The 288,358-nt window shown below is 41.8% G+C and overlaps 4 protein-coding genes, 1 long non-coding RNA gene and 1 pseudogene across 14 annotated transcripts in view; 1 reads left to right on the top strand and 5 right to left on the bottom strand.

The window, feature by feature from the left end:
• The window catches only part of VGLL1 (vestigial like family member 1), a 569,192-nt gene extending 490,021 nt beyond the window's left edge, over positions 1-79,171 (bottom strand). The window contains exons 1-5 of one of the 7 annotated variants that reach the window (XM_082377969.1): positions 72,996-76,961; positions 61,099-61,518; positions 59,491-59,550; positions 36,735-36,835; positions 4,190-11,526 (exon numbers count right to left, since the gene is read on the bottom strand). In XM_082377969.1, coding sequence (XP_082234095.1) covers positions 11,476-11,526; positions 36,735-36,835; positions 59,491-59,550; positions 61,099-61,518; positions 72,996-73,287 — 924 coding nt within the window. In that variant the 5' untranslated portion in view covers positions 73,288-76,961 and the 3' untranslated portion in view covers positions 4,190-11,475. The other 6 variants (XM_082377971.1, XM_082377972.1, XM_082377970.1 and 3 more) reach the window with 6 other exon arrangements.
• A 27,235-nt stretch (positions 79,172-106,406) lies between these two features.
• HTATSF1 (HIV-1 Tat specific factor 1) lies at positions 106,407-122,198 on the bottom strand. Of its 3 annotated transcripts, XM_082377877.1 has the most exons (10): positions 122,005-122,198; positions 121,599-121,839; positions 119,723-119,903; positions 119,006-119,053; positions 118,382-118,536; positions 116,193-116,356; positions 114,744-114,843; positions 109,432-109,521; positions 108,366-108,503; positions 106,407-107,826 (listed from the first exon to the last, which is right to left on the bottom strand). In XM_082377877.1, exons 2-10 carry the CDS (start codon positions 121,782-121,784, stop codon positions 106,582-106,584), a joined length of 2,307 nt encoding a protein of 768 aa, XP_082234003.1. In that variant the 5' UTR covers positions 121,785-121,839; positions 122,005-122,198; the 3' UTR covers positions 106,407-106,581. The 3 variants fall into 3 exon arrangements, with proteins under 3 accessions (XP_082234003.1, XP_082234004.1, XP_082234005.1); XM_082377878.1 differs by lacking the exon at positions 119,006-119,053 and having other exon boundaries at positions 122,005-122,176; XM_082377879.1 differs by lacking the exon at positions 122,005-122,198 and having other exon boundaries at positions 119,017-119,053; positions 121,599-121,748.
• Positions 122,199-122,313: 115 nt separating this feature from the next.
• BRS3 (bombesin receptor subtype 3) lies at positions 122,314-133,098 on the bottom strand. Its single transcript, XM_082378015.1, has 3 exons — positions 130,670-133,098; positions 128,741-129,092; positions 122,314-127,263 (listed from the first exon to the last, which is right to left on the bottom strand). Exons 1-3 carry the CDS (start codon positions 131,101-131,103, stop codon positions 126,850-126,852), a joined length of 1,200 nt encoding a protein of 399 aa, XP_082234141.1. The 5' UTR covers positions 131,104-133,098; the 3' UTR covers positions 122,314-126,849.
• Positions 133,099-145,573: 12,475 nt separating this feature from the next.
• On the bottom strand, positions 145,574-165,831 carry LOC309620328. The gene is made up of 2 exons (XR_014239513.1): positions 149,691-165,831; positions 145,574-149,625 (listed from the first exon to the last, which is right to left on the bottom strand). It is a non-coding gene; the product is annotated as an uncharacterized lncRNA (long non-coding RNA).
• An 11,395-nt stretch (positions 165,832-177,226) lies between these two features.
• Positions 177,227-279,567, bottom strand: ADGRG4 (adhesion G protein-coupled receptor G4). The gene is given in 31 exon segments (XM_082376229.1): positions 177,227-187,088; positions 189,145-189,312; positions 190,244-190,339; positions 197,549-197,924; positions 200,810-201,010; positions 204,097-204,388; positions 207,063-207,073; positions 207,077-207,184; positions 209,240-209,343; positions 211,526-211,571; positions 212,940-213,059; positions 217,519-217,653; positions 220,715-220,877; positions 222,146-222,174; positions 222,178-222,241; positions 222,243-222,357; positions 229,158-229,276; positions 231,028-231,160; positions 232,355-232,493; positions 232,495-232,662; positions 236,743-236,964; positions 238,496-238,643; positions 239,314-239,363; positions 239,799-241,377; positions 241,379-241,908; positions 241,910-243,613; positions 243,915-244,508; positions 244,512-246,296; positions 246,300-246,466; positions 260,370-260,984; positions 274,378-279,567. Coding segments are annotated over 31 exon segments (10,179 nt in total). The 5' UTR covers positions 274,448-279,567; the 3' UTR covers positions 177,227-186,960.
• Positions 191,458-193,289, top strand: LOC309620964 (grpE protein homolog 1, mitochondrial pseudogene; annotated as a pseudogene). The gene is made up of 2 exons: positions 191,458-191,736; positions 192,039-193,289. The product of its transcript is annotated as a grpE protein homolog 1, mitochondrial pseudogene (transcript).
• Positions 279,568-288,358: the final 8,791 nt, after the last annotated feature.

The following is a 288,358-nucleotide window of genomic DNA, read 5'->3' as shown; positions in this document are numbered from 1 at the left end:
CATATGATATTTGTCTTTCTCTGTCTGACTTACTTCACTTCGTATGATAATCTCTAAGTCCATCCATGTTGCTGCAAATGGCATTAGTTCGTTCTTTTTTATGGCTGAGTAATATTCCATTGTATGTATGTATGTATGTATGTATATATATATATATATATATATATATATACACACCACATCTTCTTTATCAATTGGTCTTTGAGTTTGAATCAACTTTATGTTCTTGGATTAAATTCTACTTAGTCTGTTCTCCATATCTGTGAGTCTGTTTCTGTTACATAGACAGGTTTGTGTCATATTTTAGATTCCACATATAAGTGATATCATATGGTACTTGTCTTTCTCTGTCTGACTTACTTCACTCAGTATGACAGTCTCTAGGTCCATCCACGTTGCTGTAAATGGCATTATTTCATTCTTTTTTTATGACTGAGTAGTATTCCACTGTATATACGTACCACATCTTCTTTATCCATTCCTCTGTTGGTGGACATTAATGTGTACAGGGGCTGGGGTGGGGCACTAACAACAAAATCTTAACCCAAAGGTGAAATAAGCATGTAGATCCTGGAGGTCCAGTGATACAAGTGATGGTCACACTCAGCTGGCAGCATGAGCACTGCCTGGCCCTCCTGCCTCTCGCCTCAGCCACGTAGAGCTGCACATTTCATTTAATCATTGGTTGATGTTAGCAGGGACAAAACCATGCTGCTTAGAACTGCCTCTGGTGAGAACAGCTGTTCTAAAGCAGAGAAAAGCTTGGGGAGAAGGGTAAGGGAAAAGTGTCTGATGAAAACATTTTCCTAGATTTTCTTCTTTAGGTATGTATCTATGGAGATGGACACAGGCTGTAGTTGTGAACCTATTAAGGCTTCAAAACAATAACTCCAAACTCCTCAGCTAAGTCCTGGGAAATTTATAGTGACTGGAAGCAGAGGTGATTCCTCAATCTACTGACATTGATAACTTTGAACACCTGGCTTATTGTTCTGAAGTTAGCTGAAGACACATCCTTGGTGCTCTCATGGGCAGGGCAATGCAGTAGAAGTGTCGAAAATCTGGACCTGGGGAAGTCTCCTGCTTGTGGAGGCAGGACTTGACATCCTTTAAATTTTTTCTTTTAAAAAACAAAGTGCTAGGGCTTCCCTGGTGGTGCAGTGGTTAAGAATCTGCCTGCCAATGCAGGGGACACGGGTTCGAGCCCTGGTCCGGGAAGATCCCACATGCCACAGAGCAACTAAGCTCGTGTGCCATATGAGCCTGTGCTCTAGAGCCCGCGAGCCACAACTACTGAGCCCACGCACTTAGAGTCCATGCTCCACAACAAGAGAAGCCACCGCAATGAGAAGCCCGTGCACTGCAACGAAGAGCAGCCCCCGCTCGACACAACTAGACAAAGCCCACACGCAGCAACAAAGACCCAATGCAGCCAAAAATAAATAAATAAATAAATTAAACAAACAAACAAAAACACCGAAGTGCTTTTCTTTTTCATATTCCACAAGTACTACATGTCCATATGGAAAAAAATCAAAACATACACAAAAACGTAAAGAAGATTTAAAAAAATATCTGTGGTAACCCCACACACAGATATAGCCACTGGTCACATTATGCTGTATGGTAATTGCAGCCTTTTTTTCCTATATTCACACCACTCTTACTGGCATTCTGCCAGGAGCAGCCCAGCACGTCTGTGGGCTCTGATGCACAAAAGCCTGGCAGAGAGAAGAAGAAGTTGAAACAACCCTGCCACCTGCTGCCCGACCCGTTCTCCTAAGCAGCTTTTTGGCTTTTTAAAGCTCTTGTTCTTTTTAAAGCGCCAATTGTTTGTATTTTTCTAATTACAAAGATAATATGTCCTGGCTATAAAAATTCAAACAACAGAGAAGCGTATGAAGTCAGACGTGAAAGTCCCCCTTCCATAATCCCACTCCCCAGAGGTACCGCTATGATCAGTTCAGTGTGTATTCACACAGATTTTCTTCTATGCCTTTATATACATACATGACTCATTCATAAAAATGTTTCTTTAGGGCCTCCTATATGCCAGGTTAGACACTGGGCTTGGAGCTGTGAAAAAAACAAAATCTCTTCCTTTTGGAGCTTGCATTTTAGTGCAGGCAGACAGGCAGTAAACAAATTAACAATGAATTCATAATAGGCAAGGTGACGGTATGGAGAAAGTAAGACAGGATAAGAGAGCTGGGGAGTGCCCAGCAGGGTGGAGGTGGGTCGCTAGTTTACAGACAGTGGAGGAGCAAGTTTCTCAGAGAAGGTGACACTTGGGAAGGGCCCTTAATTAAGTGGGGGCAACCGATGTGGTTATCTGGGGCAAGAGTGAAGATCTGAAGCAGAAACAGACTTGAGAAACATCAAGGGGACTTGCTGGCCGGAATAGAGTGACCCAAGGGGGAGGGTAGTAGGAGACAAAGTCACAGAGACCACAGGGATGGGGTAGGGGCAGGTGACCCTAGGCCTGAAGAGGCAAAGAGAGGAAACAGCATTACAGGAGCCCCATGAGAGCTGGAACTATGGAGGAAGGACCCTGTGATAGCAGCCTCTGGAGGGTTTTGAGGAGAAAAGAGGAGGAACATGGTCTAACTTAAGCGTTTTAAAGGCTCACTCCAGCTACTGTTTTGAGAATAGACTGTATGAGATTAGAGTAGAAGCAGACAAGTGAGTAAAGGTAGAAACAGAGGTCTGAGGCTGGGGGCACTCCAATGTTTAAAGGTGAGAAGGTGAGGAGGAGCCAGCTAAGGAGACTAAGGCATGGCCAGTGAGGTAGGGAAAAAAAAGCCAAGGGGAGGGGGGCGGAATGCTGATTTGGAAGCTAAGGGAAGAAAGTCTATCAAGGAAGTGGAGTAATTCACTGTGTCAAATGGCACTGATGGGTCAAGGAAGATAAGGCTTGAAAATGATGATTGGATTTGGAAACATTGAGGTCAGTGGGGAATGTGGAGGCCATGGGGGAGCATGGAGGTCATTGATGACCTTGATAGGAATATGGAATGTGGGAGCAAAAGCCTGATCTTGGTGGGTTCAATAGAGAATCATGGCAGAAATTGGAGACTTATTTTTGCAAACACTAGAAAAAGAGAAAAAGAGTAGAATGAGAGGGAAAAATGTAACAAGAACTCCGGCTATAGAGCAGGTAGTTCTTCCCAAAATATGGAACTCAAAAGGTAGGGGATGAAAGGGGGTGGACACCGTTTTATAGGAGACAAAAGAGACAACTAAATGCAATACATGATTCTCGACTGGATATCAGAGTGAAAAGGTAAGAAAAAGTATTATGAGACAATTTAGGAAATCTTAGTTTGGACTGTTTGTTATTAATATTTCATCAATGTTAAATGTTTCAGGTGTGATTATAGCACTGTGCTTATGTAGGAGAATATCTTTGTTCTTAGAAGATTAATACTGATGTATATAAGAGTGAAGTGCTGGTAAAATGTCTGCAATTTACTTTCAAGTGTCCCACAATTTACACCCACACACACCCACACACATAAAGAGATAGAACAAATGTGTCAAAATGTCTTGGGTCATCTGCATCAGAATTCTCTGGGATATTTCTTGAAAATACAGATTTCTGGGATCCTTCAACTCTCTTTCCCTTTTTTCCACTTGCGTATTATTGCAAATATTTGTATATATTTAACTCTTCAAAAGGCCTATAAAGATTTCAAAAATAACACCTAGTAGCTGTAAGGAATAAAAACCCCTCAAACATAAAGAAATACAAAATGAGAACACCTCTATCCTCTCAGCCTCCCCAGAGGTCATACCCACTGTCAATGGCTTCTTGTGTTTTCTTACAGACTTTATTTGTTCACATATACATATCTTTGACTTTCTTTCCTTTTTTTTCTTTTTACACAAATGAGATTATAGTATGCATATTGTTCTGTGTCCCCCTTTTTTCTTCACTTAATATTATATCTCAAGGATCTCTACATGTGTTAAGATAGGCTCAAGGACGTATTGTACCACACAGGGAATATAGCCAATATTTTGTAATAACTGTAAATGGGAAGTAACCTTTAAAAATTGTATTAAAAGAGACTTCCCTGCTGGTCTAGTGGTTAAGACTCCACACTCCTAATGCAGAGCGTCTGGGTTCAATCCCTGGTCAGGGAACTAGATCCCACATGCTGCAACTAAAGATCCCGCATGCCACAACTAAAGATCCTGCATGCTGCAACTAAAGATCCTGCATGCCACAACGAAGATCCCACACGCGGCAATGAAGATCCTGCATACCACAACTAAGATCTGGCACAGCCAAATAAATAAATATATAAATATTTTAAAAAATTGTATTAGAAAAGATTTTTCCATGTGGATACATACAGGTCTACTTCCTGCTTTTTATTGGCTCTTTAGCCAAAAAAAGTCATCCTTTGAAGGATCCACCATAATTTATTTATCCAAATGTCTATTGATAAATTATCAGGAGCGTACAACAATTGTAATTATTTATGCACCTAGCATTAGAGCACCTAAATAAATATATAAGGCAATATTAACAGATCTGAAGGCAGAAACAGACAGCAATATGATAATAGTAGAGGACTTCAATACCCACTTTCAACAATGGATAGGGTATGCAGACAGAAAAACCAATAAGGAGACCTTGGACTTAAACTACACTTTAGACCAGTTGAACCTAACACACATACAGAGCATTCCATCCAAGAGCAGCAGAATACACATTCTTATCAACTGTACATGGAGCATTCTCCAAAAGAGATCATGTTAAGTCATAAAATGTCTTAATGCATTTAAGAAGACTGAAAGCATATCAAGCATCTTTTTGGACTACAATGGTATGAAGTTAGAAATCAATTATAAGAAGAAACCTGGAAGATTCACAAATATGTGGACATTAAACAACTTGCCGTTGAATAACCAATGGGTCAGAGAAGAAATCAAAAGGGAAATAAAAAATATCTTGAGACAAATGAAAATGGAAACACAACTTTCCAAAACTTATGGGATACAGCAAAAACAGTTCTAAAAGGCAATTATAGTGAAAAACACCTACATTAAGAAAAAAAGAAAGATCTCAAATAAACAATCTAACTTTACACCTTGAGGAACTAAAAAAAGAAGAAGAAACTAAGCCCAAATTTATTAGAAGGAAGGAAATAAAAAAGATTAGAGAGGAATTAAATAGAGCCTAAAAAGATAATAGAAAAGATCAATGAAATTAAGAGCTGGCTTTTTGAAAAGAAACAAAATTGACAAACCTTTAGATAGACTAACTAAGGAAAAAAAGACTCAAATAAATAAAATCAGAAATGAAAGAGGAGACAGTACAACTGATAACACAGAAGTACTAAGGATCATAGGAAACTACTATGAACAATTATATACCACAAATTAGATAACCTATAAGAAATGGTTAGACTCCTAGAAATATGCAACCTACCAAGACTAAATCATAAAAAAATAGAAAATCTAAACAGGCCAATTACTAGTGAGGACATTGAATCAGAAAAAAAAAAAAAAAAAAACCTCCCCCAAACAAAAAAGTACAGGACCAGATGGCTTCACTGGTAAATTCTATCAAACATTTAGAAAAGAATTAATACCAATCCTTCTCAAACTCTTCCAAAAAAATTGAAGAGGAGAGAACACTTCCAAATTCATTTTGCAAGGCCAGCATTACCCTGGTACCAAAGCTAGAAAAGGACACTACGAGGTAAAAGATCTGTGCACTGAAAACTTAAGACATTGATGAAAGAAAGATGCTTAATATGCTTTCAGTCTTCTTAAATGTATTAAGACATTTTATGACTTAACATGATCTACTTTTGGAGAATGCTCCATGTACAGTTGATAAGAATGTGTATTCTGCTGCTCTTGGATGGAATGCTCTGTATATATGTGTGTTAGGTTCAACTGATCTAAAGTGTAATTTAAGTCCAAGGAGACACACAAATAAATGGAAAGATATTCCATGTTCTTGGATTGGAAAAATTAATATTGTTAAAATGCCCATACTATCCAAAGCAATCCACAGATTCAATGTAATCCTTATCAAAATTCCAGTGACATTTTTCACAGGAATAGATAAAGCAATCCTAAAATTTATTTGGAACCACAAAAGACCCTGGATATCTAAAGCAATTTTGAGAAAAAAGAAGAGAAGAAAGCTGGCAGCATCATACTTCCTGATTTCAAACTATATTACAAAGCTGTAGTAATCAAAACCATATGATATTGGCATAAAAACAGACACATAGATTAATGGAACAAAATACAAAGCCCAGAAATAAACCCATGCGTGTATGGTCAATTAATTTTTGACAAAGGAGTTAAGAATATACATTGGAGATGGGTTATCTTAAAGAGTCTTTAATAAAGTCCATAAGGCTTGCTGAGGCTTTTTTAAAAACTAGATTCCCTATGAGATAATTAGAGGGTGGCACTTAAGTTTATGTCTAGGTTGACAGATTTTGCAGGGAAGATGAACTTGAGAACAGTGGAGGTCCTGAGAGTGTAAGTACATCGAAATTAGAAAAAAAATAATAAAAAGAATTAGGAAAACTTTGGACTTCAAAGGTCATAGATTACTGAGTCAGACCTGAGATTTCTAAGGAGTTATATACGCAGTTGATATTTGGATTACTTGTTGATAAAGGTAAGTGGAGAATCTAGAGTTGTTTCCAAGTGTAGGTAAGATATAATGAGAGGATGGAGGTGGAAAGTAGGGAGACCCAGAGAAAAGTGGGAAGGTCATATTGGGCCAAGATGGTGGTAATACCCAGCACAACAGATGGTAGGGCAGACTCAAAAAAAAAAAAAAAAAAAAAAGAATATACAATGGGGAAAGGATAATCTCTTCAATAAATGGTGTTGAAAAAACTGGATAGCCACAGGCAAAAGAAAGAAATTGGACCCTTATCTTAAACCACACACAAAAATCAACTCAAAATGGATTAAGGACTTGAACTGAACGTAACACCGGAAACCGTAAAACTCCTAGAAGAAAACCTAGGGGGATATGCTTCTTGGCAATGATATTTTGGATTTGACACCAAAAGCAAAAATAAATAAGGGGGACTACATCAAACTAAAAAGCTTCTCACAGAAAAGGAAACCATCAGTAAAATGAAAGTGCAACCCACAGAATGAGAGAAAATATTTGCAAACTACATATCTAGTAAGGGGTTATATATGCAAGTAACTCGTACAACTCAGTAGCAACCCCCCTCCCCCCCACCACAAATAACCCAATTTTAAAATGGGCAAAGGACCTGAATAGACATTTTCCCAAAGAAGACATACAAATGGCTAACAGGTATGTGAAAAGGTGCTCAACATCACTAATTATCAGGGAAATACAAATCAAAACCACAGTGAGATATCACTTCACATCTGTTAGGATGACTATTACCAAAGAGACAAGAGATAACAAATGTTGGTGAGGTTATGGAGAAAAGGGAACCCTTGTACACTGTTGGTGGGAACGCAAATTGGTATCGCTACTATGGAAAACAGTATGGAGGTATCTGAAGGAAACAAAACCATTATCTAGAAGAGATATCTGTATTCCCATGTTCATTGTGGTATTACGTACAATAGCCAAGGTATTGAAATGACTTAAGTGTCCATCAACAGATGAATGAATACAGAAAAGTGGTATCTATATACAACAGAATATTATTCAGCCTTAAAAAAAGAAGGAAATCTGCCATTTGCAACAACATGGATGAAACTGGAGGGCATTCTGCTAAGTGAAATAAGCCAGAAAGACAAATACTGCATGGTATCACTCATACGTGCAATCTTAAAAATAAAAAAGTTGAACTCATAGAAACAGATAGTAGAATAGTGGTTGCCAGGAGCAGGGAAGTGGGGAAATGGGGAGGGATTGGTAAAAGGGTACAAAATTTCAGTTATAAGATGAATAAGTTCTGAGGATCTAATGTATAACATGGTGACTCTAGTTGATAATACTGTATTGTATAATTGAAATTTGCTAAGAGAGTAGGACTTAAGTTTTCTTGCTCCCCCCAAAAATAAATAAGTGAAATAAAAGTTCACTATGCGAGATGATGGATGTATTAATTAACTTGATTGTCAGACTCCTTTCACAATTTATGTATATCAAATCACCACACTGTACACTTTAAATATATTACAATTTTATTTGTTAATTTAGCTTCAATAGAGCTGGAAAAAGAGAAGCAAACAAATACACACATACACACACAAATGTCTATTGATATTTGCCAGCTCATGCTTTGTAAGAAAAAGCTTAATGAAGCTACATTTTTCCCATACAGCAAATGACAGGGAAAAATAATTGCCCAAAGTGAGAAAGGTAGTAAAAACATATCTGTTTATTTAAAGATCAATGGAAAGGGATAGAATGAGCTACACCCCCTCCCCTGATCTCCATCATTATGTTCATTATGTATGACTGCACTTCAAGGACATTGCAGGCCAATCGGAGTGGAGCCTGGGACTCATTTTGGAGTTCTATTCGTTGTTTGAGGAGGACCGGCCGGGTAAGGAGTGCAGAGTGGAGAAAGGATATTCAGATTTGTGCCACAGTGGGGGAAAATTTTCTCCTCGTTCAATGAAAGAAATAATTACAAACCACCAGCAACAAACAGATCTTCTGAAGACCTTTTTGACTCTGGCTTATTTTTGCACAAATCCTGATCCAACGACTTGTCTGGTGATAAGGACGAAATAAATTTGCAATATCTGTCAGTGCAATTCTTTACCCAGGACTTACTAGGAAACTTTATTTCTTATTTGGTGCCGTGATCTATCTGGTTGGCATATTTGGGAAGAACAAACTGGACATGTTTGGTTTAAAAAAAAAATACTGAGAAGCAATAGAATTTTTCCTCTATACCAGAACCTGAGCAAATCTAAGGATTTCAACAGTTGGTTTCATGTCGTTCAGCTTTCTCCCTGGCATATGGTGAGAGGGTTTTTGTTGTCATGAAGCAAACAAAATAGATAATCCTGAGCAGAAAGAAGAAAATTCTCCAGATCATCTAAGGGACTCAAACTTTCACCATGATCTGATTTTGAATTCCCATTACCCCTACTTTACCTAAGACAAGGGCCTTTGCTGTACTTCTCACCAGGAGCAGCAGTCTCTTTTTTGAGATTTCTATTTCAAAGATGAAATCAGTGGTAAGATGTCTGTGCTCTTTTGGTAGCAGAGTTGTGCAATCTTCCTCAACTCTGCAGCTGGAAAGCTGCGCTGTGAATGAGGTCCTGCAATCTCCCCAGTAGGTCCCTTCAACTGGCCTCAGGGAATTCAGAGGAGCCACAGGATGGGGAAGCCCTGGAATTTGCTCCCTAGTCAGAGAATCCCACGTGAGCTGGTTTTGATCTGCAGGATTGGAAACAGTGGCCATGAGAGTAGATGGACATAAATTCTACTTGAATTGTGTCAATAATTGGTAAAGAGACCGTTCATGGTATTTTCTCACAAGAATCTTTGCCCAAGTTGATGAGATCAGCTATCTTTTCCGTGAAATTGTGATTATCGCCTGCTGATGTTGCTGGAAGCTAGTTGGTATGTTAATATGTGACTTGGCAGAAAGGCAAAGGGGGCGCTTCCCTGGTGGCACAGTGGTTAAGAATCTGCCTGCCAATTCAGGGGACATGGGTTTGAGCCCTGGTCCGGGAAGATCCCACACGCCGCGGAGCAACTAAGCCCGCGAGCCACAACTGCTGAGCCTGCGTGCCACAACTACTGAAGCCTGTGTGCTTAGAGCCCATGCTTCGCAACAAGAGAAGCCACCACAATGAGAAGCCCGAGCACCGCAATGAAGAGTAGCCCCTGCTCGCTGCAACTAGAGAAAGCCCGCGCGCAGCAACGAAGACCCAATGCAGCCAATAAATAAATAAATAAAATTTAAAAAAGAAAAAAGAAAGGCAAGGGGGGCAACACCAAGACATCTCAAGAATGGACTAGTTGATTCCAGGAAGAATCAGGGGCCAATCATTAAAATGATCTTCTAATAGGAAGCTATCAACAAGTTCCCCACTTAGGTATTTTCCAAGAAAAGAGAAGTTACAAATAACAACAAGAAGCATTCCATTCAGATTCTGCTATTGCATACATTCCTTCCAAAACTGGAGTTTTGTTTTTGTTTGTTTTGCCCTAGGAAGAAAAAGTTAAAGGGGAGTCTAGACATCATTCAAACACCCGCCCTAATTCTGCTGGTACTAAATCCTAATATAAGGTGTACTGGGTTAAATAGTGCCCCCCCATTCATGTCCTCTCAGAACTTGACCTTATTTCAAAATAGAGTCTTTGCAGATACAATTAGTTAAGATGAGGTCATACTGGATTAGGGTGGGCCCTAAATCTGAAGTCTGGTGTCCTTATAAGAAGGTTGTGTGAAGACACAGACACACACAGGGAAGAGGGTCGTGTGAAGCTGGAGGCAGAGACTGGAGTGATGCAGCCACAAGCCAAGGACTGCTGGCCACCACCAGGGGCTAGGAAGTGGCCAGGACTGCCAAGGGTTAGCAGCAACTACTAGAAGCTAGGAGACAGCCGTGGACCTGATTCTCCTTCAGCACCTCCAAAAAGGGGCCTACCCTGCTTACACTTTGACTTCAGACTTCTGGCCTCTGGAACTGCAAGAGAATCCATTTCCTTCGTTTCAAGCGCCCCACTTTGTGGTAATTTATTACGGCAACCCTAGGAAATTAATGCATAAGCTGAGATGTTTGGGGAGAATACTACTGCCTGATGAATAAGCCACTTCAACATTCCCCTCCCCCCTTCCTGCACTCATCTGACGACACCTTTTTTTAAAACATAAATTTATTTATTTATTTATTTTTGGCTGCGCTGGGTCTTTGTTGCTGCACGCAGGCTTTCTCTAGTTGCGGCCAGCAGGGGCTACTCTTCCTTGCGGTGCGTGGGCTTCTCATTGCAGTGGCTTCTCTTGTTGCAGAGCACGGTCTCTAGGCTCACGGGCTTCAGTAGTTGTGGCACATGGACTTCAGTAGTTGTGGCTCACAGGCTCTAGAGCACAGGCTCAGTAGTTGTGGCACACGGACTTAGTTGCTCCATGGCATGTGGGATCTTCCCGGACCAGAGCTCGAACCCATGTCGCCTGAATTGGCAGGCAGATTCTTAACCACTGCACCACCAGGGAAGTCCCTGATGATACCTTTGATGACACCTCTACAGACCACCAAGCATTCTTTCTCCATTGAGGAGCCTCCCATGTAGGCAACTTAGGCAATGATTACTCAAGAGATATGGATTCCAATTCCAGCTCCACGGACCAGCTGTGTATCTTCAGGTACAATAAATTACATACCTCCTCTGGGTCCAAGATTTCATCAATCCACCGGGGAGGCTGAACCAACCTGGAGGCTCTTTAAAATTCCTTCATGCTCTCATCCTCTGTGTTTTCACTGGAGGATGTTCATTTCCCCCAACAGAGCGTGTGTATAAACTTCTTGAGGTCAAAGATCTTTGTCTTGTTCATTGCTGTTTCCTCGGTGAATGGTCAGAGCCTGTAACATAGGGAGGGCACAATTAGTCCTTGTGACTGAATGAATAAACGAAGGCACAGTCAGGCCAGACAGGGGGTAACTGGTCCTGATAATTCAGGTACTTTTTTGCCTTTCCTCCTCCCAAGGCTGTTGAGACCAAGGTGAAGTCAAGTGTTCTAGACTGACTATCAAAAGTGTGGACTGATTGGATTCACAAGATAATTACTCACTCTCTACTTCCTTTTGCTTGAGGAGACAGCTGAAGGTACTACATGCACAGGAGTCGGGTACTCAATTTTTTTCCAGCTCAGGAAGTATTTAAAAGGAAAAGAGAGAAAGGTTGAAATGACATTGAATAACTGCATTGGAAAGGGAAAGATAGTCTGCCATATGTCTTTTGGAAAAGCTGTGGGGGGGGGGAAGAAAACACATTTCCTATAAAGATAGGAAAATAAATCTTCTACATATGGACAAAACCCCATAGTGTTATCAAGGATCTGATTTACAGTTTAAATACAGTTTTCATAGTACTGCAACTTTAGAAATGTTACGAAATATTTTGACAAGTATTCAGTGTCTACATTTCCCTGGGGTGAGAGGCTCATGGTAAAATAATGAATGCAAAATAATAAATGAGAATTCCTGCCATAGCACAGATCCCTAAACCATGGGGGGGTGTGTTTTAAGTCACTAAACTGTTACAAGATTAATCTGACAGCTGCTTTTAAAGAAAATATGACAACTGTTGATTTTTTTCAGCACCATACAAAACGTGGTAAAAAATTTTCTGACTGAGATGGACTTGAGGTCAAGTATAATTCACTTAGAAATCTAATAGAAAACAAATCTGTTCTGGATCTATTACGCTACTGCCGTGGACTATTTCCACTGTGTCTTATTACATTCTATGAGCAGCATGAGAACAGGACAACTTCCCACACCCAGATTGATTGAGATCAGATGTTCGGATGGGGGAGGGGGGAGGGGAAAGGCCAGGGAAGGACAAGGCCCTTCATATCCCCTCCCACCCCTAGGACCACCATCCATAAAATTTAGTTTAAAAGGAATATCAAGGTCAGCTTTGATGGAGGAAAGAACTTAAAAAAGCCAGTGTAGTTTGAAGGATGGGGAAGAAGCTTGAGTTGGCCGTGCATACGCTGATTGAGTGTATTTTTGTGATTAAGTGTGGTTTTATTTTGTTTTGTCTTTTAACTGCAGCTAGAGCCTGCTCTTCCATCTCACTGAGAGTTGGCCCAGAGCAACTTACTCATCTGCTGTTAAGGAAATGGAGGCCCAGGTCAGATGCTGTTGGGTACCTGCTCATCGGCCTTCCCAGCTCCACGTCTTCCTGATTGTGTTCAACTTTCAAGCCAAGAGCCCTTGATCTCAGGGAAGATGTCCCCAGCCACTGTCATTACTGGTTCAAGCCAAGCACGGTAAACCCATTTCTCTTATTATGTTATGGGCGGCCATGTGGCCTAGTTTGGGTCCATGAGACAAAGGGGAAGTCCACTGGGGGGTTTTTGGAAAAGGTTTTCCTCTCTGATCAAAGAGAGAGGCATAGAAATAGAAAGTCTCTTCCCTACACCCACTTGCTGCTTTTGGAAGTTGTCAGGTGATGGATTGTGTGATGCTTGGAGCGGCTGAGTGCACTGCTGAGTGGGAGACCGTGCTTACCCACCGAAGGTAGCAGCGTGCAAAGACAGAGAGAAGGGGGTGGGGCTTGAGCTGTGGTCTCTTCACTGGAACTATTTCCAAACTTTTTATTATGTGAGAAAATGAAAAGTATTTGTCGTTTAAACTGGTGTTAGTTACTCTACTCCTTGAAGCCCAAAACTACCTAATTGATACAAGACACAAATAAACTGAATGACATGTCCAAGAGCACTCAGGTCATTGGCGTCAGTGCAAGGGCTAGATCTGGAATGAGTATGGAGTTTGGAATTAAATAGACCCATGCTTTTTTAAAAATTCATTTTATTGAAGTATAGTTGATTTACAATGTTGTGTTGATTTCTGCTGTACAGCAAAATGATTCAGTTGTACGTATATATACATTCTTTTTCCTACTCTTTTCCAATGTGGTTTATCACAGGATATGGAATATAGTTCCCTGTGTTATCCATTGTTTATACATTCTGTATATCACAGTTTGCATCTGCTAATCCCAAACTCCCACTTCATCCCTCCCCCACCCCACCTCCCCCTTGGCCACCACACGTCTGTTCTCTATTAGACCCATGTTTGAATCACTAATTCACTGTGTGCTCTTGGACAAGTTATTTGATCTCTCTGGGCCTGTTTTTTCCCTCTGTAATATGGGACTAACATGAGCATCCACCTCATGGGGTTGTCATGAGGTTTAAATGAGATCATGTAATGTAGCCAACAGTCAACGAATGTCAGCTTGTTCTGCTTCCTCCTTGACACCACATCCAGTGCAATCTTTTTTTTTTAATTAAAAAAAAATATTTATTGTAAGAAACTTAACTTTAAGAACTTTAATGCAGTAAAAATTTTTAAATTGATCTTATTTTTATTTTTTACAAAATGTGTTTGAAATAGTGCAATCTTTCAACCTTGTCTTTTCTTTCCTTTAGAACTATATTAGCAGTTGTATTTTCATGATAAAATATTAGCTGCACACGATCTCACAGTACCTAGAGGATTAATTTTATTTCATTGTAAACATTTTAATATATTTACAATGTGTCTCCTCTTGGAAAGTTCCCCAAACAGTAGACTGCTTAGTACATTAGTATCCAGAAAAGTTACTGCTGAATGCCTATATCTCTTGCTCTGAAAAATAATAGAGACCTCTTGGAATCTGATGCATCATCCTGAAAATCTTTAAGTGCTTCTTAAAAGTAATCCTTAAATCTCTGTTTTTTAATGCTATTTTCAGACACCTATGACAAAAGCAGATGAATATAAAGAGTGGCTCAGTTGTTTCTACCTGTGAATATTGGAGAGAAAAATGATGTCTAAATAAGAGTAATTTGGGCTTCCCTGGTGGTGCAGTGTTTAAGAATCCACCTGCCAATGCAGGGGACACAGATTTGAGCCCTGGTCCAGGAAGATCCCACATGCCGCAGAGCAACTAAGCCCATGGTCCACAACTACTGGGCCTGTGCTCTAAAACTCACAAGCCACAACTACTGAGCCTGCGAGCCACAACTACTGAAACCCATGCGCCTAGAGCCCGTGCTCTGCAGCAAGAGAAGCCACTGCAATGAGAAGCCCGCGCACCACAACAAACAGTAGCCCCGGCTTGCCAAAGCTAGAGAAAGCCCGCGCGCAGCAATGAAGACCCAACACAGCCAAAAATAAAAATAAATAAAATAAATAAATTTTTAAAAATAACAGGAATTTATGAAGTGGCCATAGTGTTTCTACAGAGCAGGTCCTAACAACGTCACATGTGAGCAAATGCACTGTGATCAATTCTTTCCAGTTGTTATCTCATTAAATAGTGCCAACAACCCTATGTGGTGGAATCTTTTATCCCCATTTGAGGGATGAGAAGACTGAGGCTTGAGAAGGTCAGTGATCTGTCCAAGGTCACACAGCTAAAGTGCTACAGCTGGGATTGGACCCAAGTTCTGTCAGATTTGGGAGCCCAGGCTCTTAATTCCTATACTTTACAGGTGCCTAAAATGCCTGCTAAACTTTCCTGAGTTACCACACTTTCTTGAACAACTGTACCTAAACATATGTCAGTTATCCATCATAATACTAGTTAGCATTTATTGAGCACCTACTATATGCCAGGTAAATGATTTCATTACCAGAACAACCCTGAAAGGTATGTATTATTGCTATAATAATAATAATAATAACTTTATTATAATAAGTATTAATATCAATATCAATAGCATCAACATTAATTAATATTAACATTAATGGTAATAGTTATTCATGTTAACATTCATTATTAACAATGCTGATTAATAATATTAGCATTAATTAATAACATTAACATTGATTATGAATTGATGGTATACATTATAAGTTATTAAGAAGATTTATATTATTTATTAATTAATAGTATTATGAATAGATATATTGTTTATTATAATAACTTTACAGATGAGGAGAGTGAGGGGCGGTGGTGGGCTGTGACTTCTCCAGGTTTGCACAATTAGTAATGGGCATTCAGTTCCAACACAGGCCAATTCCAAAGCCTGTGTTCTTTCCACTGTAGTGCGTAGCTTCCTATAGTAAACAAGAGTAACTGCCATAAGGAAGCTGCTGCAAGTTTAAAATGGAAAATATATCTATAGTAATATATTTTAAGTGTCTCAGGGCCTTTACATTTCTTCTGTTACCCAAACAACTAGAAGAGTGCTAGATACCTAATGGGCACTCAATGATTGATTGCTTGGTTGATCAACTGAGAGGTTGATAATCAGCAATGATCTGTTACTTGCACACATGTCCTTCTGAAGAAATATTTAAGGGCCTGACAGTGATGTGAATCTCATCATGAATTCCAAGATATGTGCTATATTTTCACAATGGCTGCAGGACAATTTCACAACAATGACAATGTCATCAGTTCGTGAAAGTCTTAAGGATACAATTGTCAAAAGGAAAGCTGGTCACATCATTTTTTTTTAAGGCTCCATACAGCAGTGGCTTTACAAGAGGAAAAATGAAAAGACTAGAGACTTGATTCTTCATTAGCCCTTCATGCTGAAGTCAAGAAACGGATTTGAATCAAAATAGTTTGTAGAACTAAAATCTTAAGTGTCATGGCCATAACTTTCCAGCAGATATATAACTTGAAATTCTTGACATTTTACATATTCATAAACTTGAAAGGATAGAATGAATGGGGGTAGGAGTTGATGTGTATTTCATGAAGAAAATAAACTTTGGTGTTTTAAGAAAAATGCACTGCAATTTCATTTATATAATTTCAGACTGGGGGCCTGTGGAAAACTAGAGAGAAGGAAAATGGAATCTAGTTTTGGCCCAGTTGCTAACTTACTGTGTGACTTTGGGAGCATTGTCCCTTCCCCTCTCTGGAGTTCCATTTCACCTTCTGTACAATGAAGGTCTGACCTTGTGACCTGTAAAGTCCCTTTCATGTCCAAGTCAGTCCATTCTCTTTCCTTTTACTCTCCACGTCATTACTGCAGGAGGAAGAGTGGACGATCTTGAGAAAAGTCCCTTTGGTAGCAAATATCCTGTCTCATGAACCTGGAGGACATTATGCTAAGTGAACTAAGGCAGTGACAGAAGGACAAATACCACCTGATACCACGTCTATGGGGAATTGAAAATAGTCAAACTCATAGAAGGAGAGAATGGAAGGGTGGTTGCCAGGGGCTGCGAGAATGGAGAAAGGAGGAAATATTAGTCAAAAGGTACTAAGTTTCAGTTATAAGATGAATAAGTCTTAACAGGGAACTATATTCAAAATCCTGAGATAAACCATAATGGAAAGGAATATAAAAAAGAATATATATATATATATATATTATATATATATATATATTATATATATATATATATATATATAACTGAATCACTTTGCTGTACAGCAGAAATGAACACAACACTGTAAATCAACTATACTTCCAAAAAAAAAAAAGATAAGTCCTAGAGGTCTATTGTACAGCATGGTACCTGTAGTTAACAATACTCTATTCTATACTGGAATATTTGCTAAGAGAGTAAATCTTATGTTTAAGTGTTCTTATCACAAAATAATAATAGTGAAGGAGGTGGGAAGAAATTTTGGAGGTGTTGGATATGCTTATGGCAAAGGTTGTAATGATAGTTTCACAGGTGTGTACTTATCTCCAAACTCATCAAGTTGTATATGTTGATATTTAATGTACAGCTTTTTGTATGTCAATCATACCTTAATAAAGTGGTTTAAAAAAAAGAAAATACTCTGTCTTGAGTTGAAAGTACTTGGAGACTATAAGGCTCTTCATTCATTTTTGGAGCTAAAGCATGTTCCATATGTATATTAGTCATGATTCTTGTGGCTGCCAGAGACTTAAACCCAGCTGGATTTTGCTTATGCAAAAAAGGGACACTTATTGGTTAATGTAACGAAGCCATGGGAAAGTCAAGGGCAACTGGAACAAAAGCCTCTGATAACTGACAAGATTCTCTTTCTCTCTCCATTCCCCCTCCCTTTCTTTTTCTGACTCCCATCTCTGCCTTTCTGAGTGTCAGCCTCATACTCTCAGACTAATTCCTTTCACACAGCTGGATACATGGTAGCTGGTCAGATCTGTACTCACACATCCCAGAGTTGATGTCAGAGAGGAATTTCTACTGGCTCTAATGTATTAGAAGTCCCAGGAGAGATTTTGGTTGGCCTAGCTTGGATCAGGCACCTGCATCTTTACCAATCACTGTGTCCAGGCAACAGAGTTTTGCAAGAACATAGCAGTGGTCCTTCAATCGCATGGTGGGAGTGGAGAAAGGAGCACTTTCCAGAAGGGGAGTGCTGCTCTAGGTAGACAAAACACTAGACAGCCGCTGCAGTGAGACTTCATTGTCTTTGATGGAAGACTGCTGAGCACAACCCACAATAACACCAAAAGATTCTATGGCATTTTTATAATCAGGAAATTCTTTGGACTGAATGTTTGTGTCCCTATCAAAATTTGTATGTTGAAATCCTAACCCTTAATGTGATTAGGTCAAGGGGGGTGAAGCCCTCATGAATGGGATTAGTGCCCTTATAAAGAGACCCCATAGAGATCCCTCATTTCCTTCAACCATGTGAGGACACACCTAGAAGACACCATCTGTAAACCAGGAAGTGGGCTCTTACCAGTCATCAAATTTGCTGCTGCCTTGATCTTGGACTTCCCAGCCTCCAGAAGTGTAAGAAATAAATTTCTGTTGTTTATAAGCCGCCTATTCCATGGTAATTTGTTATGGCAGCCAGAACGGACTAAGGAGAGTCTTGGAAAAGCAAATACATTGCTACCTTGAATGTAAAGGACTGAGGGGTTTATTGTGTTTTATCAGTCTCCTTTCTACAATGCAGATATGACTTGTGATTTGGCAAGAAACATCCATCTTCTATAATGTCTCTCAAGGAGTAAGCAACAGAAACTTCATCCATTTTTATTATTCATAACAGTACTTGATACTTACATACTATGGCATTTTCATCAAAGGATCTCAGAACATACAATTAGCAAGTATTAGTCAGTTTTCAGATGGGAAGTCAGAGGTGCTGAGAAGGCAAAGCCAGGCACTGTAAGTCTGCCTGGGATGGTGAACTTCTGGAAAGTACCTTTTCTAACCCTGGCCTACTCAGCCAGTTCAAAGGTGATATGCCCTCCAGTCCAGAAGTGCTATTCCACTCAAAAGTAAAGGAAAGAGGAAGGTAGTGTTTTTATGGAATCAGAGACTCTCAGATATGGCAGAGGACTTGGAGATCAGATACAGCCTAACCTCCCATCTGTGCATATCCTCTTTCTAGATCATCATCCATCATGAGTGACCATGCAATGTCTAGAGGATGAACACTATTTAGCTCACTAAGCAACACATTTTATTATTGGAATGGGAAGGTTATTCTTTACATTGGAATTCATCTTCCCCAGGGCAGTGATTCTTTTTTTAAAACTTCACTCTTGAAGGTATGTTCTGTGACTGACACCTACCTAAGTGTAGGGATTCAGAGGTGAGTAAGCATTGGTCCCTGTCCTCCAGGATCTCGGAGGAAACGGTGGAGGAAACAGACATATCTGTCAGCGTTAGGTGCTTTAGCGAAGGTGTGAACATGGGAGCCCAGAAGCGGATATGCTTCCCAGAGAGGTCAGGGAAGCTCTCCTGGAGGGGCTAACCCCATAGCTGATTTTTGATAAGATGAGTAGGAATCTGCCAGATGAACAAGGGTGGATCCTGGATGAGGCAGAGGTGAGACTGGCATATGCAAAGGCTCAGAGGTGAACAAGAGAATGACCCATGGAGGGCACCACAGGTAGTTCAGTGTGACTGGAGACATGAGGTTTGAGGTTTACGAGGCCAGGCTGCAGAGCTAGGTGGGGCCATATGATGAAGGACCCCCATACCATAGCAAATGTGCCATGTTTTCCCTATTAGCTAGTGGGTCTTAGCCTTTCTACGGTCATCCATTACTGAGAATTGGACCAAAGGCTAGGGGGCCTCTCCCCAGGAAAACGCATTGACACACGCACATGTGTGTGCATGCACACATACACACACACCACATTTCTTATCATTTCACAGATGCCCTAAGGCTCGTCCATGGATGCAGGCATGCATGCATTCATTCATTCAGTATTCATTGTGGGAATTAGAGGCCAGGAACCAAGCCCTGGGTTAGGTACGGGAGCTAGAACAGTATTATGTGTTGAATTGTGTGCTTCTCCCCACCCCACCCCCGACCAAAAAAAGATACACTGAAGTCCTAACCTCCACTAACTCAGAATGTGACCTTATTTGGAAACAGGATCTTTAAAAAGGTAATAGTTAAAATTAAGTTACTAGAGTGGGTCCTAATCCAATATGACAGGTGTCCTTATAAAAGAGGAAAATCTGGACACAGGGAGAATGCCATGTGAACATGAAGGCAGAGATCAAAGTGATGGCTCTACAGTCCGAGGAACACCAAAGATTGCCCATAAACCACCAAAAGCCTGGAACAGATTCGCCCTCACAGCCCACAGAAGAAACTAACCCTGCTCATAACCTTGGAGCTTATACTTTACTGGGGAAGAGAGATCATTGAACAGATACAAAAATGTATGCAGTGCACAGTGAGAGCAAGAGCTCAGGGGGTTATGGGAATACATAGAAGGGGACATAATTTAATACTGGTGGTCAAAGAAGACAACCTAGAAAAAATGTCTTAAAAGATGAGGAGAAGTAAGGCATGCTACAGGGTGATGAGGTGGGAAATGGGTTGTGAAAGGAGAGGATATCCATGAATTCCAGGATCAGAAAGAAGGTCACAATGATTGAACCTAATATGTAAAGAGAAGAAAGTTCAGAAATGAGGACACAGACTTGGGGTCAGATCTTGGAGACTCTTGTAGGCCAACTTAAGGAGCTTGGACTATATTGTAAGGGAAATGGTGAGTCATTGCAGGGTTTTAATCAGGAGAATCAAGATTTAGAAAGATCACTTTGGCTGCAGGGTAGAGAATGGATTTGAGAGCACCCAGAGTGGCAGCCAAGAGACCAAGTTTGGAGGCTGTTACAGTAGTCCACTGAGAAATGATGATGACTTGGACCAAGGTAGTAGTGGTGGAGGTGAAAAGAACTAGATGGATTTGGGATATAATTTTGAGTTAAAGCCAATAGAACCTCCAGGTGGATCTACCCTGCAGGTAGTTGGAAATACCTTCAGAGATCACCTCTCTTTCATGAATCACTCATTTCTCCCTTCCTATTGCATCAGTTCCATAAACATACAAACACATTCTAATAATTCCTATCTTAAAACAAATTCTCTTTTGATGCTATATACTCCTCCAGCTATTCCCTGTTAAAGTAAAATTTTTTTTTCAAAGCAAAATTTTTGCAAAAAAATGTTTGCAAAGAATTGTCTATACTCTCTCCACTTTCTCATTTCCCATTCACTCTTTTTTCTAAAAAATATAGCTTTATTGAAGCTATAATTCACATATCATACAGTTCATCCATTTTAAGTGTACAATTTAATGGTTTTTAGTATAATCATAGAATTGGAACATTTTCATCCTCAAAAACAAACTCTGTACCCTTTTTCTATCACCTCCATATCCCTCATCCTACCACACCTTAAGAAACCACTGATCTACTTTTTGTCTCTGTAGAATTGCCAATTCTAGACATTTCATTTAAATGGAATCATATAATATGTGGTTTTTTGTGACTGGCTTCTTTCATTTAGTGTAATGTTTCAAGGTTCATCCATGTTGTAGCATGTATCAGTACTTCATTCCTTTTTATGGCTGAATAGTATTCCATTGTGCAGACATGCCATATTTTTTTATCCATTCATCTGTTAACCCATTCAATCTTCAATCTTCTCCAGTTGGGCTTTTATTCCCCACCACGCCACTGAAAATACATTTGTCAAAGTCACTAATAAATTCTACATTACTGAACTCCATAGTCATTTTGCTATTTTCATATTATTCAACCTCTTAAACATTCAACATGATTGAACACTTCTTTCTTTTTAATTAATTAATTAATTAATTAATTTTTCTTTTTGGCTGCGTGTGGGCTTTCTCTAGTTGCGGCGAGCAGGGGCTACTCTTCATTGCAGTGCACGGGCTTCTCATTGCGGTGGCTTCTCTTGTTGCGGAGCACGGGTTCTAGGCGCACGGGCTTCAGGAGTTGTGGCACGCGGGCTGGGTAGTTGTGGCTTGTGGGCTCTAGGGCGCAGGCTCAGTTGTTGTGGCACACGGGCTTAGTTGCTCCGTGGCATGTGGGATCTTCCCGGACCAGGGCTCGAACCCATGTCCCCTGCATTGGCAGGCAGATCCTTAACCACTGCGCCACCAGGGAAGTCCCAGAACACTTCTTCTTTTTTGATATAATTTCCTCTCCTAACTTCAGTGAACCGTATTTTTCTACCCAACTGGTTACTTTTTTCAGTTTTGTTGCTACTTTTCCCCCTTTTATCCCACCTTTAAATGTTGGAGTGTTCTAGAGTTTGAAGGTTGGGCTCTTTCATCTGTCTGCACTCTCTAAATGATTTCATTCAGTCCCATGGCTTTATATATTATCCATGCATGCTGATGACTCCCACGTTTTCATCTTCAGTCCAGACCTCTTCTCTGAGCTCCACATTCATATATTTTACCTCTTGCTTAACCACTTCCTTTATATGTCTAAAAGACATTACAAATTTAACATGGCCAGAGTGGAACACTTGATTCCCTATCATCACAAACATGCTTTTCTTACAGTTTTCCCCATCTCAGTAAATGACATCACCGTTCAACAGTTGCTCAAGCAAAAACCTAAGAGTCATTCTTAACCCTTCACATTTTCTTCATCACTTACATCCAAACCAATGGGCTATATGTTTAAGCATGGTCCAGAGAAAATAGTCATCCTTGCTTGGACCACTGTAATAGCATCCTCATTGCTCTCCCTGATTATACTCTTGGCCCCACTTCAATTTATTCTCTACATCACAGCCGGAGTGATCATTCTAAAACGAAAATCTGATCACGTCATTCAAAATCCTTTTAAAGTCCTCCAAAGCCTTATTACCTATCTAAGTGGAATCCCTTGGAATAAAATCCAATGTCCTCACTATAGCCTATAGGGCCCTACAGAAATGACTCCTGTCATTCTCTTTGATCTCTTCCACTATTACTTGCCTCCTTACTCATGCTGCTACACTTCTTTCCTTGTTGTTTCTCAAACACACTTATCATGTTCCCAGCTCAGAGCTTTTGCACTTCTGTTTCCTTTGTCTTGGAGGCTATTCCCCCAGATGTTAGTATAGCTAGATTCTCATTGTATCATCTCAGTTCAAATGTTACCTTCTTTTGAGAAGGCATTCCTTGACTACCCTATCTAAAACTGCACCCACCATTTTGTTTATGACAGGGAGGAAAGTACTTTTTAAAAATGAAAATGGTATGGGAAAGTTATACAGTACTACTTCTCTTAGTCCATCAACGAAACTATCCTATAAAATTCTTAGAGATAATAAAAAAGATTATCCTCTAAAGTTCTTAGTTGAAGTCAAAATGTATTTGTTTACAATAAATATTTCAGATGAACTAGCATCATTTCATGAAGTTGACAGAGAAAACTGTTTCAAAGCAAACTCTGTAAGAAAATCCATTAGTAGGGAAAAGGTATATGCATGCTGTTTAGGAAGGTATAATTTGCAGCATAGACCCATTTTAGGTAGAAAGGATAAAAATGTCAACATCAACCATTGTGAGGACATTCTCTTTAGTCAACACAATTTGCCAAAATAGTAGTAACTATAGTAGTAGAACAGTGGGTTTTGAGCTATGTCTCTGGTCTTGGAAAATTGTAGTTGAATAGAAACCCCTGGGACTTCATAGAAGCTTGCAACACTGCAATCAGGTTCCTTTAGGGGTTTCTAAAATCTTGAAACATGGCCTAAACCCAGAGCAGATGACCACAGGATTATGGCTTCTAAGGGCTCAGAAAACTAATTTTCATTGGAACTAAAGCCCATACATGTAGGCCAAAACCTACACACTAAACTAAGCAGGGCAACTACATGCTAAAATAGAAGGTTTAAATAAAATCAAGAGTCTCCTAACATAATAATCAAAACATACAGGGTACAATTTAAAAAATCACCTGTCATACCAAAACCCAGGAAAACTACAATCTGAATGAAAAAAACAATCAATAGACATTAATACTGAAATGAATCTCATGTTGGAATTATCTGACAAGAATTGTAAACCAGATGTCATAAAAATGCTTCAACAATCTATAACAAATTCTCTTGAAACAAATAAAAAAATTATGAGTCCCAAAAAGAGAGGAAAGAGAGAGTGGGACTGAAAAAAACATTCAAAGTAGTAATGAATGAAAATGCCCCCCAAGTGATAAAAGATATAAACCTACAGATTCAAGAAGCTGAGCCAATCTCAGTTAGGATAAAACCCAAAAAAATCCACACCAAGACACAGCATCACAAAACTTCTAAAAACTTAAGATGACGTCTTGAAAGCAACCAAAGAAGATCACGGGATTATAGGTAATCTTATAGGGGACCACCAATTTAAATCACAGTGGGCTTCTCACATGATATCATGGAGGCCAAAAGGAAATAACACAACATTTTTCAAGTGCAGAAAATACTTGTCAATCAAAAATTCTGTATCCAGAGAAATTATCCTTCAGGAACAAAGGAGAAATCAAGCCATTCCCAGATTAAGGAGAACTAAGAGAATTTGCCACTAGCAAACCTTCCCTGAAAGAGTAGCTAAATAAAGGTCTCTAAAGAGAAAGGAAATACCAAAAGAAGGCAGGAATCTTCAGGAAGGAAAGAAGAACATGGAATGGGTAAAAATAGAAGTAAACATTATAGACTATACTTCACCACATGAATTTCTTTAATTATATTTTATGACTGAAGCAAATGATATAACACTACCTGATATGGAGCTCAGTGCATGCAGAGAAAATATTTAAGACAATTATATTTGAAAAGCGAGGAGGGTAAAGAGACCTAAATGGAATTTAAATTTCTGTACTTCACTCAAAGTAGTAAAATGTCAACATTAGTAGTAAAATGTCAACAAAGTAGTAAAATATCACCTATATTAGTAGGTGATAATTTATGTATGTGTGGTAATACCTATAGCAACCACTAAAAAAACTGTACAAAATATCACCAATATTAGTAGGTGATAATTTATGTATGTGTGTGGTAATACCTATAGCAACCACTAGAAAAACTATACAAAGCAATATGCTCAAAAGCATTATAAATAAATAAAGTGGAATTCTAAAAATTGTTCAAGTAACCCACAGGAAGAAAAGAAGAAAGAAAAAGAAGAACAAGAAATAGGGAACAAACATAAAACAAATATTGAAACAACAGACTTAAGCCCTAACAATTCAATTATTACTTTAAATGTAAATAGCCTAAATTCAGCAATTAAAAGACAGAGATTAGCAGAATAGATTTTTTTAAATGACCTAGCTATATGTTTTCTATAAGCAATAATCTACAAATATAACAATATAGTCAATTTGAAAGTAAAATGATGGAAAAAGATATACCTTGCAAACATTAATCAAAAGAAAGCAGAAGTAGCAATATTAATATCAGATAAAGTAAATTTCAGAGCAAGGAAAATTACCAGAGACAAAGAAGGATATTACATAATAATAAAAGGGTCAATCCATGGAGAAAACCAGCAAAAAACACAGCTGAAAAGTATGTGAGCAAAATCTATAGATATGAAGGAGGACTAGACAAATCCATAATAATAGTTGGAGACTTCAATACCCCACTCTTAACAATTGATAGAACTGCTAGACAGATAATCAGCAAGGATATAGACAATGTTAACTCAATTAACCAACAGGATCTAATTGACATATATAGAACATTACAACTAATCACAGCAGAATACAGTTTTTTTTTTCAAGCACTCATGGGACGTTCAACAATATAACTATATCCTGGGTCATAAAAAACAAAACAAAAGAAAACAAAAAACCCTTAACAAACTTAAAAGAATTAAAATCATACAGCGTATGTTCTTTGGCCAATATCAAACTAGAAATCAATAACAAAGATAAAAGTGAAATCTCCAAACACTTGGAAACTAAGCAACATACTTAATAATCCATGAGTCAAAGAGACAGTCTCAAAGGAAATTTAAAAAAACACATAAAACTGAATGAAAATGAAAATACAATGTAGCAACATATATGGGATGGATCTAAAGCAGTGGTGAGAGGGAAATTTACATCACTAAATGCTTACATTGGAAAAGGAAAAAAGTCTCAAATCAGTAAGCTAATCTTTTTAAGAACCTAGAAAAAGAAGAGCAAGATAAATCCAAAGAAAGCAGAAGGAAGCACATAATAATAAGAGCAGAAATCAATGACATTGAAAATGGAATCAATAGGAAAAACTAATGAAACAAAAAGCTGGTTCTTTGAAAAAACTCAATAAAATTGATAAACCTCTAGCAAATTTGAAAAGGTACAAAGAGAGAAGACACAAATAGCCAGCATCAGGAGTAAAATAAAAATACCACAGCAGGTCCTGCAATCATGAAAAGGATAATAAAGGAATACTACAAACCACTTTATGGTCCTAATTTCACATGCAGGAACTTGTACACAAATGTTCATAGCACCTTTATTTCTAATAGTCCCAAACTGGAAACTACCCATATGTCCTTCAGTGGGTGAATGGTTAAACAAACTGTGGTAAATCCATACTGTGGAATACAACTCAGCAATACAAAGGAATGCACCACTGATATATGCAACAACTTGGATGAGTCTCAAGGGAATTATGCTGAGGGAGAAAAAGCCAATCTAAAAAGAATACTGTATAAGTCCATTTATATAACATTCTCAGAATGACAAAACTATAATGATAGTTATAGAGAACAGACTTGTGGTTGCCAGGGATGGAGAGAGAGGATTGGTGTGGCTATAATAGTGTAACACAAGAGAGTTTTGTGGTAATTGCATAGTTGAGCATCTCGATTGTGGTGATGGTTATACAAACCTTCACATGTGATAAAATTGCATGGAGTCTTACCCCCACACTCATACACACACACACACACACACACACACACACACACACACACACACACACACAGAAACACACAGAAACACAAGAGTGTATGTATGTAACTAGTAGAACTTGAATATGATCTCTGGATTTTACCAGTAGCAATTTCTTGACTTTGATATTGTGCTATAGCTGTGTAAGATGTTAACTTTGGGGGAAGCTAGGGGAAGGCTGCTCAGGACTTCCTTGTGTATTTCTTTGCAACCTCCTGTGAATTTATAATTATTTCAACATAAACCATTATAAAAAACATTTGTACCAAGTGAGAGACTCCATATATGAAGTCCTTCGTCAACTGAGAAGGGCTGCATACATGCCTATTATTAGTGCTATTATTACTCATCTACCTTCCTGGTCCCAGCTTTTCTCCATGTACAACAGCCCCAAAGAGTATTGCCAAAATAAGCAGTTTTGCGCATTGTAGTCACTCCATGGGAAACCAAAATCCTTTTGCTAACCTAGCTGAAGCTTACAGTCCTCTATCAGGCTGCCTCCCCCTAGTCCTTCTTTGCTTCAAGACAGAGCATTTCTGGTCAGGCCATAAAACATGTTTTTATTAACACAGTAAGAAGCACTTCAATAAGGGTGAGCCTCACGTGTAGTCAGAATAAGAGTTAACAAGAGCACCAGCATCCTCAACTTCAGAGAGTATATATGTATACAATTGTATATGTATAACAGGTGTGATGTTTGTCATTAATTTATAGGAATCCAGACATAATAAGGACACTCTGCTCCCCTGCTTTGGAAATCAGCTTATTATGACTTCAAATATTTCCCACTTTACCTGGCCTCAGTTAAGAACACAGGCACTGACATAAGGTAAATGTAGGTCTAAATCCCAGCTCTGACACTTACAGGCTGTGAGAATATGGGCCATTTGTGTTGAATTCGCTAAGCCTCATTTCCTCATCTGTAAAGTGAGGTCTTAATCACAATTACCCAGATGGTTGCTGGCATGAGCCAATGAGATTTTGAAAAATAGCTCAGCATGACACCTTCTGGCATACAGTAAAAACTTAATACACAGGAGTAGTTGTAGTAGTGATAATTATTATTATTATCATTATTATGATTCTTATTTCACCACCCACCTCTCGTGGTGGCCAAGACCTAGAACCTGTGGTTTTAGATGTCACTCCTTATTGTAATTCTGAGTGAGGCTGGTTCTTTCTTTCTGCACCCTCTCAAAAACTTTTGAGAAAATCTTCAGGTTTCAAGTAAACCTTTACTTCTTTGGGGTCTACATTGTGGTTTTCACTGAGTTTCATTCTGATATTTAGATTCAGCCAAAGGTAGAGTTCAAAGTGAAATTTAAAGAGGAAATATTCTTTTATGCAACTATAACTGAAAAAAGTTTCTGCAAAATGGAAAGTGCTGAGTTTTGGGCAAATTTGAGGTCAGTTTGCTTTCTTAGTCCAGACAACTCTGCCTGTACTGGTGGTGCCATAAGCGTGCAAGAGAGAAATGGCTGTAGGAAGAGAAGAGGCCCTTTCTCTATCCAGTAGTTATCCTGGATATAACGGAGAGATGGTTGTAGGAAAGGTAAAATGGGACCCTGTCCAGAGGCTCAGTGTCTGCTGGATGTTTCATCACCTTTAGGCAGTTGCTCTTAGTCAGAGGCAATGTTTGACTGAGGCTGCAGTGGGCAGGGGTCAATGCAAGGGCCTCCTCTCCAACTTCCCAGATGGAAAGTGTCGGGGAGAGGGAAATTTCTTCCTCTCCCTCACTTGAGTTCTTATGGCTGGACTAATAATAAAATTGACACAAGACAAATTAACAGGAGAAAGAGAAACAAATTTCAGTTCATGAGCACAGAGGTCTCATAGAAATGGAACCTGGGAAGTGGCCAAAGCAGGCAACTTTTCTACTTTTTAGACAATGAAACAATAAATTTGTAAGGAATTGACAGGACAAAGAAATGTAGATTTGGGGTGCTCAATTAGAGAAGAATCTAAACAGAGTATGAGCTTGAGGTAGTCAATGAAAGAAGTAACAAGGTTTGTTTCTACAGTCTTCTTGGCCTGAATTCCCCATCTCTGGTGATAAGCATTCACCTTTCACATGATATTTATTTCCTGCTTTCAAGGAGACAGAAAGGAGGTCAGAGTGTCCCTCTTACATTGACCATTTCTTAACTAACTTTAATTCAAAATAATCAATATGCCACTGTGACATTTTAGGGGTTGACCTGCCTTGAGTCCCAACAGAAGTAACTGTGCAAACACAATAGAACTGTCAAAAGCACATGATATCTTCTACGTAAAGTATGAAACATAGGCCAACAGTGTAACTAGTTCTACAGCACTATAAAAATAATTTTTGCAATAGACTGAATGTGTCTCCCCCAAATTCATACATTGAAATCCTAACCCCCCAGTGTGAGGGTATTTGGAGGTGGGGCGTTTGGAAAGTGACTAAGTCCATGTAGGTGGAGCCCTCACGAGTGGGATTAGTGCCCTTTAAAAGAGACCCAGAGAGCTCCATTGCCCCTTCTACCATGTGAGGACACAGCAAGAAGACGCTGTCTATGAACCAAGAATCAGGCTCTCACCAGACACTGAATCTGTTGGTGTCTTGATTTTGAACTTCCCAGCCTCCATAAATCTGAGAAATAAATTTCTGTTGTTTAAGCCACCCAGTCTATGGTAATTTGTTATAGCAGCCTGAACAGACTAAGACAGTCGTTTGTGAAGATAGAAAATTAAAACTTGAAAATTTGATAATGTCATACTTAAGTAATCAGCACTCACACAACCTGTTAGTCATACCATTCCCATGACTAAGGCAATGCATTTACCAATGAAAATTCCTTTCTGGGGTGCCTTCTGGGTATAGTGCTATAGACACACACATTTTAAATGTCAGGCTAAACAGCATTTTGTCTGGAGCAGCCAAGAAATAAACCCCTGGGTGAATGGAAGATCCAGGAACATCTGTTCAGGGAAAATAACTGAGCATTCTGGTTGAAGGATCTTGGGGATATAAAATACGTTTGGAGGATTATTCTTTGACATTGTTTCTGAGTTTTAATTTTTCAATTTCCAGGCAGATTTTGGAATGCATTGCCTGATAAGGGAATTAGGAAGAAAAACAAAAGTACCAGATAAGCCTCCCTCATCCCAGCTAAAGGCATACTCTTGAGTGGTTTTTTAAAAAAAGTATTTATTTATTTACTTACTTGGCTATGCTGGGTCTTAGTTGCTGCATGCGGGATCTAGTTCCCTGATAAGGGATGGAAGCTGGGCCCCCTGCATTGGGAGCGCAGAGTCTTAACCACTGGACCACCAGAAAAGTCCCCTCCTGAGTCTTTTCAATATCACTTCTTTCTCTGACCTTTCCTCCAGTCTCATTAGGTTGGGGCCTTATGGGATCTGTAGGAGAGAAATATTTGCCACCCCAAGATGTCTCTTTGGCATGCGGATTATTTCGAGCTGAAAACAATCAAGGTCCAAAAAAGACTCAGGAAGAAGCTTTGGCCTTCCCCCTGACTGCCTAAAGAGTGTAGATAGAGGACCAGTTCCAGGCAGGAAGCTACCATCATTGGTAACTATAGTGAGAACTAGGTGTGTAGACAGGGAGGAACCCAGCAAAGTCTGTTATAATTACTCTCTGTGTCCCATTGTCTCTGCAAGAAGCAGCAAACATTTTTTTTTTTTTTTTTACCAAATATGTTCTTTTCCATCTCCATGTGAATTGTCTTTCTCCCCTTTGAAGCCCCAAAGCACTACCGTGAGTATCCTCTTTTGTCTTTAGCTGAAGTTTGGTATTAAAGGTGTGGGTTTAGTCCATTTTGGGAGTTAGTTTTCCTGGGTCTTTCCCATGTATACATGTTCTTAAACTTTGTTTGATTTTCTCCTGTTAATCTGTCTCATGTCAATTTAATTCTTAGACCAGCCAGAAGAACCTAGAAGAATCTAAAAGGGTAGAGGAAAATTTCTTCCTCTCCAGTAAATCTCACAGTCTCTCATACCTTTCCCTCAGAGTGCACATCACACTTAGAATTAGATAACAAGTCATGTAATTGTGAGTGTAGTGCTTTTCTTCTCCTGCTAGACTATACACTCTATGAGGACAGGCCCTGTGTCCAGTTTGGTCACTGCTTCTGGGACTCCTAGCTCACAACCTGGAACATTGTGGATGCTCAGTAAATATTTCTGAGTTAATCCAATTTCCCCACCATCCTTGATCTGAACTAGCTTGAAGAACTTCTGTGCCTTGCAAACAAGAAACTTGAATAGAATGCAAAAGAATCAATGAAAACTCAAAGTCTCTGAGAAAGCTTAGCCCAGGTTTCTTTCCAAGAGTTTATTTGCAAAGGGATTCCTTCTGTTTTTAATGAAGGGCCCACATTTCACTCCCAGAGGCTTGGATAACTAGATCTGTTTCCTCTTCTCAGCCGTGGAGTAAAGTGTTACACTACTCCTTCTTTCCTCACCTCCATTCTAGTTTCATTTCTAGGTTGCTAATCTGACCTTTAGTTTTTTTGTTCTTTTTTTTTTTAAAGTCACCAAATGCAAAGAGAAAGTAGGTATTTTCCCCAGGTCTTATTACCAAAGTGAGACCACATCATTTCTTAGAGTCTTTGTAGTTAGAGACCCATTTGCTGTTCAAAGTTCCTGCTCCCCATACAAGTGCCAGAAGGGGATCCATCCTTATCCCAAAGCCAGTTTTCCTCAGAAAAGTTAGGCTGAGATGTTTATATGAATGTAGATTATTGAGAAGAGAATGGTGTGGTTTAAAATTTGCTCAGGAGGGACATCCTTGGTCGTGCAGTGGTTAAGAATCTGCTTGCCAATGCAGGGAACACGGGTTCGGGCCCTGGTCCGTGAAGATCCCACATGCTGCAGAGCAACTAAGCCCGTGTGCCACAACTACTGAGCCCGTATGCCACAACTACTGAAGCCCACGTGCGTAGAGACCATGCTCCACAACAAGAGAAGCCACCGCAATGAGAAGCCTGTGCACTGCAATGAAGAGTAGCCCCCACTCACTGAAACTAGAGGAAGCCCGCGCGCAGCGATGAAGACCCAACGCAGCCAAAAATAAATAAATTAATAAATAAATTTTAAAAAATTTGCTCAGGAAACCCAAGGACTTAGCAAATGCCAGACTTTTGAATATAGGACTTAGGAATTGCTCCCCCAAATGACAGATTTGCTCCCATTTAGTTCAGAATTTAACAAATGCACCGGGCTTCCTTGGTGGTGCAGTGGTTGAGAATCTGCCTGCCAATGCAGGGGACACGGGTTCGAGCCCTGGTCTGAGAAGATCCCACATGCCGCGGAGCAACTAGACCCGTGAGCCACAATTACTGAGCCTGCGTGTCTGGAGCCTGTGCTCCGCAACAAGAGAGGCTGCAATAATGAGAGGCCCGCGCACCGCGATGAAGAGTGGCCCCTGCTCGCCACAACTAGAGAAAGCCCTCGCACAGAAACGAAGACCCAACACAGCCATAAATAAATAAATAAATAAACACAAAAGTTAAAAAAAAAAAAACCAAAAAACAAATGCACCCAATTTCCTTCTCTACCTGCCCCAACCCCTATAGTATTTAGGCAAAACTTGGAAGCCTGCCGTCAGGCCTGTTGTAAAGCAAAGCCCTGTAATGGATGGGAGGCTGTCCTAGAAACTAAGGCCCCCTCATACCCACAAGGCAACATATCAAGAATTACATAAGCTCTAAAGAGACTGAGGCACTTCTTGAGAACTCCTTTTAAAAAGAATTATTACTCTCTACTCTTATGTGGAATATGTGGGCAACATATTTTAATATATAAGCAGACATTGCTTTTCTACCTCAGTTTCCAAGAGACATGGCCACTCCTAATGATCTTTTGATCTCAGCTTAAGATGCCACATCACCTCCTCCAGGAAGCCTTCCTTCACCCCCACCAAGAAAGTATCTTCCTCTGTGCTTCCAAAGCAGCCCCAGCAGAGCACTTGACTGCTCACCTCCTTCTGTCTGTTTCCTCTTTTGTCTCTCCCACTGGACTTAGATCCCCTGAAGGCAAGAACACATCTTTTCCGGTCAATCATTCTGCCCTCTCTTGCTTCTGGATCTTCACTCCTAATTATCCTTCAGGGCTTTTGCTTAAGCCCTGCCTCCTGTGTGAAGCCTCCTCCACACTCTTCCACCCTAGATGGAAATCCTACAGCCATGTGGCCTCCTGCATTTACTGAAACCACATATTTGCTAATCTATCTCCAGTGGTGTGCTGGTAAATGGTTAATAACTGGTTTTCTGAAAAAATATTCCTGGTTGATAGTGATTGCTGATTTCCATAGTATAAATGCCCCTACCGTGGTCGATTTCAAGCTGCCAGTGTGAGGTCACTCAATGCCTACTCGGGAAGAATGGCTGGCTATGCAGCATCGTGCAGACACAGTGGATATGGAGAGAGCCTCAAGAGCGCAGGTACTCATAAAAGGCACAAAAAATGATTAGGAACTGATGAGCTTTGACTATTTATTTATTTTTATTTTATTTATTTTTGCTGCATTGGGTCTTTGTTGCTGCGCGCAGGCTTTCTATAGTTGCGGCGAGCGGGGGCTACTCTTCATTGTGGTGCACAGGCTTCTCATTGCAGGGGCTTCTCTTGTTGTGGAGCATGGGCTCTAAAGCACAGGCTCAGTAGTTGTGGCACACGGGCTCAGTAGTTGTGGCTCGCGGGCTCTAGAGTGCAGGCTCAGTAGTTGTGGCGCACAGGCTTAGTTGCTCCGCGGCATGTGGGATCTTCCCAGACCAGGGCTCGAACCCGTGTCCCCTGCATTGGCAGGCAGATTCTTAACCACTGCGCCACCAGGGAAGCCCACTTTGAGTATTTATTAGCTTTGTTTTAACTGTATTTGCTTTAATTGTAAGTTTACATAATTTAATTTTTAATAGCAGTGTGTTTAACAATCGGTTTGCAAAATTTCTGACTGTTTATCCACACTCCCGAGCCAGCACATCATTCTCTGTCTCCCAGACTAGGCTGTCAGCTCCTTGAGGACTGAGACCAGGACCATCTTGTCCTCACCGTACCTCCTGCCCCGCAGCTCAGAGGAGACACTCACCCACGTTCACTGGAGGTAGCCAGGCGAATCCAACCTTTGGTTCCCCCATCGAAGAAGTCCAGAGAGAGCTCGGTGTGCTCTTTAACCACAAAGGTGTTGGGAAGGAAGAGATTTCCCTCTACCCTTGTAGGTTCTTCTGGCTGGCCTAAAAATTAAACTGACACGAGACAGATTAACAGGAAAAAATCACACAAAGTTTAAGAACGTGTATACATGGGAGAGCCCCAGGAAAACTGAGTAACTCCGAAAATGGACAAAACCCTCACCTTAAATACCAACTTCAGCTAAAGATAAAAGAGGATGTTGGGGGTAGGGGTTTGGGACTTCAAAAGGGCGGGAAGGCAATTGACATAGAGATGGAAAAGCAAACGTTTGGTAAATAAATGTTTGCCGGGCCAGACAGAGACAGTGGGACACAGAGTGGACTCTGATCTCTAGGTCCTCTTCCCCCAACCCCCTGCCCCCAGCCCATGTTCTCTGCAGATGTCTCCGCTGATAGCTTTATTCTGGGAACAGGCCCTCTGTGTACATTCTTTTAGGCACTTAGGGGGAAGGTGACAATTTCTTCCTGAGTCTTTCAGGCCTTGATTGTTTTCAGCTCGAAATAATCCGCATGCCAAAGAGACATCTTGGGGTGGCAAGTTTTGCTCCCCTACAAAGGTCACTTGGCAAATGCTCTAGAGGAAGCCTTCCGACCTCCGCTAAGAACAAGGTCAGATCTCTGTTATATATAACACCTCACGACCAGCTTCCTACCCGCTGAGCTAACATGAGGCTGAGGGGCGAGCACCAGCTTTCTTCCTAAGGAAGCAAGCAAGATAGTACAGGTCTGATCTTAATGCCAACTTCACACCAAATCCCGTACAGCAAAAGAGAATTCTTGCCTTTCCAAGCCTCAGACACCGATCCAATTATTTCAAGACCCATTAGAATTCACAGAATTCCAACCCAATGGGAGAATTTAGACATTTCCCTGAGGTTTCTTGGAATGGTTTTGACTACCCCAGAGCACCAGGCCGGCCATCAGCAGGATAGAACCACAGAAATAGTCACAGTATGTTTCAGGCCAAATCCAAGTCATAGTAAGTGTGAAATAAAATTCATATTTATGGTAAAATGAGAAAAATTTAAACATAAAAATTCTTCTCTGCCCTTTGGCCTCCTCTCTCCCCCTACTGTGCACTGTGTATCTGCATTATGCATTGACCAAACCTCCTGCATTTAGAGGAAGACCTGCTCAACCATAAAGATCAACATTCTCCCAGCATCAACAAGGCAACTCCTTAAAGAACATTCCTGGGCTTCCCTGGTGATGCAGTGGTTAAGAATCCGCCTGCCAATGCAGGGGACACGGGTTCGAGCCCTGGTCCCAGAAGATCCCACATGCCGCAGAGCAACTAAGCCCATGCGCCACAACTACTGAGCCTGCACTCTAGAGCCCACCAGCCGCAACTACTGAAGCCCGCGCGCCTAGAGCCCGTGCTCCGCAACAAGAGAAGCCACCACAACGAGAAGCCCGCACACCGCAACAAAGACCCAACACAGCCAAAAATAAATTAATAAATTTATTTTTTTAAAAAGATAACATTCCTTCTTGATCTTGTAAAGGGTCACATGACCCACCACAAAGGTGCTTAAATCTGGATTACGTAAACTGTCAATAATAAGTCATTTGATGTACAGCCCTCTGTCTCAAAAAACGTATATAAATTGTGGCTTGACTTCTAACGGGTGGAACAGTCCTCAGAGCTTTCTGAGATGCTCTTCCCAGGTTATAATCCTCAAATTTGGCTCGAAGAAAATTTTCCAATTCTTTCTTAGATTGACTGATTAATTTTTCGTCGACATAAGCCTACCTTTCAGGCACTGGTGGAACCTTCTGGAAAAGAACTTTTAATAATCATAGCAATATCTAACACACAATGGGTGCTTCGTACCTCTGTGCCAAGCACCATGTAAGGCCATCCTCACAGTCTAATTAATGAGGCCTCACATAAAGACCTCAACTGGTGGCGCCCTCATCTAAATTGTCTGGGGCTGCTCCCAATCCAGTGAGATCAGACTGTGGTTGGGATCAAAAGGTTCTGCTTCATTAAGTGTCAGAACGTTGTCGTGGCTCTCTAAGAAATCACAGTTGGGGGGAAATGTCTCTCAGGGGCTATTTTCCTTTTTGCCAAGATGGTGTCATTCAAACTGGCAGGAGAGGGACTTCTCTGGTGGCCCAGTGGTTGAGACTCCGCACTCCAAATGCAGGGGGCCCCGGTTCGATCCCTGGTCGGGGAACTAGATCCCGCATGCCGCAACGAAGATCCCACGTGCAGCAACTAAGACCCAGCGCAGCCAAAATAAACAAGCAAATAAATAAATAAATATTTTTAAAAAACTGGCAGGAGATGTGGCTTCCTCATTAATGTGCCCAAGTCACCTTGACTCACTCCAGTGAGAAGCACAGCAGGAAGACATCCCGCAGGCTCAGCTTTGCCCCTGTCTGACATCCGTTCAGAGAGCTGAAATCCGTTGGCTTTTCAGGGCAGTGGGTGACACTACCCACGGTCCTTACAGATCTTCAATAGATTGACATTTCACATCATTTGAATAAATCAAAGTGACAGAGGTGCATTAAGTTGCTGAGTTGGGGAGAAGATCATAGAGAAGTGAAAAAGACATTTTCATTTTCTTGCTGATGAGCGAAATAAGTAAATTTTGAAAAGGAAGTGAGAAGCTTTGTGGGAGGAACCTTCTCAGGGAGAGAGCTGCAGTGGTACCTCTGTCTTGGCCAGTAATAAACTGCTGAGGAAATGTCTCAAAACCACCTACCATGTGCACCCTAAAACCCAACGTGTAGAATCCACATTCTCCCTGGAAACAACAGAGCCCTGATTAGGTAAATCCTGACCTTGGAATACACACTCTCAGTGTCACATGGGAAATTGAATCTGGTTTCCTCTAAGTGAAACTTGAGCTTTGGTCCTCCGTGGCTGTTAATCTTTATTTTTCCTGCAAAAAGAAAAAGTAGTTTTTCTACCATTGGTGAAAACACAGGGTATAGGCGCTCTTCTATTTCTATGCAGAAACAACCTAACTCAGCTTCCAAGCTGCTTTTTTTCAAAAGGAGTTTCAATGGAAGCAACCTAAATGTCCATCAACAGAGGAGTGGATGAAGAACATGTGGCACATATATGCAATGGAATATTACTCAGCCATAAAAAAGAACAAAATAATGCCATTTGCAGCAACATGGATGGACATAGAGATTATCATACTAAGTAAGTTAGAGAAAGACAAATATCATATGATATCACTCATGTGGAATCTAAAAATATGGTACAAATGGACTTATTTACAAGATAGAAATAGAGTCACAGATGTAGAAAACAAACTTATGGTTACCAGGGGGGAAAGGGGGGAGAGATGAATTGGGAAATTGGGATTAACATAGACACACTACTATATATAAAAAAGATAACTAATAAGAACCTACTGTATAGCACAGGGAGCTCTACTCAATACTCTGTAATGGTTTATATGGGAAAAGAGTGGATATATGTATATGTATAACTGATTCACTTTGCTGTACAGCAGAAACTAATACAACATTGTAAATCAACTATACTCCAATAAAAATGAAAAACAAAATACAGCAACAACAACAACAAAAGGATTTTTAAGAATTCAGTGAGTGAAAAGAAAAAGCAAGCAAACAAAAACCCCAAGTGGCCCTGCAATTTGAGTCAGAAGTTGAAAAACACAATTGTGAGGCCTCATTCAGGAAGGAAGATCTTTTCATGCTAATCAACTACTAATTATAAAATAGGTGAGAGCAGGCGCTGTGAGGGACTAAAAAGGAGGGGGGGCGGGTGGTACTACTTCAGCATTTAGTCACCCTGGACTGGAAAGTGGGCGTTGTAAGATCTGGCACCAAACCCCAGCGAGTCACTCTGTAGCGTGGGTTTCTCGCACTTTGGACTTTCAGTTTGGACACCACTGGGTGGGGGAACTAAAGTCATTGTAAGACCAAGTTATCACATTGCCGATGTCCACTGCCCAGAACCAAGTCAAGGGGAGGGGATTTGTGGTCTAGGAAGTAAACGGAAGGAAAGTGGTCTCAGTGCTGTCTGCATATTAGAATCGCCTGGAGAGCTTTTAAAACTCTGTGTCCAGGCTGCACTCCACGTGAATTAAATCAGAATCTCTGGGAGGAAGACTCAGGAATCAGTTTTTTTAAGCTGGTTAATTAATCAATTAATTAATTAATAAGTTACTGTTGATTGATTGATTTACTTATAGGTATCGGTATTTTTTTTAAAACTCCTTAGGTGATTTCAAGGTGCAGCCAAGATTGAGAATCATGAATTAAACAGCAATAAAGCATAGCTAAAATAATAAAGTATTCTAATGTGTGCATAGTCTGTGTTTTTTCAAATGATGCTTTCTCTTATAGTTGGCATGCAAATGGGCGATTAGTGTTAGTATTGGTATCTCGTTTCAGTATTGAAATACGTGTAAAGTGAATACCTAATCAAGGGGCCAAGTCTGGGGCCTGATGTTGAGCAGACAGTAGGCTGGCAAGGCTGATGCCCTCCTCAGAGAGATGGGCTCCTTTGAGCTCATGGGCTTGGCACTTGGTGTGGCTGGCCAATCAGTTGCTACCAAGTGATCAAGGTGGGGCCAAGGTCTGAGAGGCAGGCAGGCAGGTGGATCTGGGATTCGAGCGGAGACAGTGTGGAGAGGCATTAAACATGGAAGCCCCCGAGATGGGATGGCGCACTAGAACAGACTCAGAGACGGATGTAGCTTCCTTCTGCCCCACGCTAGAGTTCTTTATTCAGGCTCAGGCGGTGGCCACCCTTCTCTTTGGCGGGGGTTTTGGAGTTTGAGGGGAAGGATCTGCTAGGGCATGTGCTTCCGGGTAGGTCTGAGTTAGTTTCATGTTCATTGTGTTCTGGTCAACAGCCACCTATCTGATTGAGGACAAAGTTTCGAGGTGCCTAAGATTCTCCTGGCTAGGAGAGCTGTGTGCTGATGTGGTGGGACTGGGTACACCGGGCCATGCCTCCAGGTTGGAGTCCTTGCTGCCTTCAGGGTCTGATTGTTAAGATGGCACCCAGTAAATATTGTATTGCAACTCATTTGAAGACATTCATTCACCTGACAACTCTTCATAGAGTGCCTGATAAATTTCAGGTGCTTGTGAGAGAGGACTGAATCAGCTAAGCGGGGCTAGGGGATGGGGGTGAGGGTGTCCCAGTCTTCTGGGGAAGACAGCTCCAACAGGGCTCAATGAGCCCACAGAACAGGAGGGACATGATATAGTAAGAGTTCCCAGAGGTACTGAATCTTAAAGAACGAGTAGGCACTCCCTAGGTGAAGAGAGTGAGGAAGGACATTCTAGGCAGAGGAGACAGAGAAGGAAAAGCATGTTTCTATTGGAGATCACATGCAGATCACTGTAGCTGGGGTGTTAAGTGCTTAGTTGTGCGAACTAAAGGAGAAGGAGGGATCAGGAATGACTCCCCAAGAGATTTGACCGTCATACATTGCTGATGGGGTTGTAAAATGGCAGGGGGGAATGGGGAGTGACTAGTAATGGATAAGAGTGTTGTTAAATGATGCAGAGAAAACAGGTGACAGAATACAGTGGTTTTTTTTTTGGCTGCACCTTCCGGCTTGCAGGATCTTAGTTCCCCGACCAGGGATCGAACCCACGCCCTCAGAGCTAAAGCATGGAATCCTAACCGCTGGACCGCCAGGGAAATCCTGGCAAAACACATTTCAGAGGGACTGGTGCCTGTGGGACCTCTGGGTACTGATGTCCAGTAGCCGGGTAGATGGTGAGTCTCAAGCTCCTGGGAGAGGTCTTGGTAGGAGATGGTGATTTTGGAGTCATCAACTTGGTCATCAATGGTCATTGATGTTATGGGAAAGGATTCCATCACTGAGGAAGAGGCTGTGGTGTGTGAGGGCTGTAGGCCAAGGAAAGATCCCTGGAAAACACTAACATTTAGGGGATGGTAGAGAAAGAAGAGCTCATGCAGGAGCCAAAAGAGGAGGCTCAGGAAGATTTGAGGAGAAGCAGCCAAGTGCGAGGACGGATTGTCATGGGATCCCAGAGCATTGAGATAGAAGGTCCAGTTTAAATACTATTATATAATTAAGTCGTTGCCCACATTCCTAGTACCAGCCCATACTGACCCTGTTTTGCCTGTATGGGTAAGATGAATTTTGTGCAATGATCAATTCTCTGTAATTAAAAAGTTCTCTTTAAGAAGAGAATGTTTTCAACAGGAACACTTTTTAATTCTTTTCTTCCCCCGCTTTTGCTACAAAATGCATTTACAGGCAGACCTCGGATATACTGTGGGTTTGACTCCAGACCATGGTAATAAAGCGAATATCGCAATAAAGTGGGTCACATGAATTTTTTCGTTTCCCAGTGCATATAAAATTTATGTTTACACTAGATCGTAGTCTATTAAGTGTGCAGTAACATTATGTCTGAAAAAACAATGTACATGCCTTAATTTAAAAATACCTTATTGCTAAAAATGCTAACCATCATCTGAGCCTTCACGAGCCATAGTACTGATACTAACATCAAAGATCACTGATCACAGATCACCATAACAAATAGAATAATAATGAAAAAGTTTGAAATATTGAGAGAATTACCAAAATGGGACGGAGACATGAAGTGAACATATGCTGTTGGAAAAATGGCGCCGATAGACTTGCTCGATGCAGGGTTGCCACAAACCTTCAATTTGCAAAAAAAACCCAGTATCTGCAAAGCACGGTAAAGTGAAGCACAATAAAACGAGGTCTGCCTGTATTTACAGCCGGATAAAATTCTCCGACTGCATATATGGTACATATTATAAGGTCCTTCTTTGATACATGTCCTGATAATAAGAGGCATTTCTAATTATTAAAATGTCTACCAATAAATAAGCCACAAGGATATATTGTACAGCACAGGAAATATAGCCAATATTTTATAATAACTTTAAATGGAGTATAATCTATAAAAATTTTGAATCATTGTGTGTACACCTGAAGCTAACATAATATTGTAAATCAACTATACCTCAATAAAAATTTTAAAAAATACATAGCAAACAAATATCTTTGTCTCTTAAAATATAATTTAATTAAACTGCTAATGTATAAGCCATACGACTGGTCACTGACCTGGGTGGCTTGCGACCCTTCACTGATGAGTCCAGAGCAATATCAACACATCACCCGACAATGAGAATGTTTTTTAACAAGAACATTATAAAAGTCTCTTTTACGAGTCCTGGTCCCTGGTCCCGTTTCCCCCCTGCCCCTGCCCCTAGAAAGACAGAGGTCATCTCTCCAGGGCAGAATTAGTCCCTCCACCCTCTGCAGCCCCGTTATTCCTGCAGGTCCTCTTGGAGACAAGAGGAAGAGGTGTAGTCCCCGGAAGACTGAAAAATGAGCTGTCAGGGTGGGCTCGTCACACGTGCCCCAAGTTGTCTGCCTCACGTGTTGACAGTGATATTGAGAGTTGACGTTTATTAAGTGCTAACTATATGGCTGGCATAAGCCTTTACTCATTTAGTCCTCAAAATAACCTTGCAAGTACAGTTATTCTTCCCACTTCAAAGATGAGGGAAACAAGGCAAAGAGAAGTAAAGTGACTTGCCTGCCGCTGTCTAGCTAGAGCATGGTAGGGCTCTAAGAGCACTTGGCCTTAACCAAGATCTACCGACCTCTCAGGAAGCAGCAGCAGGTAGCAGTGCGGTGCAGGAGTAAAGGGAGTGGATTTGAAGTCAGCCAGTCAAGTCCAAGCTCTGTAATCTAACAGCAGGCTGTGCTACATTTGGCTACTTATGCACCCTCTCTGAGCCTGGGTTTCGTAATCTATATCATGGGGATATTAATACTAGCTCTGCGAACCTCACCGGTTTGTTGTGATGATCAATTGAGATGTGTACTAAGCGAATGCTTAAAACGATAAAGCTCTGTGCAGACGCAAGTAGGTGGTACTATTATTTTCCCAGAACCTCTTTTGGCAGTGGACACAAAGTAGGAGCCTAGCACCGCTGAGGGGGGGGAACTCAGGGATCCTGATCCACGCTCTCTGGCGACACTAACTGTACTTTTTTTTGTCCGCACCATGCGGCACGTGGGATCTAATTCCCCCACCAGGGATGGAACCCGCGCCCCCTGCATTGGAAGCCCAGAGTCAACCACTGGACTGCCAGGGAAGTCCCTAACTGCACTTTATTGTAACTCTCTGTTTGGATATCTGTCTGGGACTTGTCATCTCTGTCTCCACAGCACCTGGCTCAGTACCTGGACCTGAGAGGCGCCTGGTACCGGGTACTAGTTTCTGGGGGTAACAGTGGGAGCGGCAATAGGAGGAGAGGCCCCAGCAGCAGCACTTTGAAGGAATGACTTCAAAGTCATTCCTTCAAAGGAATGACTACATTCCTACCGCACCAGCCTGTGGCCAGCAGAGGGCAGCAGAGACCCTAGGCCCAGACCGTGTCGGCGCAAGCCCGGGTACCCGGCCAGTCTCCGTGCAGCTCTGACATTGCATGGCATTTGGCCTCTCTCCCAAGGGGTAGAAATTGCGCTCCGTTTGACTAAAATGTTTTCCCAAACCTTAGCAGTTTGCAAATTTCGGCCTGAAACTAGGGCAACAGGAGTCGTTTTAGTCACCGAGGCCATTCCCAAAATTTGCTAAGCCATTGCATCCATGAGGCCTGAAACTCTCCAGGGAGGGACCGGTGGCGCTTCCCACTTCCTTCCCACAGAGCTCAATGCGTTTGACAAATGATATTATCGAATTTGGAAAGAGTTCCTGGCTTTAGAAGATTGAGAACTGGAAACTGCTGTTTCTTTCTTTCCTTTTTTTTTTTTTTTAAATAGTGTATTCAAAGGTCGCTTAGAGAGAGCTGCTGTCTACATATTATTTTGATGTTCTGTAGTTAATAGAAGGCCCCACAAGTCCGTGTTGGGAGTCATTTAAAGTGGTTGAATGGATGGTAATTATTTTAGCTAGCAATGGAAAGTAGGGCCCAACATACTGGTGAAGTGGCCTGCTTCTACTAATTGATGGGCCAACCTTATTATTTTTTCCATTTGACACCAAAAGGCTGCTGGAACTAATGGCCTTTCAAGAGAAGGCAAAAGCTTTCTATTTATTTACTTTATTCTCTGGCTTTTACAGGGTTCCATTTTAATACCCCTTAATTACTCTACAGCAGTTGAGTGAAGGGGTTAAGAGTAATGGGCTTTGGAGTCGGAGGAAACAGGGCTTGAATCCCAGCTCTCTAACAGTTCACCAGCTGCCTGGGCTGGGCCACTTATGGTACCGCTCCGAGCTTCAATTTCCTTATCTGTAAAACAGCAACACTAATTCCTGCCTCAAAGGGTAATTGTAAAGATTCAATGAGATGATGCATCTGAAGCACTTAGCCCAGAGCAGGGTACACCATGAGTGCTCAGTAAATCATAGCCCTTGATATTACTCAAATACTGTAAGAATGCTAAAACACACGGACACGCAATTATGAATTCACACTGAGGATAGTCAATGGTCATATGATAAAATGCCCAAAACAGACCCTCATAAAGTAATGAGGTTCAGAGAGATGAGGTAATTGCCCAAAGTTGGTAGGAAAGTGCTAGAGATGGACCTTAAGCCCTGTCTGTCTGAGGCTAGAACTAAGCCTCCCATGTCAACTTTGTTCTGGAAGGGCAATCGACTCTTCCCTCCAGCCTGAGATCTCTCAGAACCAGGTTGTAAAAGTCTGCCCTGCATCCCCTTGAGGGTCCATCCTCAAGCCCACTGCTCTGAGGTTGGTTCCCAGGAAGCCAAGTTATTTGCCTAAGGTCACACAGTTGGCTGAGCAAGGAGACCTGGAGAGAGAGTGGTAAATCCATTATTCCTTAGCCTTGATGTTATACTTCTGGAACATAGAGTATAATTAATAGTCCAGGCATCCAGTCATTCATAAACATGGCACTAGGGGTACAGTGATGATCAGGGCAGACCCAGCTCACAGTCTAATGGGGAAGACAGACAAGGGAATAATCAATTGGGATAAACACGGGGTGACCAGCGCTGTAATGGGATGCCTGGGAGCCGAGGGAGCGCAGAGGAGGGCAGCTAACCCAGACTTGGTTGGGAGTGAGGGTGTGGGTCCGGGAAGGATCTATAAAGTTCATCTGTTCTTTCTGTTGGCCAAGAGTAATATCAATTGGTCAGTGGCACAATGCTATTTTCATTCATTTTTTGAACAAACATTTACAGAATGAGGTCCCTGTGCTAGGCACAATAAAATACAGAGATGACTCAGCCCTGGGTATTGCCCCTCTGAAAGCTGGCTCTTTCCTTTAGGAAATGGGTGGCCGTGGTGCTTTCCAGTTTACTCAGAATTATCAACTCCATCAGTTTCAGGTAACAGGTAACGATAACTAAGTCTGAAAATTTCATTGGTTGGATTTCTGCCCGGTTAAAACATCTGTTGATTATTTGTTCTTTTTGCATCACAAAATGTGTTAGCTTGGGACTTCCCTGGTGGCACAGTGGTTAAGAATCCGCCTGCCAGTTCAGGGGAGACGCGTTGGATCCCTGGTCCAGGAAGATCCCACATGCCGTGGAGCAACTAAGCCCGTGCGCCACAACTACTGAGCCTGCGCTCTAGAGCCCGTGAGCCACAACTACTGAGCCCGTGTGCCTAGAGCCCGTGCTCCACAACAAGAGAAGCCACAGCAACGAGAAGCCTGTGCACCACAACTAAAGAAAGCCCGTGTGCAGCAACGAAGACCGAATGCAGCCCCCCCAAAAAATGTGTTAGTTTGTGAGCAGGAAAGTGCACCTGAATTTCTGGAGCTTCCTGCATGGTTATAGGTTATGATATTAACTAATGAAGTCTTGAAGACTGACCTTCACCTTTTGAGGATGAAATCAAACTCAGTGTCAGTGATATGAGCAGACATGTTAACACTGAGGTCTGTCTTTTTGGTTTTTGGCTTCCATTTTTAAATTCTAGTTTTATTCCATTTAGAAGCTTGGCATTTTGCACCATAGATAGTTCTGCCTGTTTTTTTTTTTAACCATATATAAATGGAATCCTGCTACCTTTTCTTTTGGAACTCCAAAGCATTTCTCTTTTCAGTAAAAAAGACAATATTATCTCAAGGTACCAAGCTCTTCTGACCTAGATTTGGAATTGCTTCTATCATAATTTCAATAATTCTAGAAGTTACTGAGGTTAAGCCAGTTAGAGTGGACAGATCGCCATTGCGATTAGGTTTGGGGACACAAAATCCTCGTGAAAGGGTTGAGAAATTTTGAAAATGTGTCCCAATTGTCTCCCCCAAAATCCCTTTTCTGTCATTAGCAAGCTGGACGCAAACTAACAGAAAATGAGAATGTCATGCTATCTTCGCCAGATATTATTTCAAAGTATTTCACTTTCCAACTTCACAAAGAATATATTCAGAGTATTTCCAATGAAATCCTCTGCTGTTGCCTTCACAATATGAGCAAATCATTACCAGAAAACTAGGTTTCTGTACCATCTAGTGGTGCGTCCAAATATAGCTGACACATAGATATTTTTTAAGTGAATGGTTCTTTAAGAGAATCTCTGTGGGCTCAGGTCATTGTGGATTGTTTCACAGAGAGATTCTAGGTGCAAGGAAATGGTCAGCTCCTTCATTCTGTTATTATTATTATGAGCTCTGTTGCTTGACTCCTCACCTTGTCAGGAGGACGATTGATTTGGGTCTGCAATCTAAAGAATCTAGGTCTGCGTTGATTATAAGTCGGGGTGGGGTGGGGGGGAGGGCCAGCATTAAGTGTGCGCTGTTAGAGCATAATACACTGTTAGAGTATAACCTCTCTCTTTTTTCTTTCTGGGACATCGTTTAAAAGTTCCCAGAACTCTCTAAGAAATTTTTTTTTAAACTTCAAATGTGGTAGAAAGCACATAACATGAAATTTACCATCTTAACTCTTTCCAAGTGTACAGTTCAGTAGTGTTAAGTATAATCACAATATTGTGCAGCAGATCTCCAGAACTTTCCATCTTGCAAAACTGAAACTCTGTACCCGTTAAACAACAATTCCCCGTTCCTCCTCCCCCCTCTAACAGGTTTTATCAAGGGATCACTCATAGCTAATCCTTTATGGGTCAGTGTTTTTACTAAAAGGAATAGTTGCTGCAAAAACTGCTCCCTCCCTTTCCCTGCCCACTACTTGGGAACAAAAGAATGATTCTGAAGTAGAGACATTTTATCTTTTGTTAACCCAAATCTCAGAGCTGAGTTCCTGTTTGCCACTATCGTTGCCCGCAAGGGCTGGGAGCAGAAGTTTTGAGACCTTGAAATGCAGGATTCTGTATTCTGTAAAAATAAAAAGTTAAAATTATTTCTTTTTTGAATTGAAGGATTAAGTCAAGGGAATTTAAGGCTCACCAGGGAAAAGTTGCAAAGAGATTCCAGTGGAGGAATAGAGAGCACACTTTCCTCTAAAAAAAGGAGAGAGCTGGTTTGGAATTCTGGCTCTGCGAAGTTTCAAGCTCTATGGCTGCTATGGACTGAATGTTTGTGTCCCCCAAAATTTATATTTTGACCTAACTCCCAAGGTGATGGTATTTGGAGGTGGAGCCTTTGAGAGGTAATTAAAGTCATGAGGGTAGCACCCTCATGAATGAGATTAGTGCCCTTATAAAAGAGACCCCAGAAAACACCCTCTCTCCTTCCCTCACCTGAGGACACAGCAAGAAGATGGCTGTTCATGAACCAGGAAGCAGGCTGTCACCAGACACTGAGTCTACCTGTGCCTTGATCTTGGACTTCCCAGCCTCCAGAACTATGAGAAATACATTTCTGTTGTTTAAGCCACCCAGTCTATGGTAATTTGTTATAGTAGCTCACACAACCTCAGTTTCCTCATCTGCAAGGTGGGAATAACAACACCTATGTGTTGTGAAGATAAAATTAGGTAAGTTATATACTGTAACTAGTACATAGTAGGTGCTCATTAAACATTTGTTCCCTCCCTCCTTCCCAGTTTGGCAACATGTATACCTCTCCCCGAACCTCAGTTTTCTCATCTGTCAATTGCACGGGGTCACTGTAAGGGTCAAAATGTGACAATGCATGTAAAAGTAACTTCATAACAGGCTACATGTTTTTAAAATTCATTTTTATTTCTACAGAGTTGTAACTAATTGAGACAGAAAATAATCACTGAATACAGGTAATTAATATTTCCCAAAGATTATTAACATTTTTCTGATAAGCAATGATTTGTCCTGGATCACTTAAATAGTTTATCCATCTGAAGGCAGGGGCCTGGCCTTGGTAATCTCTTGAGGCTGTGTCTGCCTCTGGGAGTGTATGATTCTCTTGCAATCTTACAAAAAAAAACAGGACTCGAAAAGAGAATTGGTCTGGGTTATCAGGGAAGCTTTGAAAGAACAGGACATATTTTGCTGCTTAACAATTATCACCCCACTCAGAGATAACCACTGTTCATTTTTCTAAAATTTTTCTGCATAAGATATGTATTAAAAATTACTTTCCCATGAAAGCAACACACGCTTGTAAAACATTAAAATAGCACAAAAAGATATAACGTGAAAAATAAAATTTCCCTGATCAACACTACCACACACAAATGCACACACACACATAATCTCCCCAGTCCCACACCCCAAAGGAAATTACCGTTAACAGATTGTCTGAGATTCTCCCAGGAATTACCTATGCATTTCCTATGCATATAAAAATGCACATATACTGTATACACATACTGTGTGTATACATATATACATACACACACACAAACATACCTGCAGTCATGCATATACATACACACACCCTGTGTTTCAGAGAGCCTTAGTCACATGGAATATCATGTGATAGGATGTGAATGGTACCCCTGGAATTGTGCAGCATTTTGCAAAGCAACAACTCCACACACACACACACACTAACATGTCCTTTTTCAAAAAGCACAAAGAGGATAATAGTAAGCTGGCTATTTCGTAACTTGCCTTTCTCAACTAATGATATATCTTAGATGTCTTTCCTTACCAGTGTATATAAATCTACCTGATTCTTTGTACCTGGTCCATAGTGTTCAATTGTACAGATGTATTATCATTTATTTAGCCAATTTTTTTTGACAGGAATTGGGATCACTCCTAGTTTTTCTGCTACTAGTAACCATACTGTAATAAACAATTAACCTATTTTAATTATCTATGTATATTTTACAATGAGCTTAAAGTATATGTGTGTGTGTGTGTGCAGTGCATGTGTATACCTCTTGTACTTAATAATATGCATTTTCATGCATGAATATAGATCTGTAGCATCATTTTTTTTTTTTTTTTTGGCCACACAGCGCAGCATGCAGGATCTTAGTTCTCTGACCAGGGATCAAACCCACACCCCCTGCAGTGGAAGCGCAGAGTCCTAACCACTGGACTGCTAGGGAAGTCTCTATAGCATCATTTTAAGGGCTGTGTATTATGTTATATTGGATGAATGGAACATAATTTGCTTAATGAATGCCCTACTGTTGGAGATTTATGCTGTTCCTGATTTTTCACTACTATAAACAACGCAATGTTAAACATCTGTGTGCTTAAATTTTTGTGCATTTGTCAAATTATTTTCATTGGACATATTCCTAGAGGTGAAGTTGCCAGGTCAAGGAGTATGCATATTTTTGAGAGTAGCCATTTCATTTAAAAGGAAAACTGCCAATTCTGTCACACAGATTTGCTAAACAGAGGTCCTCAGATATATAGCCTCAGGAAGAAACATTTATATCACGTAGGTCGGTGGTTTCCAAACCTGATGTAGTAGGCAAAATAATAGCCCCAATGATGGCCATGTCCTAGTCCCCAGAACCTGTGAATATGTTATGTTACATGGCAAAGGAAACTAAGGGTGCAGATGGAAGGTTGCTAATCAGGGGGATTATTCTGATTATCTGGGGCCCAGTGTAATCACTAGGATCTTTAAAAATGGAAGAGGAAAGCAAAAGAAGAGAGTCAGAAGAAGACGGGACTATGAAAGAAAGATCAAAGAGATGCAATATTGCTGACTTTGAAGATGAAGGCAGGAGACCATGGGCTGAGGAATGTGGGCAGCCTCTAGAAACTGCAAAGGGTAAGGAGACAGATCCTTCCCTAAAGCCTCCAGAAGGAATGCAGCCTCGCAAACACCTTGATTTCAGCCCAGTGAAGCCCATGTAGGACTTCTGATCTCCAGAACTGTAAGAGAATCAATGAGTGTTGTCTTAAGCCACTAAATTTGTAGTAATTTGCTACAGCAGCAATAGGAAATGGATACACTTGCTTACACCCAAAACTAATGATGGGGGGTGGGGCGGGGACATGATGGGTGGAAGGTAGGAGAATGGGGGTGTCTCATCCCCAGAGACTCTGATTCAGTAAGTCTAGGGCAGAACTGAGGAGTATTTTTCACCGTGCTCCCCAGGTGGTAAAACGCATCCAGTGGGGCTCTCAAGAGGCACTGATATAGACCACATGGTTCTGCAGAAGTAGCCATCTCCTGTTACTTAGACAGTCATTTGCTGGCCTGGCAGATGGTCCAGGTAGCTGATTGAAGACGGAGTTGACCTGGGGCTCCAATCTGGCGCCAACCTTAACTCCATGTCCACATGACACTGTCAATCAACCTCACTAATCTGACCCCAATCTACCTTTCCAGCTTGATTTTCAACTGCTTATCAACCCAAATGCTCCACTTCAGTCAGACTAGTCTAATAGTCATCTATTCAACGAGTCTTGAGATTTCTTTGCCTTTGCTCTTAAAATACTGCCCTATTATCAGCTGGGTCGTCCAGAAAGCCGGCTCCGAGAAAGAGTTAAAGATGTGAGAGGTATATAGGGGCTTGGTGCGAAACATCTGCAAAAGATAAAAAGGGAAGGAAGCAGGGCTTCCCTGGTGGCACAGTGGTTAAGAATCCTCTTGCCAATGGGGACACAGGTTCGAGCCCTGGTCCGAGAAGATCCCACATGCCGTGGAGCAACTAAGCCCATGTGCCACAGCTACTGAGCCTGCGCTCTAGAGCCCCAAGCCACAACTACTGAGCCTGCGTGCCACAACTACTGAAGCCCGCGCGCCTAGAGCCCGTGCTCCGCAACAAGAGAAGCCACCGCAATGAGAAGCCCGCGCACCACAACGAAGAGTAGCCCCGCTCGCCACTAGAGAAAGCCTGTGCGTAGCAATGAAGACCCAACGCAGCCTAAAATAAATTTATTTTTTTTAAAAAAGGGAAGGAAGCAGAATTGAGCAGGAAGAGACTCAGACTAGGATGCAGATCTGACAAAGTCTCAGCCAACTCAACAGGAACCCTGGAGCAAATACTGCCCAATAGAGGAGTCCCATGTTGGGCAGAAATGGCCAGGTCCTAACACCCCTGTCATGCTCAGTCATTGGCTGCCCATGAATAGCATGACTGAAGCAGATCCTAAGGTGCTGATAGGTGGAGGCACTCGGCGGACAGCACTTCTTGGAGCTGAATGGCCAACCCATGGCTGCCAATTCTTCCTTCTGTTTTCCAGTTGGCCAGACCCTGTCCTTTCTTTGAGCCCTCCTATGGCAACTGTTGATAGGTCTTGTCACAACCACTACATGTATTTCGAAACATAGGCTGTCTGAGCTGGAAATGTCCTTAGGGATCATCTCATTTTACATATAGAGAAATCGAGACCTGGGCGGGGCGGGGGTGGGGGGGTGAGTCATTCAAGATGGCACAGCTAGCTGGTGGCAGAGCCAGGATGGAACCCAAGTGTCCTAACGCTCAGTTCCGGTTTGCAGTTAGCATTAAGAAAAGGCTGATCATTTTGAAAGATGAGTGGAGGGTCAGCCTTCACCGAAAACGTAACTAACTGCTGTAAATCAAGACTCAACTTGCTTCCAAGTATGCTGAATCATTAAAATGAAGGGAAAAAATAACCAAACTTCTCTGAGAAGATCTTTGAGGCTTAGTTTAATCTCAATTAAATTGATAAGAAATAGTGATAAAACTGTAATCCTTATGAAAATTCTATAGCCCATTTCATTTCTATAATCACCACTAATCTATAAAAAGTTCAGTGACATACTATTTTAAAATCGTACTAATCTTATTAAAGGAATTCATACGGACCATTGCATTATTTTGAAAATACAGATGGTTTACAAAATTATTTTCAATTATGTCAAGCTAGAGAAACAGTTATGGAAAGGGCAGAAACTATTGTTTATACGGGAGAAAGATGTGATATAAAGATTACTTAGCTTTATCTCTGGAGAGGTGACTTTCTTTTCAGTGTTACACGTGATACTGATTTTTAGAATGGAAAACTGCTTCAACACAAGTCTCAGTTGGCTTTGCAAACAACATCCTTATTTGGAATTCTTGAAAGATAGTCTTTACTACCAGAAAAAGGAAATTGTCACCTTTTATTGTTTTAGCCCAGGTATCATTCAAGTATGTAAGTTTCCAGCACATTTGGGAACAATTTCCATTCTTTCAGACTGTAAAGTTCAGGAATGAGTGTTTGGGGTGGGGGGAAGGGGTGGCAGCTGGTGAGTCAGAGTACATCGGGCCACTTGTCAATTTCTGAAAATTGTAGAGAAAAATGTGAATGAGGTTTATGGGCTGTAGCCCTATTGGGCCTGACTTTCCAGTTTCAAACCTTGATCAAACTAGCATCTCACAAGTTTATCAACTAGGAGTGTAGATGAAGCCCCACAGATAACACATGGGGCTGGTTTGTTTGTGTGTGTGTGTGTGTGTGTGTGTGTGTGTGTGTAATTAGCAAGAGTAAAATGCCAAAGTGAGCCAAAGAAATGCTGTTCAAGTTACATTTTTGGAAGTGAGGTGGGAAAGTTACAAAGGATGGATCTAGAAAGACAGAAACCAAAGTCTAGGATTAAGTAAGAGATGATCTGGGGAGGGATTTACTTGTCTCAGAGGAGCAGGGGTCTTTCAGAGGCAGGAGACCTTTTCTTCCCTCTTTATTAATGTGGGAAAATTGATTACTGCTTTCAACTTCATTCAAGAAAGAGCTTCCAGGCTGAGGGATTTGCAGGGAAATATTATCAGATTACCCAGGCTACACAAAATGCCAGCCCTCTTGGAATCATTTTTCTTTTCCCTAAATAGCATATTGAGTTCAGTTCTGATGGGCATGTTATCTTCTAACAGACGAATCTTTCTACAGCGAGCCAAGATAAACACACACTTGTTTAAGTGCTAGAATCAGCCTCCACCCTGAATTTTCCCAACCATCACCTAAAATAGAACACGGCTTTTGAAGGCAAATAACTTTGAGAGAAAATGTACTGGTTAAGTTTTTTTTTCTCTGAGTAAATCTCAGAAACCTATGTAACACACTGGAAAAACTGCTTGAGACAAGATAATTACTGTATTACTGCCAAAGTTACCAATTCACTCATGCAAGAGCTGTGGTCTTTATTTACATAGCAGATGGGAGAACAAAATATCTAAGAGCCACCCTGATGGTAACCTTTGATAAATATTATGGTGGAGAGAAAAGAGCCCTGAGATCAGACCTGGGTTCCAGCGCTGGCTGTGTGACCTTGGGCAGGTCATTGGCCAACTCTAAGCCTCAGTATCCACATGTATTAAGTGAAGATAATCATGTCAATCCTAGGGTTGCTGAGAAGTTTGCATGAGATCATGGATGTGAAAGAATTTAGAATTAAGAACAGCATAATCCAAAAATGTCATTTGCTTATTCACCCTTTGAGCTGTTACACGGGAGCAAGTGGGGTGTGCGTGGGGAACGCTGATGGCAGGGGCCTCCAGGGTTGTCAGGGCTACGTACCGAGCTCACACTGGACCGTGAGCTGTCTATCAGATCGGAGAGATGAAGGAGAGATGAAGGAGTTCGGAGGGCTAAGTACCGAGCTCACACCGGACCGTGAGCTGTCTATCAGATTGGAGAGATGAAGGACAGATGAAGGAGTTCGGAGAAATTTGTCATTTCATCTGGAACAATCTGCAGGGAAGTCCTGCTACCAAGTCTTGGACCCACGTGGGCATCCACACTGGTGGCCCCAACGGTTCTGTGCTGAAAGGAAAGTTACTATTTTCCCGATGTCACTAACAGTGGAAGAGCTACAGGAAAGGTTCCGTGTTCGTGGCAGCCAGGTGGGCCCCTGCAGATGGCTGTCAGGTGCAGATGAGCACCTGTGGGCTGCCAGGGTCCTCCTCCTCAGAGGGAAGGCAGCCAGGAAGTCATGGAACTCATCCAAGAAATGTTCTGGATACAGAGCTTCCTCTAGGCCCCGCTTGGGATGGGGTGGCTTGCTTACTAACTACTTGCAAGTTACTTCTCAGATTGCTCAGCCATTCTATTTGGAATCACTTTTTTAGAAATGAGGGATCAAATTTTCCGAGTGACTGCCTCATTCATCAGGCCCAGCCTGAGACCTTTTCAGCTTCCTTTCAGACTCCAGCCACTCTCAGTGGGTCTTGCCCACTCCATTTCCATTTTGCTTTTTGTAGAGGCAAGAGGGAAGATGGAAATAGTCTGGTTAAGGCTAGAAAGTGTCAGGCTGTTCCTGGAACCTCTATTCAGTTGGAAGAGTGGGACAACCCCATCGGGTACCACGCCGTCAGTCTTGATGTGGAAGACCCAGCTGATGGAGGGTAAGGCGGCTGATTTCTAAGTAGGAGGGCAGTGGGTGCAGGGGGTGTGAGCCTCTATGCTCCCCACCACTGAACATCTCTTTTAACCATCTTATATGCTTAAAAAGTTAAAAAAAAACACAAAACCTAACGTGGGGCATAGGTGCCAAGGAAAAGTATAGAATTTCAGGGAGAACAGAAACTTGCTTTGGACTCAGTGCTCTTTTGTGGCAGAAAGAGATAAGGACGGCGATGTCTCTAGACCCTCTGGATTCCCAGTAGAAAACCATAAGCAGGTTTGGAAAAAGGAATTCTCTTCTTTAAACCGGAGTTCAGTAAAAGAACAGATCTTTTCTTCTCTCTGGAGACTGGCTTTCTGAAAAATAGGATAAGCATGATGAGGAAGAAGCCAGCTTGGGGTCCAAGGAGACCAGGTTTGAATCCGGACCGACCTCACCACTCCTAGCTGTGTGACCTTGGGCAAGTTACCTAGCCTATCTGAGCCCCACTTTCCTCATCTGGTAAATGGGAATACTAATGATACCTACCTCCTACATGAGTTAAACACATGTAAAGCCCTTAGAACAGTGTGTGGCACAGATATGTTCAATAAATATTAGCTCTTATTTTGTTAAAGAGGCAGTGCCTTTATAGGGAGTAGAATCATTGTGGGGTCACGCTGCAGCTTAGCTTAGTGGGTAAGACCAAGGACAGAGAAAACTGACTCTGGCACTTACCTTGACTTTGGGCAAATTACTTAACCTCCCTAAAGCTCCACGTTCCCATCTGTGAATGAGGATAAAAACAGCACCCGCGGTGTAGGGAGCTATTGATTCTTATTTTGCCTCACTTCCATGGTTCTTGTCATTCTCCTCACCTTCTAATGACCTTTAGTTCATGCCACTTCAGCCAGCCATTTGCCATGGTCCCACGCTAGACCTTGTCATGGCCTACACAGGTGGCATCCTTGCCGCCTCAAGTTCGAACATCCGCTCTCCAACCACCATGTCCCAATGTCATTGGCTTACGTAGTCTTATCACCGCATTTTATATAACCTCATCCTCCAATCCATCAACCTCCACTACCCGGCACCTTCCATCTGCCTCCATTTCCTTCTTTGAGCAGCTTACACGCCATGGTCCCTTGTTACAATCACTCGCTTGCAAATACCCTCAACTCCTTTTCCTCTTTCTCCACCCATCGCACTCACTCGTCAAAATCTCAACCCTGGATGGGCCTCACCGTTTGCCTTCTCTGCATTACACTAACCCAATAGCACTGGCAAAAATCACCCGAGCCTGTTTCCACGTAAACTCGTGATCTCAGCCTTCATAGTTGACTGAGAAGAGAGAAATCGTTTAATTAGTACATTTCAGACTCCCCACAAACAAGCCTGCAAATCTACTTGCATCTGTGTCCTTATTCTCCTTCTTTTGTCTGCTTTCAATGGCAGAAGGACCCCTCCTCTTAGCAAATGTCAGTACTTCCACATGTCCCTTTCAAAACTTCTCAGTGACTTCAACCATGAATTTATCCTCATCCTCCTCTGTCATCCAGCTCTTCATCTTTGTATGGGCTCTAATATTTGCCGTTTTAAAAAAAGACCCACTCCACTCCACTAGTCTCCGTAGCTACCACCTTATTTCTGTTCACCCCCCTCAATGCTACGCTCTCCGAGAAGCTACTGGCATTTACTGTCTCCACTTCCTCATCTCCCGTTCCCTCTTCAACCCACCTGACCTGGCTTCTGTCCACACGCTATAACGAAAACTGCTCTTAACTAGGTTATCAAAATCTTTGGTGCCACATCCGATAGAAATTTCTCTGGTCTTCTCTTATTTGATCTCTCGGAAGCCTTTGACACAGTTGATCATGCTCTCTGGAAACTTTCTCCTCTCTGCGTTTCTGTAACACCACACGCTCCTGGCTCTCCTCCCACCCAGGGACCGCTCTTTCTCAGTGTCATCTGCTGGGTCCTCATGCCCTCAACTTGTAAATATTGGCACACTCCGAGACTCTGTCCTCTGCCCTTCTCTCTTCTCTGCCTGGGTGATCATTCAATGGCTTTCAATGTCATTTTATACTGAACAATCTCAAAAGTTTATCCAGACTCCCCTCTTGAACTCCACACTTACATACACAACTGTTGAAGAGGGATATCCGCTTGCATGTCTTGTAGGCACCCAGACTGAACGTGGTCAGAGTTTTGTTCTCCTACAATCTTCCTCATTTCCATATATGTACCAGTATCCACCCAGCTGCTCAAGCAGGAAACCGAAGAGCTAAACCCCCCAAATAGATCTCAAATACATTAACTTCATTTGGCCTCCACTGCTGCCATCTGATCCAGGCTACCATCCTATGCTTCTGGCCTCCTAACTGGTCTCTTTGTTCCCATCCCTTTCTCCAGTCAATCCTCTCCACAGCAGGCTTCTGTGACCTTATTAAGTGCAAATTGGGGGCTTCCCTGGTGGCGCAGTGGTTAAGAATCCGCCTGCCAATGCAGGGGACCCGGGTTCGAGCCCTGGTCCGGGAAGATCCCACATGCCTTGGACCAACTAGCCCGCGAGCCACAACTACGGAAGCCCGCGCACCTAGAGCCTCTGCTCCGCAACAAGAGAAGCCACCGCAATGAGAAGCCCGCGCACCGCAAGGAAGAGTAGCCCCCGCTCGCCGCAACTAGAGAAAGCCCGCGCGCAGCAACGAAGACCCAACGCAGCCAAAAATAAATGAATAAAATAAATAAATTTTTAAAAATACTTAAAATAAATAAATAAATGCAAATTGGCTCACACTTCAAACCCTTCCATGGCTCACTGAGTCACTTAGAAGAGAAAATCCAACCTCCCACCATGACCCAGAAGGCCCTGTGTCACCTGGCCCCAGTCGACCTCTCCAGGCTGTGCTCTGGCCCATTCCTCACTCACTTCCAGGCCTGGGTAGGGCAGCTCCCTCCATCTCCACCCCAGCTCTTCCTAAAGCTCACTTCATTCGGGTCCCTGCTTGCACATCACTTCCACACAGAAGCCTCCCTTGACCACTTTATCCAAAGTTGGCCTCCATCTTTCTCTATTTCAACACTTGGTATGCTTCCTTCATACTTACCATAACTTGCAAATATTTTGTTTTGTCTTCTTTACTTTTTTTTTGGTGGAGTCTACCTTCCCCACTAGACTGTTAACTCTTTGGAGAGCAGGGACCAAGACAGTTTTATACACTATTAGATTTATATATGTAAATAAAAGAGCACCATGTCTGGCAAATAGCAATGTCAATATGATTATTACCTGTAAAAACTGAAGAAATGTACAATGAATCAGTGTCTATTTCTACAGATTAAAAAAAATCAAATTCACTAAAACTTTCGGCACCACAGTTTTGGGGAGTCCCCTCCAGAAAGGTCTCTCCAACTAACTATCCTTCCAGCAGATCGCTCTTCTCTCCACAAGGTCTCTGCCTCACGGGTGTGGGACACCTGCATGAGGGGACTAGGCCATATTGGAGGGGAAGGAGGGGACTCGGCCTTCCTTCCTTTGACAAATATTTATCTGGGATCTCACAGAGGAAATCTTTCAGAACTATCAAAATCCTTCCTGAAAGGTTCACCCAGCTCACTTCAAAATCAGGTTAATATATGGGAATTCCCTGGTGGTCCAGTGGTTAGGGCTCAGCGCTTTCACTACCAGGGCCTGGGTTTAATCCCTGGTCGGGGAACTAAGATCCCACAAGCCGCGCGGGCAAAAACAAAAACCAAAAAAAACCCCAAAAAACCAAGCCTCCCCCAAAATCAGGTTAATATAAAATATATGAAGAATCAAACATATAAAGAGGCGACCGAGTCCCACGCCAAAGCTACCAACCAGGAAGTGATGGCACAGAATCTGGGCATTTCACGAGCTCCCCTGTGGTTCTCAGCATCAGGCAAGACGGGGAAACTGGCAGTGTGCTCTCTTAAGAGCATGGGCTTTGAAGGGGTTTCCTGGTCCTTTTATCCACTGAGGAAGTCACCCCCTTCCCAGTCCCCACGCCCTGCTGCCTCCTCTGCCCAAAGCCACAGCTGCAGACTAGCCAATGGGGATGGGGGCTATTGGCATAGTCAGGTACCCATTTCCCACCTCCTGTCAGCTACTCTCTGCATGGAAGGCTCGTCCCCTTGGCCCTTTCTCAAGGTAATACTGCTCCTTTGCATGCTTTCCAAGCCTTCTGCACCCACTCCTCTTATTCCAGGATAGTGTCCTGGCCACAGATGGACAGTGAACCCATATACAGTGAAACAACCGTACCAGTTGCTAACCTTCACTGTTGTACACTTGATTTAAGTTGGAATTGTTTTGATGATTTATGTTTAGTGTAATTTTCGATGTTGATGATTGTAGGACACTGCAAGAGCAGAGAGATAATACCTCTGCTGCTTGCTGCTGTGTGATCTTAAGGTGAGTCCTTTCACCTGTTTGAGACTCAGTCCCCTCATCTATAAAATGGGCATATTCATTCCTTCATTCAGTCAGTCAATCCCTATTTACTGGATACCTCTTGTATAAGGCACCTAGGATGTCCTCATACACGTGTCACAGGGTCGTTGTGGGGACGGCGCGGGATGCAGTGTGTGGGATCTGGCTCACAGCCGTCACCCACAGGTGGTGTTGCTGTTAATTTGGGCCTATGAACAACTGAAATCATCAAGTTTTTAGTAATTCTAAGGCTTACAATTTTTAAATGTATAAACTCTTAACAAGTACTTAGGAGACTTGATAACCCTGATATCACTCATTAGAAGGCCAGCAGAGCTCATCCCCTCAGGCAGAGACTTCCATGAAGCCTGACAAAGCCGTGCTACCTTAAATCTACCTCCTCACTTGGGCACCGCCAATTCCTCCCTGAGGGTGATTTGCGGCTTGTTTGTTTGTTTCTGTTTTACAAAATGGCGGCAAACAAAATTAATTTGTACTCTATTAGCAGATAGATTTTTACCATTTCCTTTTTCGATGTTCTTTTATTGTTTCCAGCATCTGTGCACTCATTCACTTGACACGTATGCACTGACCTCTGCGCCAGGCACTGCCACAGGTGCTAAGGGTGGGGCGGTTCACCCCTCAAAGCTTCGGCCCTCAAGGAGCGGACATTCTAGGGAGGCCTATATATCGTGCTCACCCCCACTCCACACCAAACTGTAAAGTGCCTGAGATCTGGGGCCGTGGTGGCAGCTCTTCCCTTGATGCTTCTCAAACACACAGCCCGAGAACAGCTGAAGGCACACAGGATGCCCTCCCAAAAGGCACTTTTTGCTGCCTTATGTTGTGCCGGGCTCACTGGAGCTAATTTCCATTAGAATGTAAATTCTAAGCATTTACATATATTATTTCAATTAATCCTCACGGAAACCTGATGAGATGGGCATTATTTTAATCCTCATTTTATAAATGAAGCCACTGAGGTATGGACAGGTGAAGAAATGTGGTTAAGTTCCTAAAGCTGGTAAGTAATGAAGCTGGATTCAACACCAGGCCATGAAAATCCTCATGTCAACCCCCGAGATTGTCCTCATTTGGCAGTTCTTACTGACATCACTTTCAAATTGAGCGTGGGCCCAGAGTCCTAGCCTTTGGTATCAGGTGGCATTTTGTCTGACTGCAGAGTCCCGGGGTGGCCCTATGTTCTAGGCTGAAAACTGAACATCTGGGAAAGAGCAGGCTAACCCTCATGAATTTGTTCATTTTCCTGCGTCACCTTGCTTATCTCACTTAAATCCAGCTCAAAGAACTCAATAGAGTTGCTTTTATAGCCAAATTAGAAAATGGGCAAAACAGTTTACAAGATACCAAGTGCACAGGCTCTTTGAGACCAAAATGAAACCTATTCTAGGGATGAAAATACTAAATAGAAATGGGGGTCATTTCAGTTGCTGGAGATCCTGGTTTTTATGCTACGGATTTGTTCTCAGGATACAGAGACATGCTATCAAAGGCAGAAGCAGATACTTACTTTCAACTGCAAGGCTGGCACTGGCAGGTCCACCATCAGGGGGGAAATAGATTTTCTTAACTAGGAAAGAAGAAAACATGATTGGGAATGAAATCGGGGACTGGGTTAGAAAGTGCCCAGTAGCCCCCCCAGGGACCCCAAATCTCCTGGTCCTCAATTTATAGACACCTGACATTTTATCAGTTGTTACAAAAACAGAGAAGCTTCTGTTTTGAAGGCCCTTTGGGTTTTGTTCCCATCTTACAGGCAATGTTTCTTATCAAGGGTCACTGACTTCCTCAACAGATCCTGGACCATCAGTCACCAATTAATCCGACAGATATCTGCATTAGTAGGTGAGTCTGAAGAGTCAGTAGCAGTCGAGACTTTAGCGATCAACATTTGTTTGAGAATGTGTCTAGAACTTTCCGGAATTGGATAATGCCTGCATGGTGGCTTTGCCATGATGTGCCTGGCATATAGTAGATGCTCACTAAATCTTTGCTGAATTGGATTTGAACTGCACGGGCTTGTTATGTTTGGGAGGTGATGATTTGAGCCATCTGTGTTCTAACCATCTGTTGAGACAGGGCTCTGCTGTGTGTGTGCACAAGCATATATACACAGTTGGCCTCATCTGTCCCTCTGAATCCAGCAGGAGCAGATTTTTGAAAAAGAGTACTAGGGTGGGAATTCTCATAGGTTTCCCAAGCATGACATTTTTATGATTTACTCTTTAGGTACATTCGTAATCAAACTCTGGGAAGGATGGAGTGGTATTTTAATAGGGAATTGGTTTTCGACATTAGGATGGAACACAGCACCTGACTTAGGCAGGGCTAGGCTGAACAGGCCCTTTGTGTAATATATATACTTAGTTCGGAAGTAAAAGCAGCTTCTAGCAATTTCTTTCAGGCATGGAACACTAGAACCAGATACGTATGGACCAGGGAGCTGTAAAAGAAAATTCATCCAGGGTACCGAAAGCCAGAGGATTAAATATCTGTGGGGTGAGTGAGTAAATGAAATAGTGAATGAGCCTTAAGGATGCTTTCGTTTGTGGAGGGGTGTGGGTCTGGGAGCAGAAGCCCCAGACAGTCAGGCACCGTGACGCTCTCCAGGCAGCAAGGGGGCTGCCTCCACAGTCACTCTGAATTTTAATGTGTGGAGCAGATTGTTGGTATAGATGGCCCTTGCTCTTGCCTAGGAGTCTGGCATTATTGCAAGTTGCCAACCTGTTTGGAGGATAGAGTTTTGAGCCTGTAGGTATATCCCTGAGTTCTCTCTTACAAATGGATTATTTGGCAGTTCACAGTGAGGTGAATGCAGGACCTTAAGATTTTAGGCAGCAGCTCATTTTTCTAGGGTAAGTCCAAGTCAGCAGACCAGGGTGAATACTCTGAACCAAGTGCATCTGGCTGGCTATCTATGCAACCCTTTAGTCGTTAAACGGTGACTATCGACGCAGCCTAGTGAAGACAGATGGAACTTAAGCAAAACATTCTGTCCCTCAGAAGCCCCATAGCTGGAGTGGCAGCAATTAGTCTTCACATCTCATCTCACGCCAACTCACTCGCAACCACAACCGATCAGAGGCAATCCTCCAAGTATTTGGAGGCATTTCCTTACAGTGGGCTGAGCCGGAAGGCAGGTTGAAGAGCAATCCCATGCTTCCGGACGTCTGGGCAGAGTAGCCATCCTCCCACGAGGTAGATTCCTGAGGATGGGTTAGGCATCTCTCTGGCTGGAGGAGACTTAGGAGGGGCTCATACTTCCCATCAGGCTGGGGCTCTGGAACCAAGTGCCCAGTGGAAAAGGCATGAGGGTAGCCAGGCTCTGGGAAGCTGGAGCTGGCGGGGGAGGAGAAATGCCTCAGCTCGCCAGGCTGAATGGAAGGGCTCCCGGTCAGGGACACTGGATACTGATCCATAGCCATGGGACCAGATCCACTCAAGCTGCAGCTGGCGGCACCATTTGCAAAAGATACTTCCGGCTGTGGCTTTGTCCACTGAGAAGAGAAACGCCACTGATTTGGAGGCATGTCACTATCTGGGAAGGAAAGATTTAGAAGACAGGTTTATGTATTGTTTTCAAAATGGAATTAGCTTAATTTATTTCTGATTAATATATACTATTTTTTAATGTGAAAAAAATGTAGAAAAGGTAAAAAAAAAAAAAAAAAATCACTCTAAGCATAGTATCCAGAGACTGCCATTGTCTCCCTTTAGGTGTACTTCTTTCTAAGATTTGTTTCTATTCATGTATGCATTGTTTTCACATCACATATTGTTTTTAAGGTTACTTTTGCATCATTAAAATATCGCAAACATCCTCCCATAGCAAAGAATAGAGCCAACACCAGCTTTTTAAATGGCTGCAGGTATCTCATCATAAGGCAGTAAACATGACTAACAAACGTGGTACTTGGGCAGCTCGGTTATTCCATTTTTTCAATTATATTAACAACACTGGGATGAGCATCTTCATATGTACATCTTTGTACCCTCGTCCAACTAGCTCCTCAAGGAAACTTTTCTAGAAGTAGAATTACTTGATTAAAGGTGATTGGTGTTTGTTTGTTGCCGTTGTTTGGCTTTATTTTATAGCTGGTGTTTGGAATACACCGAATAGGGGGACTCCACAGAACTTTACAAAGGGTTTAACACTTGCTTGCATCACACAACTCTAGGGATTGAAACCCCATTTTCAAGAGAGGTCTGGGGCATGGGGATGTTAAGAGACTGGACCAAGTTAGCAAAGCAGATTAGCCAAGTAGGGATCTGAGCTGGAGAGATCAGTGATGGGTAGGGAAGTGGTTGCTCGAACCTCTTCCTGCGAAAGCAAAATGCTCAAGGTCAAGCAGTGACTCAGTTTCTTCTTGCAAAGTTCTTGTGGACAAGCTAGTGGGGATGGAGTCTCCTTTGGTCTCAGAGACCCTATTCAAATTGTGCCTCTAACAGCTGCTGAATCAGAGTTCTCGAAGAGTCTCGGGCAGCTCATGACATGGACGGTTGTTTTTCCCATTCTCAACACCCACTCAGGCGGGGGGGAGGAGGGAGAGAGCGAACTCTGGCAGATGGTGCTTAAAGCCTGGAGGTTCTTGTCTATCCAAGATAATGAAGGGGGCGCATGGGTGTGGCTGTCTGCCCCCCCCTCCCCCTGCGCCTCTCGCAGTGCTCCTGAATGTTCAGTTTGCCTGGATTTTGTCTCAGAGGTCTGCCCAGTGACACTGGAGTGTCCCATCCACCACCGCAGCAAAACAAGCCCTAATCTACACGGCACAGATGCTCTGCCCAACTTTTCCCATCGTTCACAAGAGATGGGTGACGGGTGGCTACTTTTAATGAAGCCAAGGGCAAGGAAACACATGAAGATTTGTTCCTGGGGAGGGATGTTACTTTTGCAAACTGATATCTGCGGGCTAGTAGCAATTCAGGGCGCTGTGTAGCACAAACAGAGTGATTAAGCTGACTTAGGCTAATCACTGTTTGTGCTTCATATTGAATGAGGGTACAGCATGTCCTAAGCACAAATGAGAAACAATGTGTAGCCTCTGATAGCTGGGCAGTTTCCATCTGAACTGGCTTTACAGATCTCATACATAGGACCTAGGTTTTGAACGCTTGAAAAGTGGAAGGCAAGGCCCCAGCGCGTTTTGAATATTTTTAAAAACTGCTTCCCTTCCAGAATTCTCTGAGTGAAACGTTAAGGGGAGTGGGTGGCGTGCCTCTGGCCAAGGTCACACTTGGTCACTGAGTGCACCGGAGCACAGTTTGGCTGGGAGTATGTGGCCCAATCCTGAAGTCACAGCAACCCAATGGTGGGCCTTGGGTGGCCTGGGGAAAGCACCTGGCCAGAGCAGGCTTGGGTGCGGTGTCCTGTGGAGCAGAGACCCTAGATTTTGGTGGGCCTCCTTCTCAGGCTGCTTGGGCAAACAGCTTCCAGCAACCACGGCCATCTATCCTGGGGACCGCTGGAGTGGCTCCCGGTTGCCACTGCTAGAAGTGGCCCTGGTGACACTTCCTTACCCAAGATCCCCCTCTTAGTTACTTGGGAGATGAGAGGGAGCCCCAGGGAAGACTCTGCTGCCTTCTCAAACCCCAACCTACACTAATGAATGGAGAGCAGGCAAGGAACTCTTTGGGGACACTTAGGGAAGGCTGGATTTTTCTCATTCTTTTTTTTTCCCCTTCAAGGTGATACTAGGCAGTGTTTGTGAAATGTTAACCACCTCATATCTTGTGATGTCTTAAAGTGGATGTGGCTTTAGTCTTTTTTTTTAAATTGAAGTATAGGGCTTCCCTGGTGGTGCAGTGGTTAAGAATCCGCCTGCCAATGCAGGGGACACGGGTTCAAGCCCTGGTCCGGGAAGATCCCACATGCCTCAGAGCAACTAATCCCGTGAGCCACAACTACTGAGTCCGCGTGCCACAACTACTGAAGCCTGCACGCCTACAGCCCGTGCTCCGCAACAAGAGAAGCCACCGCGATGAGAAGCCTGCGCACCACAATGAAAGAGTAGCCCCTGCTCGCCGCAACTAGAGAAAGCTCCCTGCACAGAAACAAAGACTCAAAGCAGCCAAAAATAAATAAATAAATTTATTTAAAAAAAAATTTAAAGTATAATTGGCTTACAATATTATTTTAGTTTCAGGTGTATTTTTAGAGATTATACTCCATACAAAGTTACTATAAAATATTGACTATAGTCCCTGAGCTGTACATTACATCCTTGTAACTTATTTATTTTGTACCTAGTAGCTTGTACCTCTTAATCCCTTTCTCCTATTTTGCCCGTCCCCCTCCCCCCCACGCTGGATTTTTCTTTCAGTAGGAATACAAAAGGCTTCCATCCCCTCTACTCCAACTCTGAGCATCTAGCCCCAGCCTCTTAGTCCCATCCATGCCTCTAGCGTTCCTGAGGCCTCTGGTCCTAAGACCAGGTCCTGTTCAGAGAGCGCAAGTCTCCATTTCTCACCCTGCCCTTTTAGGGTGAAAATAGCGAGCTATTCTCTGGCGTCCTAAGCAAACCCAGAGGCACCACCCATGCCACCCATAGACACTTCTGAGAATCCCAGAACCTTCTAGAAAGCACCTCCAGGCATCAGAGTTTGCTTCCACCCCAGAGGACACTCCCTCCACTCTACCCTTGCATGGTGGCCCCGTCTCCCTTTTCCAGACTAGTTTCTGGACACATCAACCTCAATGTCACCCCCTCAGAGAGGCTCTCCCTGAACTGCCAATGTCCAGGGTGTTAGCCGGCTACTCTCCGTGACTATGCCCTGCTTACCGCTCCATGGCATAAGCCTAACCTGTGATTCCCTCCTGCCTTCCTTCCCTCACTATTGGTCTTCCCCACTAGCCAGTAAGCTTTAAGAGGACTGAGATCCCTTCTCTTTTGTTCACCATCACATACTCAGGAACTTGCACAGTGCCTGGCACAGAGTGGGCCCCGACTAAACATTACTGTAATGAAGGCACACCCACATGTGTGCCCTCACACGTGCACAGGCATGCTGGCACACACACACACATACATGCACACACACAGTCCCCACTAAATCCTTCTCTGTGGAGGAGAGCAGCACGCAGAGGGTCTAAGAGCACAGACTTTGAGGTCAGGCAGGCTGGGAGTCCAATCCCAGCTCTGCCACCTCCTATATGTGTGACACCGAGCATGTCCCCTCCCGTCTCGGAGCCTCTTGGGGCTGTTGTGAGATGGAAGGGGACAATCCATGTAAAGCGTCTGGCATGGTGCCCGGGACCTAGTAGGCACTCAAGAAGTGAGAGCTGTCGCTGCGGTTACTATGAGTATTATTTTGGTTTAGAAATGCAGAGGAGGCTCACATTCACAGGTTTCTCTCCTGGTCTGCAACACTCCACAGAATCAACCAGGAAAAAGCAAAATGGTAATGCACGAGGCCTGAGGAGCCTCTTTGCCCTCAGTCACCACAGAAGGGAGGGCAGGAAAGGACAGAGCCAAGGAGCCTGGGAAGCAGTGGCAGCCGCAGCGCTTCAGCGCTGACGTGGAGGATGGAGTAGGTATTGGCTATAAGAGATTTCACAAGCCTTGGCTTGGTGTGTACATTCCCAGAAATAATCCATCAGAGGTGGGCAGGAACAACTGTAAATCTAGAAGAGCTTTTGTTTATTGAGCACTTACTATGTGCCAGGCTCTTTGTCTAGCATTCTGGATGCATCTCCCGTGAGCTTCACAGGAACCCAGATGAGAAAGTAGTGGTTAAACTAACTCGCCTAAGGCCACACATAGCTAGCAGGTATAGAGCTGGCTGATTCTCAGCCTCATACTTCATTCACCGGTTCTGTCTCCCATAACTGCAAGAATGCAGCGAGCCTGCGCTTTCACACACTCCCGTGGCTGGACAGGGGGCAGATGGGCATAACATTTCTGGGAGCAATTTGTCAGTAGCTATCGAAACCCTAAAATTTGAGTGGACTCTGATGCAGTCATTCTACTTACAGCAATTTATTTTAAGAATATAAGCAATGATGCCTGCAAAAATTGAGCTACAAGGATATTCAATGTGATATTTACATATAGTGAAAGACTGGCAACAATCTAAATGTCTGAAAATTTTAACAGATTTGGTACATCTATAAAAAGGATACTCTTGAGCCATAAAATGATGTTGTAGTAGAACATGTAATGGCAATAAAGATACATATGGCTTATTGTCGGTTAAAAAACCAAGTTACAAGCCATGATGTGCAAAATGATGTTAGGTTGTAAAACTTAGTATGTGCGCATAGATGCACATGTGGTTTTGTGTCCTGAATGCTTCTCTGTGTTTTCTAAAGTTTCAAAACTTGACACATTATTTTTGTGATTAGAAAAATTTAGTTAAGTAAAAACTTATGAACCCACTTGACTCAGTGAACCTGTCACAGCTGTGAAATAATTGCCTGATTACCTTCCACCTATCTTTTCTTCCTTTCTTCTTTCTCCCCTGTCTCCGCCTTTAATATAAATGCTGCTTTATGATGAAGTTGAAGCCGAGATCCCTCTGAACACACACACATATCCTGCCCCACGAAGGTCCCAACTTTGACCTGCCCGATGTGCACACACTGACTCTCCCCTCTCTGCCATCTTGGCTGGTGGCACTTGTCTCTGATTCATTCATCCCAGAAACAAAGAGGATATTCTTTGTATTAGCCGATGGTTGAAATAACACCAGAGGCAGAGACAGCGTATGGAGGACAGTCCTGTTCCAGGGCACCCAGTTTGGGGAGGTGGGTCCTATTCAGTCCCATCCCCTCCTTCACGGCCTCCTGCCTGGGTTACCTAGTCTTTTGCTGATTATCCAGGTTCCCTTTCCCAACTGAAAATAGGAGATTAAACATAGAAAGTGTACTAGTATTTTGAAAGTAGCTAAGAGCTCAGTATCTAGAATCAAATGATCTGGTTGTGAACAGCTGCCCCTTACTAGCTGTGGAATCTTGGACAAGTCATTTGCCTCTCTGAGCCTCAGTTTCCTTACCAGGAAAATGGGCATGGTGAGAATTAACCAATAGGTTGGTCTGAAGAGTCAGTAATATAATTCACGTGATAGCCCCTAGCAAAGGGTCTGGCACACAGGAAGTGCTGAATAAATATTAGTCATTATAAACATTATTAGTGAGAGTCCTAATAGGCATTAACTCTCTGGCTGGGGTGTTGTCAGGGTCTACAAAGGCAACATAGTGGAATAGTCAAGAGACTGATTCTGAAAACAAACAAACAAAAAAAAAGAGACTGATTCTGGAGTCTGACTGACCTGGGCTTCATTCTTTATCACTCACTGGGCTGTGTGACCCATCCCATCACTTACCCTCTCTGGGCTGCAGTTTCCTCCTCTGTAAAGTGAGGCTATTAATACCCATTGTAAAGTGGTTTTGTGAAGTACAGCACGCATGTAGGAAAACGCACAAGTATAAGTGTGCAGCTGGGGGGAAAATTTTTTCACAAACTGGGTGATAAGCACCCAGATCAAGGAAAAGAATATGACGGTCACTCCGGAAGCCCCCCTCAGCCCCCTTTCCCATCACTAAACCCCTCCAAATGTAACCCCTCTCCTGTCTCCTAACACCATATATTCTGTTTGCCCAGCTTTGACCCTTATCAATTGTAGTGGATTTTAAGGACTGAAGTGAACGCAGTTACAGCACAGCACCCGGCACCCAGTGTGGCTTCCTGTTAAGTTAGTGCAGAGTCCTCTCCCTCATTGGAAAGGAAGACACGAAGTCATCAGGGTTCACAGGGGCCATAAACAACTAGCATGACTATACCTCACATAGATATTCACACTAAAACAGAAACCCAAGACATGGAAGCAACCTAAATGTCCATCGACAGAGGAATGGATAAAGAAGATGAGATACACACACACACACACACACACACACACACACACACACACACACACAAATGGAATATTACTCGGCCATAAAAAAGAACGAAATAATGCCATTTGCAGCAACATGGATGGACCTAGAGATTATCATACTAAGTGAAGTCAGACAGAGAAAAACAAATATCATATGATATCACTTATATGTAGAATCTAAAAAATGATACAAATGAACTTATTTACAAAATAGAAACAGACTTACAGACTTAGAAAACAAACTTATGGTTACCAAAGGGGAAAGGGGAGGGAGGGACAAATTAGGAGTTTGGGATTAACAGATACACACTTCCATATATAAAACAGATAAACAACAAGGTCCCACTGTATAGCACAGGGAACTCTATGAACTATATTATCTTGTAAGAATCTATAAAGGAAAAGAATCTGAAAAACAATAGATCCATATATATGTATAACTGAATCACTTTGCTGTATACCTCAAACTAATACAACATTGTAAATCAACTATACTTCAATTTAAAAATTTTTTTTTAAATAAAAAAAGAAAGGAAGGAAGGAAGGAAGGAAGGAAGAAACCCAGTGTTTCTTCCCCACCCCGACTGGATTCTGGAGGGGACAAGAGAAGGAGACTGGCTATAAAAGACCTCTGAGGGCTCAGGTTGTACGTATACCTTCTTCTCAGCAGCCCTTGAGCATGTTGCCAGGCCTAGGGCTGGGCTTGAGGCTGGGACAGGAAGAATACAGGGTGGTAGTGTACCAGAACCGTGACCCCAGAAATAGTAACTTCTGAAGCTTCTCGAGTTACCTACTCTGAAATCCCCAACGTCCTTCTTTTGAAAGGGAGATAATTCAAAGATACTTTCAGCTTGTGTTTTCTTTTCTACAAGTAGGGCCAGTATAAATTATACCTAAGTAAATAAAAACATAAGTTTGATTTGAGAAAAGCAGCCAGGAAATTCAATGGCATTTCCTAGCCATACGGGCCTCAGTGTTTGGGCTTTGCGTATTTGGCCTGACAGAGCACCCTTAGAATGTGGGTGAGCCTGCCATGGGAGCCCATGAATGGAAGCCTGTTCTCGGTGTGGCTTAGCTGGGGCCTCACTAGGGCCAGGCAGCCTGGGGCTGGCCTGCAGAGGCTGAGAGGATGCTAAGGGTCAGTAATGAAGGACCACTTTATGGATTTCCCACTATTTTCGAAGCTACGTGCATCTCATATAACACTTCCAGTGAGAACAACTGGGGACCCGCCTTCTTTCAGGGGACCCTCCCCGGAGGCAGCAGAGCTTATGAGAAACTTGACTCCTAACTGTGATAAGAGAGGCCTTGAGGAAGACAGGCTTTCTCCTTCATTTGTTCAAGCAGCCGGACGGATGAACATCGGCCTAGCCCCTACCACGCGCTGCGAGGGAGACACATCTTCACAGTCCCGGGATCTGTGAGACTCTCACACGGAAAATGCAACAACCCAGAAGGTAGGTGGAGAAGAAAGCCGCCTCTCTGTTTGGCCTGGGAAGGCTGGCTTGGGCAAGATACAAGGCCATGTCCAAGTTCCCTTGGCGGGCAGGGGCTTCACAGAATGCAGAGCGAAGTCAGAAGGCATAAGAAACAGGGCAGCAGCCAGCCAGCAGAAGGCCCTGGACAACGTGGGGGCTGACGGGACGGGCCTGCTGCTTTGATCCTGATGTTCTGAAGGTGGGCCCTCGTACCCTCTGCAGCCATTCAAAAACATGCGTCAAGCCTTCACACCACCACCGCAAAAGTAACTACCACCTACATGGCATTTACTATGTGCCCCTTGACATGCGTTATCTCATTGATTCCTTCTCTAGTTCAATAATACTCAGTTTTACAGATGAGAGAACGGAGGCCCAGAAGGATGAAGTGCTGTGCCCTGAGATCACATGGCTAATCAATGGCGAAGCAGGTCCCGTCTCAGGCTGCCTGGTTCTAAAGCCATACACCAAATGAATCCCTCTCTACAGTGACTCCATCATTGACAGAATCAACACCTTGTGATCCAAGTCACAATTTCAGGGGACTTCCCTGGTGGGCGCAGTGGTTAAGAATCCACCTGCCAATGCAGGGGACACGGGTTCCCTGGTCCGGGAAGATCTCACATGCTGCGGAGCAACTAAGCCCGTGCACCACAACTACCGAGCCTGCGCTATATAGAGTCTGCGAGCCACAACTACTGAAGCCCACGCACCTACAGCCCGTGCTCCGCAACAAGAGAAGCCACCACCATGAGAAGCCCGCGCACCACAACGAAGACCTGATGCAGCCATAAATAAATAAATTTATTTTTAAAAAAAAGAGCTCTACAAATCACAATTTCATTCATTCACGAAATATTTATTGAGCACCTTCCATGTGTCAGACATTAGGCTGGGTACTTGGAAAACATCAGTTAACAGATTGAGTTCCTGCTGCCACAGAATTCAGAGTCTAGGGGGTAGGAAGAGCTAAGAAACACATAAATATATAATATGCCACATGGTGACAAATGCTAAGAGAAATAAAACAGGGTAAGACAGAGAGTGACAGGGTGGGGACTTCTATTTTTGAAATAGATTGTCCAGGGAAGGCCTGTCTGAAAAGATGACATTCCCATGGAGACTTGAATGAAGAAAGGGGAAGTCATGCAGTTATCTGGGGAAAGAGCATTTCAGGAAGAGGGGAGAGGACGTGCAAAGGGCCTGAGGCAGGACTGTACTTGTCACGTTCTACAAAGAGAAAGGAGGCTACACTGGAATGAGGGAAGTGGGAAGTGGTAAGATATGAGATCAGAAAGATGACAGGGGCCCAGGCCAGGGAGGTCCCCATTAAAGACCTTGGATTGGATTCCAAGTGAGATGAGAAGCTACTGGAGGCTTTCAAACAGAAAAGTCATATGGTACGACTTTCAGTTTAATGGTATAGACTGAAGCGGGGCAAGGGCAGAAGCAGGGAGACCGATGAGAAGGCTACTGCAAAATTCCAGGACGGGGGTGTGGAGATGGTTTCTCAGACCAAGGGGAGAGCAGTGGAGGTGAGGAGACGTGGTCAGAGTTCGGATATATTTTGAAGGTAGAACTTACAGAATTGTTCGAAGGATTGGATGTGGGATATGAGATAAAGAGAGCAGTTAAATATGACTCCAATTAATTGGAAGGATGCAGCTGCCACTTACGGACGGAGCAGGGTGACGGGGAGACTAAGAGTTCAGCTTGGGACCTGTTTGGTTTGAGATTCCTATTAGCTATGTGAAGTGAAGGTATCAAGTAGACAGCTGTGTAGATAGGTCTGAAATCCAGTCTGGGCTAGAGACACGCATTTGGGATTGATCAGCACATAGACGGTATTTATATAGATGGTATTTAACACCAAGAGACTGGAAGAGATCCCCTAGGGAGTGAGTGTAGAGAGAGAAATTGTCTGAGATCGGAGTTCTGGGGCCCTCAAATGTTTAGGAGTTGAAGCGTTGAAGAGGAGAGGACATCCAGCAAAGGAGACGGAGAAGGAGGGTAACCAGGAAGCCAGGAGGAAAAGCATGAGAGTGTGACATTATGGGATCCAAGTGAAGGAGGTATTTGCAAGAGGAGAGAGCAATCGACTGCAGCAAACGTTGCTGATGGCTCAGCTAAGATGAGGACAGAGAAGGACCGTTTGGCTTTGGAAAGTGGAGGTCCCCGGCTAGCCCGGATAAGAGTGGTTTCAAGGAGTGATGAGGATGAAAAACAGAGTGGAGTGGATTCCAGAGAGCAGGAGAGGAGAGGAAGAGGACGGAGAGGCCATGGACACCAGTTATGAGTCTTGCTGCAAAATGAAGCGAAGAAATGTGACGATAAGCCAAGAGTTGGTTTTATCTCAGGTTGGGTTTACAAGGCAAGCAGGATAGAAGAAGTGAGGGACTATGAATTGCTGGTGCTGACAAAGAAGGGATTGTAATATATCCAAGCCAAAGTGTTCAGAACTAACCCAGAGTCAGATAGCCAAAGTGGGCAGACTTGTCTAGGCATGAAGAGTCTGGGGTCTTGACCCTTCCCAGGAGCCAGTTAGATCCTCTGAATCCCACTTACCACATGTCAATTCCCCAAACGACTCAAGAGCAGCCATTCCTGCTGGTGCTCTGAAGTACTCAGCACAGCGTTAGACAGCACACCTCCCCACTCTCCACGCAGCCCCTGGTGCCCAGTGTTTCCTTTAGTACCTGCTGCTGCTACACCCCCTTCCACATGTTTCCTGAAGTCCCAAGAGTCTCTGAGAAAATCACATCACCTGACCGGAAAAGTTATTTCTAGGAGAGAAGCAAATTCTGAAAAGCTATATCGGCTAATACACCCACTCCCTGTCCAGACCGAAAGAGTCTGGCCAGCCAGAGTGTTGGCGTCTGAAAGCAGAGGTCCCACTTGGAGGCAGGTCCATCCTCCAATGGGAGCAAGGCGTTCAGCGCGTGAGCGCGGCACCTTTTGACATAGCTGTCTTGAAATGTGTTTTGAGAAGAAAGAATGCTTATTATTAAAAAAAAATTACCCAATAGCTTGTGCAATAGACACCCCTGATGCTGTTAAGGGTGGGGAGAGGGACGCCGCCAGACAGTTCATTTGCCTCCCTCTGGCCCTGCCCCTGCTCCCCAGAGCACCCACTATTAATTGAGAGGAGGCTGGGTGTACATGCAGGGGACACGCATGCTCTTATCACAAGTCCTTTGGTGTTCCTGACCTGTCATACAAAAGTAGTAGTAATAATAATAGTACAGATAATGGTGCTAATAATGAACAGTTGTGGCGCTCTTATTGTATACTGAGTAGTGAGCTCAGCATTTAACACAATTGAGGACATAAGGAAATAGGTATATCAATTTGATTAAAGTGTCCTTGTTTTTTTTTTGGCCGTGCCACACGGCTTGCGGGGATCTTAGTTCCCCGACCAGGGATGGAACCCGTGCCCCCTGCAGTGGAAGCACAGAGTCCTAACCACTGGACCGCCAGGGAAATCCCTAAACAGTGTCCATTTTCATGTGAAACTTCTGAGAAAAAGGTGTGACTTCTCACTAGACAGTGTGACGTGCCTTCAGCAAATATACACACGTCTAAGAGCATCGAGGGCATCAGAACTGGTCTTTCCGTGATAGCCCGATAGGTAATTCCAGCCCCACCCTCCCGACATGCTCACCATTCCTCAGGATCACATCTCCGCTCTGGCTGGAAGGGCTGAGTCCCTGGGGGCTCTTGACATTGCCCAGAGCTCTGGAGAAGTGTTCGTCCACTACGCTGCTAATGTCCCCTTGGAAATAGGTGAAAAGGACACAGCGGGAATTCCATTCAGTCTTGATAGGGCTCTGCATCTGGACAGCGGTCTTCCTCACTTCTTCCATCGTGACACAGGGGAGAGCTGCGGAGCAAACGCAACATGTCACTGGCACTCTTTTTCCAAGCGGCTTGGCTGTAGTTTGGAGAAGCAGCATCCTTGAGGGCGAGCAGTTTGCTCCTAAGGTTCAGGCTCTCTCACTGGGGCCCTGCGGAGCTGCACAGCTGCTGAGTAGTGTTCAGGAAACAAGACAGAGCTCTACCAAGTCCTGAAGGGATCCTCTCTTACAAATGAAAAAGATTGTCTGGGAGCATGGTTAGAAGAGCATCAGGAAGTGAAAAAGAAAGAGAGAGAGAGAGGGAGGGAGGAAGGAAGGAAGGAAGAGAAAGAAAGAAAGAAAGGAAGAAAGAAAGAAAAGAAAGAGAAAGAAAAAGAAAGAAAGAAAGAAAAAGAAAGAAAGAAAAAAAGAAGGAAAGAAAGAAAGAAGGAAAGAAAGAGGGAGGGAGGGAGGAGGGGGAGGGAGGGGACACTGAGGCCAAAGAGTGGAGTAACTTGCCTTCTGGGGAAGTACCTGCCTCCCCCGAAAACCACATGCAGATCCCCCTGAACAAGGGCACGAGTACCCCAGTAGAGCTTGGCTAAGCAATCCAGGGGGTACTGACAATTTCAGGTTCCCTAATAAGCACTGCTTTCCACCTTGGCGACCTCCATGCAGGAGCATCAAACACATCAAATTCTCCCTCCCCCCTGAAGCCATAATCTGTGCTCGATGGGGTCCTGCACCCACCCCCACCCCATCTTAGAAACTAGCAATTACAAACAACACCAGTTCTGAGGCCTCCAGACGATATACTCGGCCCAGAGTCATTTAGAAAATGTCAGAGCTTTAAATCCAGGTCCAATTGACTTTGAATCCCATATTCTTTTTTTTTTTTTTTTTTGGTTGCGCCGCATGGCTGGCAGGATCTCAGTTCCCCAATCAAGGATTGAACCCGGGCCACGGCAGTGAAAGCCCGGAATCCTAGCCACTAGGCCACCAGGGAGCTCCCAGACAGATATACTCTGAAGCAAATGCAGAGAACACTTTCCACACTAATATTTTGTGGCGACATTGGGGAAAAGCACTCTGTTCACCACGCTTCCTCTGTGCCTAGAACGGTGCCTGCTGTCTAGCTTAATATTGAGCAAATGCTCAACAGCCGTTGGCTAAATTGCCTTAAACTTGGCCTCCATCATTGGATTCTACCTGTGAGCTCCTTGAGGGCAGAGGCTGTCCTTTTGCACCCAGGCGGGGACAGGCACACAGTGGGCACTGGAGACAGGCCGTGGCCTTCCTTTACCAGGGAAGTAACCAGTCTGGGTGCTTCGTCACCTCTGGCCATCCAATCTGACTTGCCCTGTGCTCTGGCTAAAGACACCTTGAATCTATTCATTCTGATGCATATAATGCAAATGACTAGAGTTTAATAGCTCTTCTCCCTCTCTAGTCTCTGAGATCCTCGAGGATGGGGGCCGTTTCTTATTCATTTCTTTATCTCTAGCACCTAACACTAAGTAAACAATGGGCTGAGTGATGAAATGCCATTTCGTGCAGTGAAAGCGCAGTACAAGGAAATCACACCAGTTAGAGGTCAGAGGACCTGGGCTTGCCCTTGGCTGGGTGTGTGCCTTTGGGGGAAATCACAGGGCCTCTCTGGGCTTCAGATTCCTCTAGGGTAAAATGAAGAGGTTGGGGTGTATGAATTCTGCAACCTGTTCTTTTATGGTCCTGCCAGAAGTGCCAACAGATTATGATGAAACATTAGGAGGGAATCTGGCAGTGAGCAGAGGACCCTTACTTAAAAGTTCTCCTTTCGGAATCCTAGCCTCAGTCACAGCTGGATTCTGTTCTCCAGAAGCCTCTGATTGAGCACGTCAATCTGTTTCCCCCGGGTGGCAACCATGCTAAGTAAGCATCACAGGTACTACCTGAAAAATGAATCCACTGTATCCTTATTTCAAAATACGTGGGAACAACCACTTTGAAAAACTGGCGGTTTCTTCTAAAATTAAACGCACACTTACCATATGACCCAGCAATCCCACTTCTAGGCACATATAACCAAGAGAAATGAAAACAGATATCTGCACAAAGACTTTTACACGTTCTCAGCGGCTTTATTTATAACAGCCAAAAAGTGGAAACAACACAAATGTCCATCACCAGGAGAATAAATAAACTAGCTGTGACACTTTCATACAATGGAATGTTCGTCAGCCATAAAAAGGCACAGACTACCGATCCACCCAACAGCATGGATGAATCACCAAAACATTAAGCTGAGTGAAAAAAGCCAGACACAAAAGACCACATATTGTATGATTCCACTTACATGAAACAGGCACAAATAATCTATGGTGATAAAAGTCAGAACAACGGTCGCCTGTGGGGTGGGGCTTCGAAAGGGGTGAGAGGGAACTCGTTGGAGTGTTGGAAATGTCTTACATCCTGAAGAGGGTGAAGGTTACACGTGGATGTAGACATTTGTCAAAACTCATCAAACTGTACACTTAAGATCTGTGCATTTCACTGAAGGCAAATTATTCCTCAGTGAAAAAGCACATATTATCGTCAGATACTTGGACTTGTAGAAATAAAGCAAAGGCGTAATCCTTGGGCACGTTACGCGGTAAGTCAAAGACAAGTACTGTATGATCTCACTTATATGTGGAATTTTCAAGAGGCAAACTTGTAAAAATAGAGAATAAAATGGTCGTTCCCGGGGATGGGGGGCAGGACCGATGTTGTTTAAGGAAACAAACATGCCATGAGTAGTGAATAAGCCCTAGAGCTCTACTGCACAGTGCAGTGAAAGTAAACAACAATATTGTATTATAGTCATCAAACTTTCTAAGAGACTAGAACTTAATTATTTCAACCACTGGAAAGAAAGGATAATTATGCATCATGATAGAGGTGCTAATTATAGCTACGATGGCAATCATATGACAATATATAAATTTATCACATTAGCATGTTGTACACCTTAAATCTACAGAATGTTATACGTCAAATATATTTCCAAAAAATAGCAAATCAAATAAATAAATAAAGCGACAGTGTTATGAATGACGAAGTAATGATAAATGTGGATGCAGCCCTTCTTCTAAAGCGGCAGTTTACAGAAGACCTACTCTGTGTCGGAAGCTACAGATATACTTTCTCCAATCTTTACAACCTTCAAAGTAGGTATTCTTGTCCCCATTTTACAGATGAGCAAATTCAGGCTTAGAGAAGGGAGATCGAGGGCCCAGGCCACGCAGCTTGGTGGTGGCAAAGCTGGGGTTTGAACTCAGGTCTCCCCGACTTCAGTGTCTGGCCTTTTCTCACCATCCCTTTCTAACTACCTGGTGGGGCTAACCGTCCGTTCCCCTGCACGGGACTCGCGCCAGGACCCTAACCTAGCTCTCTGGCTCCCTGTCGGGCATGCAGGCAGGCGGCCCGTGCGCTCTCGCACACATCTTCTGGAAGCCTGTACCGCAAGGGCCGCTTGGTGCCTTTGTGGGTTTTGCCCTCTTACCCTCTCATCAGTGGCGACTTCTCTAGCTCAGGCTTGACCCAGCCTGCCACCTCTCTTTGCTAAGTCTCCCTGAAGCCACGAAAAGAGCCGGCCGGACCCTTGGGACATCAGGCGGTGAAGCATGCTCCCAGCCCCCGTGGCCAGAGACCACAGGCTAGCTCCGTAGCGATAGAGCAGGTCAGAGCACCATCTCAGCCCCCTCACCCGGGGGGCTCAGACCTTACACAACTGCTGATCCTGAATAAACCCCAAGACCTAGCCATGCCCCTCTCTTTTACTCACCAAACACATGACACATACTCAAAAGGAAAGCCCTGGGTTACGTCTCTGGATCCAGCTGACAAGCAGTTCTCCGGACTGTACTCAGACCTCAGGGGAGAGGATCTGTATTTGCGGGCTATTCAAATTCTGAGAACTGTTATCTGGTTTACTTCTTTCATCCCCACACGAAGCCTCCTTGAGGGCTCTCTTCTTTATTCGGGAGTGAATTGGTGGGGTGGGTCTGACTTAGGAGAAGGGGAGCCGCAAAGCTGGAACTAAGGGGAGGTCAACGAGGCAGAAGAAAGGGTGGGACTTTCCTAGCCAAGATGTTTCTGTATCAACGCCTGGCTTTGTAGCGAAAGTCTCTTGCTGACAAAACCCTCGGCCTTGGCCAAGCTTTGCCAGCTGTGCCATTCTAACAGCAGAACTACAAAAGTCCACTGTAACTTGCAGTTTCCCCAACGCACAAAATATCAAGACACCAAGTAGGCATCAAAATACTTGCCCGGTCTTCTGCACAAATATTTTAACATGGAATCCAAGAGGAACGGTTTGACCTGACTTCTTCCAGGCTGCCTACCTTGACGTGCTTACCACCCTTCTGCGAAATGGTACCCAGCACCACGGCGGTGGGATGGGGAGTCAAAGAGGTGATCACTTGGAACAAAAACCCCAAAGGGACCGGACTGTATCTCACTGAACAAAGCATGTGATGCCCTCCACCACCACCCCGCCCGCAGCCCCGATTCCTTCCCAGTTGAATTCCCATCCCTCCTGCCTCCCCCAAAGTCCCCACCTTCTCTTACCTTAATTCTCGACCATCGGCGGAGACACAGGAAGATGCTATGGCCGGGCAAACGTACCTTTTGATGGCCGGAGCCGCCTGGCCCGTTTTAGAGCAGCTCAGTGCTGGCCCGAGCAGGGCCTGGCGATCTTGTGCCCTCCCCTTGCTACTTTCTACCCCTCTAGCAGAGCCTAAACGAGGCATTTCCTGCTAGCTATCTATTAAGAATGCAGAAAATGTACTCCAACAAGTCAATCGGGTTGGGCACCTGCAGGAATGAGGAAAATAGGTAGTTCTTTTTTTTTATTTCTTTCTTTTTGCATTAAAAAAAAAGCACTTAGCGATATTGTCTCTTAAAGTGGGCGGCCAATTGTTTGCCCGGAAACCACACACAGAGTAGTAATGTCTGAAGCCTCAGTGGTGGGGCTGGGATCCAAGTGATGTGACTTTCACTCTCTGGAACCGAGAGAAAGTTTGGCTGATCTCTAGTTTCTTCCTCTCTCCCCTTGGGAAGAGAAGCGGAGCCCAGCCCCCTAGGATTCTGGACTTTCTCAGGCTTCCATGGGCCCAGAGAGATTGAGGACTTCTCCAAACTGGCAAGAGATGAAGCAGTTCAGGACTCCAGCTGCAGGTTTGGAGCAAAGGAGTCCCAGTCCTCGTTCTGAAAAATCTTCAATAGTACCTCAGTAAGTGGCACCATCATTCAGACCCCAAAGCCTGGAGCCGTTCTTTTTTCTCCCATTCTCTGTTTCAATCATATTAACTTAACAGATATTTATTAAACACCTACTATATGCCAGGCACTATTCTGGGAGTTCTGTTCCATAGTGAACAAAACAGACCAAATCCCTGCCTTCCTGGAATAAATACACACACGTTTTATGTTTGTACGTTATATGGACTTGTCAGATGGCAGTAAGTACTACAAGGAGAAATTAATCAGGAAAATGAAGCAGAGACAGGGAATAGGAAGTGTCTCATTTATCCAAGGTGGTCATGAAAGAATTTTCTGATAAGGTGACGTTTGATCAGAACCCCGGGGGGGAAAACCATGTTGATACCTGCTTTCCTGATATCTGAGGGAACATCTAATACAAAAGGCGGGTTCACACCTGGCTTGTTCACAGAAGGACGAGGTGGCCAGCACGGCTGGAGAGGCGGAGGGAGGAGAGATGGGGCCACAGCACAGACAGCCTCTCCGCCCACGCTTAGGCTGTGGGCTTTTCCTCTAAGTGAGAAGGAAACCTGTTGATGGTTTCCATCCTTTCTTGCCACCTCCACCTTGCTCACCTTCGTCCAAACCCCCATCATTTCTCCCCGGGACCACAGCCTTCTAACTGACTCAGTACTCCCACCCTTCGCCCTTTCTAATCCTTCACCCCAAGACAGCCAGAGTGATCGTTTGAGGACATGCATCAAATCCTGTCACTCCTTGTTGAAAATCTTCCAGTGGTGTTTGTTCCTGGCCCGTGACCCGCCCCCACACCCCTCCCACCTTGCTGTCTGTCCTCATCTCTTACCACCGACCCCTTCGCTCCACTCCAGCCCCACTCACTCCTGACTGGTCCTTGAACAGGTTAAACACCCTGCTGTCTTCACACTGACTGTTTTCTCTCCCCGGGATGCCCACCCCCCTGACACCCTCCTGACTTGCCCTCCCCTTCATTTAAACCTGGGCTCAGTCACTTCTTCCGAGAAGCCTTCCTTCATCATCCTATCCACGTCAGCAGCGTCTCCCACTCTCTGTCCTCTTACCCCACGTCCTATTTCTTCACAGCACTTTTCACCTCTGGACGTCATATTGCATATTTATTTGTTTACAGTTGGTTGCCCCTTCTAAAATCATGCCTGGTATATAGTAGGGGCTCAGTAAATATTTGTTGAGTGAATGAATGAGTAGTAGAGGGAGAGAAATTATTCAGGTATTGACACAAATAGACAACCACAATGGTAATGAATCAATATCTGGTGCAGGAGAGCCTGTGATAAGGAACCCTGACTTCATCAGCAAAGGTAGGGTTGTCTTCCTTGTGCAAATAATGCTCCAGCTGAGATCCAAGAGGTTGAGAAGGAGTTAACCATGCAAAGAGGGGAGGGATGACTGGTCCAAGCAGAGGAAACAGCATGTGCAGCAGCCCTATGGCGGGAAGGGCCTGGGAAATATGAGTCATAGGGAAAAGGAATGGAGACAGTGGAAGAGAGAGCGTGGTGCAAGGTGAGCTGGAAAGGTAAGCAGGGGCCAGAGCAAGAAGGGCTTTGCAGGCCCTATTGAAGAATTTTGTCTCTTTCCTAAGCAGCAGAAGAAGAGGAAGCTATTTAAAGGTTTTATGGAGATGTGTGTTGAGGAGAGTGGGGAAGGGGAGGGAGTGGGAAGTGACATAATCAGGTATGCATTTGTTTTCTTTTTTCATTTATATTTTATATATCCCACAGCTTGCACAATCTTAGCTCCTCAACCAGGGGTTGAACCTGCACCCTCGGCAGTATGAGCACAGAATCCTAACGACTAGACTGCCAGGGAAATCCCCAGATGTGCATTTTGAAAACCTCTGTCTGGCCGCAGTATAGAGAAAGGATGGAGGAGCACATGGCCGTGAATAGACCAGTTGGAGGGCTGCTCACGTGGTCTAGGGGAGAGATGATGGTCGCTGCATCTGGGGGTTGAGGTGGAAGCAGAGAGAAGTGGATGGATTCAAGATGTAGTATTTAGAAAATAAAATTGACAGATTTGATACCGAATTGGATATAGGGAATGAGGGGTCTCAAGGATAACTCCTAGGTTTGCGGGTTGCATAACTTGATTGATTAGAGTGCCTTTCACTGAGCTATGAAACATCGCAGGTGTGTCTTCTTTACGAGAGGAAATAAAGATTTCTGTCTGAACATGTTGATTTTGAGGAATCTTTGAGCTATCTAAGAAGGGATGGTAGTAGTCAGTAGGGAGAGAGGTCTGAGTTGGAGCTATGAACTTGGAAGCCGATGTTATGTAGACGGTCATTGAAGCCTTGGGCTCTGACTCACCCAGGGAGAGCGGAGAGTGAGACATAAAAAAGAACTAAACCACTCTAAAAAATACGGGGGAACAAAAAGAAGAACAAAGGCCTGCTCGTGTAACTGCAATATTTACCGGCCAGGTGGAAGCAATGAGCCAGCAGACATTACTGAGAAAGAATGGCAAAGGAGGGAGGATAAACATCAGGAGAGCGTCAGGACCCTACAGCCCAAAGAAGAACATGTTCCAAGATGGTGGAACCCATCACCTGGGTCAAATGCTGCTGAGAAGTGGGAGAATCTGATGCCTGAAAAATTTCTGTTGGATTTAGTAGCATGCAAGTCATAATTGACTTTAGTGAGAGACGTTTGCTGAAGGGATGAGGCCAGAGGCAGACTCCAGCAGGATGGGAGAAAGGGAAAGTACGGACAATGTGAGAAGGACTTTGCAAGAGTTTGGAGGTGAAAGAGAGTGGAAAGATTGAGCAGAATCTGGGAGTGAGAGTATGAGCGGTTGACTGACTTCGTTGTTCCTTTTTCTTGAAGGGATAGATTTCAACATGATTAAAGGCCAATGGAAAGGATCCAGTTCAGAGCAAGAGACTGAATATACTACAAAAAGAAGATATTGTTAATAATATAAAATATTGGAGAAAGCAAGAGGAGAGGATGGGATCAAAGTCCAAGTAGAAAGATGGGCTTTAAATACAAGGAGAGACTGTTTTCTTGTAAGAGGAGGAAAGGGGCATAGGATGGTCCCAGACAGACAAAGTTTATAACCTTGGTACCTATGGTAGATATTTATCTACTTATTTTCAGTGGGAGGAGAATTGGACTAGGAGGCAAGAGATCCTGACTTTTGTATAGGATCTTCCCCTAAATAGATTCACAACCTTGGGGAAGTTCTCATTTCTTTGCCCATTTTTAAAGGAAGAGTGCTCTATTAGATGATCTCTAGGATTTCTTACAGCTGTGCTTATTCTAAGTAAATCAAGAGAATGTGAAATTCAAAATGGTAGAAAATTAACAACCTGAAATGTTTATTTTTTATTGTTTTCAAATGCAGTGCTCACTTCCAGTTCAAGGTGATGGACCTAGGCAATGTATTTAATCTCTTCTTCCCTCCCAAATCCCACTAAAATGCCCGAAGAAATATACAAATAAGAAGAAAAAAAATCCAGAGCAGTGCTAGAAAACCCGAAAAGGTATCACCTTCAGACCAGATAAATATAATGGCTAATAGTTATTCAGCACTTCCGGTGGGCCAGCTACTGCACTAAACAATTTACATGTATTAAACCACTTAAATAATTCTACAAGGTAGGTACTATCATTATCCAATTTAAAAAACGAGTCAACAGAGCCACAGAGAGGTTAAGAGCTTGTCCAACCCAGGCAGTCCGACTCTAGAGTCTGTACGCTAAACCACCGTTGTGTGACCTTTCAGAAACAATAGGATATTTCTAGAAATTATACTGTGGAACCCACATCCTGCTAACACAGGAATAGGAGAAGGATACTGGAGAAATGATTATGAATCCTCCAAATAGAGCCCCAGAAAAACTCAGAATTCGCAGGGGCTAGGAGCTACAGTGAGTCATGGAACAGAAAGTAGAGAAGTTAAAGGTCTGCCAAAGCAGCTGGGCCATTCTCCAACTCTGCGCACAGTGTCTTGCTGTAGTGTTCAGCCCTGGCCATAGCCAGTGAGAGCAGCTTTCTAAATAAAGCCCTTCTTGTGCGCAGAAAGGGAGCCCAGCATCGACTCTGTGGTTGGAGAGAGAAGTGGGGTGTGTCCAGGTAATTTGGGGACCACCATAAGGATATGGAGACAAAGGACATGCTGGCACAGCGGTTAAATCCTCTAAACCACGATACACCCAATAAGACACTTTCCCCACCTCTGACTGCCACCTGTTCCCCATCCATGCTTCATAAATGGGAACCCTCCTGTTGGCACATCCTAACCATTCACCCACACAGCTCTGCCACTTTCCGGAAGAAAACCTGTCAGGTGAATAGTGATTCACAACTGCTGAGGACTCCAGCCAGGTTACCAAAATGTAGCCAAGTCCTTCATATGAATGGCTTGTCACCAGACATTTCGGGAAAATCAACAGCACAATGGAGAAACACTAGGATGAACAAGAAAACAACTGACTTCTGAGGGAAAAGTTAGTGTGGAAAATGTTTTTAAAATTCTACCTTGTATCTTGAGAGATGTCTAAGAGAATATTGCATCCCTAGAACAAAATTAGTCTGCTAAGAAGAAGTAGTCAGAGAATAAGACAGAGTTACACATGGGAAACAATTGCTGAAATAAAACAGGTCAGTCGCAATGGGCATAACTTGAAAATGGTCTTAGTAGCTTGGAAGCCAAGTCATGGAAGATCAGTAGGACAGACTATGGACAACAAATGAGTATTTCATATTTTTATAGGTTTCAAATCAGTAGGAAACAGGTGGATGAATCATTTGATGGTATCAAGATAATTGGCTATTCATTTGGAAATGAATTAACTTAGAGGCATATCTTAAAGTTCAGTTATCCCCTTTCTCTCCTGCTTCAACTTCTCAATCTCTACTGGATCATTTCCATCATTATCCCAACCACCTCCATTTCCATTCCTTTCTTCCCCTTCACAGCAACACTTCTTGAACTTGTGGTCCATGGTTGGTCAGCATCTCTACATCTCACCTTTCCTTTCCCACTTAAACCCAGTCCAGGAGGGCGTCCATTCTCACCACTCCAACGTATCTGCTCTCGTCAAGGTCACCAATCACCTCAACGTTACTAAATCCAATGACATCTCTCTGTCCTTGTCTTACTCGACCTCTTAGAGGTATTTAGCAGGGTTGATCACTTTCTTCTGTTCTTCAGACATCCTCCTCTGGGCTTCTATGGCACTGCTCTCTCCTGTTTTTCTCTGACTTTGCTGCCTCTTTCTTCCCAATCTCCTTTGCTCAACTTCTCAACCTTGGGTTACCTCAGGGATTGATTAGTTCTGGCCTCTCTCCTCTGATGCTATAATCTCTCATTTGATGATCCCAGCCTCAGAGTCATAAATATCTTCCATGTAACGATGATTCACAAAGTTACATCTCCAGCCTAGCCCTCTCCCCTAATAGGCACCACAAACATCATATGTTGAAAACTGAGCTCTGAATTCCCCTCACTCCAATTGTTTCTCATGTTTTATGCAAAAGTAAATACCATAAGAGTTAAAGATAGAAACATAAAAATTAAACTATTAAACTACAAAAAAGAATATATAGAAACATATATATGGGAAATATATTACAATAAGTATCATACTGAGATGGGGAAGGTCTTTCTAAGCATGCCACAAAGCTCAGGAGACATAAAGGGAAAGATTTCCCAATTGACACACAAAAAAATTCTGCATGACGAAAATCAACATAAAGTTCGAAGACCAAGGGCAGACTGATATAAACTACTTGCAGTACTTATCACAAATGACTACTATCTATAATAGAAAAAGAACTACAAATCTTTAAGAAAAGCCAAGCAAGTCAATAAAAAACTTGACAAAGGATATGAAGAAACAAATCCAAGAGGAAGAAATGTAAAGTGATGAACAGAAGCTTCTCTTCCTTAGTTATTAGGGAAGTACAAATTAAAATGAAGTACCAGAGAGGAGAAGATGGCAGAAGAGTGAGACACGGAGATCACCTTCCTCCCCACAGATACATCAGAAATACATCTACACGTGGAACTGCTCCTACAGAACACCCACTGAACACTGGCGGAAGACCTCAGACCTCCCAAAAGGCAAGAAACTCTCCACGTACCTGGGTAGGGCAAAAGAAAAAAGAAAAAACAGAGACAAAAGAATAGGGACGGGACCTGCACCAGTGGGAGGGAACCGTGAAGGAGGAAAGGTTTCCACACCCTAGAAGCCCCTTCGCGGGCAGAGACTGCGGGTGGCAGAGGGGGGAAGCTTCGGAGCCACGGAGGAGAGCGCAGCCACAGGGGTGCGGAGGGCAAAGCGGAGAGATTCCCGCACGGAGGATCGGTGCTGAGTAGCACTCACCAGCCAGAGAGGCTTGTCTGCTCACCCGCCGGGACGGTCGGGGCTGGGAGCTGAGGCTCGGGCTGTGGTCGGATCGCAGGGAGAGGACTGGGGGTGGCGGCGTGAACACAGCCTGAAGGGGCTAGTGTGCCACGGCTAGCCGGGAGGGAGTCCGGGAAAAGGTCTGGAGCTGCCAAAGAGACAAGAGACTTTTTCTTGCCTCTTTGTTTCCTGGTGTGCGAGGAGAGGGGATTCAGAGCGCCACCTAAATGAGCTCCAGAGACGGGCGCGAGCCGCGGCTATTAGCGCGGACCCCAGAGACGGGCGTGAGACGCTAAGGCTGCTGCTGCGCAACCAAGAAGCCTGTGTGCGAGCAGAGGTCACTCTCCAAACCGCCCCTCCCGGGAGCCGGTGCAGCCCGCCACTGCCAGGGTCCCGTGATCCGGGGACAACTTCCCCGGGAGAATGCACGGCGCACCTCGGGCAAGTGCAACGTCATGCAAGCCTCTGCTGCGCGCGCAGGCTCGCCCCGCATCCGTACCCCTCCCTCCCCCCGGCCTGAGTGAGCCAGAGCCCCCGAAGCAGCTGCTCCTTTAACCCCGTCCTGTGTGAGCGAAGAACAGACACCATCAGGTGACCTACACGCAGAGGCAGGGCCACATCCAAAGCTGAACCCCGGGAGCTGTGCGAACAAAGAAGAGAAAGGGAAATCTCTCCCAGCAGCCTCAGAAGCAGCGGATTAAATCTCCACAATCAACTTGATGTGCCTGCATCTGCTGAATACCTGAATAGACAATGAATCATCCCAAATTGAGGAGGTGGACTTTGGGAGCAAGATATATTATTTTTTCCCCTTTTTCTCTTTTTGTGAGTGTGTATGTGTATGCTTCTGTGTGAGATTTTGTCTGTATAGCTTTGCCTTCACCATTTGTCCTAGAGTTCTGTCCATCTGATTTCTTTTTTGTTGTTTTTTTACTTAAAAATTTTTTTTCTTAATAATTATTTTTTATTTTAATAACTTTATTTTATTCTATCTTACTTTTCTTTTATTTTATCTTCTTTCTTTCTTTCTTTCTTTCTTTCTTTCTTTCTTTCTTTCTTTCTTTCTTTCTATTTTCCTCCCTTTTATTCTGAGCCGTGTGGATGAAAGGCTCTTGGTGCTCCAGCCAGGAGTCAGGGCTGTGCCTCTGAGGTGGGAGAGCCAACTTCAGGACACTGGTCCACAAGAGACCTCCCAGCTCCACATAATACCAAACAGTGAAAATCTCCCAGAGGTCTCCATCTCAACACCAAGACCCAGCTTCACTCAACGATCAGCAAGCTACAGTGCTGGACACCCTATGCCAAACAACTAGCAAGACAGGAACACAGCCCCATCCATTAGCAGAGAGGCTGCCTAAAATCACAGTAAGGAAACAGACACCCCAAAACACACCACCAGACGTGGACCTGCCCACCAGAAAGACAAGATCCAGCCTCATCCACCAGAACACAGGCACTAGTCCCCTCCACCAGGAAGCCTACACAACCCACTGAACCAACCTTAGCCACTGGGGACAGACACCAAAAACAACGGGAACTACGAACCTGCAGCCTGCGAAAAGGAGACCCCAAACACAGTAAGATAAGCAAAATGAGAAGACAGAAAAACACACAGCAGATGAAGGAGCAAGGTAAAAACACACCAGACCTAACAAATGAAGAGGAAATAGGCAGTCTACCTGAAAAAGAGTTCAGAATACTGATAGTAAAGATGATCCAAAATCTTGGAAAGAGAATAGACAAAATGCAAGAAACATTTAACAAGGACCTAGAAGAACTAAAGAGGAAACAAGCAACGATGAAAAACACAATAAATGAAATTAAAAATACTCTAGAAGGGATCAATAGCAGAATAACTGAGGCAGAAGAACGGATAAGTGACCTGGAAGATAAAATAGTGGAAATAACTACTACAGAGCAGAATAAAGAAAAAAGAATGAAAAGAACTGAGGACAATCTCAGAGACCTCTGGGACAACATTAAACGCACCAACATTCGAATTATAGGGGTCCCAGAAGAAGAAGAGAAAAAGAAAGGGACTGAGAAAATATTCGAAGAGATTATAGTTGAAAACTTCCCTAATATGGGAAAGGAAATAGTTAATCAAGTCCTGGAAGCACAGAGAGTCTCCTACAGGATAAATCCAAGGAGAAACACGCCAAGACACATATTAATCAAACTATCAAAAATTAAATATAAAGAAAACATATTAAAAGCAGCAAGGGAAAAACAACAAATAAGACACAAGGGAATCCCCATAAGGTTAACAGCTGATCTTTCAGCAGAAACTCTGCAAGCCAGAAGGGAGTGGCAGGACATATTTAAAGTGATGAAGGAGAAAAACCTACAACCAAGATTACTCTACCCAACACGGATCTCATTCAGATTTGATGGAGAAATTAAAACTTTCACAGACAAGCAAAAGCTGAGAGAGTTCAGCACCACCAATCCAGCTTTACAGCAAATGCTAAAGGAACTTCTCTAGGCAAGAAACACAAGAGAAGGAAAACACCTACAATAACAAACCCAAAACTTTTAAGAAAATGGGAATGGGAACATACATATTGATAATTACCTTAAATGTAAATGGATTAAATGCTCCCACCAAAAGACACAGACTGGCTGAATGGATACAAAAACAAGACCCATATATATGCTGTCTACAAGAGACCCACTTCAGACCTAGGGACACATACAGACTGAAAGTGAGGGGATGGAAAAAGATATTCCATGCAAATGGAAATCAAAAGAAAGCTGGAGTAGCAATTCTCATATCAGACAAAATCGACTTTAAAATAAAGACTATTACAAGAGACAAAGAGGAACACTACATAATGATCAAGGGATCGATCGAAGAAGAAGATATAACAATTGTAAATATTTATGCACCCAACATAGGAGCACCTCAATACATAAGGCAAATACTAACAGCCATAAAAGGGGAAATCGACAGTAACACAATCATAGTAGGGGACTTTAATACCCCACTTTCACCAATGGACAGATCATCCAAAATGAAAATAAATAAGGAAACACAAGCTTTAAATGATACATTAAACAAGATGGACTTAATTGATACTTATAGGACATTCCACCCCAAAACAACAGAATACACATTTTTCTAAAGTGCTCATGGAACATTCTCCAGGATAGATCATATCTTGGGTCACAAATCAAGCCTTGCTAAATTTAAGAAAATTGAAATTGTATCAAGTATCTATTCCGACCACAATGCTATGAGACTAGATATCAATTACAGGAAAAGATCTGTAAAAAATACAAACACATGGAGGGTACACAATACACTACTTAATAACGAAGTAATCACCGAAGAAATCAAAGGGGAAATCAAAAAATACCTAGAAACAAATGACAATGGAAACACGACAAACCAAAACCTATGGGATGCAGCAAAAGCAGTTCTACGGGGGAAGTTTATAGCAATACAATCCTACCTTAAGAAACAGGAAACATCTCAAATAAACAACCTAACCTTGCACAAAAAGCAATTAGAGAAAGAAGAGCAAAAAAACCCCAAAGTTAGCAGAAGGAAAGAAATCATAAAGATCAGATCAGAAATAAATGAAAAAGAAATGAAGGAAACGATAGCAAAGATCAATAAAACTAAAAGCTGGTTCTTTGAGAAGATAAACAAAATTGATAAACCATTAGCCAGACTCATCAAGAAAAAAAAGGGAGAAGACTCAAATCAATAGAATTACAAATGAAAAAGGAGAAGTAACCACTGACGCTGCAGAAATACAAACGATCATGAGACATTACTACAAGCAACTCTACGCCAATAAAATGGACAACCTGGAAGAAATGGACAAATTCTTAGAAATGCACAACCTGCTGAGACTGAACCAGGAAGAAATAGAAAATATGAACAGACCAATCACAAGCACTGAAATTGAAAGTGTGATTAAAAATCTTCCAACAAACAAAAGCCCAGGACCAGATGGCTTCACAGGCGAATTCTATCAAACATTTAGAGAAGAGCTAACACCTATCCTTCTCAAACTCTTCCAAAATATTGCAGAGGAAGGAACAGTCCCCAACTTATTGTACGAGGCCACCATCACCCTGATACCAAAAACAGACAAAGATGTCACAAAGAAAGAAAACTACAGGCCAATATCACTGATGAACATAGATGCAAAAATCCTCAACAAAATACTAGCAAACAGAATCCAACAGCGCATTAAAAGGATCATGCACGATGATCAAGTGGGGTTTATTCCAGGAATGCAAGGATTCTCCAATATACACAAATCAATCAACGTGATACACCATATTAAAAAATTGAAGGAGAAGAACGATATGATCATCTCAACAGATGCAGAAAAAGCTTTCAACAAAATTCAACACCCATTTATGATAAAAGCCCTGCAGAAAGTAAGCATAGAAGGAACTTTCCTCAACATAATAAAGGCCATATATGACAAACCCACAGCCAACATCGTCCTCAATGGTGAAAAACTGAAACCATTTCCACTAAGATCAGGAACAAGACAAGGTTGCCCACTCTCAGCACTATTATTCAACATAGTTTTGGAAGTTTTAGCCACAGCAATCAGAGAAGAAAAAGAAATAAAAGGAATCCAAATCGGAAAAGAAGAAGTAAAGCTGTCACTGTTTGCAGATGACATGATACAATACATAGAGAATCCTAAAGATGCTCCCAGAAAATTACTAGAGCTAATCAATGAATTTGGTAAAGTAGCAGGATACAAAATTAATGCACAGAAATCTCTTGCATTCCTATACGCTAATGATGAAAAATCTGAAAGTGAAATTAAGAAAACACTCCCATTTACCACTGCAACAAAAAGAATAAAATACCTAGGAATAAACCTACCTAAGGAGACAAAAGACCTGTATGCAGAAAACTATAAGACACTGATGAAAGAAATTAAAGATGATACAAACAGGTGGAGAGATATACCATGTTCTTGGTTTGGAAGAATCAACATTGTGAAAATGACTCTACTACCCAAAGCAATCTACAGATTCAATGCAATCCCTATCAAACTACCACAGGCTTTTTTCACAGAACTAGAACAAAAAATTTCACAATTTGTGTGGAAACACAAAAGACCCCGAATAGCCAAAGCAATCTTGAGAACGAAAAATGGAGCTGGAGGAATCAGGCTCCCTGACTTCAGACTATACTACAAAGCTACAGTAATCAAGACAGTATGGTACTGGCACAAAAACAGAAATATAGATCAATGGAACAGGATAGAAAGCCCAGAGATAAACCCATGCACATCTGGTCACCTTATCTTTGATAAAGGAGGCAAGCATATACAGTGGAGAAAAGACAGCCTCTTCAATAAGTGGTGCTGGGAAAACTGGACAGGTACATGGAAAAGAATGAAACTAGAACACTTCCTAACACCATACACAAAAATAAACTCAAAATGGATTAAAGACCTAAATGTAAGGCCAGACAATATAAAACTCTTAGAGGAAAACATATGCAGAACACTCTATGACATAAATCACAGCAAGATCCTTTTTGACCCATCTCCTAGAGAAATGGAAATAAAAACACAAATAAACAAATGGGACCTAATGAAACTTAAAAGTTTTTGCACAGCAAAGGAAACCGTAAACAAGACAAAAAGACAGCCCTCAGAATGGGAGAAAATACTTGCAAGTGAAGCAACTGACAAAGGATTAATCTCCAAAATTTACAAGCAGCCCATGCAGCTCAATATCAGAAAAACAAAAAACCCAATCCAAAAATGGGCAGAAGACCTAAATAGACATTTCTCCAAAGAAGATATACAGATTGCCAACAAACACATGAAAGAATGCTCAACGTCATTAATCATTAGAGAAATGCAAATCAAAACTACAATGAGATATCATCTCACACCAGTCAGAAAGGCCATCATCAAAAAATCTAGAAACAATAAATGCTGGAGAGGGTGTGGAGAAAAGGGAACACTCTTGCACTGTTGGTGGGAATGTAAATTGATACAGCCACTATGGAGAACAGTATGGAGGTTCCTTAAAAAACTAAGAATAGAACTACCATACGACCCAGCAATCCCACTACTGGGCATATACCCTGAGAAAACCATAATTCAAAAAGAGTCATGTACCAAAATGTTCATGGCAGCTCTATTTACAATAGCCAGGACATGGAAGCAACCTAAGTGTCCATCATCAGATGAATGGATAAAGAAGATGTGGCACATATATATATACAATGGAATATTACTCAGCCATAAAAAGAAATGAAATGGAGGTATTTGTAATGAGTTGGATGGAGTTAGAATCTGTCATACAGAGTGAAGTAAGTCAGAAAGAGAAAAACAAATACAGTATGCTAACACATATATATGGAATCTAAGGGGAAAAAAAGTCCTGAAGAACCTAGTGGCAAGACAGGAAAAAAGACACAGACCTACTAGAGAATGGACTTGAGGATATGGGGAGGGGGAAGGGTAAGCTGTGACAAAGTGAGAGAGTGGCATTGACATATATACACTACCAAATGTAAAATAGATAGCTAGTGGGAAGCAACCGCATAGCACAGGGAGATAAGCTAGGTGTTTTGTGACCACCTAGAGGTGTGGGATAGGGAGGGTGGGAGGGAGGGAGATGCAAGAGGGAAGAGATATGGGGACATATGTATATGTATAGCTGATTCACTTTGTTATAAAGCAGAAACTAACACACCATTGTAAAGCAGTTATACTCCAATAAAGATGTTAAAAAAAAATGATGTACCATTTTCAACTATCAGATTGGCAAACACTTTAAAGGTCAATAACACTTAGTATTAACAAAAATATGAGGAGGACTTCCCTGGTGGCACAGTGGTTGAGAGTTCGCCTGCCAATGCAGGGGACACAGTTTCGAGCCCTGGTCTGGGAAGATCCCACATGCCGCGGAGCAACTGGGCCCGTGAGCCACAACTACTGAGCCTGCGCATCTGGAGCCTGTGCTTCGCAACAAGAGAGGCCGCGATAGTGAGAGGCCCGCACACCGGGATGAAGAGTGGCCCCCGCTTGCCGCAACTAGAGGAAGCCCTCGCACAGAAACGAAGACCCAATACAGCCAATAAATAAATAAATAAATTAATTAATTAATTAAAAAAAATATGAGGAAACTGCACAGTTTCACACACCGTTGTAGTGAGTGGTGTTTTTGAGTTCAACATTTCTATGGGGCAATTTGGCAGAATCAATCAAAGTTTAAAATATATACATGATTTATAATGCAGCACCACTACTTTATGAAATCTATTTTAAAGAAATACTAGAAGACCTTTAAAAATCAACTTGGGGACTTCCCTGGTGGTCCAGTGGGTAAGATTCCATGCTCCCAATGCAGGGGGGCCTGGGTTTGATCCCTGGTTGGGGAACTAGATCCCGCATGCATGCCACAACTAAGAGTCTGCATGTGGCAACTAAAAGATCCCACGTGCCGCAACGAAGATCCTGAGTGCTGCAACTAAGACCCGTCACAGCCTAAATAAATAAATAAATATTTAAAAAATAAATAAATTTAAAAATAAAAGCGTGAATTTTATTTAAAAAAATCAACTTGCATTTAACAAAAACAATGTTCTGATTTATAATGAGATAACTACAAGTCAACTGTGAAGTTTCAACATAAACACTATTCATCTGTGCAAACCTCCAGAGAGACTGATAACACTGTTGGCCTTTGCTTAATTTAAAAACAGAACAAAACTAAACCAAACTAAAGAATGTCAATCTATAGAGAGGTACAGTAAAAAATTCTCTTTTTATTGGATGGGTAGAGCCTGCAGCTATTAAATAAGCAAAGGTATCCTCAGGGGGAGGGGGGCCAGGGGATATTTATCTGAAGTATTTATTAAAATTTTATTATAGTTTATGGTAGGAAATGAAACACACTTGTGTCCCTCCTCTTTGCTCCTTTATTAATGAATTAGGATTCCCATAATCTAAATTCACAGTCCAATAATAGCCAAGTGTTATCCAAATCTTTTCCTATCATATTGATTTAGTAAAACTAACACATCCATTAACACTGCATTATCTAAAATCAGTGTTTCCTTTGCAATGCTCCGCAGCAAAGCGGATGTGTTCATTACAGTTGTGTTAACAATCAACGTCAATCGCCACGTGATCAATTTAGTTTCAGCTGACACCACCATGAGAAGCGCACTCCCTCTCCTGTTATTGGCATGCCCGACACTTATGTATCTTTGCAGCTCACATACTCTTCCTATGAAGATTTTCCTGACTACCCCCTGCCGCATGGAGACAGGATCAGTGCTTCTTTATGGCCCCACTGCTTCCAGGCCAGCCTTCTATCAAGACCGGCAGCACCAGCAGAACCTGGGAAGCTTGTTAGAAATGCAGAATCTCAGCCCCTACCCCAGACCTACTGAATCACAATCTCTGGGGGTGAGGCCTAGCGTTTTAACTAGTTTTTCAGGTTTCTCATGCTAAAGTTTAAGAAGCACTAACCTAAGTGTACTTGACCAGAGCCTCGTCAGTCTCTGGGTACAAATGAAGTCACATTTACATCACTGCCCAAATGACACTAGCTCCCTTGATCACCCACATTTGCAGGACTCCCAAATCCTTTCCAGGTCTGCTCCCTTCTCCCCAAAGTATTTCTGGGAGTGTGTTCACACATGCTCCAGAGTTGATCAGGGCAGCTGCTCACCTCTGTTATGCCTGGTCTCCACTGCTGTTCAGTAGGCAACTTTTAAGCTGATAGTTCTGCATAAGCCACTTAAAAGCTAGTCCAGTCCCTCAAGTGAGCAAACTGTTTTGGCCTGGTGGAGTGAGATGTGGGTAACTGCTGGTCACAATGGAAGGCTAAACATGTTATTATCTGCCCTACAATTTGCATTGATCAATTGAATTGCCCAGCCAAAGGCAACTTGTTTGCATCTCTCCAATTGAAATAGCTTACTCAAGGGTTTCGACCTGTAATTATCCTCTCCTCTCTTACACATCCATTTCTCTGCAGCATCCCATCAGCATACAAGTGATATATATATATACGTGTGTGTGTGTGTGTATATATATATATATATATATATATATATATATATACCCACTTTTTAAAAAAGACTTCTAGTTCTGGTCTGGCATGTAAGAAGCTTGGAAGTCACCACTGCATCCTAACAATAAGTAAAAAGCTAAACAAACTAAAAAATCAACAACTCTTCTTAGATTCATAAGAAAAGTGAGGTCACAGGGCAAACCGCTGCTCCCAAATTGAAGAGACTGACTGAATTACAATTTACTAGAGCAGAAACCACTGAGGGAAGTGGTGCTGGGGCAGGAAAACCTGAACTGTAATCGACAAATTGCTGGAGGCTCAGTATAGACAAGTCTGAGAGATAAAATACCCCAGGGGGACCTAGTCATCAGTGAGTGCCCACATTTTATGTTTTACCTCCAGGAGCTCGACCAGGTTCTCACAATAAATATCCGAGAAAAATCCCCTCGTGCTTCCAACAGGTGGAGGGGAAAAGGAACCATTTTGAAATACACCAGAGCACCCTGTTTTTCTTAACAAGGTCTACCCTCAAGAGAGACTAGTTAACCAGAGCCTAACCTACTGGGGGTTTTAGTGGAGCCTAACTGACCTGAGGGAAGGGAAATACTCAACTCCAGCCCCCTCTAGCCATCCTGTCCCACCTAAGGGGGAAGAAAAAGCTGAGAAACACTTGTCCAGAGGCGTAGGCTCACTAAAAGACTGAGACCTAATCATAGGACTGTAGAATGCCTCCCCTCCCCCAACACCTTACCAGCATACCACTAAAGTCCTATTTATCAGAGTTCCTTTCACCTCATACATCATGTCCAAATTTCAAGAAAAAATTTCAAGGCATACTAAAAGACAAAACACACAATTTCTGGGTTTTTTTAAAAATGATCCTCTCAATAGAGAAAAAAATATTTAATAAACTTCAACACACATTCATAATAAAAACTTCAGGAAACTCAGAATGGAAAAGAACTACCTTAATTTGATAAAGGGCATCTGTAAAATACTGACATAATAATAAATAATACATCAAAACTCACAATTTGAAGAAACAGAGCAACCATTGGAACCAGATACAGCAGGGGTGTTGGATTTATCAGACCAGGAATTTAAAACAACTATGACTAAGTTGCTAAGGGCTCTAAATGGGTAAAGTAGACAGTGTGTGGATAGATGGAAATTCTAAGAAAGAACCACAAAGAAATGCTAGAGATCAAAAGCACTGTAACAGAAATGAAGAATGCCTTTGGTGGGCTTATTAATAGACTGCACACAGCTGAGGAAAGAACCTCTGAGCTTGAGCACATCTCAGTAGAAACCTCTAAAGCTGAAAAGTAAACAGAAAAAAAAAGACAGGGGAAAAACCCAACAATATCCAAGGACTGTGGGACAACTACAAAAGGTGTAATACACACGTAATGGGAATATCAGAAGAAGAAAGAAAGGAATTATTTGAAGCAATGATGACTGAGAATGTCCCCAAATTAATGTCAGACACCAACCCACAGATCCAGAAAGCTCAGACAACACCAAGCAGAATAAATGCTAACAAAACTACACCTAGGTATATCAGTTGTAAACGACAAAAAATCTAAGATAAAGAAAAAATTCTGAGAGAAGCCAGAGGGAAAAAACACCTTACGTACGAGTAGGAGCAAAGATAAGAATGATATCTGATTTCTCAGAAACCATGCAAACAAGAAGAGAGTGTAGTGAAATATTTCGTGCTGAGAATAAAAGTCTACCAATCTAGAATTCTGTAGCCTGTGAAATAATCCTTCAAAAGTGAAACACAAATAAAGACCTTAGACAAACAAAAATATGAAGGAATTGCTACCAGTAGACCTGCCTTATAAGAAATGTTAAAAGAAGTTCTTTATTTTATTTTTTGTAAACTATTTAAATTTATTTATTTATTTTTGGCTGCATTGGGTCTTCGTTACTGTGTGCAGGCTTTCTCTACTTGTGGCGAGCAGGGGCTACTCTTCCTTGCAGTGCAAGGGCTTCTCATTGCAGTGGCTTCTCTTGTTGTGGAGCACGGGCTCTAGGCGTGCAGGCTTCAGTAGCTGTGGCTCGCGGGCTCAGTAGTTGTGGCTCACGGGCTCTAGCGCGCAGGCTCAGAAGTTGTGGCGCATGGGCTTATTTGCTCCGCGGCACGTGGGATCTTCCCGGACCAGGGCTTGAACCTGTGTCCCCTGCATTGGCAGGCAGATTCTTAACCAGTGTGCCACCAGGGAAGCCTTTAAAAGTTCTTTAGAGAAAAGGAAGATGGTATAGGTCAGAAACTCAGATGTTGGGACTTCCCTGGTGGTCCAGTGGTTGAGAATCCCTGCTTCCACTACAGGAGGCACAGGTTTGATCCCTGGTCGGGGAACTAAGATTCCCGTGTGCCGCATGACGAAGCTAAAAAATAAAAATTAAAAAAATTAAAAAAGAAACTCAGATGTACGTAAAGAAAAGAGGAGAGGGAATAAGTGAAGGTTAAAACAAAATGAAACAAAACAAAAAACCCTTCCTTTAACCTCACATTCTCCTCCAGAATCTGCCCCATTCTCTGCTCTCCTTCACAGCAAAAGTCTTCAAAATAGTTGCCTATGGTTGCTGCCTCCACATTCTCGCTTCCCATTCTCTTCTTAAGCCCCTCCACTTGAATTTACTCTCCAGCACTCTGCTGAAATGGCTCTACACAAAGATCACCAGCCACCTCCAACTTGCCAAATGCAATGATCAATTCTCTGCCCTCCTTTTCACCTCCTCACAGCTGATCACTCGTTCCTTCCTGAAATACCTTCTTCTCCTGGCATCCAGAAACCCACACCCTCCTCCCTTTTCCTCCTGTATCACTGAGCACTCATTCTCAATCTCTTTTTCTGATCCCTCCTCCCCTGTCTCAGCTGCAAATGCTCATGTGTCTCAGGGCTGGGACTGGTCCTCTCCTCTCATCTGTTCACTGTCTCTCCTGAAGGCTCCTCATCCAGTCCCCTAGCTTGAAATATTATCCCTATGCTGATGTCACTAAGTTGAAATCTCCAGCTCCGATGTCATTCCTCAGGTTTAGAATTATACATCAGGTGGCCTATTTGCCCTCTCCCCATGGATGTCATACGGACATCTCCAACTTAACATAGCCTCCTCCCCTCCTCAAACCTGTTCCTTCTCCCATCTTTCTTTCTACAGTTAATAGCACTACCAATCACTCAGTTGCTCGGGACAAAATTCTAGAAAGTCATTCTTTTTTTTTTTTAATTTATTAATTTATTTATTTATTTATGGCTGTGTTGGGTCTTCGTTTCTGTGCGAGGGCTTTCTCTAGTTGTGGCGAGCGGGGGCCACTCCTCATCGCGGTGTGCGGGCCTCTCACTATCGCGGCCTCTCTTGCTGCGGAGCACAGGCTCCAGACGCGCAGGTTCAGTAATTGTGGCTCACGGGCCTAGTTGCTCCGCGGCATGTGGGATCTTCCCAGACCAGGGCTCGAACCCGTGTCCCCTGCATTGGCAGGCAGATTCTCAACCACTGCGCCACCAGGGAAGCCTTTTTTTTTTTTTAATGGTCTTAATCATTTATTTACAAAGACATGAACTTGTTTCTATTTGGAAAAATAGACTGAGTGACACAACTGGAGAAAAAATAGACTAAGTGACACAACTGGAGAATACACTTATTAATAACAAAGCAGATTAAGAAGGAATAGGCACATAGTAAAATAACTTCAATATAGTTAATGTGAACTAGAGAAATTTCCCATTTTAAGTAGCATTGAATCTACCAGCCTCACCACCACTATCATTACTACTAAAAAACGAAAACGCATTTGACTAGAAGGAGAATTGGTTTTTAAATACGCTTACAGAATAAATTTTGTCAGTATTCTGCCAGGTATTCAGAATCTAAATCATTCGCCAAAGAAGCTATTCTAAAACCTTAAACTTTCTAGTCAAATGAGAAAAGAAAAGTGAAAACAGGAGCAAACCTCACTTTTTTGTTGTTCATCCCTTGAACTATTAATAATTGCATGAAAAGTTATTGCAAATTATTAGGCATATAAGTCCATAATATTTCCCACTCTGTTAATTTATTTGAAGCCCGTTACAAGACATGTAGATTCTCAGAGGAAACTTTGTTTACTTACCATGATTATCAGTCTTCAGGTGAATCACCTAAAATCAGAATGTTCTGCCGTGCCCCTTCCGAATCACTTAATCCCTACCAAATTCCGATTAAAGAAAATGATGGCTCTTGGAGACCATTAGAAATAATTATCCCTTCTACAATCTATAATTTGATCATGGATAATTATGTGATGTAACAATAGAATAAGTAGACTTCTTTCTCTCTCTGCATTTGTGTGTGGCATAGTCATGCCACATTTGCTAAATATATTTTTAAATGACCTATTAAAATTAGTCAGCTCTATAAATGTCATGGCTAGGAAAGGTTTAGATAATTGCGATGCATGTGGTGCTCAAGATTGTATTTTAGTTTCCTTCCTTAATACTGGAAAAATTAATTCAATAAAAACTTTTATACCAAATTAGTTCAATGGGCTAGACACTGCTGGGAGATAAGTTAGCAAATCTGACATGGAAATCATTATGGATCACACAGTCCTGGAGAAGAGAAAGACATTCCTCAAAAACCACACAAATAAATACATATTTACAAACTAGGATAAAAGTGATGAAAGAAAAAGCATAGTCTTCTGTGAGTGAGTATAATAGGATTTCAGAAGTTTTCCCTGAAACAGCCATCTGTGAGCTGAGATTCTTTTATTGTTATAAAATATACATAACTTCACATTTATCATTTTAACCACAATTCAGTGGCATTAAATACATTCACCATGCTGTGTAACCATCAGCACTATCTATATCGAAAATTTTTCATCTTCCCCAACAAAACTCTGTACCTATTAAGCAATACTTCTTCCTCCCTCCCTCCCAGCCCCTGGCAGCCTCTATTCTATTTTCTGTCTCTATGGATTTGTCTCTTCTAGATACCGCATAAAACTGGAATTGTACAATATTTGTCCTTCTATATCTGGCTTATTTCACTAGAAAGTCATTCTTGATTCTTCTCTTGCCCTCAATCCCCACATCCACTCAACCAGCAAATGCTATCACCTCTCCCAGCAAATTACATCCAGAATGAATGCAGTCGTTTCTCACCATCTCTACTGCTATTCGCCTAATCGGAACCACCATTACCTCTCACCTGGCCCAGTGCAACAGTCTCTCAGGGCTGCCCTTTTCCTCCATTGTTTGTCCTCCTCTCAGCAGTCAGTGTGATCTTTCTGAAGCAGAAATCACATCACGTCACTCCTTTGCTTAACAGCTCCAAAGGCTTTCTTTTGTACAGTCTGTTTCCGACAGTGTGTTTTTCTGTGTTGGAAATTACTTAATAAGTAATAGGGGACTGATGTTGGGATAACACAGAAGTTGTGCCGGTTAACATGCCATTTTTCTAGCATGCTAACATTTTGAAGCGACCTGTGGCCAACTTCCTCACCATTAAAAAGGCCTGAGCAATATACGAAGACCCTAAGCAAAAAGCAGGAAATCTGCAGAGACTTTCCTTTAGTACTAGTGTGGCTGCTTTAGTGCTTTCAATAGTGGCTGTGGTCCTTTCTGTGGTAAGCTATCTGTCCAGGCTGTGAGTACAGATGAAGAGGAAGATGCTGCAGAGGCATTTCTCCCATGGTAAAATGATGAAAAATAAAAAGGCTATGTCCTGAATCATTTATTTAATTTCACTGAGGATGGTCTTTATTAGAAGTGAATGCCCTCAAGGACTCACATCTTGGAGGAGGAAGCTGACCCAGGGTTTAATACTGTGAAGGATTAACTGGTGGGGATACAGGACACAAATGCCATAGAGACATAACTCCACTATTACTACCATTGGAATTGCTGTTGCTTTCTTAATGCTCCGGTTACCATGTTCCTTGGGTTTTGAGTGGTTTTCCCTAACCCTACATTTTCCCATAAGCCCTATTATTTTTAGCACATATTTTTGCAGAATGTGAAGTTTTTCAGAGGCATCGTTATAATAGAAACATCTGTACTTATAAAATCCAAACTTCTTACCACCCTCAGTCCCCATGTTATATCTACCTGCAAAATATGTCCTGAATCCAATCACTTCTCACCTCTTCCACAGCTACTACCCTAGTCCAGACCACCATCTTTGCTTGCCCAGACTACTGAAATAGGCTCCTTTCTTCTCTCTTCCTTCTAGTTCGTTCTCTACACAGCAGTAGAGCTCCCTAAAAAGATCCCTTCAAAATATAAATCAAATTGCACCAACACTCTGTTTAAAAATCAACTCTCTTGGGGGGGAGGGATAAATTGGGAGTATGGCATAAACAGATTCACACCACCGTATATAAAAATAGATAAACAACAAGGATTTACTGTATAGCACAGGGAACTATATTCAATATCTTGTAATAAACTATAATGGAAAAGAACCAAAAAATGAATATAGATATATACATATATATGTATAACAGAATCACTTTGCTCTATACCTGAAACTAATACAATATTGTAAGTCAACTATACCTCAATTAAAACCAAGTCCAAAAAAAGTTAAAAAAAAAATCAACTCTCTAACTGCTTCCTATTATATTCCAAATAAAACCCATTCCCTTTCCATGGCTCTCAAACCATGCCTCAGAGTCTTTTTGTTTGCTGCTCCCTCTTTCTGGAACTATCTTTCCCCAGCTCTTCACCTGGCAGGTTCTTTCTCATCATTCAGGTACTGGCTTAAATGTTATCTCCTCAGTGACCTTCCCTCCTTACCACCCTAAAGAATTTTCTCCCCCCACTAAATCGGCTCTAGCACATCATCTTGATTTGATTTGTTCCCAGCATCTACCATCTAAATTTATCTTTCAAAAATATATGCATTGTCTATCTCCTTTCCAATTTCCCCTTGTTCATTCCTGTATTCCCAGACCTAAAACAATGTTTGGGTCATAGTTTGTATTCACTGAATGAACAGATTAACCAGTACTTCTGAAAGTTTTATAAGCGAATTCCTGATTGTGTGGGACTCGGACATAAAAAGTTCTAAGATTTGCAGGCCTGTTCTTGTATTCCATGGATATTCTTGAACTCTCCCATTCATTCATTTGAAGAGGTTCATTGACTTCACCATTGTCCCTGTCATCATTCTGGGAGATTTCAATATCCAAGTGGAACTGGAAATGAAGCTCAGTATCTTGGTATTAAGACAGTGAGTTTGTAACAGAGTTATTGGTATATGTAGATATGAAATAGAGAGTCTTCTCACCAACTGGCCCAAATCCCTACTCTCTTGCAGTGATACTGGCCTTTGCATTTGAATCTGGCTCTTGTTTTTTTCATTTTCATCAAAGATGGAGCTACTTCTACTGGTTAGTGATGATGTGTGTAGTCAGATTGGAAGAGACCTAAACTAGTTTGTAAAGACACAACATTTTGGTAACATTTCCGGTTGTCTGCAGAGCAGGTAGGGAGAATAAAATGACAGGGAAGAAGAGCATCAGGAGGTCAGAGAATGAAATCATCGTAGGAATCAAATAAATGGATTTTCCAATGCAAATATTCCACTATTCATTCAGGAAAGACGTTTTCTATCCAGGAAGATTTCCAGAAATGAGGATTCCATAAGCTTCCCACTGAGAGGTCCTGTCAGAAAGTTTAACCTATCTTAGCAAGGCCTTTTGCTATGATTCAAATCCAGTTCTGCATGAAGATGAAGAAAAAGAATGTAATAAACTGTAAAATGATATTTTTTATGTTCCTCAATAGAGATTAACTCTACCTTTGAGCCTTGTGTTTTCAAACTCTTATCTCATTGGTTTTATATTACAGATAACTGTTGTTACTCCCCTTCTCTTGTCCTACTTGTTCTTCACATTTTTCTAAAAATGTGGAGATTCTCACAGAATACAACATTCATGAAGATGATTCCCACCCCTGAAAAAATATCTGATTGTCTACTTTGTGCCAGTCATTGTTCTAGGCACTGGAGAGACAGCAGAGCCCGGGAGAAAGCCATGGCTATTACAGAGCTTGCAAGGCAGCCGAGGGGAGAAGGGGGGGGGGTGGGGAAGGCAAGTAAACAAATAAGATAATCTGTTGCTGTGAAAAGGATTCAACAGTAAGAGCATCAAGGGGGAGAAGAGGGTGGTTTACTGACGGTCAGGATTTCTAAGCAGGTGATACTTAAGCAGTCTAAAGGATGAGAGAGATCCAGATTGGCCGGGGAGAGAGCATCCCAGGCTGAGGCATGTGCAAAGGTCCTGGGATAGGAATGAGAACCCAAGGTGATGGCAGTGTGATTGTGATGAGTCTGGAGAGGCAGCAGGGCAAGATCACTCAGAGCTTTGTGCTCAGGCCACAGTAAGGAGTTTGAACTTTATTCTAAGTGTGACTGGAGCATTTAAATAGAGAGCCATCAGGGCACTGTGGGCAGTAAATGTGGTAGGAGTGGACATGGGGAGAAGCGTTCATATGTTGGGTGTATTTGGAGTTAGAGCCAACATGGCTTGGATGTGGGAGGTGGAGAGAGAAACCAAAGATGATTCCCAGATGTGGGGTTTGGACAGTTGGGCTGCTGAGGTGGGAGGACTGGGGGAAGAACAGGGTCTTTCATTCCAATATTGAAATCAACAAGAATGATGACAAGGTGGTGGTAAAGCCAATGAACCTCTTTAAATGAATGAATGGGAGTGTGCAAGTGTATCCATAGAATACATTCATTCATTCAACAAATATTTATTTGAGCCCCTATTAAGTACCAGGCACAGTGCTAGGCTCTAGAAATGGTACTGCTGGATCACTGCCACATTTTTTTTTTTTGGCTGTCTTATCTCAACATAGATGACAGCTGCCATTTGAGGAGGGTTCATGCCTAATGCTGCCTTTATTCTCACTGCCCCTTCTGCCCCACTTCATCTAGTATATTAATAGATACACACTGGCCCAATCTATACTTGCTAATGGACTGAATCAAATTACATAGATGCTATAGTGAGTGTAAATACACCAAACCAATAGTCTAACACTACTTGTATCTTAATATGGTAAGCAATATATTCGTAGTAAAAAGCATTGAAATGATACACAAATTTTTATTACCCTAATCTTTAATTTCCTAAGAATCGCCTGAAAACCAAAGCTTATCTTGTTCATTTAAAAGATAGTTTCGGGAATTCCCTGGTGGTCCAGAGGTTGGGACTCCGCGCTTTCACTGCCAAGGGCCTGGGTTCAATCCCTGGTCGGGGAGCTAAGATCCCACATGCCGCGTGGCGCGCCACGGCCAAAAAAAAAAAAAATTTTTTTTTAAAAGTAAAAGATAGTTTTAAAATAAAGAAAAACAAGAGCTCAAGGTATCACATTTTCAAACTTTAGACAGAGTTGAGTCTAGAAATTTTTACATTAAGATGTTGCAGGTTTATCATTATTATTATTAAAGTCTCAATTTCTATGAAAAAGCTGGAAATGGCAAATCGAAAAACGCTTTATTCTTAAGAGCTTTGCTCTTCTAACATTATCATTGCTATTTCAGCAGAAGCATTACAAAGGGGTGCAAAAAGTAGAATAGTGGCAGCAGAAAAGCCACCTTTGTGCTGCTGCTGTCTGAGCTTTTAAATTTTTATTTTATTATTTATTTTTCATTTTTTAATTTAAAAAAATTCATAAAAGATTTTATTGTCCGAGCTTTCTTTATTTAGCCTGGGACCACTGGTGCATCTTCATCACACAGCCCGGAAATGCTACAGATAACTAAACTATAAACACAAGACAATCTAAAGATGCTATCTGAGCGTACTGTATCTAACAACAGTATCCTCTTGGTTCCAAATGAAAATTGAAACAAGTCTGTAGGACAGATCTGAACACCTAAAAATAAACTTTAAACTGTTAAGTATTTTTCTCAAGCAATCGATCCCTGCGATAATTGGTGTCCAAGAATTTAGGCTATTTGCAATAGCAATTAGTGATTTTAGAAAGGGATAATTTTAACATTTTTTCTCACATCAGGTTGTATTTCACTTAGAGAGATATGAACAAAGCCAGTCAGGTAAATGAAGTGTGGTAAGAAGCAAAAATAATTTGGGCAAACAGATTTTTTTACACTAATTTTATTTATTTATTAGGACATATCACAAAAGATTATTTATAGTGCTTCATAACTTGTGCTTTTAAAAAATAGAGGGATTTGAAATTAATCTCTGGATTACTGCGTAAGTGGTTTTAAGAAAGAACAACTTGAAGAGCAGCTTCTTGTTTTTATAAGTTGTTCATTTTTCTGAAGCATTTATGAATATAGACTTTAAATGAATAGAAGTGACTGTCTAAAAACAGGCATGCAGTTTGTAAATCTGAGACTCAATAAGGAAAAAATAATGTGTAAGAATATTGACAAATATTCACAAAGGGCACATTTATAAGCCTTCTGCTGTTGTCCAAGCCATGGCATTGTTCAAACTAATTAAGAGCACTTTTTTTTTTTTTTTTTGGCCTCACCTTGCGGCTTGCAGGACCTCAATTCCCGGACCAGGGATTGAACCTGGGCCTCAGCAGTGAAAGCACCAAATACTAACCACTAGACCACCAGGGAACTCCCAAGAGCACTTCTTGGCATTATTTGAGAAAGGTATATTCAGAAAACTAGCTAACTCCCACCTTTTCTCCAAGCCTCAGAATCACCAAATAATTTACATCAGGAGAAGATTCCACTCTAAAAAGGAAGAGGTAGTGGCTTCCAGATTGGCCAGATTTGACAACGCAGGGCTTGAGAAAGAGCCCAGAGAGAGTTACTTGAGAAGGAAGAGATCCTTGGAACAAATTACTCCAATTTTGCTGTCGGGTTTCTTTTGTAGAAAGTAGTAATGATTTCAAAGATTTCATTAATATTGGCAAGACCAGTAATAGTCTTACCTTCTAACATTAAGTTTCAAGTATGTTCCTATACAAGGTACTTGTAGACTCAGAGGGCAGGGCATTCAAACCTTTCAAAGGCATCTCTGAAGCAACTTGTGGTTCATGCACTCAGGGTTGAATACATTATTTGAAATCTATATATATAGTCTTAAGGAGCATTACTCCTTAGAAACTGTACGGTAATTGTTGAGCATTGCTGTGCTTACAATCCACCCGTACATTTTAATTTTCTTTTGATAACAAGATGTATTGTTGCTCCACAGTAAATTCCATTTTCAGGACCAATAAAACCTGATTGCTTAGAAAACAGGTGAGTGCTTCATGACTCTTAACGTCTGCTCATCAATATCACCTTGTAAATTATTTACCATTTTACAGCTGTTTGTGACTTTTGCTCCAGGGTGTTTATATGAAAAGAGCATGAGTACTTGATATCAACCAAACTAATGAGCAGGGGAAAAGAAGTCAGAATGAAAACGGCCTCCTTCTGACAGGCTTAGAGCCAATTTATGTTGTAGTTATGTGTTCCAACCACTGTGTACGGAAGATAAAGCATTCTTACCCTTTCGTTTAGAAAACCAATTTTCCAACAAATTACAATAAATTGTAGTAAAACACAATAAATATAGTGTTTAAGTGCTTCTGGCTTATCTTCAAAGGGAACACTATTTTGGTTTGCAGTTTTTCTATGTTTAACTTTCTTCACCTCTTTTACTGATTTATCCCCGGTGAAAAGCCTAAAGATTTTTAATAGATCCCAGACATCAACTAAAACATTCTCAGAAAGCTGTCCTGAAGTATAAGAACTCTTTTCTGTCTATAGAGGGTAATGATTACACTGACAGACGGTATAATGAGAAAGCACCAATGCAGTTTATTTTAATTCTTCTAATTTATGAGAATAACTTAATGCTACATCAGAAGTCAACTCATCAATACTGAATTTGGAAAGCACAATCAAGAAAGACCCAAATTTTTATTGGGACTACACAACTTAGCATATACTAGATACCATGATTCTAGAACAAAATCAAAAGCAAAAATCTGAAATATGCATGACAAAAGTTCTTAAACTCCAGGGGATCCATGAACCACCCCAAACTGTATAGAAAAGGTTGTGTAGTGCATGCATAGATTTTTCTGGGTAAAGGTCCTGTAACTTTAATCAGCTTCTAGAGGGGCCCAAACAGTACACAGTAGAATTCTGATTTCCTCTGTATTTTCAACAATGGAAGCTGTGGACCTTGGGAAGTTTGCTTTTGCATGTTTAAGCCTCAATTTTCATGGCAAGAGGGTAGAAAAGAAAAAAGTAACTTGCGAGGACTGGGCAGGGAAAAACTCCGAAGTGTTCTTTACTTCATAAGTTTTAGTAACATGTTCTGGTTTAGAAAGGGGAAATGGGGACATCAGTGGTAACATCATAAGCTGAAGCAAGGAGGCTCCTACAGGGATTTTTCAGGTCCTTAGAAAAACCAAACTTTAGTATGAATAAAGCAATAGCAAGAATGAAAAATGCAATTTAACTTAGGTCTAGTTTTCTGTTTCTGCATATTAACAACTTTTTTATTTTTGAATATCACAAACTTCAATCAGAATACTTTAAAAAATATTATTCTGCATGCACTTAACAAATCTGACAAAAGACAAGAATCCAGTTGACTTGTTCACATATATTTAAAATCGGTCAGTACAGATAACCAGACACATTTCACTGCATTGATCTGAGGGCATCCTACCTCTATGCACACGTTGTAACACTACTGGTTAATTACCCTGGAGCAGAGGCAAAATGGAGATGGAGGAATCACCCTCCAAAGCAAGTTTAAGGGATTAAACGTCATCATCATCGTCTTCATCGTCGTCATCACTACTGAGGACAAAGCTGCTGCCTGTGGACAGGGGCCCTTCCTCCTTAACATTCCCTAAATCACCCACAGTCCCTCTCTCATCGGAATCTTCAAACAACTTGTCACTGGCATCGTCATCAAACAACTTCTCGTTGGAATCGTCATCTTCGAACATCTTTTCATCTATGGCTTCAATTTCCTTTCCATCTACATCTTCCTCATCTTCTTTTCCATCTGAATCTTCAAACACCTTTTCATCTGCATCGTCTTCTTCGTCCTTTTCATCCGCGTCTTCCAGACCCTTTTCTTCTGCATCTTCTTCGTCCTCTTTTTCATCCGACTCATCGTCAAATACTTTTTCATACACATCTTCCTCTTCTTCCTTCTCATCTGACTCTTCGTCAAACTCCTTCTCAGAGCCTTCTTCATCAAACACTTTCCCAGAGCTGTCATCTTCGAATTCTGATTTTTCAGAGTCATTTTCCCCTATCTCTTTTTCAAGAACGTTTTCATTAAATTCCTTCTCAGAGCCCTCGTCCTCAAAACCTTTCTCAAGGCCGTTTTCTTCTAACTCTTTTTCAGAGTCGTCTTCAAACTGCTTTTCCGAGCACTCTTCAGACCCTTGTTCTGAGCTGCCATCTTCAGCTGCCTTCTGGGGGCTGGCCTCCTCCTCAGGCTCCTGCTCAAGGCCGTTCTCATCAGGATCTGTTTTGAGTCTCTTCTTTTTGGACTCTCTTTCTGCGCCATTCTCTTTCGACTCTTCTTTAGGACTACCCTCTTCATGCTCTTTCTTGGGGCTGCGTTCTCCGGACTCTCTGTCGGGGAGGTCTTCTTCACGCTCTCTTTTGGGACAGCCTTCCTCAAACTCTCTTTCGAGGCAGCTCTCTTCAGATTCTTTCTGGGGACAGCCTTCTTCAGCCTCTTTTTCAGGGCCACTTTCTTTAGCATCTTTTTCAGAAGCAGCTTCTTCAACTTCTCCCCCATCTTCTGTTTTTTCAAACTTCTTTTCATCTATAGGTTCTTCAAATGCCATTTCAGTTGCGGCTTCTTGAACATTCGTTTGAGATGTGCAAGGGTGCTCTGAAAAATGCCTAACTCTAGAAGGCCCCGCCCTTTCTGGAGCCCAGACGGAATCTGAACGCTGAAGGCCTCTGTTGGCTTCGGGAGTGTTGAGGAAAACCTCCCATCCTCTCAGCCTTTCCTCCCTTTCTCTCGTGGTCTCCTCCACCTGTGTACCCATGGAAACTACCGTTAAAATATGTTGTAGGCCAAAAGAAGTAACAGCGTCTCTGAACATTTCTAATATCGCCAAAAGTACTCTGATTTTATAAGGTATCACTTTTAGGAAATTAAAGCAATTCCCTATCTTCAGTTTCCAACACTTTACATCTTGATTTACTAGAGTTGACCTTATTAAGATCATTTAAATAAACGCCTAATACCACAGCACTGCAGAAATGTCTCATCAATTAAAAAGTTAATAATTGAACTGTCTGCACTTTACAAGACAGAAAGGAAGAGAAGCGCTTTAATTTGTTCTTCTCTTATTGCTATCCTGAGCAAGCCTCAAGACTTATAAACTGATTTCAGACTTATAAACTGAAAGATTGAAACATTTTTCTTTCCGTACTCTGAATATAAAGGATTATTTAAAAGAAGTACTGTTAAACAGATTAAACAGAACTTAAAACTTATGTGAAAAACTGCTAGATCAGTATTTGTTGGTAATGAAACAATTCACGTGCCCTTGACAGTTGCAGAACTCACCTGATAATCTGTAGTCCCATCCCACGCTTGGGCAGTGATTTGACGGCCACCAAACCACCTTCCATTGAGGGTCTGAATACAATAATCAGCTTCCTCCGGATCCCTAAAGGACACAGAGGCCACACCATCAGGGTGTCTCTAGAAAGACAAGGAAGAAAAAGAAGGAATGAATGAGAACATTTAAAGTAAAACATATACATTTGACAAAGTAGGGAAGTAGTGTTCCTTCTGACAATTTGAGCTAAAGATTTTATATGAAGTCTTTCTTCCTTTTTACTGCAGCCAGTAACACGCAGCTAGGTGCTTCTTCAGCTTAACATTGTCTAGCAAAAACCAAGCATGATATCCTTGGAAATGTTCCTGCTGATAACACCGTCTAACGAGACGCAGAACAGTATGGCTGTTAAGAACGTGGACTCTGAAGTTGAACAGCCCTGGGATTAAATCCTGGCTCTGCTACTTACCAGCTCAATGACCTTGGGCAAGGTGCTCAATCTCTAAACTTCCTCATCTGTAAAATGGGTAACTAACCAAAATGGGTAAAATAGCACCTACCTACCTCAGAGGATTTGGAGGATTTAATGAGGTAACATGTAAAGTAGCTGTAGTATGCAATCAATAAATGGTGACTTTTTCAATTATTATGTGTTGATTCTGGATGTAAAAAAAAGGTGAAAAGGGGAACATACAGGAGAGTATTTTTCTTGATTGTTCTTCTCGAAATATGGAAGAAGAAATAATTCAGAAAGAGGGGGAGATGTGGCCAAATAGGGAACCATAAGGTCTCATACATGTCTCTTATACTTTTTTTCACCTGATCATAAACTCTAGAGTGATGATAAAGGAAAATAACCAAGGGATATCACGTCTATCAAAGCCTTCGCTTATAATCCACGTTCATCTAATAATGCTATCTAATACTGCTTACAGATGACTACCACTAGACAGCAGACCTACTACATAAAAACATTTATGTAAAATTTGGAGGCATACTGACATTTGGTAATAACTTATTAAAATGGAAGAAAATTGCTTAAGAAATCATTTGTCCAAGCCATGAACTTACATCAAAGAGAAGGAGCTTCCTAACTTGTCCAAACTTTGAACATTCCACCCGCAGGTCTTCTCTGATCTCGTTCAGCACCAGTGGATCATCCTGCAAAAACACACTTGATTAAAATGGGCTTGCCCCCTTCTTTAAGTATAATTCCTGAGAATCAAATTTCTTACTTTGACAAACCAACGAATAAAAAAAGGTTTTGCTTAAGGTTAGTTGTTTGTCTGCAGTCTACAAAATTAAAAAATTCAAAGTCAAATGAAGTTAGACTACCACAGCTGCTGCTACTACTACAGGTCTGCCCTGCTTTAAGATGGGGAATAGGCAAGTATGGTAGGCAGCACTAGGGGTGTGCAGTGGCAAAGGAGAGGGAAGGGAAGTGTCAGTGGAAATCACAAATAACAGCAGCTGAAGCAGGTGAAGTCCTGTGGCTCATATTAAGTCAGAGACTGCTAATTCCTATGTTCTGCACCAGGATCACGACGACTGTACTGATGAGGAAATTTTATTTTGTGTTTTGCATAGATTCCTATTTACAGAAATGTTGTAATGGGGAGACATATATCCCTTTCATTGACTAAGTGTTCTAAGATTATTCTTTGTGCTTCCACGATTCTATTTTAACTCACAGGGTAAACCTCCCCCATAAGGGTTCCTGTTCATCTTGCCTCCAAGTCCCAATACATGAAAAAGGCTCATAAAAAAGTTATGTTATCAACTTGAATTTCAACTACATACAAATATAAACGAGGATATCCTACCTACAAATTTCTAATGAAGCAGACTTACACTTTTTAGGAAACATATGAATTTGTCTATCTCACGGGTTTATATGTTCCTCACCAACTAAAGAGAACAGCAAAACATGACAAGTGGCTTCTCCTTCCTAAAGTTTTGTCAAAAGGCAAAAATAAACAACTGGTAGGCAGTTACTGAAATCAAATTTAAAATCAAAACTATCAAATCCTATAAATCTGAAGCTTCTAAGAGTACAGCTGGCAGGACTCTGGATTTCTCCCACTTATAAAATCTAACTGTGGAGAATAGGCCAATTTGTTTTATAGAAAATTCTCAGGCCTGAGAGGAATGAGGAATGGAGCATAAACTCCATGTACTCATGTGGTGGCTTTTACGGGGGTGTATGTGTGGCGGGGTAGCTCCTATCAGATTGTGAGCTTTCCGCAGGCAGGAATCTCCTTTGACTGAATTTCGAATACCTCACAGAACACAGCACAGTCTTTCATGCAATGAACAGTCAATAAAAGCTTTTTCAGAGTTTGATAAACTGTTCCTAATAACTCCATTTTATTTACCAAGGGAAATCAGGGTTATATTAAAAACAAACAAAAACTGTTTCAAAATATTTAACACATTTAAGCATGATTCCACTGTAGGGGGAGGGGTGAATTACCATTTTTATTTCTTTATCAAAGTCTCACGACTTTGCTACAAGAATATCAAATTTCAGCCAAAGACTTCCCAGACCTCTGTTTTCATGTTTACCAGCTTGAAAAACAAATATATCTTCACTGTTATATAGTATCATGAGGCTTAAAGATAATAACCCTCTCCCCCGGGAAATATCTTTAACCTAGCTAAGCATGAAAATTTTCTAAAGACAACACTTTGCAAGCAACAGACCTGAGACTAAACTCAGACTGAAACGCTGAAACCTTCAGCAGTCAACACTTAAAATGTTTTTCCAGGGTGATATTTTGTTTTCCCAGAAATAAACCGTATTTCTCATTCTTTTCCAAGCTAAACCTACACTGTCCAAGATAGTAGCCACTAACCACACGTGGCTACCGAGCATTTGAAATGTGGCTAGTCCAAATTGAGGTGTGCTGCAGGTGTGAAATAAACACCAGATTTTGAAAATTTAGTACCAAAGGGGAAAAAAACTTCAATGTAACATAGCTTATTAACATTTTTATGTTACATGTTGAAATTATAATACTTTGGATATACTGGGTTAGATAAAATTCATTATTAAAATTAATTTACCCCGTTTCATGTTGTTTTTGTATTGTGGCTGCTAGAAAAATTTAAATTACACATGTGGCTCACATTATACTTCTATTGGACAGCGCTAGTATACACAATGAGAAACCTACCTTTGCATCTGAGTTTTGGTTCTTCACCTCCTGGTATTCAAATTTGCCAGGCATGAATTTTTTAAATAAGGCTTTGAATTAAATACTGAAAACCCCTTAAAGTTACATTTAAAATATTAGCCTTCACTGTTCACCCTGATACCAAAGAGTATTTCTAGGTATTTTGGTTCTAACACTAGTCAACTGTCTGGAATAAACATATACAGGTATACCTCGGAGATATTGCATGTTCGGTTCCAGACCAGAGCAATAAAGCAAATATTACAATAAAGCAAGTCACACGAACTTTTTTGGTTTTCCTGCTATGTTTACACTATACTGTAGTCTATTAAGTGTGCGATAGCATTATATTTTAAAAAGACATGCCTTAATTAAAAAATACTTTATTGCTAAAAAATGCTAACCATCATCTGAGCCTTCAGCGAGTTGTCATAGTAACAAAGATCACTGATCACAAATCACCATAACAAATATAATAATAATGAAAATGTTTAAACTACTGGGACAATTACCAAAAAAGTGACACAGAGAAATGAAGTGAGCAAATGCTACTGGAAAAATGGCACTGACAGACTTGCTCCATGCAGGGTTACTACAAAAACTTCAATTTGTAAAAATAAAAAAAAAAGAAGCAGTATCTGCAAAGCGCAATTAAGCGAAGCACAATGAAACAAGATGTGCCTGTATTCCACCCCACAAAAGCTGATTTCTTTCTGACACCCCAGTTACCTGACAATTCAGTTTTTGTCTTCTACTACAAACCTCAATGCTGATCTGTTCTTTAGATTCATATGGAATCTCTGGACAAATCAAACACTCCCCAAAAACATCCAATGAAAGCAGTTTTCCAGTTGAACACCTCTATCCAGAGTTATATAATGTCTACACCAGCGTTGCCCAACAGAACTTTCTGTGTTAAAAGAAGTGACTACTCCATTATCCAATATGGTAGCTACTAGCCACAAGTGGCTAATACACCTGAGGAATTAAATTTTCATTTTATTTCACTTCAATTAATTTAAATTTAACCACATGTGGCTGGAGTCTAGCATACTGGACAGTCTACTACAGTGATGCACTTTTACGTTCAGGCCCATGAGACACTGAGCAAAAAAACAAGACTTCTGACAGGCTCTCATCAAACTCGTCAGACCACACAAGACCAGTCAGACGGGCAAACAAGGACAGCATCAAGGGTTTCTCTGCCCGTGAGCTCTGAAGCCCATCACTGCGCTCCCAGCCCCTGTGGTGCAGCCGTCTGAAAACTTTCCTTCAGTTGCAAAGATGCTAAAGAGAAAACGTTTTCTTCCTTGAGTGGATGAAAACACTCTGCCTTGTGAGTAAAAAGGGTTTCATTCAATCATTCTCTCACTTTTTCTTCCTATAAATACTGAGGGCCTACTATGTGCCAATCATGATTCTAAGCACTGGGCATATAACAGCAAACCAGGCAGACAAGAGCCCCAGCTTTCATGGAGCTCACATTCTAACAGAGAAGATCCAGTTACTTCAGATAATAATAAATGCTATGAATAAAATAAAACAGGGTTAATATAAAGGTTCTATAACTCCAAAGTTTATATTAAACCAGTAAAGGTTTTTTTTCTTTAAGCTATCAAGAATTTACAAGCATGGAACTTTTATCTTTAAAAATATCCACTGGAGGAAATTTGTGGGAAGTCAAGGAAGAATAAATATGGCTTTTTGGAGGAAAGAATATTTGTTAAGCTAGGAAAAATTAAGTGTGCCCAGGGTGATAGCTAGACTTAAATTAGGGTCTCAACGAACAACGGCAGGAGGCGGAAACACATAAAGGCAATTGCACAATACACTTCAACTTGCACAGGGCCCAGATACTTCATGAATTAAGTTTGCATTTATATTCATGTCCAAGTGTTAGGAGTATGGAATGTTGTGAATCACGGATCTCAAGTCACAGAAAGTAATAGGTCACCTAATTAAAAAACCAATTATCTACCAGGGAAATAAAATGTAGGTGAATCACAGGAAACTCTGGAGTTGTACCCCGTAGACTAGACACCATGAGCCATCTATGCGTGCCTTTCAAAGTCCCACCTGGCAGGGATAGCACTTCAAAAAGCATCTAGTGTGCATGTGTATATGTGTATTTTTTAAACATGCTTCATTATCACTGCAAGTCTAATGCAGCTCTGCCGTATTTCAAGATGCTTCAGGATTCTAGTCAGAAGAGACACCAAGCAGTATAAATAGACCACAGGTATCTTCCCAATGACCTCAAAAGACACAGACTCCACAGGTGCACGATAAACCCTATCACATCACCATCTGCAGAGATGGAGTTCAACAGACAATTCTGGTGCCCTCTCTAAGGGGGATAAAATGACACTGTCACTCTAAATCTGCTTAACCGCACAAAAGGAACAAGAGTGGGCCTTGGGTGCAACTAGATCATTGGTAAGCCATCTGAAATTTTACATTATGAACATTTTTTTCTTATGTGTAATTTGTTATCATTAATTTCAGAAGTCAGGCAGAGAATAAAGAATTCTTCCATGAATGATCCCATCGGTCTAGGCCAAAACACAGAGATAAGGACAAGAGGCAGAACATAACACAAGGTACCCTGATGGCAATTAATATTCCTTAAACCTCTCTAGTAGCTCTTCCTCCTTTATTCACTTTTATTTGCTGTTCCTAGAATCTTACATGGACACCAATTATTACAAAGTCCTCTTAATAGCCACTAAAGAGTTTTGTAAAGATTAGGTCCTAAAAAAACAACCTTCGCTACTCAAATGTCAGGGGCTGTATTTCATTAACCTAAGGTTTTTTAAGGATCAAACTTTTAGCACTAAAGTGAAGTTTTCATTTCCAAGTGTGAAACTGGTCCTCCCCACCAAAATCAGCCTGCATTGTTGAACTGCACTCAAAATCCACAAGCGACTCCCATAAATCTTTTAAAGATTGTACTTTTAATCATTTCCCATACCAAGTAGCTGCTGTTTGGGGCCACGGTACAGGTTTACCTGCGATACGATTAAAGGAACGCTGGGTTAAACCTGGGAAAATCTGAAACCTTCAGGTGATTCTTGGTATCACTTTCCGACCCTGAAGACTAGATGAACGTGCAGGATGTGACATGAGAAGGATGGGGTGAGGCAAGCTTTGGGCTCCCTTGAAAGAAAGCATATCTATGTTTCTATCAGTAAGAATACTGCTTCCTACCTCAAAATCCATAGGATGAAACATATTTCTGATGATGACAACTCGCTCGTGGCGCATTCGGGACGGGCCAGCTCTTCTCTCAGGTCTCCAATCCAACTGCCTAACGCGACAAAGCAGGAACAAGAAGCTGTGAATTTTGTTTCAGACTTGTCAGAGCGAAAAACAAAAAATGAGCAGTTAAATATAATCCTTTATTGAGCACTTAAATAGTGATAATTATTTGATTCCAAAACAACAATGTGTATTTTAGTCACAGCTCCATTACAACTTTCTGAATAAAAATAATGGTCAGGTGAAAGATGGACGCAGTATCTGAAATCCCCAGAATATATATATATTTTTCAGAACTGCTGGCTGGTTACAAACATTCCAATGAGACTCCTGAAAAATTGCTAATTATTTAGTATCTATGACTATCTAGGAAGAGACACTGAGGCCAAGAAAATGTTCAAATTGTATTGGTTTTTAGGTATTTTACGATTATAAAGAACAAACTGCATTGAAATATGTAAAACTACTCACTCTTTGTTACTACCTTAAATTTTACTGATTTGTTTATAAAATCTTTAGGTATCTATTTTAACGATTCCTGTAAAAACTATAGACATCACAACTAAATGCTTCTTTGATCATTTTATCATTAGTTTAAGCATAGTGTTAGAAGTGTTATTAGAATTCACTCTGATAAAAGTACTTATTTTGGCTCATTTCTTAAAACCAGCATATTTCAAAAAACATATTAAATAAAGGGAATAGAAACTTGATGACTTGTATATACTATACACAACCACACAGTACATGATAAAATGATAAAACCTATCATTTCTAATTTCTAACTCCTACTAACAAACCTGTATGTAAAAATTTAGCTCCTGGTGTAGCTGATCCCATCCACATGAAAAATGAACTAATGGCTCTGGTATATAAACCTAAACCATCTTACTTAATCTGATGTTCAACATTTTCTGTAGAGATGGCTTTCTTATTTCATTTAAGCCCATGTTATACTAAAAATGAATACCCCAGAAAACGAAAACCACCACCACTGCCAAATCATCCTATTACACAGATTACTGAGGGTTTCTGATGATCTAATGAAATTTTTTAATTTTTATTTTATATTGGAGGATAGTTGATTTACTGTGTTGTGTTAGTTTCAGATGTATAGCAAATAAAATTCTTTAAAAATAATCTGTAGGCATACTTGATGGAACAAAACTAGGTGGTTATAGGGAGGGTGGGAGAGAGACGCAAGAGGGAGGGGATATGGGGATATATGTATACGTATAGCTGATTCACTTTGTTATACTGCAGAAACTAACACACCATTGTAAAGCAATTATACTCCAATAAAGACGTTAAAAAAAAAAACCAGGTGGTTATTACCAAAAGTATACTCTAGGATATTTATACGAAATCTTTCAAAATGGAAAAAAAAAAACCACAAACTTTTGTTGCATAGACAGCTTTTTCTTGTAGTCTTTGCACTTCTTCCTCTTCTTTGAGGCGTCGTACTCCCCCTTCAGTTGAAACTTTGCCACCTCCACATGTAATTTGTAGCCTCTAATTTCATCGTCATCCAAAAGTTTTAATGCAAGATCCACAGATTCTCTCTTTGTAAAGGGAAAGCAAGTTACAGTCAGTAAGTTACACACTGAAATGAAGCTTCAGCAGGAGTGTTTTAGATGAATGATGACTATACATAAAATAAAGATTTAAATGTAACTACCTACACGGGAATAAAGAACTACAGAGCACGTATCAGAAAATGTGTACTTAAGACATAGCTGTCCTCAACCAGTTATGTGAACCTAGGCAAGTTATTCAAGCTCCCTGAGCCCCAATTTCTTCATCTGTAAAATGGGAATGGAAATGCCTTCTTTGCAGGGTTCTTGACAAATTTAAACGAAATAAGGCATATAAAGGATAGTGACTGGCATACAGTAGGTACTCAATAAGTTATACCATTACTGGAATAGTAGTTTTGCCTCCTGGAATCTCAATTTCTCCTCTATACAATGAGGTAAATGGACTTGCGTGATTTCTAAGGTGCATTCCAGTTTTAAAATTCTAAAAGTTTCCTACTTAAAAGACTAGATGACTCAAGAAACTGGGAATAGCATAGTCAGCCTTTAATCTTTTGTGTTCACCAATTAAAATGTAGGTCTGTGATATACTGGGAACAAGATGATTATCTGATAGCTTGAACATTACACACACTTGAGGATTCTGGGTCCTATACAAAGGGGGCAATTGTCAGCTCTACACAGATTCAAAGATCTGAGGACCTGAGGAGAACTCAAAAGGACAACTGAACTCTGCCATGCAATTAAATATGGATCCTGGAACAATTAACTATATTCTTCTGGAACTCAATTTACTGGTTTGGCAATCTTGCACTTTTATGGGTCATAAATTTGACATATCAAATTTGTCAAAACCCCATTTTTCTCTTCAAAATTTTAAAACCCAATCAAACCCCCTAAGAATCTGTTCACAGATTTTTAGTAATCCTTGAAGAACTTATAAAGCATTCAATCTCCTTACATTTGAAAATTACATAAATATCTTCCTATAATGGTCGTACTCATGTGTGAGCCCATCATGTTCAAGAGCCAGATCAAAAACCTATCTCCCCCAAAGCTTGTCAGCTTAATCTTACCCGCCCTCTGATTTCACTGAAATGTTGTATACTTGCAACACACTTGTGATGTTGGTACTGTTGTTTCATCACTTTGATTTTGCTTTGTAATTATTTTCAGGTTCCATGACACATGTACACGCCATCATTGTACCCATTTCTTTTGTACCATGCAGTAATGCGTAACACATGCTCCTAAGGGGACAGGTGTTCCAAAAATGATGGCCGCCTTTGGCACTGAGCTTCCCCCCATGCCATTTATGGTATCAGGAATACATAAAGTTCTGCAAATGTCTGTTAATACCACTCTCTCTTCTCTCTCATTCAAAATATATTTCAAAGCAGTAAGCATAAGTTAGCACCTTTATGGTCTAATTCAGGGGTCAGAAAACTTTTGTAAAGGGCTAGTGAGTAAATATTTTAGGCTGTGTGGGCCCTGTGGTCTGTGTTGCAACCACTCAACTCTGCTGTTGAAATGTGAAAGGAGGTACAGACAAATGCGTAAATGAATCAATGTGGCCCGGTTACAATAAAACTTCATTTACAAAGACAGGCAGTGGGCTGAAGTTTGCCAAACCCTGGTCTAATTCATTCCAATGGGCAAATAAAATGTTACTGGCTTTCTTTTTTCTGCGAAATTTTAGAATGTGTTCTGCATTGATTATATGCATACACTCCTAAAGAGATCTTTGCAGCAAGAATTTTTTTAAGACAAGAGAAGTACCTCGGTCATATGACTTACATAATACCTTGACCTGGTAACATATTTTCTTACAAGAGCGCGTGAATAACCTTACCAATGTGATACACACAGGCACAATCTGAAACAACAGTTTTCTTCACATCCTGTTTTGAACAGCTCTCACTCTTGGTTATCATCTATACAAAATTATAGCCCTGGTTCCTGAGTTAAAAATGGAGATAGGAAAATGGAAAAAAAAAAAAAAAAAAAAAAAGAAACGGAGATAGGAGAAACTTACTTGACCACATAACTAACCTTCAAATAACAGCAAAGTCCATCTCCTTTAAGATTTCCTTGATTATCTTTGTAAAGCTTGACCTTAAATTCTTCTGTGTGAGGATCTCTCATAATAATGCCAAACTTGGACATGAGCTGTATAAATTCATCCACTGTAATATCTGGAGGCAAACCTATGACGTTAGGGGGAAAAAAATTATAAAGGCATCTAAAACAAAGGTGAGGATTACTTAGGGATTCTACCAATTCGAAATCCATAACTTGGATGAGTGCAATTTTGATTTTCTAAAAGTATGTAAAAATCTCACATCTATAGACGTGAAGAAATGTCATGTTTTAATGTATTCAAATATACATTAAAATCATGCTTTGCTTAGGCCTTGTATCAATGAATCTGAAGGGGCAAACAGCTGTGAGTTACCTAAAGCAGACAGAAAGGATGGCACGCAAAGTTACATACACTTAATTTTTCTCAGTTTCATAAAAAAACAACATATCCCTCACTCACATAAATGGCTGAACAAATAATGACACAACGATACAAAATAGAATTCAGAGAAACTGAAAACTAAAAATCACTTTGTGAAAAATCTCAAAATCAAATATTTTCTACTCTAAATGTGGTTAAAAAGGTATACATACCAGACACATACACATTTGTGTTTCTGTCCTCTTCAACATGAAACCATCCTAAAAATCAAAATCGAGTAAATAAATAAAACACATGCCAGAAAAGGTAAGAGTCCCATTATGAAATCCTGACAGTGCGGCAGTTTCTCAAAACTTCCAGAAGCTTTTTCTTACCCTTAGAACAAGACAGATTAAATCAAATCACTGTCCAGCTTTCAAAGTATTTGGATCTTTGGACAAGTAATTCGTTTCAGAGCCCAGTCTGAAAAAAGATGGCTAGTTTATCTTGGTTCTTTATGAATCTGATATTACCTTAAAAAAACCTCACCCTTGCACTGACTTTAGGCCTTGGCATAAGTGGCTTCTGACTCCAATCTACTGTGTTAGACCTGGCCAAGCTGAAGCAAAATTGACTTCTTGAGTTTAATTTAATTAAACTCAAAAAGGACAAAAAAAAAATCACCTTACAAACAGAACTTTAGATAATCTCCTAATGACGGCTCTATTTTGCAAAGGAAGAAACTGAGAACTGAACTGAATTGAAAGAGCCCACCGGATGCCCACAGGTTAGTGAGAGAGCCAACATATGAACCCAAATAATAATATTTAAAAAACCCATCTTATGATTCTGTCAAAGCTATTTTATAATTCTCCCAAAAGTAACTATATATACACACACACTCATATTTTTAATTTTTACACTCATGTTTGCAAGCTAAATCCACTTGCCTGATTCACCCTTTCTCTTTTCTCCCCTCTTTTTGGTATCACTGGGTTCGGGGGATTTTCTTTGCGGAGGTTCTTCTGCAGTCCTAGCACTGACATCTTGGACATTCGCAGTAGAACTAGACGCACCATCGTTAGGAAAGCCATAATTGGCCTGATATGTAGCAATAAAATCTTCAGTGATCTAAACAAGAAATTTAGCACACACACATAAATTCAAAAATGATTTCCTCACGCAAAAAGTTTACAGTGTTAAATAACAGCATATTCAGTAATACAACTTAACATACAAGTGTTTCTGTGTCAATGCAAGAACAGTCACCTTATATAGAAAACTGCACACAAAATAATAAAAAATTAAGACATGGGTACTTGGACTATCAGCACAAAAGTCTGAGATACTATTAAAGGCATTTTAAGTTGGCACCTTTTCTAGTTGTTTTATTTGTAAATTACTATCTCTGCAGTCTACTTGACTAAGGCTACAAATAAATATAACAAAGGAAGTATCAGATAACTATAAACAGAATAAAAACCAACAGTCAACTAATAATCTAACAACAGGATCAAATTTTCTTTTACTATATGGATGAACAAAAGTATATCTACTCTAAATATTTAAATACCTGTAGGCAGAGAACACAAAGAGTAGAGCTCTGATTTGGTGTGTAAAGAATGGGGCTAACAATTATAAAATTAAATGCTATTTTAACACCGTCACTAATTAAATCACATTATCATTTAATGTCAGAACAAATCAAGAACAAATCCAACTCACAATCATCCTCCTGGCTCTTAGGGAAAAAACACAATTGCACAACAAAAGAAATATAGTTATATCTTCACACCAATCAATGTTAGGCACACACAGGAATGAGGAAAATTTAAAACTTGAAGTTTGAAGAGGTATGGGCTTCCATAACATAAAAAGATAGAGCCACAAATTAATCCATTATCAGACGATTGTTAAAGTACTCTGAAGGCTGAAGAAACCAAATATGCACTCTAGCTGGCACCACCAGCAGCCAAGTGAAATAGTAAGTTTAACAATTCGGAGGGATTGGAACATACACACAAATACAAAGTGGGAAAGAAAAAAGGTGAAATAAATAATTAAAAAATCACACTCAAATTACACAATGGAGACACAGTTTGTATTACTGGCTTGCAAGTCTATTACTGTGCGATAAGTATCCTTTTTTTCCACCCATACCGTGAGACTTTGATTAACAGGGTACTTTGACCAAAAAGTTTAGAGACCCAAGATTAACATCAGTCCTTTCACCTTCAAGCTAAAATAGAATACTTAACAATTTCCAAGTACTCTAAATAAATATGCTCAGATCTTTTCCATCCATATTCTGTGCACCTCTTGTCATATTCCCGTGGTAATATGGTTCAAACATACGTGTCTAGGGACAAAATTTAGTAGGAAAGTAAAAAGAGGTGCAAAGTTCAATCAGTAAAGAATTATCAATTTATCAATTTTTCAAATCAAGAAGCTGAATTGTGCACATAGCACATCAGCTAAACATCTGAATTCCTAGGATAAGTAAGATTGAGACTACGTGAGATTAACATCGACTGAATTTGCTCTTGGTGTTTTTCCTCTTTGCAATAAAAAGCAGTCACCAACTGTAACCTTCATAGATAAAATTTATAAGGCATGGAAAAGGCTTAATAATTAAATTACATTGAAGCCATCTCCCTAAAGATTTCCGTTCCTTTACACGTCGGTTCTGCTACAGACACAACAAAAAGAAACGTCACTATCCAGAGGGGCTCTAACCCAGGACCTCAGCAAAGAAAACGTGAAAGGAGCGCCCCGCGAGGCTGGCCAGGCGGGCCCGCTGCGCATCGGCGCCCGTGCGACTTTTACCTTGGGGAACCAAGCCTTCTTGTCCAGGTCCCACTCGTATGGGGTGTCAGTCGACTGCTGCCGGAAAGAATCGTTTTCTCCACCGGGATCTTTCTCGGTGTCGCCGTCCTCAGTGCCTCCGTACAATTCTTGCATTCGCAACTGCTCATCAAACTCGTCGTTCTCATCCAAGTTGTTGCAGCTCATGTTGCCGACTTAGCCCAGTGGCAGGGTCCGGGAGAGCGAAGAGGCCGAACTGACGCTGGAGGGGAACAGAGAAAGGGAGGCTGGCCGTGCTCAGCCCGCGCCCCCCCGCCCGCCTCCCCGCGGCGCCCCAGCAGCCCCCGGGAAGTCAGGGCCGCTCGCCAGCCGCACCGCCCCCCGCCCGCCGCGCGCACGCGCCGCTGCTCCCGGCCCCGCCGCCCACCTGGCTCGCCCCGCTGGGTCTTGACACCGCCGCTCGATCCACAACGCGGCGGGAGCGAGCACAAGGTGCTCTGTGCTCCCCGCCGGCCGGGTCTAAGACGACTGCGGCTCCCGCCGCAACGTCTGGAAACCGCTTGACAACGGAGGCCCGCTCATGCTAACGCAGTCGCCATTGTGGACGCGTCGCGACGTCGCGGATCGCGCAGACACTCCCCCAGTGGCGTCAACAGGCGCCGACGCGGGCAGGCGGCGTGGACCTCGGGGGGCGGGGCTCGGGGGGCGGGGCTCGGGGTCTGCGCTGCTGCCGGGCGGTGATGCCCAGCTGGGACTTCCTGGCGCGGCGCCTCGGGGCCGTCTGAGTCCGCGGGGTCCGCGGCGGGCCGGGAGGGGCCGGGGCGAGGCGGTAGCCCGAAGGCGTGGGAAGGTTCCCCCTCGGCCGGCGCCGGAGCAGGCGTCGAGGCGGCCGCCATCTTGAGGGAGTGGACCGGGCGGGCGGGACAGGTCTCGGTGCGAGAGAAAGGCGCGCCTCCTTCGCCCGGAGGCTCCTCCTCCGCGTGGGAAACGAGTCTTTTCGCTTGTTTCGTTACGATTTCACTAGGAGAGGCGCCGGCTCTGGTTAGCCCGAGTTCCTAGTACAGGGTCTGGTGTCTAGTGCGTGTGTGGTGAGTGAATGAATGAATGAACGAACGATGGGTGGAAGGACCAACCTTCTTTCCAAGCCTCTGCTCCCTCCTTTATCTCTCCGGTACCTTCCTCAGGCTGGAGATGTCTCTGGAAAGGAAGGGCAGCAGTTGCCTGCCCCTTGTACTCCATGATTCAGACGTGCTCAAGCTCCAAACCTAAAACTTTTAACATCCAGTGTGCACACCACCTTTACTGCCCCACTAACGTCGTTTTTTGATCTCTTAGAAAAAAACATGCATGCAATAGAACTTGCGTGCATTTTTATAATACAGATAACATGAGTTTTATTAGGCTCATTTAAGCATTGCTAAATATTTCTTCCAGGATTCAAAAATAGTGTACAGCTGTTTTCAGCAATGTGTTTATTGGGCTCCCATTTCATTCCTGAGTGAGTTCACAGCATAGGTGATAATATGCTACGCAGCCCTGCTGCACGTGACACTGAGCGCCTGCTCTATCCACAGACCCCTCTTCGCAGGTGGCCAAAAAGGTTACTTCCCATGTGACCCAGTCACGGGCTACCCAGAGGCCTGTGAGGTGACCTGGTAGGGTAGCCCCGCATTCTAGACTGAATTTGACTCACTGAGCCAACAAGCCTCTCCCAGAAAGAGGGTTGAGTATGGAACAGACAGGGACATGGTCAGAGTAGCCCAGAAGCAGGGAGGCCCACACAGGGAAGGTAGTAAGCAGAACAGAGGCCTTCTGTGGAGAAGTTCTCCAGGGGTGAGAGGAGAAGCTGAGGCAGTGACAGAGGGTCATTGAGTCACCGTAATAGTGGAGTAGTGAGTTGGGACCTAAGTATGCTTGTACCTACAATGGCATTCTACTTGGCCACTGGCCCTGACAGTTTTGTTTTTTTAATTTTTAATTTATTTTTTATTTTAATTTAGTTTTTTTGGCCGTGCCCCACGGCATGCAGGCTCTTACTTCCCCGACCAGGAATCGAACCCGTGCCCCCTGCAGTGGAAGTGTGGAGTCCTTAACTACTGGACCGCTAGGGAATTCCCAGTTTTTTTCTTTTTTTTTAAGCAACACTTTTGTCTCTATGAGGCCTGGTTCCAGTTCTTATTTCCTTGTGGATTCCTAGAATTAAATCCCTAGTAACTGAGGTAATCTGGAAGTATCTCTTTATAACCTGTTCTTTTTTTATATAAATTTATTTTATTTATTTATCTTTGGCTGTGTTGGGTCTTCGTTGCTGTGAGCGGGCTTTCTCTAGTTGCGTCAAGCGGGGGCTACTCTTCGTTGCGCTGCGCGGGCTTCTCATTGCGGTGGCTTCTCTTGTTGCAGAGCATGGGCTCTAGGGGCACCAGCTTCAGTAGTTGTGGCGCACAGGCTTAGTTGCTCCGCGGCATGTGGGATCTTCCGGGATCAGGGCTCGAACCCGTGTCCCCTGCATTGCCAGGTGGATTCTTAACCACTGCGCCACCAGGGAAGTCCCTATAACCTGTTTTTATTTCCAAGATTTTTTGCAAGAAACATTCAAGTTAACAAGCAAAAAGGGGGGTCCTTTGTTATTATAAGGATGGGGGTAGCTCCCGAAACTCCAGGAATGGAATACAGATGGGCTGCACAAGGGGCTGCTGGACCCAGGAAGACAAAACCCAGACAGCCGGCTTCTCCCTGAACATCACGTTCGTTCTTCTCTGTGAGGGGTGATCTGTGCTCTACTCCTGGCCTAATAGGCCACCGACTTCTTGGTGGATAAAAATTCATTAACCTACAAAAGCAGAGACTGCCTGGACAGAGAAGTCATCTACCTGGCCTAGGAAGTCTTTCTGGAAAATTACTGAACTATACCAAAGTAGATTTTTTTTAATGGCCCATTCAGGCTCACTCTGTTCGGGAATTTTCCTGTCCCCACTTCCTGTAATCTCAAGACTTAGTGGAAATAAAAGTAACTCCTTCTGACAAAAAAAAATTGATGGATCCCTGACTTAAGATGGTAATAACTGCAGAAATTCTTTAAACCCAAATTTGCTATTGTCAGTAGGTATACCAGTATTAAATGTTTTGTAGTACTATCAACTTCAATGACAAAGACTTACCTAAGTTTGTGACTTTGTTTTCCTGCTTTGTAGCATATTATATTATTATGGTCCATTATTCTAAGTCTTGGGTCAGGGCAGGCCCTGAGCAAAATTGAGAAGTATACAAAATTTGTTTTTCATGTGTTCCCCCGTGCCCCCATTTAGGACCCTCTCCAAAGAAGCGAAATGTAGTAACATTGCTGCACACAATAGTCCGTGTGAAAAAAATTGTGGATATTGGGGCCTACTTGTAAGTTTAGCTCTGACAAGGATAATCTGTTAAAAATAAGACCACCCTCTCCAAAAAAAATCAAAGCAAAGCCATGAATTTTAATCCCAATTCCCCAATTCTGGACGGGAGGCTGATGCCCTATAAAGCCATTCAGGGATTTATTTTATATCAGACCCCTAAGTCACCTAGGGATTACTGAGAATGAAGAAAATCAAAGTTCTTGGAGCTCTAGTTTTATCAACTGCTAAAAAGCTCGCTTAGCTTTTGTAATCTGGTACTTTGATCAAGTTATTTCTAAAATATTATGCTTAGGAGAATAAAGATGTAATTTTTACCCAGAGTAAGGAAAATAGTAAAATATTTTGGAGTTTGGCACTTGAAAATACATTTTGGAGTTAAAATGGGTTCTCAGTGATATTCTGTCAGAAGTATTGTTTTTAGAATATAAAGTTACACAGTCATTTAAAACTTTATTTCATATTTATTTTTCTCCCCTTGTTACAACATCCAACCCAAAGCAATACTAATACAATTCTAACACCCCCCCCCCACTTTAAGTAAACCAATTTTACTTAAATGTAAAGTCTAGTGTTAATATATATCCCCTTTTCGAGCCACATCTTTAAGCAAAAGTTCACAATTACACAAGCCATTTAAAGAAAGCTCAAAGCTACCAAAAGCACACCCCAAAATCAAGTTTTTGAAAATTCAAATTTAACTATCGATTGTGCCAAACATATGCTTTAATTTGCCCCCAAGAAAACATTTTCTGAAAGCACAAATCTAAATCTGACACGTCTATTGACAACTGTTGTTTGAAATAATATTTATTAACAAGCTTATAGTGTTAGCAAGTAGGAGCAGAGGATAGAAAATCCTCTGATTTCCAAGGGCAGAGATTAATTAGGTCATACTCTTACAGGATTTAGGCACACATCAGGTTTAAGGTAGTCAAGCAGGAAGATGATCTGATAGTAACTGCACACCCAGGTGTTAGGGATCTCATGTGGTACTTCTGCATTTTTTAGAAAGAGGGCACTGCTTACCAGAAAGAAATGAATTTCCTTCAAGGAAGAATTTCAGACACTGGCAGGCTCACAGGTTTTTTGACAGGGGTCCTTCTTTGGAGCCCTCAAATGACACCATAAACATGGCCACTTATTCTGCCTATGAAGAAGGCAAGTTCTTCACAATATTTGTGAAAGATAACTTTGCCCAATTATCAATCAATGGGAGTTGTAACTCCAGAACTACCTTAAGTCAGTAAGTGCTGACCTAGTAAGGCAAACACCCTGCCCCAGATCCTTACTCGCTACTTTATACTCACTGAGCCCAAAACGTTGTCATTGCCATTGCACAGCTTTAGTTCTAATGGAATAGAGATTAATGGAAGAGGGTAGTCAAAAACAAACCCTGTGAAGGTTTATCTTTTAGGACTTTGTTTTTTAAGAAAACTGCAGAAGGGATGTTTTACCTCTCTTTGAGCCCCTTTTCATATGCAAAGTATAATCTGTAGATTTACACCACATAATAAACACAGTTTTATGCAAATCACAGGAGTATATGCGAAATTATAAGCATCAGAGATGTGATGGAAACATATTAGATTTTTAAGCGTCATCTTGTTTATTTCACTTCACCTCCTATTCAACCTCTTATAGGACCCACTGACATACGCAGATATGTCTTTCTACGCCTAGTGGGGCTCTGTTTTATTTAGAAAGCCCAATAATGTTCGCTAATGCTTGTAGATTGAAGAAAATCATGGTTTGTCTGATCCTTCCCTCCTAAGATTTCAGCACAATTCTCAAGCAACAAAAATTCTGACACCATACACCTACACACAGCTCAGAGTCGAATACACACGCTGGGAGGAAAAATACTATTTTTAATTGAAAAGCTAGACTCTGTCATCTTCCTTCTTCACACTACAGCCAGCGAACACGGACACACTAATTCCAGACACCTGAGTGCTTGCAGCACCCGGGACCCTTCCCATCACGGCCAGGTTGTCAAGAGGGGTATCGGCAGCAGGAGGGTCAGGCAGCTCTGCCTTGCAACAGAATAACTGAGCTTTAAAATGCTGCTGGAAGGTTTTGCTCAGCCAGTAAAGAGCAAAGGGGTTTACACAAGAATTGCTGAAAGCCAGAACCCGAGAGAAAATGGTGACAATGAAGTGAATGGCAGAGGGGTCCACGTAGGTTTGAGAAGTGAATGAGCGGTAGAGGTACAGGAGGTGATTCGGCAACCAGCAGAGAGCAAACAGAGCCACCAGCACCAACACCGTTTTGGCAATTCGCTTTCGGGATTCAATCTATAGGGGGAAGAAAAATGGCAAAAACAACAACCAAGAAAACAAAACAAAACAAAAACCCAAACAAAACAAACAAACAAAACAAAACAACAACAAAAAACAAAAACAAAAAACAACCGAAAACCCAAACAAAAACATTTAGCTGGCAGAGATTTTAAAAAGCCATTCTCTAGATTTACATAGAAATCTACAGTTAACAGGCTGGTGTCCCTTTGATCGTGCAGGTGAAGGAAGTCAGCCCGTGGCTAGAGGATACAGCAAGTTAATTGACATGGTAACCTGTGATCTTGGTCTCTGATTAGCTCTAATTCAGAGACTCCCATCCCTGGTTTTGAGATACTCTAGGGTGTCTGTAATTATCTCAAGCAGTGTTGTGGAATTATCGAAAATTTAATTTAATTAAGAAATAGATGCTATACAAACCTGCTTTCACTGCATCAGCAGAGGCTGACTAGGTTAGAATAGTCTTCTGGGGTTTATGAAAGTTGCTAAATTGGTACCAAAAATTGTTGTTAATGTATAGGAATTCTAACTATATAGTCAAAGGAATAAAAATCAATGTGCCACCCTTCATGTATGAAAATAATCCTACCTGCACCTCTTAATAAGAGAAATGAACCACATTAAGTGAAGACATTGCCTGTAGTCACAGATAGAGCAAAGATAACTGTTCACATGGGCATTAAAATGCAACTTTAGCCTCCTGACCACCACTGTTGAAGCAACTGAATGTACTAGCTCAAAAAAACAAAAAAAAGCGCTGAGCTCTGCACATACTCGTTAAGAGGTAAATGGAATCATCTCCTCCCACCCAAGAAAGATAGAAATCCTGTTGGGTTTTTTTAATCAAATGGAACGATGTTTTGCCAATATTCTTTTTATTCTGTTCATATTTATGAGAGGAGAGCACACCTGGGTCTTGCAATGGTCTTAATCAAGCTTCTGTGAATCACTGTGTTCTCTTGCCATTGGCACTGCATCCCTCGAGATAACCCCTCCGCCCAGTCTGCTCATCTGTGTGTAAGTGGTTTGCATTGAATAATGTTATGGCTTCTTGCCAGTTCTACCATCCTGTGTTTTTCTAAACAAAAGATGCTTCACTTTATAGTCTCACCTTGTGTGATGTTTCTCACTATTCTGTGGGGTGATTTTTGACTGATCCCAAACTTCAGCTTTCTAATAATAGTAGTCCTACCGCTTATTGAATGTTTACTCTGCAGCAGTAACTATGCTAAGCATTTCATATATATCATCCAGACCTCATTTTCATTTTATACATGAGGAAAGTGAGGCTCAGAGATGTTAAGTAACTTGCTCAAGATTGCTCAGCTGGTATGGAATTAAATCTTGGGTCTGACAGACTCCACAGCCCATGACCATAACAAAAATACGATACTGCTAAAGTATTTATTGCTCAGGAGTGCAAAAGGAGGCATTTCCCTTCTAAATTCATGCGTGGGTCCTGATTAATACATACCTGCTTGCGGGCATGGCTTTGTTCCTCAGTAGGTATGTTCAAGGTGCTTTTGTAAAGAGTCCTAGCAATCAAAGAGTAATAGACAGAGATAATCGAAAGTGGAATAATGTAGAACACTAAGAAGCACAGCAGAGAATGTATCTCTTGCAGGAGCCTCTCAGAAACAGGATAAGAGGCACACAATTCAAAGGTCATATTTTTGTCGGGATCTCGAAGAGTATATACATTTGAAAATATAGCCTCTGGTAGAGCAATGATCATAGACACGATCCAGATGCAGCCAGCTTTGGCACAGGTCTTCAGGATGGCATTGGGGGGCTGACGCTCCAAGGGCTTCACAACTGCCTTGTATCTAGAAACACATAATCATAGCAAAGGGCAAAATCAATATCAAAATTACAGAATCTTAAAGTTAGAAGTGATCTCCGTGGTCATCCAGTTCTACCTTCTTATCCCATATGTATATAACCAAGTCAACATTAACCAACTGGAATTGGTTACGATTTCAAATACACATAATACATCCCAGTATTTTATATTGATGCTAATCACTTTTTCCTTTATTCACTGTTATGAGATATTCCAGATTTGCAATTTTTATAATTTTCTTGTAGACCCTCTATTTAGGGCAAATAAATATTTTTCGGCATGATTTTGTGCGTGATGGAGAGTAATTCACTACCTGTGCATTACCTTGTGTTCTAAAAGACTTCCTTTTTATGTAAGTGACTGATGTTAAACCTAATTCTCCTTTCCTTGTGAGAGAGCAGTCATCAACCTTCCTAGAAAAGAATTCCATGAGTTTATGCAGGAAAGAGGAGAGGGTTAATTTCTTCCCTGTTCATAAGTGCTAATTTCTTGCCCAAGCCGATCCAATCTGTAGGTAGATTTAGGGCAAGGCAAGGGTGAAATCGGAAACCCTGTACCCATGAAAAGATGCCTCCTTATTCTGACAAATCCACCTTAAAATCTACAGCCTTTAAGTAAATCTGCCCTCAAACAGAATATAAAACCAGTCAAAGCAAAATTCCATAAAAGACACAGGGAAAGCTTTTCCTCCTCTCAGATTCCAGAATCTGAAGAAGCTTTTCCTTCTGTTACTGCCAGGCATTGATTACTTACAGGCTTCTTGCAGGCTTGTTAAAGCATCACTTTTAACATTTGGAGCCTCAATTTTTCTTCATGCTTTCACAGTTATCATTCTACAATAGGCACAGAAAGACCCAGTACGTAGACTGAAAATATCCTAACAGAGCCCAAACACCCTGGCTGCCAGGGGTTCTCACACGCTCCATCCACAGAGCTCTAAAAGTCAGCCGGGATTAATTTATGTCTGGAAATGAGAATGTCATTGAACGCCTATAGAAAAAACAAATACAATTAAGTGATGACATTACACTGAGTTACCAGGAAGCTGAAAGCCTCACCGTTTTTCTGCCATTAATTAATTTGATGCATTTCAAATAAATTAGATGCATGTATCTTTTTACCATTCTTCCAGTAGACAGTAATGTGTATGTGGTCAATTTCACACCTATGTTGATGTTTTAATGTTGACAATATTGCACCACTAGGCTGCACTAATGTATAAAGAAAGAATTGTTTTTCTTTTACACCTGGAATAATTTGCCTTAATAAACCGGGGGGAAAAACACCGTTCAGTATTCTTTCAAACAAACAATTACACTTCAAAGAAAATAAATGATCCCTGAAGCACACAATTTCAATCTCTCGTCCGATGCTAACACAGGAATTTTAATATTCTTACACCAACTTTTATTTAAAATGCCCCCCAATTTTTCAATCTTACATCCAGGTTACAGAGTGTGAGAAAAGCAGAATAGTAGCCAGTGAACGTTCCGTACAAGCTTTCCTTTCTTTTCGCCTAATTTCACATCCTGGCAAATATAACTGAGAAAAGAAACCCACCTGTCAGCACTGAGAATTGTTAACGTGAACACTGATACACCAACAGAAGTGAGCCGGATGAAAGAGAGCACCTTACATCCAATTCTTCCGAACAGCCATCCCTCTGCAAGGTAGTGGGTTGCATCGACTGGCACACAAGTTAGCAGAAGTAAAAGATCTCCAAAAGCCAGGCTGGTGATGAAAATATTGGGAACTGTTTGCATGGATTTGGTCTTGAAAAAGACTTTGATGAGAATAGCATTTCCAAGTATGCCCACTGAAATGATCACAGCATAAGTGATATAGATGGCACACAATGCTTCTATTCCTGGAGAGTTGTCTCCGGTCCTTCCTTTATTTGTGGTATCATTAGGAACGACAGGGCTTGATGATTCTGTGTCATTTGTGGTTGAAATTAAAGTCTGATTAGGTGACTGAGGCTGCCTTTGAGACATTTCTTCTGAAGCCTATGCCTTTAATATTTCTTCTGCTCAGTTCAAATGTAGTTGATTGTCACGTCTAATGCCTACGTCTAGTAACGAGATGGTAGAGCAACAGAGCAGAATGGCAAGCAAATCCAAGACACCCGGATACTCCTTTCCTTCAGTTGTTCTTTGTCTCCCAGCATGCTTGGCTAGATGCTTACCGATCTGGCACTGGAGTGTGGGAGGTGGAGGAGTTTTATCGGCGTTTCCATGACAGAAAGAGGGGGGTTTGGGAAATGCTCTGCAGTTGCTTGTTCTTCCCTGTTGGGGAATCTTATGGACTACCTAGATGTTATTAAACAATACTTATTGTTTATTAGAATCACTCTGTTTCCATATCTAACCACGAAGATCTGTATAGGTTTTGTCAATTTTCATCCATTTCTCTGCAATCAGAAGGTGGTCTAGTGCACTCTCTTTTACAGGGTAAATAAGTATGTGTGTCCCCTGAAGCACAAACTTGAATCCACTCCTCTAGATTTAATATCAGAGAGGTGCTGAAGCAACAAATCATTCACATTTTGATAGGGCTGATGTCACTTCCAAGGAGGAATAATTCAGGTGACCTGGGCTTATCACCCAGCTCTGACACATGGTAATTCCCAAACCTGCGTATTACCAGGGCTCTGCTGCACAGTATCAAAGCAACCTTTAAGAGATGCAAAATCCAGGCAAACCACCAGTTGCTTTGTCTCTAAATGTCCTACTAAAACACCCTTTTACTGTTTGACCATCTGTTTTAATGCCATATATTTTTGTAAATGCCATTTAGGGTTTCTCCCTTTAGAAATGGTTAAAAGGAACCTGCCTTGTTCCAAAACAAAATAATGCAGAACCCAGCTCGAGGTCCTGACGCAAAAGGACTTGTAAGAATGAAAATCATTCTTTTCAAGTGAGGGAATGCCACAGGCTACTCCAGAGGTGATGGGCATGGAGATAATGTTTACATGAACCGAAGGAAGCAGAAAATTAAGGCAATTCCCTTAGTACTAGCAATAGTACCAGCAAGAAATGCCCCTTGATACAGAGAATGTAAGTATGTGATTTCTGTGTGTATATGCAGGGTGGGAGGCCAGCAGTCTAAAGGCATTGGATAATATTATCTGCTAAGGAATATTCTCTGAAATGATCAAATTCAAAGGATAATCTCTCAGCTAGGAGAAACTTTTTGTAGTAAGGTGCTTATAAATATATCCAGATCAGAATTAGTCTGGGAAGTGGCATGAAAGACAGCAAAGTATTTGGCTGCCCAATGAACAGAAGGAGCAAAGATAGCTTTTTATACTGACAATAATAGGCGCAATAAATTCTACAGGGAGAGTGAACTGGATGAATTGAATCAATTATCTGGTTAATTTGAACAACCTAAACCACACCTATCCTCCACTCCTTATGAAATTATCTCCAGGTCTTGAATTACCCAGTGAAATAACTGCTTTTCATGGGAAAGAGGAAGGGGAATGCTTGGATAAACCCAAACCCCTTCGCTTTGAACTATATACCCTTATGTTAATTTCACGCACTGGGCTGCCTCTTTAAGATCGGCTCTACAGAAAACGGCTCTCTATACCGTTCACATCTTGTTCTCACAAAGCTAATGATCAAATCTCTTTGGGATTCCCGTGTAGCATTTAGCAAAGAGCAAGCCGTATGCCCCAATTCACACCTCGGCTGATGGCCACACAGCACTGTTTAGTAAGAAATAAACCCTGGCGCGTGATTTTTAAAATGATCTGAACTCGGAAGATCTCAGGCATGCTTGCCTCAGGCTGCAGCCACATGCGTGCCTTCCCTCCTTCCTCTGCCCTCTGGTCAGGAGAGGTCAGGAGAGAGTAGTGATGTCCTGGGTGCTGCTGGTGTTTGGGGATCTCTAGAATTCCAGACTCCCAGCAGATCAAAGATGGAAGTGAGCTTAAAGATGATGAAATCAAATCCTCAATTTTTTCAGAGGCAAAAATGAGGTTCAGAGGGAAAAATGAGGTTCAGAGGGGGACAGTTATCTCATATGAGGTCACACAAAGCATTCCGTAGCAGAGCTGAGATGGAAACAGGTTCCCTCTGGATTCTGAAAGCGGCAAGAGCTAAAAAAACACTCAGTTCCTGACAATGAGCCATATTTGCTCATTTGGCATCGTGGACTTAGGTTTTCTGTGTGTTTTATTAACTAAAGAACAAGAGATTTCCAGGCTAACAAGTAAATCATGATAGATAATTTAAATTCATCTGCTTTAATATCTACTTCGTTTACCCTATAATTCACACACAAAGCATAACTGTGTCTAGTTAATCGTTTGTAGTTCAAGTTGCAGGGCACTTAGCCTATACAAGATGATGAAATCCCTTTTTGTTTGTTTTTAGTAGTACATAATTGGTCAATATTATCATCCAAGGTTTTCAAAACCAACTACTTGGTTGTAGATTAAGCAATTGTAATACAACCTTAATGTAACCTTTTAACTCAAAAGGAAGTATTAGACATTGAACAAATAAATTACCAATTTTCTAAAGTTGGTTTTCCTGGTTTCAGTCCAATTCAGTTAATGTTCTCAAACTTTGGCTTGCATCAGAATCACCAGGAAGGCTTAACAAAACACAGATTGTTGGGTCTCATGTCCAGAGTTTCTAACTTGATAGATCTGGGGTGGAACCTGAGCATTTGCATTTCTAACAGGTTCCCAGGTGATTCTGGTGCTCTGCTCAGGGACCACACTCTGAGAACCACTTACATAGGATAAAAATGAAAACAATCCAGTTGTTCAGGAGAAGCATGGTTTTTCCTGATATTGAGGTCGAAGAGAGATTTCTGTGGGTCTTCATTAAAGAAAAAGGAATTCTGTGATGTGATGGATACTTCAAAAATCCTCCCTATGAATCTCAGTCCCAGGTAAGCCACGTCTACTGAACCATCGGGTACCTGCACTCAAATGACTCAGGGTGCTTGAGGTGATCTTTCCAATGGGAGAAAAACGAAGTGGTTATGCTTTTGGCCTATGACTCAAGGTCAAATTCTGTCTGCATATTTGAGAGCTGAAAAATGAATAACCAGAATTCTCAATCTATAAGACTCCAACAATAGAGGTTCCTTTTTTTTTTTTTTTTCTTAATGCTCTTGTGCTGGGAAACAGGATGGATTTCTTTGTTATTAATTAACTGGGTTAGATCAATTTTAAGAGGACAAGTTTGACTTGTGGGTGTATTTAGATCTATGTAATAGTGATTCCTGTCATCACAGAGTTCTCTGTTCTCCCTCATAATTTCTTGCTCCAAAACTTTATTGGTATAGTTCCATATTTCAAGAGGAGACTACTATTCAGAATGGCCTCTGCAGAGACCAGGTTAAAAAAAAATACAAATTATGTAATGGTAGGCTCTACAAGGAGTAGAAATTCCACTCGAATCTTGAAGTGGAATTTTTTGTTAAAGCAAATTCTTGTCATAATTACTGATGGCTCCGAAAAAGTGAACAACCATGTAGGCTGTTCAGATTTCGGTGCCTTTCTATGCCCGGATCACTGTATTGGCCACCCACACATGCCTAATATTGTATGCTGTGGTCAGTGAGTCTCCAATTATAATAGATGGAGGCAGTTTTGCGTCAGATAAAATGTTTAGGCTTCCTAAATATTGAGGTACAAATTATGAAGTAGATAAATTTATCTCTTAGTGCGTTTCTACCTCTCAGTAACCTCCCTTTTCCTAAAATTCTCTCACATACCCTTAATCACGTGTTCCGTTTCCACGGGGCTTACTTTCAGCTTCCTGCAATGTAATCCCTATTAAGGGACTCTAAGTCAATAAAGGCCACACAATTCCACTCCTACGTATCTACCCAAGTAAATGAAAACATATGTCCACACAAAGACTTGAATGCAAATGTGCATGGAAGCATCATTCATAAAAACAAACTGGAAACATCCTAAATGTCCATCAGTTAGCAATTGGGTAAACATAATGTGACTTATCCATACCGTGGACTACTAGTCAGCAATTAAAAAAAGAACAATATTATTTTTAAAATCCAGTTTATTGGTTATCAATTTTACTTTTTTATAAGACGTAAGTATTACCATTCTGTGGCTATTTAGTTAGCAACATGAAACCCTTTCATGATCTATTATCTGTAGTGGGAATCGTCCCAGATAAAAATGGTGACTCTTGCAAATTGGAAATTGCATATTAAATGCATTTTGATCATTCCACTCTCACCTTGACTGTAGGATTGGAATAACTTGGGAGAGTTGGTTTTCCTACATAATTAGCACTAAACTGTCATGAGTTCAGACTGGCCACTGATCCCAAATAAGAACAAACTATTGACACGTGTTACAACAGGGATGAAAAACATATGCAATGAAAGACACCGGCTACTCTGTATAATTCCTTAATATGAAATTTCGAGAAAATGCGAAACTATGGTGATGGAAGGCACATCAATGGTTGGCTAGGTCTGGAGGTTGGAGCACGGATGACTGCTAAGGAGCCCAAGGAAAAATTTGGGGATAATGGAAGTGTTCTGTAATGATGTGGCATGATGATGTCTGCGTGATGGTATAAATTTATTAAACCTCAAACTGTACACTGAAAATAAGTGAACTCATGATATGTAAATTATACTTCAAGAGAGCTGAAAAATGAGAAAAAAAATAGTAAGTCCCGGGCTAGGTGCTGTTGGGGGATGTCAAGGTGGAAGAGTCTCACCTGTGCCTGGATCAAGGCTGCTCTCGCCGGCACCGCAGCTGCCCCACCGGGCACCACACTCTGCCTTGCAGCCCTCTGCCAGGACTAGGGCTCCTGCGTTGGGGAGATACAGAGATAAGTAAAACATAGCACTTGTCCTCAAAGAACTTAATGAGAGAGAGGAGGTAAGGACACAACCGGGAAACCTCAGTTTCTCGGGCACCTACACACACGGACTCACGCAGGATCTTTAGCTTCTTGCAAAGTCCTCCACCTCAAGTATTTCTGGCAGCCCCTAAGGATGGGGGTCTAAGCTGTAGTTTGGGACTCAGGCTGTGCTACAGTTGGTGGCAATCGTTTAACCCTTCAAGTTCCTTCCTAGTGTCTTCCCTGTGCTCATGAACAAGTATATTCCCACGGGCGCTGTTGCTGCCCCACTGGGTGCCCTACCACCTCCGTGTCACTCTGCCAGGCCTCGTGGTCTTCTCCACTGCCCCACCGAGCATGGCAGTCCCTCTCCAGGGAGCCCCACTGGTCTGCGAGGCGCTGCCAGTATGGTAGGGTAGGATAAGCCTGCACATTAAAAATAAGTTCTCCTGAAGTCTTATTATTATTATTTTTTAATTTATTTGGTTGCACCGGGTCTTAGTTGTGGCAGGCGGGCTCCTTAGTTACAGCTCACGGGCTCCTTAGTTGCGGCTCCAGGGCTTCTTTGTTGCAGCTTGCTGGCTCCTTAGTTGCGGCACATGGGCTCCTTAGTTGTGGCATGCAAACTTTTAGTTGCAGCATGCCTGTGGGATCTAGTTCCCTGAGCAGGGCTCGAACCCAGGCCCCCTGCATTGGGAGCGTGGAGTTTTATCCACTGTGCCACCATGGAAGTCCCAGTCTCCACAAATCTTAAAACTGCTCGTCACAAGAAAAAACAAATTAAACTATACATAGTGATGGATGTTAACTCAATTTATTGTGGTGATCATTTCACAATATATCCAAATATTGAATCATTATGTTGTACACCTGAAACTAATATAATGTTGTAGGTCAAAAATACCTCAAAAAAAGTCTCATCTTCCAATATCCAGATTACAATGGCATTGAGACCCCGCCCCCATACACACCCATTTTTTTTCCAGAAAGAATTCTAATGGTTTCCCTCCTTAAGTTGACCCAAGAATCTCTAGGGTTGCTTCCACACATGTATGAATCAGTCCTCTACTTTATTTGTTTGGTCTAGTCCGCTGGGTTATTGGCAACCTAATCTTGCCTCTTGAAATGGACTTCACAACTGTTAATAACAAGGTGGTCCCATTTGCTGCTCTCAGTTGACTGATTCAGTTCTCCCCATTTACCTATGAGAAAGCTGTTGAACCCAGGTAGCTGGTTCCAGAGTCCTGGCTACTAACCACTACCCCCGTTAATCAGAGGTGGCCCCGACCAGACCACCAGCTTGAACTGGTTCCAGCATAGAGTGCTGACTTGATCCATCCTCATCAAGATGGTTTCTCAAGGTGCCATTTCTACTCTGTCAGACTCAGCTCAGAAGGGTCCTAAAGAAAGACTGCCTGGGCCCTGGAGGATTTTAACTCTTTAGCGGCTTGGATGCAGCTCTTTCCTTTCGAGGAGCATCCACAGGATATCCAGAATGGCTGCATGTCCTGAACCAGATGCCCTCCAATGATCTGGACTCTGAGAGCCTGTCCACATTCTCCTTTTACGGAAAGCCTCCTCTCAGAGCACCCTCCTTGTTCCTTCTCAGCAATCTGACCTCATTTGGGACCACTCCAGGCCATTAGACATCGTTTATGCCAGGGGTCCCCAACCTCCAGGCCGCAGACAGGTACCGGTCTGCAGCCTGTTAGGAACCGGGCCGCACAGCAAGAGGTGAGCGGCGGGAGAGTGAGCGAAGCTTCATCTGCTCCTCCCCATCGCTCACATTACCTCCTGGGCCATCCTCCCCATCCCCCCGCCCCCGCTCCCCTGTCCATGGAAAGATTGTCTTCCACAAAACCGGTCCCTGGTGCCAAAAAGTTTGGGGACCGCTGGTTTATTCCTTTGAACCTCAGTGGGCTGTGTTAGGAAGAGGGGGTCAGGATCTCATTCCCTTTGCTGTCATGACAAGCCTTCCTGGATGCAAATAGGTCCCTGGATAGGACAGAAGTAGGTATCCAGGGAGGCTGGGCTGGGCAGATTCAGTTAAGGGCCTTCGCATTGTACTCCAATTCACGGCTTCCTACTACCGACTTGGCCTTTGTGCCTGAGTCAGCTCTGTCATGCTTGGTTATTTCCTCCCCTCAGGAGGATTTATCTCCTCAGAGGCCCTTAGCCCCACCACCGTTCCCTCAATTTACCAGACTGCGCAGTATGTCTCAACCCCAGCACCTAGGCTCTAGCTAGAATCCATGCCACAAGCAAGAGAGAAAGTAAATTCTGTCCCGTTGGAGGAGAGCTGAGGGATCAGGAAAGGATTCATGGGAGAGTCCATTTTTTCAGAGGGAGTCTGGAGGATTTCAGTAGGTAGTGATGGGGGATGGGGAAATAAACAGTCATAAATAAAAATAAACAGGGGAAAGGGGAAAGGGGGAGGGATAAATTAGGAGTTTGGGATTAACATGTATACACTATGTAAAACAGACAACCAACAAGGACCTACTGTATAGCACAGGGAACTATATTCAATATCTTGTAATAACCTATAAGGGAAAAGAATCTGAAATATATATATATATGTATGTATGTATAACTGAATCACTTTGCTGTACACCTGAAACTAACACAACATTGTAGATCAACTATACTCCAATTAAAAAAAAAACCCCAAAACTCTGCAATAAAAAAAATAAGATAAACAGCAAAGACACAGGGGTGGGAGTGTACAGGGTCATGTTCAGGGAATAAACAGTCCAGTTTGGCTGAAGGGTGGGTGGAAAGGAAGCAAGGTGAAATAAGCCTGGCAAGGTAGGTTGAGGTTAACTTGTGGAAAACATTTGAATGCTGTGGGCTGAGACTGAACTTAATTTGAAAGGCAATAAGAAGTCGTTTCAATAAGAAGTTATGTCAATGTTTTAGCTGAAGAGCCATGGTGTCAGACCCCCTCTCCACAATCTCAGACCAGATGCTCCGGGAGCCTTCTTCTGTATTTTGGTTGACAGTTTAGGGGTACAGCCACCACACTACACCTGTGGTTGAGAGAATTAAAGTGGGTGTCTGGATTAGCTTGCCTCCTTTAAAAACACCCGAGACACACCTTGTCCCTTAAGAGGTGCACTGAACCATACCTAAGGGCTGTACTAGGGCAGATTGGCTGTGGCCCTGGAATCATTTCTGAACATCACCTTGACCTGCCCATACCTCACCTTATCTTTGACCACATTGTCTCCAAGTCTTATTTGGTCTGAAGATCTGGTTTTGTTTTGCTTTTCCAGTTCCCATTTTCTGGGCCCACCCAGTACAAGCAGGGCTGGTTGGAGTGCTGCGGGGGGCTGGAAATGAGGAAGGAGGGGCTTCAAAACAGGGTTCCTAGGGCCATGCCAATTTGAAAAAGCCTGTTTGCTGGAGCCGATGCTGGGGGATAGAAGCCACGTGGTTGAGGAGGGAAGTGCTCTAGCTGGAGAGTCGCGAGGTTCAGATACGAAGAGCAGAATATGCACATTTGGCCACGACCAGACTTCCATGAGGCTTGATTGGAGGTGGAATAACAGCCACCATGGACTTGAGCACCTACAGTGCGCTGGGTGCTGTAATGTGTTCTCCATGCATGTTATCCCGTTTAGTCCCGAGGCAGTTCTGAGAGGTAGGTGATAGGCTTTTGCATTTTAGTGGTGAAGAAATTGTCCCAGAAGGTAAAGAAATGTGCTTAGGGTCACACATGTTTGTAAGTGGAAGAGCCAGAATTCAAATCCAGAACCTTCTAGTACCAAGGTCTATTTTCTTTTTTTTTCATCCTTAAGGCCAGACAGAAAAGGACAAAGCGTAAGGACGAACTGGAAGAAAGAACAAGATCAGATGCAAAGAATGCAGGCTGTTGCCAGTTGAGTCCATGCCAGAGCGCCCCTCTTCTGGGCAGATCCCTGGTGCATGGTGTAGGGGCAGCTGAGGCTGTTTAGATCTACTCTCTAAGGACCTGGCCTTTCTGATTAGTGACCCGGCTGCTCTTCAGTGGAGATTCCTTTGGCACTGCCTTGGGAACGCCAGGCCCTTGCGGGCAGCTCTGACTTGTGGGATCTAGCCTGGTTTCTATGAGTTGGGTTCATCTGGGAGAAGGAATGGACAAAAAAGCGAAGCAGCTAGAGCTTCCTGAGTGACCGTAGGAGGAAGGGGAGGTGTGTAAATTAGAGAAGATGGGTCCGTGGAAGCGGGAGGAGAAGGATTGGTGACCCGAGCTGTTTCAGGGATGCTTCCCGAACCCCACAGTAACTTCAAACCTGTGAGTCACCCACCTCTACCCGCCACCAAGAAACAAGAGAACTCCCCATGGAGGAAGGAAAATGAAGGGTACTTTGTAAAGTATCAAGAGAAGGACTTAGGCCCAAGTTTATATAAGGTAGGAAAAAGGTAACGTGGAAGGCCATCTGAACTAAAGGCAAAGGCAGAGCCACACAAAGTGAAAAAGGCAGCTTGAAGCCAAGTCCAAAATGCTGGCTGGAGCTCCTTACACACTCCTTTGCCTCAAAGCCAGTCCTCAGTCATATGAACTGGGAGCTGGAACTGAATACATAGGTGAGCATCCTACAGTCCCAGGAGTGGAGACGGGAGGATGTCACAGTCTGAGGACGTGACAGGATCTGCACTGCCCCTCTCACAGGCCAGAGGAAGTGCTTTAGCGTCTGGTACAACAGTATAGTGACTTTCCTGGGCAGGGCTAACCCCGAGAACATCCATCTCTCAGGCGATAGACTTCAGGGCCTAGGGAGCAGGCCCCTGGCGTCTTTACTGCTGAGCGTTATTTGGCTGTAGTAGAAATGCAGAGAACCTGAGTAATAAAACATCCCGTACCATGAAACAAACCAAATGTCAATGCCAGGAATATAAACATGTAGATGAGCTAATAGTTGTGAGTAATAATGATAGTTTGAAGCTCTGGAGATGCACGTAAATAATAACAAGAAGTAGACCCTGAACTCCTGACAAGCGAAACAGACTGCCATGGCCTTGTGAAGACGTGGTGGTGCTTCAATTCCTATTTTCTTTCTTTTGTTACTTCTGAGATGCTCTTCCTCCGTTTCACACTATCCACTTTCTTTCCAGCAGGGTGCTGTGCAAAATAGCTCCCTGCTTCACCTGGCATGTATAAGAGCAAGGGGGCCAGCCCCTTCCATGGGGCGGGGGTGGTGGTGATGGCAGAGCATATGGTCCCGGCACCAGCAGGGGGCAGTTAGGACGCAGCTGGGAGCTCCCCGCACAACTGACCTTTCCGCTCGCTCAAAAGCCGACCTCACCCAGATGGCTTTCCCGTGCAGTTTGTCAGATAGACCAAAGTTCTCATTCTTCCTCCTTGTTTGGGATTCAAGTACGCCCGACACACCCTCAGAGGCACTGGGCAGGCCTGCTCCTTCACGTGGTGTGAGGCTGGGGAGAAGGTTCTGTGTCCCAGGCTGCTTATCAGGGTGGTCGCGTGGACTTAGGAACCGAGTCTCTGAGTCTCACAGCCCTTGGCTAAGTAGGGGTCCATTATGGACATGAGGTTGGGGAATGAACATCCTCAGATTAACCTGAGGTTGGTTAACAAAGGCAGGATGAGAGAAAGGCTGCCAAAGCAAGACTCTCCTTGACCACCTCGAAGTTTCCTGTCTTTAAGAGTATATAACAAGCCTGCCTTAGTCATTTTTATGGCGGGGTAATGATATGAACTGTTTTATACATCTCTCTCACCCACACCACATGTTTGAGTGCACGTCAATACGCAGTTACTTACATAATCTCAAAGATGATCTCTTGGAAGACTTTGAAAAGATTATGTGGTGACAACAATCCTGAGTACGGAAGGGGGAGAAGTTGGAGAGCCGGAAACAATGATTTGCCAACACAGCTGCTCCAGAGTCCTTGAGAGTCAAGACTCCACTTCTCACAGGCCTGGCATGTGGAGCTGTCTGCCTCAACCCATTCTTTAGCTCCCTTGTAAATAAAACAACTGTGTTAGGGCCTTTACAGGGCTGGGGTAAGGGATTTAGGTAATGCTTTACTCTTTCAGCTGAATTTACTATGGGCAAGGGGACACTATCTCTCTTGGTTTCTAAAACTAATAAACCAAGACCAATCCTTGAATTTTTGGCAGTGACTCAACAGAGTAGAAAGGTGGATTTGTGATCATGGCTTTCAGGAGGTTAAAAGTAAAAGCCAGAAAACAAGGATTCAAACTTTTCTGAAACTGATTGACCCTCTTTACCCAAGGATCAATACACTCTCCACACGCTCTGCTCCACTCTCCTTTCTGCCCTGTTGAGTCTAGACTGCCGGCTCTGCTGCCGTCTCCTCTGCCTTGGATAGACTGAGATGGGGCGGCTGCATTTGTGCCTTTACAGGGGCTGGGGCCATGAAGCACCATCGGCTTTTCTATTTTCCCAGAGCCTGATCTATTTCCGGTAGAAGCAGTTGGGTATTGACTATTAAGGGGATAGGTCAAGAGTCATCTTCCCCTTGATTGATGGGTAGAACACAGACCAAAGGGAGAATGAAAGGGAGCTCTGGTCCAGAGAAATAACTAACAGTGGAGGAAATGTTGGTGCCCCATGAGGTCTAGAGCCTCGTTCACAAGCCTCTGCTGCCGTGTGCCTGTGGTCTCTGCAGACCCCTCCCCTCTGAGATTGAACAGTTGCCTTATGCACTCTGCAGAGGCCAGGAACTGGAAATAGCATCAGCTTTTCTGTTTTTCCAGAGTCTGATCTATTTCCAGTAGAAGCAATCATGCACCGGTTAAGGGGCATGGACCAGGAGACATCCTCCCCTTACTAGGTGGCTGGGAGGAAGCCCAGGGGGAGACTTGGTTGGATGGCCCAGACAAGGAGATCTGGTGTTAGTCAAAAAATTGGTGGCAACGGCAGGGACAAATTTGCTGCCTTGTCCACGCTAGCTGCCCCTTCCTAGGTGTTACCCCTATGAGAAGGAGGCTTAGTGTGAAGACCCAGACCGGGAACTCTGATATTGGTCCTCTAGAGTGTGGTAGAAACAGTGAGAACACATTTTGGCCTTGGACCAGCAGGTGTGGGAGATCCCTTTTCTGGGCCACAGCAGCTGTGTGCCTGCCTTTACAGAGGCAGGTGCCTGGAATTACTCATAGCATTTCTATCATGTTTGAGCTTTAACTATGTGGAAGGGAGCAGTGTGGGTGGTGATTTGCGGTAGAAAAATCTGCATCAGTAGTGATCCTTTCCTTGTGAGGTGGGCTGGAAGACAGCTCAGGCTGCTTTGCCAGAGCCTGGCCCTGTTTAGGGACCTCTGGAAGTATTTTGTGGAATGATAGGAACAGAAAGGGAAACATCGTTGCCCTGGTCCCACCTGCACAACCTTTCTGGGCCTTTTCTAATATGCCAACAGACTCACTCACTCTACACCAGCCTGCCTTTCTCCTTTTACCGATACTTCTGGCTTTTCGCCTTATGCAAGTGGGGGCCTGCAGTCCCTAATGCCTGTTCTGTGTTCCTGCTTCACCTTTTCTGGAGGGAAAACTGTGTGCTGGTTCATAAGGGAAACGGATCAGTTAGTAGATGACGTCCTCTAGGGCTTTGAAAAGGGCCCAAGGGAGGAAGGAGCCCGGGGGTAATTGAATATTGACCTCGGGACTGAATTGGCAGTGGTGGAACTAAAGTATGGACAGGTGGAGAATGGGTGATGGCTTTGTGACACGCAGGAGTCTTTTCAGAGTGCACCTCCAACCAGACAGCGCAGCCGTTTCTGATGCCAGCCGTGCTTTAAGGGAGCTGTGCCCCTCCTCGGCCATCCTACCTCCTTCTCTCTCATCTCTGTCCCATTTTATCAGACTCTCTAAAACTAAAACCGGTCAGAAGTCGATGAGACGGGACTTCCCTGGCGGTGCAGTGGTTAAGAATCCGCTTGCCAATGCAGGGGACACGGGTTCGAGCCCTGGTCCGGGAAGATCCCACACGCCGCGGAGCAACTAAGCCCGTGAGCCACAACTACTGAGCCTGCACTCTAGAGCCCGTGAGCCACAACTACTGAGCCTGCGCTCTAGAGCCCGTGCTCCACCACAAGAGAAGCCACCGCAATGAGAAGCCCGCGCACCGCAATGAGGAATAGCCCCCGCTCGCCGCAACGAGAGAAAGCCCGCGCGCAGCAACGAAGACCCAACGCAGCCAAAAAAAAAAAAAAAACAAAAAGTGGAAAAGTGGATGAACCACCGCTCAGAAGGACCATCTCCTCTGGTTGCTGGGGAAAGCCTGCATCGCCCCCACCCCCTCCCATCCCCTCACAACCCCTTCTGCCTGGAGCCTCCCACTATTTGGCTACTCCTACTTGGAAGGAGGTGTGCCCTGGGGGCCAAGGGCAAGGCCTCGCTCCCCTAACCCTACCCCACCCCTACTCCTCCCTTCTCCCATGCTGAGGCTCGGGGGGCAGGAAGGGGGCATTAACCCGGGGCGCTATGGGGTCAGGCTTAGGGACTAGCCTGCAGGGGCGCTCCTGCCCCCAGGTTTGCTTCATGGCCGCACTGTCTGCGAGAGAGACTCAGCCTCTTCTCCTCAGGGGGCAGCACCTCAGCCCCTGTTGGCTATACCTGATGGAAGGGTTGGCACCTCACACCCCGTGGCCTGACCTCCTCCTCCCCCACCCTCCAACAGCTCTCTCCTTCCTCCCTGCCACTCTCCTTCCCTCTCTTGCCTTCCTGCTCTTCTCTTCAGGTCTGTGAGGTTGAGTCTCCTAGGAGAACAGGCTGTAGCTCAGGCTCTGACCAGGGGACCAGCGGAAGGCCCCCAAGGGAGCGGCTCACTTTCCCTGGTAGGGGTGGCATGTGTGGTCTGCTTTAGCTCGTGTTGGCGATGGCTGGTGGTCTGGTCACATGATCCCAGAGCTGGACCTCCTGCAGGTGGGTGGGGCCTTTATGCTTTAAAGGGGGCCTTCTCCATCTGGTTTCTTGCAGAACATTCTGTGTTCTCAGACTTGGTGCAAACGTGGGTAGGGAGTCTTGGTGGGCCTGGTATGTGCTAACTTTCTGGGTGTGCTCTAGCTGCCCTAGGCTGTGAGGGCCTGAGGGGGCACCATGAGGGAGACACAGTGGGATCAGGTAGGGCCGGATGCAGTCAGGAGCAGGTGACACTTAGAAGGGTTTGGTGCCAACCCCTGGGCTTTTCTTTACTTCAGGCCTGGCATAAAGGCCAGAGTAGCAGGCAAAGAATGACCATAACACGTAATTGGTGCAGGAAGCGGGGTCAATATCTGTGCCCCTCTCCCCCCAAAACGGGAGGCTCTGGCAGATGGGGGAGGGAAGCACCACAGCAACAGAGTCTGATGACATACAAGAGGCTTCCATTGGAAGGAATAGGCAAGGCAAGGTAAGCAAGCTTAGGATTGGCTAGTTGGAATAATTTCCCTGGGCTCTAGGAGCTGTCCCTGGTTGTCTGGTACCTGGCCCTGGGGTGGTTAGGGCAGGTGAATAGTGGCTGGAGTGGAGAGTTGCGGGAGGGGGACTCTGGAGTGGCTGATTCACATCGAAATGACCTCACCCACAAGTTGTTTGTTATCTCTAGGAATTGGCTGCCCTGAGGGGCAGTCCCTCCAGGGTCAGCAAGGCCCCAGATCCCAGATGTCAGAGCAACAGAATACGAAAAATAAAAGACCTGGTTATTACAGAGGGGACAACAGCTCAGCAACTTAGTGTCAACTGAAGAAAACAAAAGTCTTTGCATTGTACTAGCAACTTTTCTCTAAGTTTATTTTGAAATTAAAAAAAAGAAAAAGAGAGAAAAGAAAAAAAAGGGCCCATCCAGAATATCATAGCCCCTGAAGGAGGACCTTATCTTTCCCTCTCCTACATTTTGTTTCCATGGCCAGACAGACAGCCCAGCCCACCCCACTGCAGTGGGACTCAGGCCTTAGTAACTAGAACTCACTAGAAGAAGGCAGACAATTGTTGAGTAGATTTGGTATGGTCCCATAAGTCTACCGTTTTGGTGAACCCCTGGAAGGCAGAAATTGGGGCCAAAATTGCAAGCCCCCCAGCAGACCTGCTGGTACTGGAAACGTAGAGATTCAGCCTTCTGCAACCACTAAATCTCAGGAAAAACAATCTTGGGACAACAGGACATCTTAGAATTGGCCACACGAATAGCCAGACAGACGCAGCATCTAACTAAAACACTTAACAATACAACTAAGCTTTTCCATGAGGCGCTGGGAACTCCTACAGACCTTTCTCCTGGGCATCCCCTGCAGACCGGGGTGACTGGCTTTGCGCCTTGTTCCGGGGTCCCTCCCGATGGCAGGTGGCCTTTCCATACTGAGCTGGGTGTGGCAAACCAGCAGCACCTACATGCCAGTATACTTACAAGAGTCCTGGCACAGTGACCTAATGTCAGGGGGGAATTGTGGGAAAATAAAGTTGAGCGCAGTAAGTCACTGCTAGCAAAATGACTTTTGACCAAACCATTCACATTGGCCAGGTCAGGAACTGCCCCAGCTCTAATCACTATGTCTGATAAGTTCCTTACAAGAAATCTGTCCTGCTTCTTTTGATCTCCCCCCAAACCCTGCAATGTGATGACTGCCCCAGTATTATTAAAAATTCCTGCAGGTAGGCTCCTATCACGTACGTGTGTGTGTGTGTGTGCGTGTGTGTGTGTGTATCCCCACCCAGGACCAGGTGTGCTCTCTCTCCCTCCACTTGAACATCAGAAAGCCCTCTAACCAGTGGGTCCTCCCACCCAGGGATGGGCAAAGTGAGAGGAGTCCCTGGGAGAGAGAGAGAGAGTGCGCGGGTGGGCAGGCACCTGGTCTGGGGACATATGTATAAAAATAAACCTCTGAATCACTTGAAAACATTGGCTCTGGTGTGGTGTGTTTTGACATCCCATACCTTTAAGCAGGAGAGAACAGCAGACCCAGCACTGAGCTGAGTCAGATCATAACGATGAGAGTCCTAGGTAGAACACTGGGCTTGGGGAAGAAGCATAGATCCAGTAACTAGAGCAAGGGACAAGGCAGCCTGGACCTTGGGACAAGGCAGGTGCAAAGTGGTAAAGGGCATGACTTTGCTGCCTTTCCGTTCATTTAGAGCGTCCATCATGCACCGGGTGCAGGTGCTGGGCTACGTGCTGGCTCTACAGCGACAACTAAGACAGGATTGTCCCAGCCCTGGTGAAGTGGGTGAACAGAAACGGCTTCCGCTCTCCTGCTAGCTATGTGATCTTGGGCAAACCACTTCAGCGCCCTGTGATTTGGTTTTCTCAACTGTAAAATAAGGATGATAATACCTACCTCACGTGGTTGTTTTGAAGCAGTGGCAGCTCCTGGATTTCCATACAGGAGTGACTCAGGCACAGTTTAGTTGGAGGGGACAGCCTAAGGGAGCTTATCTTGAATATTCTAGCACTGTCTTTTCATTCTGTATATAATTATTTGGAGTTGTTTTTCACAGATATGATGGAGATGGGAGGAAAGCTAAAACTTTCCTTCCCCCTGACATCCTTCAAGCCACCTCCTGACTCAAATACTTCATGAGAACAAAGCAAAAGAATGTGTGTAAAGTGCTTACTACAGTACCTGGAACATAGTAAGTGGAACCTTAACAAAATCCAATTATACAATTTGGTCCACAAAGACTGGACTTACGCAACCATAATCAGCAGGTTGGGCTAGATTTACAGTAATTCTTAGTTCTCGCTACGCCTCAGCATCATCTCCGGAGGTGTTAAGGGATATCTGTGCCTAAGCCCCAGCCCCAGAGGCTCTGAATCAATTGCTCTGGTCTGGATCCCTAAAATCTGTTTGTTTTTTTTTTTTTTTTGCCACACAGCATGTGGGATCTTAGTTCCCCGACCAGGGATAGAACCTGCGCCCCCTGCATTGGAAGCACGGAGTCTTAACCACTGGACTGCCAGGGAAGTCCCTAAGATCTGTATTTTTAAAATCTCACAAGGTGATTCCTAATGTATGGCAAGGATTGAGACCAATATTAGGGCCTGGAGACGCTGCTAAGTCTGGAACTGGGGGTCAAATTATCATCTCCTAGCAAGAAGAGAGATCTGAAGACCCTGGGAATGAGTCAGGGCCTTTAAAAGTAGGGTTGGGGGGATGGTGACCACATTGATCAAATTACAAGGTGGGTGGCTGTTCCTTTTCCTTTTCTTTTTGCTTTTATTATTATTATTATTTTATTTTATTTTATTTTTTTGCTTTCAAAGATATAGCATTATGTCAATAGAACTATAACCACAGTGTTCTTTCTCATGCTTTTCCCAATGGAAATGTCCCATCATAAAACACTTTGGGAACTCACTGGCTAATTGAATGAATAATTCAATCTTCAGGAAATCAGAAGCAGCATAAACATCCTTTTATAAAATTTTGACTTTGAGCTCAAGATATTGCTTGGCAAATACATTTGAGGATATGTGCATCTTGTTTATTTCTGGGTTCACAGCATCTATTCCAGTGACTTTATACAGAGTAGGCTCTCAGTAATTGTTTGTTGAATGAATGAATGAAGGAAGGACATTAACATGGCTTCCCAGACTGATCAATGGAACTGAGCTTAGCTGCTAAGACATATTCTAGTTTAGGAATGCATACATGTGAGACAAGTCTCTTGTCTTTATATTAGGAAGTTAATGTTAATTTTAAAATAAATAATTGTAACTAAGGATTCTCATATGTGCTGCCACCCTCAGAAGACTTGAGTGAAGAGGAGTTAGAGTTATGACTCTGAGCTGGTATATCAATAGTTCTGATACTTCCTCCTTGAATATGTACCACTAGATCAGTGCAAACTTGCATCTTGATTATTAAAAACATAGCTAGGTCACAGTGCGTAAAAAATACCAAGGAATCAGCAAAAAAAAAAAAGCTTGTAAAATTAATGAGCTAGCAAGGTTGCAGGACACAAGATCAACACACAAGATTCCATTGCATTCCTATACAGTAGCAACAAATGTGTGGAAGGAAATTAACAATACAACCATTTTAAATCACTCCTAAGGAAATGTAATACTTAGGTATAAATCTAACAAAATATGTATAGGATCTCTATGCTGAAAATTATAAAATGCTGATGCAAGAAATCAAAGATTTAAATAAATGGAGAGACATACCTTGTTCATGGATTGGAAAACTCAACATAGTAAAGATGTCAATTCTCCCCAAATTGATCTATAGGTTTAATGCACTTCCTATCAAAATCCCAGCAAGATGTTTTGTACCTATAGACAAGATTGTTCCAAAATATATATGGAAAGGCAAAGGAACTAGAATAGCTAAATCGATTCTGAAAAAGAATAAAGTGGAAAGGATCACTCTACCTAATGTTAAGACTTACTCTATACCATAAAACCATAGGGAAGTGAGAGGTACAGTGTCCTTACAGATACACTTTCTCCAGCTTACTCCCTCTAGGCATCTTCTCTGACCTCTCTCTCTCTCTCTCTAGGTTCGATCACATGGTCTTGTTTTTCTAAAGAGTGGATAGTATAATATCGCTTATATGTAGAATCTAGAAAAATGGTACAGATGAACTTATTTGCAAAGCAGAAATAGAGACACAGATGTAGAGAACAAACTTATGGATACTGGGGGGGAAGGGGGTGTGGGATGAATTGGGAGATTGGGATTGACATATATACACTACTATGTATAAAACAGATAACTAATGAGAACCTACTTATAGCACTGGGATTGACATATATACACTACTATGTATAAAATAGATAACTAATGAGAACCTACTTATAGCACAGGGAACTCTACTCAGTGCTCTGTGGTGACCTAAATGGGAAGGAAAACTAAAAAAGAGGGGATATATGTATATGTATAACTGATTCACTTTGCTGTACAGCAGAAACTAACACAACATTATAAAGCAACTATACTCCAATAAAAATTAAGATAAATAAATAAATAAAAAATTTAAAAAAACGTATTATATACCTACAGTAACCAAGACAGTGTGGTATTGGTATATCAATAGTTCTGATATTTCCTCCTTAAATATGTGCCACTAGATCTGTGCAACCTTAGATCTTGACTATTAAAAAAAATAGTTGGGTCACAGTGTGTAAAAAAATAGACACGTAGATCAATGGAACAGAATAAGGATCCTAGACTAGATGAATGCAAATATGTTCAATTGATTTTTTATGAAGATGCAAAAGAATTCCGATGGAGAAGGAATAGTATTTCCAACAAAGAATGCTAGAACAATTGGACATCCATACACAAAATCAAAATGACCTTCAACCTAAACCTCATACCGTACACAAAAATTAATTCCAAATGATAATAGATTTAAATATAAACAAAATTATTTTTAAATATTTAGAAGAGATCATAGGAGAAAATCTTTGATATCCAGGGCTAGACAAAGAGTTCTTAGGACATGATGCTAAAAGCATGATCCATAAAAGAAAAAAATTAATAAATTGGACATCATATTTTCCCTGTAAAGATCCATTAAGAGAGTGAAAAGACAAGGTAGAGACTGGGAGAAAATATTTATAAACTGGATTCGTTTCCTAGGACTTCCATAACAAATTACCACAAATTTGGTGGTTTAAAACAATAGAAATTTATTCCCTCACGGTTCTGCAGGGCAGAAGTCAAATATCAAGGTGTCAGTATCTTTCTCTGAAGGCTCTAAGCAAAGGATTCTTCCTTGCCTCTTCCTAGTTTCTCATGGTTGCTGGCAATCCTTAGCATTCCTTGGCTGTAGATGCATTACTCTAATCCCAGCTTCCTTTGTCACATGGTGTTCTCCCTAAGTGTCTGTGCCCAAATTTTCTTCTTTTTATTAGGACATCAGTCATTAGATTAGGGCCCATCCTTATCCAGTATGACTTCATCTTACCTTGATTATATCTGCAAAGATCCTATTTCCAAATAAGATCACAGTCATAGGTACTGGGGTTTTGGAGGAACACGATTAAGCCCACCACTTAAACCATATATTCAACAAAGGCCTTATACCCATAATATATAAAGAACTCTCAAAACTCAACAATAAAAACACAATCCATCCAGTTATAAAATGGGCACAAGACATCAGCAGATATTTCACCAAAGAGGAGACATGTATGGCAAATACGCACAGGAACAAATGTTCAACATCATTAGCCACCAGGGAAATGCAAATTAGAACCACCAGGAGTTATCATTACACACCTATTAGAACAGTTAAAATAAAAAATAGTGATAATACTAAATGCTGGTGAGGACGTGGAAAAATTGGATCACTCATTCACTGCTAGTGGGAATGTAAAATGGTACAGATACTCTGGAAAACAGTTTGGCAATTTCTTATAATTTTAAATATACACTTACCACATGACCCAGCAATCCCACTCCTGGGCATAAAGAAATGGAAACTTATGTCCACACAAAAAAGTGTACACTATTGCTCATAGCAGTTTTACTTGTAATAGCCAAACATTGGAAATAATTCAAATATTCTTCAATGAGTGCTGGTTGCACAAACTCTCGTATACGGTGGAACACAGTAAAAAAATAAATGAACTATTGACACATGCAACAATTTGGATGGATCTCAATGACATCATACGTAGTGAAAAAAATCTCAGAAGGTTATATACCGTATTATTCCATTTACATAGCATTTTGAAATGACAAAACTTCAGAGATGGAGAACAGATTAGTGGTTGCCATGGGACAGGGATGGGGGTTAGGTGCAAATCCATAGAGGGAGCATCAGGAAGTTATTTTGTGGTAATGGAAACAGTTCTGTGTCTTGATCGTGGTAGTGGTTACACAAATCTATACTTGGGATGAAAATGCATAGAGCTATACACACATAAGTGAATGTAGGTTTAAAAACTGTGGAAAATGAATAAAGTCATTTTTTAATGATATTATACTAATGTCAATTTTCTGATTTTGATATTGTACTACAGTTATATAAGATGTCACCATTGGGGGAAGCTGGGAGCAGGGTGTGTGGATCTTTCTACTATTTTTGCAACTTCCTGTGAGTCTATAATGATTTCAAAGCTTCTTTAATGGTCTGAATGCCAGATGTGTGTGTGGATTCCATTAAATTATCTTCATCATCTTTGCAGGATCATCAGAGTTATTATAAGCTCTGTGTAGTAATAATAAAGATTTATCAAGTACTTAGTATGTGTGAGCTACTGTGCTAAGCATTTTACATTCATTATCCCATCTGATTCATACTCTAGCCAGAAGAAATAGGTAGCATTATGTCACCTGCCTTTTATAGATCAAGAAACTGAAAATCGGAGAAGTTCTGTAACTTGCCCCAGGTCACAGGGCTATAAGTGGCAGAACAAAGGCTTGAACATGGATCTATCTGACTCCAAAGCATGTGATTGAAAACACAATGCCATAATGACTCCATACTCGGGCAGTTGTGAGGCCAAAATGAGCCATCATATGTCAGTTGCCTAGCTCAATGTCCGGAACATGACCAACATCCAGTGACCAGCATGCTTTTACTATCATCATCTTCATTACAGATGATCCCCGACTTACAATGGTTCAACTTTAGGATGTTGCAAAAGCGATGTGCATTCAGTAGAAACCCTACTTCGATTTTGAACTTGACCTTTTCCCGGGCTAGTGATACGCGGTCAGATACTCCCTCGTGATGCTGGGCAGCGGCAGCCATGGCAGCTCCCCGTCAGCCACGCGATCACGAAGGTAAACACCCGATACCCTTACAGTCATTCTGTACCCAGACAACCATTCTGTTTTCACTTTCAGGACAGTATTCAATAAATTACATGAGATATTCCACACTTTATTATAAAATACTTTGTGTTAGATGATTTTGCCCAACTATAAGCTAATGTAAGTGTTCTGAGCATATTTAAGGTAGACTAGGCTGTGATGTTCTGTAAGTTAGGTGTATTAAATGCATTTTCAACTTAATGATTTTTTCAACTTATGATGGGTTTATTGGGACATAACCCCATTGTAAATGGAGGAAGATACGTATTATTTACTAATTGTGGTCTTAGCCTTAGCATTGAGGAACGTCTGGTCCTTATGCGTAGGGCAATGTGAATAATGCCATAAGAGTCAGATTCTCATTTGTAAAATCATAAAAATGACGACCACACAGGGTGATTGTGAGTTTTGAGTAAAATTAAAGGTGATAATATACGTGAAGAGTGCTCTGTAAACAGCAAAGCTCCCCGCATGCTAGCTGCAGTGCATTTTATTCTATTACTTTACCTGGAGATTGGCAGCTAAAAAGCTTTTTGCCTCTCAGCCATGCCACAATCCACAAGCTCATCACCCTGCTCGCTCGCTATGTGTTTCTATGGCATCAATCACCATAGTTTCTAGATTCTTTGACAGAAATATTAGGTGAAAGGCAGTTTAATGGAAGGAATCCGTGAATTTGATTCAAAGAACTCCATCCTCTCCAGCTTGAAGCAGCGTTAAGCTGAGCAGCAGGTCACATATTCACTGATTTTCCATTCATTGCTTCCAGGTTCCTTTTGCAAAACTTAACGTGATGAACTTAAAGTTTTTTAAATTATTATTATTATTATTGAAGTATAGTTACTGTACAATATTGTATAAGTTAGAGGTGTACAATATAGTGATTGAAAATTTTAAAGGTTATACTCCATTTATAGTTACTATAAAATATTGGCTATATTCCCCGTGTTGTAAATCTATCCTTGTAGCTTATATTATACCTAATAATTTGTATCAAACTTAGAGTTACTTTTGAGGGTTTCAGTAATTGATAGCTTTCCCCCAAATCGTCTTTCCTCCTGGTGTAGAATTTCACGGTCGTTCCTCTACATCAGGGGTTGGCCAACTATGACCCGTGGGCCAAATATGGCCTCCCATCTGTTTTTGTATGGCCCTTGAACTAAGTGGTTTTGTCTTTATATTTTTTATTGCTTGAAAAAAAGTAAAACATAAGAGAATAATATTTCACAACACATGAAAATTACATGAAATTCATACTTCAGTGTCCATAAATAAACTTTTGTTGGAACATAGATACTCTCATTGTTCAGGCAGAATTGAATAGTTGTAAAGCTGAAAATTTTCTTAGCTAGCCCTTTACATATAAAGCTTGCCAACCCCTGCTCTGCATGATAAGAACATCAATCATCCCAAATGAACTTATCTACGAAAAAGAAACAGACTCACAGACATAGAGAACAGACTTGTGGTTGCCAAGCGGGGGTGGGGGAGGGATGGATTGGGGGTTTGGGGTTAGCAGATGCAAACTATTATATGTATTGGGTTGGCCAAAAAAGTTCATTCGGTTTTTTCCATATGATGGCTCTAGTAGCACTTAGTTGTCTTTAACTTCATTCCAAGACAATTTTGTTAGATTGTATGTGACAGCTGTCATATCAGCGTGCATTTAAAAAAAGACATCAAAATTGGTGAATTTTTGTGTAGCCATTTTAATATTGAAGATGGAAGAAAAAAAGCAACATTTTAGGCATATTATGCTTTATTTATTTCAAGAAAGGTGAAAACGCAACTGAAATGCAAAAAAGATTTGTGCAGTGTAGGGAGAAGGTGCTGTGACTGATCGAACATGTCAAAAGTGGTTTGTGAAGTTTCGTGCCGAAGATTTCTCACTGGACAATGCTCCACAGTTAGGTAGACCAGTTGAAGTTGATGGCAATCAAATTGAGACATTTATTGAGAACAATTAATGTTATACCACGCGGGAGATAGCCAATATACTCAAAATATCCAAATCAAGCGTTGAAAATCATTTGCACCAGCTTGGCTACGTTCATCGCTTTGATGTTTGGGTTCCACATAAGTTAAGGGAAAAAAACCTTCTTGACCATATTTCTACATGCGATTCTCTACTTAAATGTAATGAAAACGTTCCGTTTTTAAAACAAATTGTGACAGGCGATGAAAAGTGGATACTGTACAACAATGTGGAACGGAAGAGATCGTGGGGCAAGTGAAATGAACCACCAACAACCACACCAAAGGCCGGTCTCCATCCAAAGAAGGTGATGGTGTGTATATGGTGGGATTGGAAGGGAGTCCTCTATTATCAGCTCCTTCTGGAAAACCAAACGATTAATTCCAACAAGTACCGCTCCCAATTAGACCAACTGAAAACAGCATTCGCTGAAAAGGGTCCAGAATTAGTCAAAAGAAAACACATAATCTTCCATCAGGATAACGCAAGACTGCATGTTTCTTCGATGACCAGGCAAAAACTGTTACAGCTTGGCTGGGAAGTTCTGATTCATCCGCCGTATTCACCAGACATTGCACCTTAGGATTTCCATTTATTTCGGTTGTTACAAAATTCTCTTAATGGAAAAATTTTCAATTCCCTGGAAGACTGTAAAAGGCACCTGGAACAGTTCTTTGCTCAAAAAGATAAAAAGTTTTGGGAAGACGGAATTATGAAGTTGCCTGGAAAATGGCAGAAGGTAGTGGAACAAAAGGGTGAATACATTGTTCAATAAAGTCCTTGGTAAAAATGAAAAATGTGTCTTTTATTTTTACTTAAAAACCAAAGGCACTTTTTGGCCAACCCAATATAATGGATAAACAACAAAGTCCTACTGTATAGCACAGGGAACTATATTCAATATCCTGTGATAAACCATAATGGAAAAAAATATGAAAAAGAATGTATAACTGAATCACTTTGCTGTACAGCAGAAATGAACACAACATTGTAAATCAACTGTACTTTAATAAAATAAATTTTTAAGAAAAGAACATTGGTGATCCAATATGGAGGCCAATAAAAGCTAGCTAGTTCGACACTCAACCTACATTGAGCCCTACCCCTCATCCCTACACACCATTCTCCTCTTCACTCCCCCCCCCAACCCCCATATTTCTAACCAAATCTATCTCCCACACTATATTGCAAGCTCTTTGGAGGGAAGGATCCATTTTTTTCTCCTTGTATCCTACAAGGTGCCTGGCACAGTGTTTTACTCATAATAGACAAGTGATGAGTGTATTTTAAACAACAGAGCTGGATCAAATTTCCATAGCAACTGGGTTTCTGAAGTGTCACCATGCAGAATTCTTTATATCCAATCAATTCCATTCAGTGCCTGAGGTCAGATGTAGAGATGTTACAGGTAAAATAGTATTTACACTCGATTGCAGGACGATTCAGAAATCACAGTTCTGTTTCAATGTTTGTTGTTTTTACTCTTGGAGTAAAGAAGACCTTCTCAATATGTCAGAAAACCCCCAAACCATAAAAAGATTGATACATTAGACTACACAGTAATAAAGAATTTATGAATGGCAAAACCACCTAAACAAAATAAAGAGACAAATGAACTGGGGAGAAGAGGGATTAATATCAGATAAAGAGCAAATTTCCCTAAATGAACAGCTTTTACAAGTCAATAGGAAAAAGACCAACAAGCCTTAGAAAAATAGGTGAAGAAGATGAACAAACAGTTCACAGAGGAGCAAATACAAATGGCTATTGACATAAGAAACGATGCTCAGGGAGGTCCTAAGTGCAACCCTCGGTCCCAGCTAGTTCTTGCCCGTGGGAGGCAGTGGAACCCCGGAGAAGTCCAGCACGAATCCCTCCTCCCTCATCTTCATTGCTTAGGGAGTGGTCATTTCATTCAGCAGTCACTTACCACGCCCCTGCTACAAACCAGATGCTGTGCGAGGTACTTATGTGCTTATCTTTTTTCTAAATTGCGGTAGCGTTCATACCCACCACCTATCAAAATACAGAACATTTTCATCTCCCCAGAAAAATTTCTTATGCTTCTTCCCAGTCTATCTCTGCCCCAGACCTTTATTTTGATTTCTATTATCAGGGATTAGTTTTGCCTCTTGGAGAACTTCATATAAAGGGAATCATACAGAAAAAAAGAAGATGCTCAGCTTCGGTAATAAGAGAAATGCAAATCTAAATTCCACCACGATACCATTTTTCACCTATAACGTTGACAAAGGTTAATGACATATTTCACTCATGAAAGTGTAGGGAAACAAGCACTCTCATGCACTGCCGGTAGAAGCATACATTTTCTCTGTATAAAAATACTCACGCCTTAAAAAAAAACAGAAAAGAAAACAAAATATGCATGCCTTTTGACAAAACAGTTCCACTTCTAGGAATTTATTCTGCAGATATACTCATATATGTGTTAAATAATTTACACACAAGGTTAATCATTGCAGCATTTTAAAAAATAACAGCAAAATATTAGAAACAAGCAAAATATAAATCAGTAGGTGACTGGTTAAATAAATGATGTTAAATCTATAAATAGAATACTCTGCAGCCATAAAAAGAATAAGGAAGGGTTTTACATGAATGAAAATGATAGAATTTTCAACGTATGTATACCTTCTTGTAAATTTTGAATTTATAGCATGTAATGCATTACTTATACAAAAGTAAATTTAATTTTTTAAAATGTGTTTATTTCTTGTTTCTTGATGGCGGACATTCAGGGTTTGTTTCATTGCCATTCCTTAGACGTATGCTAGACAATTCTATCTGTTCAGTAGTTAATAAAACCTATTAAATAAATGTTTGTTTGGAAGGGTAAGGATTTGCCGATTTAGGGAAGACTTTAGGCTACTGGTCATGAATGTTAGCACACAAAATTTGAGTCTGGGGCTTTGCAATGAAAATCAAGGTTTATGGAAATATAAACACATTTTAACTTAGTCACAGGCACTGATGGTGATGAATATAGGCAAAACCTCTCACTTATAGTGAATCATTAATTTTGACAATTGAAGTGTAAATAGGACCATAAATAGAATTTCCAATTATTCTCCTATGCCAAATACATCAGATAGGGTTTAGTCATGACATATTTATAATGAGTGATATGTCTTCCTTATTTTCTGCACCCTGTTCTGTGCAGTCTAGTATTGATCATGAGAGAATGAAGGACTCTGCCTCTTCCCAGGTCTGTTTTGGTTTGTTATCCTTCCGGACAAATGTCAAACAAATTGGGATCTTTAATGGCTCCTTCATAAGCTAACCAAAGGAGAAAAATTCTTTCTTCTCTGAGTGTATTGTTTCTAGGGATGAGATTTGATTGAAAGCACATCCATACACATATAAAATTAACTGTTATAATAGCAATTAATTTTGCTTATACTAACAACTGGGTGTGAACATCCTCAAAGTGCAATGTAAGTCTTCAGTATCCAAATAATATACTATATGATTTTAAAACTCTAGGAGTAGTCAATGCTTTCCAACGACACTAACAATATCACACTCTAGTGCAAGGGTTATTGCCTGTTTGCTGATCTGTCTCCCCCACTGGCTTGGGAGCTCTGTAAAGGCAGGGATCATGCATATTTTCATCTTTTTAGCTTCCTTATCTAGGTTCTCATAATCTTTGTCATAGAATAGATGCTCAGTTGATTGTCAAATGAATAAGTCCCCTCTCCATGTTGTTATCTGCCACATTTAAAAAAGCAAGAGTAGAGACTTTATTGTGTACGTTTTGGGGTCAAAGTAATAGGCAGAGGGCAAGCAGGACTCCCCAGTCATGCTTTACTGTCCCTATGAGCCCCTGACCAACCATGCCCTAAGTCATATGGTCTACAACTACTGGCACTCAAAAAGAATCAAGTGTAAGAACCCAAAGAGTAAAAAAGCACTAACTTGGAAGCACTGCACTCTTGGCCCCCATACTAATTTGTACCTTGTTAATTTTAATTTAATAGTCTTTGCTGCTTGATTCATTTACCAACATGGATAACACAGGTCCAGACAACATCCAACAGAAAAGCTTAGAATTCAAATGAATTTGTTTATGGTTTAAACCTCTGTTTATTCGTTTAATGAAAATTAAATGCTTAAAATTCATTCGAGTACATGTTCCTAACGAGATTTATCACTTTTATCCATTTCTGTCTCTAAACCTCTTGCTACTCTATAAACCAGGAGTTGGCAGCAAACTCTGACCCATGCATAGATCAGTCACTTATTTTTGCAAATAAAATTTTATGAGAACACAGACACACCCATTTGTTTATGTCTGGGGCTGCTTTCACAACAGAGTTGAGTAGCTATGGCAGAGACTGAGCGGCTCCCAAGCCTAAAATATTTACTTTTTGGCCCTTTACAGAAAAAACTTCACTGACTCCTGCTATTTCTGCACGATCATATGACAAAAGATCTAAAGGAGGGTACATTGCCTCAACAAATAACTAATATTTAACTAAACTTGAACGTGTGCCAGACCCTAGGAATTAAAAGACGATGAAGACCCTGAATAGTGTTTGTACAAGATACACTATCAGCACCAAGAAAAGTACATATTCCCATTCCAGGTGACAAGGTAAACAATGGTGCATTTGCGATCTAAATGTTACGGTGAAAAGCCACCAGACACAAGATGAGGATCTGAGGCAGGCTAATCTGCTCTGCCTTTCACAGAAGCAATTATATACTTTCTAGAAACCTGGAGAAATTCATTCCAGTGGAGAAATACCTACCTCAACCAAGCAATGTGCTAGGAAACAACTTGGACTGAAAGTAGGAAGACTCTTAGCTCTATAACTAATAAATAATAATAGTTAATACATAAAGCATTTATTATATGCCAGACATATATTAACTTGTCTAATGCTCATAAAAACTCCATGAGTAAGGAGTTTTATTCATTATCCTCACTTCACACATGAGAAAATTGAGGTACAGAGAGGTAAAGTAACTTGCCCAAATCACACAGCTAGTAAGTGGGAGTAGGGATTTGAATCTATGTGGTTTGGCTTTGGAGTCTGAGCTCTTTTTTTTTTTAATTTATTTATTTTTATTTATTTTTGGCTGCGTTGGGTCTTTGTTGCCGCGTGCGGGCTTTCTCTAGTTGCAGCGAGGGGGGCTACTCTTCGTTGCGGTGCACAGGCTTCTCATTGCAGTGGCTTCTCTTGTGGAGCACGGGCTCTAAGCACGTGGGCTTCAGTAATTGTGGCTCATGAGCTCTAGAGCGCAGGCTCAGTAGTTGTGGCGTACGAGGCTTAGTTGCTCCGCAGCATGTGGGATCTTCCCAGACCGGGGTTCGAACCCATGTCCCCTGCATTGGCAGGCGGATTCTTATCCAGTGCGCCGCCAGGGAAGTCCCTGGACTCTGAGCTCTTAACCATCCATACTGCCTTTAACTGATTTGTGACTTTGGACACCTCACTCAATCTCCCTGAACCTCGGTCTCCTCGTCTGTAACATAAAAATGTTGGTCATAATCCCTCAAGTTTTTATAGCTATGCTATTTCAAGATTTGTGGGATTAATAGACATTTACAAGTACCTAACCCTGTGGGAATTACAAAAGACAATATAAGACACGTACTATTCATTCATTCAACAAATAGTTACTGAGTGTCTACTGTGTACCAAACTGTGTTCCAGGCACTAGAGATATAGCAGTGAATGAAAGAGAAAAAAATCTCTGCTCTCATAGTACTTGCATTCTATGCCATAATAATACGGAAAAACATTTGTAGAGCAATTGCAATGCACCTGACATTGTGCTATGTAATTTACGTGGGTCGTCGTCTCCTTTAGTCTTCGCAGTGGTCATGAGCCCTATGGTACAGATGAGAAAACTGAGACTTGGAGAGGTGAGGTACTTACCAAAGGTCACAGCAGAGCCCGGTTCTGTCTACTTGCAGAGTTCATGTGTTAACTCATGTTGCACTATTTTCCTTATAAGGACTTTATAACCAATGAACTGGCTAACATACAGTTATAGTGAACTCGCTTAAAAAGAATCTCTTGGTATTTTGATAGTTTTTTAAAAGTGAAGCAAGAGTAATTGTAGGAATCTAATCTGCAAAGTCACATGAGAAACTCTGAGCTGACAAGCCAGAACATAAGGATTCCTTATCTGTATGGTGACCGCTGGGCCTCTTGAGAAGAATCACAAAAGGGATTTAGAGATTGAGTCTCCCATACTAGGATTAAAATTCTGGGACAAAGTAGGAAGACAAAGAGTGCCCTAACCTCTGGCTGGGGAATGGGGGAAGGCCCCAGGATGACGGAAAATTCACTCTAAGGAAAAGATAGAAAAAGAAGGGAAGGGGGACTTCCCTGGTGGCACAGTGGTTAAGAATCCGCCTGCCAATGCAGGGGACACGGGATCGAGCCCTGGTCCAGGAAGATCCCACATGCCGTGGAGCAACTAAGCCCGTGAGCCACAACTACTGAAGCCTGCGCGTCTAGAGCCCGAGCTCCGCAACACGAGAAGCCACCGCAAAGGGAAGCACGCGTACCGCAATGAAGAGTGGCCCCCGCTCACCGCAACCAGAGAAAAGCCCGCGTGCAGCAACGAAGACCCAATGCAGCCAATAAATAAATAAATAAATAAATAAATTTTTTAAAAAGGAAGGAAGAAGGGAAGGAAGGATGGAAGGGAGGGAGAGGGAGAGAGAGAGAATATACTTGTGTCTTTGGTCTTGACTTTGAAGTCATCAAAGAATGCATTTGGGACCAGAGTGGCCTCAATCAAATGCTCTCTAGCCCAGATCCTAGAAGACCTTGTGCCTCCACAAAGTGTACTGCCAAGCAGGGAATTGACTCTCACAGTTTCAGTAGCAAAACTGTGCAAGGACTCAGAGCCAAATTTTGTGAATGTCCTAAAGTTTGGTGTGACCTTAGGGAACAACGTTTGCAAAACCTGAATGGATTCAACCATTCTAAAGTCCACCCTCAGGAGATTTTATAAGGTCTTTGGGTTTTTAGTACTTGTGTTTATATAGCTAAAGTCAAAGGCTGTATAACTATCCAGTGAATTTAGAATATTCCACTGCCTCAACCATTGTACAAATGTCTTAACAATTGATTGCTACACGGTGGATCCAATTGGCTGGGTAGGTGCTAGGATTTGGCTCTGTCAATGGTGTGGGGAGTGGGGAGACTCATTCAGGTTTGAAGCTAAGCTAGGATTCAGACATGTCTAAATTCTCCAACTTCATTGAGCCCTCCAATCCATCACTCCATCACTTTCTCTCAAGTTCTTCACCTTCTCCCATCCTTCCTTCCTTGTCCAGCTTAGGTTCCATGAGCCATTATTATAATCACCTCTTTGCAACCCCCTGGTTTCTCCCTCGCTCCTCTCTCTCTCCTCCCCTATAGTATTCACCTGGCAAAAGTCCCACATTGATTGAACTCAGCATCGGAGCCACTAAATATTTCTGGAGATAATCACAGAACTGGGATGCCTGCCTTCACTTTCAATTCATGATCACAAGTATCAAATGGCACTTAATACCACCAGGCAATCCTGGCACATTTCCCTGGTAAATTCATTTTATCACTCTCCAAAATAATTGTGTCACATCTCTCCTCTCTCCTCAAACCTGCTATACTCCTCATTCTCAGCAGATGACCTCACTTTATAGTTCATTGAGATAATAGAAGCCCCCTTACAGGAATCCCCTCCTTACTTCAGTTATCAATCATACCCTTCCCCCCAGCTATTCCTAGTCTTTCACTGAAGACTTCAGTACCTGAATTACCATCTTCTCAGCCCAAACTCTTGATATTCTTGGTGACTTCAACATCTAAGTATAGGATCCATCCGACACTCTAGCTGCTCAGATCCATGACTCCCTTTCTCTCTTTGTGATCTTTTCCTCCAACCCACTTCAGCCACTTATTCCCATAGTCATTGTCCAAAAATGCACCATCTGCAAAATTTTGACTTCAGGCATCTCTGTGATTGCCACCTCCAACCCTTCCAGCTCACTTCTTCTAGTTCCCCTATGCCAACCATTCTTTGACTCTTATCTAGACCTCCAATCCATTAACCCTACCACTTTTCCACCAACCAGTTGAACTCTCATGTCTTCATTTTCTTCCTTACCCAGCTTAGACTCCAATACTATGACCACCCCCTTGCATATATTCTCAAAGGACTGATCCCTTTCTTCCACCATCATTCTTGCCTGACAAAACCTCAGTGGTGGTTAAACCCAGCTTTCCACCTACTCTGGGCTAGCTCCTGAGCAGATAAGCCTGTCTGAAGAAAAGCACGCAACCATACTGACTCGTCTTACTTAATATTTTTGCCAAGACCTCAAGTGGGCTCTCAGTACTGGCTGGCTGGCCTACTGTATACATTTCTCTAGTCAAGCTACTCTCCTACTCTTCCAGACCATTATTTCACAGCTTCTCCTCTTAAATCTCCAAGACTCTCTTTACTTTTTCTCTCAGAAGATGACTTTTCTTCTTACTTTATTGAGAAAATAGATATGATACAAAGAAAATTTCATATGTCCCTATTACAAAATCTACCAACTTACCTACCTCTCTAGCCATGTAATTCAGTTGCACACAAACCAGAGGTCAACCCCTCTACCTGTACACTGGAACCCATCCTCTCTTGCCTACTGGAGAATACAGCTCCAACATATATGCCCCCATCCCCTGCATCATCAAGATTCCTCTTGTACTGGATTAATACTCTCGGCATACAAACACGTGTTCTATCATTCATCAGAGAAAAGCCAAATATCCTTCAAGGTACCACTTCTTTTCTCTTCCCCTCTTTACAGCAGAACTCCTCAAGAGTTATAGAATTTCACTGTCTTCAGTTACTTTCCTCGCATTCTCTCTTGAATTCACTCGAATCAGGATTTCATCTCCACTAGTCCACCAAAATTTCTCTTAATAATCTCTCCAATGACCTCCATGTGTCAAATCAATAGCTCACTTCTCAGCCCTCATCTTACTCAACTTCACAGAAGCATTTGACACAGTGGTTCCCTCCTTCCCTCCCTCTTGATACACTTGACTTTCTGGAAACCACACTCTTCTGGTTTTCGTCCTACCTTGGTAACCACTTCATCTCAGCCTTTCTTTTTTTTTTTTTTTTAAATTGTTTATTTATTTATTTTGACTGTGCCGGGTCTTAGCTGCAGCATGCGGACTTCTTAGTTGCGGCATGCAGGCTCTTAGTTGCGGCATGCATGCGGGATCTAGTTCCCCAACCAGGGATCGAACCTGGGGCCCCTGTATTGGGAGTGCAGAGTTTTACCCACTGGACCACCAGGGAAGTCCCCATCTCAGCATTTCTTGCTAGTTCCTCCACATCCTTTCAACTTCTAAACGTTGGAGTGCTCCAGAGCTCATTCCTCAGTCTACTTTTCTTCTCTATCTGATGTCATTGTATCAATGTCCATAGCTTCAAGTGCCAGCAATCAGTTGATGACTTCCAAACTTATGTCTCCAGTTGTGACTTCTCCCTTGGGCTCCAGCCTCATCTCTCCAACTGCTGACTCTCCATCTCCACTTGTTGTCTAACATAGAGCTTGCATTTAACATCTTCAAAAAAAAAACTCTAGATTTTTCCACTAAAATCTATTCTTCTCCTAGTCATTCCCATCTCAGTTAATAGTACCACCATTTACCTATTTGCTCAGCCCCAAAGCTTAGGAGTCATCCTGGGTTACTCTCTTGCTTTCACACCAATCCCTCAGCAAGCCCATTCAACTCTACTATCAAAATCATGACCAATCAACCTACTTCTCACCTTCCACAGCACCATCCCAGTCCAAGGTACAGTCATGTCTCACCTGGCTTACTGTAATAGCCTCCTACCTAGTTCCCCTGCTTCTTCTCTTGCTCTTCTGCAGTCCATTACCTGCAAAGTAGCCAGAGTGATCATTTATAAAAGTAAAGGCTTCTCATTGCTGTTAGAATGTAATCCAAAGTCTTTACCAAGGCCTGTAAGGACGATCATAAACTTCCCATGCCCACATTTCCAGCTCTGACTCTATTCTTCTTTGCTAGGTTCTAGTAATACTTGCCTTCTTTCATCAGTGCTTCTAGCATGTTTCTCCCCCAGGGATTTTTTGCTCATTGTCTTATTTCTCTGAAACATTCTCCCCTCACATTCTTTTAGGTCTCTGCTCCTCAGAGAGGACATTTTTTGATTACCTTTGAAAAAATAACCACTTCAACTCCTCCATACACACAACCACCCAGTGACCCTTTATCCTATTTTATGCTTCCTCCTAACACTTGTATTTCTCTGAAATTCTATTATATATTGTATGTTTTTAATTCTTCATTATATGTCTTCTCCCTTAGAATGAAAACTCCATGACATGAGAGGGGGGAATTGTCTATTTCACATTATCCTCAGATAGAGCCCAGAACAGTGTCTGGTATGCGTTCATTGAATGAATGAATCTTCTCATCACCAAATCCACAATTCTACCTTCATCTGTACATGCCCGCTCCTTCCTCTTGATACAGTGAAGACTATCTCCTTCTTTCAAACTCACTTCTTGCAAGCTGTTGCCCAACTCTTCTCACCCACTCAAGGCTTTGACTCCTTTATTTATTCCCCTCTTTCCTACAGCTTCAATCACTCCATCTCTACTAGAACATTCCATCAGCATTTGAACATAATCTATTATAATCTCCCTTCTTGAAAGATTCCATAACTCCACATCCCTTCTCAGATTTTCCTGCTCCCCTTCACAGCAAAACTGTTTTATAGCTGTCTTCACATGTTGTGCTGTCTCCACTTTCTTACCTACCACTCATTCCTCAGTTCTCTCAGATCTGGCTTCTTTACTTATCGCTCTATTGAGACAGCTATGAATATTTTAAAAAGGGATGTTTTCGAGTATGGGAGGGTTCTATAATTTTATCAAATGACCAATTAATTACCTGGGCCAGACAAATTGTCCTCCCCGGGACAGAGCAGCAATCGTGTATGACACAAATCAGTTCCAGTGCTCTTAGATGAAAGTACAATAGTTAGGGGACCAATCCTTTGTGCAGGAATCCTAGGATATAGAGACAACTCCCTTGAGACTATGCAGGCCTTAAAAGATTGTTTAAGTAACTCTGGCCAATGAAACAGGTGTTTCCTGTTTAAGTCTAGAATATACATTTTTTCCTGAGCTTTTTATGTATACAGGGGGTGGGGAAAAGTTTGGGGACACATTATTGATATCTTTGGGCATCCATTGCTCCTGGATTATCTGTTGGGGATAATCTCTAAGAAATTAATGGGAGCTTGATGGTCAATGGCTGTTCTCTAACTGATGTCAGTTACAGTGCTGAACTTCTAAGTAGAGATGACCAGTGACCCTTTTACTTACTTTAATCTGTAAAATCTCAACCATTCTGCCCCCTTAATATTGATCGCCTTGGAGATAACATTTTAAGAACAGAATTGGGAATGAAGATATCAGAAGAGGCATGATGAAAGGATAATGATGACAATAACAACAGCAAAAATAAATACTTACTGAATACTTACTATGTGTCAGGCACTGTTGCTGAATGCCTTATATGTATTACCTTATTTAATCTTCACAACATCCCTATAAAGTAAGTACTACTTGCTATCTCCATATTACAGGAGAAGAAGTTAAGACTCCAAGAGATTAAATGCCTTGCTTGAGGTCACACCTCTAATATGTGGCATAGCCTGAATTCAAATACAGATCTGCCTTACCCAAACCCACACTACAGGCTCTTCACTCTGCTAACCTGGAAAAAAAGGAAAAGAAAATGAAGAAAAATGACAATGGATAAATATAAACTATTTCATTGAAATGCCTGAAGATATCAATAATGTGTCTCCAAACTTTCTCCCACCCCCAATATCACTGAAAAGCTCAGGAAAAATAACTATATTTAAGGTGAAAATTAGGCCACCTTTACTTCCCCTTCAATCATCCACATTTGCCTTTTTTCTTTTCCAAGAAGCCATTGTGGTGCCACAATGTTGTGATATTTGCCTTATGTTTAGAATCTTGAGTTTTCAAAACTCAATTTCCTAAAATATCAAATTAATTGTAGTCTTATTCTGCCTCTTGGGGGTATTCTTTGGTGCAAGAACACCCCCTCCCCAGCCTCTAGCTAGTTAAGCTGCACAGGAAACTAGTAATCAGCCCACAGCCCTATGCTGCTAGCTGAGTTCCTGTCTGATCATATTGCTCTCTGACCCTCCTTGCAAGTGTAGGGAAGTTGGGCCTGGGGGCAGAGAATTAACCAGGATACAGGCCAAAGGCGGTTGGATTTGGATCCCAAGGACTGGAGGCTAAGATGGAGAATTACCCAAAGCAACCAGCAGTAGAAAGAGGCAGAAGTACCAGCGCAAGTCCTTAATGAGTATTGAGAATCATGCTAGGGAAACCAGTACAGTCACTACACCCCCACCAGCAGAAGTGGGGTGGAAAATGGGAGACAATGGGAGACAGTGACAGGATCAGGATGAAAACAAGGTTGGAAGCATGTTGAGAAGGCCCCCGAGTGCTGAGTGGTCCTTATCTTAGCTTGGTATTCCAAGTGCTCCCACTTCCTTCCCGGCCTCCTCTCTCACCATCTTCTCCCCACCTAACGACATGAACACAGAAAGTTCTTCCATACCTCTGAGGTTTCCCATAGGCTGTTCCCTCAGCCTGGAATACCTTTCTTCTATGCCTTGGCCCAGAGAAGCCAATTCATCTTTCAAGGTTCTACTTAAAAGCCACCTCCTCTGTGAAGCATTCCTCATCCTCCCCAACTTAAAATTAGTCACTGCATCCTCTGCATTATCATCAACTTTACTTGTATCCTTCATAGCACATAAATTCTATGTTATATTGTAGTTATTTGTGAACATGTCTGCATCTCTCACTAATGTGTAAGCTCTATGAGGGCAGTTTTGTTTCTTCCTTATACCTAGTTCCTCGAGGACAGGGATTTTTAATTTTTGTGTATCTTTGTGTCCCCAGGGCCTAGCAAAGGAGCTGGCACAAAGTGAGGCTCTTCCTAAGTGATTATTGAATGAATGAATGAATGAATGATGAATGAGGAGTTAATGAATGAATGCTGGAGACACACCATAGCATGTAAAACACTAAAACAGCAGGCAAGGCAAAAAAAACAAAACAAATCCCAAAAAACCATTTTATCTGCACACCATCTTTTTCCCAAAAGGACTTGACATGGCTTGAAAGTCATGTATATTTAGATTAGGACAAATATAAAATAAGGACATTGCTGAAGAGGACAGCCAGCGAGTGATTTTTATTGTAGCAACAAGTCTCTAGGTTTAAAGCAGTAAGAAATAAAACTCCATCTTCAAAAATCCCATTTTCTGCTTTTTCACTCTTGACAGGTGCACACAACTTTTAGCAAAACAGTAATATTCTTGGAAGAGCTTGAATACACGGGATAGTAACACACATGTCCTTTCTCATTAATTTTTTGTTATTCGTTTCTCAGCACTAACTGGTAAAGTACATAGGTGAGAAAACAAATGTCAAGGAGAGATGAAGAAGAGAAGTGTCAAAAAAATAAAAAAATAAAGATTCTAGGTAAAAGATGAAGTAAGCTTTGCCCACTGGGATATGCTGTTGAGTCAGCTGTCCTTAAATCTAACAGCCAACGACTTCTAAAGAAGATTTGAAGAGGCTTACTGTAAGAGAGAGAGAGACAAAGACAGAGAGAGACAGAGACAGAGATAGAGAGACTGGGAGAGAACATATTCCCAGGTAAGCTAAAGGAAAGATAAGGAGGAAAAATCAGCAACTCCATCAGGAAAGGAGGGACAGGAATAGACTAGGAACTGAAGATAGAAAGTTACTGCACCTGAATGTTGAAATTGTTCTGGCCTCTCTGGCAATCAAGGAAATAATTCATGAGGCCCCAGGAGTAAGTCATCAACTCTGAGCTGTCTCTCCAGGAGCGAGGATGGCTCTGTTTGAAACCCTCCCCACTCTCTTGGCCAGTGCCCTTGGTGAGTTGTGACCCACACTGGCAGGCTTGGCTGTAACCTTGAGAAGGGGGGAAGCTGAGGGGCCCACAAGGTTCTGAACACGTGGAATTGTTAGCTCTGGGCTCCTACCCACTGAACTGCCCAGCCATGGACTTTGACAAGTGATAGGTAAGAAATCTTCCTCCAAAGAACCATATTTTTAAAGTAAAGATTAACACTTAAAATATGAACATTTAGATTTACTTACCTTGACTTCCTTTCTAAGAGAAAGCCGTTGAAGATTACAGTGATGGTTTATTTAACTCCTCAATTTGGAAAAGCTTTTCAGAACATAGGAAAATAATAACTAAAATTTTCTATCTGTTAATTAACTTTTCCCATTGCCAACAGCTTAAACCCAGTCCCCTCCTCCCCAGAAGACAAGTTACAGCTAAGGCTTAAACATTCATCTCTCCCTCCTAATTGCTGTGTAGGAGTAATTCTGTGATTCTGGAAGGAAACTTCAGTGAATAAATGAACGACTCTCTCATTGCTATTTGGAAGTTATAAAAATTACAAGACATCATTCCATTATATTCTCTCATTTCCTTGTCATTGGAAAAGGTTCCAACCTTTCATCATATTAAAAAGCAATTATCAAAATGTTTTATTCCATAATAAGTTTGACTACTAGGAGGGAAAGTATTCAGAAATCAAAATAAGGGGGTTCTTTTTAGCATATAAACAGGTGAGTCAACCTTCCAAATCTGAAAAAAAATGAAAGATTACCTTTAAAAGCAACTTTTTGGAATTTGGTGTCTTTGGTGTTTCTGTACAGACTAATTCCTGTGAAACCACTGTGATTGCATGAAAGATGTTATCTTCCTGCTGACTCTGCAAGCTGATGGACTTGAGTTTGGCACACACACAGTGGATTCGCCAAAGTCGCTGGGCTTTTCAGAGAGAATTTGTAGAGCACACTCCTGTGGAGTCAGCTGGTCGACTAGTAGTACGCTCTGAAGTCGCCACATGCAGGTCACTCTGCTTCCGAGCTGGGGAGAATTACAAAGAGATTTAAAGGTATGCCACCTAACCCGTTCATAATAATCCTTAACATTTGTACAGAACCTTACAATTTACAAAGGGCTTTCCCCCCGGCTATCACTTTTGATCCTCACAATAACCAAGAGAAGCCGGTACAGCAGGTCTCAACAATCCTCATTTGATACATGATGAAACCAAGGCTCATAGGCTTTATGTGCCTTGCCTGACGTCATGAGGGGAGTAAAAAAGGAGCTGGGTCTGGAGCCCAAGTCCTGTGATGAAGAGTACGGTGCTCGGGCTTCCCTGGTGGCGCAGTGGTTGAGAGTCTGCCTGCCAATGCAGGGGACACGGGTTCGAGCCCTGGTCTGGGAAGATCCCACATGCCGCGGAGCAACTAGGCCCGTGAGCCACAACTACTGAGCCTGCGCGTCTGGAGCCTGTGCTCCGCAACAAGAGAGGCCGCGATAGTGAGAGGCCCGCGCACCGCGATGAAGAGTGGCCCCCGCTTGCCGCAACTAGAGAAAGCCCTCGCACAGAAACGAAGACCCAACACAGCCATAAATAATTAATTAATTAATTAATTAAAAAAAAAAAAAGAGTACGGTGCTCTTCTACATCCTGTTGTTTCTCACATCTCAACAAATGCAGGGGCACACATGAAAGTGACAGAACAAAATCAAATTGTATACAGAATCAGCAACCTGAGTGATAAGTCAGAAAGGAGCAAAAGATACAGGAGCGGGGTGGGCTGGGCTGTCACTCATGGCCGAGGCTGCTAGACCATAGGGCAGCTATGTGTGAATTAGAAAAAAGGTGCTCCCTTCTGATGGACGCAGTCCTGGAGGTGCACGGGGCTTACAGAGCCTTTGTGGTAAGTAGAAAAAAGGTGGGGGGAAGGTGCCCCTTCCTGCCAGCAGGTGTGGCCAGTGCCAGGGTGCAGAGCCTGGTAAGCATGGTTTAGCTTTCAACCCTCATTATCCTCCTCCGCTGGGTGCCTTGATGCTGGGCATTTCTACAAAGCCGTAGGGGGTGGTCCTAACTTAAGTAACTAGCAGGCCTAAGAATAGGGAAAGCTGGCTAGAGTCTTCGTTACTCAAAGTCTGGTCCTTGGACCAGCAGCATTGGTTTCACCTGGGAGCTTATTAGACATGTAGAATCTCGGGCACCACTTCCAGATCTCCTGACTGAGCATCTGCATTGTAATAAGATGTCTAACTGATTTGGGTACACATTTAAGTTGAGAAGCACCGGGCTACAAACAGGTGGGCCAGGAACGGGATTTCTGGGTGTTGGAGACAGGCGAATCATTGCTTATTCATAGACTGGCAAGCAGGTTGTCTGGCTGCAGAAGAGGTCTCGCAGAGTAAAGAAGAGCCCCCGCCCTTCAACAGATGGAGTTCTGCTTGGAACTCAGTGTGGCAGGAAGTTGAACTCTTCTTGTGTTACTTCATTCGGCGATGTTTGAGCCATCTCTGATGCATTAAGCTGTACACGTCTAAAGCTCATAATCCCTGTTCTCAGGGAGGTCACTGTCTTGAGATAAGAGAGAATATTCAATCCACTGCAACAGGCACCCCAGTGAAGAGGTAAACAAAGCGCTGGGGGAGCACCAAGGAGCAGCAAACCCCTCTGCCTGTGATATTTGAGTGCTGAGTTGAAGCACGAAGAATTGCTCGCACAGAGAGGAGAATGGAGTCTCTCCAGGCAGAGATGTCTATCTCCCGCACTGAACTGTGGACCTTTTGTGGGGGTCTGATTTACTTTTTTTTTTTAAATAAATTTATTTATTTTTTTTGGCTGTGTTGGGTCTTCATTGCTGCACGCGGGCTTTCTCTAGTTGCGGCGAGCAGGGGCTACTCTTTGTTGCGGTGCGCGGGCTTCTCATTGCAGTGGCTTCTCTTGCTGCAGAGCACAGGCTCTAGGCACGCAGGCTTCAGTAGTTGTGGCACGTGGGCTAAGTAGTTGTGGCTCGTGGGCTCTACAGCTCAGGCTCAGCAGTTATGGTGCACGGGCTTAGTTGCTCCGCAGCATGTGGGATCTTCCCGGACCTGGTCTTGAACCCCTGCGCTGGCAGGTGGATTCTTAACCACTGCGCCACCAGGGAAGTCCCCTGATTTACTTTATATCTTCCTCCCCTTCCCTTACTTCAGGGCCTAGCACAGTGGCCAGTGCACAACTGTTAATGAATGCTTGTTAAGTGATGAACCAATAGACAGACTGGATAAATAAGCGAATGGCTTTGGAAAGAGGAATCATGTAGACTAACATGGGAGGTGGAGAGACCTTATAATTGCTCAGGAATGACGTGGTTAAGATCTGCATTTAGGCTATGGCTGGAGAAATGAAGGAAAGATCTAAGAAATACTGTACTATGCTAGGATTTCTTGTCTGAAAGAAAAATGTAGCAATAAGACAGAGATATTCTTAAAATACACCTCTGTTAAATGTGAATACTCCTTTACAATGAGCTGAGCGAACTGCAATGAGATCCGTTCTCTCCAAATGGGTTGAGTGGAGGGCACTGGGGAAAGGCCACTACCAGGAATTAGGCCTACATTTTCCAGCTTACTGTGGGGTTCCATTTTGCTTTGGATGAGTGAATGGGCATTTTCCTTTTACAGATCTTCACTGCACAGAATAAGGTAGGAGTCCCCTGAATGATATCTGGTCACTAGTTGATCTTTTCTAATCTGCATAATACTTCCAGAGCGGGGCAAAGGGAGGGGGTCACAGACCAGCCAGGGACCCAAAGGGCCCTGTTAATACAACAAAGCACATTGCAGCCCATCAGCCCCAGAGCTTTCTTACACTGAATACTCAGTAATGCAGCATAATTGGCTTGGAGCCTGCATATACTGTAGGTTGAACACAGATGGCATTTTCTACAATATAAGAAATACATTTGAGAAATATAAGTAAGTTAGGCTCTGCTCCTTAGTGGAAGACATTATTGGACTTTCAGGGAAGGCTATGCAGTTCCAGGTGGTTGAAGCCAGTAGAGTTGGTGGGGGAGGAAAGACTTCATATAAAAGATGCAGAGACACTGAATCAAGTTCGTGGTACCTGGAGAAGAAGAGGGAAGTAAGGACTCCAGAGGCATTTCAGAACTGGGGAACAAATTGAACGTGGGTGGCCAGACATTGGAGAGACTTGAGAATGACGCCCAGATTTCTCATTTGGGCAGATGGGATTAAGTTAATGAGTTGGGGCATGAACATGTTGACTTTGAGGTTTCTAGGAGTCATTTAGGTGCAGATGTCCAATAAGAGTTGGAAATATAGGGCTGGAGTTCAGTAGAGAGGGTTAGGCTAGAGATACAGACATGAAATTTACAAGCATATTATTGCTAACAAAAGCCAGAAGAGTGAATTCTCTCTCCCAGGGAGAATACACAAAGCAAGAAGAGGAGAGGACTGAGGAGAGAACCTGGGGAAAAGCCAACAGGAGCCAGGACAGAATGGTGTCAAGGAAGCTGAGGCAGGACAAAGTTTCAGCATGGAGGGGTGTCAATAGTTTGGAATGCTACCAGAGGTTGAAAAGGATAAGGGCTGAGAGGAAATCATCAGATAAGTTAATTAGTAGGTCCTTGGTGATCTTTGCCCAAGCAGTTTCAGTAGTGCAGGGGAGGAAGAAGGTAGGTTGCTGGAGAGGAAGAAGGACTGAAAAATGAGAAACTGGGGATTGTGAGGGGGTTGGTGCTGGAAGAAAGCAGGATAGGGTGCTTGCTTGTGGGGGAGACAGATTCTGGGGAAGGAATTTTAGTATGCCAGAGGTTTGGGCATTGTGAGCAGAGGACAGATTTGGGTCATGGAGGAGAGGGAATTGATGGAGGTAGATCCCTGAGGAGGTGATGGAAGTGTGTTTCTAAGAAAGAAAGAACTTTTCTTGGAAACAGAAAGGAATTAACAAGTAAACAAACATGATAGAATGTGATGTTTTGGAGAACATCTTCACCATTAATAGAAATATTAGTGCCTGGAAAATTAACAAAGAGGAAAGATGCAATCAGCCTTGGCTGTGTAACAGAATAACTAATTCGAATCACTCATGCTAATAGCTCACCACTTATGCCTAATTAACATACGGCACGCTAACTATTGTGTATACCACTATATATTCAATACTTGTCAGCTTAACTTCGTTTTAAGTTTTATTTTATTTCACAGATAAACTCTCTTCAGGTCTGCTCAGGCTTCACAACTTGTAGCTTATGTAATATCGTTTGTTCACCATCTTAAAAAGATTTTAGAAGGTGTATTGGCTTGGACAGGAGAAAATTCTCAGATGTCAATTTACTTCTGTGACATTTAACTTGGCAATTAGGGGCTGAGAGAGGAAAAAAAGAATGTATATACAGGAAAAAAGGAAGCCAACTTTACGGCCTTGTCACACTTAAGAGATATGCTCACTAATGGAGATGCTTGTCCCATTTTGAGAGAAGATTGTGGTTTTGAAAGAAGCTTTTTTTCCTAGGCCTCTGGTAGTTACATATAATTACTACATTCTAGGGAACACAGATGTGATGAAAACTCAGCTGATGTGTTCTTTGGAGGTCATCTTGTGAGATGTGGTTTGATGTGCACTACAGCAAAACTTATTCTGAGATTTTTTTGTTCCCTCATACAATGACTCATCTGTTGGCCTAGGACACTAAAATCTGTATTATTTAAAAAGGAGTATGCTTTTAATTCTATTTTAATGTTATAATGTTTAATGGATAATCACTATTAAAATAAAAACTACCTTTTATTGAGTGCCAATTATGTGATAGACATATTACATGTACTATCTCAGTACTCAAAAAATTTGCATTGAATCTTCTTTAATTTTGTCATTAATGTTGAGAGATAGACAAAGCTATCAATCTCTTTTTACAGAGGAGGGGGCTAAGGCATCATCTGCCATCTACCACCCATTTATTTGTTCCCACTCACAGCAAACACCATTAAAGAGTTGTCTCCGCTCCCTGTCTCCAATTTTTCCTTAGAGCTACTCCAATCAGGATCTCGCCTCCACCATTTATAACACCTGCTCCAGTGAAGTCGCCAATAACCTTCACATTCCCAATCCATGGGTCAGTTCTCAGTCACGGTCATCCTTGACCCATCAGCAGCACTGAAGACAGTGGATCACTCCCTCCTCCATGCACTTCCTTCCTTAGCTTTCAGGACACCTCGCTGTCTTGCTTTTCCTCCAACTTCACAGATCACTCCTTAGTCTCCCTTGCTGGTTGTGTCCTATCTCTGACTTCTTGATGCTGTGGGGCCTCAGGACTCAGTCCTTGGAGCTCTTCTCTAGTTGCACTCCTTCCTCAGGTGGTCTCATCTAGTCTCATGGCCATCTCTATACCCACGACTCCCAAATTTGTACCTCTAGCCCAGACTTATCCCTTGAACTTCAGGCTTGCGTTCCTACTCAACATCATCTCCACTAGGATTTCTTTTTTTTTTTTAATTAATTAATTTATTTTTGGCTGCATTGGGTCTTCATTGCTGCGCGCGGGCTTTACTCTAGTTGCGGCGAGCGGGGGCTACTCTTTGTTGCGGTGCGCGGGCTTCTCATTGTGGTGACTTCTCTTGTTGCGGAGCACAGGCTCTAGGCGCACGGGCTCAGTAGTTGTGGCGCACGGGCTTAGTTGCTCCACGGCATGTGGCATCTTCCCGGACCAGGGCTCGAACCCGTGTCCCCTGCATTGGCAGGCGGATTCTTAACCACTGTGCCACCAGGGAAATCCTCCACTACCATTTCTAATAGACATCTCAACGTGTCCAAAACACTGTTTCTGATCTTTCTCCACAATAAACAAGTAAGAAAGAAGGAAAACCTGTTCCAAACTCTGCCTTTCATCAGATGTGGGCAGTAACTATACCTTTCATCAGTTGGAGGCAGGATTTCCATCCTTCTGGTTGTTCAGGCCAAAAACCTTGGAGTCATTCTTGATATCTTATTTTTCTCAATCACCATACCCAATCTGTCATGAAATCATGATGGATCCACCTTCAAAATATATCCAGAATTCAAGCATTCCTCACCCCCTCCACTGCCACCTCCCTGTTCCTTGGTCTTGCCAGAAATACCTCTGCCCACCACTGGTAGCCATATGGCTAATTTCCTTTCCTCTTTGCCCATCTGTCACCTCTCAATAAGACCTACCCCGACCACCCTATTTAATACTGCAACCTGCACCCTCTCCCCACCAACCCAATACCCAAGTACACTTCTCAACTTTTTATTTAGTCCATGACATTTTCTACCTTCTAACTTATTTATTATGTTACTTGTTTGTTGTCTATCATCTCCCCCTTATTAAAATGTCAGCTCATGAGGGCAGGGATTTTCATCTGTTTTATTTGCTACTGTACCCCCAAGCACCTAGAACAGAACCTTGCCTATAATAGGCCCATGAATTTTTGTTGGATTGTATTAAACAGCTTAAGTATCTTGCCAAGGGTTGGTGCCACTGTGACAGGTCTAGCATTTAAACCCTGGCCTCTCTGATACTAATAATGACTCCATTCTGCTGCCTTCCATTACAGCCTGTGGCAGTGGGGCTCAGCAGGTGTGCCCTGAACCCCTCTGGTGAGTCAAGAGAGTGATGTACTTTTACTATGACCAAACATGCAAAATGTTATGATGATGACTGTCATAAAGAATACTGTGTTGAGTAGACCATGCAATATAGAATAGACTGGAGTTCAACCTGCAAGGGGGGAAGAGGCATAGGGCAACATCAAACAACATCAAATGGATGTCACAGAACAATATCACTCCAGATGTCCAGAAAGACTGCATGTTCACATGCCTCATGGGTATATAAGTGAGGGTGGTCAGTGTAGGGAACTGTTCTAGTCAAACCGTGACACAGGGTTGAAGTGTGCTGATAAACACATAGATTAATGTCGCCATGCTATCCCAGGCCCTGTGAGACATTGTAGCAGTGAAGTAGGGACTACATTATTATTATTAGCGCCTTGTTTAGTAAACTTTCAAAAGCCCTTCAAGCTACCTATCATATCTCAATAAAAGTTTTTAAAAAGTGTGTCATAAATATTACTCAGCCATAAAAAGAAATGAAATGGAGGTATTTGTAATGAGGTGGATGGAGTTAGAGTCTGTCATACAGAGTGAAGTAAGTCAGAAAGAGAAAAACAAATACAGTATGCTAACACATATATATGGAATCTAAGGGAAAAAAAAAAGGCCATGAAGAACCTAGTGGCAAGACGGGAATAAAGACACAGACCTACTAGAGAATGGACTTGACGATATGGGGAGGGGGAGGGGTGAGATGTGACAGGGTGAGAGAGTGTCATGGACATATATACACTACCAAATGTAAAATAGATAGCTAGTGGGAAGCAGCCGCATAGCACAGGGAGATCAGCTCGGTGCTTTGTGACCACCTAGAGGGGTGGGATGGGGAGGGTGGGAGGGAGGGAGATGCAAGAGGGAAGAGATATGGGAACATATGTATATGTATAACTGATTCACTTTGTTATAAAGCAGAAACTAACACACCATTGTAAAGCAATTATACTTCAATAAAGATGTTTAAAAAAAAAGTGTGTCATAGACTTTTTTAAAAATTGTTGAGAACCCTTGCAATTGGGATAAGTTTCACTGGTTTTAACCACTCTTCCCCTGTGTAAGCAAAGCAGGGCAGTACACCTTTTTCCTGCTTTTATTTTTAGATTAAAAAAAATAAACAGAAACCATAGGATGAAGTTGAATTCATTTAAGAGGCCAACAACAACAAAACAAGTGAGAATTCTCTCGAGTGGATATGCAGGGTTCAGGGGAAGGAGTACAGGGCTTGGGAGATCTGAGTCTAGTCTAAGTTTTGCAACTGAGAGTGTGACTTTGGCCAAGTCATTTCCCTTCTCAGAGCCTCAGTTTCTTCCTCGATAAAAATAAGTGGTGAGGTGAGGGGCAGCCCTAGATGACCTGCACGCTCTCCCCAGCTCTGATCCTGTGTGAGTCCATTATTCTGGGTTGGAGATAAAGGTGTTGCTTGAAACAAAGTCTTCAAGAGATTAGGAAGTGTTTGGATTTATTTGTTTATCTCTGTATTTAGTTAGTGCCTTAGGTGCAGAAGGTTGAGTTAATCAAACACAGAATTTATTTATTCCCGGCCATCCCAGCATGTCATTCACACTCTCCTCCCTCATTGGCCACCATTCTCTTCTGGTTAATTACTATATTTTTGTTTGTATGTATTCTTATAAAATGCATATTATCATTTTCAATGAATGTCTTTAATTTCTGTAAATGGTATTACAGTAAATATTATTCTGTTTCTTGCTATTTTTCTTTACCCAGCATTGTTTTCAAAATCTATACATGTTGTTCTATCTACATCTAATCCCTTGCTTCTAATTGCTGGAAACGACTCCCAAACGTGTGTCCACCACATTTTGCCGCTCCAACTTCCTGTCACCATAAGTAATGCTGCAATAAGAAACATTCCAATTTAGAAAAGTATTGCTGGTGAGGGTGCGAATAGTAAAGGCAGCTGCTTCTGGGCTGTGACTAGAGAGATAAGGCGCTACTGTCAGGTGTCCTTTTCTCCAACATGCTATAGAGCCTCGGGTGATGGAATCCAATCCACATGCTTCCACTGGGGATGTAATCACGATCTGGGCTCTTCTAGTGCCAAGTAATTATGTTAGTAGGTTTCCTTCACTGAATCGACTAGTTGTTTGAATCAAGAAACCCAGTTGATCAGAGATCTTGACATTGTGTAGACCCTCCACCTCTACCCTCACCCCCAGGAGATGAACTCACACCATCCCCCCTGATTATGACCTCAAGTGGAGCTTGAAGGAGGCCTACAAATTCTTCTGTTTCCTCACTCAACGCTTCCTCCTGTTCTCCATAGCAGCTATTTTAAACCTTCTCCATCTTATCACTTCTCCCCTCACTCTCAGCAGGTAACATCACCTCCTACTTCAGAGAGAAAATAGAAGCTATCAGATGAGAACTACCTTAAATTCCTATTACCAAATCTATAAATTTGCCTGCATCCACTCCCACCGTTTCCTCCTTCCTTCCTATTGCAATGGAGTGCCTCACCTTCTGTCTAGGAGGTATCTTTCCATCTGGGCTATGGATCCCATCCCCTCCTTCCTTGCTCGGTTGGCTAAATTGTACCCTCTCCCCCTCAGTATTTCAATCTCTATACTTCAACTAGCTATTGATACTTCCCATCACCATGTAAATGTGTTCAAGTCTTTCTGATTTTAATACTATATTTAAAAAAAATCTGTCTCAACCTCAGTCCTTTCCAGTGACCCCCATCTCCACCACCACCTCCTGCAACGTAGCAACTAAGTTTATTGAGAGAACTATATTTTTGAACAATCAATGTAGGTTTAGAACCCGCCCACTGGCCTCATCCTTCCTAACTATGGATGGGTCTTTCACCAAAATGGCTGCCAGCAACTTACCACACTGATCGCAGACTCAAGTAACTGAAAAAGCACCTCAGAGCAGCTTCCCATGAGACCATTCTCTAAGAATTAGTGAAATGTTTACAAGAAACAATAATAACAGCTAGTGAGGAGGGGGGGGGGTAGTGGCAATTGTTTCAATAGTTTGACTCCCATGAAAAAATTCTATATTAAAAAAAAAGTTTCCTTAAGCGTGAAAGAGCTACATTTGCCCCCCTACACACTCAACCTCCTGATCTCACTAGAGTTTCCTTGTCACTAAATCCTGAAGAGATATTTCTCCCCTTTTCATATTTCCATTCTCCCCAGCATATTGTCACTACTTTGTCTGTTGTGAACCTCTCCCTTCTTGGCTTGCATGACACCTCATACTTTCGGTTTCCTTCCTACCTCTCTAGCCATTCCTTCAAGATGGCTTTTGCAGCTGATCCACTTCTGTCGGCCCCTTGGTGCTCCTCATGTCTGGGCCTCCTTGCTTCCATTATTCCTCTGTATACTATCCCTCAATAATCACACTGATTCCTACAGTGGCTTAGACTGCCATCCATACCCCCCAAATCTCTATCTCCATCCCTAACTGCTCCCCTCTGATCCAGACCTACCTATCCAACTCCTTTCTAAACATCTACACCTGAATGTCCTGCAGGCATCTCAAAACCAGATGTCCAAGACTGAATTTGTCATCTTTCTCAACAAGCTCCCTTTGATTACTTCTACTGTTACTATCTCAGTGAGTAAATGATATCAGCCAAGACAGGGAAACTCAAAGCACTACACATATTTGATCATTACTAAAATTTTATTTTTTTATTACTAACATTTTAAATTACAAAAAGCATATCGGCTTTAATTTTATAAAAATTAAAACAATCCATAAGTATATAAAATAAAAAGTGAAAGTCCCCACCCATCACTCTCCCCAGAGGTAAACCACTGTTAACAAGAGGGTGTGTATCCTTACAAACTTTCTGTGGGCTACATATATACGGATATGCATACACACAAAGTTTTATTTTTACACATATTTTATCATACTATATGTACTATTTTGCAATTTGCTTTTTAGCATAAATTATATTGTGGATATCTTTACGTTATTAATCATATTGATGTAACTTATTCTTTTTATTAGCTGCATATTATCTCATATTATATATAGCCCACATTTATTTAACCATTATGATATTGTTGGGCTTTAGTTTATTTCCATTTTTCACTGTTCCAGGGTTGCTGTAAAGAATTTTGCCCATTCATCTTTGTATATCTATGCTAGGATAAAATGCTAGAAATTGGATTTCTGGGGATAATTACATGTACATTTAAGTTTGGGTGGATACTGCTAAAGTACCCTCCAAAAAGTTTTTCCCTTCTACTTTTCAGTTGAGAGACAGCATACATAAAGTGGATAAAATGCTTTATTTTAAGTGTGCAGCTGGATGAACTTTTATATGTGTATATTCCTTTGTAACCAACATCTAGATCAAGATATATACCATTTCCAGCACCCCAGAAATTTCCCTCTTGCACCTTCCCAGTATATACCCTTCCCTCAGAGATAACCACTATCCTGAGTTCTATAATCATCAATTATTTTTGCCTGTTCATGTAAATGAAATCATACTGTATATAATCTTTTATGTCTGGTTTATTTGACTCAATATATATTTTACATTTACCCATGTTGTTCTGTGTATCCATAGTTCATTCTTTTTTCAGTGTCATGTAGTATTACTCTGTGTGAGCCTCCCACAATTTGTTTGCTCCCACTGCTGATGAGTATTTGGGTTGTTTCCATGTTTTTGGCTGTTATGAATACCAAGCGGCTATGAACATTTGTGTACAAGTCTTTTTGTGGACATATGTTTGCATTTTTCTAAGGCGTATACCTAGGAGTGGAATTGCTGGGTCATAGAGTTGTTTAATTTTTTATTAGAAACTACGAAACAGTTCTCCAAAGAGGCTGTATCTATTTGTCCTCCCACCAGTTGTATAAATTGAAACCTCCAGTAATAGTGTATGACAGGGGCTTCCCCGGTGGCGCAGTGGTTGAGAGTCTGCCTGCTAATGCAGGGGACACGGGTTCGAGCCCTGGTCTGGGAAGATCCCACATGCCACGGAGCAACTAGGTCTGTGAGCCACAACTACTGAGCCTGTGCATCTGGAGCCTGTGCTCCTCAACAAGAGAGGCCGCGGTAGTGAGAGGCCCGCGCACCACGATGAAGAGTGGCCCCTGCTTGCCACAAGTAGAGAAAGCCCTTGCACAGAAACGAAGACCCAACACAGCCATAAATAAATAAATTTAAAAAAAAATATGCAAACCTTTAAAAAAAAAGTGTATGACATATGACAGTATCACACACAGTATTGTTATTGGACATTTGGTTTCCTGTCTCCCCAGTCAACTGTACGAATTGTATCTGTCTTATTCAGCACTTCAACATAGTGGATTCTCAATAAGTATTTGAGGAATTAGATGTATAATTAAGTGACTTCTGTATATTATGCCTGAGGGTCTCTACCACACAGTTTGAAGGGTGAACATATGTTACTGCGGACAATTTGTTCCTGGTGTGGATGTTTTATTACCCCAAGGACAGTCCCAGTTTGTTATGGGTAGCACGGTGGCTTGTATATCACTGCATCCTCTATGGTGTTTGGCATAGGGCTGGGCCCAGAGGAAGCACCTGTAATGACCAGCATGCTGTACTTGGTCAGATAAACAGCTTAAAAGAATGTCAGACCTCCCTGAAACCTTTACTTGCTCACATTTCTGGACTCAGTCAAAAGGAAGCAGTCACTAGCTGTATGGCCACTGGCCCCAATGCTAGGAAATGGTCTCCCAACCTCAAGTCCACAAACCTATTTCTTTTTGGGGGGACATGTACAAGACTATTTATTGCAGCATTCTTTTGAAATAGCAAACATTTGGAAACCATCATTAGGAAACCTGTTTAAAAAGTTATGGTATAGCCATACAATGGAATACCATGCAGTCTTAAAAGAAAAAACCCTTTATGTTCTGACATATTGCTAAATGTAAAACAACAACAACAGTATCAAAAAAGTCAAGGTGCAGAGGAGTAGGTCTATTACACAACCATTTTGAGGTTAATAAAGGATGGGAAGAAGGACTGGGAGAATATGTTTTGGGTGGAAAACAGCTAGAGGACAATCCAGCTCACTGTCAGCCTTCACAACCTGATTTTTTAGGTCCACCAACTGGGGAAGTCTGATCCACTATAAAGTATACCCCTCTGTCTCTACCCCTGAAAGGGCCAGTGTCTGAAGATTTGATGGAGGTTGTTACACTAGGTCTTTATTCTTCCCCTATAATTGCTCTAAAGTTTTCCATTCCTCTGGGAATTGGTGGGCTGAGGATTTATTTTTTAATCTTTTTTGCATGAACTAGGCCTTCATCAAAATTCAATGCAACCCAGATTCATTTCCATTTCTAGTCCCATTGCTGCCCAAAACCAGCTAAGCATGATGGAGGAGCTGGCTAACATTTTGAAGGTGAAAACTATCTACCTATCTATCTGTCTATCTATCTATCTAACTATCTAACCATCTATCTAGTACATCCCCTGATTTGAGCGCCTTCCCCCTATTAATGTAGCACATGCTTCAGGCTTGCCTCCTCTCCCATCTAAGTGATAGGAGGTGTGAGCAAAAACCTTCCACCTGTTTCTATGATGAATACTAGGTTCACATAAGTAAATCTTGAAAACTTGGGAATTTGCCAGTCCCAACTTTTTGTTTAATTTACATAATCATTTGCATAAGACTGCATATGTTAAGGAAACATCTGTAGCTTTCTTATGCATTTAGATGAGATGAATTATTTTTTCAAGATTTGAAGTTACCACTTACTATTGATTTCTTTTGGGTCTTTTCTTAATACTCACACCAGAGTCCTCCAATGCAGGGCCCTGAATGCCATATGCCTCCCCCTTTTCTATGAATCTCACTTTGTGAGTATCATGCCAAGAGTATGGTAAGATGGGGAATGTAAGCAGATTTCCTTCTCCCACAGCTGAGCCCTCCCTATTCAGAGCTGAAGGGTCCTAGAAGTTGGGATCAAAATATATTTTCAGATATTTGGGGGAGCTCTTAGAAAGCTGTATGATGAAGCACCTTAACAAAAGAATGTAATCAGTTGTGAACTCCTCTGGTGAGAGATGACAACAGCATAGACAAATAACTACACTCATTTTCATATACTGATTTTCTTTAGAGTGAGGTCAACTTATGTATCCAAGATCTCTAAAGCTCACCTTTTCTAACAGCACTCTTCTCTATAATTCTGGGATGCTTATCTTGAACTCTTCAACTCTCTCAACATCCTGATATACCTTAGCCTTTAAAAAATAAGTGAATACATGATGAGGCATGAGACGTGAGGGAGAGACCTTCTCTTCTAAGCACTATTGTACACTTATTAAATAAGTATATTACCAAATTAGCCATTGATTCAACCAAAACACATTCAGTCCTATATTGTATGTAGTGGGCAAATGTGGATTTTTCTCCAACCTACTCATCCATTCCTAACAGCAGCCTAATTTCTTTTTGCAGAATGATTTCTCCCCCATTCTGGGTATTCTTGGTGGGATGGTAAACCCAAGCTCTTGTCCTGCTACTGTGAAAACCAAAGTGCTCCCTGAAGGACTCCCTTCTGCCACATCCCTCCTCTCACTACCCAGTACAGCACAAAAGTTAAGCTCAGCCTATCAGGAGCAGTCTCATGAGACTCTGAATCTTAAAGTAGTAACATAAGACTAGAAGAAATTAGTTTATTCTTCCCAGCAGTGGTGCTCTACCAAGAAGATTCCCTGCTAGGAGACTATCCGCTATGGTTCCTGATTTGTAGACCTCTGTCCTTTTTCAAGCCCTGTTCTTTAACCTCCCCATAAATTATTTAAGTTCCCCAAACCCTTTCAACAAAGTCCCTTCTCCTTGGGTAACCAGAACTGACAGTCAAGACTGTCAGTCAGAGACATTTGGCTTCTGTTGCTGGCAACCAAAGAACCTTGACTGAAATATTGTGTTAGGCACCAAGAGTACAGCAGTCAACAAGACAGACAAGGTTCCTACCTTCATGAAGCTTACATATTAGTGGAGAACATAGGTTTACTCAGCACTGAGATAAGAGACCCCAGATTAGGAAAAAGCAGCTGTTGCTTTCATACACTCATGTATTTTAGACCATTCATTCATGCATGCATGCAACAAATATTTATGGAGTGCCTAGGAGTCACCACACATTATAAGTATGAATCTAATTCATTTCATTTGTTTTGTGTAATCAACAGATGTATAACTAGATCCTTCCTCCATTGCTCCAAATCCTTTGTGTTCCCTAAATGCTTGAAGTTCAGGATGAGAAACACACCAATTAACCATAGGCCTGAATGTTGAGGATACAAACTTTACCTTCTCTTACTTACCCTTCCACCCCCCAAACTTCCCATATCCCTGGGGGTGGGGGGGGTGTAAGGGTCATCCCAGATGACTTGCCCTGGAGAGAGTTTAGTGCTCTTCAGTGTTTGCCAGTTTGCCCACAGGGTACCCAGAGCACAGCAGAGAATGAAAAGCCAGAGCCTGTGCCCTGAAGCTCCAAGGAGCTTTGTAATTATTTTTTCTCTTTTTAAAAAATTTCTATTGAAGTATAGTTGATGTAGGACTTTGTTAGTTTCAGGTGTACAACAGAGCGATCCAACAAATACATTATGAAATGATCACTGTGACACGTCAAGTAACTATCTGTCCCCATACAAAATTATTACAGTATTATTGACTATATTCCTTATACTGTATATTACATTGCTGTGACTTATTTATTCTATAACTGTAAGTTTGTGCCTCTTAATTCCCTTCACCTATTTCACCCCTCCACCCCCACCCCCTGCCAGGTCTGGTGACCATCAGTTTGTTCTCTGTATCTATGTCTGTTTCTATTTTGTTTCCTTTGTTTGTTTGTTTAGATTCCACATATAAGTGATATCATACAGCACTTGTCCTTCTCCGTCTGACTTATTTCACTAAGCATAATACCCTCTAGGTCCATCCACATTGCTGCAAATAGCAAAATTTCATTCTTTTTTATGCCTGAGTAGTAGTCCATTGTATATATATACCACATTTTCTTTATCCATTCATCTGTTGATGGACACTTAGGTTGCTTCCATAGTGGGTGGGAGTTAGAAAGGAAAAGGGGTTAAGTCGTACTATGCTTCACTGTGCTGGAAAATGTATAGTCCTCATCTCATTTAAGCCTCACTTCAACTCTATGATGAATGTACTGTTATTATTACTTCCCCAAGCCTCACATTTAGGAATCTCTGTCACACCTCTGCTAAGAGCTGGGATTTGAACTCAGCTCTGCTCTCTCCACAGCCCACTGCATCGTACACATTCATGAGAGTAATGGGGAACTAAATCTGTGGTATTGAAACCCAAGAATTTATCTTTCTTTCTCATTGGAAGGCTCCAATTGTCTTTATTTGTTTTCATTTATTTCTCTTTTTAAATGACAGCTGTCCTTTTTTAAAAAATTAATTATTAATTAATTATTTTTGGCTGCATTGGGTCTTCGTTGCTGTGCACTGGCTTTCTCTAGTTGCGACGAGCAGTGGCTTCTCTTATTGTGGAGCATGGGCTCTAGGCGTGCAGGCTTCAGTAGTTGTGGCTCGTGGGCTTAGTTGCTCCGCAGCATGTGCGATCTTCCTGGACCAGGGATCGAACCCGTGTCCCCTGCATTGGCAGGCGGATTCCCAACCACTGCACCACCAGGGAAGTTCTTGTTTTCATTTATGTCTTGAAGAGATAGTACACTCTCTCAGTACAAGATTCAAAAGTAAGCCTCCCTTCCTCCCTTGTTCCCAGATACCCAATTCCCCTTCCTGAAGACCACCACTGATACTCGTGGCTTGTGTATCCTTCCAGAATGTTCATCTCTTTACTTGTTTCTACTTAAGGACAAATGTGAGCAGCCTGCCTTGGCTGGGAAGCCTTGGTGACAGCATGTGGGACGGGATTAAGAAGGCCACCCCTCATGCTTAGCCACAGAGTGTAAGGCAGGCAAAGTTCATCCTCAGGGTCACTCCGTTGCCTTGGGATGAGTCTTCTCTCTTCCATCCCCTACTGTTCTGCTCACCTTGACCTTTGCTCCCTAGGAAGAACCACCAGCTTCAGACAGCTCCTGTTCTGTTCCCTTCCTCAGAACCCTGCCTCCTGTGCCCTCAGGGGCTGTCTTGGTTGAGAAGTTCATCCCCACTAAGAAACTGATGGGTGTCTGTGGATTGATGAGCCACTGTTTTCACAAAACATGTTGACATTTTAACAAGAGGCTTCAATCAAAAGAGTAACTTTAGTAAAGGGGATTTCAGGTGCTTTGTCATGACAAGCCAACAGGATAGCATCTTTTTTCCCCAAAAGGTATGACCTTGTGACTTTTCTTATCTACTGCCTGCGTGGGTGTCAGGCCAACTGGGTACCTGGAAACTTCTGCCACCTGAAATTGTTTGACTCTCAGCACTGTAAAGACCCTGATCACGATCTTTTTTTCTTTCAGGATGTAGACACAAGAGTTTCCGAAACAAAATCTCCAACGCTGTAGACAGCTCTCCCCTAACATAACTATAGGCTCATACCTTCGCTACAAAAAAAGTAAGAAACAACTATTACAATGAATAGGAGAATTATTCTGTCTTTAATATTCACTAAATGCTATCTCATTCTGCCCCTTCCAAAATAATATTTAGAATACAAAGTTGGAGCAGATGCTTTCACAAAATCAACATTTTCCCCAATCTGGGGGTAGGGGAAGGTGGGTATCTCTGCTGGGATTTATTGAAGAAATCTTTGTTTGTGAATGGAATTCATTTTGATTTCCACAGGTAATATTCTTCTCACACAATTAGGCACAGCTTCACAACTCAAAGGAGAGAAACAGTTGGGATCTTCGTCAAAGTTGTCTGCATTAAAGAAAAAAAGAGCATTTTCAGCTGTGGCATTAGGGACTTTGCACATAGTAGAATCATAAGACATGTTTATCAAATGAAGGAATAAATAGAAGAATTAGAAAGGAAGTAAAAGTTGTGGTGCTTTCCTGGGATAGTTTAATCTAAATTGGGGGTGAATTAATTCATCCTGACAGCACTGTTAAGCAATTACAAGTGCATCTGTTCTTCCTGCCTTGTGAATAGCAGGCTATATTATTCACAGTAACCTTAACCTAGGGGAGGTTAGTCATGGACAAACCTTGGAGGCCTTCAGGAAGAGACAACATAAAATGATAACACACCTATCTGTATCCCCTATGAATTTGATATTCTTGCTCTTAAGGTTCAGTTGTTTCTCAAGTTTGAGAGTCCCTAGTGGTACAGAGGGCGCAAGTTTTCACTCGGTGCTAATGGAATCAAGTTTCTGGCTGCCATATGTCTGATGGCAGCATCCAGATTGCAGTCGTAGAACCTGTGGCCCAAGAGGCTGAACTACCTGCCCCACTGGCTGAGTTACTGTCATAACTGATGAGCATCTCAGTGCTGGCTGCAGGCCCCTGGGCTCTCCAGGTCTATAGCTTGGTCCAACGACATTAAAATCCTGGACGTGTTATTTACTACTGCTCCTTCAAAGAAAAGTATATCCATTTGGGCTCTATATTTGCTGATGAAACAATATCCCTCAAGGACAGCAGGGGAGCCAAGCCTAACTCACCCTCTTGCAAATATTCCCCACTCAGACCCAACTATTATCCACTAAAAACCTTCCACAGTTTGTGCCTCTATATGCCATGGCTCCACATGGGCACCAACATATCTGCAAGTTAGCTGGCCAGAATTTGATGGACCCTTGTGGCCGCGGAAAGATTTTCTTCATACGCACTGACTTTCCCATGTAGAAATGGAGGCGGAGACTCTAACACTAGTCAATGAGCCTAAATTGGAAAATGGTGTGGCCTCACACAGTCCTGAAGCTGGTAGGCCCTTTGGAGATGATCCATCCTGCCCCCCACACCCCACCATGTTGAAGGTAGAGGGAATGCAGTTCCGAGTAGGGAAGTGATGTGCCCAAGGTCATGGAGTTAGTGACTTGAGCCAAAGTCTTCTGACTCTAAGTTTGGTGCCTTTTTTTTTAACCCACCATACTGCTTCCAGATTGCCTACAGCCCTTGGAAATAGAACTGCTGATGGAGCCAATAGAATGAAAACTACAGGGGGATGAGGCCATTCTACCACCAGCAGTGAGACAGTGAGAGAATGACTACAGCTAGGCCACCAGAGGTGTTCTGTGTGTGAACTGGAGTCTACTTTGGTCTTTAAGAAAGGCAACCAAAGGCCACTGCACTATGGTCCATCTGGAAGCACAGAACACGGAGTCATCATAACATCACCTTGAAGTTCTTAACTTTTTGCTCTAGTTTGCCTTTCTGCTTACTTTAGGCCTTTACACCAATCCTTCCCCTACACTTTCCCTCCTAACACCCATCTCCACCTCACATCTGTCTCTGTACCTAGAAGCTTGGCCTCCTGTGGAAGAAGGTGGGCATCTAAGAGCAATGTGCAGCTCAGCCGGTATTCTCAGTGGGGTGTGATGAGCACTAGCTTGGGAACCAGGAGACCTGAGTTCTGGCCCCAATTCTGCTGCTGACAGAGACTGTCCATAAGGCGTTCTCCTTTTCCTGCTTAAGGTTCCTCATCTGTAAAATGAGGGGATTGCACTAGACAATGTATGAGGTGCCTTCGGATTTTAACAGTTTGTGACGATCGTTTGCAATTACCCATGAATTCTTTTTTCTTTACCTCCAGTCTCTTCTCTCCTCCATGAATGTAATAACCCACTGATTTGTACATACTAAGTTCACTAGGTGCTTCTATGCACACTTTCTCAGTCCAGAGTGAGCCCAGGTGTACACATGCACATGTGCATTTCGTTTTGAGGAGGAATCATTTCCCAAGACCACGTCTGTGGCCTCACACTAATTCAATACCTCTGGAACATAAGTACAGACAGTGTAGCCTTTTCTCTCACCATTTGGGGAGCTTGTTTCTGAAGGAGTGCCTTGGGTGGAGCCTAAAGATTTGAAAATGGAACTAGTTGCAGTTGACTTGACGGATAGTGTCAACAAGTTGTGCGCAAAGGTTTTCTTCAGTCTTTCCTGTTTCTGCCCAACATTGAGCCCACACCGGCTGCTGCCATCTGAAATGACACCCCAAACAGTTAAAAACAGAAAACTCATCAAATTCTACACTTCAAATGGGTAAATTATACCTTAAGAATCCTGTTAAAAATATAAAGCCCAATGTACAGACTGTTCGTTCTGGGTACCTCAAGGAGGCAGCTTTTCTATGAAGTTGTGAGAAGTAAGTTTGAACTATAATGTGTGGTACAGGTAGAGCCAGTTCACTTACCAAGGAACACCGCTTTCCCTAGAGCCCAGCACAAGGACCAGCAGGTTACTGACATGTCCAGCAAAAAGGAACTGGATCTCTGTGCTACTTATAGCATCTTCTAGTTCAAGCATCGTCTTCCCTAAAGGCAATAAACTGAGCTTTGCATTGAGACTGAGCGAAGCTACCTGAATTGGATGGAAGAGCCTTTTGATGCATAGAAAACCAGTTTGCCTGAACTGGAGATATTCTCAGAGGCAACACCAGAGTCCACTACACATCCCACCATGCAGGAAGGGCCACTGGTCCATCTGGGCTGCCCGCCAGCCTGGCATCTTAGGGGTGCTGACAAGCTCTCTCCTCCACCATCACTTCTTGCTTCCATATCTGCTCAGTCAACTGTTGGCTACAGGCCAGAAAGCCCCTGTGACCCAGTGCCCGGAACACCGTAGGCACTCAATCAATGTTCTTTTAATTGAATTGAGACTTAAGTGACAGCAAGGACAAGCAGTCCAAGGAATCTGGGCCAAAAGCGAAGCTTCACTAAGTTAAAATATGGCTGAAGTCACATTCTTCACCTGACTTCATTCATCTCCGCACAAAAGTACAAATCTTTTTCCTGACATGGAAACAGCCTCCATTTGATGCTGCTGGTGTATGAACTCAAGTCAGGAGACAAGTAAATCTCATCAGTTTGGAAGACTTGTAAATTCAATACCTTGCCCCAAATGGCGTCTTACCAGTATCCAGTCGCAACCACCCGCAACAGAAAAGCAGCTGCCACTGCTCCGGCGCATGCCCCTTCATCACCCCGTGGAACACAAAAATGAGGAACCCTAGCCAGGAGAAGAAGGTCAGTCTGTTTCAGCTTCTTTCACTCGCTGTCACCAATGCCTAGACTCAAGCCTACTCTTGTCACCATCAATACTCCTTCTAAGGAACCCCAAGGCCATTACCAGCTTTCTGAGGTCACCTTTCTAGCCTCCCTCTGAATGGCAGTGCTAGCAAGAAGGTCTGTATCAAGGTTTCATGTCAACCGCAGTTTTCCTCCGGGGCTGCTGTCTGTCCTAGAGCTTGAGAGATAAGGTCTGCAATGGGAACCAGCCTCTGCGATGGCTCTCAATGATGCCCACATCCCGCCATTCACATCCTTATGTAGTCTCCTCCCATGTTGTACCAATAGAATATGGCAGAGAGGTAAGGGGCGCCGGCTGCCCGGGCTGAGGAAGGGCGCGGTGCGCGTGCCACCCCTGTCCGCTCCGACCCGAGCCCTGCCCGGCTCCGGCCCGGGCGCTGTGGGCGGCGGTTCCCCCACGCGGGGCGCGGACACCGCGGGGCTGCCCTGCGCAGCAGGCCCGGGGAGGGTGGGACGGCGCCCCGCGCCCCGCGCCCCGCGCCCCGCGCCCCGCGCCCCGCGCCCCGCGCCCCGCGCCCCGCGCCCCGCGCCCCGCGCCCCGCGCCCCGCGCCCCGCGCCCCGCGCCCCGCGCGAGCCCAGGCCGGCGCGAGGCGGCCGCGTGTGCGGGTCCCCGGGGCGCGGGGCGGCGGCGCGCTGGCTCCTTCCGCTCGGCCCGAGTCCTCGTCCACCTCCGCGTGCCCCGGAGCCTGAGGTCAGGAGGGCAGCGGCGCCTGCCCCGCCGTGGGGACAGCGGCTTATTTCGACAAGAGCGGTGACTCCGCGGCGGGGGTCACGAGGCAGTGCCCTCACCTTGGCTTTTCTTCTTTCGTGTTTTTTTTTAAACCTGCGGTTTCTCCTTTTCAAAGTCTAGCTTCGTAAGTTAGTTTAGCGAGTGCTCAGCACCTTCGGCGTTGGGGGAGTTTCCCAGAACCAGGTTATCTGGTAGAAGACAGGTTGGGTAGAAGGTGCGCAGAGCAGGAGCTGGACTTTCCCCGCAGGAGCTGCTTGAGTGATGGGGAGACCGCGCCGGGCAGCGCGGACTACGGTAGTGCGCAGGGATGCAGCTGCGATTCCAGCCTGATACATGGTGTAGAATTGTGTGGGAACAAGCCCACCTGGAAAGCCCGCGTGAAAAGGCCTCTTTGCTCAAGTCCTCTCCTCGGCTGCTGTGCACAGCTACAAAACAGAAGAACAATGGCCAGAACTTGGAAGAGGACGTGGGTCAGAAGGAACAGAAGACAGATCTGCCCTCTGCAGAGAAGACACTGATGGAAGAGAAGGTCAAGCTGGAAGAGCAGCTAAAGGAGACCATGATGAGGAAACTGAGGTCCAGGACGGTTTGGTAAACTTCCCAGGGTCACCTGGCCACTGAGTGGCAGGGCGAGGGCCTGAGCCTGGGAGGCCTTGCTCTTAACCACGGCACTGGAATCGCCTGAAGGCTGAACACAGTAACCTGGTGCACACGAAAAATAGAAATTCCAGGAGATGGATGCGATTACAGGAAAAGTTGGTGCAAAATGAGGAAGATACCAGAATTCAGATGATTAGTACACAATAAATGTTTCAGCTGAATCACATCTGGGCAATGTTAACAATACCAAAGGTTCATTGATGGGGTTTTTCCTCTTCTGTGGCGTAGAGGCCAAAGCTGTCCACTCAGGAAAAATATAAGCGAGCTTTAGCAGATACTGAGAACTTGCGGCAGAGGAGCCAAAAATTGGTGGAGGAGGCGAAACTATATGGCATTCAGGGCTTCTGCAAGGACTTGCTGGAGGTGGCAGACATTCTGGAGAAGGCAACACAGTGTGTCCCAAAGGAGGAGATTAGAGACGATAACCCACACCTGAAGAACCTCTACGAGAGGCTTGTGATGACTGAGGTCCAGATCCAGAAGGTGTTCAGGAAGCATGGCTTACTCCAGCTGAACCCCGCGGGGGCCAAGTTCAACCCCTACGAGCACGAGGCCTTGTTCCACATGCCGGTTGAGGGCAAGGAGCCGGGCATGGTGGTGCTCGTTAACAAAGTGGGGTACAAGCTGCACGGGTGCACCCTGAGACCCGCCCTGGTTGGGGCGGTGAAGGAGGCTTAGTGCCCCTCACGGGCTCCGGGGCTTTGTTAGGATCACTCGTTGACTCAGGCCGCTTCATCTTTTCTCATCTGCGGGTGCGCTTGACCTTTTCCTAAACCTTGTTGCCAGGCTTTAGTGACCAGTGGCTGGACAGGAAGTAAGCCAGTTGCACAGTTGTGTTAATGAACATTCGGGAGTTACTAGTTCCACGTGCTTACAGGACAGGCCGGTGGGACGCTACCGGACCCTAGGGTATCGGGAAAAACGCCGTTTCTGCTCAGACTCTGGTGACGTCAGAGTATTTCAAATGAATAAAAGGTCTTCAGGAATCCTGCTGTTTGCTAGCTGGCTGCGCCAGCTGCACTGCGTCTCACTGTAGCACGCGAGTTCCTGGACTGCTTAGCCCGTCACTCAGTGAAGGCAAGGCAAGAGTTTAAACATTTTTCTTGCTAAGAAAAATTGTACGATGCCCTTGGTGAAGAACGTATTTGAGTTCGTTTATGATCAGTTACTATCTCGCTGCTGAGAGCGATCGTCTTCTGGCTTTGGGAGATGTGAGACCCGCGGGCACACCCTAACGTCCTCACCTCCTTATTTTGCCAGTAACTGAATTTGACACACTCAGTTACTTTTGTCCTGTTTTGTTCATCTCTTTATAGAAAGGTTTAAATCTATACCCAACTTGTTACTAATGACCAGAAGGTACTTTCCCTAGTAAGATGGACTTTCTTAGAAATCTGAGGACTGCGTGCTTGGTATGTTTTAAATGTTAAATTTAAAATTTTATTTCAGAGGATTAAAGCCCTGTTGTTTATTTTCCTACGTTCTGCTAGCTGTGTGCTTTGGTGGAGGAGAGGAAGGAGACCCTTACTAAGCAAAGTGTGACTTAGCTTCCCACGTCTTTGCTCAAATCCTGCAGCTGTGTGCCTGACACACGCAAACGTGTTGGCTTCTGTCCCAGAAGGGGACCGTGGACACTCAGGAGCAGCAACAAGGACACACGACCGGCAGGCACTGACCCTGTGACTCGCCATAGGACCCTCCGTTCCTCACATTAGGGGAAAAGTTGAATGATTGAGGTACTCCTATAAACGAGGGAAAAAAATAACCTTCCACTAGCTTTGCTTCTAAGAGGTACTTCTGGGATTAAAGGTCAATACTATTACTTCGATTTACTGCACAAAAAAGGTGGGCAGTCGATTTGAAAGGTGTAGGTAATATTCCCATAATTAAAATTCCAATTTATACCATTTCAAGAAATTTCCCCCCCTTTCCTTTTTATAAATTTATTTATTTTTGGCAAAAAAAAAAAAAAAAAGAATATGGCAGAAGTGATGGCATGTCCCTTCCAAGATTAGGTTATAAAAGACGTTATTCTCTCTCTCTCTCTCTCCAACCCACCCCCCGGGAAAGGATGACCCAGATAAGATTCAGAGCTGATTAGAAGCTACAACGGCAATTGTATTACAATATACAATGTGTCAAATCAACACGTTGTACACCTTAAATTTACACAATGTTATATGTCAAATATATTTCAAATTTAAAAAAAAGAGACATTAAAACTAGTGGTTACCAGTGGGGAGAGGGATGGGTAGGGGACGAAGAGGTACAAAGCACTATGTGTAAAATAAATAAGCTCTAAGTATATATTGTGCAACACAGGGAATAGAGCCAATATTTTATAATAACTCTAAATGGAGTGTAACCTTTAAGAACTGTGAATCACTATACTGTACACCTGTAACATACAATATTGTAGAGCAACTATAGTTCAATTTAAAAAAAGAAAGAAGAGAAAAGGGACGTTAAATGCTCTGCTTTATGTAGTAGGGAGCTCTCTGTCTCTGGGACGTTTCGAGTGGTGGCTTGTGACTTCCTGTCACTTGATGGGAAGTTGGATTGGGAAGACCTGGCCCCAGCACTGAGACTCTCTGATTCCAGGTGGGAGGCAGCAATCTGGAGGCTAAACGGTGACAAGTGACAAGTCTCACTACCTCCCCTGAGGGCTTTATCTCCATTTGTAACCAAACAACAGTGGCGAGGAAGCCAGCAGCCTTCACTCTTTTCCTGAGTAGCAGCTACCTGGAAGGTGGTCCGGCAGCCTGATGAGAGCAAATCCCAGTCTCCGAGCAGGTAAAACTCCTTCAGCTTCAGCAGGGACAAGGGGCCGCAGTGACAACCAGCCCATCTTACTGCTCTGATTTCCTGCATGGAGTTTAGCTAGTTCTCAGACTTAAAGGTTATTCTGTGAATTCCAATGAGCTGCCTGCCAGCTCGCCCTTTCTTCCTGACAGCCTTCCTTTTTCTTTCCAATAACAGATTGATCTGCTTACTCACTGGCACATAGGCAGGAGGGAAGATGTCAGGTTTTTGTCACCTGTATTTTTATTTGTGCATCCCTTCTTCAGAAATGGCTCATCAAGAGCATCATTTTTTCACACTTGACCACAGGGCAACCCCCTTCAGCCAGAATTACAAACTTGCCATCTGTCTTTTAAATGGCTAATTTGTTCACTTGTTTCATTGCATTCTTGTTTTGAATATTTGGGACCTGTGTGTGTGTGTGTGTGTCTATGGAACTCGAGTTTGAAACTCAGAGCTCTGAAAACACCCCCTTCTGCAAGATGGCACATTCTACCTTGTAGGCAGGACTAGGAACTAGCAAGGCTTGGTGCTTGATTGACATAAAGCGCCTCTGACAGACGGAGACAGCTTGGCTCTGTTGATGTTGGATCTGGGCTTTGGTTTTCATCCTCAGGAGATCTCCCATTGGATTCTGCATCTACCCATCCAGGCTTCCCGCTTAGACACGACTCTCTCCTTCCACCACAGGAATGAAGCACATGCTGTTTTTGCAAAAAACACTCCTCGCCTGCTTTAAGCTCTAAACTTCTTTGCTTTCTGGTTCTTTTGTCAGCTACTCCTTTAACCCCTCTTTCCATAAGGTTGAGTGTGTTTCTCCTCAGAACTCGTGAGACCAAGAGTAGCCTGGAGCTACTGCTTAGGAAGAAATCCACACAGGCACCTAGTTCACGAATCTACCTCTGTCCACATTCTAGAGCAAGGCAGCTTCATTCTCAAAGCATCATGCTACTGAGACCAAGCTATCTCAGCGGAGGCCAGGTAAAGTCAAGAGGTAAAGTGTAGAACCATCACCGGGGCCTCGGTTGACGATCTAAGATACAACCAAGTGCTGGTAGCCTCAAAGGAAACCACATGAGAGTAGTGTGGAGAGCTCCTAAAAATTCTGTCCCTAGTGTCAGAAAGAATAAAGATGGCACGTGGACGAAGAACAACATATTTTGTGTCTCTTTATATTCCAATCAGAATTGACTATGTAAGGTTGGTGGAATCCAGTGGGACAAAAGTTCCAATTGATACACTGCATTGCTCTAAAATGAGATGGTTTCTTGGATCACAGAACTTGCCGTCAAAGAGTATACTTTATTTTGGATTTTTCCCCCATGCCCTGCAGCACCTTGCCAATGCCTGGACTATAATAACTGCAGAGCAACTCATATTTCCCAAGGTTCCTCAGGGGTTAACAACCACAATAACAAAGGATTCTGAGGTTTTTAAAATGTTAAATTTAAAACAAATTTTTAAAGATTTTTTTCCCCCAGCAGAATTTCTCAGAGCTTGTACCATGCTAATGAACATTGTGTCACTTCAAGAATGGGGAGGGGGGGCTTCCCTGGTGGCGCAGTGGTTGAGAATCTGCCTGCCAATGCAGGGGACACGGGTTCGAGCCCTGGTCTGGGAAGATCCCACATGCCGCGGAGCAACTGGGCCCGTGAGCCACAACTACTGAGCCTGAGCGTCTGGAGCCTCTGCTCCGCAACAAGAGAGGCCACGATAGTGAGAGGCCCGCGCACCGCGATGAAGAGTGGCCCCCGCTTGCCACAACTAGAGAAAGCCCTCGCACAGAAACGAAGACCCGACACAGCCATAAATAAATAAATAAACAAATACTTTAAAAAAAAAAAAAAAGAATGGGGAGGGGTAGTTTTCTGCATTTCCCAAATTTCTTTGACCATAGAACTCTTTCTTACTGAAGCACCCTATGGGACCACCGGTTCCCTGTACTCTGGTAAAAGGGCTTATTGAATGAATAAGTAGTTAAGAGCAATAAGGGAGACCTTAACTCAATGGACTGCCCAAGTCGACTCACAGCCTGCCCCAGTACCCCAAATGAGCTGGGCCAAACTTGAGGATAAGAGCATGGGGTGGACTTTGAGACCCCCAGGAAATCATTCTGCATGCTTCTTCCTGCCAAGATGTTTAAATAGGCAACATCAGATTATAATGAACAGCAGCAATTACTCAGAGGTGTATTAACCAGAGCCCTACCTTTTACTTCTCATGCCATCTTTGGCCTACCATTTAATAACTTCATTAATCATTTGTTCCTTTCACCAGAAAACAGACAGGAGACTAAAGAGCTATAGAGTCATTAGTTCAGGATCATCTAATTCAACCAGCTGTGGTGACTTTTTCAAGACTGATTTGTAGCAAAACCAAGACCAGAACCTTGGCTTCTTGCCGTGGCCCACTGCTCTTTGAGCTCCACGTTCAGTCCTCTACGGCTCTACAATTTCCTAACCTGGCTCCTTCCCACAATATGAGGATATCTGATGCAGCCAGAGTCTATGGGGTCAACAGTTTAATGTTTCTACTGTCCAGTAATTGCTATGTTCCATGGGATTATGTACTTCAAAATGTCAACACAAGTGTGAATCTGTACACTTACGAGCACAATGTGTTGATGTAATGAATACTGTAGGGTGTACTGCCAATCAGTGTTCGATAGAGACATGGCCAACTAGCTGGAGTTGAGTTCGCTATCTGGATTTCTCTCTACATCCCTGAGTAAGAGAGAGTGGGCTCATTTAATGAAGCCCTAACATCTAGCCGGTGTTTCTAGTGGCTGCCTGTCAGTCATTGACAGCAGAGGCCTCTTGGATTATTTTTTCCTCCTTTGAAAAAATACTGAATACTAAAGGTAAGATTTTCCAAAGCAGCAAAAACTTTGATGGAGGTTTAGCTAGCCTGAGAAAGTACAGAGAAGCAACAGTTACCTTGCAAAGTGTTAAAAATGGCAAAAAGATACAAGAAAAGGATCCTCACAGCTCCCCAGGCAAAAAAGGCAAACCCCCAGGTGAGGCCAAGTAAGAATGTCAGGCTGGTTGTGCCTTTGAGGTGATGCAGGATCATCTTCCGTCGAGTCTTCTGGCTTTGGGATTTCACGGAATTCAGTTGAACAAGAACAGTGCAGAACGTGGAGAGATTCATGAGAAATATGAGGCAAAAATAAGCCACCACTGAGATGTAAAAGATAGGATCATCTTTAATCCAACAGCTGGACGAGACCAAGGAGAGAAGGCCATTGTGAGGTAGAGAAACATAAACTCCTATTTTTAATAAGACTCTGAGGATCACTGAGTCAGTTTCATTTCACACGAGAACACCTAGGCCTAGAGTGTAAACCAACTCGATAGAGTTCACTCATGCTCACTGCGGGCAGAGCTGAGACCAGAACCCCAGTCTCCTGAGCCCCAGTCCAGGGTTCTTCCCAGCGTCAAGTTAAAAATCCTAGAGGATATTTCTGCCCTACACGTGCAGAAACCGCTCAGTCCAATTCCCTGGGCGGCTATTCTCTTCTTCAATAGCAGAAAAACAAATTATGTAATTCCCCCCGAAGTGGCTTACACCTGAGCTTTTATTTGCAGGATAAATTCTGCTTTGCATGATAAATTTCACAGTGAAAGGACATGGGTAATGACTGGCTTTTTGGACTGCTATATCACAGAGCGATGAGATCATCAGAGTTAATGAAAATTCAACAAAAAGAAGACAGCTCTAACTGTATTGCTTTCAAATATGATGTTTACTTTCAACCCCGCACCACAGCTAGAGGTTTGAACTCCAAAAGGCAACACTGGCCACTGGATTGATTAATGGCTTTACATTATCTATTAAAGAAGAATTATGCAGTGATTTATATGAACAGATACTTCATCTCATAACATTTCCAATTACTACATGCATTACCTCTGAGTTTTGAACATAGACAAGCTTCACTAATTTAACTGTGTGTCAACTTAGCTGAGACCTCTTTTCCAGAGCTAGGACTATCCCCTGTGGTCATATTGTTCATGTTGGTGTGGATACTTTCATGTGTACGTGAGTTTGTGTATGTTTGTGTGGGTCACAAGGGAGTAGGGGGAAAGCATTTAATTGCTCTAATAGAATCTAATACTTAGGGTTCCCCATATTTATAGTTGCCAGGGGGGATGGGGGATGGGGGAGGGATGGATTGGGAGTTTGGGATTAGCGAATGCAAACTATTATATATATGTATAACTGAATCACTTTGCCATACACCAGAAATTAACACAACACTGTAAATCAACTTTACTTCAATAAAATAAATTTTCAGGACTTCCCTGGTGGTCCAGTGGGTAAGACTCCACACTCCCAATGCAGGGGGCCCCAGTTTGAGCCCTGGTCGGGGAACTAGATCCCACATGCGTGCTGCAACTAAGAAGTCTGCATGCTGGAACTAAAGATCCCGCGTGCCGCAACTAAGACCCAGCACAGCCAAAATAAATAAATAAATAAATAAATATTTTTAAAAAATAAATTTTCAAAAAGATTTTAGATTTAATAAATATTGCTGCTGCATTCCTGCACGTGCTTATTAGCCAATCTGAAGTGCAATGAATTGGGCATTCATTGCAAAATGTCTGTGGCTTATAACAATAAAGACATTCAACTTCGTGGTCAAAAAAACTTAAGTTTCCCTGAATATCATCTTCAGCCTTAAAAGAGGCTATAGAAAACTCTTTTAAAAAGGTGGTGCTATATATTTGGTTAGAGAATCATCTCCAAGACATATTGTTAAGTACGAAACAGTGTATATCTACTATTTGGGTGACAAAGTGTACAAGAGACACAAATTCAATTGTTGGTAATAAGAGTTGCATCAAGGGACGGAAACTGGGAAGCTTGGTGTTGGGAGTGGACTTTACTTTTCATCCTCTACCCTTTTGTACATTTGAATTTTCTACCGTGTGCATGTATTACTTCTTCAAAATATAATTATTTTTTTAAAGCTCTTAGAGCAGTCTGCCTCTTACTAACCAATTCACATATGAAAGGGCTTTATTCAGGGGGAGTGGAGTTGGTTTTGTTCTGGTTTTGCTTTTGCTTTTGATCTTTGAAGAAGAATCACCATTAGATAGACACTGGGGACCCTTTAAGTCACAAAACAAGCAAGGAGGGAGGATGGAGGAGGAGCTGAAAAGGAAGGGAAGAGAAAAGGGAGAGAGAAAAAGGATAAGGAGCAATTATAATTACAAGGCATCTGCTGGCAGGGGCAATATAATTTTGACCCTCTGGAAACTGTCATCTCAATATGAAAGACGGAGAAGTTTGGAGGGCAAGACCTTGTGCATTTGATTCCAGTCCAGTGGGAGAGGAACTCTATAGTGAAAAAGAACTTGAGAGGCTACGATACAGAGAATGGATACGGTTAAGTAAAAAACAATCCAAAGTGTAAAGTGAGGTTGTGCAGTCTGAAGGACTGCATGGTAACTACCTACAGGCCTGTAAAAGAAGGTTCTGGAGAGGTAGAGTGACTTGAATAGCTACTCTCTGGCACCTATGGTTGAGAGAACCAAAGAGATGGGCTTATATATCAAAAAGAGCAGAGAAAAAGAAAGAAAGAAAAGGACAACAAAGCTGAGCCAATTTACAAAGGAAAGTGGTGGAGTCTTCTTCAGCAGAGACCTTTGTCGTTGAAATACAGAGATGTTTTCCAACCCGTTTCAGTATTTCGTTATAGTGGCCGCTCCAACTCCTAAGTTCTGCAAGCTTTCTAATCATGATAGCTGCCAGATGTCTATAATGCCGATTTCTTTTATTATGTTTTCTTGCATTGTATTTACATCATTATTATAGTCCCATTTAATAAATTTGAGAGTTCTTTACCAGTCCAAAAATTAAATAAATAAATAGATAAATAAACTATTCATTAATTAATAATCGCTGCCAGATATGTAGCACCAATGGAACAGGCCACATGCTGAGCACTTTATATACATGGTGTCATTTTAATCTGCACCCAACACTGAGAGCAAACGTTATTATCCCCGTTTCCCAGAGGAGGAAATGGAAGGAAGAGGTAAAGTAAGTTGACCAAGGTCATCCTGAGCGCAGACACCTAACCATTATATCAGTGTGCCCATGACTTTGTTAGGGTAAAAAGGCTGAGGCCAATTTCCTCCCTGAAGCCAGTGTCAAGACCAAGCCCCAGGCCAGGGAGCACCTCACCGTACCCTGATGGTCAAGAACATCACCACTGGAGAAGCAGAGACGCTGGTACTTACAATGGAGTCGTTGAGCTCGGAGTCCCATACAGATCTTTCTTCCCACTGAGGATGATCACCACCGCAGCCGCTGGGATTCCGAGAGTGAGAAAGCAAGCCAAAGGCATCCCATGAGGAAGTGGGAGAGCTCCTGATCAATGACTGCTGGCGCTGATACATTAAGACACTTTAAATGAGCCACAGATGTGCGGGCATCAAAATACCATTGTTTGCAAAATGTTTGTGAATTCTTCCAGGTTAAACATTTCTAGGAGTTCTCCAATCTGCTAAAGTAGACAGCATGCCAATGGCTTCAGTACAACACCCACTGGTTATTAAAAATAGCACAAGTGCCAAAAATCAACTTGGCACATCTAGTTCATGGGAATGCAAGTTTGCATAAAGCATTTCTTCTCAGAGGATCGGCTGCCAATTTGTCTCTCTTTCAATACTGCCCCTTAGTTCCCGGTCTCTTTTTGTCTAGGCCACCTTGGAGGAAGGGCACAGGCAATCGGCTGCAGCTTTCAGTGCTTTTCTGACAGGGGAGCTGTTTCCACGCTCGTTACTAGTTTGACATTTTGACTAGATCGACCAGTTAACGATCAGTCAATTCAGCCCGAGTATAATAAAGCAATCAGTTCAGTCAAAGTGGTCAAAAGTGACATGAGTATAGACACAGGGTTTAAAAATCCAATTACGTGTACATTTGCAAAACTTAAAAGACTTCTTTCTTTTTCACAATGTATTTCTCCTAAACTAGAAGCATAACACCTGCACACGTTTTAGGGGTTTTGTAAGATACTTTCCAAAGCTGTTTCAAACCCCAGAGTGCCAAGCATCTTAAGAAATCCTCCATTGTCCTATCCTGTGATTAACAGGACAATCGCTTCTGCTCTGTGTGTGGCACACCTAGCACAGGGCCCAGCACAATGCAGATGAAAGAAACACCTGTTGGGGGCCGGAAGGGAGGGATGGAGGGAGGTCTCGCATTTAGGAAGAAAGCTGTGAGACAGTCCCCAAGCTGTGTTAACACTTTGCTAATTAAAACAAAAAAGATGCCTACTGGTTATTAAAAAATGTGGACAAATAAATCTACTGCCTTCGACCAGGGATTTAAATAAAGGAATGAAACCTTTTCAACAGGTTGCTTTGGCATTAGGAAGACAGAACTTCAAACACAAACAGAAGCTAATATTTATTTTCCTAACAGTTGATTGCATTTGTCTAATATTTAAATGCTCTGAGATTCCCTGTAGCGGGCCAGCTCTGCAGTAGCTCCCTGGCCAACCTCGCAGGGATCCGGAGACCGAGCAGGCAAAGGCTTGGACCACGACTGATCTGAATTTTGGTGGAATGCCTTGTGATCCTCCACGAATTCGAGAAGACGAGGCAGGCCTGTGAGGAGGGGCTCTGAGGCCATCTCCTACTCTTCTCCCCACGTCCTCCAGAAGGCTGTCATGATGCAGCTTCTCATCGCCTCCCGGGCTCTGAGGCAGGGTGGGGCTTTGCACCCTGCACCCTCAGAACAGAGCTGCACAATAGAAACCACATAGCTTCACCTGGGAGCTGGCTAGTCACCAGCAGGGAATCCTGCAACTCGTGCGGCAGCCATCTGCTGTCTTTTGTTTGGGTGTCGTTCTTTATAGTGTGGGGAGAAAGGACCTGGGAGCTGGCAGCTTTAGCTACCTGTCTTTTCACCGTCTATATAAGTCATCAACTGAGTCTGAAAGCGGCTCGTTGTATCTTTACTGGTTGAGCCGGTCAGGCCTTCACCTTGGCTTGGCCTTGGCTTGGGTGTGTACTTGACACTCCTCAAGTTTTTCCTGCCTCCAATTACCAAACCTTAGCCTTGCCTGCCTCCCCCTGCACCCCAGAAAGTGTGTGTGGAATGTGCAGATCAAAGAGATGAGAAGCCAGCCCTGGGCAATATCAACATGAAAGAGCGGGTGAAGGAAGAAGGGTCGGACGAGGAAGCCAAGGATGAGTGATGCCGGGGGATTGAGTGCTATTTCCAGCCCCTGCACAGCCAGCCAGATGTGGGCTATCCGCCTTCCGGATTATTCATGAAGCCTCTTCCACAACATTTTTCAGTCTTCCAGTTGACTCGAGGTGAGGGTTGCCAGGCACAAAAGGGAGTGTACTGACTGCTTTGGGCTTTGTATTTCTGATGGGTTCCAAACTATACTCAAACCATTTTTTAGATCATGCTTTGTTTAGCATTTGCCTGTCTCTGCTCCCCACATTACCATGGGTAATAGCACTAACCGTGTATCCAAAGAAAGCATTTATTACGTTAATGAACTCATTAAAAGGATGAGTAGCTAATTGCAAAGCTATTGTCTTCACCAAGGCAGTGGAAGATAAAATCTATCTTCCCAGCTATCCTATGCATCTCACTTAATACACATCTCTTACGGATCCAACACATTTTCTGAACCTCAAAGCCGGGTTGAATAGGCAAGGGGTGGGGAAGAGCTGAGTGGTCCATGTCAGTTAGAAATGCAGGAAAGCCAACCAATGAAATGACATTTAAATTAGGAACTATTCATGCTGAGTTCCTACCTGGCTTCTGTAGGGCAGCAGAATGGTGACAGTCATGAGGCGTGGTGTGAATGGGGGCATGTCTGAGCCAGCACCCTCTCACATCTTGCAAGTCTTTTCCCTGGCCCTTAAACAATATGACTGGATCCTAGAGGTCAAAGTCCAAACTATGGAGACAGACTCCCTGGTTCAAATCCCAGTTCGGCCACTTACTAGCTGTGTAAACTCTGGCAAATTACCTAATCTCTTTGTGCCTCAGCATCCTCATCTCTTAAATGGGAATAATGATGAAACCTTTCCCAGAGAGGTATTGTGAAGATTAAATGAGTATGAGACACTTAGATTAAACGAGACACTTCAAACCGCGTCAGGCATATGGAGCGCTACCTCAGTGTTGGCTGTTCTATCCGTGTGCATTTGCTGGGATTGTAACTTGAGTAAAGGGAAGGATAAAAGCTGACAGGTTCACTACTGTAGATCCAGTATTTAGCACAGCACACAAGCAGGTGCTCAGTAAATATGTGTGGACCGATTCCTCACCATAGAGGTTAAAAGTTGAATTTATAGAGCAATACAGACAGAAAAAGAAATGCCCACCCAAACACCAGTGAAACAATCCTTAACTCCTTACCTATGATAATAACAGCATTTGGTCCCAAATAATTTGTCTAATGGAGCTAGAATTAGACAGACACAGGCTTGAAACAAAGACATCAAGGACCATGGCAGATATACTTACCCCAAGCAAACAGACAAAATTTAAGGATATAATTGGGAATGTATATGTTGAAGACTTTGACTAGAGCCAAATCCATGTGGACTGCCTCCAGACCCATCCAAGTCAAAGAAACGAGCAGGAAGTAATGAAGTGCCACAGCAGCTGTGATACAAAGGCCCGATTTCTGAAATGATGATGACCAGGAATTGACCAGAAATACCAGGTTTAGCATCAGTAGTGCTGTGCACAGGTAGATCAGGATTTTGGAAGGATGATCTTTTCGAAGTTTGCTAAAGGAAAAGGCACAATGTTAGGTAGGGTCTCTGTTTTTGATCAAGCATTGCCATGTTTTATCTGCATAATAAGTGAAAGAATAAAAGAACTGCCTATTAAAATTAAATTATTCATATTACCTCATATGTACTGAATTTTCGAGTCCCCCACCCTCTTTCCAGGTAGAGTCAAAGTATTCTAAACATGGACCTTCACTGACAGGAATAATAATAGCCTCTCTCAGCTAAGCAGTCCCCTTTTTTCTGTTTCTTTTTCTCTTTTGAAGAGAAGGAAGGAAAGAGTTTCCTGGATACTACAATTCTCCCACCACTCCTTCAGCAGACTCAAGGCTGGATCTACATATGACCAAATAGCAGGATGACTTATGGAAACCACTTCAAGTAGCTACTTGGGTATTTCCAAAGATCCAGGTATTTGGCATCATGGAAATATGACCTTAAGTTTCACTAAGTGATCACAATTGTACTTGTGAAAACTGATCCTGTAATTTCCAAATTAAAAAAAACCATCTTTCCCTTTGATTCTTTTTCATTTCTATTATATGTCTATTGATTTAAATTTTGCAATTTTCATTTTGTGTGTATGTGGGTTTTTCAAATTGAGGTAAGTAGTAAAGTACACAAGACCTAAGAATGCAACTCAATGAATCTTTACAAATGAATACACCCGCGGAACCTCCACACAGATCAAGAGGTAGAGTATTTTCAGCGTCTCAGAAGGCTCCTTCATTCCTTCTCCCATTCAATACCCTCCACTAGAGGTAACCAACAGTTTAACTTCTACCCGCATAGATTTAGTTTTGCCTGTACTTGGAACTTCAAATAAATGGAACCATACAGCATGTTCTCTTCTTTTTCTTACTTCCTTTGCTCAACTCTGTCTATGAGATTTAGATATTACATTATATCATGTAGAAGTATAGTTGAGCCTTGGGAGTTAGGGGCACTGACCTTCCGAGCAGCGAAAATCCGCTTATAACTTATAGTTGTCCCTCCTCCTTATCCACAGTTCTGTATCCTTGGATTCAACCAGCCCAGAATCATGCAGTCCCCGTAGTATTTACTATTGAAAAAATCTGCATATAAGCGAATCCTCACAGTTTATTTGAACAACAAACCCGTGTTGTTCAAGGGCCAACTGTAGTTTATTCATTTTTACTGCTGTGAAGCATTCTATTTTATGAATATACTACAAGTTATTCAACTAGTCAACTGTTAATGTACATTGGGGTTGTTTCCAATTTTGGGTCACTATAAGTGAAGCTGCCGTGAATTTTTTTTTTTTTAAGTTTTTTTTTTTTTTTTTTTTTTTTTTTTTTTTGGCTGCGTTGGGTCTTTGTTGCTGCACGCAGGCTTTCCTCTGGTTGTGGCTAGCGGGGGCTACTCTTCATTGCGGTGCATGGGCTTCTCATGCGGTGGCTTCTCTTGTTGCGGAGCATGGGCTCTAGGCACCCGGGCTTCAGTAGTTGTGGCGCATGGGCTCAGTAGTTGTGGCTCGCGGGCTCTAGAGCACAGGCTCAGTAGTTGTGGCACACGGGCTTCATTGCTCTGCGGCATGTGGGATCTTCCTGGCCCAGGGCTCGAACCCGTGTCCCCTGCCTTGGCAGGCGGATTCTTAACCACTGCACCACCAGGGAAGCCCAGAATATTCTTGTATATATCTTTCCGTGGACATATACAATCATCTCTCCCTAACAGTGAAATTTCTGGGTCAACAGCTGATGGATATTTATCTTTAGTTAAGTATTGCCAAAGAATTTTCCAAAGTGTCTGTGCCATTTGTAGTTTTCCATATCCTTGTTGACCCTTGCTATTTTCAGTATTTTTAATTTTAGCCATTCTGATGGGTGCATAAAAGTATAATTGTGGTTTTGATTAGCATTTTTCTGATGAGTATGATTTTAAGAACCTTGTCGTATGCTTGTTAGCCATTTGGGTAGAGGTTAGGACTAGGCATGGATATCTTCTTTTGTGAGGTGCTTGTTCAAGTCTTTTGCCCATTATTAAGTGTATTGTCTTTCTTTTGCCTTTTGCTCTGTAGTTTTTATATATTCTGCATACAAATCCTTCATCAGATATATGCATTGTGAATATCTTCTCCCCCAATCTGTGGTTTGCCTTTTCACTATTTTCATGGTATCTTTTGATGAAAAGAAGTTCTTAATTTTAATGAAGTCTGATTTGTCAACTTCTTCTTTTATGGTTAGTGTTTTTGTATCCTGTTAGAGAAATCTTCTCCTATCTCAACCCTCTTGCTTTTTTATTTATTTATTTATTTGAGTAATTCTGATTCATTAGATTTTTTTAAACATCTTTATTGGAGTGTAATTGCTTTACAGTGGTGTGTTAGTTTCTGCTGTATAACAGAGTGAATCAGCTATACATATACATATATCCCCATATCTCCTCCCTCTTGCATCTCCCTCCCACCCTCCCTATCCCAGCTCTTGCTTTTTTAAAATTTAATTACAATCTTTTTTCTTTTTCAGAGGAGCCTTGGTTGTTTTGTTTTGTTTTTAACCTGCCCACTTAATAATCTAATGGATCTGACCTCTCCCTTTTGTGATGAATAAGAACCTTGTTGTGAAATTAACATGAAATGAACACGGTTACAATGCCAGTAGCATCCATCAAACCAAATTAAATTTAGAGTAAGACTCTACCAACTTACTGAAAAGCTACCTATGTCGCTATCGCAACTCCCAGGAAAATGGAGGAGATTCCACATCCGATGTATGTTATAAGCACTAATATCCGTTCATTCACCGCATCCACTGTAGACCTGGATAAATCCTAGGGAGTGCAATGTGTTGTATTTTATACATTTGCCAGGGCAAGTTTATGGTAAAATACTTCCAGTGCTCACTAACAGGAGGTTCCCAGGATGTACAGCATCTCTGTTAAAGCTCTTATAAGACCAGAGTATGTACATGGATATATGATAACACTGTATATTGTTGGTTGAGTATGCCTAGTGCAACTTGCTGTGTATAGGGCATGGAGAGCCATCAACAGTACGAGAAGAACATTTAGTCCTTGGTTTTATTGTCATTAACATGTTCCACACTTCAAACATAACCAAACTAATAGATGTGAATTTGGGATACAAAGTGAATTATTATCTGTACTGAGCGTCCCAAAACACTGCACAGAACATCAAAAAATGTTCCTTTCCCTTAGACCTCAAATAATTTTCATAAAATTAAGAGACAAAATGGACCTTAGAGATCACATAAACCAGTAATTTCTTAACCTGAGGACCATAAAAGACCTGAAATGGTATGCAAAATTATTTGAATGGTATGCATCGTTCTGGGAAGACAGTCCATAGCTTTCATCAGATGGTAATGGAGCTTCGTGACTCATAAAAGGTTAAGAAGCGCTGGTCTACTCTGGTAGTTCTCAACTGGACACAATTTTGCCCCTGCCCAGGGACATGTGGCAACATCTGGAGACATTTTTGGTTGTCACAACTGGAGAGGGTGCTACTGGCATCTAGTGGGTAGAGGCCAGGAATGCTGCTAAACATCCTAGAATGCACAAAACGGCACCCACAACAAAGAATTATTTGGCCCAGAAGAGCAATAGTGCTGAGGTTAAGAAACCCTGGTCTATTCCAATCTTTCACATTTCAGAAGACAAATGTAAGGTCCAAACAAGTGAAATAACCTGACCAAGATCACACAGATAGTTAGTGACAGAGCTGGACTGGGGGCCCTGGTCTTTTGACTCATGCCGCAATGTTCTAACCAATTTGCAGGGGAGTAAACAAAATTCTTAAAGTTCAATAAGTATCAATGGAGCACCTCTTATTTGTTGAATAGATATGGTAAGAAAAGAAAAAGAAAAATATAAAACAGACTCTCAGCCCTCAAGGAGTTTACCATTAGTAGAAGAAACAACTCATACACAACACATTCAGATACTAGTATATAATATATACAATAAAGTCACTTAAGAGAACTAAGAGAGTACTCAAGGGCGGGTAGAGAAGAAGGAAACACATTTGAGAAGCATTTTGAAGGAAAACGCATCAAGTCCTGATGTTAGGGAGGACCATAGGAAACGAAGGAGACAGAAAGGTTTACAATGACTCCGAGGCTCTAAGCCTGGGTGTGCGAATTGATCAGATAACTCTTGTTTGGTTAAGTACCACGAGCATTAAAAAAATATGCACTTCCCTACAGTGCAATTAGACAATATCTATTAAAATTTAATATTTTAATTGGAAGCAATTCTACTTCCATCGATTTATTCTACAGAAATGCTTACACCAATGTTAGAAGACAAATAAAAATGTGTATTACAGCATTGTTCATAACGGAGAAAAACCGTAACAACTCAAATGCCTACCTATAGGGGATTGGTTAAATTCATTGTGTTAAATCCACACGATGGAATACTATAAATGCATTTTAAAAAAATTAAGTAGATGGATATGTATTTGCCTGAAATCTGTCCAATATATATTGTTAGGTGAAAAGCAAGTGGTAAAAACAGTATGAATAATTCGACCCCATTTTTATAAGATAAAAACATATATTAATATACACACAGGAAAAGAACCTGAAAGAATATACATAAAGGTGTTAAAGGTGGTGATCTCTTGGGAGGGGGATTATAGGGACCTTTTCTGTAATGTTTGAATTTTGACAAGCAGGCATTAATTTTATAAGGAGAAAAATACATACTTGTTTCAATTTGCTCCACTTTGAATGAACAAGGTAGGGGGCTGTTTTTCCACTTGCATGGAACTTTTCCACAACTTAGTTCACACATATATTTCTGGTCTGTAATCTAATAAAAGTTGTCAAAATTCTATCAAGGAGTGATTAAGAGACAACTCACCACTAAGACTCCAAAATGGGTGAGGTGGTCACACTGACAGATTGTGTAATTTAGATTTGTTTCCTTTACTTTACAGCCTGACGAATTCCATCCACCTTGCCCATCTGCAAGCTACAGAAGGGAATTTCAAAGCAATTTTGCTTTTCTCAGAAATGTTTAACTTTTCATTATATGTACCTTTCCAAAGTGTGCTATAATTAGTATCGTTTGTTAAGACAGCAGGATAGCCGTATAATTGAACACTGAAATTAAATTAAGTCTAATAGGCAAAATTGACTTGTGGGGAACTTCGTAAATGGCATAACTTCTTTGGTTCTCACTTTTCCCATTCTTCTACAGATTAGGACAGACTCTAATGATGAACAACAGTTCTACCACCATGCTGGAATGACATAGTAAGGACTGTTTTTTCAAGGAGCACAAAGGGGAAACAGGTAGATCTAGAACTTTTTGAAGGACATGAGCTATGGAATATAGGCTGACACGTGGGCCTCCTTGGCGGGACTGGAATAAACATCTGAAACAACCAGCTCAACCCAGAATTCAAATGGTCTCAAGTGCTTTGCATTTAAGCCAGATGATGGTCTGGAACTCCTTAGGGCCAATTAAAGCCTCTGGTCTATTTGCCACCTGCCTAGTTTCTCACTCCTAAGCATATTCAGGGTTCTAGAACTAACTCACATACCTCGAGAACCTGTAGAGCTTGCGTACTAGACCAGGTTTAGAGTAAAACCTCCAGAGTAGTACTAGACCAGAGGGGTTATCCTAGGACAGGCAGCTAAGTGTGGTCAAAATTTGTCCATCCAGGATAATGACAATAAATTCCAGAAGTTCTGGATCCATGGACAGAGGGGTAGGGGCCAAAGATGACCTGGGAGGAGCCCAGCAAGAGGCATTATGAACACACAGATCAACTTACTGAGGTTGTGGGGAACAAAGCCTATCATTTTATGGGAATCTTATCCTGGGCGACTTGGAGGGGACCAGAAAAGGACAGCGCTATCTCTGTTGTAGGAAATCAGTAGTATTCCACATGCCAGGGAGTCGAATGGGAAGAGAATTTCCCCCTTTTTTCCCCAGAACTCCGAGGATACTAAAACAAGGAAAAGTCCCAGGCAGAGCTTCCACAGGTGGAAGGACTGGTCCCAGAGCCACTCCTGGCATTCCAGGGACAATTGCTTCCGTGTGAGAATTCTCTGAGATTTGGCTATATCCCTGGAGATTCCAATGGCAATGACAAGCTTAAGAGGAACCCATTCAGCAATCCCCTTCCACGACCCCTTCTCTTTTTTTTTTAAATTTTTATTGGAGTGTAGTTGATTTACAACATTGTGTTAGTTTCTGCTGTACAGCAAAGTGAATCAGTTATACATATACATATAACCACTTTTTTTTTAGATTCTTTTCCCATATAGGTTATTACAGAATATTGAGTAGAGTTCCCTTTGCTATACAGTAGGTCCTTGTTAGTTATCTATTTTATATATAGTGGTGTGTATATGTCAATCCCAGTCTCCCAATTTATCCCTCCTCCCTTTCCCCCTAGGTAACCATGTAAAAAAACCAATTTTTCACATCCGTGACTCTATTTCTGTTTTGTAAATAAGTTCATTTGTACCATTTTTTTTTAGAGTCCATATATAAGCGATATCATATGGTATTTGTCTTTCTCTGTCTGACTTACTTCACTCAGTGTGACAATCTCTAGGTCCATCCATGTTGCTGCAAATGGCATTATTTCCACGACCCCTTCTCTTATGGTCCCCAAAGACTCATACCCAGCCAAGCAGGAAGGGCCCTTCGAGACCAACTAGAAAGTCTTATCCCCTTCATGAAAAGATAAAAAGATTGAAGCCCCTAGAGAGTAAATGGACCACCCAAGGTCACACAGTCAATGTAGAAGAGAAGAAGGAAAAATGTGGCAAGTCTAATGGGAAAGACAGATAAAGAGCTAGATCTTCATCCCTCAACTTTCTTCAAACCGCTCAAGACTGTTCTGCACTGGGTCTTGCAACTTTCTTTCTTCCAGCTTGCTGAGTTATGTGATTTTTTTTCCTGATCTCCAAAATAAGTCTCTTCTCAAAAAGAAAGTTTTACAAAAACTCCCATGCCCTAATTAGATATGAAACTCATATTTGTATCTTGGTCATTCAGAGTTCCCTGTAGGGTCTGATAAGACAGTAACTTCAGTATAACTCACTCCCATGTAACTGTCAGATAGCAACATGGTCAGGGGCAAAGTCTCACTGAGGACCAAAGCCAAAGCTTGCTAAGAAAAATACTTACTGTTATTCCCAAAGTCCCAAAAGGCATAGTGAACTTGATCATAATTCTAGAAAAAAGAAAAATCAGAGGTAAATACCTTTTCTTGTGATCGTTACCATACAATGACAACTACACACAAGTGTTTTCTTCTCAATGTTTTCTCAAACACTAGACACACACACACACACACACACACACACACACACACACGGACCATTTGTGAGTTGGTTTTAAAACGAACCCCAAGAATCTTGGGGTTTACAAGTGAGAAAATAGTATGTTACTGCTGCATGGTGATCTGGTTTGTGTCCTTTAAAGCATTTGGTAACATAAGAATTTGCCACGTCCTCCTGGTGCAAAGTCCAGGAGGAGACTGTAGATGGTCAATGCAGGTCTGATGTGCGGTGGGTGTTTCTTGTGGAACTATGGAATTTGGGGCTCACAGCTGAGGTCAAGCCTTACGGATACAAGATTGAGCCGCCTATCATTAGGCCTAGTGAACATTCCTGAAACACTCTTGCAATCTCCAAGGAATTGGAGGGCAATGAGAAATTGGTTATGGGGGGTGCTTGGAGACCTGTGGCCCCAGCCAGAATAAAGAGATCTTACCCATTAAACATGCTTCATTTGGTATCTATTTCTTTTTAAGTTCCCTCTCCCACTCTTCCTTCTTCCCTTCTAGAATTAAGATCTATGAAAAATATGCTGTACCATATGGTCTTTTAGATTGGCAATGAAGGAAGCTATTAAGACTCCACACTGGACATACATTAACATCAAAGAATGGAATAGTAGTTCATTCTTATACCATGGCTAAATTTGATCGCTTAGTAATATATTCTTTATGTTATGCCATATGACTATGGTTTTAATCCTTTGGTGATAATTAATACATATTTTAATACTCTTCATGGAAAATCAAAGGATAAAAATGTTCCATTATTTTGAATTGTTTGCCTCCCTCAAAAATAAACGGAATTAAATATCATTCAGAGTGATGGGACAACCAAAAGATCCACCTGCCCCCCAGTCACTCCCCTGCCAATCTGCCATTGTGCTAGAAACCCACTATTACTTATCCCTTTAGACTAAGGCATTATTTCTAGAAGGCCCCAATTACAATACACCTCTGCTACCTGGAATGGGACAATTTTCATTAAGTCTTGGAATCACATCTGTTAAGTAGCCAGTTTTTTTAAAAAATATTTATTTGTCTGCGCAGGGTCTTATTTGTGGCACACGGGCTCTTAGTTGCGGCACGCATGTGGGATCTAGTTCCCTGACCAGGGATCGAACCCGGGCCCCCTGCATTGGGAGCGTGGAGTCTTAACCACTTGACCACCAGGGAAGTCCCAAGTAGCCAATTATTTTTAACTGGAGAATCAGGGAGGGGTTCTGAGGCTTTTTTATTCTGAGATGAAAATGGATGTGTTACCCGGTTCCCTTCAACATGCTGCAGAGTAATAACCACTGGGTCGGCCAAGTTTTGAATGGATGTATCTGAAATGCTGGCACTCACAACATATGTGGTTAAGGCTTTAGCGACGTTTTTGGTCTGCAGATGAAACATATAAGGAAGAGGAGTTCAGGTCCTACCTTTCTAATTTCTGGCATGTTAATCACCAGTCTAAAATTTTGAAGTACTACACAGCATTAGGTACACAAATGTGGAAAATAAAGTCACAAGCTAAGAAGGAAGTTTTAGAGGTAATTTAGCTCATCTCCTGTCTTCACATCAGGTCTAAATTATACCCAGCAGACCATTTCATTAATCCAGCCATATATCCAAATAGCTATCCAACGAGCTTTGGTTTTGCACCTGCTACTCAGTACTGCACTAGCAACAAAGTGAAACTATTGCCTACTAGATAACTCTCCGGACCCTGACATTGCACAGCTTATCCCAGTTCTAATCCTCACCCGTCCTTACTTACTTTGAGGGAGTCCCTCATTACAAGGAACATAAACCCATCATGGGTTAGTTACAAACCTCTTCCTGTTCCATCCTCACTGGCAATGGAAACCGGTTGATTACCATCCAGCTTGGAACAAGCCTCCTCCCTAGGACACCACGAACTCTGAGCATAGGCATTGTGTCCTGGTGTCGCCCGCACGGCCTAGCACACAGCAGGGATTTTATCTTGTACCCACGGTGAGCCAGTTACTTTGTTGAGTGTTTTCCACATGCACTATCTTCAGTCTTCACTGGAACAACATAGGCATTTTTCAGATTAACTGGGGCTTGGGGAGGCTCAAAAACTTGAATAACGTCACATAGCTGGTGAATGATAGGGCAGGGATGCTTCATAAACATTGGTATAAAGGAAACAAAATAGAATGTAGCCATTGAGATGCAGAGCTTGTTAATTAACAGGGCCAAAGTGGCACAGGCCAAGGCAGCTGGGAGGATGCTATTTCTGGGGCACACCTGAAGAGACGAGCGATGGGGCAGGTGCAGGACAGAAGGGAGAGGGAGCATAACCTCTGAGCACTTGCCAAGAAAGCCTAGAGGAGTGGAGACCAGATGTCCCTTGAGGAGCCCGCTGGGCCACTTTTAGAAGATGCCAAGCCCTCAAATTTCTGAGTCCTGCAGCCACTGAGAAATGAGGAGCTATGAACACAGCCTTGGGCTCCCCTAGGAAGCTACTCACTTCCTGTTCCTGACCAGCTCTGTTCATCCAAAGCCAGCCTGATGGTTCAGTGCTCCCTTCCCAGAGGAATTCCTCTGGGCTGGTCTGATGTAGACGAGGGTCTGCAGCAAGATACGGTGGAAAGTGCCCTGGCCGACAGTCAAAAGACCAAGTCCTAGCCCAGGCCCTCTTGTTTCTCAATAGTCCCTTCCCTTTTCTGGGACATTGGTGACATGAAGGAAGGTGGACCAAACGATATCTAACAACCCTCCCAACTTAGTCTAAGAGATGTAGTTTTCTGTAGTGAAAAGGCCAAAGTTGGAGAAACACACTGTGACCCAGGACTGAATTAACCTGCTCTCTGGCTTTATTTCCTTAACTTACAAAATGGCGGCTGTGCAGGGAAAGGAAGTAAACCATTGCTCACTCTTCCACCGTCCGGCTGTAGGCTCCAGTTGTACCTATTTCACTCCTGAACCTTTACAGAAGCAGTGTCCTCTGCCTGAAACACTCCTCCCTCCTTGTCCTCACCCTTTTTCATCTTCTAGCTGGTACTCAACCTCGGGTCTCAGCTGATGCCTCTCCTACAGTTGGCCTTTCCTGAGCTCCCACACGGGGGTAGGTGCCATCCCCGTGCTTCCAGAGCCCCTGTGCCATATTGTACTTGCCTCGTGCTTTGTCCCTCTCCCCAAGGACTGCCCGCTAGTGGAGGGGTGGAAGAAGAGGTACATGTTTTCCAGGAATGGTGTCTTATCAACGATCTTTAAGGTAGTATGTTGTAATGACAGTTAAGATTTTGATTAAAAGATGTTAGAAGAAGCAGTGTGAAAGCAGGGCTGTGAGACTCAGAACTTGGGGGTGGGGATGGGATGTAGTTAAACGGTGGCATCTCTTGTAAGTGCTTACTCCCCCAAAACAGTGGCCCAGGTCCCAGCCTCAGGTCACCCCCTTCCATGTGAGAACCGCCCCCCTATCCAGCACCACACAAGACACATAGTAGGAATTTAATAAATATTTCCTAACTGAATAAATAACTGGGTGAATAAATGAATAAATTGTGTCACCTCCAGCAGATCCCTTCCCCTCTCTGGGTCTCAATATCCTCATTGGTAAAATGAGGAGATGGGACACGATGAATTATAAGGACCCTTCCGGTTCTGAAATTGATGGTAGGCTACTTCTAATCCTCCTTCATCTAGCACTATGACGTCTGAAGGCTAATTTTGGCAAAGATCTTTAATCTCTTTCAGTGGAAGGTGTTAGTGAATAAAAATGACTTATTAGGTGTGAAATCTATGCAAAACAGGTTTATCTTTTATTCTATAAAACAAGCACAGCTCTCTGAAGAAAGGAGAGAAACTAAGACTAAAATAATGGCATCTGAGATGATACACAGAAATTACAAGCTTACCAAAAGGGCCTGAGTGCTATGAACCACATTCTTAATTTTTATTAAAATTATTTGTTCATTAACTGGCCTGTCATGGGTCCAACCTATTATTTCCATTAAAAAAACAAGGTCTAATAAATATATAGCTACTGAAAACCTGTTGGGTACCTAGCCTTGTGCTAGGTGCCATGAAAATAAAACATGCCTGAGCCATGACGTATGCCACAACCTCCTTGGGAATACGAATCTAGAAGCTAGGCAGAGGTGTAAGACAAGAATACAAGCAGTGGGGTGAGGAGGAGAGCAGGGACTCATGAACTCCAGGCAAACTTCCTGGGTGGAATTTGAGCTAAGCCCACAGGAACAAATAGAATTTAGATAGAGGGGGAGCAGTTACAGAATTCCAAGAGAACTGAGCATCATACAGACATAGCTAGAGATAATGTGTTATATTTGAGTTGGTATGTGGTATGTTTAAGCTGGCTCAGTACAACCTCCCCCAAAATAAATCTGTGAAAATTTGACCATTAGAAATTCATTTCTTTGGATAGCATCCTTAGAAAATGCAAACACACCCAGGTATTAATGTATGAACCTCTTAAATACTTGAACTTTGGAGTCAGACATCCTGGATTTGATTCCTAGCTATGCCACTTCCTAGCTGTGTGACCTTGGACAAAACTACTTAACTTCTTTGTCTTAGTCCGTTAGGGTTGCTATAACAAAGTCCAGATTAAGTGGCTTATAAACAACAGAAATTTATTTCTCACAGTTCTGGAGGCTGAAAGTCCAAGATCAAGATGCCTACATGGTTGGGTTCTAGTGAAGGCTTGCTTTCTGGTTGATAGATGGCACCTTCTTGCTGTGTCCTCACATAGTGGAAAGGGTGAGGGTGCTCTCTGGGACCTCTTTTATAAGGGCATAATTCCCATTCATGAGGGCCCCAGCCTCGTGACCTAATCACCATCCAAACGAGCCACTTGCTAATACCATCACCTTGGGGGTTAGGATTTCAACACAAGAATTTTGAGGGGACACAAACATTCAGATCACAGCACTCTTTGAGTCTTGGTTTCTTGTGAGAAGTAGATGAGATATTAAGTGTAAATAACAACAATTAATAGCGATCATCAACAACGTCATGCAAACTCTGCTGTCTTCTCAACAGCAAGATGGGACAGAGCAGGCTGAAGAAATGGGCTTTTTGTTAGGCAGAGACCCAAGATAGGCAAATAATAAAATCAATGCAAACACTTATATGGTGTTAATTATGTGCCAGGCAATATTCTAAGCGTTTTATATGCATTAACTCCTTTAATCCTTCAACAGCCCAGTGAGGTACTACTGTTCCCCTGTTTTACATAGGAGGAAACAAAGGCACTGGGGGTCGAGAAACGCCCACAAGTTCACACGGGTAGACAATGGCATAGCCAGCTTTAAATTCTGCTTCAGGTCCCAGGGTCCATGCCGTTAACCTCCACATCGTACTGCCTCTCTGTTTTAATACGGGTGGGGACTGTAGCCCTTAGAGAAGGTTCTGTGGAGGTGGTAGGAAAGAGCAACAATGTCTGTAGTCAAGTGTCCTGCTGGATACAACTCAGCTTCAAATAAATTGGCCCAAGAGATGGGCATGTTGGCTTTGAGGAGCCAGGGGAGATTTGGGAGGGAAGCACTGACAAGCCGAAATGGCATTTCAGCAGGAGAACTTGCTGTTCTTTTCTGGTTTTGAAACATCTTGAGGCCTCCGTTTGGTTACCAGATAATCCTTAAGGTCCCTTCCAAAGCTGAGAAGCTGTGAAAATGAAAAACTGGGGAACATCATTAAAGTAGACATTGATTCATGTTGAGAGCCAGGGGTTGTGCTGGGAGTCTTGTGGAATAAATCAGAGAGCATATTCGAAAATAAACAGAACATCATGAAAATAGCAAGAGTTCATAATTACAGTGAGTCACCATATGTCAGTTCATGACAGTTACCAGAGGCAAGAACTTACCTTAAAGAGTGAAGTTTGGCCAAAAAAATTGAACAAGATGGTGTGTAAGTTGCTAAGAGGAATTCTCTCCCTCAGTGATTTAGGTAAGTATATGGAGGTCAAAACCCTCCCCAGAGGGACTTCGTCTAGGGAAATCTGCCAAGAAAAGCCAGGAAATGAAAACTGGAGTCATCACCCATCAGCTTGAAATCTTGCCCACCTCCCACCCTACCCCCAGCCTCAGCCCCGGAGGATCACACGGAGGGGATATGAGGATATATGTATAAGTAGAGCTGATTCACTTTGTTATAAAGCAGAAACTAACACAGCATTGTAAAGCAATTAGACTCCAATAAAGATGTTTAAAAAAAAAAGAACCTAGGGGCAGGACGGGAATAAAGACACAGGCCTACTAGAGAAAGGACTTGAGGATATGGGGAGGGGGAAGGGTAAGCTGTGACAAAGTGAGAGAGTGGCATGGACATATATACACTACCAAATATGAAATAGATAGCTAGTGGGAAGCAGCCGCATAGCACAGGGAGATCGGTGCTTTGTGACCACCTAGAGAGTGGGATAGGGAGGGTGGGAGGGAGAAGCAAGAGGGAGGAGATATGGGGATATATGTATATGTGTAGCTGATTCACTTTGTTATAAAGCAGAAACTAACACACCATTGTAAAGCAATTATACTCTAATAAAGATGTTAAAAATAAATAAATTAATTAATTAATTAAATGGAAAAGAAAAGGCCGTAACTGGAAATAAGAAAATTATGAAGGAAAAAATCTCACAGGTAAAAAGCAAACATATATTGAATGTACTGGACCAACCATATATAAGGCTCATAGGACGGTTACAAGACAAAAGTAGTAAAATCATCTATATATAAAATAATAAGTTAAGTATTGCACAAAATAAAAAGGTGTAAAATATGACATCAAAAACATAAAACATAGGGGTGGAATAAAAATGTAGTGCTTTTAGAATGGGCTCAAACTTAAGCAACCATCAACTTAAAATAGACTGCTATCTACATAGGTTGTTATATATAAACCTCATGGTAACAATAAACCAAAAACCTATAACAGATACAGAAAAAATAAAGAGAAAGGAATACAAACATAACACTAAAGAAAGTCATCAAATCAAAAGGAAAGAGGACAAGAGAAGAAGAACAGAGAACTACAAAAACAACCAGAACAATGAACAAAATGGCAAAAAGTATATACCTATCAGTAATTACTTTAAATGGACTGAATGCTCCAATTAAAAGGCATAGGATGACTGAATGGATAAAAATACAAGACCCATATATATGAGACAAGAATCTCACTTCAGATCTAACTACACATACAGATTGAAAGTGAAAGGAAGTAAAAAGGCATTCCATGCAAATGGAAACAAAAAGAGAGCTGGGGTGGCAATACTTATATCAGATAATATAGACTTTAAAACAAAGACAGTAGCAAGAAACAAAGAAGGGCATTACATAATGATAAAAGGATCAATCCAACAAGAGGAAATAACACTTGTAAATATCTATGCACCCAACATAGGAACACCTAAATACATAAAGCAAATATTAACAAACAAAGAGGGAGATATTAACAGTAATACAATAATAGTAGGGGAACTTAACACCCACTTACATCAATGGATAGATTATGCAGACAGAAAATCAATAAGTAAACATTGGCTTTAAACACACTAGACCAAATAGACTTAAAAGATATATGTAGAACATTCCACCCCAAAATAGCAGAATACACATTCTTTTCAACTGCACATGGAACATTCTCCAGAATAGAACACATGTTGTATCACGTAACAAGTCCCAATAAATTTAGGAAGGTTAAAGTGATATCAAGCATCTTTTCTGACCACAACGGTATGAAACTAGAAATCAGTTACAAAAAAGAAAACTGGAAAAAACAGAAACATGTGGAGGCTAAACAAAATGCTACTAAACAACCAATGGGTCACTGAAGAAATCAAGGGGAAGATAAAAAAAAAATACATTGAGCCAAATAAAAGTGGAAAAACAGCATTCCAAAATCCATGGGATGTGGCAGAAGCAGTTCTAAGAGGAAAGTTTATAGTGATACAGGCCTACTTCAGGAAACAAGAAAAGTATCAAATAACCTAACCTTACACCTAAAGAAACAAGAAAGAAAGAACAAACAAAGCCCAAGATTAGTAGAAGGAAGGAAATAACAAAGATCAGAGTGGAGATAAATAAAATAGAAACTAAAACAAAATCAATAGACAAGATCAATAAAACTAAGAGCTGATTCTTTGAAAAGATAAGCAAAATTGATAAGCCCTTAGCCAGACTTATCAAGAAAAGAAGAGAGAGGGCCCAAATAAATAAAAGACTTATTGTGGCAAAAAAAAAAAAGGCCAATACAAAAATGAAAAATCACTCCACATCATTAACGACTTTAGAAAATGGTATGGTAGGTTCTTACAAATTTAAACATACATCTTATGAGCCAGCAATTCCATTTCTAGGTATTTACTCAAGATATATGAAAACATATGTCCACACAAAGACTTTTACATGAATCTTCAATGCAGCCCTAAACATAGTAGCCCCAAACTAGTAACAATCCAAACAATCTGTGGTATATCCATACAATGCAATATTATTCAGCAATAAAAAGAATAAACTATGGAAACAAAAGAATGAATCTCAAAAAAAAATCCCATTATAGTACGTGGAAGAAGCCTTATACAAGACAGTACATATTATATGATTCATTTATATAAAGTTCTAGAACAGGCAAAACTATGGTTAAAAAAATATCAGAACAGTGGTTGGCAATGGAAGTAGCAGTTGCAGGGATTGACTGGGAATGGGCACAAGGGGACTTTCAGGGATGATAGTAATGTTCTATATCTTGATAGGGGTTTGAGTTACACAGATGTACATATATGTCAAAAATCAGAGAATGTATACTTCAAATTCATGCATTTCCCCATATGTAAATTTTATAATTTTTTAACTATAAATTTAAAAATGCTGCTCTCCCAAATTGTTCTGAACATGGGTTGGTGGCCAGAGTCTGAAGTAGTGTGGAGTAGGGGAAAGGGCCTATTTATAAGATTCCCTGAAGGTTAAAAAACGTACCCCGTCTCCTTCCAAGGAGTAAATGAACGAAGACTTGGAGCAGTGCTTGGCTGATTGGCTCTCAATACCCTGAGCTGCACTCACCTCAGGGTCTGTGCTTTCTTTGTAGGAGTGAATGCTGAAGGTCATGCCTTCAAATGTGTGGTCCACCCGCAGGACAGCCAAAGCCAGCTTGGCCACCGTCAGATTTGCTGTCCTCCCATGAAATTCCATCTTATGACCAGCACGCTCAATTATCATCAGAATTCTGCAAGGACAGACAGATAGAGAAGAGCATTCCTAACTCTTTAATGTAAAACCCATCCTCCTTCTAAGATTTCCTCAATGTAAGACTTTTCTTTGAGTTTTAATCACTATCTTTGTATTGCTTAGAAATTAGTAGATAGTTTCTACTGTACAGCGAAGTGGGGTTCCCTGTGATTCTCATTAGTTATCTATCTATTAGTTATCTATTTTATACATATTAGTGTACATATGTCAATCCCAATCTACCAATTCATCCCACCCCCTTCTTTCCCTCCTTGGTGTCCATACATTTGTCCTCTACGTCTGTGTCTCATAAAACAACTATGCCCCAATAAAAAAATAAAATAAAGGGGTTTGTTAAAGGCAAAAAAAAAAGAAATTAGTAGATAAGAGCACACACTTTGGAGTCAGAGCAGCTGAAGTCTAAAGCTTAGCTCCTCTAATTTCTAACTGTGTGGGCAAATCAAATGACCTCATCGAGCTTCAGTCTCCTCACCTGCAAAGTCAATAATATGAGCTCCCATCTCAAAAGACTGTTTTAAAGTTTAAATGAAATTGATATATGTAAAGCCAGATCCTATAGGGCTTCATAGGCCAAGAAATTTGGATTTTAGTCTATATGTAGCAGAAAGTCACTGAGTGGTTTTAAAAGCAAGAGAATGACATGATCTGATATATACAATAAAATATCATTCTGGCGACTGTGTAGAAGATAGACCATAGACAGGCAAGAGCAGAGGCTGGGAGACCAGTTAAGAGGTTATTGTAGAAGGTCAACTGAGAGAAATGGAGCTAGGAATAGGGTGGTTGTGGTGGCAATGGAGAGAAGTAGATGGATTCCAGGAATATTTAAGGGATTAAAAAAAATCATGTACCGTGCCTCGTACAAGACTTGGTTATTGATTGGCTGTGAGGTACAGGGAGGTAACTAGTGTCCTTCTCAAGTTTTTTGCTTGAGCATTGGGTGGATGCATTTTATAGAAATGGGGAACATTGGGAGAGCACCAGGACTGGGGAAATAGATTGGATGTTTGGTTTGGGGTAACTATTTATTTGGAAAGTTGCTATCATTAAGGTTCAGTTAGAATTTGAATGCATTCTTTCACAATTGGGATTCCAGGAGGATGACCCCATTGTATTGTACCAACTGAGCTTTCAATGCATAGCTACCTAAGCTTTAAAATTGGTGATGACTGTATGCAAAGGAATGAATACTATATATTTTAAATATTTTGAAATAACTTATTTTACCGAAGTATTAGTACGTACTCATTGCTTACTTCATGCAGATCAGATGCTCAATTGTTTTGCTTTCCCAAAGCAGAATTAATTATTTGTAATATAGTCTGGGTTAGCGTCATACTTATCACATTGTGAAATATCGGACACTTTCAAAACAATAATCTTTGTTTCTTCTTCATCCAGAAGAGTTGATTCATTGATTAAATTTAAAATGTGCTCTGCAACATTATTCGCATTCTCTGGGGAAAGAAAATTGAAACGTAAGACCTGCATTACCTAGTTTTGGGCCATGCTGTTCTGCTTCTTTCCCTTTAAAAAGTAAAGGCAGTGAAATGGAAATATATACCAAGTTAACAAAATTTACAAAAGGAAACGCTGGACCTTAATTTCTACAATCAATGGAGTCCCAGAAAGTAGCACATAAGTCAAATTTTTATTCATTAAATCCTTTTTTAAATAATCCCCCAGGGAAACCTTTCTTGTCACTAAAGATTATCTTGCAATTAGAGTCTAATTAAGTTAAGACTTTTGAGTATTGGATTGACTTAAGTAGATCCCACCTGTACTCAAATATCACACTCAGTCTGTGTTTTCATAATCAAGGATGGTGATTATGTTTTTCTGTCAAAAACCAGCAACACACAGAACAAAAGCAAATATGGACCACATAACAATAAAAAGCAACTTAGATTTTTCTAGAGAGTGAGAACAATAGATATTAACTCATCCACTTTTTTCTTCACTTTTATTATGGAAATTTTGAAATATGCACAAAAGTAGAAAGAATAGTATAAAGAATCCCCATGTACCTCATGAATCACCTAGCTTCATTGACAAGGGTCAAAGAAGAGCTAATCTTATTTTATCTACAATCCCACCTACCTTCCCTCAACCCCAGATTATTTTAAAGCACCACCCAGACATCATATCATTTCATCCATGAATACTTCAGTATGCATCTCTAAACCAAAGGACCCTTGTTTGTCAAAACCACAATACCAGTATCATTTCTTTTAAAAGTTAACAGTAATATTCAACATCATCAAATATTCAGTGTTCAAATGCCTTTATATCTCATAAATGCCTTTTTAAAATAGTTTTTTGTTTGGATCATCACCCACTGTTAAAGAGCTTCATTAAAGAAATACAAAACTAAGCAAAATTAGATTTTAGTTTGATATAACCTATATAAAGCTGGGCTCCCTTGTGGTGTCCTCCTAGCTTAAAACACTCACATTCAAGTCCAGTAATCAAAATATAATGGAAGGGCTTCCCTGGTGGCACAGTGGTTAAGAATCTGCCTGCCAATGCAGGGGACATGGGTTCGAGCCCTGGTCCGGGAAGATCCCACATGCTGTGGAGCAACTAAGCCCGTGCGCCACAACTACTGAGCCCGTGTGCCACAACTACTGAAGTCCACGTGCCTAGAGCCCGTGCTCTACAACAAGAGAAGCCACCGCAATGAGAAGCCCGCGCACCGCAATGAAGAGTAGCCCCTGCTCACCACAACTAGAGAAAGCCCACATACAGCAACAAAGACCCAATGCAGCCAAAAATAAATAAAATAAAATAAATTAATTTAAAAAAATTTTTAATATATAATGGAAACTAATTGAAAAATACATTCTATTGGGAAAAATTTCAGAGAGATTACACTCATAACACACTTAACCCAAGTTACATTACAAATAACCAACTCTTTCTCTCTCTGTTTCTCCCTCTCTTTCAATGTCCTCCACAGTTGGCAGCATCTCCCCAAATCTCTCTCTCCTACCCCAAGCCTTCCACAACGTTATCCCCAACATAGCCCACACAGGCTATTTTTTTTCTTTCTCCCCTTTTCCTCTCATTTCTTGCTTTATTCCCCCCCCCCCATCCTTACAAATAACTCTCTGTCCTTGTCAATGTAAATTAAGCAATCTTAACTGAGATCCTCTCAATTTTCCCACCTTAATCATAACCCCAATCTGCCCAACAGTGGCTTACATAGGAACTGAGGCAGCAGAGTTCTCTCTGAGATGGAAGGAAGGGAGAAGATTGAATAAGTTGAAATTACTTCAGAATTAATAATTTGTCCCGAAAGTAATTACAGACTTTTCATCAGGAGTTGTATGATTTTTAAGTAAAATCCAGGACAAATTACACTCATCGTGTAAAAATTCTAAGTCCCCAAGCAAAAGCAACAAAAGGAATCTTCCCTTATTAGCTGTAGAATAAATAATCTCCATTGCTTGAAACACTTAAAATTAATCTGCCAGTAATTACAACAATCAAAACAATAACATCTGGGACTTTCCTGGCACTCCAGTGGTTAAGACTCCGCACTTCCACTGCAGGAGGCGCGGGTTTGATCTCTGGTCCAGGAACTAAGATCCCACATGCTTGTGAAGCCAAAAAAAACCAATGACATCTGTTATTTATTGAGCAATTTCCATAAGCCAGTCTTCTAGTTATCTACCGCTGCATACCAAAAAGACCCAAAACTTAATGACTTAAGACAACAATTTATTGTTATCTCTCATGGTTCTTTGTGTCGCTAACCTCAGCTGAGCACTTCTCATTTGGAGTCTCTCATGCAGGTGCAGTCAGATGGCAGCTGCGACTGGAGTCATCTGAAGGCTAGACTGGGCTGGAAGTCCAGGATGGCTCCCTCACATGGCTCACAGTTGATGCTACCATGGACTGGTCTGTTGGGGTTGTTGTCATTTGGGGGTCCCTTGAGTCAGTTGAGGCTCCTCCCTACACATGGCCTCTCTCACTGGCTTAGGCCCAGTGGTACACTGGATCCAGCTTATGGTGCACCGGAGCCAGCTTGTATCAACACTTGAGAAACAACTCTTACACTGTCAGGAATTTTGTGAGCCATTATTAAAAGTTAAATTATATAAACTTACAATTAAATAAATTATATTAAAAATAATGGTGGTACTCAGAACTCATCACTTCCTAATTATTTTACTACATTTTAATAATCTATGCTCTTGTGACTGTTTATATCTACTGTATCCGTGCATCCCTTACCAACTTTATGTTCAGTGCTACATGTTGTAGTTTGTATTCAGCCTTGGGAGGAGTATTACACCAAGGAAATCAGCATATACTACAAATTATTACCTTTTTCCATAGAGCTGGCTGTTAAACATTTTCCAGCACACAACTGTTTGGACTACTTATAGCATGGTGTCTGGTTTCTGAGAGGAAGAATCCCAAATGAGAGCGTATGAAGAGAAAGGAAGTGGAAGCTTCCAGTCTTCTTAAAAGTTAGTCCCATAACTGGCATAGTATCACTACCGCCCAATTCTAATGGGCTAAGCAGTCACAGGCTAGCCTTGATTCAACTCCCAGTTGACAAGGAGGGAATGAATTGATGGCGGCTGCTTTGGAGACGAGATACCATGGCAGGGCATTACATGTACATTTTTTTAATCTACTCATCACAATAACCCTGTGTGGTGGGTACTAATATTATCCCCTTTATACAGATTAAGAAATTAAGACACAGAGGTTCTAACCCAGAGTTTAATTCAGGCCTGCTTGATTCCAAAGCTAGTGTTCTTCAATATCACTACCTACTACAGTGTCTGTGCCTTTGTCTCTTTTCTCCATGGTGTTGGGGGTTGGAACAGCTATACTTTGTAGTGTTCATTGCAGCTCTATTTACAATAGCCAGGTCATGGAAGCAACCTAAGTGTCCATCATCGGATGAATGGATAAAGAAGATGTGGCACATATATACAATGGAATATTACTCAGCCATAAAAAGAAACGAAATTGAGTTATTTGTAGTGAGGTGGATGGACCTAGAGTCTGTCATACAGAGTGAAGTAACTCAGAAAGAGAAAAACAAATACCGTATGCTAACACATATATATGGAATCTAAAAAAGGTCATGAAGAACCTAGTGGCAAGATGGGAATAAAAACACAGATCTACTAGAGAATGGACTTGAGGATACGGGGATGGGGAAGGGTAAGCTGGGACAAAGTGAGAGAGTGGCATGGACATATAAACACTACCAAACGTAAAACAGATAGCTAGTGGAAGCAGCCGCAAAGCACAGGAAGATCAGGTCGGTGCTTTGTGACCACCTAGAGGGGTAGGATAGGGAGGGTAGGAGGGAGGGAGACGCAAGAGGGAAGAGATATGGGGATATATGTATATGTATAACTGATTCACTTTGTTATGAAGCAGAAACTAATACACCATTGTAAAGCAATTATACTCCAATAAAGATGTTAAAAAAGAAAAAAAGGCTAAGAACTTGAACAGACATTTCTCAGACGAAGACTTACAAAAGGCCAATAGTATATGAAAAGGTGCTCAACATCACTAATCATCAAGGAAATGCAAATCAAAACCACAAAGAGATATCATTTCATAACTGTCAGGATGACAATTATCAGAAATCAGTAGATAACAGGCATTGGCAAGGGTGTGGAGAAAATGGTGCCCTTGTACACTGTTGATGTGAATGTAAATTGGTGCAGCCACTGTGGAAAATAATCAAAAATTAAAAATAGAACTACCATACAATCCAGCAATCCCACTTGTGGGTATATATCCAAAGGAAATGAAATCATTTTCTGAAAGACATATCTGTACTCCCATGTTCATTGCAGCATTATTCACAATAGCCAACATATAGAAATAACCTAAGAGTCTGTAGAGAGATAATTGAATAAATAAAATTTTATTATACATGTATATGTATACATACATACATAATGGAATTTTATTCAGCCTTAAAAAAGAGGGAAATCCTGCCATTTGCAACAACATGGATGAAACTGGAGGGCATTATGCTAGGTGACATAAGCCAGACTCAGAAAGATAAATACTTCATGATCTCACTTATACGTGGAATCCAGAATAGTTGAACTCACAGAAGCACAGAGTAAAATGGTAGTTACCAGGGGTTAGAGGAGAGGGAAATGGGAAGTTACTAATCAACAGGCATAAAGTTTCAGTTAAGCAAGGTGAACAAGTTCTAGAGATCTGCTGTACAACATTGTACCTACAGTCAATAGAAAAGTATTGTACACTTAAAAAATTGTCAAGAAGGTAGATCTCACATAAAGTGTAGTTACTACAATAAAATAAAATTAAAAGAAGGAAGAAAGTGGATTAGAGGTTTCCAGGGGTTGGGGGGAGGAGAGAATGGAGAGTGACTGCTAACATGTATGGGGTTTCTTTTAGGAGTGATTAAAATGTTCTAGAATTAGTGGTGATGGTTGCAAAATCTAGCAAATAGACTAAAAAACACTGAATTGTACACATTGCATGGCTGAATTTTATGATGTCAGTACCTCCATAAAAAATTTTAACTACATTGAGATTAACTTATACTTATCAAATCAAGATCCTAAAATCTGATAGCATGCTGTGTTGATTTGAAGATGTTCTGAAACAGGCACTTTCACACTTTGCAAGTGGGAGTATAAGTTGGTGCAATTATTACAGAGAGCATTTTGACACCATCAAAAGTATGATTTATTTGAAAAGACACATGCACCTCAATGTTCATAGCAGCACTATTTATAGTAAGCAAGACATGGAAGCAACCTAAAAGTCCATTGACAGATGAATGGATAAAGAAGATATGGTATATATATATATATATATATATATATACACACAATGGAATATTACTCAGCCATAAAAAAGAATGAAATATGCCATTTGCAGAAACATGGATGGACCTAGAGATTGTCATACTAAGTGAAGTAACTCAGACAGAGAAAGACAAATACCGTATGATATCACTAATATGTGGACTCTAAAATATGACACAAAAGAACTTACAAAACAGAAACAGACTCAGACATAGAAAACAAACTTATGGTTACCAAAGGGGAAAGGATAAGTTAGGAGTCTGGGATTAACAGATACAAACTACTGTATATAAAATATATAAAGAACAAGGTCCCTCTGTATAGCACAGGGAACTCTACTCAATATCTTGTAATAACATATAATGGAAAAGAATCTGAGAAAGAATATATATATTTACACATGTATAACTGAATCACTTTGCTGTACATTTGAAACTAACACATTGTAAATTAACTATACTTCAATTTTAAAAATATTAAAAGAAAAAAAAGAAAAACCATTTAAAAAATTTTTAAATAAAATAAAAATAAAAAATACTAAAAGAAATAAGACAAATAAGAAAAAAAAAGAAATGCTAATGTAAAGTCTAGCTTTATCAATTCAAAAAATTTTGGCATAGCAAATAAAAGATAATTTATCTTAAAAAAAAAGTATGACTGACCCAGCAATTCTACTTTTAGGAATTTATGCTTCAAGCATACCATACTTGCACAAAATGACACATGCATGATATCCATTACAGCAGTATTTTAAAAGTAAAGTGTAATTATCAAGTTAAATTACCATCCACAGGCAACAGGTTAAAGAAATCAATTGTAGCATATTCATGCAGTTAATACAACTCAGTGCAAAAAAGAATGTATATTATATTATCGTATACTAGTATGATAATTTCTGCAATATAATGTTGAGGAAAAAGCAAGGTGCAGAACAGCATGTATAGCACGCTCCACTTTGCATACAAAACGGGAAGAAGAATACACACACACACACACACACACACACACACACACACACACACACTCATTTCCTTATAGATGCATAGATATCTCCGTGGGTACTAACTGAATGGCCGGGGTTAGCAGTGGGAGGGAGAGGTTTCACTGCATACACTTTTTTATTTTTTCAATATTGAACTATATGAAGTATTATCTATTAAAACTTTTAAAAAATTAAAACAAAACAAAAATAATAACTAGCCAAAAATTATAAAATAAAAAACATTATAAAACAAAAAACACTGACAGTTCTGACTTCTCATGCTCCACTCCCACCTCCACCAAAGTAACTACCTCGTTTCTGAAATTGGATTGTTGTCAGGTAGATTTTCCTAAGGGAGGTTTGCCTGTACTCTCTCTGGTCTCAGGTCAAGTAGACAAACTAACTGAGTTCCATTATTTCTCTAATGTGTACAGAACAGTCTTACCATCACTTACTGTAACATTAGCAAGATCCACAATCTTATTAGGAAGCGCTTGAAGCAATTTGCATTGTTTAAACTTTGGTTTTTCCCAGTGAGATTTGCCAGTGTTGATACTGATTGAGCTGAAAAAGAGAGGAGAGATGAACAAAAGGCTTCATGGTTGGAAGATGAGGCCAGAATACTTTGAAAGCGAATGGTGAAGGAACACGGTGTGTCCTTGGCATGCCTCCCCTTTGCCCACTCCCAGCCTCCTGGCTGAGATAGCAAAGGTGGTAGCCCAGTGTTTGTACAGTGAAGAAAACTTTGCTCTTGGGGAGCAAGTGAACCTAGGGTCCCCATGCAGGAGGTATGAACAGGCAAGAGAGGCTGAGATGGAGCACGGCCACATCCATCGGACCGAGAGTCAAGGCAGAGATTTTTATCCCTCTGGACATGACTCCTACCCTCACTTTTGCCTCTTACCCTTATTTTAAGAGGGAATTCCTGTTAGAATTGTGGTCTCTATTTCAGCATATTAACTTACTCAAGGCAGTTAGTATAGCACCCTCTGTGACTCGTCGGCCCTCATCATCCACCCTCCACTATGCCCCATCCAATTCAAGCCAGTTCATTTCAAATCAGCTAACACATTTATTGGGAACCTTCTGTGTTCTAGGACTGGTAGTAGGTACTACAGACAAATAGGGCAAGGTCTCGTCCCTTGAGGAGCTTGTAACTTGGTGCTTTGAGACTGTAAATGTAACTACATTTATTAGGCAAGATATGAGATGGAAAAAGTGTATAAACAAAACAGAATCTGTTGAACCATCAATCAAGGAGAACTTATTTGCAACTTTTGAGCTGAGCTGGGCGCTAAAAGGACAGAGATGGAGAAAGTGTCCCCCACTCCTCCAACCAAGCAGAGCAAATAGCACAAGCAGAGAAAGAGAGGCAAGTCCAGAATGGCAATGGCCCTTGTTGGCTGGAGTGCATGCTAGGGAAAGGAGCCTGCAGGTCTTGAGTACTTTAGGGGTTTGGACTTAATTCTTGAGGCAATATGGAACTGGAGTGGGAGATTGGAACGATGACAGCCATACTTTAGGAAAATCACGCTGGTGGAGTGTAGCTGGGGGGTAGTGGGCAGTTAGAAGGCAAGGAGACTACTCTAATCGTAGGCACCCAGGGAGTGGCAGTGGGGTAGGGGAAGAAAGGGTAGATGTGAGCTCTGATTATGACCACAAAAGCTGCATGACTTGCTAAGTGATTAGATGCAGGCAGGAAGAGGTAGGACCCAGTCCAAGATGTCACCCTCCAAAAGAGAATTTTTAAGCTTTTGTCAAAACCTGCTGCCCCTCTGGCCTGCCCACTTAAGTTAATGGCATAAACCAGTAGCAGAGAGTAAGAAAAGAGGGGCTGATGATTTTAAAAAGGAAAATGTTAAAGTCAACAATAGAAGAGTGATTTAGTAAATTATTATGGCCCATCAACGAGGTAGCTTCCGAGGCAGGTTTTTGAAAAAGTCATTAAGAAGATGAATGTAAAGCATGGAAAACGTTTGATAAACCATTGAGTGAAAGGGTAAATGACATTAGTGCTATAAGGACGGTGAATACCACTACATAAAATTTAAAGGGCATACGGTGAAAGGCTAAATGGAAAAATACGACAACCTAAAAACAGCTGTGTTCAGGTCGTGGGATTATGGGTGCTTTTTTTTTCTCTTGTTTTGAATTTTTTTCTGGAATGTTATTATATGGCATGTGTATGCTTAAGTAGGTCCACAAGGTAAAAGAAAGAAAGGGAGGGAGACTGCCCAAATGACATGGAAACATGCTTCCAGTTAAGCAGATCTTTATGTATCTGAACTCTCAATTAGAACTTGGCTGGTACATACCAGATTCTAGTAGCGTTTCCATCCTCATTTTTTATGCATCTAGTTTGGGCTGTCTCGGTAGGGTGGGTTAAGAGCCACTTATATGTCCCTTTGTATTTAGAGGCTGTTTCTTCGGCTTTGCACTTTCCGGGCTCTACAGAGAAAATGTATGCACATTTGAAAGGGCAAAAGGCACTTAAAAGTTTCATGAACATCCATTACCACCCAACATTATTACCCTGCACATAAACATCAGCAAATAAAAGGGGAAAGTTTTCTACCAGGCAATTTAAACCAGGCTGAAAATAACATTAAATGGAATCTCTTTTTTTTTTTTTTAAATAAGGCTCCCAGTAAGATCTCACGTTTGGTGCTTTGCATTAAAACTACCACTTGATGGGCCAGTTTTTCTGCTTTGGCTTTATTAAAATGGTACATAGGCATTGAAAAAAATCAAGCCACGCAAAGGGATGTAGAGTAAAAAATCAAATCAGTCCCCACCTGTCGATTGCCTTCCTTTTGACTGGCAGCTGTTAATAGTTTGAGGTGCAGTGACAGGAGGCTAAAGGCTGGCTTCTTTTTCTGGTGGCGCCTCCCTTCTTAATGGACTCTGGGGTGGATTTGGTTTTAGTAAACTCAGTGTATTCGTCATCAGTAGTACAGACCAGGGTGCTCTGTTCTCTTGTTGATGCTGAGGGCAAGGTTTTGCTGCCAAGTGTTGTCACATTAAGGGAGACATGTCCTGAGCTAAGTTTATGTGGTAAGGTCCCAGGGGTTTTTTTTGCTGGGGGAGGTGTTTGTTTTGTTTTGTTTTGGCCACGCCACGCGGCTTGCAGGATCTTCCAACCAGAGATGGAACCTGGGCCCACGGCAGTGAGAGCATGGAGTCCTAACCACTGGACCACCAGGGAATTCCCAAGGTCCCAGTTTTTACTGACCACCCACTAGGTGTATGACCCTGATTCCAGAAATCGGGGTGGCCGGAGAAGCGGGCCAGCCAGCCTTGCCCAACCATCCCAGTCTTCTCTCTGAGTGAGGATGTAAGACGCCTTCCTCTCCCTCTCTGGTGTATTTAAGCAAGAGAAACAGTCCTCCCCACTCCATTGATGAACTGGCCGCTGCTAATATCCAGAGCGGATCGATGGTCTCTGGTAACCCCTCTGGCACTCGTTTTTTATAAGCTCTTCCAGGTAGAAAGGTGGTCAGGGCAAGATGAGCACTGAGGATGTGGAAAGGAAATTGAAGACAGTTTCTCTCCCCCTCTGAAGGCAGAATCTCTTACTATGTATGCATTTGGAGCTTTATAACAAAGAGTGAATTTATATGGAAATACTCACCCCCAAGTTACCTAGTTTTTCCACTGCAACGTGTTCAGACTTTACTAATAACATCAACTGATCTTGTGTGAAGTTTCCATGAGTGAGGTTGCCATGTATTTTACTTTTGATCCTGCTAATCAATTTGGTGGGCACTAAAGAAGAGTTAGTTGGCCTTTATGATGACCTGACAAGCACAGCTAAAAAGCAGAGCAAAAAGAAAGATGTTGCAGTTATGGCCACAGAGTGCAACTTGGCCTGCGGTGGTGAAATTCTGTGCGGATGACTTAATTAGTAGTCCATAAATATCAAGCATTTTACTGCTATTAAGTAGCAAATCTTAAGAAATGATGGAAGACAGCATATTGAAGTCATCTGATAAATTTTCTCATATCCAAAACAAACAACTCAAAACCCATTTTCAAAAGAACAGTCAGCAACATTTGCATTATGTTGAAATTGACTAGCCGTGCAATTTCTAGGAGTTTGTGATAATTAATAGGGAAGATGGAGTACTCAGGATTTATTACTTTAGAGAAAACCTTTTACCCTTCTGGTCTCTAATTTACCCATCATTACCGTAATAATAAGGCAAATAGGCACATGCTCAATTAGTCTATAAAGCTGTGTTCTGCAGAAGGACTATTTCTATAATAGAATAATAATGATGATAAAGATAATAACAGTAGCCAACATTTGTAGAGCTCTTGTTCTGCACGTTTTAATTCATGTTATCTTCACAAGAACTTTATGAGGTAGTGCTATTATTATCCCCATTCTACAGATGAAGGAACTGAGCCTTAGCCAAGGTTGCAAAGACCTAATATTTCATTTCAGAATGTTCTGTCTACTAAAAGATATGTTATGAAAGAATAGGGCTGTCCTTAACCTCAACCTCTGTAGAGAGGTCCTCAAACATTCTAAATTCCTCTACTCCTCCATTACTGAGCACATTTCAGATTCACAAACTTACCTATGCCTTTTCTCCATTTCCATCTGTAGATACATCTTTTGGAAGAACACATTTCCTATATTTCCTATCAGCTCTTGAAAGTCAGATGCGCCTGTGTTTACCTAAAATTTCTATGTCCGGTCGAAGCCATGACCCCCCCCCCCGACTGATCCATATTTGGTGAAGTCCCTGTTCATCCTACCCATTCCACTGGTAGACTATCTCTTCTCAGCTTTCATCTTCTCAGTCTGAAGAGGACTCTTCTTTTTTAAACCTCTCCTCTTGCTGCAAGAGTAGAGCAGACCCTCTACCCTTAGCACCCTGAACATTTTAATGACCTTTCCATGAGCCTCCTATGGCTCTATGTCCTTCTTGGGCTGCATCGAGCAGACCAGCAATAGCCAGTGTTCCGGGAGGAGCCGGATCACGAGTCTGAACAGGACCGAGGCTGCTTTCCATGTTGTTTTTCAATTTCCCTGCTCAGTATTTCGTGGACTTTTTTGATAACAATAAATGCTTTATTGCCCTATCCCCAAATTATGGCCACTTTGGACCCCATTTTCTCTTCACTACAAAGAGGCACCAGGCAGGCTGTTAGGCTGTGCCGTGACCAACCAAAACAACTTATTTCGTGAAGGCAAGAGCCCAATTACAGCATCTGTAAAATAACCACCAGGTACTTTGATCTCCTTCTGACAACTCTGACCAACAGGTTATACATACAGAATTAAATGGAAGGAAAATCAGAACTAAATGTACCAGCTATGAATAAACTCAGCTCCTATCTGTATGGTACACGGGAAATTGTAGCCATTCCTTGCCCTTCTCTCTGTTTCAAATAACGCAAAAGAAAAGTACGTAGTCACTGAAATCTTTAAACAAACGTCACAACTGACTAGGGGGCTTATTGTTAACAACCACGATCATAATTAGACTTTACATTTATGTAACCCATTGCCATCTAAAAATCACCCGCAAAAACATCAATGCATTTAGTCCTGACACCAACACTGTAGGGTAGGTAATGCAGGGATGGTCACCCCATTTTCTAGTCTCACAGAACTTAAATGATCTGCCCAGTATCCCACAGCTGATGACTCAGAACTGGGAGCAACATCATAGCCTTCAGGATTTGGATCCAAACGTGGCGATGATAATATTAAACACTACCAAGATCTCACTGTACTCTATGTCCTGTGCTAAGCACTGTATGTAAGTTCTCCCGTTCCATCTTTCCAACAGCCCTGTGAGGAATGGTAATATTATTATCCTCATTTTACAGATGAGGAAACTGAGGCATAGGGAGTTTAATTAAATTGCCCAAGGTCTCACAGTTAGGAAGTGGAAAAGCAGGGATTCTAACCCAGGCAGCCTGACTCTGGGCACCATATTATCACCAAAAGGTTTTTACATCTATTATTTGACAGGAATTTGAGTTATGTGATGTCATCTATACTGTGTTCAATCTTTAAATTCTGACTCAGGTATTTACAGAAAGTATTTTAAATGATGGCAGATAATTTGGAATGCACTGTAGGCTTGACTGTATTTTGTATAGTCAAAATATTTGTCTCAGATTTAAATACCTTAAACCCTGGGCGCATACTAATTCTTTCAGAATCTAACATTGTAAAGCTTTGAGGCACTGGAACAGATGATGGAAGATAGTTTTGTCACACTCTGGATTTATTACGTGAATGCCTGTCTTGCAAACAATTGTGTCACTCTTGGAAAAACCAGGCTTTTTTGCCAGATGTCTACAACCAAGAAATTCCATTTATCATTTACAATCCCCAAATCATTCCATACTACTGTAGCCCCCAAAATATGCCTCAAAAAACTACCACATAGACAGTTCAGAAAAGCAGAGGATGGTTTTCTTAGTGGCTTCCTGTGCAGATCCCAAAGAAAGTAATGTAATTTGACCCTCAGTTACCACAACTGAACCTTGCCTGATAAAATACACTTGAATGGAAGAGCTATTTAGCTATATCTAATCAGGTATAGGATGGGTTACAAGTAGATTTGTTTTGAAAAATTACTTACAAACGTTTGGTCCATGGTTATTTCTTCCTCAGTAGTGTCTCTGTACCAAAATCATCAAAAATTATAGAAAAATGAAATATAGTACCAAATACATGAGGGAACAAGTTCAGGAGGAAGACAACTCAGGCAAAACAGCAACGTCCCCCAGCTTGGAATTCTCATAATACTAGGGCTCCAAGGAGACACTTTAAAAGAGCTGGGTCATTATTTGCACACCAAAATGGTGGTAAGACTTTGCTTCAGCAATCCCACTTCTAGAAATCTATACCAGCCGGGGTGTATCAAATATATATACTAAAGTGAAGTAACTGAAATGTCCATCACTAAGGTAATTGGGTAAATACACCAAGGCATACCCGTACAAAAGAATTCTATGCAGTCATCAAAATGAGTAAGCTAGATCTGTATGTATTGGCCTGAAAGGATGTACATGAGGTATTCTAAAGCAAGAAAAGAAAGTTGTAAAACAGTATGTAGAGTGGGAGCCCATTCTCTTAGGAAACACATGGCAACAAATCTAGAGAAATATATAAAATAAGCTGTTAACCAGAGGAGGTGGGGAAAGGCAGGTTTCTGAAGATTTTTGCTATCCATGCGATATATTTCTGTAAAGCTCTAAGATTTTACAATGACCACATATTACCTTGGTAATAAAGAAAAATCATAGACACGGTTCTTTAAAAGAATGTTGTATACTCCAGACATTTCCAATTTTCTTTTAATAACCTAGCGTGGATTTACTTCCATTACATTCTATGAACCTTCTTGAACCCATTTATGTTTGAACATGCAAAAGGAACCAAAATCCCAGGGTATGGAAGACAGGCAGTCACATTCAATGTTTTAAAAAATCAGCTTACCATGGTATACCAGCACCATGCTTATTTTTCAAAGGGATTCTTCTGGATGTTCCTTTGACAGAGAACTAGTATACGTGCAGGGCAGGAGCAGAGAAAATATTTCTCAGATGACCAGTTGCCTTTGTCATGGTCTTGTGGATACTACTCAGTGCCTATCAGTTTCACTGCAATCACCTCTCCAAATCTGTGCCCCAGGCATTTCTTGAACTAATCAGCATTCCTCACTTTAAACATTTCAAGTTCCCTTGGAATTTCTAATTCCTGAAAGTGCATTATCCAAAAGTAAAAGGCCTTATAAATCCTCATGCAATGGCCATCCCTAGCCTTTCATCCCTTTAAGACATGATTTTTTTTCCCCTAAGTCACACAATCATAGCATATTAAAGCTAAAAGTGGTATTAGGGGCAACTGAGTCCAATTCTACTGTTTCCCCTATTTACTTTCTTCTGTTTTGTTCTCCCATTGGCTTTATACCCTACAGTAATAATACAAACTTTTTTCTCATTCCAAAGAGAACTTACACTCAGAAGGGAAGATGAAACTCAAAATGCAGCAGTCTCTAAATCTCAGACAAAAACAAAGGAAATCCCCTCAGGATAGAAACAGACCCACAGTAGATGACACTCACATACCTGCTTTTAATTTGAACAGCCAGATTAGCAAGAACAAATTCACTGTCCTGAAATATAGAAGTCAACTGTAAAAGATAAAACATATCAGTTTGAGTATTCCTGCTCCTCTTTCTTAACCCAGCAAAGTTACCTGAGATGATGTGATCATTAAGCTGCATTCATTATTTCAGTTGGTTCAACATCTCCATCTCTCCACTCAGCTTTTCAATTTACATTTTACCTATTGTTATGGGATGAACTGTGTCCCCCCAAAATTCATGTTGAAGCTCTAACCCCCTAATGTGACTGTATTTGGAAATAGGGCCTTTAAGGAGGTAATTAAGGCTAAATGAGGTCATAAGGGTGGAGCCCTAATCTGATAGGATTGGTGTCCTTATAAGAAGAGGAAGAGACACCAGAGATCTCTCTTTCTCTGCGTGCACACACACAGAAAATGCCATGTGGGAGGACACAGTGAGAAGGTGGCCATCTACAAGCCAAGGAGACACGCCTCACCAGAAACCAACCCTGCCGGCACCATGATCTTGGGCTTCCAACCTCCAGAACTGTAAGAAAATAAATGTCTGTAAAATAATATATACGTAACTGAACCACTTTGCTATACACCCGAAGCTGACCCAGTGTCGTAAGTCAACTATATCTCAATTAAAAAGGAAAAGAAAAAAAAGTCTGTCATTTAAACCACCTGGTGCATCATATTTTGTTACGGCAGCCCTGGTGGATGAATACACCCACCCATTTTCAAGCACTTATAATCATGTCATATATACTTGAAAATAAATGCTGATGGGGAGAGAGGGGAAACAGACATCATCGTTTACTGTTGGTGGGAGGTCACTTAGTGATAGCTATTAAAATGTGAAATATTCATGTCCTTTGATCCAGCAATTCCAGTTCTAGGAATTTAACCTATAGAAATACTCAACCTAAATGTCCACCAAAAGATGCCTGGATTAAAAAGAAATCCTACAATACAACCATCCAGTGAAATCCTGTTAAAGTATATGAGGTGGATCTATATTTACCAGCATGAATGTGCTCAAAGATACAGGGTTAAGTGAAAAGAAAGCAAGTTGCGGAATAGCGTAATTACTGATTCTAATTACTTTTGTAAAAGAACATACATGTATCACTGTTATTATATGTATAGAAAAAATCTGAAAGAATATACTTTAAACTGGTAAGAGGAGTTAATACAAGAAGTGGTATTAGGGAGGATATTAACTTTCTGGGTTTCAGATTTTAGTCTCTGAATTTTTTACGTATTGCTCTTGTTATCAGAAAAATGTAAGGATAACTGAAACATCTCTTATGTAAAAGAGAGAAGAAATGAAAATGCAGAAAACAAAAATATTTCAGTATAATGGCATACGCTATGTTATCACGGCTCTCCTAGGTTCCCCAAATAGGGAAATTTGGCAAAGACCCAGAATTCATGTCAGTGGAGGGAAATGTACAGTTCTAAACCAATTAAAATAATAACATCCCATAAAAGCTTTCAGCATTTGCACTATGAAAAAGAGACCTCATACATCCTCATGGTGTTGATTACAGAGTGGATAAATTTGCAGCAAAAAAAAATCAAAACCAATTTGCTGTGAAATGTATTATGGGTAGAAAAAAGTGTAGGCTAGTTTTAATCTACTCAGTCATATATTTTTTTTCACATATTTTTTATGTAGCATAAATATTCAAAAGATTATTTACCCAATTTTTTACAAATTCTTTTACAACCCTGGTAATAGGGATCCTTAGCTCTTCATCAAAGACAGAGAAGCTCATTTCAATATTGTAGAAGGAAACTATAACTAAAAATAAGGAGATTAATTTCCTTCATTTAGTTCAAGATATTTAACTTCTGTAAATCTGGTCAAAACTGCTCTTCACTTTAAAGAAACCAAACAATGAAGTCTCATTCTTAAACTCTGCTTAATTTAACTACAAGGTCAAGAACCAGTACTTCCGGCTCCATATACAAAAGCAAACCAGGATGTACCATTGCATTTTTGCTTTAATTATTTGGGCTGTTCCTTGATTTCTACACAATTGATGGACAATCTTACAAATCCCACAAATCGTAGTTTTCATTGGCCAACAGATTTCCAGTCTTTTTAATGGCCAGGCTGAACATTATCGCACAAGTTCATTTGTACTGAGAAAATATTTATTTCTTCCTGTGCCTTGCTTTATGCTTCAGGCTTTTCTCTTTATTTCTTTGTTTCTCTTGTCTGTACTATCAAATTTCAATTTTAGAATATTAAAAGTTGAGAAAGTGGATTTCCCTGGTGGTCCAGTGGTTAAGACTCCACACATCCACTGCAGGGGGCACGGGTTCGATCCCTGGTTGGGGAAGTTCTACATGCTGCATGGTGCAGCCCAAAAATTATCTATCTATCTATCTATCTATCTATCTATCTATCTATCTATCATCTATCTATCTATCAAAGTTGAAGGAGCATCCAATATTTGAATGATTTGAAAGCCAAATACTCCCTGGTTACAGATAAGCATTGGAGGCCAACTGGAGGTGGGGACTTGAGACGACTGAAACCTGCATAAAAGGAATTCAAAAAGAGCAAGCTAGGGGTCTTCCCTGGTAGTCCAGTGGCTAAGACTCAGCACTCCCAATGCAGGGGGCCCAGGTTCGATCCCTGGTCAGGGAACTAGATCCCACATGCCACAACTAAATGATCCCTCATGCTGCAACTAAAAAAAGAGATCCTGAATGCTGCAACTAAGACCCAGTGCAGCCAAATAAATAAATATTTTTTAAAAAACAAAAAGGGCAAGCTAGAGTATTTTCTGGTGTTTTCTGGCATGTGGTCAACATGTTGGACCTAAGGCCGTATAATCCTCTCATAGGGAAGGGGGTGAGGTTCCTGATCCATGTTCACACTGGTAGAGTCAAAGTCAGAGCATCAGGAACAAAATGGATGGAAAGGAGGCTTAGAAATGTCATACTGAGAGGAAATATACATTTGCATTATATTTCAAAAAAACAAATGTAGGCAAGATGGCTAGAGAATTCTGTGATTGGGTAAGGTACCCACTGTAGCCACTGTCTGTAGGAGATAAGAAATACCTGTACCCTTCTTTTTACCTTTCTGCCTTCAGAGAACTGGCTCCTTTGGAGAACACACATCCCATTGTGCATGCATTCTGTTATGCCACATATATTGCGGAACATACCTTTGGACTTAACGGCAATAGGTGAAGTCAAAGTTTCCATAGATAAAAAGGAAGGTGTGGATTCCGGCCAGTTTGTCTCAAAAGAGGAAGACAGTAGTGAAGACACAGTTGCTGTAGAAGGATGTGTTACTCCAGTGGGTATGAGTGGAAATGGGGCTCCAGTAGCAGCGGATGTAGTGGTGGCTATATTTAGAACGGAGTCCTGTGTGGGCTTAGGAAGAACTAATGTCGGGGATGCTGATGCAGCTGGGATTCTGCTCCATGCAGATGTTGTTGTAGGGCTAGGTAGAAGCATGGCACCAATAGACCGGGTGTGGTCAATTGTAGGAGGTGACTTACTCATTCTGCTAAAGGATGGAGCTTGAGACACAGTCCTGGACTTGGCAGTCAAGGTGATTCTGGAAAATGCTTCAGGGGATTTGGAAATGTAGGTACTGTCATCTGTGATTTTTACAGACATAGGGAAAGAACTTGGGAAGCCAGTAGTGATACTACCCACTGTAGGTGAAGGGGTGGTTTTGGTGAGTAAGGCACTTATACCAGCAAAGGGTTGTGTCCTAAAGTTAGTGAGTGGGTGTGTTGGTGTTATGTCAGAAGTCAGAAATGTGGATTTTGACACCTCTACTGGAGAGGAAGATATAACGTGAGGAGTATTGGATATAGTTGCCAGAGGGGAACCCGAAGGGAGACTAGATAAGATCCAAGTCAGCATGGGTGAAGTAGTAGCCTTTGAAATTATAGATCCTGAAGCAGCACCAGAAGGATTTGATGGGAGTGTGGTCCCAGGAGTTACAGATGTGGTTGTCTTCTCAAATGTGTGCTTAATGTCAGCCAAAGTAGTAGGGACAGATCTTGAAGATATTGATAATGAAGGGCTCTCAGACATCCCCAAGGTAGGAAGAATTCCTCTTGTGGAAATTGATGACATTGCCATTACACCTCCAGATACAAGACCAGTCTGAGAGGCTGTGAATTTTGACAAAGACTCTGGAACAAGGGAAGGACTCTCTGTTTCCATCTTGTTGGGTGTAGAAACATGAGCAGTGGTAGAAGTTGGAAACTGAGAATCTTCAGCTGTGGGTGTGCTCCAGGAAGTCATTAGCAGAGACTGGGTGTTACTAGATGTGGTTCTTGTTCGCAGAACTGGAAATTCAACCATTTGGGATGTAGGAGGAAAAGAAGTCTTTGGAGTGGAGAACTCGGCTTCAGTACTTTGAGGTGAAAAAAGAAATGATGTCAAAGAGGGTGGAGCTGTACTGGATGGAATCCAGGGAGGGTATGAAACAGGTGCATTCACAGACGTGGCACCTTTTGTCACAGCTGTTGAAGTATTTTCTGACAAGGAAGTCGTCTTTTCTGTATTTGAAGAATGGTTAAGTGCTGGCTTTTACACTTTTTGTGGGTCCAGGAGTGCTCTTAAAGCCAGTCAAAGAGGGGGAAACCTGAATATTCAAGGAAGTGTGGGGATTTTCTGAGGGAGTAGATGAAAGCACACTTTCAGGGGCGGCAATTCTGGAACAAGTATTTGTGAGAACTGTTACTTTACCACTGCTTACAGTAGATAGAGAGCTATTAGTAATCCCAGAGAATATGCCCAGAGTGGTGGCCTCATATCCTTGTGATGGTTGTTGGGTTGTTGATAGAAATGGTGAAAATGTGGTCTTTGGAATGGAAGAAATAGCTTCAGTGTTCTTAGAACTGAGTAGAGGAGAGGCAGGGGTGCTTACAAATGTAGTCACTATCCCAGCCATTATAGTGGTTGGAATAGTTTTCACAGAAGGAAAAGTTGGCTCTGTTGGGGAGGAAGAGGATGTAGGTGTGATCCTGGAGGACACCTCGGTTATTTCTGAAGTAGTGAAAGCACAGGAAGCCACGGTGCTTTTTGAAGTAGACCCAGCATATATATGTCACAGGGGTGACATCCAGTGTTGATATTTGCATGGTCATAGAAGGCCTGGGGGTCACTGAAGACAATAAAGTATAGAATGACCCACCTGTTGTGGAAGCATCAGAAGAAACAACAGAAGGTAGAAGAGCAGAGTCATTAACTGGCATTGAGGACATCTCAGACACAGGCCCAGAAGTGGCTACAGAAGGACTTTTCAAACAATCTGTGAGTGCTGTTTTAGAAGATTCAGTCATTAGTACCGTGGGAGTGTCAGAAACACTTTTGGAGGTGAAGGCAGTGACACTAACTGGCCGTGGGGACCTCTGGTAGATGGGAATGGACGTTGCCATAGAGGTTTTCCCAAGAAGTGCTGTAGGTACATTTGGAGCAGAAAGGGCTGTAGTGATCCTGTCAGGAGACATAGTTGTAAAATTGGCATTAGATAGTCGAGCTGTGGAAAGAGACGGAGTCTCAGGGGAGGTCTGTGTGCTTTCAGAAATAGGAGAGGCAACTGAAGACACCTCAGGTTGAGTCCTAGATGAAAGCAAGTGTGAAAGAGTTGTGTTATTGTTTACAGGATTTGATATCCTGGTTGTCCCAGAAGTTATGGTATCTGCAAATGAAGTATCCTGGCGGTGTGAGAACGGGTGGGTCACAGAGGTGGTGCTTACTATCTTTTTCTCAGTCCTGGGAGTATATACTGAGAGGGCACTCATGCTCTCTTTTTCAGGAGACAAAAGCATGGTAATTGTCAGAGCTTGTGAAGGGAGAGCTGTTTTCCCAAGACTGGTAGGCATTTCGGAAATGTGGATATCTGCTGTTGAGGTAGGTGGAGGGTGTGTGCTCCCAGAAGTGGGAGATGAAGTTGGATTCTCATTAGGTGGAGTCACAAACGGAGTGTCTGAAAGTGAATGTGTTTGGTGACTGGAAATTTTTGTGGCCTCAGCAAATCCTGTGTCTGTCATTTCCGAGGATGAAGTACTGTGGGAGTCTGAAATAAGAGGATTCTTTGATGAGGACATTTCTGTCACCTTCAGAGTTCTGGGGGTCTTTCCCAGGGAGGTGGTCATCTGCTCCTTGCCAGAAGATAAGGTAGAAATGTCAGTCACTAATAAGGTGGGGACCAGTGTGTTTACAAGATGTGTGGAAGACTGAGAAATGTGACCATATAGTGAAGTAATAAGCTTGTTGGCAGAGGTGTGTGAGGGCATGGTGTCATCAACAACGGAAGTGTCTGTGGTGCCCGGAGCCAAGCTAACAACATCTCCACTACCACTGAAAGTGTATGGAAAGCTGAGAGCAGGGGTAGAAGTCTCCTCCACTTGAGCTATGGGTTGGGTTGCTAATGGCGTAGACATAGTTGAGGTTACGTGAGTGGAGCACACAACAGGAGTGTTGTCAGGGAGAGGTTTAGAGCAGCCAAGAGTGGGTGTGGAAGGGGTTACTGTGTCAGTCGAGGTGGACAGAAGGGCGGTCTCAGCCTTAGTTGCCACAGGAGTGGGAGGCCTCAGCGAGGGGACTAGAGTTTCTGTCAGAGAGGGAACTGCCGTGGGTGTCATCCTGACAGAGATCCCTGTGGCCTCTGAAGTGGTGTGGATGGAGTCTCTGCGGGAAGGCACGGTACCGCTGGTTGTGGAAGTGCTCTGATCCAATGGCGGCATCGATGCTGTGTGTGGGAAGCATGCAGTCTTAGCCGGAGGTAACTCCTGGAGGAGACAGTATGTCTCTCACAAAAAGCAAAGCCCTTACCTTGGCATGCACTCTTTTTCCCAGGCCTGAGGAATGTAAGAGAGATTAGCAAAGCTATCTCAAGCCAGGAGACCTCAGGGAACTGAGAGTTCTGGTTGTTCCTTATGGCTGGGGGCTGTGCGTGAGCCTGGTTAAGGGAAGATAATGTTCAAGGATAGTTGTTGTAAACTTGTTGACGTCCGTGGTAGTGACTGAACCGAGACGATAAGCAATTCTATGGGTTCATTGTCTAATAATGAGTTCCTCTTCTGTCTATGTAAGATTCAGTAGATTCTAAATAAAGTGCCTTGCAACCATCCGTTGTCTTGGTCCTTCTGACCCCATACTCACGGTGCTATTCAGTCCCTTACCCCTCTCCGTCGGGACCTGGAAGACCCCCTGCGGTGGCTGGACCGTCGCAGCTGTGGTCACTGCAGCTGATGACAGAGCTGAGATATCTGAGGGCAGAGATGTGGAGGAAGCCCTGGCCAGTGTAGAAGGCCCAGGCATGGTAACCTTAGTCTCCTCAGACAACACCATAGAGGTGACAGCAGAGACATTAACCGGCAGTGAGAACACGAGGGTAACAGGCACAAGGGTTGCTGAGGAATGCGTGGCTATAGGCTGTGGAAACAAGGCACCAGCGGTCAAGGACATAGCTGTCCTGTCTGTAGGGATAGTGGCAAAACTCGTCCTCAATATCCTTGTGGTAGAAGCACCCAGGGGTTCAGAAAATGTCTGTGTGCTCCCAGAAGTGGGAGATGGAGCTGGATTCCCCTCAGGTAGAGTCTCTGAAGTCCAATGTGCTGTGTAGATGTGGGTGGAATTAAAGATTTCTGTAGTTCCACTAGGTGAATTCTTAGGTGTGGTTTTCACCGATTTTGCAGAAAGCTAACTTTCTCTCGCTTCAGTAGTTGCAGTTGTATTATCCAATCGGGTAGTCAGCTTTTCTATATCAGGAAGGGGGGAAACAGATTCATCTGTTGCTTCCAGTATCGTTGCAAATGGAGGAACCTCGGTTGTCGCTGCTACAGTCGATTTTCCCTTAAGAAAATGGGAAGTGGTTCCTTTCCTTGTCACAGCAGTTCTGAATCTTTGTGCTGTTGCAGACTCTGCGACAGGGGCTGTTGTCTCTCCAGATGCAATTGTACCATTTGTCTCTGTTTGCGTGTTCTCAGATGCACTCTCCTCAGTAGAAAAATTTGGTTCAACATAAGCAAGGGTAGATATTCTATCTACTGGTGGAACAACTGTCTCCCTTGGTGTTGAAAGAAGTTCATTTCCAGTTACTGTGGACATAGAGGTGGGTTTTAGTAGTAAACTGGTAAGTTTACACTCAGGCAGTTTGGTTACAGATGTGGCTCCAGAAACTGTGGAGAAATTAGCAAGCCACGGAGATGTCAATTTGGATAGAACTGCTGTATATCTGTCGGTAGTAACATCAGCGGTGGTAGTGGCCTCACTCTCTGTGGATGCTTCTGGTTGGACGATAATATTAGCAGTTGTGGATGAATGTTCTGTATTAGAAGTACTCCCATGGAATGCTGATGTCAACAGGGTCTGTTCTGGCCTGGAAGTCCAAATGATCTCATTGGTGGAGGATAGATGGTTACCTTCATCAGTTACTGATGTGGGACCAGACTCAGACACCTTGGATGTGGAAGCTGATCTAGTGGAAATCAGAGGAAGCATGTTTTCACCACCTGAGGGTGTATTCTGGGTATATACTGGCCCAGTGATTGTGGGGTAAAGCATAGTTTCAGCCACTGTAGGTGCAAGTGTGATCCCAGTAATCAAGGCTTCATGTGTAGTCTCAGCATCAATAACTGTCTGTACGCTCTGAGCTCTGGTGAATGGAGAGAATGTCCTAAAAGAAAGGGCCACGGAAGAGGCCTCTTTTGGCATGGAGGTAGATATTGTGCCCTCCACTCTGGGTGAAGAGACATCCTGGAAATTTGTAAATGCCGGCTCTGTTTCAACTGTTCTTAGCGCAGGTGTCATTTCAATAGACCTAGTTGAATAAACTGTAAAGGGTATTTCCATATCAGTTGTTGCCAATGTGGATGCCGCCTGATTTCTAGGAAATACAGAATCCACTGGAACAGCTGTGGAGAGGAGCACAGACTCAGGCGGCAGTGCTGATGCAGTCCCAATATGAGTAGTTGTAGCTGAAGTCTGGTCCACCGTGGACTGAGGTACACTTCCAGCAGCTGTAGATGCAAGAAACTCCTGGCTAGCTGTGGAGATAGGGAGTGCCCCCATACCTGTGGATTTGTGTTTGGGCCAAGATGTTGTAGACATCGATGTCGACTCAATAGATGAGAATAAATATGTTGTCCTCATAACAGCCGACTGAGATCCAGTCACTGAAGTTTTGGATGCAATTGAACTCTTGGTAAATCCAGATGTGTACAGAAAATTAGTGGCTACCATTGGATGAAAGGTCTCAGTAGCAATGGATTCAGCCGTTTTTGTTGTCCTTGTGCTCTCTGAAGATGGGGATTTACTTATTTTCATGGAATTGGTAGTAGGGCCTATGGAGGTACTCTTGGTAGAGAGAGCAATGGCTGCTGAAGTAGACAAGATGTCTGCTGCGAATGTAGCTGTCTCCGCTATGGATGTCTTTTTAAAAATTGGTGCAGTCATTGTTTCCAGAGTTGGAGATGTTGTATTGGAATACTATCTGGTTGTAGAATCAGTTGCAAATACAGGCATGCTTTTAGACACCACGGTAGAAGAATATACCGTCCTTTGCGGTTTTAGTCCAGTAACTTGGAATGGTGTTGTCAAATCTATTTGTTGTGAAAGAGTTGTAGTTGTTTCCTGAATTGCTATATTTTCAGAAACAACTGAAAAATTACAAAGCATGTGTTACTTTGGATTCAACTTTAGAAGTCAGAGACAATTCTTTAAGAAACAGTTCTATAATGGTTTTTCATATTTTTAAGAGGAGATAAGTATCAGATATAAATCAAATCATGTGATTACAGCTGACCCTTGAATTATAGGGTTTTAACTGTGTGGGTCCACCTATACGCAATTTTTTTTTCAATAGTAAATACTACAGTACTACACAATCTACGGTTGGCTGAATCCTCGGATGTGGAAGAACGGATATGGAGAAACCACAGATACAGAGGGCCAACTATAAGTTGTAATGGGGGGACTTCGCTGGTGGTCCAGTGGTTAAGACTCTGCGCTTCCACTGCAGGGGGTGTGGGGTTCAAATTAAGATCCCACATGCCACGTGGCACAGTCAAAAAAAAAAATTGTAACGTGATTTTCCCTGCTCTGGAGGGTTGACATTCCTAATCTCCACATTGTTCAAGGGCCAACTGTACTTGATTTTTCTTTCTTCCTTTCTTTCTTTCTTTCTTTCTTCCTTCCTTCCTTCCTTTCTTTCTTTCTTTCTTTCTTTTTTTACTTCTTTCTTTCTTTTTTCTTTCTTTCCTTCCTTCCTTCCTTCTTTCTTTTTTTTTACTTGGTTTTTCTTAAGATGATTTTCTACTTTCCAAAATCTATATATGGTTCTCATAATGCCCTGGTTAAGTAACAGGTAGAAGGATATCCATTCCATTGTGTCGCCATAAAAAAATATAGGCACTCCTAAAAGAGGGGTGTATGCTAGAGTAGCACACTGAGTAAGAGGATTAACTTTGGGAAATGAACCAATTTCTTGAAAGGCAAGTGGTCAAACTCACTTAAGAAGAAATAGATGACTTGAATGGTCCTATATCTATTACAGAAATTGGATTGTGTGGTTAAAGTCTTCCAAAAAAGGGAGGACCAGCTTTGGATTCAAATAGATGTATTTTTAAATCCTGGCTCCCTCATTTATTCATTATGTAATCTTGGACTAGTTAGTTAACCTCTCTGTGCTTCAATTTCCTCCTCTGTAATGTGAGATAATAACACCGATCTTAAAAAATTGTTTTGAGAATTGAGTTAATGCATGTAAAATACTTAGCACAGCACCTGGCATATAGGAAGTGCTCAAAAAATGATTAACTGTTGTCAAATGCCTATTATTCATCTCAGTACTATAAACTGAAAATATTTTGATCTGGGACCCCAAGATTAAAATTTCTTTAACATATGCCATTTATGTATATATATTTACCAATAATGTATACATATGTATAATAAATTTACATTATGTACATTATAAACATACTCAAAATATGCCAAAAGAATATGATAAAAATAAATATAAACAGAAGTTTCACAATATTTTCTTCCCGCATTCTAATGTAATGATGGGCACAGTCACACAGGAGGATGAATTAGTATTTCTATAAATTCATGACCACCAACCTCAAATAAGCTTTTCACACTGCCCATCCAGCCTACCACTTTTCTCTGGTCAATTTATGCTCCTACTCTCTGCAATAACTACTGAAAACCTTCCCCATTCTCAAACTTTACCCTCACATGTTTATCAACTAACCTTTTCCTCTTATTTCATAGGAAAAAACAATGGAAGTCATGAGGTAGAAACTTAGCCGTGCTACCGTCTCGGAAAGCTGACACCAACAGTCATCCCTCCTTTCCCTAAGGAGCCTTCCCCTCCTGATTTAAAACAAGTTCCAGTCTGTTGCAATAAAACATAAAAAACCCCGGGCTTCCCTGGTGGCGCAGTGGTTAAGAATCCGCCTGCCAATGCAGGGGACACGGGTTCGAGCCCTGGCCCGGGAAGATCCCACATGCCGTGGAGCAACTAAGCCCGTGTGCCACAACTACTGAAGACCACGTGCCTAGAGCCCGTGCTCTGCAACAAGAGAAGCCACCGCAGTGAGAAGCCCGTGCGCCGCAACGAAGAGTAGCTCCCGCTCGCCGCAAATAGAGAAAGCCACGCACAGCAACAAAGAACCAAAGCAGCCAAAAATAAATAAATAAATTTATTTTTAAAAATAAATAAATAAATAAATTTATTTTTAAAAATAAATAAATAAGATAAAATAAAATAAAAACCCCATATCCTTCTGCAGGTACTGCCCTGTCACTCTCCTCCCCATCACACCCAAACTTCTTTAAAGAAAATTGATCTCTACTGGCTGTCTTCATGCTCCCCTGACCCATTCTTTAGCCCACAGGAATCTGGCTTCTGCCATCATCATTCAACTAAACAGCACTCACTAAGGCCACCAATGGCCTCCATGTAGACAAATACAATGGATACTTTTTCAGTCCTCATCTCACTTGACCTTTCAACAGCTTTTGATAATGTTGACCACTCCCTCCTTCTTAAGATATTCTTTGAGTTGACTTCTATGACATAATGCACTCTTGGTTTTTCTCCTACTTCTCTGGCCACTCCTTCTGGCTATCACCTTTGCAGACACATCCTATTTCACCTGGCCATTAAATATCAGGGTTCCCCAAGGCTTGGTCCCAGCACATCTTTTCTTCTCACTCTATAGTTTCTTTTTCTTAATTAATTAATTAATTAATTATTTTGGCTGCACCAGGTCTTAGTTGACACTTGCAGGCTCCTTACTTGTGGCATGCTAACTCTTAGTTGCAGCATGCATGTGGGATCTAGTTCCCCAACCAGGGATCGAACCTGGGCCCCCTGCATTGGGAGCGCAGAGTCTTACCCACTGCGCCACCAGCGAAGTCCCTCTATAGTTTCTTCACATCTAGGATTCCAACTTACACATATACACAGATGAATCTCAAAGTTATATCTCTAGATCAGATCTCTATTCTGAGCTTCACATTTACATAATTAATTGCTCACTTGACATCATCTCTTGGATATCTCATTAACACCTCAACTCAATATGCCCCAACTTGAACTCTCTCCAAACTGGGTTCTGTTTCAGTATTCCCGCAGTGAAGCATACATTTAATTGTGTAAGCCAAAACCCTCTCCCTCTGTCTCCTTCATTTCCTCTCACCTGCTATAGCCAGTCCATAATCTTGTCCTATGGATCTTACCTGCTAAATAGCTCTTTACTTCACCTGTTTATCCCCACCTTTATCACTTACCACTCTGACCAAGCCACCATCAATCTCTCACCTGGACTACTACAGTAGCTTCCCAACTAGATTCTGCCTCTACTCTTGGGGCCCCTCCAATCTGTTCCATAATGCAATCAGAATGATCTTTTGGACATGCAAATTTGATTACGTGTCTCACACACATACACACACACCTTCACATACTCAGCTCCCATTAGTGGCCTTGTATTGCTCATAGGATTAAAAAAATTTTTCTTAATAGAGCCTAAAACAACTATGCATGGTTTGGTCTCTACCTGCCTCTTCAGCCTCAGTTTGACCTACTCCCTTGTTTTCTGGGCTTCAGCCCGGCAGCCTCATTTTAGTCCTGCAATACTTGGCATTATTTTCCCACCACAAGACTACTGCATGTCCTGTTGCCTCTACTTAGAATGATCTTCCCACCCTTCTTCATCTGATTAACTTCTATTCTTCCTCCAGATCTCACTCATGCATCACTTTTTCAGGGATTGCCTTCCTTTGCCTCCATAACTAGGTCAAACCAATCTATTCTAGGCTCTTATGACATACCTCTTATGACAACTCTCATACCTCTTCTTCACAGTACTTGTCACAGATGCAGTTTTTCATGTATGTGTGCTTATTAATATCTGTCTTCCTCACTACACTTTATGGGTAAGGCCTTCATCTTTCTTTGCTCACTCACCATTATATCCCCAGTGCCTAGTACAGGGCCTGGCATGTGGTAGATGTCCAATAAATATTTGCAGGCTAACTGAACAAGTAGAAATGATGAAGGCTTGGAATGAGATGAGAGTAGTGTGGGAAACCCTAATCCTACAGCTATTGGAAAGGAAGAATTGACATGACAGTTTATGTTAGCAAAGAGGTTTAAGAGATGAAGACAGAGAAATGTCAGAGAACTTGACTTTTGCTTTTGGGCTACTTGGAGAACAGTGGTGATATTCATAGAAATAGGAAAATTGGGAGGGCAGCCTCACTCGGAAGAAAAACACCCACTTCAGGCTCGGATAAGTGGAATTTGGAATGATGGTGGAACATCCAAGTGAAAATAGTGCATAGTAAAATTCAACACTGAGTCATAATTTTTCACCAGTTCAAATCACCCGAAATGAAATCATGCATATTTACCACTGGGAAATTAGCATTTTGAATTTATCTACCTGGGAAGCATAATACCTATGATGTAGGAATAATTATGGTGGTAGAAAATCTACTAACTTATTTCACTGTCTCGAGCATTGAAATAACTTTTAATTTGCATATATAGAAATTCTGAGATGTGTGTGGGATATTCTTTGGGATTTTGTGGTCATTAGCAAGTAGAATGAGTGACAATCAGAAACCTGCAACTAACTGTATAGATGAGTAGACAAAAGTACACACATTTATAAAAAGAAAACTCAAAGTGATATAAGAAGTACTTTTTAACTTAATTTTACAGCATTGTTTCAATTATCAGAGATTCACATCCTATTAAGCAGTATCAAGAAACTGGTACATTTCAGCAGCACAACATTTATTTCAAGCTTCTGCCTTCAAATTTTTCCATAACTGCAAGTAAAAGGAGAATTGTCAGGATCTTGGCTCCCATTTTTGCAGATGGCTTTACCACAGCCAACTGGCTTAGCAAACCTGTTACAGTGTCACTTATATCACATTTGAGGAGTGTGGCATCCCAGGGCCTGAATCACTCCCTATGAATGCACTAATTGTTGAGAGAAGATTTCACAATTCCCATTCCTTTACAAATGATTAATGATTGAGCTGTGTTAACTTTTTAGGAAGACAATAAAACACTACATACCACAAAAGCCTAAGTTATTTTCTTTGATGCAGCATTCAAATAGCACTGTTAGAGAAATCCATAACAAGTAAACTCTTTTAGAACACAGAGGTTGGGAGTTAGGCATGATATTTTTATCTGGAGAGGGCTGAGCTATAGATGTTAATTGTTATTGACACTTCCTGTAAGCATCTCAAAAAGAAGCATAAGACTGAGAAAAAGAAAAACAAATGAGTTGAACAAAATTGCCAAACAGGTGGCATTTTAAGTACTAGATATCTCCTAGGAATTAATGCAACTTTCATTTTAACTTAAAACCTGGATTTGTATATTTCAGCAAACCTCCCATTGAATATTTCAGATGAAAGTGTTTTTTTTCCAGAGACATTACTGTTTCAAGCTTTTTCCTCCAAAGTCTTTATAACTCAAATCTTCCATAATTAAATCACAGAATTTTAGCACTGTGTTGGAGATTGTATTCAATCCCCTCATTTAGAGATTAGGCCCAGAGATGTTCAGTGTTGAGAAGATGAGATTTCCACCGGTGAAATATGTAGAGAAGAAATAAGACAGTGTGTGCTAGTGCTTCAATTATCTAGTACCCATAAGTGCATGCCCTCAGTTTACACAGAATCATCACAAACCCCGGAGAAAAAAAAGACTCTACCTAAAAGAATCAAGAATTAGCAAATTTAGATAATAAAAGCCAAGTTCTGCAAATGCTGAACTGCTCAAGAGAAAGCAATCACCCAAAATAGTCAGACATAAACTTTAGAAGAGAGAATCACAGTGCTAAACCAAAACATGAAGGCACACTTGCAAGCCTAGGCATTGAAACCCAATGGGGATCCCAATTACAGCCATGCCCTGAAACAATATTCCTTAAATAATCACTTATATCCCAAATAGAAGTAATCCAATCAAGCGTCAGTAGCTTTTTAACCAGGATCCATAGGGATTAAAGATCCTTTCAAACCCTAAGTCTAGCAATTAATTACAATGGGTTAGCAAACGTGTTTAATTGATACAGAAAAATCATTTGACAAAATCCCACATCCATTCACGAAAAAAATTTCTTGGCAAGTTAGGAATGGAGGGTATTTATATTAACTTGATAAAGAACATCACCAAGAAAGCTACAGCTAACATCAACCATAATGGTGAAAGGCTGAATGTCTTCCCACTAAGACTGGGAACTAGGCAAGGATGTCAGCTCTCGTCACTCTTATTCAACATAGTACGGGAAGTTAGAGGCACACCAATAAGAAAAGAAAAAGAAATAAAAGGCCTTGCAGATTATGTGATTGTCCATGTAGAAAATCTCAAGGAACCTAAAAATAAACAAAAAACAAAAAACCTCCTGGGACTTAAAAGTGAGTTCAGTAAGGTTGGAGGATACAAATTAACACCAAGCAAAGAGTTCTTAGACTTGACACCAAAAGCATGATCCACAAAAAGAAAAATCAATAAATTGTACTTCACCAAAACTAAAAGCTTTTGCTTGGTGAAAGCCCATGTGAAAAGGATAAAAGAGTAATCTACAGATGAGGAGAAAATATTTGCAAAGCATATATCCAACAAAGGACTAGAATATATAAAGAACTCTCAAGACTCCACATTAAAAATAAAAAATCCAATGAAAAAATGTGCAATGAATTAGGAGTTTGGGATTAACATACACACACTACTATATATAAAACAGGTAAACAACAAAGACCTACTGTATAGCACAGGGAACTATACTCAATATCTTGTAATAACCTATAATAGAAAAGAATCTGAAAAAGAATATATACATGCATAACTGAATCACTTTGCTGTACACTTGAAACTCACACAACATAGTAAATTAACTATACTTCAATAAAAAAGAGAGAAAAATCGGTAAAAGACATGAATAGTTCACTGAAGAGGTTATACAGATGGCAAATAATCACAGGAAAAGATATTCAACATCATTAGGCATCAGGGAAATGCAAATTAAAACCACAATGAAACATCACTACACACTTTCCAGGACGGGTGAAATTGAAAAATAGTGACAACACCCAATGCTGGCAAGTATGCAGAGAAACTGGACCACTCATACTTTGCTGGTGGAACAGAATATGACGCAGCCACTTTGGAAAACAATCTGACAGTTTTATATAAAACTAAATGTGCAACTACCATAATGCCCAGCCATTACACTTTTGGGCATTTATCCCAGAGAAATAAAAACGTATTCTCACACAGAAACCTGTACACAAATGTTCATAGCAGGCTTTTTTTTTTTTTTTGTAATAGTCAAAAATTGGAATCAGCCCAGATGCCTTTTAAGAGGTGAATGGCTAGACAAACAGTGATATATCCGTGCCATAGAATCCTATTCTGCAGTGGAAAGAAACAAACTATGGATACACACAGCAACCTGGATGAGTCTCCGGAGAATGATGCTAAGTGGGAAAAAAAGCCAATCCTTAAAGGTTACACATTTCATGACTCCATTTATTAACGTTTTTGAAATGACGAAATTTTACAAACAGAGGACAGATTAGTTGTAGTTGTCAAGGTTTAGGGTTGTGGGAAGCAGAAGTGGGCGGAAAGGGAAGGAGGGAGGTGGGCGTGTTTATAAAAGGGCAACACGATGGATGGTTGCAGTGTTGAAACCATTCAGTATCTTGACTGTGGTGGTGGACACGTAAACCTACACAGGTGATAAAACTGTATAGAACTCAATACACACACACACACACACACACACACGCAAATGAGTACAAGTAAAACTAGAGAAATCTGAATAAGATCAGTGGATTGTATCCAAGTCAATATTCTGGTTGCTATACCATAGCTTTGCAAAATGTTACAATTGGGGAAAACTGGGCAAAGTGTACAAAAGATCTTCAACTGCATGTGAATTTACAGTTATCTCAATAAAAATTCAACTTAAAAGAAGCAAATGCAAAAGCCCACACCATGCAGGTAGTTGAACGATAACTGAATGTCCATTTGTACTGCAGGGACCACAGAAGCCATGGAGTCTGGCCGCCATCTTTGAAGGGCTTACAAACATGTTTTGCCGCATTCATCCTGTTCCCATTTGTGAACAAGTGATCACTTGCACAGATGATCTGCACGAGCTTTGCTGTCTCTGTATTTTAAAGTGGTGATAATCCATGCTAATTCACAGGGGCCTGTGGGCTTAATTGCCATTTGCTCCTTCACTTTAGACCAAATTGTATTATTGTAATCATTGGGAGCTGGAGAACAGAGGTATAGAGTAGCTGCATATTTATGAGGCATTTTGTTGCGGATGTACCTGCCAACAGAATATTAAGTAGAACATTTGCTAAGGTACCAAATTCTGCTTGTGATTTGGGTATATCACCTCATATTAAATCTTTGCGTTTTTCTAGCCCACATTTTGCATCTGATTTTTCTTTCAATCACGACCTCTGGAAATATAATTCAGAGCATGTTTATTAGATTTGTGAGAGATAATGGTGACCAGAAACTGTCACAGACACATCTGCCTGTGGGGTAGAAAAAATATGAAATGAGCATCTTTAAGATGATGAGAAAAAAAAATTGTTTTCAAAATGGTGTCTGTATTCAGTTTCCAGGCAAGGACATGAAAAATGAATCCTGCAATAGAGAGAGAGACAGGCTAGAAGCTTCCATCTCTGAATCCATAGGTGAATGTCACCCTGTGCAGGAGACTACAAATAAGGAGGTTTGAATGAACTACAAACAGCTCTTGCTTATCTTTCGTGATGAAAAATGAGGATAGCACAGAGAATTGATGTACAGGGGCAAAACCAAATTGCCTTTTAGCTAGAAGAGCCCATCACAATGAAACCTTTCCTATCAGAGCTGATAACTGGATAGAAGGCTTAATAGTGGGCCAGACAAAGGCCTTAGAAAGTACATAAACTATATAGTCAATCTCTGCATATTTTAAGAATGGTTAGCTCATAAAGTAATTCAAAGCAGCTGGAGCATTAGATTAATTAATAAATCTTAGCAAATCAATAGCTACACACACACAGGGATCGTATGTTTTGATACAGGGTAGATTTCGCAGAATGGACTCAATTCATGTTACTTCATTCTTTTCCAAGAAGGGATTTCTCAAATGCATTAACTAAGAGTGATTTAATCTACATACCTTTAGGAAGGCTCTTCGTCTTCACACATGCACAAGTCAGAACAAATCCTTTGTTGGATCATGTGTCTGAGCTGAGATTAGGAAATTACTCTCAACTTACCTAGAGAGGAATTTTAGCTTCTCATCAGTCCCTAATGATCACTTCAAGAAATTCCAGGGCTTCCCTGGTGGCGCAGTGGTTGAGAATCTGCCTGCCAATGCAGGGGACACGGGTTCGATCCCTGGTCCGGGAAGATCCCACATGCCGCGGAGCAACTAAACTCGTGTGCCACAACTACTGAGCCTGTGCTCTAGAGCCCGTGAGCCACAACTACTGAGCCCGCGTGCCACAACTACTGAAGCCCACGCGCCTAGAGCCCGTGCTCCACAATGAGAGAAGCCACTGCAATGAGAAGCCCGCGCACCACAACGAAGAGTAGCCCCTGCTCGTCGCAACTAGAGAAAGCCTGCGTGCAGCAACGAAGACCCAACACAGCCAAAAATTAATAAATAAATAAAATAAATTTAAAAAAAAAAAGAAATTCCAGTCACCATCCATTCCTTTTAAAAATACATTAGATTTTTGTCACAGCTAAAACCTGGATACAACTTAAAAGTCCTTCAAAGGAAGATCACTGAATAAATTATAGCATAGCTCTATCATACCCCCTACACCAAAAATAGTCAGGTAAGTCTATACTTTCTGATATGGAAATATCTGCAAAATATACTATTGAATGTAAAAAAAAGATACAGAGGACTATGCTTATGATGATGATCCCAACTGTGAAAAAGAAAAACAAAGAATATTTACACGCAAACCCAAGTTTTAAATTGTTTCTGCAAGGATATATAAAAAAAATTTTAATCATTACTTTTAGAGAGAAGCACTTGGGGTAAGGGATTGAAGAGAAAGGAGACTTTTAATTTATATCTTTATGCAGTGTTTGAATTTTAACCATGCATGTCTATTACTTTTACTTTAAAAACTAAATCAATTTTAATGAATAGTTAACTTAATAAAATAACTAGCAAAAAAGGTAAATCAACTTAAATTGTAAAAGCTTATATCCTTTTCTCTTAAAATTGTACTTTTAATGATGCGTCCTATGAAATTACAAGCCCATGTGTACTGAGATGTGTGTACAAGAAAATTCATTGTAGCATTACTTGTAACTGCAAAAATTTGGAAGCAATTTAAATGCTCATCCGTGGTGAGTTAGTTCAATAAATTATAGTACATCTATAAATGGATATATGAAGCCCCAAAATGGATGAGGTGGATATAAACCTACTGATGTGTCCATGATAATATTAAGTTAAAATAAATCAAAATGTAAACCTATATGTACATATGCATATATTATTTTTATTTTTTTAACTATACACATCCATACACACCCATGCATACACACACACATTATAAATCCATAGGAAAAAAAATTCTAAAAAAAAAATAGACACCTCTGTGGAGAGGACGCAGGGTAGGTTTTACTTTATGCTTCATGTATTTTTGCATTGTTTGAGTTTGTTTTACTCACAATCATATTTATTGCATTTGTAATTTTTTTTTTAATAAAGAAAAGATGCTTAAAAACTACTCCAAAACTAAATTACTAATGACTAGCACCTTTGCCGTGATTATTATTTATCACTGCACTGTTTAAATATTCCTGAGACATCTCCAACTACAGTGAATACTTGTTTATTAAACCCAGGTAACATTCATGGTTTTCAGCAAATGTTCCCCCAAAGCCTTGTTCTCATGAATATATAAATATACACATATATAATTTATGTGTAAATAGATTTATTGAGAATTGTAACCTAGCAATGTGTTCATTAAAATTTATTTTGGAAAGGTCATAATCCTTCTATGGACCATAAATAGCAATTTATTAGGCAAAAGCTGAAGCTAGGCATGTAGTAACCACTCCTATTTATTCAGATAACTGCCCTCTTTTTCCCAGATGTCAGATGGCAAGATGGAGGTAGAAGAAATTCTATGGTGTTACAGCTCCTTCAGTGGTGACCAGGCAGTGACCATAGCTGGTAGCTGAATTTCCCCAGGTGGATTATCAGCACCAGCAATTCTCTTCGAAGGAAGCTTCTAAGAGAGTGGCTCATAACCGTTTTGGGGCCACAGACTCCCTCGAGGCAGTCCTGCAAGGTGTGTGGGGTGAAAGGAATGGGCTTTGCAACAGGACAGATCTTTGTGCAAATCCCAGCTCCACTACTGATTTGATGGGTGACCTTAAGCAATTTATTTAAACTCTCAGGGCCTCTCTTTCTTCATCCATAACATGCCTGACACATGGCAAGGGCTTAGTAAAAGGCAGCGATTATATTATTTTAGAATATGATGAAGACTATAGACTGTCCTCAGGAGGAAAAAAATTCATCTTGCATTTTTAGAATGGTGCGTACCATCTCAAGGGCTTTGCTCACCCGTCAAGGCCATTCTGGACCTCAGGTTAGGAAACCCTGGTCTAAGGTTTGGAAAGAACATTTGAAGGAACCTGAATAGTAGAAATAACATTTTCTACTCCTTTCACTGATTGTCATTTTAGGTTATGTTTTCTTTGGCTTGTTTGTTGTATTGGATTATTTGTACATTATGCCCACCAAGACTTAATCAGACCAAGAGGATAGATTGTACATTAAAAAGTGTACAAAAGAGCAAAATAAATGAGGGTCATCTAACACTTTATCACTTCAGTTAGATTTAGTCATTTACCAGCAAAGTGGTATGAAAGGCCATGGTAATTCACTGGCCAGACTAGGTTTTCAAAGACCAGTGCTAAGCATATGGATTTAATAGAGCCATACTTCTGGTTCCTTCCGTCAAAGATAAAGTTACTTTAAACTGCTTTGAGTAAGCTGTTCAGGCTTAACCTACTCGCTCGCTTTTGTAATCAGAGACAGCTAGGACTTTTCTCTTTCATTTTCAAGGCTTCAGAAAGGAGAAAAACCAAATGCCTTCAGGTAGTAGCTCAAAGGAATGGCTTTCCTGTTCCTTTGCATTAGTCTGAGCTCAAAGAAACACAGAAACCCTCTGCCATTAACTCAAACAGCATCCAGACCGTTGGTGAAAACCTATCTCCATAGTCTGCAGAAGCCCTATTAGGCATGGATCTAGCCCCATTCCCTCGCTATCCCCTCTCAAATCCATAAGAACAGTAAATACTATTCCTCTAAGAATAAGTGAACATTTCAGGAAATGAGAAAAAATTCTATCTGGATGCTGTTATCAATGACTTTACCCACGCTTCAGGACTGCAGCTGTTGATGATGGAGAAGATTGGATTTGACGGGAGAGTGGGGTTGTACAGAGAAAAACAATCTTATATTTCCTCCTAAAAGCTGGAAAGAAGGGAGGAAATACACGTGTAATTCCAAAAACCCAGTTTTCTTACAAGAATTCCATCTAACAGTTCTCCCACAACATCATTGCTCTCAAAAGAAAAATGAATTGGTTTGTCAATACCATTCCCCAGTAAAAGGGACTGGGGCTCTTTGGTAAAATGGCTGATTCTTGGGCTGAGTGGGAAAACTACAAGATAAGCCTGTAACATCTTGTTGTGCTAGAAAGTACGGAAGTGCTCGAAAAATAATGGGAATGTGTCAAAAGGACACAAGAGCCAGACTGAAGGACTCCCACTGGCCAAATCTGGGCCAATTTGAGCAATAAAATAAATGACAGCAACAGATTGTAACCCATTGAATAAACTAAGAGTCCATGAGTTCATGCTGATATAAACATATAAACAACTGAAGGAATAAATAAGTAAATGTAGAAGAAGAGAACACTCTCCCTCACAATAGAATACTAACTACTAAATGTACAAAAATGATGGAGTTCTAAAAATCATCATTTGGCAATCATCATAGTAATAAGTGATTGAGGCAAGAATCATCGATAGATATAAAACTACTGGGTGAAAGTTTGATAAGAACAGGATATTGATATAGCCTCCTAATATCTCTCAGGAAATTACTCACTTATAAAGGAAAAAGAGTAACTTTGCAGTGGAGAAATCTAACAATCAGCAGCAGCATCAAGTGATCAAAGTTACCATCACCAGTATTGAGACAAATTGGCATCATGAAAGACAGGGAAAAACTAAGGGTCTGTTCCAGATTAGAATCTAAAGAGACACCATAACCAAATGCAATGCATGATCCTGAATTGGATCCTGGACCAAGTAAAATATAACTATATTTTATTGGACCAAGTAAAATATAAGGGAAATTATTAGTACAATTGGCTAAATTTGAATATGGACTATGAGTTAGATATTAGTATCATATCAATGTTAAATTTCCTGATTTTGACAACTGTACTGTGGTTATGTAAGAGAATGTCCTTATTCTCAGGAAATTACACACTGAGATACTTAGGGGAAATGAGGCCCTATGTCTGCAACTTAATCTCAAATTATTAAGAAACAATGTGTGAGTGTGTGTGTGTGTGTGTGTGTGTGTGTGTGTGTGTGTGTGTGTGTGTGTGAGAGAGAGAGAGAGTGTATGGAGGGGGGGAAGAAAAGGGGACAGAGAGAGAGGGAGAATGGTAAAACATATGGGGAAAATGTAACAGTGAAGCTGGGCAGAGAATATATAGACATTTTTTGTCCTATTCTTGCAATTTTTCTGTAAGTTTGAAATCATATCAAAATACAAGACAAAAAGTACTATTTGCTCTACGTTAAAAAGTAGATGACAAAACTGTGGCAACCTTGGGCCCCTCTGAGGAAGACAGAGCCTGGGCCTAGGAGTGGGTTATTTATAGTAGCGAGCAGAAGAGTTCTGCACCACCACTACCCTTGCTAAGGAAGACAATTCATCAGTTACTCAACGCAGCGCAGTCTCATGTCAACGGTTGGAATGATCTTGTTGACGAGCCAAGCATCTTCTTCCCAACTAACCACGTTTCCGCTCGAACACTTCATAAATTCTTCATTTCCCAGGATGTGGTCCCAGAGTTGAAAGTAGTACAAGCTGCTGGTGAACCTAGGAACCATGCCTTTAACATGGTCATCCCCTTTCTTGCGAAAATGTCCTAGAACCAGAGTCCCATTAGACGCCAGGTTTTGTGGCTGATTGATCATTACCAGTATCCTTTCTTTACTCAGGAAGAGCTCTAATCTGCCTTTCACACCATCCCATATCAAGCATACTGTGTGCCACTGAAATGGAGTCAGGTGGTAACGGATGGAAAAGGTCTTGCCCAAGTTGTACACGATTAGCTGCTGATGGTCTCCTGCAAGTCCAAGGTCTATGTCTTCTCTACCCAGGAAAGTAGTTTTAGTAATATAGGAGAAGGCCACCCAGTCACTTGATCTGGCACCCACAAATCGCAGGTCAATGCATACTGTGAATCGACTGAGTTCAGGAATGGTGTTGGTCAGGCTTACATATGTGTCAGCTCTGCCATAGAAATCCAGCCTTTTTCCTTTTAGTGAAAGTGCATCTGTCCACATTTGGGGAAGGGAGAAGAGAAAACAAATGAAATTTTTGTAACGAAAAAATCAATTTTATCATCTTTTTTAGCCATAGAGTCAAATCCAGATTATACAATACTATTATGAGTCAATACTGGTGCAAGTAAGCCGAAATAGTTGATATACAAAAATCATCTCTATTTGACATTAGCATGTGACTTTACTTCGGCAGAAGAGCTTCTTCCTAATTATATTTTGCCTGGGCTAATATGAAAAGTTAGATTAGTGTTCCCAGAGCACACACCAACTGAACACTTTGAGGGGGCAGTTAGAAGTGGGGTTGGGGGGAGACCAAGGAAAAGGCAGCTTGGACTTAAAATTTGCTGCACATAATCCTCACTCATATAATCAAAAGATGACTATTTCCATCTCCCTAACTGCCTTATTATATTCACGGTGCAACAGCAATTTATTTCTCCAATGCCTTTTCCTGAGCCAAGTTACCTGATTTATTCTGTCTCTGGAGACGGCTTCTCACTGAGGCACTGACAGGGGCCTGAAGGATGGACAACACTGAAGCTGCAGGGCTTCCGTTTGCGTTCAGGAAAGGGAGAAAGGGCGCTGCCCGGAGTGTATCCTGATTCCTCCCTCCCATTTCCTCACTAAGGGGGCTGCAGCTTTAAGAGGCTCAAGGTGGCCACGTACCTGGTTACCACTGGCTCTGCAGTCAGGCAACCTGGGCTGGAATCCCAGCTCTGACACTCATCAGGTGGGTCGCTTTGAGCAAGTAACTTAACCTCCAGATGCCTCAACGTTTGCTTCAGTAAAATGGGAATTCAGGGCCACAGTGTTGCATGAATGCACAACCCAGGGCCACCACTATAGTCTACGCCAAATAACACCCTTACCTGCCGGCCTTACAAGATTGTTTGAAGATTAAGTGACATGATGTGTGCTCGCAAACATTGCTGAAGGACACGTGCATTGGTACAGTCTTTTGGCGGGCAATCTGGCAATATCTATGAAAGTATAAACTGAGTATGCCCTTTGTTTCATAGGTAGCTATTAATGAATCATGATACTATCACCATCGCATACCTCACAACCCAGGGCACTAGGCAAATATCTGAGGCTTGCCGAACATCAACCTAATTCCACACCCAGCACAGCCCAAGACAAACCAAAAAGAGCTTTATGGCAGAATGGAACGTTAACCTTTCTCTGAATTAAGGGTGTAATGTTGGGACCGCCACTCTAGAACTGAGAGCCGTAACAGCACACTACGCAGGCTGGCAGGAAGTGGCAACTTCCCTGCTTTGGGAAGATGTCCCCATATGAAGGCTTCTAGATACTCCTTGGCCTTACAGAATTCTCTCCCTCCATTCCTCCACTGAATATCTTCCAAAAGCAAATAAATACATGTCTGCCCACACACACTCGCCTGCACACACACACACACACACACACACAGAACCATACGCCGGAACTCATAGCATCTACCTGCCAGGGAGCTATTTCTGAACCATTCATGGTGGATGAGCAAGTGCTCTTTTCTGTCCTTGGCTTATGTGATTATAGTATCATCATCTTTCATGTGGCTAATAAATCAAGAGTTAATCCCACATGGCAATAATTGCTATGAAACCCAAGTCTCAATTTTGGTTGGTTAACATTGCTTTTCTGCCCAGCCCTCCAAAATGACGTCAAATACAACTTAAGAATGGTTATTACGGTGAGCATAAATCTCCAGGGCTTACTTGTCCCTTAAAAAAGAATGTATCATAATTTCACATGGTCTACAAGGGCCTCTGCTCTCTGCAGTATGATAGTATAAAACCAGTTGCCAAAGGACATGAACAAGCAAGTAACTAAATCAGAAATATAAAAAGATGGGCTCTCACTATTTTTAAAACACAAGTTAGAACAACAATAAGATACCATTTTGTGCCTTTTAGAATGATAACACTTTAGACTGAGAATATCTAGTACTGACTAGCCTGTGGGGAAACAAGTCACTTTAAAACACTGCTGGTGGTGGGAGTACAATTAGTACAGTCTGTCTTTTTTTTTTTTTGAAGGGCAATTTGCCAATATCTATGAAAATTTTAATTGTACATAATTGTGCATATGCTTTTGACCCAGCAATTCCATTTCTATCAATTTATTCTAGACAAACATACATGTGTACAAAGCTGCAAGTACAAGGATATTTATTGCAGCATTGTTTGTAATTGAGAAAAAAATAGGAAAATGTCTATGTCTCAAGAAGTTAATTGTCACCTCTATACACTGGAAAAGTAAAACAAAGTAGATGTATAGAGTCATGGAGAGATTTCCAAGGTTTACTATTATGTGAAATGGGAGTCACATAAGTATAGATATAGTATTATCCTATTTCAAAAATAAGAGAAAAATGTGTGTGCTGGCATACACTAGAAAAAAATCTGAAAGAATACACTCCAGATAAGAATGAGTATCTTCAGGTTTGAGATTTAGGGGGATTTTTACTTTCTTTGTTATTTCAGTAATATTTGCATTTTTTTAATAAATAATGTGTTACATTTATAATCAGAAAAATAAGGATGGATGGATGGATAGATGATAGGTAGACAAATAGTTAGATAGATAGATAGGACAGATAGATAGAAGCCACTTGTGGCCATACTTGAGGTTCTGCAGACAGAGGTAAGTTTTGCTTAGATCTGAGCAGAAGTGTGGTGTAGTGGAATCCAAAAAAGCCAGATTCAAGTCCCAGTTCTGCCCCTTCCTAGCTGCGTGAACATGGGAAATGAAAGCAGGTAAAAGCATTTAAATTTTTTTTAAAAAATTTTTAATGAAGTATAGCTAATTTACAATGTTGTGTTAGTTTCAGGTGCACAGCAAAGTGATTTGGATATACATATATATGTATTATGTATACATATATAATATATATACATATATAATATGTATATTCTTTTACAGATTCTTTTCCGTTATAGGTTCTTACATGATATTGAATATAGTTTCCTGTGCTATGCAGTAGGTCCTTGTTGGTTATCTATTTTACATATAGTAATGTGTATATAGTAGTGTGTACATGTTAATCCCAAACTCTTAATTTATCCCTCCCCCATGTGAAAGCTTTTAAGACAGCGTCTGGCATACAGTGAGCACTATATGAATGTTAAACAAATAAACTCACATCACTTCTCTGAGCCTCATTCCTCCATGGTAAGATGGGAGTAATAATTACCTACCTCGTAGGGACGTTATGAAAGCTGATGCAATAACTAACAAACTGATGCAATAACTAACGTTTAGGTCACGTTTGTGAGAAAGTTGATAAACTGCGAAGCCCCGTGTAAATGTCGGCTGCCATGTTTGCCATTGTCATTATTAGAGGCCTCTTCTTCCACAACCTCTTCTGCGCCCTCACACATGCAAGCACGTCTGCGCTGAGCCCTTGCTGCAGCCTCTAGGCCCTGAGCAGGGCTTGGAGGAGGCTGGGCTGTGATGAGTTGGGACAGAAGCTTTGCCCTTCTGTTTGGCCAGGCAACCAGCGTTCTCTGCCGGGCCTCTCCAGGGCCTGCTTCAAAAGCCACTTGTGTCTTTGCATATGATTTAACTATCCACTGCAGATGTCTGCTTGAACGCTGCCATCTGTTCCCTGGCAATTTTCAAGTTCAAATTGCATGATTGCTCCCCTGAAGCGTGTTCTCTCTTGATTTGGCTCCTCTGTGTCTCTTCGCCTCTATCCTCTGTTTCCTTTTATTTTAAATTACATGTATTGTCTCCCCCACTTTAAAAAAAAAAAAAGAGGTGTTTTTTCCATTATAAAAGCGATACTGTACATGCTTTTTTAAAAGAAAAAAATGGAAAGTATTAGAAAGTAAAAAAATGAGAACAAACTCAGCCAGAGTCCCACCACCCAGAGACAACCACCATTAACATTTTACAATATTTCTTTTGCTGTTTTGGTTCTGTGCGTGGGTTTTGCTTGTTTCTATGTGGCTGAGATCATGTTGTATGAAACATGTGGTACCCTGCTTTCCTCACTTAACATTATGACATAAGTGTTTTCCACGTTGGGAAAACCTTATCATAAACCCCATTTAAATGACAATGTTACAGCCCTCAGGAGTGCCAGGCATCATTGTATTTGTATTGAGAAGATACACATAACATAAAGTTCACCATTTTAATCATTTTAAAGTGTACAATTCAGTGGCATTTAGTACATTTACGACGGTGTACAATCATCACCATTATCTAGTCCCAGAACTTTTCATCACCCCCAAAGGAAACCCTGTACCAATTAAGCAGTCACTCCCCATCTGCCCCTCCCTTCAGCCCCTGGAAACCACTAATCTGCTTTTTGTCTCTGTGGATTTGCCTATTCTAGACATTTCATATAAATGAAATCATACAATGTGGCTTTTTGTGTCTGGCTTATTTCACTTAGTGTAGTGTCTTAAACGTTCATCCATGTTGTAGCATGTGCCAGTACTTCATTCCTTTATATGGCTGAATAATATTCCATTGTATGGGTGTACCACATTTTAAAAATTAATTCATCTATTAATGGATATTTGGGTTGTGTCTACCTTTTGGCTATTATGAACAGTGCTGCTATGAACATTTATGCTATTCATTTTGTTTGAACACACGTTTTCATTTCTTTTGTGTATATACCTAGGAGTGGGTCATATAGTAATTCTATGTTTAACTTATTGAGTAACTGCTGACCTGTTTTCCACAGTGGCTGCTCCATTTTACATTCCCACTAGCAACATATGAGGGTTCCAACTTCTCTACCTCCTTGCCAACTCTTGTTGTTTTCTGTTTTTTTTTAATTAGTATTATAACCATCCTCGAAGGTGTGAGTGACATCTCATTGTGGGTTTGATTTGCATTTCCCTAACGACTAATGACATTGAGCATCTTTTCATGTGCTTGTTGACCATTTGCATATCTTCTATTCAAGTCCTTTGCCCATTTTTAACTGGGTTGTCTTTTTATTGTTGAGTTGTAAGCACTCTTTATGTATTCTGGATACTAGGACCTTATGAGATATATGACCTGCATATAGCTCCCTTTCTGTAGGCTGTCTTTTAACTTTCTTGATAGTGTCTTTTGATGCACAAAAGTTTTTAATTTTGATGAAGTCCAATTTATCTGTTTTTTCCTTTGTTGCTTGTTCTTTTGGTGTCATTTCTAAGAATCTATCTATTGTCAAATCCAAGGTCATGAAGATTTACCTCTATGCTTCCTTCTAAAAGTTTTATAGTTGTAGTTCTTACATTTAGATTGTTCATACATGTTGAGTTAATTTTTATATATGGTGTGAAGTAGGGGTCCAACTTCATTCTTGTACATGTGTTTACATGTATTTGTATGTATACATGCATATATGTTTACATACCCAGTTTTCCCATCACCATTTGTTAAGTAGATTATTTTTCCCCATTGAATGGTCTTGGCACCCTTGTGGAAAATTAATTGACCATACATGTATGGGTTTCTTTCTGAACTCTCAATTCTGTTCCATTAATCTATGTCTATCCTTATGCCAATAACACACTGTTTTGATTATTGTAGCTTTGTAGTAGGTTTTGAAATCAGGATGTGTGAGTCCTCCAACTTTGTTCTTTTTCAAGGTTGTGTTGGCTATTCAGTGTTCCTTGCAATTCCATGTGAATTGTGGGATTGGCTTTTCCATGTTTGTAAAAAAGACCATTGGAATTTTTTTAGTTTATTGAAATGTTTTATTTTTCTGGCCATGCTGCACGGCTTGTGGGATCTTAGTTCCCCCACCAGGGATTGAACCCAGGCGCACGGCAGTGAAAGCACTGAGTCCTAACCACTGGACCATCAGGGAACTCCCTGAAAAAGACCATTGGGATTTTGATAGAGTTTGCCTTGAATCTGTGGATCTCTTTGAGGTATATTGCCATCTTAATATTAAATCTGTAAACATGGGGTCTTTTCCATTTACTTAGGTCTTCTTTAATTTCTTTCAGCAATGTTTGTGGTTTGAGTGTAGAAGTCTTTCACCTACTTGGTTAAATTTATTCCTTGGTATTTTATTCTTTTAGAAAGTATTGTAAATGAAATTGTTTTCTTAACTTCATTTCAGATTGTTCATTGTTAGTGCATAGAAGTACTACTAATTTTTATGTGTTGATCTTGTATCCTGCAATTTGTTGAATTTGTTTGTTAGCTTAAACATCTGTTTTTCAGATTCTTTAGGATGTTCTTTATGTAAGATCGTATTATCTGCAAAAAGAGATAGTTTTACTTTTTCTTTACAGTTTGGATGTCTTATTTCTTTTTCTTGTCTAATTGCTCTGGCTAGGACTTCCAGCACAATACTGAATAGAAGTGGCAGAAGTGGGCATTCTGGTCTTGTTCCGGATCTTAGGGGAAGAGTTTAGCTTTTCACAATTAAGTATGATGTTCACTATTAGGTTTTCATAGATGCCCTTTACAGCTTGAGGAAGTTTCCTTCTATTTCTAGAGTGTTGAGTGCTTTTATCATGAAAGGGTGTTGGATTTTGTCAAATGTTTTTTCTGCATCAATTAAGATGATCATATGTTTTTTTTCCCTTCAGTCTATTAATGTAGTGCATTACATTGGTAGATGAATTTTTATATGTTGAAACACCTTTGCATTCCTGATATAAATTCCACTTGGTCAGGGTAGATAATCCTCAATATGCTGCTGGATTTAGTCTGCCAGTATATTGTTAAGAATTTTTGCATCTAGATTCATATGGGATATTGGTGTGTAGTTTTCTTTTCTCATGATATCTTTACCTGCCAGCTACCATTTTTTAACTCTCTAGCAGATTGATACAGCAAGAGAATGTGCCCCAGGTCTTCCTCTGGCGGAGCCGGAGGGAAAATAATACTCTTGCCATATTGCCACAATACTCACTCAAGATGTCATTCTATTTTGCTTTTTGCTAAATTCCAAAGCTGCTTTGCCTCAGGATGCCAAGTTTAAGCAATTTTAAAGCAGAATTGAATTCATTGAGCATAAAACAATGCCAGTTTTTCCCAGAATGCTCCTATTTTTGTATCTTCTGATTTTCTGGGCAGTCGTATAACTGGAGTCTTGGCCCCTATTGCCAGTTTCCAGTGCTCAGCATAATGGTTGGCACATAGTAGGTACTTTATTACTATTTACTGAATATAATCATTGTGCCCTGTATTAGGGCACTGAGTTAGAAGCTGAGAGGTGAGCATATGGAGGGCTGTCCCTTGTGCAAAAGTATTAGTGCTGTGGGTGAAGCATCTGGCATAGGATGACAAATTCTGAACTACAGACTGAACTTGTGCCCTGCCCTCTGTTTTAGAGAGCCTTTGGCAAAAGATCAGGAGATAGTTCCCTCTCCCTATCAGACCCCAAAAGTAACAAATACATCCATTTTAAAAGTCAGTGAGGGCTTCCCTGGTGGCGCAGTGGTTGAGAATCTGCCTGCCAATGCAAGGGACACGGGTTCGAGCCCTGGTCTGGGAAGATCCCACATGCCGCGGAGCGATTAGGCCCATGACCCACAATTGCTGAGCCTGCGCGTCTGGAGCCTGTGCTTTGCAACAAGAGAGGCCGCAATAGTGAGAGGCCCGTGCACCGCGATGAAGAGTGGCCCCCGCTTGCCACAACTAGAGAAAGCCCTCGCACAGAAACGAAGACCCAACACAGCCATAAATAAATAAATAAATAAATAAATAAATAAATAAAAAGTGAGGCAAATCTGCAAAATTATTAGTGATTAGTAGTCCAAGGTCTGGCCAAAAGAAGACTTGTAAATAGTGTCAAGTGATGTCTCCTCAGTGAACAGTGGAACGTACAGATAGAGAAGCTCTTTGAAGTTGCCAGATCAGCTCGGCTCATAAGCCTGAGTTTAAAAAGGCATCGTTCTCCCCTCACACTTTAATACTGTACAGTCCAAACCCCTAGGACTCATGGACAGTGCTTTGAGCCACTTTTTGACAAAAATGGCTCCATTTTTCCACTCTGCAGTTTTCTTAAAATAGCTCAGTGTTTTCTAGTCTCCGTAAAGTAGTGTTGATTTCTAAGCTATCACATTTGACTTTATTCTTCTACTCTGAAAAACCTTGACTTGTTTGAGTGTATATAATATATATAAAGGGAGCCTTAATGGATTTGTTTTCATAATTTAATATTTTTTGTATTTGCCCTTGTACAATTGTTTTTAAAGGAAAGTATTACAGAATTGAGGGTGGAATTCTTAGAACCAAAGTTGTTCTTAATAAAAATCACCACATGCTTGGACCATGAAAAAAAAAATAAAGGTCAGTGAGGGAATTCCCTGGGGGTCCAGTGGTTAGGACGCTTTCACTGCCATGGCCCGGGTTCAATCCCTGGTCAGGGAACTAATATCCTGCAAGCTGCGAGGCATGGCCGATAAATAAATAAATAAATAAATAAATAAATAAATAAATAAAATTAAAGGCAGTGAATAAAAAGTTTAGAACTCTAAGAGATAGATAATTTGCATGATTTTTTTTCAGTAAAGTCCCTTTATTTTCTGAAGACAGCATTAGTAATCATCAGATATATTCTATACTTGTTTTCCTGTCCTCTCCTCACAAAGATTCTCCTTGAAATGTGAAAGTATTTCAAAGGTTAGGGGACTGAGATTCTAGGTGCACTGCCCTGCACCATCTTAGGAGGAGTGGACAAATGAGGTTTACCCCTGGGCAGGCACTGTGGGCATGATCTGGTCACTGTTTCTCCCCCATGAGGTGACCTGCTTTCCTCTACTTTACCCAAGAGTTCTGATCCAGAGAACCTGACTAAGCATCAGAGTCTGAGTGTAATAGTTGCTAAGGTGCTGTAACAAAGTACCACAAACAACAGAAATGTATTGTCTCACAGCTCTGGAGGCTAGAAGTCTGAGGTCAAAGTGTCAGCAGGGTTGTTTCCTTCTGAGGACTCTGAGGGAAAAATCTGCTCCAGGCCTCTCTCCTAGTTTCTGGTGGTTTACTGGCAATATGGGGTGCTCCGTGGCTTCTGCTGCATCACCCCAATCTCTGCCTTTATCCTCAGACGGCCTTCTCCTTGTGTGCCTGTCTGTGTCCAAATGTCCCCTTTGTATAAGGACCACCATCATATTGGATTAGGGGTCCGCACTACTACAATGTGACTTCATCTTTCCTTGACTAATTACATTTGTAATGACCCTATTTCCAAACACGATCACATTCTCAGGTGCTGAGGGTTAGGACTTCAACATATGAATTGTGGGAGGGAAACAATTCAACTCATAATACTGCATAAGGCTCAAGGTCCAGCTAACCACCTGGCAATACCTTCTATTCAAGGAGGGAGAGGGGGCAGAGCAGACTTGGGGGACGGGTCCCACCGGAGTCATTGGCTGTATCAATCCTGTAGAGAATCTGCCCACTGTGAAGGTAAGCATTCTGCCAAGGGCGCACCATGCCTGCCTCAACTAGGAAATGTCATTACTCACTCATAAAAGGGCTCTTCTGGCTCTTAGTATCACAAATCCTTGCAAATGAATAGCCAGGAGCATTGAAAAACTTGGTAGACCAGGTGCTGGCAGACCCATGGCTGTCTGAGTAGATACAGTAGATTCATGCTTGATACTGGGGAGCTTCATTACCCACATCACCATGGCCATCCTGTGGACAACCACAGAGGCCCAGAGCTACTGCCATCCATTGCCTATACTTCCCACTGGTCTTGTGAGTAACCAACTAATCTTTAGATAAACCCTTGTACATTGTTGGTGGGAATGTAAATTGGTGCAGTCACTATGGAAAACAGTATGGAGGTTCCTCAAAAAACTAAAAATAGAGTTACCATATGACCCAGAAATTCCATTCCCGAGTATATATCTGGAAAAAATGAGAACTCTAATTTAAAAAGATATATGCACCCAACGATCAAAGCAGCACTATTTACAATAGCCAAGATGTGGAAGCAAACTGTGTCCATCAACAGATGAATGGATAAAGAAGATGTGATATCTATATCTACATCTATATAATGGAATATTACGCAGCCATAAAAAAGAATGAAATTCTGCCATTTGCAGCAACGTGGATGGACCTAGAGAATATTATGCTTAGTGATATAAGTCAGATATCATTTATATGTGGACTCTAAAATGTAACACGAATGTATATGCAAAACAGAAACAGACTCACAGATATAGAAAATAAACTAGTGGTTACCAATGGGGGAAAGAAGGGGGAGGGACAATAAGGGAGTAGGGGATTAAAAAGTATACACTATTATGTATGAAATAAGCTACAAAGATATATTGTATAGCACAGGGAATTCTAGCCATTATCTTGTAATAACTTTTAATGGAGTATAATCTGTAAAAATACTGAATCACTGTGTTGTACACCTGAAACTAATAATATTGTAAATCAATATACTTCAATAAAAATTAATTCATTAGTTAATAAAAACAGATGATATATTAAGCCTGGAACATTGTATATGGAAAAAATTTCCTACCATCAATGAATAACTTTGCCCTCTACAAATGCAAAAAAAAACAAAACCAAAAAACCAGATCTGCCATATATAGAAGCATCCAACTTTGAGCCTTATTTCTCTCACCAGTCACCAGTTACAGAGTTATCCAACATGTCCTCTCCTCCAGTACCCAGGTTGCTGACCATGCATGTGGCCTGCCAAGAGTTCTTGTTGGAATGGGAGGCAAAGGAATTACCCTCACAAAGGTAATGAGATTGTTCCTTCAAAACTTGGGTCCAAGGCCCATGTCTCACCCAACAAAATGGATGCCCTTACTCATAAAGCCAGAAGTACCCTGGACCATTCATTTACTTGACACTGATGATCACTGAGGCCCAACTATGTGGCAGTGTTGGAGTGCAGTGATAGAGCGAACACATGTCCACACCAGGTCCCTGGCCTTCGTCAGTTTAACATTCCAGAGAGAGAGAGGCAGTCACTCAACAAGGAAAGAGAATTACAAATTGTGAACAGTACTCGGAAGGAAATTAACAGGCTGATGAGCTAGATAATGGGAGGGGCAGGGATGAGGGGAACGGGAATGTCTACATTCAATCAGATAGTTAAGGAAGGCCTCTCTGAAGAAGAGTCATTTGGGACTTCCCTGGCGGTCCAGTGGTTAGAGCTCCACGCTTCCACTGCAGGGGGCACAGGTTTGATCCCTGGTTGGGGAACTAAGATCCTGCAAGTCGAGTGGCCAAAAAATAAATAAATAAATACAAATTTTTAAAAATGTATGAAGAAGAGTCATTTTAGTTTAGTCCTAGGAGATGAAAAAGAGCCAGGGTTACAAAGATGTGAAGTAAGAGTGACCCAGACATGGGTAATAGTGTGCGCAAAGGCCTTGAGGTGGGACTGTGCTTGCCATGCTCGAGGACTAGGAAGGAAGCTGGTGTGTCTGGAGTGAGAGAGAGGGAGAGGAAGCATAGTAGGAAATGAGGCCCAAGAGGCACTGAGACCAGATAGCGCAGTGCTTTTTAGGGCTAATTGAAGAGTTGGGATTGTATTCTAATTGTGATGGAGACATATTAGCAAGTTTTGAGTAAAAGAGTGACGTGATCTGACTTAATATGTCAAAGGATTGCTCTGACTGCTGTGTTGAGAATAGGCTATCGCAGAGCAAGAATAAAAGCAGGGAGCCCAGAGGCTATTTCTGTTTTATTCCTTACCTCCACCCTCTCTTCCTCCCTCCCCCGCTCCACTGCAACTATTCAGTTCCTGACCTCAGTCTTCCTCCCTTCTTTCTGGCACTGCTCTCGCCTTTAGACCTTACAACAGATTTGGTTTCTTCTTCTTGACCCTTGGTATTTCCTCCATGGACATGGTTTTGCTCCACACTCTGGCCTCATCCAGCGACAGCATCTGAATCACCCTCTGCCCGATCTAGGCTTGGCCCTCGCCCTGTCTCCCACGATGACCCTCACAGTTGGGAGGCTGGTGACTCTTCTGGAGCCTGAAGGGGACTGAACCTGTCATACCATTCTTTTCAAGAACCAATTTTTGTTCCAGGAAGAAAATGATGACTTTCTCACCAACTGAAGGACAATGAGAACTGTTTAATAACCTAAAAGAAACACTGCCTTGCCTCATGGATTTGAAGGTTTAAAATCTGCACATCTATCATAATTTTCATTGACCGATGACATTCCTCACAAAACCCATTCTAAACTTCCAGTATCACACACTCTTCCACTTTTTCTTCCATGACTACACTAAAGACTTCTAGATCGCGCTATTCCTAGATCCCTCTTATCCATGCCCCATGCCCTGCCCACACACACACAAATCCACTTAGAGTTTGTGTCACATACACCACCACCATACAGGTGTTCAAGGTTTTATCATTTCAAACTGCATTAATTTATTAAATCAGCAAATATGTACTGACAAGCTGTGTGTCAAGACCTGTGCTGGGTGTTTTGGATAAAGAAATGGAGCAAACACAGTTTCTTGCCTTTGAGGAAATAGGGAAAAGAGAAATCAACATCCTAGCAGGTAGTCAAGGCCAGGCGACAGAGTTGCCACTGTGCCCCCTAGATCCTATTTCAAGCTTTATGATAAGAAACATGGTTTCCCATCAGGCTCTGCACACAGTCAGTGCTTGTTGTTGATGGCGATGATGATTTGGTATTCTTGCAGAAGATCAGCTCTTAAATCTGAGGGCCACTCAAATTAAACCCCACTTCTGTTTCATCAAGGAATTGTCCCTCATTGGCATGTATGGCCTTTTAGCTAAAGACTGATGTGCTAAATGAGCAATGTTACCAACCGAATTCACTTAACATGGACGAGATTGCAGTCTTCCAAGACAACCTCGTTCTTACGTCTCCAAATTACCAGCTACTTCAGTTCAACTGTCTCCATCATCTATTTGCTGCAGAATAGAAACAAAGACAGAATCTATCTCCGTTCTGATCACAGAGTCTAGGCAAGGGCTGGGCCTCCCAGAACAGATGCCTGTTCATCACACTTCAGCTTCCCTGTCTATACTCTATGATTGTTGCCATATATATATATATATCTCATGGAGACAGAAAGATGATATCATAATGCTCCAGGGAGCTTTAAATAAAGCATTATGCGTAAGAGAAAACAGCCTAAAAGAAAACACAAAGCTTATGTTAGGTGTGTATTAGTCACCAAATGGCATGTCAGAGTTTCATTAAGAAATGTCAAGGACAGCAGTAGTCCAAGCTACTGTCTACTTGAGGCCAGTTCTCCATCAGTCACAGGGAATCCTGAGTGAGTGGGTTCACTTGCTGAAGCTCCAGCTTGTCCTATAGCCATATGGACCGACAGGAAGCCATTGAGAGGCAGCCCAGCAATTTTTCAAATGGTTTATTTCGGTAACCTACTGTCCATGAGATATTGAAAGAGATAATAAGAATACATTTTCTTACCTGAGAGAAAGATAAAACTCAACATGAGAATGGTTCCATAAAGCCTCTGATATATGACGTGTTCTTTCATTGTCTAAACCTGCGTTCAAAAAGTCAGAACTATGCCCAGTTCAGATTCAGAACAAACGATCTCCAAGCGCGTGTGACTATACTTTTCCTTCGCATCCCACACAAGACTTTTCCCTCATGCTCAAAGCCATGTCAGCAGCCACAACACAGACCCTTGCCTGAGTTATGCAGTCTGGCTGCAACCCACCGACTGATTTTTCTGCATATCCGTTTAGCACATTTTATTGTGTGCCTACTATGTGTCAGACACCGTGTTATACGCTGGGAAGACAGCGCTGGGAAGACAAGACAGAGATTCCTGCCCTCACGAGGCACTTAGCCCAGAGGGGAAGGCAGCCATTAAATGCATAATTACAAAATGTGATGTATTCAACATTAATGCACGCAACTTCAACCCAACAACTTGCTGTTTTAATGATCCTAAACTTTTTGGAGGAAGCATTATGCAAGATCTTATTGACAAAAGTAACTCATCAAAGCATTGTTATTTTTTTATCTTTTTATGTTGTTGGGCTTTTTTTGGGTTTTTTTTTTTTGGCCACGCTGCCTGTCATGTGGGACCAACCAGGGATCAAATCCATGCCCTCTGCAGTGGAAGCACAGCGTCCCAACCACTGGATCACCAGGGAATTCCCAAATCATTGCTATTTTTAAAAAGCAGATCTGTTTAGAGAAACCTGACCACCTCATTACATTTATCCACCTTCTCTCCTTAAATAATCGTAACTAAAGCTACTTATTTGGGAAACACACTGGAAGTCCCCCTTTCTCCAACCAAAACGGTACTAAAACTACAAATCCTATGGAAACATATTACAGAAGCTTGGCAGTAAGATGCTGATGGGCATTTTCTGATTTTAAATAAAATACACTTCTGAATGATTTACTACTGATTTAAACATTTTTTTTATAGGATAATGCAACATATTGTATTTCTTTCCACTTCTAAGCAGGGTTTGGAGTGAATAGACTCACTTTACATTTAAAGTAACAGAAGCCAATTAGGAAACCAAATGAGTCTTGGGCTTGCTATGAGCGCCAGCCATTAATAAAGCTCTTCATATTTACCAAGTGTTCTACTGCCATTCTCATTAGAATAATAAGGGAATTTGTATGACTTGGATGGATTTTCTAAACTACGAGCTTAGAAGTAAGGGGATGTCTAAATCTTTTATAACTTGCAAGATGAAAGGCAGCTTAAACTTCCAGCGCTGGAAGAGGACCAGATTGAGAATCCGTAACTAGCTTTGAGACCGTATTGCTGTTCCTTCATTTTCCTGGGCCTCAGTTTCCTTATCTGTAAAAATAGAGATAATAATCTGCCTATTTCCCAGAACTGCTATAAAAGAGGATCAAATGAGGTGATATTTCAAAGGCAATTTTCAAAGTATAAAGTGCTATAGAAATGGATATGATTGCTATCTATGAAATGGAATTTTCAGCAGCAAACAATCCAATTTATACCTTCCTTGAATTCCCTCTAAACTTTTATAACAATTTCACGGTATGTTTCAGAAACTTACCTCGCACCCCATAAATAAATCATGGGACAGTCTCACTACAGAATACTATGCAGTCATTAAAAGGAATAAGGTAAGTCTCTGTGTCTATCAGGCATGAAAAGGTGGCTTGGGAAAGGGGGCAAGGACTGAGGACTTTTCCTTTATATACCATACAATTCTGTACTGCTTGATTCTTTTATAATTATCATACGTTACCTATGTAATTTTAAAAATTGAAGGAAAGGAGAAGGAAAGGGAGGGAGAGAGGAAGGGAGGGAAAACAGGAAGGCAGGGGACGAGAGAGATAGGAAGGAAGAATGGGAATGAAATCAGTTTCCTGTATGTCTCATACCATTCTGTACTGCTTGATTACTTTACAGTGAACCTGTATTACTCCCATAATTTTTTTAAAAATGAAGGAAAGAAGGAAAGAAAGAAAAGGGAAAGAGAGAAAGGGAGGGTAGAGATGAAGGACTTTTATGCCTCATACAATTACATGCAATTTGGTTTATGTATGATGAATATCTGTTACTTTTATAATTTAAAGAAAATTAAAGGAAGGAAAAAAAGAAAGAAAGAAGGAAGGAAGGAAGAGAGGAAGACACTTACCTGAGAACTAGACTCCCTTAGCCTCCCACCCCCGTGTCACCGTGGGGTCCAGAAGAAGAGTTTGCTTTTCCAATGACCAGATCTGGTCTCTGAATCCCTATGTTTGATGTGAAATGAAACGAGCAAAAAAAAAGCAGGAGGCTCATTATCTGCTGGCCATGCCTCAGTCACCTTCCTCTGTGGATCAGACCAGCCTCTCTGCTCTTAGCTTTATGGGGCTTGTTGGTCGGGCACATCCTCTTTTCGTGGCTGGTAGCACGTCATGGGGCTGCTCTCCCGAGCATGAAATCAGCATGAGCAAAGTTCTCAGGTTATTACACACCTGCAATAACCCATTAATTTGAGGGCTCTTTCCCAGTTTTCACTAACGATTATCTTCAGTCGCTAGTTGATTTTGGCTTTAATTAAATTAGATCTATTAAACAGGTACTTGCTCACTTCACTCAAGCTCATTTTACTTCATTGAGAAAGTGGGGAGGGGGTGTGGTGGTGTTCAGAACTAGGAGCAGAAAGCAGAGGCCAAGAAACTATTAACTTGTTCACATCTCACGCTGTCAGTATGGGGGAGCCAGCAGTTTACCGTCACTGCAGACCCATCCTTCAAATTGCCTTGAAAAGAAGTAGAATTACTGAGGGACTTCCCTGGTGGTTCAGTGGTTAGGACTCGGCGCTTTTACTGCCCAGGCCCGGGTTCAATCTCTGGTCGAGGAACTAAGATCCTGCAAGCCGCTAGGTGTGGCCAAAAGAATAAAAAAGAAGTAGACTTACTGAACCGGTTTGTTGGTATCATTCTCAAGATGGGGGATGTAGTTTTTGTCCCAGAATGTGTCATTACAGCCCTTTTGGGATGATGGAAATATCAAATCCCATCAACCATCCAGAGATGATTCCTGCCACCCTCTGCATTTCCAAGATCAGGACCCTGAGGTCCACAGGGTAGAATGATTTGCTCAAGGTCATGGACCTTATGAGAGGCAGAGCAGGAACTAGAACCGAGGCTCCTGACTCCCAGACCAATGTATATTCCTTTCCACCTCACACCTTAAATGGAAAAAGTCAGTCTAAAAAGAGACTGAGTCCAAAAAATAAAATAAAATAAAATAAGAGGTTGAGTCAACCTATTATCTGTAGGTACTCCATGGGGGGAGGGGGGGAGAAGGGGTGTATCAGAATCACCCATTACTCACCCCCAAGCCTAGAAACTGTGATCAACATGGTGGATGAGAGCCCAGGCTTTGCAGAAGATAGACTTGAGTTTGAATCTCCATTGTGTGATTTAGGGCCAGTTCCCTAACATCTCTGGAGCCCCCAGTGTCCTCGCTTGTAAAACGTGAATAATGGCACTCACCTCATATCACTGTGAAGATTACGTGAGACGGTGTGTGTAAAGGCTTAGGCCAGGGCCTGGCACGGGTGTCAGTGCCCCCTGCTCCTGCGTAGAACTCCACCGCTTCCCCTTTTCACTAGGAACAAGGCTTAGCTTTTGAGGTCTGCTCCCCACATGGGGCCATGCAGCTTACAAGAGGATGTGGGGCAATTGCTAAGCATCTTGGCGCCCCCTGGCGGTAGTTTATATTTCACACCATGCTTGCTCATTGGTCTGTCTCTCCCCGTCCCCCAGGAGCTCTGGAAGGGCTGGGGCTCCATGTTATTCAGTGGTTCACACATTGCCTGGCACACAGAGAGCACTCAATCAAGATTTGATGAATGAATGACTACATCTTTCTCCCCTCCTAAGGACAGGAAAACACATCTCTCTTCTCATGCCCCGAGAGTTAGCACAGTGCCTGGCACATAGTAGGTGCTTAACGAATATTTGCTGAATTGAAAAAGAATTTAGAGGAGAATATATTCATACATACTTGGATATGTTTTAAAAATTCTCTGAAAGGAGACCCTGGTGAGAATAACTGATTCTAGGAAAGGAGACTGAGAGGTCTTGGATGGGAAGGAAACTCACTATTCTCTGCATATACCTTTGTACCATTAGAATTGTAATCATCTGTATGTGTTGCTTTTTCAAAGAAAAACACTGGGTTTTTGTTAATCCAATGTAGTGCAAATGAAATAATTGATGGGAAAACGAAATGTGCAAAAAAATGAAGAGGTCGGAACACTTTGGTCAAGAAAAAAATACCACCTGAGGAGGAAGGACTTCAATGGCTATCTTCCATTCTCAGGAAGGTTATAAGGAGAATGTTGACCATCTGTTCTCTGTATCTATAGAGTAATAGGAAATGGATTGAAATTGCAGTGGGAGATATGAGTTAAACATAAATAAGTCATTATTGACGATAGGGGTTGAAAAACACCAGGAAAGGCTATCATGGGATGTTACGAGCCATCCATCCCTGGAAACTCGAAGGTCTAGATAGCCATATGGCTCTGCTGATTGAAGTATCCTCCCACACAGAGTGCTGAGCTTGGTGAGACTTTGTCCCCGTTTCTGACAATACAACAGACCCTTAATCTGGTGAAGGTCCAGGCTGTCATTTTTCCCTCTTCCCTTCCCTGCTATGAGCATTCCACAAGACCAATTAGGAGTCTGATGATTTCCATACAACATGGCCCCCCAACCACAAGCACGCTATTGAATTCAGGGCTCAACCACAGTGGAAGGTTTGGTGACTACCTAAGAGATTTTCAAGGACAATCTTGATTATATTTGATTGCTACCTCAAACACTACCATCCAACAAATTCCCTGCTGGTAGTGGTTTCTGTGCATACCTTCATACTTTTGCTACATAGGTAGGCATTCCTTGACAACATGTAATATTATTTTTAGGAAAATGCCAGCTTAGGTATTTGGGATAAAGTGTTCTTACATAAGCACAGTACAATTATCAAAATTAGGAAACTTACCTTGATGTACTATTACCTCCTATACAGTTCATATTCACATTTAGCCAACTGTCTCACTAATGTCCTTTATTGGTTTTCCCCTTTGATCCAGGGACCAATCTAGGATGACACACTGCTTTTAGCTGTTGTTATTTTTTAGTCTTCTTTTTTTTTTTTAAAGATTTATTTTACTGATTAATTGATTGATTGGTTGATTGATTGCTATGTTGGGTCTTCGTTTCTGTGCGAGGGCTTTCTCTAGTTGCGGCAAGCAGGGGCCACTCTTCATCGCGGTGCACTGGCCTCTCACTATCGCGGCCTCTCTTGCTGCGGAGCACAGGCTCCAGACGCGCAGGCTCAGTAGTTGTGGCTCACGGGCCCAGTTGCTCCGCGGCATGTGGGATCCTCCCAGACCAGGGCTCGAACCCGTGTCCCCCGCATTAGCAGGCAGATTCTCAACCACTGCGCCACCAGGGAAGCCCTAGTCTTCTTTAATGTGGAAATATTCCTCAACCTGTCTTTGACTTTCATGACATTGACATTTTTGAAGTGTACCAGCAGCTATTGTATAGAATGTCCCTCAATTTGGGTTTGTCTAATCTTTCCTCATAGTTCAGGTTATATATTTTGTCAGGAATAGCACAGAAATGATGTGTCCTTTGCAGTGCATGACACAGGACACACATGATGTCATTTTGTCCCATTATTGAGGATGTTAACTGTGATAACTTGGTTAAGGTGATGTCTGACAGATTTCTCCATGGTAAAGTTATAATTTTTCCATTTGTAATTTGTAAGTGATCCGTGGGAAAATACTTAGAGTCTGTGTAAATATCCTATTCGTCCTTGTCTTAGTTCATTCAGGATGCTAGAACAAATTACCATAGACTGGGTGACTTATAAACAAGAGACATTTATCTCTCACAGTTCTGGAGGCTGGCAAGTCCAAGACCAAGGCACCAGCAGATTTGGTGTCTGGTGATGGCCCACCTCCAGGTTCACAGACAGATTTCTTCTTGCTGTGTTCTCACAGGGCAGAAGGAATGAGGGAGCTCTCTGGGGCTTCTTCTATAAGGACACTAATCCCATTCATGAGGGCTCCACCCTCATGACCCAATCATCTCCCAAAAGCCTCACTGCCTAATACCATCACATTGGAGACTAGGTTTCAGCATATGAATTTGGGACATAAACATTCAGTGTATAGCACTCCTCAAACCTTCAACCAATAGTTTTAGCAGTCATTGTTAATTTTTGCCTGATGGTTGCCAAATGGCAATTTTCTATTTCCATGCTTTGTCCTGCATTTATTAGCCAGCTTTCTACAGAAAGGGTTTTCCCTTCTCCCATATTCATTCATTCATTTTTATCAGTACGAACTCATGGATTCTTATTTTATTCAGTGGTTTGCAATCTATTATTATTTTGATGTTCAAATTGTCCTAGATGGGACAAGTTTCCCAACAGGAGCCCTTTCAAGCTGGCTTCTGTGTCCTTTTTGACACATCCCTATGATTCTTTGAGCATTTTCTTACCTTCTTGCACAAGATACTCCAGGTTTATCTTGCATTTTCCATGCCTCAGACCTAGAATCCACCATTTCTCTTAGGACCCCTGGTTCCATTTAGTGCATAATAGTGTCTAGAAACCAAGATCTGGGTCATGACAGAGTTTTGAGTAGAAGAATAACATGATCTGACATGTTTTAAAAGGATCACTCAGAGTGCTGTGCTAAAAATTGACTCTAAGGAGACGAGGGAGAAAGCAGGAAGATGCATCGGTGTTGACAGAGTAGACTGCTTTCTCTACAATGTAAATCTGAGCATGTGACTCAGGCCATGGCCTGATCCCTGTGGATTTCTCCTTCTTCATCCCCAATAGCTCCCATTCCTCAAATTCTAAACTTTTCCTATAGTGAAGCATTTAGAATTCCCAAAAGGCACCATTCTGTTTCATTCTTCTGTGCTTTTGCAAACTCTGTTCCCTTTGCCTAGAATATTCTTTCCACAGCCTGTCCTGCTACCCCTTGACCATCTGATGATTTTTCTGCTCATCCTTCAAGACTCAACACAGCTATTTTCTCCCTCTGTGAAGCCTTCCCTGAGCTATTCCCTCTACTTGCATCCCGTCCCAGGTATAAACGATCATTCAGACCATCATGGGAACATAATGCCTCTCCTTCAGTCACATTTCTAGACTCCCAGGAGAGATAAAAATCACCTTTTCAGGTTTTTTGTCCTAATGTATCAAGGATAATGATTGACGCTCTTGGTATGAGGCCTTAGGAAGCTCAGGTTCACTAGGGCCTGGCCCCATAATACAAGTGAAGCCCCAAGGCTGGGATGCTGGAATCCTTGAGATTAACTAGGGATAATAGGACTTCCAGGAGAGCACAGGCCTGCGCAGACAACCCTGGGAATATGGGTAGGCCAGAATTTAAAGAAGCCTGGGGCGCAGGGAAGAGGGAGGTAATTGACTAATTAGAAGAAATAACTCAGTTGAGTTTTGAGCCTTCTTCCCTCAGTGCCCTCCAAATCTTATTGAAGCCCAGCAATAACTTTCTTCCTCTTGTTATCTGACAATGAGCAAAGGTCACCCAAGTAGGTCACAGCCTTTAAGCCAGCTGGAAAACCATAAGATGCCTCAAGTTAGTCCTTCTGCAAGGGTCTAGCTTTCTGAAACATTTCCTTCAGGGTCTTGGAGATGAGTCTCACCAGCAGCTCTTGGGTCCCCATCAAAGTGCTCTAATGTCAATGCCCTCCAGCCAAAGGCCACCAGGAACACAGCCGCAGTTGAGCAAGTTGAGTTTATTAGTTGTTGCAGCAAAGGACAACACACACCATGAGGAGCCATAAGGTGTCTCAGAGAGAGTTAGAAAAGACCTTTTACAGGATTTGGTCTTTGGCTCGGTAATTTGGGGAGAGTTTAAGAAAGCAAGGGTTTGCTTTAGGTGAGCTGCTGTCAGAAAGCGGGGACAAGTATAACATTGGGTATCTCAGTAAATCTGACTAGAGCAAGGCGAAAGCTACAATTGGTAGAGAAGCAGCAGTCACCGAGATTAGCCAGGAGAGGGCGATGTTTGGCATTTTGTGGGTTGCGCAGTGACCTTGTTTTTGTCTGCGCTTAGACAAAATTATGAAGTGGCCTTGTTTTGTCTGACTTGATCGTGGTCTTGGAGTAACCTTGTCTGACACTGGTGTTCTATAAGGTTGTTTATGTCTCACGGGAGAAGAACATGGTCTAGCTGTGAGCACCAGACCAGCTTGTACCAACACCGAGGCCCAGCTGTGAGCATCAGACCACTGCCTGGTTGTCAGGTGCTGCTTCTTTCCTTTCTCTTTTGGCCCAGGGCAGGTGAAGTCAGGCTACAGGACATGACTCCATTATACCCAGATTTCCCCACTGCTGATGGGGTGGTTGTTTAGAACACGTAGTCTGTTCTTGGACTAGGGTTTGACTCTCCTGCTTGCTGCAGGATGAATTGCTGCATTCTCTGAGATGAAAATGGCTGCACAGTAAGAAGTCAATATAAAAAAACACTGGGCATTTTGCATCAGCCAACTGCAAAACAAGCAATTATCAGAATCATTGATCAGTAATAGGTCCTGAAGTCAGGAGCCTAGAATATAAAACCCAGGTAATGAAAACATGTTCCAGAAACCAATCAGGTTTGTTTTAGACAAGCAGGTGGCTTTTTCTTTTAACCTAGTCACAAACTCTTCTGCTTGCCATGTAGTATTCACCTAAGTGTGACAGGTAATGTTTGCTACAGCACAAACTTCCTCTTGGCTGGCTAAGAGGAAATCAAAGGCTATGTGGTTGTCCAGGACAACTCTGGTTAATAAATTTAGATGAGTTTGTTGAGCTTCCAGAGCAGAAGTGTATCATTTATAACTTCCATTAGTGGCAGAGACAAGTTTCAGACCCCCTTTCTGGTTGAATTATCCCCATTATGGGAATTGCAGCCCACAGTGTAGGTGTAAAGAGGAAATCAATTATCCCTCTTGGAAGTTCTCCTGAATAACTTGTGTTTGCCTCATTTTAGAGGCTTCTGGGTGTCCTCCTCAAGGTATAAGGCTGATGTCCACGTAAGAAGTCGTACTCTAGTGAAGCACAGATTGTATTAGGAATGCAACTATCATTTACTACAACAGAAGTGAGCCAATTTGTGTCTCTCAAGATGGACATATCTCTTTAGTGGAATTAAATAGTTCGTGCAAAGCAGGTTGAAGAGAACAGATCGCTGCAGTCACAATATCCCCCATATTAGCGTCTACTCCTGATTGACTCGGCCTTGCTGATAGGGTGATAATGACTTCAGCAGAAACACTTTGTTGATGTGAGGTCAAGGTCCAGTTTTTTCAAGACTAAAGGTTGAAGTTAACGCTGTGAGGAAAACAAGTACCAGAAGGCACCTGTAAAAGGGAATCTACCTCCTGAAGTGTTTCAAGGAACAGCTATTAAATTGTTGTCAGCAGAGTCAGCAGTCAGTTAAATTAAGAGCATTGGTTACGGGAAAAACACGTAAGAGAGTTTTGTTTTTTCTTAAGTAGTAGAAGGAGGCATAGGGTAACGAAAATAATCAGATGGAGATAAGGGATATCCCATTAGTGTTCCAGGGGGCATCGAAGTAGAATAATAGGCAAGTTTAGTGGAAGAGTAAAGGAATAGAAAAGATTGTCAGAGAATCAGAAAATTCATCTTGTTCTGTCATTTGGGGCAGAAGCTGTTCACTTTTGAGGTCAGCAATTTGTCCTGTCATCTTGGGTAGAAGCTGTCCACCTCTGAAGTCAACAGACTTTGTAGGATTCCTAAGAATCCAAAGTTTCAGTTCTCCAAGTAGAACGGATGTCTGGTAATCAGGATGAACTGACATATATCTTTTGAGTTGGGAACCATGAATCCAAGGATCAATACCTTGGAGCCATACAGCTGTGACAGTTGTCAACAGTACCTGATAAGGTCTTTTTTTTTTTTTTTTTTTTTTTGGCTGTGTTGGTTCTTCGTTTCTGTGCGAGGGCTTTCTCCAGTTGCGGCGAGCGGGGACCACTCTTCATCGCGGTGCGCGGGCCTCTCACTATCACGGCCTCTCTTGTTGCAGAGCGCAGGCTCCAGATGCGCAGGCTCAGTAGTTGTGGCTCACGGGCGTAGTTGCTCCGTGGCATGTGGGATCTTCCCAGACCAGGGCTCGAACCCGTGTCCCCTGCATTGACAGGCAGACTCTCAACCACTGCGCCACCAGGGAAGCCCCAGGTCTTTTTAATTGAGGCTCAAGAGCAGTTTTTCTCCAGTGTCTTTTCCAGAAGACAAAATCGCCAGAGCGCGTTGAGGCTGCTCAGGTAGATATTTTGGAAATGTGACTGGTACATGTTGGTGATAAAGTCAGAGGTATTGTATGTGTCCCTTGCATTAACTAATCATATCTGCTTGTAATAGGGTAGAATCGAAGGCTGAGGGTGAGATTCCCGAACACATAGGGTTTATTACTTCATTAACCCTTATTAATTCATAAGCTAACTTGCGGGTCCCTGAGGGGGTTGATCTTATGGACATTAAAGCTAACGGTAATACTTTAGGCCATAGAAGTTTTAGGGTTTCTGACAGCATTGCTAGCTTTACTTAAAAGTAAAATACTAAAGTATTGCATTAATTCTCTCTACTTTTTACGAGGACTCTGGGTGATAAGGACAGTGGAAGTTTCTGGGTAAAAGGGAGAAGTTTAGAGCTCTTTAATAACGGTTCTGGTAAAATGAGTTCCCCTGTGACTACAGACATAATTTGGAATGCCCCGGGTTGGCAAAAAATGAGATCAAGTTTTTATTTTTCCAGAACTTCCCTGGTGGTCCAGTGGTTAAGACTCCACGTTTCCACTGCAGGGGGTGTTGGTTTGATCCCTGGTTAGGGAACTAAGATCCCACATGCCACGTGGCATAACCAAAAAAAAAAAAAGCAACAAAAAGATTTTATTTTTCCACAGTTAGAGCCTATTATGTGTTGAATTGTGTACCCCCCAAATTCATATGTTGAAGTCCTAATACCCAGTACTTCAGAATGTGATCTTGTTTGGAAATAGCCTTTGCAGATGTAATTAGTTAAGTTGAAATGAGGTCATCAGCGTGGGCCCTAATCCAGTATGACTAGTGTCCTTATAAAAAGGAGAAATTTGGACGCAGAAACAGGCACACAAACAGGGAAATTGATGTGAAGAAACACAGAGAAAACAGCCAACCATGAGCCAAGGAGAGAGGCCTGGAACAGATCCTTCCCTCGCAGCCTCAGAAGAAATCAACTCTGCCCACACGTTTATCTCAGACTTCCAGCCTCCAGAACTGTGAGACCATCAATTCCTGTAGTTCAAGCCACCCAGTTTGGGGTACGTTATTACAGCAGCCTGAGCAAACTAATCCAGGGCTGTAGCTCTCTGACAGGAAAAGCTTTAACCCACCCTGAAAATAAACAATAATCAGACATATTTATAGCCTAGTGAGGAGACATTTGCAGAAGTTCACTTGGAGGTATTCAAAGGGCCCTCCAAGCTTCCGTTCCTCTCCATGACTCACCTTTAGAGTTTAACCAGGATTGTTGTTAGCAGGTAGGGCATGTTGTGCAAACATCTTTGACAATGCCTCTAAAATTACCCCATCCCACCAATGTTAAATGTAACATCATGGCCAATTTATCTCTGCTGTTGTGGTTAATACCATGAAGAAATCTGGCTAAAATCCATTTTAAAGGATTTGGTGCTACCAGTTAGCCATACTGAGAGTGCCAAATACTATCTTTACGCAATGAGCCTTCAAATTTTCCCAGTTATCTTTTTTCCAAATTAAAGGCTTCTCTCTGACAGTTAACAACAGTTAACAACAATCTTAGAGGAATCTATTAATTCCTCTAAAGCCTCTCCTTTCTGAGTGATTACAGGAACAATTATCTTGGTGAAAGCTGCTTGTTTGGTAGTGAAACAGTCCGCTAAGGTTTTATCGTGAGATGCTGGGTCCTTGCACTTTGGAAGATGCTCCACCTTTATTATAGCTATTCCCTTAAGTTAACAGCATCTAAAGGTTCTTTAGTTAGTCCATTTTTATAAGTGTTTCTGTCAAGGTCAGAAAACCTCTCTGTTTCAAAGCATTCTGAGGTCAGATTAACCTAAAGCCATATACTTACAACAAATATAAATATTTTCTTTTCTCCTTTGTCAGTAGGTAAGTCTAGGTGAGGGCAAGCAATTAAGCTATCTGAACTGATTTAATTTCTATGAGAGCTTTATATTTTAAAAGTAAATGTAAGGGGGGTAGGATAAACTGGGAGATTGGGATTGATATATACACACTACTATATATAAAATAAATAACTAATAAGGACTTACTGTAGAGCACAGAGAACTCTACTCAATACTCTGTAATGGCCTATATGGGAAAAGAATCTAAAAAAGAGTGGATATATGTATATGTAAAACTGATTCACTTTGCTGTACACCTGAAACTAATGCAACGTTGTGAATCAACTATACTCCAATAAAATTTTTTTTAAAAAAGTAAATGTAACTCTGTGATAGCGTATCCTGTTTGTCAATTTTGATTTTACTTTTTATGCGTGAACAATTAACAGACACAATTAAATTAGTGTTACTCAAGGAAGCCTCTAGAAGTTCTGTGCAGTGTATGGTGTTGGGAATGGGGAAATTTCCCCCTCTCTCCCTCTAGAGTTCTTGTGGCTGGACTAATAACAAAATGACGCAAGACAGAATAACAGGAGAAAAAGAAACAAATTTTAATTTGCGCACACGAAGGTCTCTTAGAAATAGGACCCAAGAAGTAGCCAAACTAGGCAGCTTCTATACTTTTTAGACAAAGAAACAATAAACGTGTCAGGAATTGACAAGACAAAGAAAGGTAGATTTGGGGTGCTCAATTAAAGAAGAATCTAAACAGAGTATGAGCTTGGGGTAGTCAATGAAAGAAGTGAATTCCCCGTCTCTGTTGATAAGGGGGTCCTACCTCCAGATGTAGGGAGTTGCACTTTTCACATGAGAGATTTATTTCCCGCTTTCAGGGAGAGAGAAAGGAGGGTCAAAGTGCCCCTCCTGCATCAGTCATTTCCTAAAGAACTTTAATTCAAAATAATCAACATGCCAATAAAGCATATTTTGGGGCAGCCTGCCCTGGGCCCCAACAATGAATACTTTTTTGTTGTTGCTATTTTGACAGAGGTTATGAGGTTTCCCTTTTTTTTTTTTTTTGAGGTTTTCTTTTTTAAGCAAAGGAAAGAGGCTGGATTTACAGTGTTGCAGGAATGGACAGTGATGCTTGAAGGAGAAAGCAACAACACTTTACAGGAAGTAGGTAACAAGTTAAAAAGTGGTGAGCAGAAAAAGCTTTTGACAAAATTCAACACCCATTTATGATAAAAACCCTCCAGAAAGTAGGCATAGAGGGAACTTACCTCAACATAATAAAGGCCATATATGACAAACCCACAGCCAACATCGTTCTCAATGGTGAAAATCTGAAACCATTTCATCTAAGATCAGGAACAAGATAAGGTTGCCCACTCTCACCACTATTATTCAACATAGTTTTGGAAGTTTTAGCCACAGCAATCAGAGAAGAAAAAGAGGTAAAAGGAATCCAAACTAGAAAACAAGAAGTAAAACTCTCACTGTTTGCAGATGACATGACACTACATATAGAATATCCTAAAGATGCTACCAGAAAACTACTAGAGCTAATCCATGAATTTGGTAAAGTAGCAGGATACAAAATTAATGCACAGAAATCTCTTGCATTCCTATAAACTAATGATGAAAAATCTGAAAGAGAAATTAAGGAAACACTCCCATTTACCATTGCAACAAAAAGAATAAAATACCTAGGAATAAACCTACCTAAGGACACAAAAGACCTGTATGCAGAAAACTATAAGACACTGATGAAAGAAATTAAAGATGATACCAACAGA

This window comes from Balaenoptera borealis, assembly GCF_965194805.1.
Source record: "Balaenoptera borealis genome assembly, chromosome: X".
In the NCBI taxonomy this organism is placed as follows: domain Eukaryota; kingdom Metazoa; phylum Chordata; class Mammalia; order Artiodactyla; family Balaenopteridae; genus Balaenoptera; species Balaenoptera borealis.
The sequence above is the reverse complement of the archived record's forward strand: the minus strand, read 5'-3'. Positions and strand labels throughout refer to the sequence as shown.

Excerpts from the sequence above, each read along its gene's own strand:
- HTATSF1 (XM_082377877.1), bottom strand. The coding sequence starts at position 121,784 with ATGAGCTGCAACAACTTGGATGAGAACGACGAGTTTGATGAGCAGTTG. Across the intron at positions 109,522-114,743 it reads TTCATCCTATGGATTTTGAG|GATGATCCACTGGTGCTGAA; the intron begins GTAGGAAGCAGT and ends GTGTTTTTGCAG. Across the intron at positions 108,504-109,431 it reads GGAAGCTCCTTCTCTTTGAT|AGACACCCTGATGGTGTGGC; the intron begins GTAAGTTCATGG and ends TTGTCTTTCTAG.
- BRS3 (XM_082378015.1), bottom strand. The coding sequence starts at position 131,103 with ATGTCTCAAAGGCAGCCTCAGTCACCTAATCAGACTTTAATTTCAACC. Across the intron at positions 129,093-130,669 it reads ACAATTCTCAGTGCTGACAG|ATACAAGGCAGTTGTGAAGC; the intron begins GTGGGTTTCTTT and ends ATGTGTTTCTAG. Across the intron at positions 127,264-128,740 it reads AAAGCCATGCCCGCAAGCAG|ATTGAATCCCGAAAGCGAAT; the intron begins GTATGTATTAAT and ends TTCCCCCTATAG.